Source organism: Ranitomeya variabilis, chromosome 3, assembly GCF_051348905.1.
Source record: "Ranitomeya variabilis isolate aRanVar5 chromosome 3, aRanVar5.hap1, whole genome shotgun sequence".
NCBI lineage: Eukaryota > Metazoa > Chordata > Amphibia > Anura > Dendrobatidae > Ranitomeya > Ranitomeya variabilis.
Window position 1 is genome coordinate 606826709 of NC_135234.1, and position 220853 is coordinate 607047561.

Sequence of the window (220853 nt, forward strand, 5' to 3'; positions counted from 1 at the left end):
GTGAATCGTATCCATGTAGTGACTCATAAATCCAGGTGTTAAATTGAGTCCTATTGTTAAGGTACCGTTACACTAAACGACTTACCAATGATCACGACCAGCGATACGACCTGGCCGTGATCGTTGGTAAGTCGTTGTGTGGTCGCTGGGGGCTGTCACACAGACAGCTCTCCAGCGACCAACGATCAGGGGAACGATTTCGGCATCGTTGAAACTGTCTTCAACGATGCCGAAGTCCCCCTGCAGCACCCGGGTAATCATGGTAAAAATCGGGTTACTAAGTGCAGGGCCGCGCTTAGTAACCCGATATTTACCCTGGTTACCATTGTAAAAGTTAAAAAAAAAAAACCCACTACATACTCACATTCTGATGTCTGTCACGTCCCCCGCCGGCGTCCACAGGGTTAAAACTGCTTTCGGCAGGAGCGCTGCTAATATGCACGCGCTGCTGCCGAGAGCTTCCCTGCACTGAATGTGTCAGCGCCGGCACTAACAGCGGTGACGTCACCGCTGTGCTCCGCTTTACGGCCGGCGCTGACACAGTCAGTGCGGGAAGCTCTCGGCAGCAGCGCGTGCATTAAGCAGCACTCTTGCCAAAAGCAGTTTTAACCCTGTGGACGCCGTGGGACGTGACAGACATCAGAATGTGAGTATGTACTGTTTTTTTTTTAACTTTTACAATGGTAACCAGGGTAAATATCGGGTTACTAAGAGCGGTCCTGCGCTTAGTAACCCAATATTTACCCTGGTTACAAGTGAACACATCGCTGGATCGGCGTCACACACGCCGATCCAGCGATGACAGCGGGTGATCAGCGACCAAAAAAAGGTCCTGATCATTCCCAACGACCAACGATCTCCCAGCAGGGGCCTGATCGTTGGTCGCTGTCACACATAACGAGATCGTTAGCGGGATCGTTGTTACGTCACCAAAAGCGTGACGTTGCAACGATATCGTTAACGATATCGTTATGTGTGACTCCGCCTTTAAAGAATTGAACATTTTCATCAGTTTGAATTCCAAATTTTTCTTTCTCTGTCATCCTTAAAATGATCTTTTAGTATTAAGACTTTTAAGTCTGTCATACTGTGTCCAGGTCCAGAGAAATGTTTTCCTACAGGTGTGTCCATTTCATTCCTGCTTGTGTATCTGTGTAGATTCATCCTAGTTTGTAGTCTTTGCATAATTTCCCCAATATAGATACTTCCAGGGCACCTCGTATCATGTACACCACGTTGGAGGATGTACATGAAAAAGAACCCGTGACCTCATAGTCCTGATTTTTGTTTGGCATGTGGACTATATTTGTTGGTAATATGTGGGTACACGTCTTGCATTTTTTATTGTTACGAGGGAATGTGCCAGTCACTGATGATCATTATCACACATAACTTAATTTATGGACATCTATGGGTTGATTTCTTTGCCTGTGTGGATTGGATGGGTTGTTACCAACATCTGTTGAGCATTTCATGTCAATAGCACCTTTGGAAATATATTTACTTTACTTACAAAATTGATGACATGTTCAATACTTATTTCACCCACTGTATATGTATATATGCAAAAGTTTAAATGAGCTCCCCACCCCACTAAAAAAATAGTTAAATATAGTAAGAAAATATAAAAATATTTATGCCATAAGGTGTACGCCAAACACAATTAAAAAAAAACAAAAAAAACATTTAAATGCCAGAATTTGTTTTCCGGTAGCCAAAACTGCCCCAAGGATTGCAATCAAAACAATGTATAAATAATATTAAAATAAAAGTTAATTTGACAGAAATCATTCCCTCATGTAATTCTATTGATGGAAAATGGCAACGCAAACCAAATTTTCTTAAACAAATTTGTGAATATTTTTATCACAAAAATATAAGGAACCCTTCTAAGTTTGACCAAAATCATACTGCCATGGAGAATCATGCTTTCAGGTAATTTTTACCTCAAAACTAATACCATAGAAACAAAACTCAAAAAAACGACAAAATTGAGGCATTTTCACCAATTCACAGCACTTGCAAATTATCAAATTATTTATCACCCTTTTTTTTCAGTACATTTTATGGCAAAAAGAATGCTGTCTGTCACGATAGGATTGGCGAGTAAACTGGGACCAGGGGCACCTTTCCTGGCCCTAGCACTTGGGGCGCCCTAGCTCACCCTGTTCCCCGGGATACCTCAGATGGCGAGGATGCTGGGACCTCCACCCTTGCCCAGTCTTCTAGCTGCAGCCCTGCGTCTGTCCCCTTCCTCCACCCAGGGAAGAGAGGCGCTACCGTGTACCACAGTATACTAACCCGACAGACAGGGGAACAAAGACAAGAGTAAAGGAAAATTCCACTAACACTAATTATACTCACACAAATAACAGAGGTATTCACCTGGGTGTGAAGGATGGGGGGGGGGGGGAGAAAATAAGGCGGGTAAGTATGAGGAATTTCCAAGCGTACAAACCAAGCAACAGTCGCACAATAAACTCCTCCAGCTCTCCAAACACCAGATCCTCACTCTCCAGATCTATGTAGCAAGTGCTAACTCAGACAAGGACCTGGCCAGAAGGCGTAGCTTTTATAGGAGAGAGAACTGGCTAACCGAGCACAGCTGAATGCAAGGATTTCCACACTGCCGATTAACCCCTGTCCTGCTGAAAGGAAACAAACATTTAATTCACCGGTGAAGTGCTTCTTCTCAGCGGCGAAGCAGGAGTCATCAGACGCTGCGGTCTTCTGGCACTGCTCTGTCGTGGAAACTCCGTGACACGGTCATTCAAAAGTAAAATTTATTCTTTGAAGAGTAAGTCCTCATATGTCAATTGGAAAATTAAAACGTTACGGATCTTGGAAGTAAGGAAGGAAAAAACAAAAGTAAAACATCTATTGAAGTGTATAATTATTTCATCAATAAAGGTAAAAACCATAAAGAAAAAAAACAATTTAAACGCGAAGATTGCTATTTTTTTTTGTAGCTGCACCTTTCCCAAGAAATACAATACAAAACAATAACGTTTTTTATATGTACAGCTGTGACAAAAAGTTTTGGGTCTTTTTTCACACTGGCAGTTGTGGAACAGTCAGGTCCAGGTCCTGCTCTGTTCCAGTCTATTTTGAGGCTTACTGGAACATAGTGAGGCGAGATACTAGAAGTAAGGACCATCCTGATCAGATGCACCTTGCTGTGGTGGGCAGGCATTTATACTTTTTTTTTTTTTTTTTTTAATCAAAAGGGTGTCAACCCAAGGTTATTTACATGCATTACTATTTATTTACTTACTGCTGGGTATTTGTTTTTATCCAAAATTTTGAGACTGACAATTTTTTTTTTTTCACAAAGTATTCTGCTTCAGCGATTTTAGCGCTTCGTATGCAACCGCAAACGCATGGCAAAACGCATGCAAACACATGATAACGCTGCGTTTTTTTATTCTCATCAACTTACGCGTGACGGATAAAAAAACGCAATGTTTGCATGCATTTGCATGCATTTTTGCATGCGTTTGTTATGAAAACATTTTTTAAAGAATTTCCTTGACACAAGCCACGCCCAATGGGACTTCTGTATAAAGACCCTTGTACAAACGCAAGCGAACGCATGTCCTTGCGTTCCCGTAGACTGTAATGCGTTTCATTGATGCACTCCTTCCGCAAGCGTCTGCATGCGTATGGCGGCGGAAATTTGATGCCAAAAAAATTCTAACATGGTGCGTCAGCCGCACCCAGCCGCACACCGCGATAATACGCATGCGTAAGCAAATGCGGTCAAATGCATGCACCTGCATCTACAATGCTTAAGATATGAAATCATGGTGCATGCGGATGTATGCGTCAGAAAAGCTGCGGACACAACCGCAAATGTGAAACCAGCCTTAGTTAGATGTTTCTGTGGCTACTGACGTACAATTATAAGCCTTTCATAAATTACACTTTTATTCACAAACACTTCAAGTTTATGTGTAGACTCAATATTTAGTGTTGAGTTGTGAATTCCGCTCTTGGGCTCCCTCCGGTGGTTGTAAGTAGCACTTTTGTGAATTCTGCTCTTGGGCTCCCTCCTGTGGTTTTGAGTGGTATAGCTGCTTCTTGGATTTAGCATTAGCAGCAGCTTCCACTGATCGTCTTTCTGGCTCGGCTATTTTAGTCTGGCCTTAGCCCTCAATCAATGCCAGTTGCCAATTGTTCCTGCTTGGATCCACTGCTCTTTTGGATTTCCCTGACACTCTGTCCAGTTCAGCAAAGATAAGTCCTTGCTTGTCCTTTTGCAGTCCATTTGTTGTGGACTTTATTGTTCAGCACATTCTATGTTTTGCTCATTTGTCCAGCTTATCAGTATGGATCTATTTAGCTAAGCTGGAAGCTCTGGGCTGCAGATTTTGCCCTCCACACCTTTAGTCAGGTGTGGGGATTTTTGCATATCTCCGCGGTGGACTTTTTCTAGTTTTTATTACTGACCGCACAGTGTTCTTTCCTTACTATGTATATAGCTAGAAGTGGCCTCCTTTGCTAAATCTTGTTTCATACTACGTATGTCATTTCCTTCTCCTCTCACAGTCAATATTTGTTGCTATCCTATCCTTTGGGGATTTTCTCTGAGGCAAGATAGCTTTCCTGTTTCTACCTTTAGTGGTAGCTAGTTCTCCGGCTGTGATGAGGTGTCCAGGGAGTGACAGAAACATCCCATGGCTACTGCTAGTGTTGTGTTAAGATTAGGAACTGCGGTCTGTATAGTTACCACCTGCCCAGAGCTAGTCGCATGTCGCTCCTAAATTACTAGTCCATAACAGTGCAACTGGCCAAAAATGAGTTGAATGCATCTCAAAAGAAGGAAAAGAAAAAGAGTTCTGAGCCATTTTTTTTTTCTTTAGTCTGTTTTGTCTTTTTCCTTCCTCTTAATCTCTGGGTGGATTTGGGCGCGGACATGGATGTTCAGGGTCTGTTTTCTCGTGTGGATCAGCTTGCTGCAAGAGTTCAGAGTATCCAAGATTATGTTGTTCAGACTCCAGCCTTAGAGCCTAGAATTCCTAGAATTCCTACTCCAGATTTGTTTTACGGGGATAGATCTAAGTTTTTGAACTTTAAAAATAACTGCAAATTGTTTTTTGCTCTGAAACCCCGTTCCTCTGGTGACCCCACTCAGCAAGTTAAAATAGTTATTTCTCTGCTGCGTGGTGACCCTCAGGACTGGGCATTCTCCCTTGAGTCAGGGGATCCGGCATTGCTTAATGTAGATGCATTTTTTCAAGCGCTCGGATTATTGTATGACGAACCTAACTCTGTGGATCATGCGGAAAAAACCTTGTTGGCTCTGTGTCAGGGTCAGGAAGCGGCAGAATTATACTGCCAGCAATTTAGAAAATGGTCTGTGCTTACTAAATGGAATGAGGACGCTCTGGCAGCAATTTTCAGAAAGGGTCTTTCTGAAGCCCTTAAAGATGTTATGGTGGGGTTCCCCACGCCTGTTGGTCTGAGCGAATCTATGTCTCTAGCCATTCAGATCGATCGGCGCCTGCGTGAGCACAAAGTGGTGCACCATATGGCAGCATCCTCTGAGCGGAGTCCTGAGCCTATGCAATGTGATAGGATTCTGACTAGAGCGGAACAGACGGGATACAGACGTCAGAATGGGCTGTGTTTTTACTGTGGTTATTCAGCTCATACTATCTCTGATTGCCCTAAGCGTATTAAGAGGGTCGCTAGATCTGTTACCATTAGTACTGTACAGCCTAAGTTTCTCCTGTCTGTGACCCTGATTTGCTCATTGTCATCTTTCTCTGTCATGGCATTTGTGGATTCAGGCGCTGCCCTAAACTTAATGGACTTAGAATTTGCCAGGCACTGTGGTTTTTCTTTGCAGCCTTTGCAGAGCCCTATTCCTTTGAGGGGTATTGATGCTACACCGTTGGCCAAGAAAAAACCTCAGTATTGGACTCAGTTGACTATGTGCATGGCTCCAGCACATCAGGAAGATTGTCGTTTTCTGGTGTTGCATAATTTACATGATGTTGTTGTACTGGGTTTTCCATGGTTACAAGTACACAATCCAGTGCTGGATTGGAAATCGATGTCTGTGACTAGTTGGGGTTGTCAAGGGGTACATGGTGACGTTCCTTTAATGTCAATTTCCTCTTCCCCCTCTTCTGATGTTCCTGAATTTTTGTCAGATTTCCAGGATGTATTCGATGAGCCCAAGTCCAGTTCCCTTCCTCCACATAGGGACTGTGATTGTGCTATTGACTTGATTCCAACCTCTAAGTTCCCTAAGGGCCGACTTTTCAACCTGTCTGTGCCAGAACATACCGCTATGCGGAGCTATGTTAAGGAGTCCTTGGAGAAGGGGCATATTCGGCCGTCTTCGTCACCATTGGGAGCGGGATTCTTTTTTGTTGCCAAGAAGGATGGCTCCTTGAGACCCTGTATTGATTATCGCCTTCTTAATAAGATCACAGTCAAATTCCAATACCCTTTACCTTTGCTCTCTGATTTGTTTGCTCAGATTAAGGGGGCTAGTTGGTTTACCAAGATTGACCTTCGAGGGGCATATAATCTTGTTCGTATTTAACAGGGTGACGAATGGAAAACTGCATTTAATACGCCCGAAGGCCATTTTGAATACCTGGTGATGCCTTTCGGGCTTTCTAATGCTCCTTCTGTATTTCAGTCCTTCATGCATGACATTTTCCGCAATTATCTTGATAAATTCTTGATTGTGTATTTGGATGATATTTTGATTTTTTCCAATGATTGGGAGTCTCATGTGAAGCAGGTCAGGATGGTATTCCAGATCCTTCGTGATAATGCTCTATTTGTGAAGGGGTCTAAGTGCTTATTTGTAGTTCAGAAGGTCTCTTTTGTGGGGTTTATTTTTTCTCCTTCGTCTATAGAAATGGATCCTGTTAAGGTCCAAGCCATTCATGACTGGATTCAACCCACATCTGTGAAGAGCCTTCAGAAATTTTTGGGCTTTGCTAATTTTTATCGCCGTTTCATTGCCAACTTCTCTAGTGTGGTTAAGCCCCTGACCGATTTGACGAAGAAAGGCGCTGATGTGGCAAATTGGTCCTCTGAGGCTGGTGAGGCCTTTCAGGAGCTTAAGCGCCGATTTACTTCTGCCCCTGTCTTGCGTCAGCCGGATGTGTCTCTTCCTTTTCAGGTTGAGGTTGACGCTTCTGAGATTGGGGCAGGGGCCGTTTTGTCACAGAGGAATTCTGATGGTTCCTTGATGAAACCATGTGCCTTCTTTTCCCGAAAGTTTTTGCCTACGGAACGCAATTATGATGTCAGCAATCGGGAGTTGTTGGCTATGAAGTGGGCATTTGAGGAGTGGCGACATTGGCTTGAGGGGGCCAAGCACCGTATTGTGGTTTTGACCGATCATAAGAATCTGAATTACCTCGAGTCGGCCAAACGGCTGAACCCTAGACAGGCTCGATGGTCCCTGTTTTTCTCCCGTTTCGATTTTGTGGTTTCATATCTTCCGGGATCTAAGAATGTTAAGGCGGATGCCCTCTCTAGGAGTTTTTTGCCTGATTCTCCTGGAGTTCTTGAGCCGGTTGGCATTCTTAGGGAAGGGGTGATTCTTTCTGCCATCTCCCCTGATTTACGGCGGGTGCTTCAGGAATTTCAGGCTGATAAACTTGACCGCTGTCCTGTGGGGAAGCGGTTTGTTCCTGATAGATGGACAAGTAAGGTAATTTCTGAGGTCCATTGTTCGGTGTTGGCCGGTCATCCTGGGATTTTTGGTACCAGAGATTTGGTGGCTAGGTCCTTTTGGTGGCCTTCCTTGTCGCGGGATGTGCGTTCTTTTGTGCAGTCCTGTGGGACTTGTGCCCGGGCTAAGCCTTGCTGTTCCCGCGCTAGTGGGTTGCTTTTGCCTTTGACTGTCCCTGAGAGGCCCTGGACGCATATTTCCATGGATTTTATTTCGGATCTTCCTGTGTCCCAGAGGATGCCTGTTATCTGGGTGGTTTGTGACCGGTTCTCTAAAATGGTCCATTTGGTACCTTTGCCTAAATTGCCTTCCTCCTCTGATTTGGTTCCATTGTTTTTTCAGCATGTGGTTCGTTTGAATGGCATTCTGGAAAATATTGTGTCGGACAGAGGTTCCCAATTTGTTTCCAGGTTTTGGCGGGCCTTTTGTGCTAGGATGGGCATTAATTTGACTTTTTCTTCGGCGTTCCATCCTCAGACAAATGTCCAAACTGAGCGAACTAATCAAACCTTGGAAACCTATTTGAGATACTTTGTGTCTGCTGATCAGGATGATTGGGTGGCTTTCTTGCCGTTGGCCGAGTTTGCCCTTAATAATCGGGCCAGTTCGGCTACTTGGTTTCGCCTTTTTTTTGTAATTTTGGTTTCCATCCTCGTTTTTCTTCAGGGCAGGTTGAGCCTTCTGATTGTCCTGGTGTAGATTCTGTGATGGACAGGTTACAGAAGATTTGGACTCATGTGGTACACAATTTGACGTTGTCTCAGGAAAAGGCTCAGCGTTTTGCTAACCGCCGTCGGTGTGTTGGTCCTCGGCTTCGTGTGGGGGATTTAGTCTGGTTATCTTCTCGTCATGTTCCTATGAAGGTTTCTTCCCCTAAGTTCAAGCCTCGGTTTATTGGTCCTTATAAGATCTCTGAGATTATCAATCCAGTGTCTTTTCGTTTGGCCCTTCCAGCCTCTTTTGCCATCCACAATGTTTTCCATAGATCTTTGTTGCGGAGATATGTTGTGCCCGTTGTTCCCTCTGTTGATCCTCCTGCCCCAGTGTTGGTTGAGGGGGAGTTGGAATATGTGGTTGAGAAAATTTTGGATTCTCGTTTTTCAAGGCGGAGGCTTCAGTATTTTGTTAAGTGGAAGGGTTATGGCCAGGAGGATAATTCTTGGGTGGTTGCCTCCGATGTCCATGCTGCCGATTTGGTTCGTGCTTTTCACTTGGCTCGTCCTGATCGGCCTGGGGGCTCTGGTGAGGGTTCGGTGACCCCTCCTCAAGGGGGGGTACTGTTGTGAATTCCGCTCTTGGGCTCCCTCCGGTGGTTGTAAGTAGCACTTTTGTGAATTCTGCTCTTGGGCTCCCTCCTGTGGTTTTGAGTGGTATAGCTGCTTCTTGGATTTAGCATTAGCAGCTGCTTCCACTGATCGTCTTTCTGGCTCGGCTATTTTAGTCTGGCCTTAGCCCTCAATCAATGCCAGTTGCCAATTGTTCCTGCTTGGATCCACTGCTCTTTTGGATTTCCCTGACACTCTGTCCAGTTCAGCAAAGATAAGTCCTTGCTTGTCCTTTTGCAGTCCATTTGTTGTGGACTTTATTGTTCAGCACATTCTATGTTTTGCTCATTTGTCCAGCTTATCAGTATGGATCTATTTAGCTAAGCTGGAAGCTCTGGGCTGCAGATTTTGCCCTCCACACCTTTAGTCAGGTGTGGGGATTTTTGCATATCTCCGCGGTGGACTTTTTCTAGTTTTTATTACTGACCGCACAGTGTTCTTTCCTTACTATGTATATAGCTAGAAGTGGCCTCCTTTGCTAAATCTTGTTTCATACTACGTATGTCATTTCCTTCTCCTCTCACAGTCAATATTTGTGGGGGGCTATCCTATCCTTTGGGGATTTTCGCTGAGGCAAGATAGCTTTCCTGTTTTTACCTTTAGGGGTAGCTAGTTCTCCGGCTGTGACGAGGTGTCCAGGGAGTGACAGGAACATCCCATGGCTACTGCTAGTGTTGTGTTAAGATCAGGAACTGCGGTCTGTATAGTTACCACCTGCCCAGAGCTAGTCGCATGTCGCTCCTAAATTACCAGTCCATAACAGTGTTGCCACTTAGTTTTCAAGTTTTCTGCAAGCCACCCTGGCAGCGGGATATCAGCCTCAAAGCCTGACTGATGGCAGCCCATTCTGGTCTAACCAGTGCTTGGAGTTTCACAATTTCTTTGTTTTTCTTTGTTTTTGAGGATTGACGACTGGTTCTCAATGTGATTGAAATTTGGGCAGTTTCCTGTTCAGCTCCATCAGCGGAAAAAAGATTTTTGTGTACTCACCGTAAAATCTTTTTCTCTGAGCCAATCATTGGGGGACACAGGACCATGGGTGTTATGCTGCTGCCACTAGGAGGACACTAAGTTAACACAGAAAGATTAACTCCTCCTCTGCAGTATACACCCCTTCACTGGCCATGATTCAACCAGTTCAGTATTAAAGCAGTAGGAGTATTAAGCGAAAGACAATAAAACTATGTCAAAATCAAAGAAGTAACAACAAGCCAAAAGGCTAACAGGGTGGGTGCTGTGTCCCCCAATGATTGGCTCGGAGAAAAAGATTTTACGGTGAGTACACAAAAATCTCCTTTTCTCCTACGCCTCATTGGGGGACATAGGACCATGGGACATCCTAAAGCAGTCCCTGGGTGGGTGGCAACATAGCTGCTAATATCCCGTGTACCACTGGCTTACAGCTAAGGTACCGCCGATTGCAGAATGCGCCTGCCAAGAGCGGCGTCTGCAGAAGATAGAGAATGAATGTGGTAATGTCTTGTAAAAGTATGCAAGCTGGACCATGTCGCAGCTTTGCAGACCTGTTGTGCCGACGCCTGGTGCCGAATGGCCCAAGAGGCACCCACCGACCGAGTAGAATGGGCCTTAATCCCTGATGGGATAGGAACACCCTTGACACGATAGGATTCCTGAATAGCCGATCGAATCCATTTGGATAGAGTAGCCTTGGAAGCGGGAGAACCCTTCCTTGGTCCCTCTGGAAGTACAAATAGGACATCCGACTTGCGGAAGGGAGCCGTCCGTGAGATGTACCGTCGAAGGGCCCTCACTACATCGAGAGTGTGCAGAGCTTTCTCAATGCGATGGACTGGTGCCGGACAGAATGAAGGCAGAATAATCTCTTCATTGAGGTGAAAAGAGAAAACGACCTTGGGCAGAAAAGAAGGAGAGGTCCTCAAGACTGCCTTATCCGGGTGAAAAATGAGAAACGGGGGTCGGCAGGAAAGTGCCGCCAGCTCCGAGACATGCCTGATGGACGTAATAGCCACTAGAAAAACTACCTTCCAGGAAAGGAAGGTCAGAGAGACGTCCTGCAGTGGTTCGAAGGGGGTCTCCTGAAGACCTCCAAGGACCAGATTAAGATCCCACGGATCCAAAGGCATTTTGTAGGGAGGTGCCACACAGAAAACTCCCTGAAAGAACATCTTCACCGGTAATCTATTGGCAATTTTTCCTTGGAACAGGACTGACAATGCTGACACCTGTCCTTTGAGAGAGCTAAGTGCGAGACCCGACTAGTCCTGATTGGAGAAATTCCAATATGTCAGGAATGGAAAATACCAGAGGAGATCGTCCTTGTGCGTCGCACCATGCGAAGATGATTCGCCAGGTACGGTGGTAACTGCGCATGGACACGGGTTTCCTAGCCCTGATCATGGCGGAGGACACCTTGGAAGTGAAACCCGCTTGGCCTAAAATCAAGGATTCAATGGCCAGGCCGTCAAAGACAGGGCCCTTGAGTTCTGGTGGTAAATCGGGCCTTGTGAGAGAAGATCCACACGATCTGGAAGGCGCCAGGGGACATCTGTTATGATCCTTAGTGGTTGAGGATCACAAATTACTCCAGCAAGGTAACTAAAATAGGACAAGCTCTAGGGAGGTGGAAAACTGGACTGACCGCAAATCTGAACCTATCCAAACACACTAGAGGTAGCCGGTGAACGTGCCTAAAATTCCTAGACGTCTCGAGCCAGCCTGAGGAACTAACTACCCCTAGAGAGAAAGAAAGACCTCTCTTGCCTCCAGAGAAATAATCCCCAAAGATATAGAAGCCCCCAACAGATAATAACGGTTAGGTAAGAGGAAGGCACATACATAGGGGTGAAAGCAGATTCAGCAAATGAGGCCCACTAATACTAGATAGCAGAAAATAGTAAAGGGATCTATGCGGTCAGTAAAAAAACCTTACAAAATATCCACACTGAGATTTCAAGAACCCCCGCACCAACTAACGGTGTGGGGGGAGAAACTCAGTCCCCTTAGAGCAACCAGCAAGCACAGAAATCACATTTTAGCAAGCTGGGCAAAAAACAAGATGAACGCTGATAAACAGAAAAATGAACAAACAAGAACTTAGCTTGACTTGGAGAGACTGGGAGCAAGGTAGTCACAAGGAATCTGAAGAGCACTGAATACATTGATAGCAGGCAAGGAACTGAGTATCCAGGTGAGTTAAATAGGAAACCAACCAAGGATAACGAACCAGCTGATGCAGCCAACCTGCAGAAAGACAACACTACACAGTACCGCTTGTGACCACCAGAGGGAGCCCAAAAATAGAGTTCACAACAGACATCACTGACCAGCTGAACCAGTTCCGCGTACCATGCTCGGCGCGGTCAGTCCAGCGCCACGAGGATCACTGGTACCCCTTCCGTCCTGATTTTCTTGATGACCCTCGGTAGCAGGGGAAGAGGGGGAAAAATGTACGGGAGGCGGAATTGACGCCACTGCAGGACCAGGGTGTCTGCTCCGACAGCACGTGGATCGAGAGATCGTGCAATGAACTGTGGGACCTTGTTGTTTAACCTGGAGGCCATGAGGTCCACATCCGGGGTCCCCCAGCGATGACAAATCTGCTGGAAAACTTCCGGGTGGAGGGACCACTCACCCGAGGCGAGACCCTGGCGGCTGAGGAAGTCCGCCGCCCAATTCTTCACACCTGGTATGTGGATCACCGAGATGGGCGAATGGTTGGATTCGGCCCAACGGAGAATGTGGGACACCTCGAGCCTGGCCGTCTTGCTGCGGGTTCCCCCTTGACGGTTGATGTACGCCACAGCTGTGGCGTTGTCGGACTGGATTCTGATGGGGTGACCCCCCAGAAGATGGTGAAACCTGAACAACGCTAGCCTGATCGCTCGTATTTCCAGGATATTGATGGAGAGACGAGACTCTCGAGTGAACCACCGCCCTTGTGCTGTGTGGTGGTTGAAAACCATGAGGCTGGCATCGGTGGTCACCACCAGCCACCGCACTGGGAGAAAGGACCTTCCCTGGTTCAGGGAGGACTTCAGCGTCCACAGCCTGAGGGTCTTTCTGACCTGTGGGGACAGAATGAAACGGCGGTCGAGAGAAGACGTGTTCCTGTTCCACGCCGACAGCAGCGCATGTTGTAGGGGACAGAGGTGAAATTGCACAAACTGAACCGCTTCCATGGCTGCTACGATCTGCCCGAGAATGCGCATGCTGAAATGAAGAGTGGGAGACTGGATGGGAAAGACTCCGTGCTCCTTGCTGCAGGGCCAAGGTCTTGTCTGGAGGGAGAATGACCAGACCGCGGGAAGTGTCCAGTGTCATTCCAAGAAAGGAGATCCGTTGAGTCGGGATCGGAGAGGATTTTTCGAAGTTTATCTTCCAACCCAGGCGAGAGAGTATCCACCGTGAGATCGACGGACTCTTCGCAGGCTCGGTATGATGGGCCTTTCATCAGTAGGTCGTTCAGGTACGGAAGTACCACCACTCCCCTGGAATGAAGAATGGCCATGGCAGCCGCCATGACCTTTGTGAAAACTCTGGGAGCGGTGGCGAGGCCGAAAGGTAAGGCCACAAACTGGAAGTGTCCCTCGTGAAATGCGAAGCGAAGGAACTGTTGATGAGGAGGAAAAATTGGGATGTGGAGGTAAGCATCTTTGATGTCTATAGATGCTAGGAACTCTCCTTTTTCCATGGACGCGACAACAGAGCGGAGGGATTCCATTCTGAAGCGCCGAATTTTGACAAATTTGTTCAGAAGTTTTACGTCTAGAATCGGACGCAGCGATCCGTCCTTTTTTGGGACCATGAATAGGTTCGAGTAGAACCCTTTGAACCTTTGGTCTTGGGGGACTGGAATAATGACTCCATCCCTTTGCAGTGCCCGTATGGCCTGGAGAAAAGCTGTTGTCTTTGGTTTGGGAGGACACGACTGGAAGAAACATGTCGGGGGGAGGAAAATTCTATTTTGTATCCGGAGGACACCAGTTTCCCTGACCCACTCGTCGTGGACGACCGAGAGCCATGCTTCACGGAACGAAAGTCTGCGACCTCCTACTTTGTTGATGTCCTCCTGATGTTGCAACGAGTCATTGGGTGGAGGATCTAAGGGATCTGGATCCCTTAGACCCAGATGATCTCGGTCTGGGTTTCCAGTTACGGTTAGGTCTGTATGAGACCTGGGGGCCTCGGTCAGCGCGCGAACCTCGTCCTGATGCCGGGGAGAAGGATGTAGATGACCAGTTGGGATTGTTGCGAAAAGGCCCGAATCGAGATTGTTTTTGATACCAAAACGGCCGGGTAGGCTTTTGTTGGGGGAGAAATTTACTTTTCCCCCCCCGGTAGCATCCGAGATTATTTGGTCTAATTTTTCTCCAAATAAGCGACCAGCTTGGTAGGGTAGAGATGTCAAAGAACGCTTGGAAGCAGAATCTGCTCGCCAATCTCTGTGCCACAGGGCTATTCTGATGGAGATTGCATTTGCGGCTGCCTGTTGGCCGAGTCTATTGAGGAGTTAACTACGAAGTCCCAGACTTGGGCTATCTGGTTAGCCAAGTTGATCGCCTCTGGAGGGAGATTAGTGTCTTGGATGGTCATGGTAAGCACCTCAGCCCAAGCGACCATAGCCTTAGCCACCCAAGAAGCGGCGAAGGATGGGAAGAGAGGCTCCTGTGGCCTCGAAGACGGAGCGAGCCAGGTAGTCGATTTGACGGTCAGAGGGGTTCTTGACTGAGGAACCGTCTGACAGAGATAGGGTAGTTTTGGAAGCGAGATGTGATACTGCAGGATCCACTGAGGGAGACTGCAGCCAGTCCTTGATTAGTTCCGGAGCAAAAGGGTATTTGGCCTCGATGGGCTTTTGACCCATGAAGCGTTTGTCAGGACGGTCCCTGTGTTTTGTTACAATTTCCTTAAACTCAGGATGAGTGACAAATACTTTTTGGACCCGTTTAGTCTTTTTAAAAGACACCACGTGTTCTGGAGTAGATACGGATTCCTCGTCCACCTTTAGGGTCTTGTTGACCGCTTCAATGAGAGAATCGAGTGTCTCTTGGGAAGTCGGGGAATCCTGGACGTAAGAATCGTCGGACTCATATTCAGAGTCATTTAGGTTCTCTGGAGAAGGGGAACGGGAGACTGAACTCGCAGATGCTGAAAAGCAAACGCGCCCGTGGTCAGGGGACGGGACATGGGTATGTTTTCTGGAACCCCGATCCCTTAGTGACAGAGTACGCCCCCTGCTGGTGGACGGATCCGTACCGTCGCCAAAGGCCTCCACGGTCTGACTTAAAGAAGGACCCCTGAGGGAGTCAATTTCCTTGGCTAGGGAAGCCATAGATTGTGACAGGGAAGTGGCCCACTCAGGGGGACTAGGCTCTGCAGGGTCGGCGGCAGCTGCACAGAGGCCGGGTCACAATCAGCACATAACGGGGTATTGTGAGCTCGGGGCAGGGCCATATTGCAAGTGGCACATGAAGTGAAAAACACTGTGTGCTTCGTTACCCTTTTTGGTCTCCTTAGATTGAGACATAGTGTCTTTAGAGACAGGGGCAGGATATGCACTGTGGTGCAGGGAAGGGGTTAAGCAGCTTACCTACGGTCCTGTCCCCGTGTCTCCAGGGAGGAATGTAGCCGCGGCGGTCCTGTGGTGCCAGTCAGCGTGAGCCACCTTCTGGGTCTTGTTATCCCCGCAGGAGATGAGTGGCAATATGGCCCCCGAGATCTGCAGGGCGCCTCTCGTCCCAGATGAGAAAGGCCGATATAGGGGGTGGGATTACGGCCGTGGGCAGATCTGCACACTGCGGCCTAGTCCGGCTGAAAAGCCGGGGACTAAATTTCTGGGCCCTGCCAGCGATGCGCGGCGGCGGCCGCAACGGAGAGCTGCTGACTCCCAGCGCCTCTCCCCAGGGACCCGGACCACACCTCTGCCACAGAAGGGAGCGCGGGGAGGGTATGTACTCACAGTGTCACAGGTCCTGCTGTCACTGTGAGGGTGCGCGCTCAATCCATGCACCCTGGACGGGGGATGGAGAGGCCCCTGATACGTCTTCCTTTATCTCCCAAGGGGGCTTTGTCTTGGGGCTGTGTGACGCCATCAGATGTGGGCCTTGTCTGAGGACATTAATTAAATTCAAAGAGCACAGCTAAAGCAAGACCTGTGTCATCTTAACATTAGAGCCGGGCTCTATGTGCTCGCCGTCTTGCAGGGGGGAGGAGATCGTGACCAAGGAGGAACAGTCACCCCCAGTGAAATTTGGTGTGCCCCAGATGTCGCAGGAGAGGGACGGGGAGGTATACTCGCCGTGCTCGCCTGTTGATGGTTCGGGGGAGAGCGGACCCTATAAAAGGAATCCGTCGCCCCCTTCACTCCGTTAAATAAAAAATAATTTACAGAAAAATAAAAATTAAAATAAGAAAGTTGGGGTCTGAAAACAGACCCAAGTGCCTCCTACAGACACTAAGCAAGAACTGGTTGAATCCTGGCCAGTGAAGGGGTGTATACTGCAGAGGAGGAGTTAATCTTTCTGTGTTAACTAAAGGTACCTTCACACTAAGCGACTTTGCAGCGAGAACGACGACGATCCGTGACGTTGCAGCGTCCTGGATAGCGATCTCGTTGTGTTTGACACGCAGCAGCGATCTGGATCCCGCTGTGATATCGTTGGTCGGAGCTAGAAGTCCAGAACTTTATTTTGTCGCTGATCACCCGCTGTCATCGCTGGATCGGTGTGTGTGATACCGATCCAGCGATGTGTTCACTTGTAACCAGGATAAATATCGGGTGATGTCACCGCTGTGCTCTGCTTTACGGCCGGCCGGCGCTGACACATTCAGTGCAGGGAAGCCGCCGGCGGGGGACGTGACAGACATCAGAAGGTGAGTATATAGTGTTTTTTTTTTTACTTTTACAATGGTAACCAGGGTAAATATCGGGTTACTAAGCGCGGCCCTGCACTTAGTAACCCGATGTTTACCCTGGTTACCCGGGTGCTGCAGGGGGACTTCGGCATCGTTGAAGACAGTTTCAACGATGCCGAAGTCGTTCCCCTGATCGTTGGTCGCTGGAGAGAGCTGTCTGTGTGACAGCTCCCCAGCGACCTAAACAGCGACGCTGCAGCGATCGGATCGTTGTCTATATCGCTGCAGCGTCGCTAAAAGTGACGGTACCTTAAGTGTCCTTCTAGTGGCACCAGCATAACACCCATGGTCCTGTGTCCCCCAATGAGGCGTAGGAGAAATAAAAAAGTTATAGCTCTCAGAATAAAGTGATGCAAAAATATTTTTTTCTATAAAATAGTTTTTATTGTATAGAAGTGTCAAAACACAAAAAAGATATAAATGAAGTATCACTGTAATCGTACTTACCCAAAGAATAAAACTGCCTTATCAATTTTACCACACGTGGAACGGTATAAACCCTCCCACCAAAAAAGAAATTAATGAATTGGGGTTTTTTTATTGTTCATTCTGCCTCCCAAAAATCGGTATAGAAAGCGACCAAAAAATGTCATGTGCCCAAAAATGGTACCAATAAAAATGTCAACTCGTCCCGCAAAAAACAAATAACTGTGTGCCAAAATATGGAAAAATTATAGCTCTCAAAATGTGGCTATGCAAAAACTATTTGCAATAAAAAGCATCTTTCAGTGTGTGACAGCTGCCAATCATAAAAATCCGCTATAAGGCCTCTTTCACACATCCTGATATTTCCCGATACAGGAGATGTCAGTGCCCATGTGAGTAATACGTGTGGCATGTGTGTGACACATCAGTACCAAACGGATGGGCGCCAGGGAAAAAGCATTATAGTAAACGCTGTTCCCCGGCGCAGGGTGCTGAACGTGGCTCTCATCATTCTCCCCTGCTCTGCCGGCATTCGGAGCGAGCAGGGGAGAATGAGGAGTTACATTTAAGTGATAAAAGAGCAGGCGATGGCTGATGGGACTATTACTCCCATCAGCCTATCCCTGCTGCTGCTAATAACAGTGCTAAAACAACATTTTAGTGGTAGAAATGTAACTTATTCTTTCTTCACCGCTCAGTGGTATAAAATTCTGTGAGGCACATGAGGTGTCAATATGATCACTGCACCCCTAGATGAATCTATTGGGGAGTGTAGTTTGTAAAATGAGTTAAAAAAATCACATATTTATGCACAACATAGTATAGTTTTTTTTCTATACTATGTTGTGCATAAATATGTGATTCTTCAGAATTTTAGTCTTTGCCTGATGAAGAGACGTATGTAGTCTCGAAAGCTTGCAATTTGTTACCATCTTTTCAGTTAGCCATTAAAAGGTATCAACCACTGAGGACTCTCAATTCTAAACTTATGTGAAGCACTTGGGGGTTCAAAGTGCTCACCACACATCTAGATAAGTTCCTTGGGGGTCTAGTTTCCAAAATGGTGTCACTTGTGGGGGGTTTCCACTGTTTAGGAACATCAGGGGCTCTCCAAACATGACATGGTGTCCAATCTTAATTCCAGCCAATTTTGCGGTCATAAAGTAAAACTGCGCTCCTTCCCTTCCGAGCTCTACCATGCGCCCAAACAGTGGTTTATCCCCACATATGGGGTATCAGCGTACTCAGGGCAAATTGCACAACTTTTGGAGTCTAATTTATCCTGTTACCCTTGGTAACATGAAGAAAATTGGATCTGAATTAATTTTTTTGTGTGAAAAAAAGTAAAATGTTCATTTTTTTTTTTAAACATTACAAAAATTCATGTGAAGCACCTGAAGGGTTAATAAACTTATTGAATGTGGTTTTGAGCACCTTGAGGGGTGCAGTTTTAGAATGGAGTCACTTTTGGGTATTTTCTATCATATAGACCCCTCAAAGTGACTTCAAATGTGATGTGGTCCCTAAAAAAAAAAAATGGTGTTGCAAAAATGAGAAATCGCTGTTCAACTTTTAACCCTTATAACTTGGTTCCAAAATTGTGCCGATGTAAAGTAGACATGTGGGAAATGTTACTTATTAAGTATTTTGTGTGACATATTTCTGTGATTTAAGGGCATGAAAATTCAAAGTTGGAAAATTGCGAAATTTTCTAAATTTTCGCCAAATTTGTTTTTTTTTCACAAATAATAGCAAGTCATAACAAAGACATTTTACCATTACCATGAAGTAAAAAAAACAGCAGGAAAAAAAAGCAGAGATGTTTACCTGCCCAGGCCTCCAGACAAATGCACTAACAGGATGCAGTGGACCCATTTAACACAGGTGCAAAAATGCCAATGAGACATCAGTCACAGCCTGCCAATCCATGGAGGGGGTGGTTGTTTGGCATATTAATGCACAAAAAAGGTCCGTATGCGGCACTGTTCACACACAGGCGATGCAGAGCATCTGGCTTACAGCCTATTGGTGACGCCGATACCATTAGATTAGCCGGGCTGCCTAGTGCTATCCAAAATGTATCCCATGTGAACAAACACCACAGTTTACAGAGCCAAAAGGACCCAACTGCACCCTGAATAATAAAGTAAAAAAACACATACATAAGTATGTGAGGTATTAGTTGATATTATGGCCAAAATATGCAAGCTCCCAACCCACGTCAAGGGTCCCCACATTTGCGAGTCCTATCATTAATTCTATCAGCAAGCAGTAAAAAGAGGATTTCTAAATGGGTCCACTGCATCCTGTTAGTGCATTTGTCTGGAGGCCTGGGCAGGTAAAAATCTGCCTTCCTTTCTGCTGGTTTTTCAAGTCCTCTTTTTACTGCTTGGTGACACTATCATGAAGTACAATGTGAAAAATACCTAAAAACAATGTCCGAATCACCAGGATCCATCGAAGCGTTCCAGAGTTAGTACTTCATAAAGGGACAGTGGTCAGAATTGTAATAATTGGCCTGGTCATTAACATGCAAACCACCCTCTGGGGTAAAGGGGTTAAGGGTACCGTCTCACTATACGATTTACCAACGATCACGACCTGCGATACGACCTGGCAGTGATCGTTGGTAAGTCGTTGTGTGGTCGCTGGGGAGCTGTCACACAGACCGCTCTCCAGCGACCAATGATGCCGAGGTTCGCTGGTAACCAGGGTAAACATCGGGTTACTAAGCGCAGGGCCGCGCTTAGTAACCCGATGTTTACCGTGGTTACCAGCGTAAAAGTAAAAAAAAACAAACCGTACATACTCCCCATCTGATGTCCGTCAGGTCCCTTGCCGTCTGCTTCCCGCTGTGACTGAGTGCCGCCGTAAAGTGAAAGCAGATCACAGCGGCGACGTCACTGCTGTGATCTGCTCTCACTTTCCGGCCGGCAGACAGTCAGAGCGGGAAGCGGACGGCAAGGGACCTGACGGACATCAGATGGTGAGTATGTACGGTTTGTTTTTTTTTACTTTTACGCTGGTAACCACGGTAAACATCGGGTTACTAAGCGCGGCCCTGCGCTTAGTAACCCGATGTTTACCCTGGTTACAAGCGAACGCATCGCTGGATCGCTGTCACACACAACGATCCAGCGATGACAGCGGGAGATCCAGCGACGAAAGAAAGTTTCAAACGATCTGCTACGACGTACGATTCTCAGCAGGGTCCCTGATCGCAGTAGCGTGTCAGACACTGCGATATCGTAACGATATCGCTAGAACGTCACGAATCGTACCGTCGTAGCGATGAAAATGCCACTGTGTGACGGTACCCTAAGGATGTTTAGATGGCATTCTTTATTCATGGCCATTTTTACTCCATTTTAGTCAATTATTTTATGTAGCATAAAATATTAACTATTTATGCCAAACAAGTCAGTTTCAAAAAGTGGGAAGAAAAGTGTGGCTTACTGCTTGGCATGGATTCAAGCACATATAGTAAATGCAACATTTAAAATAAAAAAATAAAATCACAAAAAACTTTCTATGTTTTATGTGCCCTGGCCTTGGGTGTCCCATCATCTAGAGCAGGAGCTTCGCTGATAATAGTTATCAGTGTACCTTCCAATATGGAGACTGCTTCAGGACCTTTGGTGACATCACGATCATGTGACCATGATGTCACCACAGGTCCTGCCTTCTGCCCGTCACTGTCTGTGTGTGTCTCTGTGACTTTGCATCTGTGTGTCTGCCTGTCTTTGTATCTGTTTGTGTCACTGTCTATCTTTGTATCTGTGTGTGTGTAGTTGAATTTAGAATCTATGGGCTTCTGGTGGTATATTAGTGAGGGCATCAGAATGTATGGGCTCTTGATAGGTATATATTAGTGAGGACATCAGAATGTATGGGCTTCTGGTGGTATATATTAGTGAAGACATCAGAATGTATGGGCTCTTGATAGGTATATATTAGTGAGGACATCAGAATGTATGGGCTCCATGTGGTATATATTATTGAAGATATCAGAATGTATGTGCTCTGTATGCATGTGTCTGTGTGAAGGTGCTGTGTATACATGTGTACGCTATGTGGGTGTAGCAGTGTTTGTGTCAGATACTGTGTGTGTATGTAGCATTCATTTGTAAATGCCTGCTGCAGACATGAATTCAGAGGTGTAAACACGTCGGGACTCGCCCAACGAATGTGCAAAATGCTCTTCATTCATCGAGTGATTGGATTGTTTATGCTGGACCAGAAATCATTTTTCTCAGCAGCACATCGCCGATGTAAACTGCAGAACTGCTGCTGATAACATGATACTTTATGGGACAGATTGCTCTATTAGTGATCGTTCTGTGCCAATCATTTGTTGTTAACCTCTGTGAAGAGGCTGAGAAACAAGTGTCATATGACTTCAATATTGTTGATAGTGCTCATTTACTCAGCACATGAAATAGCAACCTAAATGTTTGAGTGTGATGGTGTAATATGTGAGCATTTAGGGCCCCACTTTAAACTTTTGCCCAGGACCACATTTTGTCTGAAACTTGCCCTGTTCCCTGTAAGTTTACTTCCACTCACCTATTTGTCTTTGAAAGGGATAATCCTTTCCGTTGATCCCCTGCATCTAGAATCTACTATTCCCTACATTGTTTTTCCTGTGTAGAGGTATTATTTATTTATATAGCACCATTAATTCCATGGTGCTGTACGTGAGAAAGGGGTTACACACAGGGTTATAGATATCATTTACAGTACACAAATTTACGATGACAGACTGGTACAAAGGAGAGAGGACCCTGTCCTTGCGGACGTACATTCTACGGGATACCGGGGAAGAGACAAAAGGTCGGGGTGCGGCAGCTCTGGTGGTGGTGTGGCAGCAGCTCTGGTGGTTGGTGGGGCGGCAGCTCGGGTGGTTGGTGAGGCGGCAGAATGGTTATTGCAGGATGTAGGCTTTCCTGAAGAGATGGGTTTTCAGGTTCCGTCTGAAGGATCCAAGGGTGGTGGATAATCGGATGTGTTGAGGCATGGAATTCCAGAGGATGGGGGATAATCGGGAGAAATCTTGGAGGCGGTTGTGTGAGGAACGAATAAGTGTGGAGGAGAGTAGGAGGTCTTGGGAGGATCGCAGATTACGTGAGGGAAGATAGTGGGAGATTAGTTCAGAGATATATGGAGGAGGACAGGTTGTGGATGGCATTGTAGATCAGTGTTCGTAGTTTGAACTGGATTCGTTGGGGAATTGGGAGCCAGTGGAGGGATTTGCAGAGGGGAGAAGGTAAGGTTTAAACCGCTCACTGTTGTTCTCTTACGTTCTAAGGCCTCATTCAGATATTTTTTTTTTTATGTACGAGAAAAACTACCAGTTTTCATCAGTGATTCTCAGAGTATCAATCGTTTTTGTTTTTTACTGAGGAGAAAAAAAAAGTTTTTCCACAGTCTCCATTGTATCAGTCAGTGAAAAATGGCAGAGCATGGATGGCATATAAATGCGTTGCAATTTTTTTAATGGACCCATAGACTTTCATTGCAGTGTTTGAAAACTGTTTTCCCTCAGACATGGATTACAGCGCGGGACAGAATGACAGAGGTGACAGATATTGGGGTTTTTTATTTTAGTTTGATTACAGGAGAACGAGGGCTTCGGTGGAATTAAGACGTTTGGGGACCATAACTGTGTTTGTTATTTTTAAATTAAAAAGGAAAACTGTGTTTTGTTTTATTTCTAACAAAATTTTTTATTCTGGCTGTGTCTTTATTTACATACCAAATGTAGGATTAGTAATAGATAGGTGTTAACCCCAAAAATATTAAACCCTCTTGCCACAGCTACAGGGCAAGTGGGAAGAGTCGGGCAAAGCGCCAGAACTGGCGAATTTAATAGAAGTGCCTTTTCTGGGCAGCTGCGGGCTGCTACTTTTAGGCTGGGGGGGGCCAATATCCATGGCCCATTACCAGCCTGAGGATACCAGTCCCCAGCTGTCTGCTTTAGCAAGGCTGGTTGTCAAAAATGGGAGGGAACCCGCGCGTTTAAAAAATTAATCAAATAATTAAAAAATACAGCATGGGGACCCCTCTATTCTTGATAACTAGCCTTGCTGAAGCTGACAGCTGAGGGTTGCAGCCCCCAGCTGTGAGTTTTGCCTGGCTGGTTAACAAAAATACAGGTGACGGTTTTCTTTTTTTCTTCATCTATTTACAGCACAGGAGCCTTCTAATGAATACTCTCATCAGCCGCTTCTGCTGTTACTAGCGGCAGCAGGTATCAGTTGATGGGAACAGATGTCCCATCAGCTGACACCAGTGGTAAATTTTATACATCCAATCACAGGTGAGCGCGCACGCTGTCTTTTGACAGTGTGTGAACCGCAGCTCTCTGACAGGTGGGGATGGTTTCACTGCCGATCAGAATCAGTAACACGGACTTCCTGGTGAAGCCTGTATTCGGTGTCAATGCCCGAACAGTAGGTGTTCGGTACGGACGCCAAACTTTACTGTTCGGGTTCGCCCATCTCTACTTGTTTGTACAATCATATACTAAGCAATCACCCCCTTCATGAATTGGTAGGCTGTGAGTGGTTGTCCTAGTATTTTGCACCTGTGTTGCCACCATCTTTACTACATGAGTTTGCTGCATCTGGATATTGCATTTGTTTGGAGACCTAGGCAAGTAAGCACTGATTCCCCTATTAATTCTTGAAATTTTTGAGGAATTTTAGTCCTCTTTTTGTGGCTCTGCTATCAAGACGTGACATCAGCAGAGGCTTCTGAAGCCCTGGCTGGAGTAATTTGTGACCACTCTGTGCTGGGGAAGAATGGTGTCATGCACAACAGGCAGGTAAGTTGCCATTACCTGCCTGTTTGTGCTTAGGTACATTTTTGTTATATTCCCTTTAAATTTCATTAAGCGTGTTCAATACATTTTCCCATGTCATTTTTCATTATGACAATTTATGGACATCTGTGATTTGATTTCTTTGTCTGTGTGGATTAGATGGGTTGTTACAGACATCTGGTGAGAATTTCTGTCACTATCACCATTAGAAATATATTTACTTAGAAAACTGGTGACATGTCCCATACTTATTTCACCCGCTGTGTATCAGTGTCATATTGTGTTGCTAAAGGTCCACTGGCAACATTTGATTCAAAAGTGTGAATATCTTTTAACACGGTTTAGCACTAAGCAAATATTACATTTCCTTCATTGAAAAATTTACCAATGCTTCTATATAATCACAAATTGGTCAGTTTAATAAACAAATGAGATGTTGCCTTGGTCTGTACATAGTGAATCAAGTGTATTGTGCCAACTACTGCTCATATTGTTGGGTGGAGCACCTACTCCTGCACAGGGGCCCAATGGAACACCTATTCCCCTATGGAACACACAACTCATTAAATTAGGTACTCTGTGTGTAACAGAACAACTGTCCAGCTTACAGATCTTACACTGCTATGGAGCGTATAATCACTGGGAACGCACCGGCGCAGAAGGCACTTGATGCCCGTACCTATAGAAGTATGGAAGACTGCGGAGGAAAAAAAAGAGAACAGTTATACACACGAGCAAGAATTACTCTCAAGACATCACAGGGACAAGGGGACGCTGATGGGAGGCAAGATTTATGGAGATGAAGAGGAGAGGCAGCATTATCTTCCAGGTACCATCCTCACCAGAGCCTTGAAGACTTAATTTATATAAAGTGATAAAAGATTATTTCTCAACAAAACATCTGATGTGAGGCATTCAGGATCACTCTCCTCCTCAGTCTATAACCTGCATGTCCATATTAATAGTTAGACAGGTCAAATGTGGTGACAGATTCCCTTTGAAAGCATACATCATCACTCATTGCTTATATGCCAACAGTTTATAACATCATTGTAGTCATATTTAATTTTTAAAAGGAATCTGTCAGTAGGATGAATCCTCATAAGCCGTCTATATGGGCATTAAGCTGAATAAAATGATACCTTGATATCTGCGTCTTATTCCAGAAAAATCCATGTTTTTCTTATACATAAGTGAGCTCTTAACATCTATGAGCCAGACAACTGATCTGCATGAGAATCTGCTTCCAGGGCTTATTGTAAATGAAAGGGGGCATTACCAATGTGAGACATGTATATCAGGAGAGCAGACTGTCAGTCACTACATGTCTCACACTGGTAACACCCACCTTTCATTTGTAATGAAGATCTTAGCATCTCATTTACATATTAAAAAAGCGTAGATCTCCCTGGAATAAGATATCAGATCATAGAAATCAAGGTATCATTTTATTCAATTATCTACACCCTGCATGTCCATATAGACGACTTAGGAGGGATGACCCTACTGACAGATTCCCTTTTTTAATTACCAGTAAATATGGCTAAAGTTATGATATAAACTGTTGGAATAAAAGCAGTGATTAATGTTGTTCCCAAATGCCTTATATTATTTATGGATTTGGGTCGTCTCTCTATTAATATTCATTTTGGGACCAGTGGTGTGTCTGCTGTTTTTTAATATGTTTTTATCTTTGTGCACTTGTCTCTGTGTTTAATAAACTTGTTATATTCTACTATTTTGCTATTTGCGATTAGATTTTCTTGGGAGTGCGCTCGCTATGCACGGTTTCTTTTCTTGTTTTTTTTGCACATTATATTATTTATGAATGATAGCTTCTATGTTCTAAAGTGTGAAAACAATAAGAAAGTCCCAGAGTCAGAACTTGCGTCTTATCATTGGTAAAAAATAATGGCAGTTCAGTATCTTTGGTAAATTAGTGGCCATCAATTGTTTCTAACCGGTATTTGAGCAAATGCTAAATACTTGCACAACTTTAGATGAAATCATTCACTTTGCTTAAACTATTAAAAGCAGCTAATTTCTGGACACAAAAATGCAATGGAAAACCGCAACATTTACGCTACGTGCGAACAATGCCTAAATAAAAGGTTTTGGCTATAGAAACCAAGTCATTAATAGCTCAATACCATACCTTTTAGAAAGCATAGATGATTTAGTGAACAATACTCCAGTATGGAACCCAGGGGAGAAAATCTAATTATTTTCACTACTCCTTTATCAAGTTAAAAAAAAAAGAAATCGAAGGCATTTATCAATGTTTTTCTGTGAACATAGATTTATTCTTTAATAAACCAATTAAAAATACAAAAACAGCTTGAAAAGTATTTCAACAGTTTAACGTTTTCTTTTAAATACAAATTTAATCTCTATCAATATAGTATAACATCTGAACTCTAAACATATATGGATCTCTTGAGTTTATAAAATAATTTGCTTGGTCGGAATTTCTCTGAATGCACAGAAATTATGTTTGTATTTATTTGATATTCAGCATTTGTTTCCAGGGTTGTAAGTAAATATACATTATTTACAAGTAAAAAAAAAAGCTCCTCTATACCATTACATCGCTTTCATGATACCTGCAATATTCCATGTAATGTATAGCTGGATCACACAAAGGCACAGTAGTTATTGCTGAAGACAGAACAGAGTAACACATGGAAAAGACTGGAAAGAAAGGTCTTTAGAACAGTGCAAAACCTCAGTGACGTTACATCGGATTCTTCGGATATTCTGGCCTTAAGTAGTCATAGATCAGAAACAGGCGGCTAGCATATAAAGCTGTATTGGCTTTTCTTATTTACAGACTAACAAAATAGAATTTACAGAAAGCGCACCGGAAGATTGTCAAAAACAGCTTAAAAATATTTGCATCAACAGTTACATATTGTCTGTATAGAACAATAAAAGGCACGTTCCTTCAACATAGGGGTCCTGGAATAAGCGATACGCCCAAGTGGAATTCTTTATGAAGAATATTGACTTTCCTGATTAAGATTCTATAAAATAAAATAAAAAACCTTAAAAAAATCAAAACCAGCTGAACAGAAATTAAAAGTTTTACTGCTAGAGTATCACATACTGGGAAGAGGATTTATGAAAATATAGATGTTCTTTAAAAAAAAAAAATACAGAGAATATTGAGGAAGAGCCCGTCACATTTGGAAAATCTTAAATATATAGAAATTATCTATATTATTAATTTGAGTCAAACTCCCATGGGTCGTATTCCTTTTTAATTTCCATCTGGGTTGGAAATCCATTTGGATTTGCTACCACCAGTACACATGGAGGTGGATATTTCTGCTCAGTTTGCTCAGCAGTTTCCTCTGTGTCTTCCTGGGGACCTTGATCAGTGGCAAGAGGAACAAGAGTTTGTTTGGTCTCTGGGGATTTGATAACTGATGTGATGACAGTGCCTGGAGTTTGGTGAACCAGAGGTGATGGGCTTGTTGAGAAGGTCATTACTGGAGTGGCTGCACTGAAGGCTGGAGATGAAGGCACACTGACTGTTCCATTGCAAAGCCCCTGAATACTGCCATTAAGAACCTGCTGGACCTGGCTAGAGCTCAGGACAATGGACGGTGGAGGCGATCCGCCTCTCTGAGGGTGTAGCACCATATTATCCTTGAGTACGGAAATAGGCTGTCCCGAAGGAATGGCTTGAAGTATAAATTTCTGTGACCCTGCCGGGGCGGTGGGGTCTGTGCTTGTTATCACGGTGGTGAGAGGCACAGTTTGGAGTGTTACAGTATGCAGCTGTTGATTTCCTGGCGACACCACAACTGGGACCTGGCCTGGAGACTGGATCGTTCTAGAACACACAGATATCAACATTCAAACATAGATAGAAAAGAGAACAGATACAAATATGGAGTAAAAGAGCATTATTGTACTACAATCACCGGAATGGACATTGTATAGCATGCACATATTATTACTGCATGAGTGACAGCTTTCATTTGGAAAGTGAGGACTGTGCCTGGTCTGCCAAGGCTCATGTGACATTTTGGCAGGGAATGCCTTTTTCTTATACATTTAAAGAGTTATTCCCATCTTTAAAGAAAGGTGTAGTGGAAAGTGTTTGTAATAAACCACCAAATTTCCAATTTACCGTTTTAAAAATGGACACTTTTCCTGATGATTAAAAAGTATTTGTAAAGAATTTTTTGACTTTACCTTGATATTTGATATGTGTATAAAATGGAGTATTTTTGTATGTATTTATGTGTTGTTTTAAATTGTATATGTTATATGGGTGGTTACTGTATGGGGATTGGTGGATGGTAATACACTTCCTATATAAGTCCACCATTACCAATGTATTTTATGCTTGAAAAAGACCCTTGGGGTTGAAACTTTGCATTTGACAAATAATGGAATCGTTTTTGTACATTTCACCTGGATTGGATGCTGTCCGTCATTGCGTTTTTGGTATCACCAAAAATCTTAATCCAGTCAAAAGGTCTGCTAGTCATGAATTAGACGAGCTGTGGAGTCACTCGTCCCACCCCATTTACGTTCATCTTGACTTGCTGTACGAAATTAGCATGAAAAACACCAAAATCCGCAAAGTGATTTAAACTACAATTCTGGTGTAATCACAGCCAAAGTGTCTACACATGTCAAGTACAAATGAACAAGTGTGTTAAAAGGAATATGAGGGACTTTGTAAGAAAAAAAAAAAATTTGCTTAAGCACAAACAGGCCGGGTAGTGGTAGTGGTAGTAGTAGCAGTAGTAGCAGTAGCAGTAGTAGTAGTAGTGAGATGGCTGTCAATCAGAAAGACAACAGCAGTCCCTGTCAACACTGCAGCGCAGAAAAGAAGCCGCCGCTCTGTTGACGTGACGTCAGCAGAATCGCCGTGAGGAGCCATCTGTGACCGCTCTGTGCCAGCGAAGAACGGAGCTGGCCACAACAGGCAGGTAGGTACTTGCCTGTTAGTGTAAGGCTGTGTGCACACGGTTGAAGATTTTTCATGGTTTTTTCGCGTTTTTCCCGATAAAAACGCTATAAAACTGCAAAAAATCTGCATACATTATACATCCCATCATTTTTAACGAATTCTGCAATTTTTGTACACATGATGCGTTTTTTTCCACAAAAAAAACGCATCGCAGTAACAAACGCAGCATGTTCATTAATTTTGCAGATTTTTTGCGGATTTACCACTATATAATGAATTGGGAAATGTCCGGAAAAATCCGCAAAAAAAAAACGCGCAAAAACGGATGCAGATTTCTTGCAGAAAATCTCAGGATTTTCTCAGGAATTTTCTGCAAGAAATCCTGAACGTGTGCACATAGCCTAAAGGTCCTTTTTTTTTTTTTTTCAAAATCCCGGATATCCCCTTTAATGATAATCACTGAACTAAGGACAGTGTTCATTGAAGTGGTGTGGTTTCTGGAATGTAATACATAGCACTATAAAATCCTAGTCCTGACATTGTACTATTTCCATTATACTCCAAAGATAACTCACCTGATTGCCTGTACAGAAGACATGTTATCATTCTGAATGGTGCATGTTAGGCCATGATCAGGGATAGGCTGCCCAGACATTAGATGGACTGTCCGAAATAGCTGAGTTGGATGAGGCAACGGCGTAGGAGTCACTGTCCTCAGCATATCTGATGGTAATAATTGTTGCTGGCTAAACTCCTCTAGTTCTTTCACTTTTGAAGATTTGGGTGACCTTACAACAGTGGTTGAGCATCCTCTTGGTCCAGCATTAGGAGAGACTTTAGACACACGTGCTTGATTTCTATTGGGAGTAGAAACTGGAGAATGCAAATTTCCTGAGTATTCAGCAGAGCTCGAGTCCTCCTCATCGATGTATACGAGATCCTTTGGCATTTCTTTGAACTGATATACAAGACGTTGGCCTTCCACTTTTGCTAAAATACCTCTTTGGTAATAGTACCTGCAGGAAGCAAACAGATATACGCTGTTAGAATCTGGACACTTTGCTTACCCTACCAAAAGGGTAAGCAAAGGATTATACTTATAATAATAAAATTATAAATGTGATAAAGAGTTATTGCTCAAATGTTTCACTATCTCCTGCAATCCTTAGGCTAAGTTCACATTTGGGTATATGTGCACAGCGTATCATCTGCATACACAAACACATGTTTACGCAGCGTATTTTATGTGCATCAGCTTACGCATGACGGCAAAAAAAGTTTCGCGTTTGCATGCATTTTTTGCCTGTGTTTGCATTTACGCGCATGCGTTCGATATTTCCAGGAGGGCATGTCTCAATCAGTTCCTGGACATGCGCAGTCCGAAGTACGCAAGCGCATGCGTTCCCATAGACCGTAATGCATTTCTTAACACACTCATCTGCATGTGCATGCCTGCGCATATTTGATGAACTTTTGACGCCTCCAAAAATGCAACATGTTGCGTTCGCCGGACCCCGCCGCACACCTAGAAATGACGCATGCATCCGAAAGCGAACGCATGCCCATGCATACATCATGTTAAAGATAGTTACATATGACGCATGCGGATCAATACGGATGAAACGCAGGGCGCACATGTGAAACCAGCCTTAGATGGGCACTGAAACCTGGGAAATTGTGTCTACAAAGTTGAATAAGCGAAGGAACAAACATCAGAAGAGACAGATTCGGGAGTGTAGACATATTGTCGGCCCAGGAATAGCAGCAAACAATTGGTTAAAGACGGCGTGGCATGCGATCAGCAGATAAATGGTCCTTAGTAAGGACAAAGGCAATAGTAATTAACAGGCAAACTGAATACTTCCTTGTAAAGATGATGCACACTGTAGTGCCAGCATTTGAAGTATCAACAGCACCAGAAAAAGGTCGCTATACTTACAGCAGACTGTAATAATCAGCAAATAAATGGTTAGCCACAGGCCGCAGTGATGAACAGGAAAACAGAATACTTGCTCCCACATTCCAAAGACATACTGATGGGGAATTTAGATTGTGAGCCCCATCAGGGACAGCGATGATAATGTGTGCAAACTGTAATGCGCTGCGGAATAGGTTAGCGCTACATAAAAATAAAGATTTTTATTATTATTGTCAGCTGAGAGAAATGAATGGTGAGGCAAACTCCAAGCTTACTGAATATGCACACATAGCTGCCCGAGTCAGTCTTAGAAGACCTTGCCTGATGAGGTCATAAGACTTTGCCGGGCTACTTGAGAAACCCCAAATGGACCACAGCAAAAGGAAGTTGCTATAGTAAAAGTAAAAGGGAGCAGGGCTTGGCCTTAGAACTGAGAAAGGCGAGTAACAGTTAAAAAAAAATAATTAAAAAAAAATAATTAAAAAAAAGGGGATTTTTGGGGGGTCCCTCCCAGACTAGTATGTACAAAAACAGAGAGGATTCTTGACTTCAAATCTCCAAAGAAAGATTGGAGCATTATTCATTTTGGCGAACGATCACCTCTCTTCGGGATTGTATCCCTTCCAGTCTGTCAAGTTAAATAAGTTCCCATGAACCTTTTTACAGTTCAAAAAGGAGATTTTTGTGTACTCACCGTAAAATCTCTTTCTCTTAGCCTCTAATTGGGGGACACAGGACCATGGGTGTTATGCTGCTGTCCACTAGGAGGCGACACTATGCATAATCTGAAAAAGATTAACTGTGGCTCCTCCTGTGCAGTATACACCCCTGGACGGCATCAGCCTTCTCCAGTTTTGTCCAAAAGCAGTAGGAGGAACGTAACATGAATAACATAATTATGCCTGTAAGAAGGCAACTATGTAACATGAATAACATAATTATGCCTGCAAGAAGGCAACTATGTACGAGCTCAAGAAAACAATATGAGAACTCAACAGTTACAACGGCCCGGAAAGGGCAACAGGGTGGGAGCTGTGTCCCCCAATTAGAGGCTAAGAGAAAGATTTTACCGTGAGTACACAAAAATCTCCTTTACTCTGTCGCCTCATTGGGGGACACAGGACCATGGGACGTCCTAAAGCAGTCCCTGGGTGGGAAGCAATGGACGAATATTGTGCAGACAGGCCCCTATTCTTAAGGCACCGCCGCCTGCAGGACACATCTACCCAGGCCCGCGTCCGCTGAGGACTGGGTATGAACCCTGTAGTGTTTAGTAAACGAGTGTGGGCTAGTCCAAGTGGCCGCCTTACACACTTGTTGTGCCGAAGCCTGGTGCCGAATGGCCCAGGAGGCCCCTACCGCCCGTGTAGAGTGTGCCGTAATACCGGCTGGAAGAGGAGAATTCTTAAGGCGGTAGGCCTCTTGTATGGTGGATTTGATCCACCTTGGCAAGGGTAGCTTTGGAAGCTGGCAGACCCTTGTGGCCGCCTTCCGGAAGGAGGAAAAGAGAATCAGACCTCCGGAAGGACGCAGTCCTAGACACGTATATACGCAATGCCCTGACAAGGTCAAGCGTATGCAGAGCCTTCTCTACTCTATGAACCGGAACCGGACAAAGGGATGGTAGTGAAATTTCCTCATTGAGGTGGAAGTCGGACACAACCTTCGGAAGGAAGGATGGGACCGTACGAAGAACTACCTTGTCCTGGTGAAAAGCCAGGAAGGGCCGTCTGCAGGAGAGTGCTGTCAGTTCAGACACCCTGCGTAGCGAGGCGATTGCCACCAGGAAAACCACCTTCTGGGAAAGAAGGCAGAGCGGGACCTCCTTAAGGGGTTCGAAGGGTGGTACCCGCAATGCTGTCAGGACCAGGTTGAGGTCCCACGTTTCTAGTGGTCGTCTGTAGGGGGGAACCAATCGGGAAACCCCCTGAAGGAAAGTCCTTATTTGCGGCTTGGTAGCAATGCGCTGTTGAAAAAGCACTGAGAGGGCTGACACCTGGCTCTTAAGCGAGCCCAATGACAGCCTGGCCTTCAGACCCGATTGGAGAAAACCCAAGTACTTTGGGTAGGGAATAAGGGAGTGGAATCTGGCCACGAGATTCGCACCAGGTAAAGAAAGCTTTCCAGGTACGGTAATAAATCTTGGTAGAGGCTGGTTTCCGTGCTCTGATCATGGTTCCAATGATGTCCGTCGACAGCCCTGCCTGGGTTGGAACCCAGGTCTCAAGGGCCACGCCGTCAAATTGAGAGCCCCTGAGTTCTGGTGGTAGAATGGGCCTTGTGATAGAAGATCGTGGCGGTCGGGGAGACGCCAGGGGGCATCTGCTGTGAGTTGTACGATGTCGGCATACCATGTGCGTCTGGGCCAGTCCGGTGCAATTAGGATGGTTGGAACTCCCTCTTGTTTGATCTTCCTCACCACTCTGGATATCAGGGGGAGAGGTGGAAAAATATACAGAAGCTGGAACTGGGTCCAGTCCTGAACCAGAGCGTCTGCTCCGAGCGACCGCGGATCGTGTGTTCTGGCCATGAAGTTGGAGACCTTGGCATTGAAGTGGGATGCCATTAGGTCCACATCCGGGGTCCCCCAGCGGAGACAGATCTGTTGAAAAATTTTGGGATGGAGAGACCACTCTCCAGAGTCTATTCCTTGTCGGCTGAGGAAGTCTGCTTCCCAGTTGTCCACACCCGGAATGTGGACCGCCGAAAGAACCGACACTGTGTCCTCCGCCCAGCGGAGGATGTGTGACACTTCTCGCATCGCCTGGGTACTGCGGGTCCCCCCTTGGTGATTCACATATGCCACAGCCGTGGCATTGTCCGACTGTATTCTGATGTGAGAGGCTGCCAGTAAGTGATGGAAGGCCCTCAATGCCAGAAGGATGGCACGAATTTCCAGGATGTTGATGGGCATGGTCGCTTCCACTGGGGACCACTTGCCCTGCGCCGTGTGGTGTAGGTGCACCGCACCCCAACCTGTCAGGCTCGCGTCGGTGGTCAGAACCTTCCATTGACCTGTGAGAAAGGATTTCCCCTTTGCTAGCGAGGTTGGCTTGAGCCACCAGTGCAGGGACCTCCTGGTTGACGACATTAGCTGGAACTCCCTGTCGAGAGAAAAGGGATTCCTGTCCCAGGACTTGAGAATGGCTAGTTGGAGAGGTCTGAGGTGAAACTGGGCAAATGGGACAGCTTCTATTACTGCTGCTATCTTGCCGAGGACTCTCATGGCAAACCGGAGAGATCGAGGGGGTTTGCGGAGGAGGGTGCGAACTGCTAGTCGGAGAGCCAGTGCCTTGTCCTTGGGAAGGAGCACTAGACCCCTGGAGGTGTTGAATAACATTCCCAGGAAGGTCAGGGACTGACTCGGGGTTGGTGATGACTTTTGTAGGTTGATTAACCAGCCCATGCAACAGAGTATCGGTTGTGATTGAGATGCTGAGCTCGCAGTCCTTGAAGGTGGGAGCCTTGATGAGTAGATCGTCCAGGTATGGAACGACTACTATGCCTCTGGAGTGCAGGACATCCATGGTGGCTGCCATGACCTTGGTGAACACTCTGGGAGCCGTGGCGAGTCCGAAAGGGAGAGCCACGAATTGGTAGTGGTCCTGGCCTATTACGAACCTGAGAAACCTCTGATGGGCCGGTGCAATGGGTATATGCAGGTATGCGTCTTGTATGTCTATGGAGGCGAGATAGTCTCCCTTCTCCATGGACGCAATGATGGACCGAAGGGACTCCATGCGGAAATGACGGACCCGTACATATTTGTTGAGCTGTTTTAGGTCTAGTATGGGCCGTACGCTGCCTCCTTTCTTGGGAACTATGAAAAGATTGGAGTAGAACCCTCGGAAGCGGTCGGTCGGGGGTACCGGTACTATGACTCCTGCTTGAAAAAGCGAGGAGACCGCTTGGTGGTAGGCACGAGCCTTGGCTGGCGGTTTTGGGGGGACAGAGAGGAAGAATCGGTCCGGTGGGTTGGAGGTGAAGTCTATTTTGTATCCGGAAGACACTAGTTCCATGACCCACCTGTCTTCTGTAATAGGCAGCCAGGCTTGATGAAAGAGCAAAAGTCGGCCGCCTACTGGTGTGGTGTCTTCCGGAGTCCGTGAGTCATGATGAGGAGAAAGTCTGAGATTTTCCTCCTCAGGGCTTAGGCTGGCCTGCTTTTGACTGCCAGGTCTTGACCGACCTTTGCGTCGATCGTGAGTTGTCCCTGCGTGGGGAACGGTTACGATTTTGTGCTGGACGCGAGACGGACCAGCCGGAGGAATTCCGAAAGGATCGGAATCGAGTTTGGTTACGCTTCTTGTAAGTGCATTTAGGTTTCAGTTGGGGAAGAGAAGTACTCTTACCCCCGGTGGCGTTGGATATCATAGTGTCCAACTGTTCACCGAAAAGTCTCCCACTGAGGTAGGGGAGGTGCGTGAGGGACTTCTTTGAGGCTGCGTCCGCTTTCCATTCCCGCAGCCAGAGGGAGGATACGCCGAATCGTGATGGCGTTTGATGCTATCCCGCTACTCTCCTTGCTGAATCCAGAGCTGCATGGAGCATGTAGTCTGCTACAACTGCTATTTGAACCGCTTGGTCCGACAGCTCAGGAGCGGATGCTTGGAGAGCTTGTAAATTCTTTGCCCAGGCCAGAATGGCCTTGGCAGCCCAAACTGAGGCGAACGCGGGAGCCAGGGATGCCCCTGCTGCCTCGAAAATTGAACGAGCCATGCGTTCTACCTGCCGGTCTACTGCGTCCCTGAGGGTTGAGCTATCTGGCAGTGAAAGGAGGGTCTGTGCTGCCAGCCTAGAGACTGGGGGGTCCACTTCAGGTGGATCTGTCCATTCCTTGGTGTCCTTCTGTGGGAAGGGGTACCTCGCCTCCAAATATTTGCGATTAGTGAATTTTTTCTCAGGCTGTGAGAGCTGCTTTTTAAGGATCGCCTTAAACTCTGGGTGGTTAGAGAAAACCTTAGGTGGCTTCAGAGGTCCTTCAAAGGAAATCTTATGTTCTGGGGCCTCTGGTGGCGGATCAGAAATGTCCAGCACCCGATGGATGGATGAAATTATGTCCTCAACTAGCGCTGTATTGCTAGGAGGGATTGGGACAAGGGACCCCTCCGTTTCTCAGTCTGAGTCAGAGTCGCAGATGCCTTCTGAATCCTGTGTATCACTGAGGCGTCCCCTGCTGAGTGGGCTGGGGAGGAGGCCTTCTCTGGTCGGGGATTGCGGAGATCTGCATTGTCTGTCCCTGGAATGGGACGGTCTAGATGACCTGGAGCTACGGTGTCTCTCCCTAGAGGGGGATGACTGTGTGCTATGGGATGACGCAGATGGACTTGATCTATGGGTCCGCTTGCTTCCTGACCTAGACGTGGATGTGCCAGGGTCATCTTGAGGTTATGTTATCTATAGACTGCGTCATAGATTGCGATATCTGAGTAGCCCATTCCGGCGTGGCATTAGACACCGAGGCAATGGCAGGGGCTTCTTGGGGCTCTGACACATTAGTTTGTATACAGTTCTGACAATGCGGGTACGTGCTACTACTGGGGAGAGCGGTCCCGCAGGCTGTGCAGAATGCATAATAGCAGTTCTGCCTGGTTCTCTTGGACCTTGAGCCCGGCATAGTGCACATAGTGCAGAAGTGCTGCCAGCAGAGGACCTTACAGGGGTAGAGAAACCTATAGGGGAGCCTTATAGGTAATATGGATTCACAGCTGAGTAAAAAACCCAGCTGTGATCTTACCCCACCAGTGTGCCCCTAGGTCCAGCGCCGAAGATCCACAGTCCTGTGCCCCCCGGAGACTGGCTGCCTGGTCCTGGTCCTGCAGACCGGGAGATGCAGGGTTAATCTGCAGCCGAAAATGGCTGCTGAGACAGAGAGGGAAGGAGGAGAAGGGGGTGGAGAGCTGGAAAAAGGCGGCAAGGCTGTGTAAAAACGCGCCCTTTCTGTCTCGATCCACCCCCTTTATGACACTGTAGAGTGTCATATTTGTCATCCGGGGGGCGGCCCTGTGTCTGTATGTGCCATGCCTGCCTGCACTCCCCCCGGCCCCAACAGGAGCCCGCAGCTGGGCTGGGGTCCCTGGATGCAGGCGCAGTGTGCTGGCCCATTGCTGGGAGCTGTAGAATGCTGCCTGTACAGGCCCTACCTGAGGTGTCTCAACCTAATACCCCCAGAGGGGGATAGGGAGGGTGCTGTTGTCACCTTCAGGGGCCTTTATCCTCGCCTCGACCTCAACCCAGAAACCAAAAGGAATTGGGGAAGGAGGGGGGGGGTCTCGACTTCGATCCAGCACCCGAGGGACTGGGGAAGGAGCAAGATGGGGAATAGCCATCTCTACTTCAACTGGGCACCCCATAATAGGGGGCCGAGGAAGGAGCCATGCCGGGAGTCTCATAGGAGACCCTCTTTTCTTCATCTGTAATCCCGTCGGAAAAAACGGAGTAAAAATCTTTTAGGTGTGCCTCCTATGCGACACTAAGCAAAAACTGGAGAAGGCTGATGCCGTCCAGGGGTGTATACTGCACAGGAGGAGCCACAGTTAATCTTTTTCAGATTATGCATAGTGTCGCCTCCTAGTGGACAGCAGCATAACACCCATGGTCCTGTGTCCCCCAATGAGGCGACAGAGTAATATGGTTACCATAATCTCTTACTACAGGACAGTATTTGAGGCAAATGCTGTCAAAGGAGTTAGCCTCAGATGGAAAGTGGCCATATTTAAATTCACTGAAAAATCTGGAATGGACCAATGAATTTAGAAGCCAACTTCTTGTAACTAGTCTTTAAATGGATGTTCTTGGTGGAAAGCCAAAACTCATCTCTGGAAGAAATGATGGAAACAGGTCAACTGTGTCCTTCGCACTTTGGACTACACATCAGATCAAACGTTATGAATGTTCTAAGAGACGCTGTTCACAGCAGGAAGCTGAAGCTTAGATGTGATTGGGTGAAGAAAAGCAGGTTGTCAACTATACACTTTTTCCCAGAAGATTAGGACACTGAATTGTTGTGGGTGAATTTGGCTCAGGGAAGCATCTTGATTGGAAAAATTTGGACATATTGTTTTTGATTCTTGGTGTGCATTTTCCAGAACCTAGAAACAAATTGAACACCACAGTCAGACACAGTAAGATCTTGGATATGGTGGAATCAGAAAGTTTATTTGAAAAAAACATGGGTCAAATGTGGAGCAAATGAAGGTCCCTGGTAATGGACCAAAATGAGTCATCTTAGAGAAACAGTACACTACAAACTAAATAGTAGTGAACTCTCAGGAAGATCAGTCACTAAGGGCAAGATGCCACAAATTCTGTGCAGTCTTGTTTCAATTGGGGTCTCCAGTAGAAATGAAAAAGGACTTCAGCAGTTCATGTGACATCTGGATGACCGAGAGAAGAAAAGAATGGGTCAAAGATAAAACTTCCGGGTGGAGTGTTTTTGAGACTAGAGAATGTTCAGGTTCAATTGGGGTATCTTCAGAGACATCACATGGATCAAATGTGTTGGATAAAACATCAGTCCAGTATTTTTTCTCAGCAGAGTGGTAGGCGATGATGAATTCAAACTGTGAGAAGAGAGACAATCAAGCATGACAGGAATCCAGCAACTGGTTTGACTGCAGATATTCCACATTGATATGGTCAAATAGAGGTCATCAGGAACTTAGCTCCTTCAAGTGAATGTCACTATTCCTCTAAAGCTAATATTATGACTTAAAGCTCATGATCACAGAGAATTTTTCCAACTTCTGAAGAGAATTTCTTGTAGAAGAATCCTTAGGGATGATTTCTTGATTCAGATACATTTTGAGATACAACTGCTCCTACACCAACAGCAAAGCCAGCCACTACAAGGAAAATGGCTTGTCAACATAAAGATGGTGTAAGTTTATAGTGAAACAACAAGATTCAAGTTCCTGGGAGGCTTGAACAGCAGAATCCATCCAGTTTCAAGAAATATACAGTTGTCTAGTCAGGGTCATAAGAGGAGCTAATACTTGAGTAATTTGTAACGAACAAGCAGTAATAATTTGCAAAGTTAAGATGTCTTTGGGACTAATAAATCGTATTAATCCAAAATAGCAGAAATGTTCTCTGGACCCCGACACAGATATGCAGATGAGATGATATATAGAAAAGAAACGGCAGCTTCTGGTCTGTGGAGCCATTAGTGAAGATCAGCTTCATAGGTGCCAGCAAACAAAAGGAAACATTGAGTCTTTTGGCTACAGAAAAATTAATAAAATTCTCTGTAGCACCAGAATTAATGGACATAGATAAAAGCAGTTTGTCTCTAGTGGAGGACCGCATTAACCGATAACCCCAGGCAAATCCCTCCTATTTCTCTTAAGGTCTGAAGTTTCCCTGGCCTTGAGTTTCAAACAGTTAATGAGAGAACTAACCTGTTTGCCACAATATAGACAAAGTCATTCTTTGAAGGTTATGGAATTTTTTGGTCAACAAAAAATTCTTCCAGCCAATTTGCATTTGTTCTGGCATGATCTCTCTGGATGTAGATTTTGAAGCAGCTCTGAAAGCTTGTGGGAATTTTGAGCTTTCTACCTTGATCTCTCTTTAAAACTTAAGTCCATTCGGGTGGTAAGAGAAATAAAATCAAGAGAACAAGGCAAATCCTTACCAGAAAGTTAGTCTTTGATCTAGGCTAGTACAAAAGATAGCCAGAAGAGCATCACTGTACCAGACTAATTCAGCAGACAGGGTAAGGAAGTACATGGCATAACATCTCACAGAATTAATCCCTTGGCTTGAGTTTGAAATCATCGGTTAAGTGGACATGAGCTGGTTCATCAAACACTATGGAAGGTAGACAGAAAGGATGATAGCGAGTGCATTAAAGGACTTGTCTTTTTCCCATAATGCTGCAGCCCAAAGCATTTCCAGATAAAAGAAAAAATAAATGCCATTATCGGACAGTCAGAAAAAAAAAATAATTGGGAATAAATTTCAAGTTATATGATGCACTGGTACACAAAGCCTCAGAAGGCTTTCAGATCTGCATCAAAATGGGCAAGAAAAGGCAAATATGTGGTGATGTTCCCTATGAAGAATATTCAAAGTAAGAACTAGGCCTTGACAGGTGTTTGAGGCACTGCGTACATGTGGGCTGAGAGGTAGACCGGACAACATGCTTTGGACTCACAGCAAAATGCATAATCAAACCAAAAAGTCCTCAATTTTGAACGGTAATGATGTAGAGATGCAACTGCACCTTTAAAATCCAAGTTCAGAGTACTCTGTTATGGGTTCACCTGGTGAGGAGGATTGCCTAAGCCACAGGTCAGGACCAATGATGATGACACAGCGAGCAGGACTTTCTGGATGACACTTGTATCAGCAATGAACAGGACAGTAGAATATGCAGGACAGCAAGTAGACATGAGGAGCAGAAAATGCTAGAAAGCACAGAAGCAGGAGTGCAGACACAGGAACTATAGATGTATAGGTAGCCCAGGAGTTGCAATAAAAACAAATGGTTAAAGACCGTTGTATCCAACCAGTAGAAATATGGACCTTGGCATTGAAAAAAGGCAGCAATTATGAGGAGGCAAATGAAATACTTGCTTGTAAAAAAGATACATATTTTTGAAGAAGCATATGTAGTGTGAAAGGCACCAAAGAGCTCATTATGCTTACAGCAGATAAAGGGTTAATTGCAAGTCCGAGCCAGAAAGTAAATGCAGATAGTTGAGAAACTAACAGGAGTTTTCTTAAGTGAATATTGCCAGCTGAGAGAAATGGATGATTATACAAACTGCCAGTCACAGGGTAACTGAATGCAATGCTTATGGAATACTCAGATACACATAGCTGTCCGAGTCAAAAACCTTGGGCCTTAAGTGATGTCGCAGGCATTCACCAGGCTACTTGAGAAAATCAGGATGAACCTCAGCAAAGGCTGCCAGCTACAGGCCAAGAAATAGAGCCCGGCCCCAGCGCCAATACAGGTGAATAACGATGGGTTGCAGGGCCGCTATCTTGGGATTGCAGGGTGTTCCAAAGTTTGGACACTCATTGATCAGGTATCTCCTAACCTTTGGATTTGGGTTAATTTAACAATTTGGAAAGAATTCTTTTAAAAAAACTATTTAACACAAGTTTTTTTTGGTGATCACCAAGTGATGTCATTGACATATACAACAGTTAGTAGTGGGAATACAATGGCTGACATATTTCAGCACCAGACTGTATAACTAGCATAAAAAATGGATATTGCTTAAGGGGTCATCGGGTCTCAGAAGAAAAGTCTGTGCACACGGTCACAGCTCACTTATGTTGATGGGTGGCCACAGTCTAGACTCCTGCTCTTCTCTCAATTCCCTTCTCTCCAAACAAACCAGGGGGAGACTAGTCGGCAGATGAGTGCAAGTTTTCACTACCTGTATGGAGAATTGTGCATATTGTCAAGAGTCTGTAGTCTGCAGTCATACAGAGTGACTGCCAACTTTATTTTTGGACCAAATGACCCCTTTAAGCGGCAAGCATATGGAGAAGAGTTATAAGAACACATGCAATGCCTGCCTGTGTATGAGCTTACCTGAGAGCCCTACCCATCGTTTCATAGTTCATGTCAGGCTTGTTTTTGTGCTTTCCCCAAAGCTTAGACACAGCTTTGGAATCCACCAGTTTGAAAATGCCCTTTTCCCTCTGGGTCCACTTAATGTACTTTGGACATGTAGCTTTGTCTTGTAGCAAAGCCAGTAGGAACTCCCAAAGGTAAATGGTATTGCCTATAAATGCAAAAATAGCCAAGTCATTGGAGTTCTATCATTCCCATGTCCTGCAAATGTCTAACTAAAGGTTTCTTCCCTAGAATAAAACAAAAATAAGAAATAAAAAAAATGAAAAAAATGAAAAAAAACCCACGTCACTAGAAGTGAATCTTCCCCGAAATGCAGCGATGCATACCGCACTCCCTTTCACTTCATAAATACAATTTCCTCCCCAGGACACCGAGTCAATCTACACCATCATTCACAAACACAAAATGTACCAGCACATAGATGTGGTTAGGATGTTGCTGGTAATGTGGAGCCGCTCCTTGTTCCCTATGGCAAAGCTAAACAAGTCCAGAGAATTGACAGGAAGTGTTGTCATGGGAGCCCAGTAGTGTTGAAGCTGCAGTTATAGGGCCTGCAAATTCCAGCACTGATAACTTTCTACTGAGCTTTCTCATTTTTCATAGATACTCATCGCTCTCATTCATTTTCTGGTATCTTTTACTTTAAGGGAACCTGACAGCTGATACCAGTGATCCACAGGCCGCATGCATCAGACCACAGAAGTATGATTTCACTCATGAATGATCAACTCTGGAGCGCTGCAGCGTTATAGGGACTGCCACAGTGTAATCAGTGCTGGGGACCGAGTCACATGGGAGACTAACGGGACAGGCGGGTTTCCCGGTGCGTCTCCCCACCCGCTGCCCTAGAGTGATAGGTCTCTCCCTATACCCACATGCAGGGAGAAACCAGTCACCGACCGAAAAGCCGCTGGGGACAAACCTGTCTGACTAGTCTCCCATGCAGCTCGGTTCCCGGCGGCTACTATATGGTTTTTCTCTGAATCGCCGCAGTGTTTCCAGGTTAAACATATGGCTAAAAGCATACTGCCAGTACCGGACACATGCCTGTGGATTGGGCAGGATGTATCAGCTGGCAGGTTCCCTTTAATAACTTAAATGTAGAAAATTGCCAATATGGCCAACACCTGTCATGATGCCTTTCCAAATATATGAGGAAGGTCGGTGTCTCCACTGACGATTGAGACCAATTTTGTGCTGACATCTTTTTATGCAAGAAACTGCGCACAGATGGGCTGGGTCTGTCACGTCAGACTATTTTCCAAGAATAAGTATCACTGGAGGCGTGTATCCCCCTCCTCCAAATGAAATAAAGGGCACACTAAAGGTAAGCATGCATGATTTAGGGGATGGGTGACCACTGCTGGCTGGACGAGCAGTTAATAAGCTACAGTGTTACCTTTCCCGTCTTTGCTTTTCTTCCTCACAGATATATTTGGAGTAGTGGTGGGGGACTCGGAGCGAGTAGTTTTTGTTTTTCTTCCTAAGGGAAATATTATAGAAGTAAGAATATCAGCTTGTATAGAAACCTCTTCAGGCTGACGGCCATATAAACTGGCCGCAATTCTAAGGACTAGAGAAGACAGAGGTGACAGTACGTTACAGGTAACGCTCCAAACCTTTTTTCCTTTTCGGCTGGTCGTCAGGAGGAGAGTCTAATGCCTCTTGATAAATGTTCTGCTGTATCTCCATCACCTCTGGAATTCCATCTACGGTGACGGACACGTGTGTGATTGGGGTGACCATCAGCTCATCTTCTGCTCCAAATATGTTCGCTAGAAACATCAATAAAATGAAAGTCATCATTCTCATCACCTCCACTGCTTTATCCTGTACCATGGCCAGGCAATTTTTTTTTCATCCCCTTCCTACCAAGCGCCATATCTTTTTTTTCTTCCTTACATATACAGTGGGTTCAGAAAGTACTCAAAACCCTTAAAATTTTTCACTCTGTTTCCTTGCAGCCATTTGGTAAATTCAAAAAAGTTCTTGACTGAAAAAAAACAAAACAGAAATGTAGAAATTTTTGCAAATTTAATAAAAAAGAAAAACTGAAATATCACATGGTCTTAAGTATTCAGACCCTTTTCTCAGGCACTCATATTTAAGTCACATGCTGTCCAGTTCCTTGTGATCCTCCTTGAGATGGTTCTACGCCTTCATTGGAGTCCAGCTGTTTTTAATTAAACTGTTAGGACTTGATTTGGAAAGGCACACACCTGTCTATATAAAACCTCACAGCTCACAGTGCATGTCAGACCAAATGAGAATCATGAGGTCAAAGGAACTGGCCAAGGAGCTCAGAGACAGAATTGTGTCAAGGCACCGATCTGGCCAAGGTTAGAACAGAGTTTCTGCAGTACTCAAGGTTTCTAAGAGCACAGCGGCCTCCATAATCCTTAAATGGAAGAAGTTTGGGACCACCAGAAGTCTTCCTAGACCTGGCCGTCCAGCCAAACTGAGCAATTGTGGGAGAAGAGCCTAGGAGAGAGAGGTAAAGAAGAGCCCCAAGATCACTGTGGCTGAGCTCCAGAGATTGTTGCATCATTCTCAAGAAGACTCATGGCTGTACTAGCTCAAAATCTTGCTTCTACTCCATACTGAGCAAAGGGTCTGAATACTTATGACCATGTGATATTTCAGTTTTTCTTTTTTAATAAATTTGCTAAAATTAATACATTTCTGATTTTTTTTCCAGTCATGATGGGGTGCAGAGTGGAATTTTGTATGAATTTAATTTGCTGTATTATTTATCCTTTGAGGATTAGAATTGTGAAAACATGCAATTGCACCATTGATAAACTAGGTTTCAATTCTACGGTCTTCACAGTTAAAAAAATGACCTAGAAACAAATTTCTATAGCTATTTCTTAACCTTATTGCTTGTATTGGGAGTTATTTTCATTGTCCCCCGTTAGCAGTCAGTATTGTTTGCAGAGAGTATATTTCAATACTTAACGGCTGCTGTCTTCTGCAGTTTCCAACATCAGTCTTGTATCATGTGATCCCACTTATGACCTGTAAGTCAGTGGGATTCAGAACCACAGAAGACAGCGGGGACAATAACAAAAATGCTGGAGTGTTCCTTCAAAAGCAATAAAAAAGTATTTTTATATATAAAAAAACACTACACCTTTAAAAAGTAAAAATGTCATTTGTGTTGCCACATTCAGACGCAAACCGTTTTATTTTTCTGTCTACATTGTGTGAGAGCTTCTGTTTATGCAGGGAGAGCTGTAGATTTTATCAGGACCATTTTGGCAGACCTAGTATTGTCTTTCCCTTATAGGACGCCGATACTGCTCTCTGTGCTCAGCTGTTTGGTTTTTTAAGCTATGTCTGTAACTTTTCACCTAATATTAATGACCAGGTTAAACTTTTTCGGGCTTGTTATTTTGTACAAGATTTCCTCGTGCATAAACTTATTGCCTAGTGGGACTTTATCAGCCTTGAAATTACAACCGTTAACTCATAAAGCACTTCACACTTACCTAATCTTTTCTCATCCAGTAATGCATCTGGAGAGTCCATATTAAGAAGTGCTTCAGCAGCTTCAATTGTTTCCATGGTTTCATCACCATTCTGACAGGAAGCTTCAACTAAAAGAGAAGGTTTTCCGTTAGTTATCGAATTACATTTTTGGCAAAATACACTTTGCTTTAAATTGGTCACGATTCTGCATTTTCAGAATTGACCTGCAGATGGCACTACTGCTTCATCAGTGCCTTGGGGCGTTTGTTGGCAAATAACAGAATAGCATTAGCCAGTGAAAACTGGAGTGGGTTAGATACATTAGTGTCATAAAAGGCAAAATGTGTTCTAAACGAGGCCGGAAAAAAATAAAATAAGCCAAGTACAAGCTACCTGTAAGATCCTAAATAGTGTATACTGATACTGGCTGGTTACTGTGAAGATGGTGGCCAGTGAGTATACCAACATGCCCACACTACACATATACGGTATTTGCACAGGACAAGGCAACAACATTTGGTGGGAGGGCCGACTGGAGAATTAGCTTTCTTGGCGTCACATCATCCTGTGTAAAAGATGCTGATCACATGATATTCTATGTGCACAGGACAATCTATTACCGATCGTTCTGTGCACATGGACGTTCAGTTGGCCTGTATAAGCAGGCCATTAAACGACTGGTGATTGGCTTTTATGTAGCCAATCGGAAGTCATTTAATAGCTGGTCAGTCAGTATAAAGGCATCCTTAGACGGCCATTAAACGTCCATGCTGCTGCCCCCATTAAATGGTTGGCTACATTTGATCCTTTTGATTAAAAAAAAAAAAAAAAAAGTTACAGCACATTATTCACATCCATTTATTTACTCTTATTAACCAGGCAAATGTAATGCCAGTAGTGATAATATTATGTCCTTTAGGGCAGAGACAGACTGCTGTATTTCTCCTGTGAGAACCGCATGGTGAACCTCGTACTGGCGGTCGGCTCTCCTGACCTGGGCTTGACAGCTGCACAGTAATCCATCACGCTGTCTTGCTCAGGTCAGGAGAGGTGCCGGCCAGTCCGTGCAGTGCGATGCCATTCTGACATGAGAAACACGGCAGTCTGTCTCTGCCCTTAAGAGAAGTCCGTCAGTGCATTCGGCCAGTACAAAGACACAGCCTTGCAGAGGGCATATAAATACTGTGGCTATGAAACAGAAGTGTAATTAGGAGTATGCTAAATATGGCATTTGGGGCACTCCTGGCCTGGCCAAGAGGCTCAGCGCACCACTCCTCCCACTGGTTTGCATGTCCCACCCATCTCACTGGTGACAGACACCACTGGGTGGCCTGAGCTTTTCCAGCAGACCGTGCTAGCTCCAGACATACCGGGGTCCTGTCAATCAGCAGTGAAGAAGGCTGGGCAGGCAAACCACTAGGCGGACAGGTGCACTAAGCAGCACGGTCACACCAAGGGTGCACTAAGATCCGCAATCTGCATATTTAATTAAACCAGTTTCTCCAGTTTGGTGGCAGCGACTAGAACAGTAAGGGTAGGATTTTCATAGGGGTATTATACCCTACAAGACTAATATATACTGTTATACTGGGTAGACAGACTCCTTTAAACAGATAACATGGTCTTCTAATAGAGTCCCTTCTCCATCAAATCAAAAGGCCATTGCTGTAACCAGTGTCCTGATGTAACAGTGACATTCCTATATTATGTTGCCCAGGCAGCAAAATAATAGATCTCCATGCAGCATTTTGCGGAAACTCTCAGGGGAACACGCAAGGAGGCCCAAGCCACAGGTCGGACTGTGAAACGGGAAAGTCCCTTGGACACGTAACATTTTGTGCTACCTGCATTTACTCTGATAAATCCATATAAAGCTCCATTTCACATGCCACTTCTTTTCTAACTTGTGTGGCATATATGCGGGGAAAGCTCCAATGAGGGACACGCCAAATCTGTCCACATGCCCATGTGCACCCAACATATTTGCCAGCAGTGTCCATAATCTTTATTTCACTATGGAGACCTACTGCATTTTTTTAGTAGTGACCGGGAAAAAAAATAAAATAAATAAGAAATAAAAGATACAGCGAGGTATAGGTTTTCTAGTGTGAAATCAATAGCCAAAATTTATATCAATGGTAACCCTCATAATGTACTGAGAGGAAAAGATCTCGTATCGTGCGAGGCTCAAGGCAGTAATTAGGTCACGTTAATGCTCAATGTCCTCCGCACTAACATTTGGAGTTAGTTTTCATGCCACAATGTTTCACAAGCCTAATTTACTATGTAAGGTAGAATTAAAGCCTGGAGTGACTTTCCTAAGGACAGGAGGAGAACCGCATTAACACAAGCCAAAAATATATGTGGCCAAATATTGTCAGTAATACATATACGCACTGAGAGGTTAGAATGGCCGTTACCTGTGAGAGTGAGGTCATCGTCTTCTATGATTTGCTCCTCTGCTACATCCAGCGAGTTCTCCGTGATTATGTCATTGGGATCATCCACGCACGTTAACCCCGAGTAACTGTGCAGTAAATCTGCATTTGGAATGTGCTCTACAATGACAGCTGGGAAGATTGAAGGGTCGTCAAGCTGTAGATGGGAAAAAGGGCTTATTAGTGTCAATGTTTTTAGAGTTTTGGTAGTAATAGGTGATATTCCAGTATTAAGCTCATTCCCAGGTACAAGAATAACAAAAAAAAACAACAAAAATAAAAAAAAAACAAGATGGCAACTCTATGGGCAGGTCAGATACAATGGACCCCTATACCAGGGTGGATAAAAATCAATGTTTTTTAAAAAAAAATCAAAAAAATCGGATTTTTTTGATTTAAATCGGATTTTTTTGATTTAAATCGGATTTTTTTCAATAAACTGCTTTTTGAGGAAAATATTTTACCATCCAAAGGTTCTTCCATCATGAGATAAAGCTGAGTTGTTTAACTCAGTAGAATAAAGGCTGTATATGTGTAACATTCACAATGCCATGCTCTTCCAGAGGTTTCTGTAGGATGCTGACTATCCAACAAGTTTGGGCATGTCAACTGAATGGAAAAAGAAACTAAACCAAAAGTGAAACCAAGCTAGAAGTGTGGAATTAAAGGGGCAGTATGAACAAAATGTGGAGGCTATTAATAGTTTATACAATTAAGACATGCTGCTTTTAAACACCTACCTATTGCCATATAGTAAAACAAAAAAGATTTTTACTTACTTTGGGGTCTCCCCCTCACCCTGGCGTTAGATCGTTGCCCCTAGTTTCGTCCGTGTAACTATGGGCGCACATGCGCACTGCTCTCACTTCTCATTTTAATCGTGATTTATATTAAAAAAAACCTTTTGATTTAAATCAGTGATTTAAATCATGATTAAAATCATGATTTAAATCGATCCGATTTAAATAGAAAAAAATCTTTTGATTTAAATCGTGATTTAAATCATGATTTAAATCGGCGTGATTTAAATCAATCCACCCTGCCCTATACTATATGACCGGTCTGAATACCATGCAGTTTTTTCATTTGTTATTCCAATAAGAACCTTCAGAACAAAATCACAAAAATGATAAACTTGAATTTATTCAACCGACCCATATAGAGCAGAGTAAATTCCAAATGACTCAAATTATTCTGCTATACATGGGTCGGTCGAATAAAATCCAAGTTTATCACCATTTTGTGCTGAAGGTGGTTCTTATTGGGATCCTACATCTCCCTTCTGATTATGTAAAAGTTACTTTTCCGAGAGCACAAGATTCCTTTGAAATTTCATATCACGTTTTTTCATGAGTTGCAATGCTTCATCTAAGGTGGCCATACACATTACTTCAAAGTGAACCATTTAATGTCCCATGAGGGCAGATGTTCGTGAAATTCAACATGCCCCAATGTACCTGGCAGCAGTTTAGCTCTTCCCTCAATTAAAACCTGAATCTTTCCAAAGTTGGAGCACATTAGACTGCAGCCTCCCCGACCCTGCACATGAATGCTTAGCCAGGGGTTCACGTGTTCTCAAGAATGAGCGGATATAGGAAGTCTTGCAGGACTGCAGGATCAGTCGTCTGTGTTACTGGTAATAAAGAATCCATAGAAGTGGTGAGTGACCAACACAATAATGAGCATTGTGACCAGGTATTGGCCATCCACGGACCCTTGACTAGCAGCACTGCAGCGGACTCTGGTCCTCCAAGACTTCACTATATCCAGATATGTTCATGGCTGTATTTGCCAGATGGGACTAGTCAGCAGCAACCGTTCTCTCTACCCAACCATTGTGGCCATACAATAGCAGAAGGTGAATGGCCACACTTGGGTGATTTTTGGGGTGGTCAAACCCATACTATTTTTTTCTACCTACCATACTGCATTTCCCCCTTTGCTTTCTAGTAGTTCCCTAGGGTTAGAAGACCTCTCTGGCAGCTGCTTATTGGGCTTTTGGATTCAAACTGCTCCATCCCCTGCTGATAGCACAAAGAGACCCCCGTACACATCAGATGGCCGGCTGATCCATGCTTTTATCAGGTTTAGACTTTACTGTCATGCGTACAGGGGGCCTGAAGCTGTAAGGAGATACTGTATTATCTGACACCGCCGTCATCGACTTAATTCAACACTTTCCAACTGCTTTAAAAAAACTGTTTCAGGGTCACCCACAAACTGGTAATTACTACTGTTCCTGCTTCAGACCTCATTTGCAGTCATGCAATATGTCATTTCTATAGTTATGGCATCTTATTGTTCCATGCAAACTTAGATCCATCTTCAAGCACCGAGTCACAAAAACCAAACCGTAACATCTAGCCCATATTGCATGTGTGTACGCCGAGCCGATAGGAGTGCCCTCACGCGTTACTTATCTACTACATTAATGATGTGCCTGTGATAACATGGAAGATGTGGGCGATTTATTGTTTCTGCAACTATTTGCTACTGGTATTTATACAAATGAGCCAAATGTTACAGTAACTTATGCAGCAAACTACCGGTAATCCGACAAGCCATGGAAAAGGTCAAACTAAGATTTGCTGCATGTAATGCATTAAGTAGGAAGGTACATCTGCATATGGCAACTCCTCAATGTTACAATCAGATTGTGATTGCAGTTTCAGGATCCACAGATGAGCCACCAAAGTGTACATGGGCCGTGTGATCGACAAGGCATCGAGCAATTGTATTTATAAGCAATGATTTACAAATCTTACAAGTTACACCTTTAGTATGCCTGAAGGTGGCAGGAAATTTTGGGAAACCCTTGAAAAATGCTTCAGGTGTCTACATAAATTTGACCTAAAACTACAATCCATGCTTACACAGGTTATAAAGATATATACCCATATGAAAAGGACACGTAACCAATGTATATTTTGAAATGCAAACAAACTTTATTAGAAATATAACAAATAAAAATTATGTTTCAAGGGAAATATCAGCACAAAAATATGTTAAAAGACTCATGGTGAAGGGATAAGGTAAGTATCTATAGCTGGATAACTGTATAATCATATAAAGAAGATTATGGACATATAATGTAGAAAAGTCGGTCAGGTAAAAATATAAGGAAGACTCCGTAAATCCCGGTATACCCTATCCAAGAAATTATACACCTATATTATATACCTAGTGCGTGCCATCCTGTCCTAGACACATATCACAATCACTTTATCTGTATATTTGTTCATTGATTACAAGTTCTAAAAAGTTCAAAATATTAGACTTTTCATTAAGGAAAAGGATCCAATATCACATACCTGTACATGGTAAAGTAATATGACACTCAGCTGTCAGTATTTGGATTTAGAAAACCATTTGAGTTCTATAACTTTTCAGTGCGTTTTCGCAGCATATGCGGTTTTTACCTGTGAACTATTTAAATTCTATGGGGAAAATCTGCACATAAAGCTTCGCATACTCGCAAGAGAAATTTATATGTTGTGGATTTCAAAAATACTCTAGAGGTCAGTTTACACAGCATAAAAGAACCACAGCGGGCAGGAGATTTCCAGAAATCCCATCCACTTTGCTGGAAACTGTAAGATGCTGCATTTTTTGCTCATTGTGGGAACTTACTTTAGAGATGGGTTTTGTGACTTTTTCCAGCCTGGTGAAGACAGGCTTCAGAGGTCCTCAGGAATCTTTTTTTCTTGCCATGATACACTTCCACAGACGTGGAAGATCATGATGCCATTCTCTAAATAAAACAGGTCTCCCTCTCACACCTAATTGTCATTTCACCGACTGAAACCACTAGACTAATTTCACCTCCAAAATATCTGCTAATTCTAAAGGTTCACATGCTTTTGCCACTCAGTGTGATATTGGATAATTTTTCTTAAAAAAAAAAAAAAAAAAAAATGACAAAGTCTAATATTTTTCATCCATCTGTTTGATTTGGTTCCCTTACCTACGACTTGTGTGAAACAAATGTGATGTAATTTTAGATCAAATGTATGCAGAAATATGGAAAGTTTTGAAGGGTTCACAAACTTTCAAGCATCACCATAAGTGAGTATTTAGTTGTTGAGAAGATCACTAGTGACATTTGCAAGGAGTCCAATATTCTGCAATATTATAGAATGTAAAGTGTCACACGACACTAAAGGTACCTTCACATTAAGCGACGCTGCAGCGATATCGACAACGATGCCGATCGCTGCAGCGTCGCTGTGTGGTCGCTGGAGAGCTGTCACACAGACAGCTCTCCAGCGACGAACGATGCCGGTCCCCGGGTAACCAGGGTAAACATCGGGTTACTAAGCGCAGGGCCGCGCTTAGTAACCCGATGTTTACCCTGGTTACCATTGTAAATGTAAAAAAAAAAAAAACAGTACATACTCACCTTATGATGTCCGTCAGGTCCCTGGCCGTCTGCTTCCCGCACTGACTGTGAGCTCCGGCCGGCCGTAAAGTAAAAGCAGAGCACAGCGGTGACGTGCTCTTGAGATGCCACCCTCCTGCTTGCTTCATGGCTCCCCGGCATCACGCTCCTGCGCAGGCGTACTTATCTGCCCTGTTGAGGGCAGAGCAAAGTACTGCAGTGCGCCGGGCCTCTCAGACCTTCCCCAGCACCTTAACACTGCAGTACGTTGGTTTGCCCTCAACAGGGCAGATAAGTACACCTGCGCAGGAGCACGATGCCGGGGAGCCATGAAACAAGCAGGAGGGCGGCATTGCAAGAAGATGGGAGGCGCCGGACCCGGACCTGCGACACCCATCGGTCTGCCCCCCGGGTGAGTATAATATAACTTATTTTTCTTATCTTGCAGGTCGGATCGGGGGCTGATCTACAGCATTATAGAATGCTGTAGATAGGCCCTGAAAGGCGGTGGCCGTATCTTATATTGGCCAAACCTGGTGACAGGTTCGCTTTAAATACGCATTGTGTGTACGCACACTTATCTAATGAAAACATAATTGAATACATTAAAATACATTAAATTCCTTTAACATTGTACACGCTTTCCTTTCTCTGTCTCCGTACATCGGACAATACATATGACACAGCATCTGGCTGCCAGGAATTTGTCACAACTCCATCATAAGGCTATGTTCACCTATTGTATTTCTTCACGCAGGCAATACCTAGTCTCTTGCCAGTAAGGCTGTGTGCCCACGTTGTACTTTATGCGTTTCTGCTGCATTTTTTGCCGCAGCAAAAACGCTAAAAAAAAAACGCATTCCCATGCAATCCTATGGGATTCCGCAGTTGCTGTGCCCATGCTGCAGATTTTCCCGCTGCGGAATCGCATAGCGGTAAAATCCACAGCATGTTCATTATTTCTGCGGAATTGCGGCGATTCCACAGCCATAGGATTGCATTGAAATGCTCACTTTACACATGCTATGCCCACCATGCGTAAAGTAAGCGCTTCATGTGCGGATGGTACCCAGGGTCTGCAGGAGAGGAGACTCTCTTCCAGGCCCTGGGTACCATATACCTGTATAAAAAAAAAAAAAAGAATTAAAATAAAAAATAGGGATATACTTACCTTCTGATGGCCCCCGGAGTCCTCCCGCCTCTCAGCGGTGCACGAGGTGGCTTCCGTTCCCAGGGATGCATTGCGCGAATCACCTGAGATGACGTCACGGTCACGCGACTGTGACGTCACAAAGGTCCTTCACGCAAAGCATCCCTGGGAACAGAACGTACCGGGAGTGGCGCTGAGGAGATCGGGGGCCGTTTGAACGTGAGAATAACCTTATTCTTTATTATTTTTAACATTCTTTTACTATTGATGCTGCATAGGCAGCATCAGTAGTAAAAGGTTGGTCACACTTGTCAAGCACTATGCTTGACAAGTGTGACCAACCTGTCAATCCCTATTCCAAGTGATGCTAAAATGTGTTTTTGCGGGACAATGCAAGCGAATTCCACATGCGTTTTACCTGCGGCAGGGAGTTGCGGAAATACTGCGGACATTTCCGCAGCATTTCTGCAACGTGGGCACATAGCCTAAAGAAGCTGCTTACAATAAGAAAGGTATTGCTGCGTTTTTGTTGTCTCTTGTGAATGTTGATAGACAGAATCTAAACAAAACATCCAGAAAATCTCATTGTATGATTGTTACATAATTCATTTGGATTGTATTGCATGAAATAAGTATATGATACAGAAGACAAGCAGAAATTATCGTAATATTTGGTACAGAAACCTTTGTTTGCAATTACAGAGGTCTCATGTTTCCTGTAGCTTTTGGCCAAGTTTGCACACAGCAGGGATTTTGGCCCCCTCCTCCATGCAGATTTTCTCCAGGTCTTTCAGGTTTTGGGGCTGTTAGGTAACATGGAGTTTCAGCTTCCACCAAAGATTTTCTACTGGTTTCAGGCCTGGAGACTGGCTGGGCCACTACAGGACCTTGAAATTCTTCTTACGGAGCCACTCCTTATACAGGTAACGAGTTCAGGTACAATTAATACAGATGATGAGTGAAGAGCAGGAGAGCTTCTTAAAGAAAAAGTAACAGGTCTGTGAGAGACAGAATTCTTGCTGGTTGGTAGGTGATCAAATACTTGTTTAATGCAATAAATGCAAATTAATAAGGTAAAAACCATACAATGCGATTTTCAGGATTTTTTTTACAATCTGTTTCTCACAGTTGAAGTGTACCTATATTAAAAATTACAGACATCTCTGCTTTTTGTAGATGGGAAAATGTACAAAATCAGCAGTGTATCAAATAGTTATTTTCCCCACTGCAGATAGTGCCGAAAAACAATTTTCACAACCTCAGAAATCCAAGCAAGAAGATAAAACGCCAAATTCCTTTCTGGAAAATGATGCAGCCCACTTTGTAAACAGTTTATGTTGTGGGTTACATGATATTATTGAAGAACACAGTATTACAAGCGGCTCTGCGGAAGGAATGCTGACTTCATAGTAATCGCACGCACATAAGGACACAAGCCAATAATGGTGGCAGCTGCATCCTCGTGAGGATCAAGTGTTTCACAAGAATCCACTGAAGATCTAGCAGAAATGGAACACAATGATACAAATATAATGAAGTCAGACATGAAACAAAACCCTCTCTTAGATCATGTTCATGAATATGGATCTGGGAATGATTACAATTGCAGCGTCCAGCTAGATGTATCAGCGCTGGTGATGAGCGAACGTGCTGTGATATGGTGTTATCGGAGCATGCTCCAGTGTTTCCGAGTATCTCAGGTGGCTGCTGCATGTTTTGCGGCTGTTAGGCAATCACCGCATGGGTTGTGGCTATCAGCTGAATACTTGGATAACAAGCTAACTATCTTTACATTGCCTAAGAAGTTCTTTATAATGTTATTTTTCCACTTCTGGTTTTGATAAACATCTGGTGGGGAAAAAAAAAAGTGCACGTCACTTCTTTGAAGCATATCATGATGGAATCCTTTTAAATCTGGGCAGTGTTCAATCAAAGGGCGGCAAAAATCACTTTCGGGAAGAAAAGCCTCTTCCAAAAAACTTAAAAAAAACCTCTCCAAAACCACTTCAGGAAAATTTAACACTTCCAAAAAAAAGTATCATTTCCTGAAGTCGTTCCCGGAATCTGATTAAGGCTATGTGCACATGTTGCGGATTGGGGTGCAGAATTTTCTGCACAAAATCTGCATCTCCTGGCAGAAAACGCAGGTGAAGATTTTATGCGGTTTTTTATGCAGATTTTGTGCGTCTTTGTTACGGATTTTATGCGTTTTTTACCCCTGCGGATTTCTATAATGGAAGGGTGCAGAAACGCTGCAGATCCGCACAAAAGAAGTGACATGCTACTTCTTTTGATCCGCAGTGTTTTCCATGCGGAATTTTCCGCACCATTAGCACAGCATTTTTTTTCCATATTGATTTACATTGTACTGTAAGTCACTTTGCGGATCTGCAGCATTTCTGCGCGGAAAAAACGCTGCGGATCCGCAGTAAATCCGCATCGTGCGCACATAGCCTTAGGGTATCCTGCGATCAATCCATCGTTGGGGAATCCTTCTAACTAAAACGTTACTATTCAAAGCGGGCAGCCACTTTAAGAAACTTACCCGCTGTAAAGGGCAACTTCTCACAAAGGAACAATATATAATAAAATGATTTTCATAGCCAGGATAACAATGAAAAGACACTCTCTCAACAGGAGACAGATAATATAAGATCCATCACTGCCAGTTAGTGATGTTCACAGCTCGCCTCCTACCCCCTTCCTGCACAAATTAAAGAATATTCCTTATCCTTCTGGAATCAGTGAGTTATCTTTAGGCTATGTACACACGTTGCGGAATCTGCCGCGAATTGTTCCACGCAGATTCCTAAAAATCCGCAGGTAAAACGCCCTGCATTTTACCTGCAGATTTACTGGGTTTTTTGTGCGGTTTTCAACAGCAGTTTTACACCTGCGGATTCCTATTATGGAGCAGGTGTAAAACGCTGCGGAATGCGCACAAATAATTGACATGCTGTAGAAAATGCGTTTCTGTGCGGTATTTTCCGCAACATGTGCACTGCGGATTTTGATTTCCATACGTTTAAATGGTACTGTACAACGCATGGAAAACTCTTGCAGATCCGCAGCGTCAGATCCGCAGCAAAATCTGCAACCTGTGCACGTAGCCTAAGAACTAAGGCCTAGCAAAAAAAAAAAAAAAAAGAACTGCTCTGCACAGACATGCGTTACAGCAACCACAAGAAAATAGAAACCTGTGGACTGAGGTTATGTGCACATGTTGCGGATTTTGCTGTGGATCCGCAGCGGATCTGAAGCTACGGATCTGCAGCTGTTTTCCATGCGTTGTACAGTACCATTTAAATGTATGGAAAACAAAATACGCAGTGCACATGCTACAGAAAATACCACTGCGTTGTACTTTCTGCAGCATGTCAATTCTTTGTGCGGATTCCGCAGCATTTTACACCTGCTCCATAATAGGAATCAGCAGGTGTAAAACTGCTGTTGAAAACTGAACAAAAAATGCAGTAATTCCGCGATAAATCAGTAGTAAATCTGCAGGTAAAACGCAGGGCGTCTTACCTGCGGATTTTTAGGAATCTGCGAGGAACAATCCGAAGCAGATTCCACAATGTGTGCACATAGCCTTAGAACATTTGTAGAGATTGGACAGGCCCTACTGCAAGCCGAGGAAGACCACATTCCAATCACCTCCTCTTGCTCATGGTGTTTTCACCTTTCCCCCACCTTGTGTGTCAACTGTGCCACGTTTGTTAGTTCCAGATCAGGTTTCTATTCTAGTCTGCTATTTTACAACGGTTTTTATTTGACTCCCCCACACCTATATGACACCAGCAGATTTTACTACGTTAAAAATGTAAGAGACTTAACGACCATCTTGCTGGGTAAACAGGCTGCAGATCACATGATGAATGAGAAAAAAAAAACACTTGTTCATAGGTTGAAATGATCTTTTGTGGAGCATAAAAGATACCGTAATCATTTTTAGTGATGCATTGCCCTGATTAAACAGAACTTGCACTACTGAGAACTATGGAAGCCTATGAACCTACTTTGGTCTGCCTGTGTAAACAGGCATTCAAATGACTGCTGATAGGCAAAAAAATGGACCGATCAGCAGCAGTCGTATCGTGCCGCCGCTTGGGCTGTGTACATGGACCTTTACTAGAAAGCAGCACCATCTGTAGGTCTTTCACTCTGGCAATCTTGATCATTTTTCCCCTTCCCTTTCTGTAATCTGATATATAGCATTTTAAATTGAACTAAATTACACATGGTGATCTGTTGAAAATCTGCAGTTAAGTACAAGTCATCCTAAGCAGCATAGGTCAATGTCCTCTCTAGAATATGCAAATATTCTCTTTAGAGAGGAAGACGACTTGACCTCTAGTGCCACCTATCGGAAGTAGGAATCCTAAACGTCAATATCAACCTTTTAACGAGTCTTGCCATATGATTTAGGCAAGGCACGTTAACGGGTCAATATTGATTTTAAGGACACTAGAGGTTAAGTCCTCTTCCTCTCTAAAGAGGCCATTTGCATATTTAATTTTCCAGAGGAGCATGCATGGCATATACGGAAGGTCTAGCATGTCACTCTACAAGGAGAAACGTTACCCCTTAGATCCCTCTCTAGAACAGACATCTATGTCCAACCTAGGACCAAATAGAAGTCCTAATTTCTAGAGAATTTCCCCTGTACAAATAGTAAAGTATTCGTATTTAGAGGCCAGAACAGGTACAGCAATACATGCAGGCTGGAGGAAGAGCCCGAAGTTCTGCCATATGTCTGTAACAATAGTAACTCACAGGACACAAAGTTGAAAACAGATGACGGACTTGGCAGAAGTACAAAACTATGTTCTGGAGAAACTAAAACAATGCTGACCTCATAATGCTGAGTATGTGGAATGTTAACAAGGGCCAAACATACAGGGGGCACAAACATCCAAGATGCAGACCAATGAGGGCCCTCAGCAGTCCAACAGCTCATCACAAGGCACCCCCTAATATATCTGTGGCAGGAGTGGCCCCCTTACCTCATGGGCCCCGTGCAGCTGTTATGTTGCCCTGGCCAACAAAAAGTAAACCACAGATATGATCACAATCTGTAAGATGAACTACAACGTTCAGCGCATCCCCCTTATACCTCCATTATTACAGCATAAATGCAGGAGTGGTTACAGGCGACTGAGGCTACTCACTGATAAGCACAAGGAGATTTTTTGCCTCAATTTTGCTAAACTGATGTTTTTTTCGCAGGGATTTGGTGATAATTTTGACCAAAAAACTAAAACACAAACCTGTGTTCTGCTGTAAATACATTTGCAACATAAACCTCATGCACATTGCCATATTGCCGTTCCTTCATGTGGAGTGGGAATATAATGGGCGCCCATACTGCGCCTCTGTATGCCATGATTATTTACGGGCGGCTCAGATAAAATAAGAATCGCGGTATGCTCCACCATGTGATCAAACATTTCTATCATACAGCACTTGGAGCACCATATGGCGGCACATGGACTCCCTTATTCTCTGTATTTCACAGCTTTAGGGGACTATGTGCGGTCACAAAGCCTCCTGCACATGACACCGCTACAGCCATGAGGCCTAAAGGCAGACATCCGTCCTAGACATCTGATAACCAAAGGCTCATTCACATCTCACGTACACACTTGGCTTGGTGGAGTGAGCATGGCTCTCAATGGAGAGAGGGGAAGAAGGACTGTCAGACACTTGTCAGCTTCTCTCCTGTGGGAACAAAGAACCAGGCATGTCGAGATCCAGGACTCCGAATTCTTCTTTCCTTTGCCATCTGCAGTCAGGGGATAGTTAGGACACCCATCACCCATACATTAATTGGTCCGCCAGTCGTACTGAAATTCCTAGGTTCAGCCAGCATTCATCTAGTGTGTATGGGCATTACAGTCTGGGTTGGTAGTCTTCTTAAAGGGGTTGTCCAGTCCAAATCGATAAGTCTGCAGTCACGCTGTGCGACTGCAGACTTGTGAACTCCCCCCAGCACATGTACTGTGCACTGCGAGGATTCGCCGGTTTCTGAGCCAGAACCGGAGGATATGTATGTGAATTGTAAGTGAGCCCGTCCAGTGGGCGTGGCCTCTCCATAGACTTCTATGGAGCGAGGTCGCGCCCTCTAGCCAGCCACGCCCACTGGACGGCTGCGTCTCTAGATGGAGGGCGGTTTCGCTCAATTCAAGTATATGGCATGAGGCCACGCCCACTGGACTGGCCCTGGGTGGGAGTATGTATAACTCTGGTACTGGCTCAGAAACCGGGGCGTGTGCTGGGGTACTTCATAAGTCTGACTTATCTGTTTGGACTGGACCACCCCATTAGGGGCTTAAATAATACTTCGCATAGAATTGCATGTTTTTCCAAATCATATGTTTGACAAGTTCATAATTTGCATCTAAAAACCATACTTTAGTGACTGCCTAATCTTCCCATAGATCATGTAATGAAGGTGGAAATTTTCTGTGAGGAGCCATCTTCCAAAGAAGAAGATCTTAGAACCACAAAAGAGTATATCCTTTATTAGTAATGTTTAAAGACGCCCTCCCTATAGGTAAATATTTGTCACAAATGCGTATATACTGTATGTCACAGATGTCATTTCAATAAAGTCACAGTACCACAGAATTGGATTAGCAACCCACCATGAATACTTTGCAAAAAGGGGCCCATTAGTCCCTGTAGATCCCTGCCTTGCTGTGGAGGTTGGCACCCTAAGATTAACGCAAATGTCCCCCCGCTCACCGAGGACTGTCCCTGTATGACCCTTAATTCCCCTGAGCATAAACCATACTCCAATGAGCATACAGGACCATAAATTCATAGATAAGTAGGTAAAGCTATAGGGTCACGTATGCCTGTCATATACCACGCTAATAAACCAGATAAGTGGATACAGGGTCACGTATCCATATCACATGGGAACAAGGTTCAAATAGTGGTGGGTATACTAGCTACAAAGCTAAACCAAGCATTAGTGATGTGCGCAAGTGCTCGTTACTAGAGCTTGCCCAGGGTGCTCGGGTGTGCACAGAGTTTTGTGGGTGCTCAAGTGGCATGTTAGGCTTCTTTCACACTTCAGTTGTTTGGCGTCAGTCTGCTCCGACATAGTGACGGATCCATCAAAATTGTTGAGAAAACGGTTCTAACGGATCCGGTTTTTTGACGGATCCGTTACTTGGGGGTTGTCTGGGAAAAGTATCTACTTTTTGGAGCATGCTCAATTGAAAAAGCGGATTGGGGCGACGGATCCGCCAAATGACGGATGGAACAGATCCGTTGCCCATAGGCGGCCATTCTAGGGAATGGCGGACACGACGGATCCGTCACGAACCGCCATTTCGGCGCAGATAAAAAATGTTATAATGTCTGTCAATGTCTAGATGACGTCCGCCAAATCTCGACGGATCCGTCACATGGCGGATGGAACGGACGACCATCTGCCACAATCCGTCGCTAATGCAAGTCTATGGGAAAATAGCGGATCCGCCAAAAAAAATGGCGGATCCGCTATTTGACGAAAACGGCGGATTCAAACTGATGCCAAAAGACTGAAGTGTGAAAGAGGCCTTAGCATCCCCATGTTTCACAGCTGCTAGACAGCCACAAAACATGATGGGATTATCTGACAAACATGGGCAATCCCTGCATGTTTTGTGACTAACGGCTGCGAAACATGCGGCCACAGGGATGCGACGGTCTCACTCGAGCAGCCGCGATACTCGGTGAATACTCTAGTAACAAGCACTTGCGCTTATCACTACCATGCATGTATCCGTGTGCTCATCTGAATCTCATGCAGCGCTCTACGCGTTTCCATACCGTCATTCGGTTCAATAGAATCGGCATCCCATAATTGCAACCGTGAGGTCCTGATGGTTGCCATGACAACCAGAGGCCAAGTAATGGCCTTGTCTTTCAGCTATTGTGGCCTATTAGATTCTTAGAAGCATTTTAGTGAAAGAAAAAACTTGCTATTTTTTTTTCATCAACTTTGCATTACTTACTGTGACGCACCTAAAGGGTTAAACTTCTAACAGCAGTTTTGACTACCTCTTGAGTATAATTGTGTCATGAAATAACAGTCTCAGAATCACTACATACAGGGACATGTTAGATTTCAAAAATTTGGCCTGGTCACTAACAGGGTTAAAGCGGACAAATTGTTTTGGTTTAAGAACTACACAGCTGAAGATGAAAGACATGTTGTCTGAGGTAATCTTCAGGAGCACACTGCTCCAGTCACCTGGCTTCCTGCTTGTCGGGAGGCAGTAAGCTTCTGACTGACGGACAGCTGAGAGCAGTGCCATGGACTGGGGCCCAAACTGCTTGGGCAGCATCGGAGGAGCGGCGGGCGCTGAAGCTGGTTGGGTTGGAGCCATTGATCAGGCCAGCTTTAACCAGTCCTAACAAGCGCAACAACCAGGCCCCCGTGAGCTGCGCTCCTGGCCTACGAGAGCGCCAACCTAGGCTACAGGCAGAAAACAATATTAAAACCCCTCTGGTCTTGAGAGCGTAGGCTATTTTTAACAAATAAATTACAAAGTTACCTATTTTTACCAGCAGTTTGTAGTATTACCCATAATTGTGTGAGCAATTAACAATGATCTGTACATTATATTAGATGAGCAATTACAGGTCATGGTGTGAGAAATCTTACAAGATGTAATCACCTAGATGTCGCTCACTGTATTTACGCTGGGCAATAGTTGGCACTGTAGGAAGGAAAAGCCAGTGAAAAGGGCGATTACCGCACAAACAACGATGTTCTTTGAGTGGAAAAGAAAATTGTTTCCACACCTGATGAACAAGCATTTTTGGACATTTTGCTTGCTTGTTCACCCCATTTATACACAATTATTTATCCTGCACGATGAGTTGTATGGGCTTTTCTAAATGGGCCTACAGTCTAACCCTGGTGTGGAGCACCACTTCACTGGATTTGGCTTTTTTTTTTTAGCACTGGAGTGGTGCTTCTAATGTAAGGTTATATTCGCCCTCTAGTGTCTTTTTTAGCAGCGCTCTGATGCAGCGGCACCATCTTGTGACTAACTTATGACTGCCCGTCAGGAGTCACATCAACAGCTTTAAATGCAAGTCCACAAGAGCCAGAGCGAGGCTCTCATAGACTTGTATTGAGTTGTGACCTCCGACGCGCTCCATGAAACACCAGACCAGCTGGCAGATAACAAACTGCCGGAGACTCGGCTGGAGCATCGGCAATAGAAGGGGAAGACTGTGGCAGGCGAGTATCAGACTAACTGCAGGGACCTTAGATTCAAAGCACCACTCTAGCAGTAACAAAAAAAAAAACAAGAAAAAAAAAAAAAAAAAACACAAAACGCTGGAGTGCTGCTTTAATACTGAATGGTCACTGCTAAGCCTGCCAGAAACGTTTCAGGTCCTACCAGAGAATGGTCGCCTTGTTGTTGCTGCTGGACACATATGACTTGGCCAATTCGTGTGCCCAGTAGATTACCGTAATTGAAATTCAAATGCGCTTTATAGGCAGGACCAAGTTGATTTTAGCATTGTCAAAGGAAGTGGTAAAATAATGGGAAATGGGTATAGGGACACATCCAGGGTGTGGTATAGGGGTCCAGGACATATCTGGCCCCTCTTAGTCTGTGGCAGGCACTGACATATAGCGCTGCTATGGCCGCTGTGCTTTCCTTTTCCCCTAGTATAGACAGTTTCTCTTCCTCCTCCACTGAGGTGAAGTCTGGGAGGAGATCAGAGTCTCCTGAAGTGAGTGTCCATCACTGCGGAGTATTTCTATTTCGGTTATTCGCTGCTGGTCAGTTTTTAAGTATTCCATGATAGGACTTTCTGTACAAATCAGCTGTCAACCAGGTAGTGTGCAAACATGCTGGAAGAAAATAGTGGCTCTTAAATCAGAATGGCCGAGTACAAATTATATCTATTAAAAGACAACCTGTCATGTCCCCAAACACCATTAACCTGCAGATATGGGGTTAATGTGCAGGTTAATAGCGTACTCCAGCTGTGCGGCTGCCACACTGAAAGCTCAGCTACCAGAAGGAAACTCACTTTATTCCTCCCAGCAGCCTCCGGCTTTCAGTCATAGAGACACGGCCAGCTCGGCTTCAGTCTCCGCCCGGCACACAGCGAGCAATGGCTATACGCACACCCTGGCACACCCTGAGTGACAGCCTCGCCTGCAGTGGCTGGGTGTGGTGCCAGCTGTCAGTCAGGGCCGGGCGTGGTTACAGCCACTGCTCACTATTTACAGAAAAGTGACTGAAGCCGACCGGAGGCTGTCAGGGAAATAAATGTAATTTCCTTCCAGTAGTGAGGCTTTCAGTGCGGCGGTCGCAAGACTTTAGAATGCCATTAACCTGCAGACTAACCCCATATTTGCAGGTTAATAGTGTTTAGGTACCACACCAGTTCCATTTATGCCCAGCAAGGTCTGATGTACTCGTAGAACAAATATGAAATAGGATACAACAGCAGGTAACCATATATTCCAGGTCTATATTCAGTGTGAGGTGCGTCCCACCTGCATTATAACTAGGTCAACACATGAAAGTATTCACTTAACACAGAGGTCCGATACTTTGATTTAAAGCCTAGTCAAGCAGACCTCAATTTCCCCCTATGTGCAGCATACAGACAACATATAGCCCAGCCATAGACTGCTGCAGCGCACTGCATCCTGCCCTACCCGGAAAAGACAACTTGGCCGTCCTCAGTACAGACCAGTAAGACCAGTGAATCATTACACTGATGGGATGATGTGAGCTAATCATCTGAGTGCTGCAGGACAACAAAGGCTCAGCAAAAATGGCCGGCTATGGCACCGGGTCTAGGGTGTGTCTATAGGTACAGATTACACATCGCCCGTGGTCACAGGGTGGATCAGTCACAGCTCTATCAGTTTACTGTAAAAACAAAATGTGTCTCCCTTGTTCATTTGCATGCAGACATCTGAATTGGCTACAAAGTCAAATCACTTCTAATTATAGACATGAGGTTCCTAGGAAAAAAAAAAACAAGGGAGAAAAAGGTCTGCAGAAATCGTATCATGGCCACGGTATGAAAAGGAGCACAGACGACGTCTACTTTATAGGGGACCTGTCGCCAGGTCAGACGGGGGCAGCTTTCCCCCATATTTTATTCCTGCTACTCCTGTCGGTGCAGGTAGTCCTCGACTTACGACGTTGATCCGTTCTTACACGGCCATAATAACAGTACAGTACTGCAAACACTTAGCCTATCCAAACACCTATCCTAACACAGTACCCTACATAATTAGGGTGTTATGGCGTGCAGGAGACTCGTTTTCCTCGTGTAACCGGGTACAGTGTAGAGAACTGGACTCCATTCTTCTGCCACTGCACGTAGTTGCATGTAGTTCGACTTACGACGCAAAACCGTGTAAGTCGGAATGAGGCGTCGTATAAAGCATTGTAACCACGAAACGATGTTACTCGAGACCGTTGTAACCCGAGGACTAACTGTATTCAGTTTTTGGCTTTTCAGCCATATTCTGAGATATTGCACTTTTCATTTTAGTGCAAAATGTTCATGGTCTTTACTAGTGATGAGCGAGTGTACTCGTTGCTCGGGTGACCTCCGAGTATTTATGACTGCTCGGAGATTAAGTTTTCATCGCAACAGCTGAATGATTTACAGCTACTAGCCAGCATAAGTACATGTGGGGGTTGCCTGGTTGCTAGGGAATCCCCACATGTATTTCAAGGCTAGTAGCTGTAAATCATTCAGCTACAGCGATGAACACTAAATCTCCGAGCAGTCATAAATACTCGGAGGACACCCGAGCAACGAGTATGCTCGCTCATCAGTAGTCTTTACCAAGAGGTTGTGCTTTACTCTACACTATTACCCTGCACTATTACCCTGAGAACAACCGAGTGGGTAAATTCCAGGAAACCAGCACCAAGTAACAAGACCCATAAAAAACTCAGGGGAGCAGTGGGAATAAAATAGAAGCAAAATGCTGAAAAGAAAGAGAATGGACAGCAAAAATCATACGTTCGGGTACAGATTGCATGCTCTGTCCCCTTTCTTGGACCTGCACTCCTACCATTTGGCACGGGTGATTTTAAAATTAGTAAGAAACTGCAAAAGGGGTCCAGCATGTATCTGCTCTCACTGCAGAGCTGGAGGAAGGCGAGTTTCAGTGCTTCTTTCATTTGGTGGTGGTGCTGTGTGGCGGCCATTGTTGCTGTGGTTTAATGCTGGTGGGGCGGTGTGGTCTGGAGTAATAGGGACTTTGTCTTACAGCATGGGAGCTGTGGGGCACAAGGCCGCTTGCCCTGCTGGTGCACGGTCACTGCGACAGTGATTAGCGCACAGCACTGCTCCTTTAAGGCTATAAAAGTTAGGCCCCTTGCACACATCAGGTTTTTGCCGTCAGGCACAATCTGGCCAATTTTGAAAAAAAAAACTGATCCGGAAAAAGTTACCGCCGGATTGTTTTTCCTTCTCATAGACTTGTATTAGCGCGGGATGGCCTCACGTTTCATCCGTTTTTGGCCGGATCCGTCCTAAATTAGTTTTCCAGTGGCCGGAGAAAACATGCAGAGGAACTTTTTTTCTGTCCGGCGAAAAAACGCCCAGCAACGGATCCGGAGATAAAGGGATGAAACGTGAGGTGAAATGATGGATCCGGCGACCGATATCTCTCCCTGGAACAGGAAGTCCAAACTCTGTCCCCAGGTAAAAAGAAAACAGATCCGTCGCATCAGTTTTTCACAATTTGCAACGGATCCGTGTTTTACAAAATTAGTCGGATTGTGCCTGACGGTAAAAACTGATGTGTAAAAGGGGCCTTAGGGCCCCACTGAGAGGTTCGCCTCATGTTCAGTAATATATATTTTTGCCTGGCAGCATCAGATCAATGTATGATTTTTTGCAAGGTGCAGTCCATGCTCTTTTTTTAGCACAAAATAAAAACAAAACTGGCCACTTTTGACCTGGTGGCAGGTCATCTTCAACCTGCCCCACTGACCGTTATTAGGTTTTGTGCCTGAAATATAAGCTTGTTTTATTATATAATTTAATAAATCAAATTGAAACAAGTAGTAGTGTAGAGAATCTGTATAATGGGCCGTGCAGTGCGACAACAAGGGAAGAAATGATCTATGTTATGTGTCACACTGCACTGCCCATTATAAAGATACACTACAGGGAAATTTCTGAGAACATTTAATGCAAGGTTGGCATTGTTTATGTTTGATCAAACTAGTTATCCCTTTTCCTATGAAAAGGGGTTACTTCTTTTGGACGGGATAAAAACCTCTTTAAAGAGAGTGTTACCAGGTTTTTACCTCCGAATCCGAGAGCAGCGTAATGTAGAGAAAGAAACGGATTCCCATGATGTGCAACGTATTGAGCTTTTTAAATTAGTTGTGATTATCTCAAGAGAACTAGTAAACCTGCTGCCATGTACCCCTCTATATTCATGAGCTCTGTATAACCTATGGGAGTGTCCGAGGCTGCAGACCATCGCTCTGCATATGACTGCAGAAGGTCTCAGCAGTTTGTTTTGCAGACTTCTCCCCGGGCCTTCTGACTTTAGGAATGAGTGGCAACCTTCCCCAGGTCTAGTGGACACACCTGGACTGGGATGTTTATAACCCCCAGCATGCTGCTAGGAGTTGTGGTTGATATTTCTATTTCCAATTCCCTGTTGTGGCTTGGAGTAATAGCAGTCGGCTATTTTCCTCTCTGGTGTTTTTAAGATATCCGTGTTTCTCTCTGAGTCTACTCTAGCTAAGTGTTCCCCCTTGTTTGTGTATCCCATCTGTCTTTAGTGTTAGTGGGGATCGACTAGGGCACACCCTCTCCTTCCCAATGCAGGGCTTATCGCCAGGGTCGGCGATAGGCGCAAAACCTATATAGGGACGATAGGGCAGACAGTCGTTAGATCTGTCTAGGGGTCTCCACTCCCCCATTCCCTAGTGTTTGGTTCCTTTTCCCTTATCCCTTCGCGTTGCACTTAGTCTCCATTCACTGTGCGTGACAGTAACCCCACCAGAAATGTGATGCAAAGGGGAATATTTAATGTACATATAATGGTTACAAATGTTCATCAGTGTTCTAAGTGTATAACTGAAATGGTGTGAACCGTATACAGGGCCCCAATAAGAGTTTTACTTGCATCAGCTGAATAGTGTTGAAGAAAAGACACTACAGGATGTCAGAGTCCAGCAACTTGTAGAGGAACGTGCAATGGACAGAGTGCAGCTATGTGGTGTCCACCGCAAGTAGACGGTGTCCACACTATTCAGCTGATGCAAGTAAAACTCTTATTGGGGCCCTGTATACGGTTCACACCATTTCAGTTATACACTTAGTACACTGATGAAGGTCCACGCGGACCGAAACGTTTGTAACCATTGTATGTACATTAAATATTCCCCTTTGCATCACATTTCTGGAGTGTGCCAATTATAAATTATTTCACGTATTAAGGTTTGGGAACCTATATTTGTGCACCTTCCTATTAGGTTGTGCTGAAGCCTTTTCTATACTATAGTAACCCCACCACTGATTGTCAGATTTCTGTGTACACTATGTATAGGCAGAAAGCTGCCAATTAGTTGTTTTTTACACTTGAGAAAGACGGCGGTCCTTCGTGGAAACGTGCTGTGGAGTATAAACTGCTTCTTATATCTTTGATCAAGGATGATCATCTCTGTTAAAACAGCCCAAAACTGTGAATTGTCCTTTCCTTCATGCATCCTGGTGGAGTTCATCCCCCAGCCACGGGGCAGCAGCAATGGTTACTGAGCTTTCATCAGAGTTGTGCCTACACACTCGCTCAGGTGAGGTTACCTGGTTGTAATATATATTTTATAAATGTATCACTCTATGGTCTGGTGTGCTCTGTTTCCCTACAGTGTTATATAATCAGTGGTGGGGTTATACAGAGCTTAGCATTCACAGGACTAGTAGACCTGTCAAACTGAAAACATTTAGCAAGCTGCAATCAGGGTCTTTGCCCCCATTATCATGTTGCGGTCTAATTGTTAGCACAAAAATCTGGTCACCGATTGCACCCTCCCTAGATCAAGGCTCCGGAACCCAGAGAACAGGGCGAACCAGCCCATCTGGAATGGAGTGTCAGTGTGCATGCTCGACTTCTGCTCCATTCATTCTCTATGGGACTGCCGGAGAAAAAGGAGTGCTGTTCTCTGCCATTTCAATGTATGGAGCAGAGGCCAAGCATGCACACTGACACTCCACTCAAGCTGGGGGCTACAAAGATCACTGAGGTCCCAGATATTGGACTGAATATAAGCCAGTTTTTTTTCTTTGTGCGGGTTGGGGTGCAGGGAAGGGAGGGTGGGAATAACCCTATAGTCCATTTTACTCGGCACTCCTGTGTTTGCTATGAGCTTTCCCAGAGAACAAAACCATCGGCCGTTGGCAATGCAACAGGCCAGAACCTTTTCCCTTTAACAGATATTGTTGGGAGAGGAATCCGGAGGTCCTCATACACATTGGACTATTGGATGATCTAAATAGGTACATAAACATGGCCATAAACAATGGCTTTAACCCCTCAAACAGATTAGACCTACGTCGGCTGAACCCACACCTATATCATTGGGTTTGGCCAACAGGCTAATGTGTATATGGCCTCCCAACTCTTCAACACATGACGTTGGGCGAGAGAAGAATCTGGCATGTCTGATTCTGGACTACCAATCTTTTCACTTTCAGTGATATAAGAGGCTTCCAGAGGCCTCTGGCAGAACCTATTTCATACAGAACAAAATAATCGGGAGAGACAGCCATCATTTGACCAACAGCTGTCTATCATGTACGAAGGGCTGTACACTTGGAAATACTCTGCTGTGTTTCATATTAGGCCTTACACTATGAATTTACACTATACATTTACGTATATGGTCCCAAAGTGTCTGGAAAACAAAAATACTTCGTTTACCTGAAGGTAACAGCTAGAAGTACCTGGAGACCGCTTTTTCCACTTTACCTATGCCATAAACATATATCCTTGGATGGCACAGTTGTGAGAAAGTGGCCATCCTATAGGATTATATTTGTCTTTTTTCTTGCACTTCCACCGTGAAGGTTGGTAATCTCAATCAGACTATGTTCACATGTCCAGTAATGATCTGTTAGAAAGGATCTTGCACAAATCAGTTACATATACGTTGTGCTGACAACTTTTAAGTCTGTTATCCGCTAACTGATCACTGCCGACTCCGTTTTATAACATTGGAGTCAATTGGCAACAGATTTGTTAATGCGGCATCTGTTGCCATCTATTTCTAACGGACCTGGCAAGAAAATTTCCTATAGATCGAGGACAACGAATGTAGAACTGGGTCCCAGACTGTCTCATCTGATGCCAACACTGGGCAACCAGAATCCTTCTTCTGCACTAACATATGGCTTTGCATATGGACCCCAATGAAGATGATCCCCCATCCTCTATAACTCCACTTTCCTAATCTTTTTATGCCTTTGAATTGCATCTATGATCCCCGTTTTTTTATTTATTCTTCTGTACACCTCAACAATGTTTTGTCTTATTAGTACCATATAATCTACGTTTACGTATGCAGTAGTCACTGATGACATGGCCTATACGTTACTGTAATCTAATTCAGGATGGAGCCATGAATACCTTCCTCACATACATCTGAATGAGGCAGGTTCATGCTTGTCAAGTATATAAATTGTATGAAAAACTGACAATTGTTACCATATTTGTGCCACATACACTACCGTTTAAAAGTTTAGGGTCACCGAGACAATTTTGTGTTTTCCATGAAAACTCATACTTTTATTAATCAAATGAGTTGCCAAAGAAATTGAAAATCTAGTCCAGAAATTGACAAGGTTCGAAAAAAATATATATATTTTTTTTTACATAATTTTCTCCTTCAACCTTTGCTTTCGTCAAAGAATGCTCCCTTTGCAGCAATTTCCCACAAGATGGTTTGGCTTGATGGGCACGTTTTGCGTACCATACAGGGTCAAGTTGCGCCCACCACAGCTCAATGGGGTTGAGATCTGGTGACTGCGCTGGCCACTCCATTACAGATAGAATACCAGCTGCCTACTTCTTTCCTAAATAGTTCTTGCATAATTTGGAGGTGTGCTTTGGGTCATTGTCCTGCCGTAGGATGAAATTGGCTCCAATCAAGCGCTGTACACAGGGTATGGCATGGCGTTGCAAAATGGAGTGATAGGCTTCCTTATTCAATATCCCTTTTACCTTGTACAAATCTCCCAGTTTACCAGCACCAAAGCAACCCAAGACCATCACATTACCTTGAGAGATGGCGTCAGACACTCTTCCAGCATCTTTTCAGTTGTTCTGCGTCTCACAAATGTTCTTCTGTGTGATCCAAACACCTCAAACTTGGATTCGTCTGTCTATAACACTTTTTTCCAATTTTCCTCTGTCCAATGTCTGTGTTCTTTTGCCCATATTAATCTTTTCCTTTTATTAGCCAGTCTCAGATATGGCTTTTTCTTTGGCCCTCTGCCCTGAAGGCCAGCATCCCGGAGTTGCCTCTTCACTGTAGACGTTGACACCGGCATTTTTCGTGTACTATTTAATGAAGCTGCCAGTTGAGGACCTGTGAGGGGTAAATTTCTCAAACAACAGACTCTAATGTACTTGTCTTGTTGCTCAGTTGTGCAGCGGGGTCTCCCACTTCTTTCTGCTCTGGTTATAGCCTGTTTGTGTCTCCTCTGAAGGGAGTAGTACACACCGTTGTAGGAAATCTTCAGTTTCTTAGCAATTTCTCACATGGAATAGCTTTCATTTCTAAGAACAAGAGTAAACCGTCGAGTTTCACATGAATGTTCTTTTTTTCTGGCTATTTTGAGAGTTTAATGGAACCAACAAATGTAATGCTCCAGATTCTCAACTAGCTCAAACAAAGTTCAGGTTTATAGGTTCTCTAATCAGCCAAACTGTTTTCAGCTGTGCTAACATACTTGCACAAGGGTTTTCAATGGTATTCTAACCATCCATTAGCCTTCTTACACAGTTAGCAAACACAAAGTACCATAAGACCACTGGAGTGATGGTTGTTGGAAATGGGCCTCTACACACCTATGAAGATATTGCATTACAAATCAGACATTTTCACAGTTGTAGACTGTAAATATCATCTGAAAGATCTCTAAAAAGACAACTCCAATAGAGTGAATAGAAAGGCTTTACTTTAGTTAGATCATAACAGGAGAATATGATAAAAAGATTATCTGTGGGTGTAATTAGCAAACACAAACTCATTTCACCAACTGTAAGGTCCAATTGGTCAGACCCCAATCATTCGTCAAGTGCAAATACTGGGTCACCAGCAATGCCATCAACTCTAAGCCACATATACAATAAAACCTCTGTCATAGCTGCCTTTTTTTGGCCGTTCTTTCTTTTTTTTTGTTTTGTTCTACAAAAAAAGCATGAGAGCAAGATCCAACTAATGAAGGCTACTAAAAATGCCAACTGACGCCATTGGCCAATCTGGTTTCCATCAAGGTGTCTGTCCTTTGACCAAACAAAACAGTGAATCATATTGAGCCGTTTCGTCCGGTACATTTTAATGGAATTTAGAAAATTAATATGAATATAGAGACTGTTCATACTCCATGCGGTGCAACTCACAGGGGCTGGCCACTACTGGTCAACCACCGCATAATAAATTCAGGGTTCCATAGAAAATAAAACCAAACAATGTTTATTCATCTCCCACAGGGGTGGCATTTACAGCAATATTTTCCAGGAAATGACATGACTTTGCTGTGTCTCGTGACCGCTACAGCCAATCAGTTGGCACATAATATCAATATTTGGTAAGAGCAAATATCCCCTCTGATGAAATCGAAAAGGCTGCACTTCATCAGTGGCGTCGGATTGGCTGCAGAAGTCACATGACACAACAATGTCACATCATCTGCCAGGAACAACAGAGGCAACATTGCTGGAATGGTGCCACTGTGGGAGGGGAGTAAACATTGATTTTAATTTTCAAAGGGGCCCTGAATTCATTAAGCACTGGTTATCCAGCAGTGGACAATCCCTTTAAAAGAGGTTTTCACAGTACATATGATTAGAGTTAAGCAAATTTGTTCGGGTTCCAGTTTATTCGCAAACCAGATACATGGAGCGCACTGGCTGATCAGCTGTTTGGCTCTGCAGCTGCATGTGTCGCGGCAGTGTGACGGTCACAGCACATGCATTTATAGCCTGCTTGTTGGGCTCTCCATTAATGTGTCGTGACTGTCACACAGCCGCGACACATGCAGCTGCGGCACCAATCAGCCGGCACGCTCCATGTATCCAGGTTCCCTCTGCAGCTTATTCGGTAAGCGCTATAGCTTGCCCAATAAACAGGGACCTGAACAAACTCGATCAATTCTACATATGATATTGAGAGCCTAACTGGAGGATGAATCATTAATATCAGGTAGGTGGTGCTCCAACACTCGGAATTCTCACAGATGAGATGTTTTCTGCTCCAGCAGCGGCCAGATAGAAGCACTGAACAGAGCTGAGCAGCACAGAGAATGGTAGCTGATCTCCAGCACCCGGCATCGGCTGCTACAGATTGAATAGAGCTGCACAATGGAATTTATTCAATGATTACATCCGGCCACTGATGGAGCTGATGACAGCTGATCAGTAGGGATGCCAGTTGTTCACTTCCAACCAATAAGATATTGATGACCAATTTTACGGATAGTTCATCAATGTCATATTATTATTATTATTATTTATTTATATAGCACCATTGATTCCATGGTGCTGTACATGAGAAGGGGTTACATACAAGTTACAGATATCACTTACAGTAAACAAACTAACAATGACAGACTGATACAGAGGGGCGAGGACCCTGACCTTGCAGGCTTACATTCTACAGGATGGTGGGGAAGGAGACAATAGGTTGAGGGTTGCTGCAGCTCCGGCGTTGGTGAGGCGGTAGCTTCAGTAGTGATATGACCAGAGAACTCCTTTAACTCATGATCGGAACTAGTAATGAATGTATTAAACATTATCATCTCATAAGCACGTATAACATTGAAAGCATGGAACACGGACTGTGTGTAATTGTGTAATCTAGCAGTTCTCCAAAAGGTTCTACCTACCTGGTGATCATCCGCCATGACATTACTTGCAAACTCGAACACCAGCTCATTTGGTTGCACGGCGGTAGCCATCCTAGTGCTTCACCGTCCTACAAATCCGCATGAGAAGTACAGAAAACGCTGTTGGTTTCTTGTATGGAATGAAACAAGAACACCGGTAAATCCAGGCTTCTAAAGTGCTTTTCCAGGTTCAGTCATTCACAAATATTTCAGATGATCAAACTCCAGGCAATCGGTTGTCCTTTAGGAAGCAAAGGATTTTCTTCAGCTGTTTTTTTTCATTAGGACGTTGAAGCCTGCAAAATGTAAAAAAAAAATGATATTTCCTCTCTGCACAAAACAAAACTTCCAATCTAGTACAATGGAAAATGTAATACCAGCCGTATGATAAATAACAAGACATATATACAGTACATCACCCAAAATAAACCTGAGCAAATAAACTGTAGAAATCCTATTCTACCTGCTGTGACCTCCTATATCTAGAAAAGATGGACTTAAATTACCTCTTGTACAAGGGAATGATTTGCTCTTAAGTGGAAATACAGAATCCCCAAGCAGTGACTCCGATGTTACAGAGAAGCAGAATAATAAAAGAAAAAAAGAAAAAAGAATTAAAAATAAAAGTTCATAAACAGCAATGACAAGAAGTAGCATAGCACAGATACATTCCCTGCATTTCTACCCTGACATTTGCAGTTCTGTTCTAACTAGGCTTATCAGAAGAACAAGCTTGTGAACTACAGGAAGGAAGCATTGATGACCACGTCACGGCAAAAAAAGAGAGAACATGCAAAGATCTGCACACACCACAACCACTCCACCCCAGACACCGCTCAAGACAGAGGGGTAAACTGGAAACAGCTGGGCTGGAGCCAGCGAGCATGAGGGGATGGTCTCTGCTGCCTCCAATGTGCCTGGAGGGTACCCCGCCATCATTCTCAGGGCCGGAGCACAGTACATATAGATACATGCTGCATTCACATGATGTAGGTTCGTCTCATCCGCACGCCACACAAGTGGAAACTTCACGCAAAAGGATCTCACATGAGATCACAAGGGTTTCTTGAGACCTCACATCGCTGACTCCTACAATGCCATATTATTGGCTGCTTCTACCAGTATTAAATGCTGCTATTGCAGTGCCGGGCACCATATGTGTCCTCCCCTGTAGCACCACCACAAGGAGGATTACACATTCCATAATGTGCTCGCTCAGCTCTCCATGGATGCACTAGTTCTTCAGAGCGATGGACGCTGTTTGTAGTCGTGGTTTGCTCCGTCTAATTTATGGAGGTCACGAATGAGGAACCAGTGCAGCCGTTTTCAGTTTTAGTCTTTAAACTACATATGCAACCATTAATTTGTGTGCTCTCTGAGGGAAACGATTATACACAACAAAGCCCACCTCTGATCACCGGATCCTTCACCATCAGCTGATCACTGTACTAGCCATTACTAATAACGCACATCCCCTTTATTTGGGGAAAAACACAAACATCAGGGATGATAAACGCTGCAATAAATAAGAAAAAACCTCTGAGGTCAGAACCTGTGAGAATGCTTTGTGTGACTGGGCCTTTATACCACGTATGAATCCGTCACGGAAACACAAACGTATAGAAAAAAATCATTATCCAGAAAGCTCGCATGATTCTTCTCACTTGTCATCCATGTGCAATCTGTCTTTTGTTCACTTTTGTTTTTTTACAGCAGCAGTTAATAATTTACAAGACAATTTCATATGTTAAAGAATTGCAATGTATCAGTTTTTTAAAAAAAGAAAAAAAAACAGACTTTTTTTCAAGGACTGAACAGAGAAACAGAAATAAAAAAAAAAATGAACGTGTGAACAGCTCTTTCAGGTACGTCCACATGTCCAGGATTTGAAGCTGTACCATGTAGCCGAGTGCCCCATTCACATGCATTGGATGTGGAGTGCTTGCAGGTTTAATAAGAATTTAGATGAGGGATCAATAACCTAAATCTTCATGAAATCCTGAGTGTCTGAACATGGCTATAAAGATGAAAACTGCTGCTCCATAATCTCTAGACGGCGTGTTCTCCGGTATTGCACAATTCACATGCACCATGATGAGCCTATAATGAAGTCATTCTGTTTGCAGTATGTGTGGGTGTACGGTCAAGGACCCTCCTAGCACACAGGAAGACTATGGAAACACCACATCATTAACCACGCCAGAATGAGAGCCCACATCTAGGACAGTGGGAGCTTTCCTTGTGATGAGCGGCCTGCCAGACCCCTCAATAATAGCAGGCTAATAGAAGCCAGTGACTGACACCTGCAGAACAAGGAAAGACCCCCAGACTAGATTACAGGATATTAGAAAGGGTCTTAACTGTATGAGATCGTTTGTTAAAGGGATATTCCCATCTTCTCCATTATGACATACCCACTGCTGTGACCTCCACCTGTAACAGGTATGTATAGCATACTTTATAGACTTGCCATAACTTGTTTAAGATGGAAATACCCCTTTAAAAAAATCTATCCATACAAACGCCTCTGAATTACTATACTATCTCACAACACAGAGTCCATCCTCTGCAGGAATCCATCACAAGGTACACAGTATTTAGATCGCGGTCACATCCAAACAAGTGTAGAACCACTGGCAGGATAGATATCCTAAAGTAAGTGACTTTACAAAGCTACAGGATGGTGGAGCCTCGGCTATAGGAGAAATGTCACATTGTCATTCAGTAGGATGTCCGGGCAACAGCTCACACATTATTAGGCATTATCTACAGTGGTTACCAGCTTTCACCCCCAAAGCATGACAGTAGCTCAGGGCTCTTATGGGACAGATACATACGGGGGAGATGTTCAGTTATTAGGGCTCTGTTCACACATTGCACAGATTTCATTCTACAGACAGAGCCTGCTCTCTTGGCAATAAAGAAGCTGCTTACAAAATGTAGGTTTTGCTGGCTTTGTTGGGTGCAGATTCTGTGTCATTTGTCTACAGTACATGCTTAATAAAGTTAGTTTTATTCACCAACAATGCAGCAAACACGCATGGTGGATTTTTTATACTCACTGCTTTCTATGGGTGAAAAAATGCTGCAAGAAATGACATGTTACAGATTTGGAAAACGCAGAAGTTTTCCAATTCAGTCACACACAAAGAAAACAAGCATGAACATGAGATTTCTGAAATCTCATAGCTTTGGCTGGAATTAAAGCAGATTTTAATTTTTCATGCAAAAACGCTGCAAAAAGTAAACCATAAGTAGCCATAACCTAAGGCCGGGGTCTCTCGCCTCAATACCGGGCACTCGGACCGGAGCGTGTGGCTCCATGTATTTCTATGCAGCTCAACGCTCGGGTTCCGAGTGCCGGCGGCAGTGCCGGGTATGGATGAGAGAGACTCAGGCAAGTTTCTTGCATTGCACTCACAAGTGTGACCCCGGCCTAAGGGAGGTTTCCAGGCTTAAGATATTGATTATTATAGTAGGTATAGATCAGAAATATCAGATCGGTGGAGGTCTGACCCTCCATGATCAGGTGCTGTTTACATCTAGCTCTGCTGGAGCTGAAACTAGTGAGTGGTGCTGAACGGTGCAGCGCCATCCGCTATGTAGTGGCCATTCCCGTGTACTGAAAACAGCTGATCAGTGGGGTGACAGATGTCAGACGCCCTACAAACTCATACTGATGACCTTTGAGAAGGAGGGGAAATAAATGTAGTAAAGACCGCTAAACCTCTTCATATTTTTTTGTCTATTAGATAGATCTATTAGTCTATTAGATAAGACCCTTTTTGTATTTCACCTACAGTTCTGGTTTGGTCCCCATTCCATGTGGCTCCTCAGTCACACGACTGTGAGCAGCCTACGGTTAGGTCACAGTTACTGGTCAGGAGCTGACGACGCTGCACAGCACTGCCCTATCACTGCGACACCTACAATAGCGTGCTCATGCAATACACATACATAGACCCAGCACAATGTAGATGGAGCCATGCATGTGCAGAGGGGAGCAGGAAACATCGGGGGACGCAGAGCATGGTCAGACCGTGCACGAGTGCGCTGCGTACAGGGAGCTGCCATAACAGTGCCAAGATGGAAATAATTACAGCAAGACCATGAATTGATCTTCAACAGACTTGTTACAAATGGGATGTACATGTTGATTAACCAGTATAAAAGTGATTTCTGTGTTGATAAAACTTTTCTAAACTTGGAAAATCCCTTTAAAATGACTCCTATAATGCAAGCAGCATCTTATGGCACCATTATCAGGCCGCTATGACAGAACAAAAAGAAAACATTTTATAGGCAAAAAAAGCCCCAAATATGCTTTAAATCTGAACCATCTGCCTGCTGTGGTAATGTGTAGGCACTACCCACATACGGGCACACTGGGCGAACCTGCCAGCAAGCACTGGCAGTGAAAGCTTCATTAATCACCGTAACAGCCTACTGCTGTGTAATTACCGCTCTACAGTGTCTTCTGGATGTCTATGACCTAATCATTCCTGCAAGCCCACCATACAGGCACAGTATATAATCCTGAGACAAGTGCGAGCAAATATTCTGCGTTCTGGAGACCAGAGCTGGTTACATTAGGTGGATGGTGGGAGAACGTCTGGCAGCCTCCAGACCCCACCTGACATTTCTCTTATGTGAATGGCTAGGTTAGATGGAAACAGCCACCATGTCCAATCTACCAGCCTCATGAGGGAAACGCTATAGAACAACTCATTTTACGCATTTACATTTCTGCTGAATCAAATTTTAGGAGTCCAGTCGGTGGTCTCACTGACTGCGGGAGGCACAGATATAGTAAAAAAAATATATAATATATTATATATATATATATATATATATATATATATATATATATATATATATATATATATATATATATATATATACACATATATATATATACACATATATATATATATACACACACACACGCACACACACACACACACGCATGTACACACACACACACACTAAATAATTGAATAATTGTCTAAGGGTCACTTCCTTCTTTCTGTCCTTCTGTCTGTCTGTCACGGATATTCATTGGTCGCGGCCTCTGTCTGTCATGGAAATCCAAGTCGCTGATTGGTCGTGGGCGTTTTGCCACGACCAATCAGCGACGGGCACAGTCCGGCGGCAAAATGGCCGCTCTTTCCTCCCTGCAGTCAGTGCCCGCTCCATACTCCCCTCCAGTCATCCAGTCATCCCTCACACAGGGTTAATGCCAGCGTTAATGGACCGCGGTGTAACGCACTCCAGTAACGCAGCTATTAACCCTGTGTGACCAACTTTTTACTATTGATGCTGCGTATGCACAATCAATAGTAAAAAGATTTAATGTTACAAATAATAATAATAAAAAAAAAGGTTATTCTCACCCTCCGATGTCGCCTGCTGTCCTCGGCAGTGCAAGCGGCAGGTTCCGGTGCCAAGGATGCTATGCAAGAAGGACCTGCCATGACGTCACGGTCATGTGACCGCGACATCACAGGTCCTGCGCTCATACAAGCCCTGGGACCGGAAGCTGCCGCGTGCACCGCACACAGGCGCCAGGACTTCAACGGGCCTTCGGAAGGTGAGTATATGTTTATTTTTTATTTTACGTCACTGGGCTATATACTATGTTACTGGGCAATATACTATGTGACTGTGCAATATACTACGTGGCTGACCAATATACTACATACTACGTGGCTGGGCAATATACTACGTCGCTGACCAATATACTACATACTACGTGGCTGGGCAATATACTACGTGACTGGGCAATATACTACGTGGACATGCATATTCTAGAATACCCGATGCGTTAGAATCGGGCCACACTAATATATATATATATTTTTATATATTGCAATGCTTTAACATTACGTGCACATTTTTATGAACAAATGTTACAAATTGCATGGATCCGGTTTTCATTATAACCTATTTTCACAAGTTATGCTGTATACCTACTAAATATTATGGTTACTGAAAACAAATATACCCAATTTAGAAAACTATTGGCAGATCAACAATCATAATGAGTCTGATTATAATGCCATTGGTAAAGCTATGGGCACCATGCGCCAGCACTAGGGGAGAAGTGTGGATAGTATACGGCAGACATTCAGGTTAATCAGAATTCCATTATAGGGACTGTCCGGTCAATAGATCAAAAGCCATGTACCAGTGTATGTACGAGTCAGACGCTGCAAGGGAGAGAAAGAGATAAAGAGAGATAAAGAGAGAAAAGAGAAAAAGAGAGAAGAGAAGAAAGAGTAAAGGTACCTTCACACGAAGCGACGCTGCAGCGATAGCGACAACGATGCTGATCGCTGCAGCGTCGCTGTTTGATCGCTGGAGAGCTGTCACACAGACAGCTCTCCAGCGACCAACGATGCCGAGGTCCCCGGGTAACCAGGGTAAACATCGGGTTGCTAAGCGCAGGGCCGCGCTTAGTAACCCGATGTTTACCCTGGTTACCAGCGTAAAAGTAAAAAAAACAAACAGCACATACTTACATGCGTCCCCCAGCGTCTGCTTCCTGACACTGACTGAGCTCCGGCCCTAAGGCTACGTTCACATTTGCGGTCAGCGCCGCAGCGTCGGGCGCCGCAGCGGCGCCGCATGCGTCATGCGCCCCTATACTTAACATGGGGGCGCATGGACATGCGTTGTGCTGCGTTTTGCGCCGCATGGCCGCAAGCGTTGGACGCAAGAAACGCTTCAAGTTGCATTTTTTTTGCGTCCAACTTGCGGGCAAAAACGACGCATGCTGCGCAAAACGTAGCGTTTTAGCGTGCGTTTTGCCGCGTTTTTGTTTGCGTTGTGCGCTGCGGCGCCGACGCTGCGGCGCACAACGCAAATGTGAACGTAGCCTAAGGCTACGTTCACATTAGCGTAAAGCTAATGTGCGTCGGGTTTGCGTCGGCGACGCAGCGGCGACGCATGCGTCATGCGCCCCCTATACTTAACATGGGGGGACGCATGCGTTTTTTTTTGTTGCGTTGTGCCACACATGCGTCTTTTTTGCCGCAAGCGTCGGACCAAGAAAACGCAACAAGTTGCATTTTTCTTGCGTCCGATTTTCGGCAAAAAACGACGCATGCGTCGCAAAACGCAGCGTTTTTGCGTGCGTTTTGCCGCGTTTTTGCGTGCGTTGTGCGTTGCGTCGCCGACGCAGCGGCGCACAACGCTAGTGTGAACGTAGCCTAACAGCAGAGCGGTGACGTCACCGCTGTGCTTTCACTTTCACTTTAGGTGCCAGCGCTCAGTAAGTGTCAGGAAGCAGACGCTGGGGGACGCATGTAAGTATGTGCTGTTTGTTTTTTTTACTTTTACGCTGGTAACCAGGGTAAACATCGGGTTACTAAGCGCGGCCCTGCGCTTGGTAACCCGATGTTTACCCTGGTTACCAGTGTAAAACATCGCTGGGTATCGTTGCTTTTGCTTTCAAACACAACGATACACAGCGATCCGACGACCAAATAAAGTTCTGGACTTTATTCAGCGACCAGCGACATCACAGCAGGATCCTGATCGCTGCTGCGTGTCAAACACAACGATATCGCTAGCCAGGCCGCTGCAACGTCACGGATCGCTAGCGATGTCGTTTCGTGTGAAGGTACCTTAAGGGAGAAAAGAGAAGAGAAAGAGAAAAGAGAAGAAAGAGTAAAGAGAGAAGAGAGGAAGAGAGAAAGACATAGAAATAGAAGAGAGAGAAAAGAGAAAGAAAGAAAGAAAGAAAGAAAGAAAGAAAGAAAGAAAGAAAGATGGATGGACACAAAAACCATTACTATGTCTGTTTTCTCCAGCCGCTGGAAAAAAACGGATCCGGCAGCAACTTTTGCCGGATCCATTTTATTTCAAAATTCGCCGGATTGAGCCTGAGAGAAAAGGGCATTTCCAGACAGGCCATATTGCTTACTTTCATGTTTAAGGCTACGTTCAAATTAGCGTCTTTGGATGCAGCGTCGTCGCCGCAGAACAACGCATGCGTCATGCGTCCCTATCCCTATCTTTAACATTGGGGCCGCATAGACATGCGTTGTCATGCGTTTTGGTGCGTCTTGCAACGCATGCGTCGTTTGGGTGCACCTGCCAGGTCGCGGCAAACGCAACATGTTGCATTTTTTCGGCGTCTTTTTTTTTTTTAAACCGCATGCGTCGCTTTTGCGTCGTCGATGCGCCAAAACCACCATTGAAATGCATTGACAACACAGAAGACGCAAGTACTTGCATCGCAGTGCGTTGTACGACGCATGCGTTCTTTAATTAAAAAATAGGAAAAGTGTCTAGACTGTGTCTAGACACTGACAAAAGACCCTATATATACAAAAAAAGGGATTGGCATTGTCTTTCAATTGGCATCAAGACACAAGGCTACACACAAGGCTACAGAGACGAGCAATAATCTGCTTTCAAAACCTGTAAGTATATAATTTCTCATTGCATATTTCTTCTGTGTTTTATTTCTTGATTTTGAATGCAATTTGTGCAATGTTTAGTCTGTGCTTTTGTACGGTTATGCCACTGTGGGTTTTTAGTGAAAATTTGTGTTTTTAAATCTGGTTCTGATGTATTTCTGGCGTTATATGATGGCGTTTCTTTTCTCCGGCCTTGCTTGTTTTTGGATTGGTTTTAATGTTCTGGTGTTCTGGGTTGTTCTGGTGTCATGCGGTTGTTCCTTTTTTTTTTTTTTTGTAAGGCTTTTATTGTTTAATTTCTGGTGTATGTGTTTTTATTCTGGTTTCTATTTCTGGGGGTAACCGTATGGCGTTTTCTTGGCTCATGTCTTGCTGTGTTTTATTGCAAAGTATGCTGTTTGGATTGTCTTTTCTTTTTTTTTTTTTTTTCCTGTGTGCCTTTTTTTGGTTGGGGGGGGGGGGGCTACATTTATGATGTTTCAGGAAATTTTGATTGGGTTGTTCCGTGCGGCTATATGCCATTTTATTTTCCATTGTTTTTTTATGTTTTTATGTATTTTATTATATTTTTTTATATCTGTTTCTGATGTACTTCAGGCGTTTGTAATAACCGTATGGCATATATCTCCATCCTTGTTTTTTTTGATTTGTACAGTATGGATGTTTATAATGTATTGTTTTTTATTTGGGGGGGGCTGTTTTTTATTCTTTGTCAAGGTTTTTTTTTTTTTATTTGACTATGGTTTATCTTGTATTGGGTTGCTGTATAATTTCCACCGGCTGTACCATAATTTTTTTTTGTTTATATAGAATGGTTTTTATCCTTTATCTGTTTTGTGATGTATTTCTGTGGTTCGATGTCACAAGATGGTCTTGTTTTGGATCATGTCTTGTTGTTTTGAATTGTAAAGTATGGCGTTTTACACAAGTTTGCTATTTTTTTGGCCTTTGTTAATATTTTTTTTTTTTTGTGTAAACAATAAAAGGTATATGTGTCAATTTTTTTGATTTGTACATAGGGGTCTCTTGTATCTGAATGTTTTTTTTGTCTATTCTGGTTTACACCTTTTGCTATACTCTGCATTGTGTCGTATCTGCTATTGAATTATATTGCAATGTATGGCGTTGTGGTATGATCAGCGCTTGTTGAGTTTGCATTGTCCTATGAGTGAACAGTCCGTTGTGGTAGTAATGTTATGATGGTTTTTTTTGTTTTTTTTTGCTATTTTCTTGTATGTGGCAGTGTTTAGTGCTTTTAATGTAATATTTTTTTACAATTTTTCCTTGCAGATTTATCTTGCAAGAATGGCGACGGAGTCACCACCGAGCCACTCGGCGCAGGCGAGTTCAGTGAGTAATTATGTACAGTTGCTTACTATTCGCTGTAATTTGTAGACTTGGCACTAATTTTTTTCTTAAACAATTTTTACAGGCTTCTTCAAGTGAGGAGGAAGGGACCCAGCAGGAGCAGCGACCTCGGGGCCAAGCTGTGGCGGCAAGCCGGCGAGTAAGTATTTTTCAAAGCAAAAAGGATGTTTTTTTTATTTTTAATTCCTTTTCTTCTCGGGGGGTGGGGGGGTGGTGGGTGGTGGTGGTTGTTGTCAATTTTTTCAAATCTTCATAACCTTAATGTTTTTCTATTATTCTAGGTTTCACAACGGGACCGCGAGGAGAGTATCGATGTGGAGCTCCTAATATCAAGCATACAGGAGCGTGGCCCGTTGTGGGACAGCCGTGACCCCCGGCACACGGACCAGGTCATCTTGAGGCGGATGTGGGTTGAGGTGGCAAAATCGCTGTGGGATGGCTTTGACAGCGTTTCCGCTACGGAAAAATCTAACTTGGGTAAGTATTTTGTAAACTCCGATCAGAGCCATCAGGCCAGGATCACAACCGTTTGTGATGCGATCAACGCCTTCAAGTTTGCATCGCACACGGTTGTGTTATCATTTGGAAATGTAAAATATCTAAACATTTTTTTTGTTTGCATTCACAGTCAAAAAGTTGAGGACCAGATGGCGATCCATGAAGGACCGTTTCAATAAGGGCCTACGTAACGAGGAGAAGGCTCGAAGTGGTGCTGCTGCGGCCAGGTCTGTGACCTACAAGTATAATAGGGCGTTGCAATTCCTGAGACCGGTCCTTGGCCGCCGACAGTAAGTATTTAACGCATCGGGTACTGCACAATATGCATGTCCACATATATTGCCCAGCCACATAGCATAGCGTAACAGGATTAGTAGTCACATTGGTCATGGCTGTTTCGCTCAGCAGACTCGGGAAGGTACTCCATGGACAAGCAACCAACTTCTTGAAGGATTTGTCACACCAGAGAAAAGCCCTTAAAGCGCTACTCCTGCAATTTTTATTTTACCGCTGGAGTGGTGGCACCGGTATTATACTCACCACCATATATTACTAGGGTCATGACACTTAAATTAGTGGCACCACTACAGGGCTGAAATACAAAGAAATGCTGGAATGGTGCTTTAATAGTGATGAGGGAACGTGCTATGATAAGGTGTTATCTGAGCATGCTCGGGTACTAACAGTGTCTTGGATGTGCTTTATAAATATGTTTGAGCTCCTGCTGCTGTTCAACAGCCGCAAAATGAAGCGATTACCTGTTTGTTAGGCAATCCCTGTATAAGTGTTGCTGCTCTCAAACAGCTGAGAAACATGCAGGCATGGGAACACCAACATATTATTCGAAGTCACTGGGTTAGCACCCAAGCATGCTCAGATAACACCTTATCCTAGCATGTTCACTCATCACTATGTGGGTCACTCCCTGTACCCCCAACAAACAGATGATCTTGCTGGTGGAAGCAACGGCCAACCAAAGTGAATGTGGCATTACGTGCTGCCAGTTACATGAGCATGGGCATGCCCAAAACGGGGGGCTGCATCAAAGAGGAGGTCTCCACAAGAAAAAAAAAAGTTGATGAAACAGTGAAAGCTCTGGGCTTCACTTTGCCACAAGCTACAAGTGAATAATATATTAGGACTAGTGATGAGCGAATATACTCGTTACTCCAGATTTCTCGAGCACGCTCGGAGGTCCTCCGAGTATTTTTTAGTGCTCGGAGATTTAGTTTTCTGCCCCGCAGCTGAATGATTGATATCTGTTAGCCAGGATAAGTACATGTGGGGGTTGCCTGGGTGCTAGGGAATCCCACATGTAATCAAGCTGCCTAACAGATGTAAATCATTCAGTTGCGGCGCAGAAAACTAAATCTCGGAGCACTAAAAAATACTCGGAGGACACCCGAGCATACTCTGTAAATCTGGAGTAACGAGTATATTCGCTCATCACTAATTAGGAAATGTTGCAGGTGGTACTCACTGTAGACGGCTCACCTACTGATGAGAGGCTACAACTAGATCACTGCTGAAGGTGGAGAAACTGGGACAGGGTACAAACGTTAATTTGACTCCCCATCCCCCATTATTATTATTTTTTAAACACTTGCTTTCCACCATAGTGGTAACAATGAGAACATCTGCCTAATACTTTATTATTTAGGCTCTTTTCCTGTGCTTGTTTGCACATTTAAAAACAGCCATCCCTATGCATATAGAGAGCCACTGGTCTTATGAATCATTCACGGCCTTTAAAAAAATGCGTTTATCATATATTCCAACCAGAAAAATGTCTAAAGCAAGCCGTGCTTGAGAGACAGCGGTCAGCTGAATTTAGCTTTTTACTCTCCAGGTAAACGTGTGTCCGGATTGGACAGCATGCATGTTTATATCCACAGAGATGGGGAAAGGCCACTGCTAGACACCAACAACATCCAACATGCGACTATTCCGTCCACCAGCAGAGTGAGGGCACAGGCCTCCATGCAGAGATACACACATGTAAGACTGATAACCCATCCTATTAGGGCTCGCTCACGCACCAAATAAATTGGAAAAGTGCAATCTGATTAAAAAAAAACATCACTCGGATAACACCATTGTTATTCTATGGGGCAGTTCAGATATGTTTTTTTTTTGTCATGCCGATTTGGCATCAGAAAACAATCACAACATGGTACGAGTGCATCTGATGATCGGATCGCACTCGCCCATTCAATTCTATGGGTGGGAGAGAAGAAAAAAAAAAACAGACTGCACTCAGTCGTCTTCTGAGTGCAGTCCGATGTATCAGCAGAGTAAATTGAGACTATGGAGAAATTTTGTTCATGCGAGAGAATTGGATCACACTAAGGTGACACTTGGATCAAACTGGCAAAGTTTGATCTGAGTGTCATTAGCATAATCGGTGCAAGAGAGCATTCGCTCGTGTAACCCAGCTTTAAAAAAAAAAAAAAAAAGTGCATCTCATGTTTATTGTCATATTTACTTAAACTGCTCACTCATCATAAGGCCAGTTTCAGAAGGCCGTTTATTTCCAGTACCGGGGAAAAACGGTACCGGAGATATCCGTGTGTGTGTCCCCATGTGTGCGATACTTGCGGCACATGTGTGGCAACCGTGTGCCGCATCAGCACCACACAGACAGCCGCCGGGGAAGAAGCTCTTACAGTAAGCGCTGTTCCCTGGCGGCGGGTGCTGAAACCGGCTCTCATCATTCTGCTCTGCCGGCCATCGGCACAAGCAGAGGAGAATGAGGAGAGTTAGGCTGCCGTCACACTAGCAGTATTTGGTCAGTATTTTACATCAGTATTTGTAAGCCAAAACCAGGAGTGGGTGATAAATGCAGAAGTGGTGCATATGTTTCTATTATACTTTTCCTCTGATTGTTCCACTCCTGATTTTGGCTTACAAATACTGATGTAAAATACTGACCAAATACTGATAGTGTGACGGCAGCCTAAGATTAAAGTTCGAACGATGACAGCAGGTGGGGGCTTTTGGGACTATTACTCATCATCAGACACCTGCTAAAACCCTCAGCTGTCAGCTTCAGCAAGGTTGGTTATCAAGAATAGAGGGGTCCCCAAGCTGTTTTTTAAATTATTTAAATAAATAATTTTAAAAAACAATTGTGCCAATTGGCACCGCTACAGGGCAAGTGGGAGGAGACGGGAAAAGCGCCAGAATTGGAGCATCTAATAGATGCGCCATTTCTGGGCAGCAGCGGGCTGCTGTTTTTAGGCTGGGGGATAGATCAATGGCCCATTACCAGCTTGAGAATACCAGCCCCCAGCTGTGAGCTTTAGCAAGGCTGGTTGTCAAAAATAGAGGGGACCCACGCCGTTTTTTAAAAATTATTTATTTCAATAATTTAAAAAAACAGCGTGGGGACCCCTCTATTCTTGATAACCAACCTTGCTGAAGCTGACAGCTGAGGGTTGCAGCCCCCAGCTGTGAGTTTTGCCTGGCTGGTTATAGAAAATACAGGGGAACCAACGTTGGGTTTTTCATTCATTTATTTCGTTATATCGCAGGCAGCGGCTGTGGAATACCCTGATCATCAGCTCCAGCTCTCACTGTAAGGCCGGTTTCACACGTCAGTGGCTCCGGTACGTGTGGTGACAGTTTCCTCACGTACCGGAGCCACTGACACACGTAGACACATTGAAATCAATGCATCTGTGCAGATGTCATTGATTTTTTGCGGACCGTGTCTCCGTGTGCCAAACACGGAGACATGTCAGTGTTCGTGGGAGCGCACGGATTACACGGACCCATTAAAGTCAATGGGTCCGTGTAAAACACGTACCGCACACGGACGTTGTCCGTGTGCAGTCCGTGTGCCGTGCAGGAGACAGCGCTACAGTAAGCGCTGTCCCCCCCACATGGTGCTGAAGCCGCCATTCATATCTTCTCTGCAGCAGCGTTTGCTGTAGAGAAGATATGAAAAATCCTTTTTTTTTTGTTTCTCGTGTTTAACATAAAGATCCATGTCCCCACCCCCCTCCCACCCCCTGTGCGCCCGCCCGCTGTTATTAAAATACTCACCCGGCTCCCTCGCAGTGTCCTGTCCTGGCCGCAGCTTCTCCTGTATGCGGTCACGTGGGGCCGTCCATTACAGAAATGAATATGCGGCTCCACCCCTATGGGAGGTGGAGCCGCATATTCATGACTGTAATCGGCGGCCCCACGTGACCGCTCATACAGTAGAAGGTGCAGCCAGGACAGGAAGCAGCGCCAGCGAGGGAGCCGGGTGAGTATTTTAATAACAGCGGGCGGGCACACAGGGGGTGGGAGGGGGGTGGGGACATGGATCTTTATGTTAAACACGAGAAACAAAAAAAAAAAAAGGATTATTCATATCTTCTCTACAGCAAACACTGCTGCAGAGAAGATATGAATGGCGGCTTCAGCACCACGTGGGGGGGACAGCGCTTATCTCTAGCGCTGTCTCCTGCACGGTGCGTGTGGTACCCAGTCGGCACACGGGCGGCACACGTGTGCCACACTGATGTGCCACAGAAACGCACGGGCACACGGATAATTCCGGTACCGGACTTATCTGGACGTGTGAGACTGGCCTTATTAGCGGCAGCAAGTGTCGAATGATGGGAGTAAGAGTGCCAAAAGCCCCCACCTGCTGTCATCGTTCTGACATTAAGATAACTCATCATTCTCCCCTGCTCGTGCCAATCGCCGGCAGAGCAGGGGAGAATGACGAGCGCTGTCTTCAGCACCAGTCGCCGGGGAACAGCACTTACTGTAGCGCTTCTTCCCCGATACCGATGTGTCTCACACAGATGACGTCAATTTTTGTTCTCTGTGTGCGGGATGTTTTGCCGCTCGTGCCGACGGTAAAAAACAGACATGTCTACGTGTGGGGCACACAGACACACGGTCGGTGGAAACACATTGACATGTGCACAGACCCATTCATTTGAATAGGTCTACGTGTGTTAGTGTCTCTGGTACGTGTGAAAACGGTCACCACACGTATCGGAGACATGGTTTTTTGAGTCCTAAGACATTATGCCAGCTCAATTGCAAAATGGTTGGTCAGGAAACCTTTCCTAAGGGGTCAATAATTGATGAAATCCCAAACTACTGCCAACGTACTAATACTAAGTACTAAGCGTTCCCCCATATATTAACATCCAAAATGCTGGTTTTCACAGTAATTTTTTTTTTTTTTAAGTACACATAAAATCACATTATGCAGACCAGTAAAGGAGGTCCCGCATGCCTTCTGATCCTTACCAATGCAAACTATGCATATGCGGCCTGTGTCACAGTGTCCCCATAGGCCGCACACTGAAAACCACTCTATGGATAAGAGGGTGCACTTGCACAAAAGCAAATAATGAAAACTACAGTTTGTACTGCCTGCAAACTACTTACAGAAAGAAGATATATAATCCAGCGAAGAAACACATTTAAGCTACTTTAACTTTAGCGTCATTGCGGCGCACGACGCATACTGTGGAAGCGCCGCACAACGGGGGCAGCGGATGCTGTTTTTCAACGCATCCGCTGCCCCATTGTGAGGTGCAGGGAGGCGGGGGCGGAGTTCCGGCCGCGCATGCGTGGTCGGAAATGCTGGACACGACGCACCAAAAAACGTTACATGCATCGTTTTTTGGTAGCGACGGTCAGACGCAACACGACACAACCGTCGCACGACGGTTGCGACGTGTGGCAATGCGTCGCTAATGCAAGTCAATGGAGAAAAAACGCATCCTGCAAGCACTTTTGCAGGATGCGTTTTTTCTACAAAACGACGCATAGCGACGTGCAGTGCACGACGCTAGTGTGAAAGTAGCCTAAGACCTATAAAGCAGTCAGATGCTGAGCAGACAACACACGAAGACGTCACCATTTGTGAAGTTGCATATTAGTCTACTTTGGGCCCAAAGAGTGGGGTCACATGAGACATGAGACAAGGGTCTACCAACCAACATGTCAGTGTCCCATGGAGGACAGCTCATAATTTACATGAACCATCATTCATACTCAGGAACAATGTAAACTAGATGAGGGGGTTGATTACTAAAAGAGGATCAGATTAAAAATAAGGAGAACATGGTTCAATCAGTCAATAGGAAGACATCAGAAGACCAAAGAAGCAGCTGACCAGGCGCAGTCCTAACCTGCTGTAACCTGTTGCTGAGTCACTCCTGACATTACTCTTAGGAGCTGTAAGTACAACCCTAGTCATGCTGTCATACATCTTCATACATTCACGCCTCATATACGTGCTAAAAAGCTACTGACAATAAGAGGAGATGGCGTAAACGTTTAATCAATGGTTTAGTTATAAAGCTAAGAACTAAAAGGGATAAATATTAAAAATATTACATGTGTATTCAAACAATAATTGGGCAAAGTTTCCCAAGCGTACGTTTATACTGAAACCTATGAAGTAGACCGAATGCACTACAGAATTTGTACAGAAGACCATCATCCAGGAGGCCACCATCCAGGAGGCCATCATCCAGGAGGCCACCATCCAGGAGGCCATCATCTGCAATTATCTGACGGGCTGCAGGGATCTCCATTAGTGATGTGCAGAAAGAGTAAGGACAACGATGCATAAAAAGACAAATGCGGCGACATCATCTGCTGCGCTATATTCAGGTCATGCACTCACAGAAGTCACCATGTCCTATACAACAAGAGGTTTATTCTGCTGTACCATCATAGGCAGGATCTTTTTAGGCCTACCATGAATAACACTAACCCTGGATCCTTGGGAAAGGAAGCAGAATCCTTACCTTGTGGAAAATTGGCATTGAAGGAGACACTGGGCTGAGAACCATCTCTGAACCTTACTCCTATTTTCAGTTTGGAATTGACAGTGATGGCCGGTCACAGCCCTGGGAGGGCCGGCTGCTATTACCGAGCAGGACCTGAAATTCCAGTTCTCTCACATTGCTGCCTGCTTTCCTAGGCGAGCTAGCCCAGCCTACCTGGTGTCAGGTTGCACACACAGAGCATTTGTAGCACCTTGCAAAACAAACATATCACATACCTGGATATGCCTATACCTGTTGACTTCATCGTTAACCCTTTCCATTCTGCATGCAAGTTCAAAACAAAGCATGCATTTTCCATGATAAAAAAGCCTCAAGAATTAATATTTTATCTTTGAAGAACATATGGACAGTGGTATTGTTATCATTGCGATACCTTCACACTACATGGAACTTGTGTTGTTGCACTTGTTCCAGAAGCCACTGCGAAATGTTATGATTATTTTTCACCTTTAATTATTATTCTTTTTTCTTTTTTAATTATAAATATGTCTGCAAAGTAGCCAACCCAACTGCAGACATACGCTAAATAGAATTTCCATAGGGTGCTGCATTGTAACAACACGCCGGCTAGCTGTTACATGTGCTTTGATGGAGACTTTGTATCAGGCACTGGGTGTATGATCCCTGCCAGGTACACTGCGGCCTTTCAGAGAAAAACATACTTTAGGCTATGTGCCCATGTTGCAGAATAGTAGCAGAATTTTCTGCTTCAATTCTGCATACCCTTGGCAGGGATAAAGCATGCGGATTTAGACGCATTTTCCAAGCCTTTTTTAAATACATTTCTATGGGTGCGGAATTGCCGTGATTCCGCAAAAATAATGAACATGCTGTGTTTTTTTACCGTGATGCATTTCCGCCATGGAAAGAAACGCAGCATGGGTGGGCACATCAATTGCGGAATGCATAAGAAATTAATGGGATGCTGTTTGTAAGCTTTTTTTGTTTGTTTTTTTTAAGCATTTCGGCTGCGGAAAATACGTTTAAAAAACACAACGTGGGCACATAGCTTAAAGGTGCCAGTGACCGAGCCGCACCGTAGACTAGTCGGACAGGTGGGTCCTCAGTGGCTACTCCCAGCATTGACGGGTGTCTGCCTACATGTGTGTATAGGCAGGGACCTGTCCGTCACTATCCAGCCAGTGACTGATCCATGCTGCCCGTGGGTTGTGCAGCACGTACCAGCAGTCAAGTTCACTTTCAGCTTGTTTCTAGAGCCTATCACGTGGAAAAAGCCGCCCAATCTACCGCCTGCGTGTTACAGGGCAGGAGGAGCAGATTCATATATTGCTTTTGCGAAGATTCAGTATAACCAGTGTTTTAGATACAAAACAACTACTCCGGGGTTTGTTTATTTCACCACAATATAGGCATCAGTAATGTATGCTCCCGTGTGTAGTAAAATGCTTACTTGTCATTTTCTACCGGTTCAGTTGCCGCTCCGGTAACTTTCCACCACCTTGTGGCCGCAGCTCTGCCTGGCCAGAAGTCACTACCTCTCAATGTAAGTGTATGAGAGCCTTGTTCAGGGTCTCTTAGATTAAGGCTGTGTGCACACATTGAGGTTTTTTCGCGCTTTTTTTGCTATAAAAAGGCATAAAAAAAGCATACATTATGCATCCCATCATTTAGAATGCATACCGCAATTTTTGAACACATGATGCGTTTTTTTAAAAAAAACGCAGCATGTTCATTAATTTTGCGGATTTTTCGCGTTTCCCGCTATTTATTGCACTGGGAAGCTCTGGGAAAAAAACTCGCCAAAAACGCGCAAAAACCGCATGTGGATTTCTTGCAGAAAATGTCCGGTTTTGCTCAGGAAATTTCTGCAAGAAATCCTGAACGTGTGCACATAGACTCATACTGAGAAGTAACTTCTGGTCCAACCAAAGACTGAAGTGAGCCGGTTAGTCACAACTCCGGTCACGTGGTGCAGAAGATGGCCAAACCCGGCGCTGGGAACAGCAGAAGACTGATCGGTACATATTTTACTACACAGAATGAACATACATTACTGATATCTATCTGGTGTTGAAACAAAAAATAAACAGAGTGGTACTTTAAATCTCTGCTCATTGTGAGCGGTTCAGTGAAGTGGCCGCTCCTGATCTGGGACTGGCAGCGTTATAGTCTTTTGCAGATTAGCCGCCAAAATGGCAGCAAAATTTCTGGCAAAATCTGCATGTCTATAATATGTGGAATTTTTTTTTGCAGATTAGTAGCCGATTTCACCCTGTATTGTGAAAAAGGCAAATAGTATAGGATACAGTAAGATGAATGATTCAACTATGATCATCCAATGTGGCAAAGATTCCGAATGTAACATCCTCATATCGGAGTAAATGCAGCCACTGGATGGACCGGCAATTCTAAACACTCACGACCTCAGTACATTACCTTTGTAGCCTGTAACTACGGCTATTGCTTAATATTTTATCACAACATCAAATAATGCCATAAACACATCGCTGGATGGTTTTTCAAGACCAGTAGTGAAAAGTCCAATGTGCAATCCCCAAATCATACACAGCATGGATGCATATAAAGACACACGGCACATCCGCTTATACTTATGCTCCAATTCATATTAAACTGCAAAGCCATTTGCCCCAAAAAGTTTAGGTCTAGCTTCTCTCTATCCAGGGGCATTTAGAGTTCTTACCGGGTGACATTTTGGGGTTATAAAACAATAGTGTATATACTTTCAGGATCAATATACAAGAATAAGAACGCTTGTCTTTCGCTAGAGAAAAGGAGACAAACTGATGGCAGGAGTGTTCATATCTTGAATGAACATTTCCCACTAGAAATAAAAAACTTGTATGATATGTGTTAAATTACATGCAAAAGTGATTGTATTCTGTTACAATTATGGATAACATGCCGTTTATTGCATTTTAGAGACACTAGTTTAAGGCCTTGTTCAGACCATGGTGTTAGCAGTCCTATTATTGGTTGCCTTTTAAAGATCAGCTGCATTATTCCTTACAACAAAATAAAGCTTATTGACATTTACCAGCCCAACAGAGGCCAAAAGGACACTTTAGGTGCCACCAGGTAATAAGTGTTTTCTCAAAATCGCAATTGCTGTATTCATTGGCTAAGGACTAACTTGCCAATCCTGGGAGGTCTGAATTTCCAAGAGTGGGACTCGAGAACAGCTGGGAATAGTGTAGTGTTGTACTCGGGTTTATCTGGCAGTCCCTTAGACAATGAGCGACGTAGAGCATGGTTACAGGATCTGTGGCTGGAACCCTCAGCCATCAGCAAATTATCCCCTAAAAGGTTTTCCCAGTGCAAGTAGTCCCATGTACATGTATAAATTTAACAAAATCCACAAGAATTTTGCCCCATGTAAATCATTACACTACAAAATGCTGTGAAAAAAAAATAGCCTTAGGCTACTTTCACACTAGCGTTAACTGCAATACGTCGCAAATGCGTCGTTTTGCCGAAAAAACGCATCCTGCAAAAGTGCTTGCAGGATGCGTTTTTTCTGCATTGACTAACATTAGCGACGCATTTGCGACGCATTGCCAGACGTCGCACCCGTCATGCGACGGTTGCGCCGTGCTGTGGCGGACCGTCGGGAGCAAAAAACGTTACATGTAACGTTTTCTGCTCACGACGGTCCGCTTTTTCCGACCGCGCATGCGCGGCCGGAACTCCACCCCCACCTCCACGCACTTCCCCGCACCTCACAATGGGGCAGCGGATGCGCTGGAAAAATGCATCCGCTGCCCCCGTTGTGCGGCGGAGACCACGCTAGCGTCGGGGACCTCGGCCCGACGCACCGCGACGGGCCGAACCCGACGCTAGTGTAAAAGTAGCCTTACAGAGACAAATTCCTAAAACCAGGTGAAGGTATCCACAGGCTGTGCCATAAAGGTTTGATAGGTAGGAGACCCGGAGGCCAAGTGACCCCTGATCTGCATTAGAGGGTACACAGTGGCCACAATAAGAAGTGATGTATACAGTCTCCTCTGGTGCAGGGATCACAGCCATTGTCAGGAAATAGCATGGCTGCTCTCCATCTACTTCTCTAAAGTGTTCTTATTTGCTGCAGAAACACAGACCGGTGGTTTGTGCAGAAAAATAGGAAGATGTAACCTCAGTGAGGAAGCAACTGCTCCCCTCATCGCTGCTGTGATAGCTGTGATAGCAATGAATGCACCTTCAGAGACAAGTGTATTAACACAGCTACTAAAATAACAAAAGTGCTGTTAATTCTTCACAGTAACTGGTTGTCCACATATTGTTCATACCACGCGACGTGTACAAGTGTGGCCCTAATGCCAATCAGTGGCCACAAGGTTTACATGGCGCACTATCGCCATCACCGCTACCTAACCATACAACAGACATGCTCCAATAGAGTAGCTGGAAACAATGGGGTAAAATGAAATTAACATCATTTAACAGACAAGCCAAGGGCAAAACTAACTAAAACATAATATTAAACCTCCCTGTAATAAAAAGAACAAAATAAGTGTCCAGAAAAGAAGCATTTTGGGATGAACAATGGTCTTTGGTTTATGGACAGACAATGCTGTCTATGAGATTAGCTCCAAGAGACCCCTTAATTACAACACAGATCAAAGTATTCCCTCTCCAACCACTGTACACCCCTCCCTGATAGCAGGGACATCTGAAAGGGCCATGGATCATTAACTAGCATTTAAGCTAAATATCTGCCAGTCTAAGGTCAGTAAATCTGGGCTAATGCAATTATCAACTAAAAGAAATAAAGTCATTAAATGGTCACTGCTGTTACTGACTCCACACACTGCTCAAAAACCACGTGCACTACTACATTCTGAATATATTCCTTATCTTTCCAAGCGTACAGGTCTATATTCCAAGGACAGATGTGTTCCCTATTCCTTATTTTTACTAGTTCCATATTATATACCATTCTTTCCTTATGAAGAAAAAATAAGAAATAGAAACATTATTCTGGTGGGTTTGTATGTGTATTTCTATGTAATATGATACAAAGTAGACACACAGGAATACTGAATATGAAATACACAATAACATTCTATTATCGAATCATTAATGACAATTTCAGTGTGAAACTTCTTCCTTGATTGTCCATTGCACCCAGTCAGATTCTATAAGAATGCACTAATTCACTGCATCTTCATCTGTCATCAGACCCATGTGACAGTCACACTTCCCAGAGGTCAATGGGAATGTAAGATTCTGAGTGACTAAGCAAAATAAGCAGTTTGTGTACAATTTGAATGCACGGCAAAAGTCCAGGTCTATCCCGATCCCTAAGCCTAGCCCTATCCCTAAGCCTATAGCCCTATAGCCTAGCCCTATCCCTAAGCCCATAGCCCTAACCCTAAGCTCCTAGCCCTATCCCTAAGCCCATAGCCCTATCCCTAAGCCCATAGCCCTATCCCTAAGCCCATAGCCCTATCCCTAAGCCCATAGCCCTATCCCTAAGCCCATAGCCCTATACCTAAGCCCATAGCCCTATCCCTAAGCCCATAGCCCTATCCCTAAGCCCTATCCCTAAGCCTATAGCCCTATCCCTATCCCTACAAAGACATATAGGGCTGCACTAGCAAATTACCAATGCACGTGGCTCACAATATTATATTGGGTAGACTTCCTGCTGTAATGTCAGCTATAAGGATCGTCACCCATGCAAAGTGACCAAGCCAAGGTAGGTGTTTATCTGTCGGTCATAATATTTTGCTCTAGATTGTGCCAATGGAGGATGAGAACTCTCCATATTTACATAATTCCAAGAATGGAAAATACTAGAATTCTAAGGAAAAAAAATGATGCAGGATATTAAGTTGACAAACTGACAGCCAACCTATGAGGGATCAGCTAATGGTCTAACAGATATTGAGATAGTCCAACTGTCCCTTGATGTAAAGTACAAGAAATCACATGTTGGACAACATAAGATCCAATCTCACTGCGCGATGCACAGCATTAGACCAGTCCGCAGTGGTTCAGTAGACTACACAAGCAGAGCCACACTCCCAAGGCAAGCCGAATGATCAGTAATAATGATTAAGTGCGCATAAACTGTCATAGGTCTCAGCAGCATGCCACTGCGCTGCCGAGAATGAGGATTTTTGTGCAAACTAAAAGATCCTTTCACCTGACAAACAAGCATTTTGCTCATTTGATCAATGTATTGTCAACAAGACTGTGTGGGCAAAGAGAAACAATGCGTGTGAAAGTTTAGGAGTCTAATCTAAAGTTATCCTTCCGATCTATCAGAACAGGAAATATCATTACAATCTCAACTTCTTCAAGCAATCCCATCTGAAGGCTCCATACACATTAAAATTATACAAACATGCAGATTTCAGCAGAATCCGCCCCATGTCCCATATATACAACCCCTGGCAAAAATGATGGAATCACCGGCCTTGGAGGATGTTCATTCAGTTGTTTAATTTTGCAGAAATAAAGCAGATCACAGACATGGCACAAAACTAAAGTCATTTCAAATGGCAACTTTCTGGCTTTAAGAAACACTAAAAGAAGTCAAGAACAAAAAATGTGGTAGTCAGTAATGATTACTTTTTTTTTAACCAAGCATAGGTGAAAAATTATGGAATCACTCAATTTTGAGGAAAAAATTATGGAATCACCCTGTAAATTTTCATACCCAAGAATAACACCTGCATGATGTACCCACGGCCCGAGATCCCGCCCCGCAGTGTGAATAAATAAGAGACTGCGGGGCGGGATCTCGGGCAGCGGGTACACGCAGGTGCGTGTACAAAGACATCATGTGATGTGATTCGAAAGGCAGCGCAAACTACACATGCCCGAAAAAAAAAACTTGCAGCGCAGGCGCCGTGAACGTAAAAGAATGCAGAGGCGGCGCCCGGCGGAAATGAACTTTTAGTTAAAAATGCCGGGTGGGGTGGGGGGTGGAATTGACAGGGTCCCTTTAAGGCTTTGTTCACATCTGCATTTGAGATCCATCGAAAAATACCAATGTCTGGTAAAAGGATCAGCACCACAGACTCCATAGTCTGTAGGGTCTGCCAGGTATCCCTGATGTTCATTCCAAGAAAGATCCAGCTATTGTGCTTTTAAGACGAAGCAGATCTGAATAAAGCCTTAGAAAAGAAGAGACACAGAAAAAAAGTGTTTTATTTTAAATCTGTAATTAAATGCAGTTTGTTATCCCCTGAATCGTCTGAAGCTACTTATATAGTTAGAATGCTCAGGGCTTAGCCTCTACAAAAATCAATTTCCAGTATAGTATGTAATATATTTTAGTAGCTTAGTTACTCACTAAGCTTTTACATGTCTTTGTAAGTGTACGTGCACACAGGGTGTTTTTGCTGTGTTTTTTTTTGCTCCTTTTTTATGCAAATTTTCAGGTGCTTTTTACAGTACCAGCAAAGCCTATGAGATTTCAGAAATCTCATGCACACACATTGTTTTTTTTTTGTTTGATCAGTATTTTGTGCTTTGCCGCGTTTTTTGGACATCGAGCATGTCACTTTCAGCGTTTTTTCAGCGTTTTTTCACCCATTGACTTGAATGGTCGTTGAAAAAAATGCAGCAAAAACGCAGGTATCATTATTTGCTGCGTTTTTGCTGCTGAAAATCCAAGGACATTAGCCTGGACAAAAAAAAAAAAACGCACCAAATACGCAACAAAAAACATGCATCAAAAATGCACCTAATCCTGCGTTTTTGACGCAGCTTCTGTCCTGCCAAGAAGATGAGGTTTTGCAGCAGAAAATTTAAAAAAAAGCAGCAAAACGCCGTGTGAACTTACCCTTAATAATAATCTTTATTTTTATATAGCGCTAACATATTCCGCAGCGCTTTACAGTTTGCACACATCATCATCGCTGTCCCCAATGGGGATCACAATCTAAATTCCCTATCAGTATATCTTTGTAATGTGGGAGGAAACCGGAGTGCCCGGAGGAAACCCACGCAAACACAGGGAGAACATACAAACTCTTTGTAGATGTTGTCCTTGGTGGGGTTTGAACCCAGGACTCCAGCGCTGCAAGGATGCTGTGCTATCCATTGAGCCACCGTGCTGACCCTTAAAGGGCCACTGTCACCCCCTCCAGCTGTTATAAACTATAAGAGCCACCTTGTGCAGCAGTAATGCTGCAGTCTAACAAAGGTGGCTCTTTTAGTTTTTGATTCATTTATTACCTCAATAAAGCGTTTTAAAAATTGGCCACAAATACCAGATATTGTACCTGGAGGCGGTCCGAATCGTCCTCTATCAATCTCCCAACTGCCGTCACTCTTCTCTTCAGGGGCGATGGTCGCCGCCCCCTTCGCGGTGTTTCTTCTTAAATCCGGCGCCTGCGCTGTACGTGCCTGCCTGGGGCCTGCGCAGTCTTCATTGTCAGTCACAGCTCAGACGCAGGGAGCCTGACTGCGCCTGTGCGGGCAGTGCGGCCACCCTGTTGCTGAATCCCCGCCCCGCACTGTGTTATTCATTATGCACAGTGCGGGGCTGGGGTTCCTGGGAAGGCGGGGGAGCGTCTGAGCTGGGGGAGCGTCTGAGCTGGGGGAGCGTCTGAGCTGGGGGAGCGTCTGAGCTGGGGGAGCGTCTGAGCTGGGGGAGCGTCTGAGCTGGGGGAGCGTCTGAGCTGGGGAGCGTCTAAACAGCGCAGTGCGCATGCCCAGGAATGCCAGCCCCGCACTGTGCATAATGAATAACACAGTGCGGGGCGGGGATTCAGCAACAGGGTGGCCGCACTGCCCGCACAGGCGCAGTCAGGCACCCTGCGTCTGAGCTGTGACTGACAATGAAGACTGCGCAGGCCCCAGGCAGGCACGCACAGCGCAGGCGCCGGATTTAAGAAGAAACACCGCGAAGGGGGCGGCGACCATCGCCCCTGAAGAGAAGAGTGACGGCAGTTGGGAGATTAATAGAGGACGCTTCGGACCGCCTCCAGGTACAATATCTGGTATTTGTGGCCAATTTTTTAAACGCTTTATTGAGGTAATAAATGAATCAAAAACTAAAAGAGCCACCTTGTTAGAATGCAGCATTACTGCTGCACAAGGTGGCTCTTTTATTAGTTTATAACGGCTGGAGGGGGTGACAGTGGCCCTTTAACAACATGAGAACGTTTCAGTGCACTCTCTCCTTCCGCCAGTCACCATGCTGCGCACCTCCTTATGCAGACTGTCAGCGGCTCGCTACCTTAGGGGTTGCACTGTGGCGTGTGGCAGCTGACCATCAGAGAGAGGGATAATAGCATACCTACATTGACAGTGTGTGTGGGATCAATGTTCCTACAGTGTCAATGCTCTGGGCAAGTGAACACTGTCAATCAACATAATAGATGTGTGGAATGGTGATTGAGGAGGGGCGGTGCACTCACTGCACACGGAGTCCTTGGCTACACCCTTTATGAGTGTTGTCGTGGTGGATAAAGCTGTTAGAAAATAGCTTAAACTTGAGACAAAAGTTGAATAAAAAAAGAAGTTTAAAAATAATATAAGGACAGAGCCCAAATATCAAGATTTAGTGCTGCCCCAGGGGCCCAATCCGCATCACCTCCACATTAGTTTTAGACAAACAAGAAAAAGTAACATCTATTTAATAAAAGTCTTGCAAGACTACACCAGAATTACATATAAAAAAAACAAAAAAGGGACGTTCGGCACAACCACCATTTAAAAAGCCTTTATTAGTAATCCGTGACAAGTTGGAAGACCACCTGATGAGTGCAAAACTGAATGGTTTCTGGGGTTACAAACATGGTATGCTATGATTACGGCCATTTGTAGCAAAACAAACACGTCAGATTTTGCACTCATCATGTGGACTTCCAGCTTTTAATGGATACTAATAAAAGTGTTTTTTTTTATTTCTCAAATGGTAGTTGTATGAATTTTCCTTTGTTTTTTTCCATGTTTTTGCTGTTCTTCACCAGTGGGATCTGGCACCCACCTGCCTATGGTTCCAGGACATTTCCTCCATATCCATCTCTATATATGCTGTACACACACAATATGAGGCAGATTACAAGGAAGCCTGACAACTGCTCACAATTCAGCTTCACCATTTCAGCAGGAAATGCTTCATCCTGCAACACTATGGCGTTTCGGAAACATTTAGAAGATGACGGGGACCATAAGGCTGGTGACTAGCTCTTCTCCTCCTGACTACGGCCTGTCAGATGGAGTAGGACTCTGAAGCCACAGGGCACCAGCCTCTTGGACAAGTCACCCAAACCACTAGGTCCCTGGATGGCTATTATTTCAGAGTAAAATCCTACGTGGCTGATATGACAGAGCCAGTGTCTGATCCATGCTGCCAATGGTTCCCTTCATAACCAGATTTCTGGTTGCTTCAGTTACAGTGATTTTTGAAAGATATGTGCAAATAGGGATAGACAGAAATAGTATAAACATTTTTAATTTTTATTTCCAGGCAGTATTCAGTTTATTGCTTATTTTCTTTGATCAGAGTTCTACTAGCAAACAAATTTTCTATGCACTTTTTTTTTTATTACAATTTTGTGGAAAGCTTCATAAAAGGGCCTGTGTGTATAAAGTGCTGAGTGCATTTACAATACATATCAAAAAGTGTATGGTGCACATTATTATTTTTTTTTTACTATTATAGCGCCATTTACTCCATAGCGCTTTACATGTGTGGAGGGGTATACATAAAAGACAAGTACAATAATCACATGTCCATGTTGCATGTATGTACTCTAAAAGTATTTTTCACAGATACAACGCGTATATGTTCACATGCGTCCGCACAAAACTCATGGAGACTTGTGTGTTTTTCTCCAGTATCACGGATGAAAAGTGCCAATACAAGTCTATGGGTCCCTGAGAAACAGGTACAGCACAGATACCATCTGTCTGTATGTAACATGGCAAAGGATAGAAGACTGCAGTTCATTTATCCATCCATCCATGGAAACCTCGGATGACGCCGCTACCATTTGGTCATGCCCATGTTTAACCACAGACATGTGAATGAGGCCTAACAGTATGTTTTATTGAAAGCAACAAAATTCTCCCTGTTATAGTATTACCAAGTCTGCCCCGGGGGTTTATTTAGCTTATATTTGGTGGTGGGCTTTTATAATGACGTTTATTAGCACCACAGTCTTTGCACATCTGTTACGTTACTAGTGGTTCAACTGACAGGAAGCCCAAAGGCAGATATGCAATACTAGTGACAAATATTTCCTGCCTTTCCGGCATCAGTTGTTTCTTCATTAGTTAAAAATAATCTATGTTCATCATTAGGAGAAAAGATGATGATGAGGCTGCGAGGCTTTCCTGAGGACCGTCAATATTAGAAATACAAAAGTGGCAATTAGGACTAGTCTATATGACGTATGCAAATAATATGGCCACAGACTTTGCTCTACATTAGCTGCTGTATGTAAGCTACACAATAAGGATCTATATTACAAATTACAGGGGCGCCACAATGTATTACATGGCTTCCTAGTCATCTGAATGGGCAACTTGCACTACATTATCCTCCCCTGGTGATCCGTGCTGATGACGAACCTCATTTGAACGTGACCAAAATGCCATTAATACAACAATCCACCATCACAAAGAATACAGGTGATGCACACACAATGTATGACATCTAGGTGTTGCCAAAACAACGTATGTGGTGGGTCCTAAAGCCAAGGGAAATGAAGACTACTGCACAACCTCCTCCCTTTTACATCTAAAAATACAAATGTAGTTTTTGTGATTATTACACTAAAATGCCCTTTATTTTTATAGATTGTGAATTCATAAATGGTCAGCAATTCCTTCCTGGCTCAAAAGCCTCAAAGAGAAGTTTTCCACTTCCTGTGATCTAAAATAAAGTCATATAGTACTCTACCCCGCTCCCTACTGTGGCTTCAGTCTCTGGGCTGAATTGTGATGTCATACTGAGGCTATGTGCACACTTTGCAGATTAGACTGTGGAATTTTCTGCGCAGATTCTACATCTCTTGGCAGAAAACGCAGGAAAAATCCGCTCGGATTTGATGCGGATTTTCATGTGGACTGGTATGTGTTTTGTAGGCTAAATAAAACTCTACTATTTAACAAAAAAAAAAAAATAATAATTGTGTAATTTCCTTGTCCAACCTCTTCTTTTACATACTCCATTGAAGAATAATGTTTACACACAGATTGATAGATTAGATATAAGGTAGCTATAGATAGATAGATTCATCGATAGATAGATAGATAGATAGATAGATAGATAGATAGATAGATAGATAGATAGATAGATAGATAGATAGATAGATAGATAGATAGATAGAGATAATAGCTAGATCTATAGATAGATAATACCAAGCCCGATGTTTAGTAATAAACATAAGAAATGGTACAGTTAAATGAAGACATACCCAAAATCTGCGTTAGGCCGGGGTCAAACTTGCAAGAAACTCGCACAAGTCTCATACCTCAGTACCCGGCACTGCCGCCGGCACTCGGACAGGAGCATTGAGCTACATAGAAATACATGCAGCCGCACACTCCGGTCCTCAGTGCTGGCGGCAGTGACGGGTATTGAGGTGCGAGACTCGTGCGAGTTTATCACAAGTGTGACCCCGGCCTTAAACGCAATGTTTAATATATATATATATATATATATATATATATATATATATATATATATATATATATATATATAAAATGGTGTGGGCTCCCGCGCAATTTTCTGTGCCAGAGAGGGAAAGCCAGTGACTGGGGGGGGGGGGGGCGATGTTTATAGCCTAGGAAGGGGTTAATACCCATGGATCTTCCCAGGCTATGAATATCAGCCCACAGCTGTATATCTAGCCTTTGCCGGCTATTAAAATAGGGGGACCCGCCCAAAAAAAAAACGACAGGTCCCCCTATAATAGCCAGAAAAGGCTATGCAAACAGCTGCGGGCTGATATTCACAGCCTAGGAAGAGCCCATGGATATTGCGCCCCCTCCCCCCAGCTACAAACGTCAGCTCATAGCCGCCCCAGAAATGACGCATCTCTAAGATGCGCCAATACCGGCACTTAGCCTGTCTCTTCCCACTGCCCTGTAGCGGTGGCATATGGGGTAATATTTGTGGGGTTGATGTCACCTTTGTATTGTCAGGTGACATCAAGCTGGCTTAGTAATGGAGAGGCATCAATAAGACCACTATCCATTACTAATCCTATAGTTGTTAAGGGGTTAAATAAAGACACAGCCAGAATAAAGTATTTTAATGAAATATAACACTAAACACAGTTTCCCATCTTTATTGTACTCCTAATTCCTGCGACGCCCTCGATCTCCTGCAAAAAAAAAAATACAAATAAAAATAAACCAACACAAATACTCCCTATTCCACCGTAATCCATTTAAAGGGAACCTGTCAGCAGATTTTGCCGCTATAAGATGCGGCCACTGCCTTTCAGGGGATAAGCCCCCTGTCTGACCTGCAAGATAAGAAAAATAAGTTTTAATATACTCACCCAGGAGCACGGTTCGATCCGATGGATGTTGCAAGTCCGGGTCCAGCGCCTCCCATCTTCTTGCGATGCCGCCCTCCTGTTTCTTCAACGCTCCCAGACATCAGCGCTCCTGTGCAGGCGTATTTATTTGCCCTGTTGAGGGCAGAGCAAAGTACTGCAGTGCGCAGGTGCTGGGCCTCTCTGACCATTCCCAGAGCCTGTGCACTGCAGTACTTTACTCTGCCCTCAACAGAAGTACAGAGAAGTATGCATGTGCCGGAGGGCCGATGCCGGGGAGCGATGAAGAAGCAGGAGGATGTCGTCGCAAGAAGATAGGAGGCGCCAGACCCGGGCCCACGACAGCCATTGGAGCGGACAGGACCGCACCCCCAATTGAGTATAATATAACTTATTTTTTTTCACTTGCAGGCTGGAACGGGCGACTTATCTACAGCATTATAGAGTGCTGTAGATAACCCTGAAAGGCAGTGTCTGCATCTTATAGCGGCAAAATCTACTGAAAGGTTCCCTGTATTAACGAGTGTCCCACGACTATCTCCCCTATAGAGCAGTCAGATCAGGAGATGTGACCGCTCCACAGGGCCTCCAGAGACACACTGACAGGAGATAATGGCTCCTGCAGTGTTATCACTAAGGGTTCAATGGAGTTTATGCTCTCACATCACGGCACTGCTGCGTGAGATTTTTTTCACACAGCATAGCCAGTGACAGCAGGAACTCCAGTGACCTCTGACGGCGGAGTGATCCACTGCGGGAGGATACCTGCCATCATTGTATTACCGTAGGCCCCTGGAGAGCGGTCACATCTGCCGATGTGACAGCTCTCCAAGGAAGATCGTTGTGGGACACTCGTTATTAAATGGATTACATCAGAACAGAGAGTATGCTGTTTGTTTATTATTTTATTTTTATTACAGGTGATAGAGGGCATTGGGGATTAGATGTATGGCGAGTATGTACGTGTATGTGTTTGTTTGTTGGACAGACAGACAGACACACACACACAGCCCCGCACACACAGATATATGCACAGATACACGCACATATTCACTGCACACAGTGTCTAGGCCCACACACTCTTCCTCCTCCCGATCTGCAGGGTTTCTCCCCTGACTCAATGGTAGTCAATAGGTGCAGAAAGTCTACAGATACGCAAAAAGAATTGACATGCTACAGAAAATAAAATGCTATAAATCTGCGTGGATTTCCCGGCAGCATGTGCACAACAGTTCTCAATTTCCCATTGACTAACATTGGTGGTGCACCACACTGCGTCCAAAAAAGCTGCGGAAACGCGTCAAAATCCGCAACTTGTGCACATAGCCTGACAGTTTGCTTCACCGCTGCAGCTAATCAATGGGTTCAGGAGTTTGTGTCGTCTACATTGAACAATGAGCTGAGCTCGGTGCCTGACTGTTGCAGTGATATTAACGGTTGACAGGACGTCACCAGATCAGCAGTGAGATGGCGCTAGAGTGAGGGAGTGCGAGTGAGATCTGGCCTTCTTATTTTACACAACAAAAATGGGTTGGGGTCCACTTTAAAAAAAAAAAAAAAAAAGTGTAAAAACCCCTTTAACTGGGGGAGGAGGTGTCTTTCGTTCACTGAACTGGGAGATTAAACATTAGATTACAGCTATCACGCCTGCACATAAGTAGGCCCCCCTCCTCTTTCTTACCTATATTGCACGGTCAGCAGATTCAGAGGGGTCAAATAAAGATCTGCCCTTTTACCATCAGCATGTTTATTGCCAGCTGTTCCCCAAATATTAAAAGCATAATGTTACTGTGCTGACTCATGGCCATTATCAAAGATGGCATTCATATCTGGCCAGACTAACTCATGAAGAATGAGAACTGGAATGAAAGCAGCATTCAGTGATCTCACCACGGTCACAAGTTTCTGAAAAGCAGCATATAATCTAGCTGGGAAATGATCAATGTTCCCTCCCACTCCACTGGACTATCTGTTCATTTTCCATTAGAAAAGGGGGAGTTCAGCAAACACACAAATCAATTGTTGCTTGTAGGAGTGTCTATATAAAAGGGAGAGAAACAATGTGTAATGCATAAGATACCAACTCCAGGACAAGCAAACCACTTGGAGGGGGAATGGGAAATGCACCAACCATCTGGAGGCACAATGAAACTTAAAGATAATATACAAAAAAGCTATAAAGAGTGAGAGAAGGGACGGAAAAGGAGGAATCAGGGAAGGGAAAGAAAAACCAGGGAAGGGAAAGAAAAACCGGGGAAGGAAAAGGAGGAATCGGGGAAGGAAAAGGAGGAATCGGGGAAGAAAAAGAAAAACAGGGGAAGGGAAAGAAAAACAGGGGAAGGGAAAGAAAAACGGGAAGGGAAAGAAAAACAGGGGAAGGGGGAATTGAGAGTAAGCCTCATTTTTGAGACCAATCATCCAACACGTAGTAAGTAGTGATGAGCGACTATACTCGTTATTTGAGATTTCCTGAGCACGCTCGGGTGACCTCCGAGTATTTTTTAGTGCTCGGAGATTTAGTTTTCCTCACCTCAGCTGAATGATTTACATCTCTAAAGGTACCTTCACACTAAGCGACGCTGCAGCGATATCGACAACGATGCTGATCGCTGCAGCGTCGCTGTGTGGTCGCTGGAGAGCTGTCACACAGACAGCTCTCCAGCGACCAACGATGCCGAGGTCCACGGGTAACCAGGGTAAACATCGGGTTACTAAGCGCAGTGCCGGCCGGCAATCACAGTCAGTGCGGGAAGCAGACGGCAAGGGACGTGTGAGGCCATGTGCACACGTTAAGTATTTTTCGCGTTTTTTTCGCGTTTTTTCGCTATAAAAACGTGATAAAAACGCGAAAAAAACGCTTACACATGCCTCCCATTATTTTAAGTGTATTCCGCATTTTTTGTGCAAATGTAGCCTTTTTTTCCGCGAAAAAATCGCATCGCGGAAAAAAAAGCAACATGTTCATTAAAATGCGGAATTGCAGGGGATTCCGCACACCTAGGGGTCCATTGATCTGCTTACTTCCCGCACGGGGCTGTGCCCACCATGCGGGAAGTAAGCAGATTATGTGCGGTTGGTACCCAGGGTGGAGGAGAGGAGACTCTCCTCCACGGACTGGGCACCATATAATTGGTAAAAAAATAAGAATTAAAATAAAAAATAGTCCTATACTCACCCTCGATGTCTTCCCGCCTCCACTGCATGCTGTCGCTTCGGTTCCTGTAGCTGATGTGCGGTGAAGGACCTCGCCGATGACGTCACTGTCCTGTGATTGGTCGTGAGCGGTCATGTGACCGCTCACGTGACAGTGACGTCACGGAAGGTCCTGTGCGCACAGACCAGCTATAGCAAGAGGAACGGACGCCGGTGAGGAGATGTCTGGGTGAGTATAAGCATTTTTTTTATTATTTTTAAACATTCTATCTTTTACTATAGATGCTGCATAAGCTGTATCTATAGTAAAAAGTTGGTCACACTTGTCAAACAGTATGTTTGACAAGTGTGACCAACCTGTCAGTCAGTTTTCCAAGCGATGCTACAGATCGCTTGGAAAACTTTAGCATTCTGCAAGCTAATTACGCTTGCAGAATGCTAAAAAAACGTGAAAAAAACGGAAAAAAAACGCAAAAAAAAAAATGCGGATTTCTTGCAGAAAATTTCCGGTTTTCTTCAGGAAATTTCTGCAAGAAATCCTGAACGTGTGCACATACCCTGACAGACATCAGAGGGTGAGTATGTACTGTTTGTTTTTTTACTTTTACAATGGTAACCAGGGCAAACATCGGGTTACTAAGCGCGGCCCTGCGCTTAGTAACCCGATATTTACCCTGGTTACCACTGTAAAACATCGCTGGCATCGTTGCTTTGGCTGTCAAACACGACGATACACGCCGATCTGACGACCAAATAAAGTTCTGAACTTTCAGCAACGACCAGCGATATCACAGCAGGATCGTGATCGCTGCTGCCTGTCAAACACAACGATATCGCTAGCCAGGACGCTGCAACGTCACGGATTGCTAGCGATATCGTTTAGTGTGAAGGTACCTTAAGGCTACTTTCACACTAGTGTCGGTACGGACCCGTCGCAGTGCGTCGGGCCGACGTACCGACGCACACTGTGAAACAAAAGCACAACGGGGACAGTGAATGCAGATTTTCAACATATCCGCTGCCCCATTGTAATGTCCGGGGAGGAGGGGGCGGAGTTCTGGCCGTGCATGTGCGGTCGTAAATGGCGGACACGACGCACAAAAAAAAGTTAAATGGAACTTTTTTTGTGCCGACGGTCCGCCAAAACACGACGTGTGGCAATCCGTCGCAATGCGTCGCTACTGACAGTCTATGGAGAAAAAAAAGCATCCTGCGGGCAACTTTGCAGGATGCGTTTTTTCACCAAAAAACCCACTTTGTGTAAAAATGTAAAATTTTTGGCTAAAACAAAATTTTGGTGGCAAAAATGTAGTTATTTTGTCTTCACTTCCCAATGGTATAAAATTCTGTGATACACCCATGGTGTCAATATGATCCCTGCACCCCTAGATGAATTAATTGAGAGGTGTAGTTGGTAATATGGGGTCACTTATGGGGGGTTCTACTGTTCTGGCACCTCATGGGTTCTCCCAGTGGGTTAAGGCACCTGAAAACCATAAACAGTAAAATCTGGGGCTCCTTGCCTTCTGAGCATTGCGCTGTGCCTGAAAAATATTTCCTGATTACATGTAGGGTATTGGCACACTCTAGACCTAAGTTTGTTGTAAAAAAAAATTCCTATTAGCCCTTAGAAAAATTAAAAACTTGGGGCTAAAAATATTTTTGTGGTAGAAATATTATTTATTCTTTCTTCACCGCTCAGTGGTATAAAATTCTGTGATACACCCATGGTGTCAATATGATCCCTGCACCCCTAGATGAATTAATTGAGAGGTGTAGTTGGTAATATGGGGTCACTTATGGGGGGTTCTACTGTTTTGGCACCTCATGGGTTCTCCCAGTGGGTTAAGGCACCTGAAAACCATAAACAGTAAAATCTGGGGCTCCTTGCCTTCTGAGCATTGTGCTGTGCCTGAAAAATATTTCCTGATTACATGTAGGGTATTGGCACACTCTAGACCTAAGTTTGTTGTAAAAAAAAATCCTATTAGCCCTTAGAAAAATTAAAAACTTGGGGCTAAAAATATTTTTGTGGTAGAAATATTATTTATTCTTTCTTCACCGCTCAGTGGTATAAAATTCTGTGAGGCACAGGTGGTGTTAATATGATCACTGCACCCCTAGATGAATTCATTGAGGAGTCTAGTTTGTAAAATGAGTTCACATATAAGGGGTTTCTGCTGTTCTGGCACCTCTGGGGGTCTGCCAGTGTGACATGGCACCCTCAAACCATTCCAGCAAAATCTGAACTTCCTTTCTGAGCTTTGCACTGTGCTTCAAAAGTAGTATTCCCCCTACATATGGGGTATCGGCGTACTCAAGAAAAACTGCACAACAACTATTGGGGTCAAATTTCTCCTGTTACCCTTGGTAAAATAAAAAATTGGGGGCGAAAAGATTATCTTTGTGGAAAAAATATGATTTTGTATTTTTACGGCTCTACGTTATAAACTTATGTGAAGCACTTGGTGGTTTAAAGTGCTCACCACACATCTAGATAATTTCCTTGGGGGGGTCTAGTTTCCAAAATGGCGTCACTTGTGGGGGGTTTCTACTGTTTAGGTACATCAGGGGCTCTCCAAATGAGACACGGCATCCAATCACAATTCCAGCCAATTATGCATTGAAAAGTCAAACGGCGCTCCTTCCCTTCTGAGCTCTGACATGCGCCCAAACAGTGGTTTACCCCCACATATGGGGTATAAGCATACTCAGGACAAATTGCGCAATAACTTTTTGGGGTCAAATTTCTCCTGTTACCCTTGGTAAAAAAAAAAAAAAAAAAAAATTGGATCTGAAGTAAATTTTTAGTGAAAAAAAGTTAAATGTTCATTTTTTTATATTTATAAAAACATAACAAAAATTCCTGTGTAGCACCTGAAGGGTTAATTAATAAAGGTATTGAATGTGGTTTTGAGCACCTTGAGGGGTGCAGTTTTTAGAATGGTGTCACTTTTGGGTATTTTCTATCATATAGACCCCTCAAAGTGACTTCACTAATGTGAGGTGGTGTTATAAAAATGAGAAATCATTTTAACCCTTATAAATTCCTAACAAAAAAAAAATTTGGTTCCAAAATTGTGGCGATGTAAAGTAGACATGTTGGAAATGTTACTTATTAAGTATTTTGTGTGACATATCTCTGATTTAAGGACATGAAAATTCAAAGTTGGAAAATTACAAAATATTCGCCAAATTTCCGGAGGTTTTTTCACAAATAAATGCAAGTCATATCAAAGAAATTTTACCACTATCATGAAGTACAATATGTTACACAAAAAAATCTCAGAATCACTAGGATCCATGGAAGCGTTCTAGAGTTATTACCTCATAAAGGGATAGCAGTCAGAATTGTAAAAATTGGCCCGGTCATTAACATGCAAATCACCCTCGAGGCTAGAGGGGTTAGTAGTGTTAATAAAAGGTGGGTACTTCCTGGTAGTGTTGAGATACAGAGACGAGACGTGTAGTAACAACTGCAAGCTCAAGTCCAGTGGGGTGCTAGGGTCAGTATGTGTGTACCATTTGAGGCAGTGGGACGCCATACTAGAATCCCAAGCAGACTCTTCTGTCGCGCCCAGAGCACAAGGTCTGGCATAGGGACTGCCGGGCACATGGCGTCCTTTGGCATTCACAAGAAGATAGACAGGGACTCGCCAAGACGGAAGATAATGTGTGCACTTCTGAATGGGAAGGAGATCCCTGCGGCTAACAGAGCCAGTGGACGAAGGGATGCTCAAGGAGGAACGATGGTAGGGGTGAAGATATTTTGTGCTAAGAAAGTAAGGAACATGAAGTGCTGTGCCCTATCACACATATTACATCCTGATGAACTTGAACTTACTAGTAAAGGTTTGCTTGTTGAAATAAACTTGGTGTTCCCTGAATTGTTTGATGAGCCTCCTGAAGATGGAGGCCTGGACACAGCAGAGGCCTGCGGCCTACAAGTTTGTGTGATGCACTTCACACCTGACAACACACTGGGACTGAGACACTGTTTTCCTGTAACGTGCCAGAGCGTAACCAGACAGCAGCTCAGTTATGACTACAGATCTCTCACTTTCTGCCTGTATTAAAAAGCTCTAACTTCGCAACTAAAAAAAAAACCCCACAGTTATTTTACAATAATCTATTAATCCTTTGCATACGGACCTAACAGAAATCAGACCACTGCCTTTATCAACCAATTCTCTACTTGGATTCCACACTTTCTCTCTGCTGACATTCCCAAAATGGATAACTTCAATATCCCCACTTACAGCCGCAAGGCAGCAGCCTTCAAACTTATGTCACTTGCTTCAACCTATGACAACACAGACAGACATACATTAAGACTATTGATGAGCGAGTATACTCAGTACTCGAGATTTCCTGAGCACGCTCGGGTGACCTCCGAGTATATTTTAGTGCTCGGAGATTTAGTTTTCTTCGCTGCAGCTGAATTCTTTACATCTGTTAGCCAGCTTGACTACATGTAGGGATTCCCCAGCAACCAGGCAACCCCCACATGTACTTATGCTGGCTAACAGATGTAAATCATTCAACTGCGGGGCAGAAAACTAAATCTCTGAGTACTTACAAATATTCGGAGGACACCTGAGCGTGCTCGGAAAATCTCGAGTTCAGAATATACTCGCTCTTCACTAAATTAAGACCTTATCTTCACCCACCTCTGCTCCCTTTCTTACCTCACCTCTCCCTTTATTTGACCACCATCTACTTTCTCATCCAGGTCCTCTTCACCTGCCGCAGATGTCCAGCAATTAGCAACAACAACATGTCCACACTAATCTTTCCCCTCACCTCTCATCCACCTTGCTCTTTGACAATTTGGCTTTCATCCCCACCACTCCACTGAAACTGCCCTAACCAAAATTACTAACAACTTACTTTCCGCCAAAGCTAACAGACTATTGTCTATTCTCCTGCTCCTGGACCTGTCCTCTGCCTTTGACAGTCGACCACTCCCCTCTACTACGTATCCGCTCTTGCCTTACCATCAAAGACCTTGAACTCCTCTTACTGAAGTCAGTAAGCCAAACCTCAGATTTGTCAAATTCCCTAGCTCCCGACTCCCTAGCACTGCCTCACTACACTAAAAGCCGAGATCCTTAGATCAGGAACAGAACAGACATTTATAGGACATTTCAGAACTTTCCCAAATTCTTATGGAAACTTTTACAGCACATCCTGCATTGTCCTACTGTACCCAGTTTATTATTATTATTTATTATTATAGCGCCATTTATTCCATGGCGCTTTACATGTAAGGAGGGGTATACATAAAAACAGGTACAATAATCTTGAACAATACAAGTCACAACTGGTACAGGAGGAGTGAGGACCCTGCCTGCGAGGGCTCACAATCTACAAGGGATGGGTGAGGATACAGTAGGCGAGGATAGAGCTGGTCATGCAGCGGTTTGGTCAATCGGTAGTTACTGCAGGTTGTAGACTTGTTGGAAGAGGGGGGTCTTCAGGTTCTTTTTGAAGGTTTCGATGTTAGGCGAGAGTCTGATGTGTTGTGGTAGAGAGTTCCAGAGTAGGGGTGATACGCGAGAGAAATCTTGTATGCGATTGTGGGAAGAGGAGATAACAGGTGAGTAGAGGAGATCTTGTGAGGATCGGAGGTTGCGTGCAGGAAAGTATCGGGAGACGAGGTCACAGATGTATGGAGGGGACAGTTTGTGGATGGTTTGTATGTCATGGTTAGGCTTTTGTACTGGAGTCTCTGGGTAATGGGGAGCCAGTGCAAGGATTGACAGAGGGGAGAGGCCGGGGAATAGCGGGGGGACAGGTGAATTAGTCGGGCAGAAGAGTTTAGCATAGATTGGAGGGGTGCGAGAGTGTTAGAGGGGAGGCCACAGAGCAGGAGGTTACAGTAGTCGAGGCGGGAGATGATGAGGGCATGGACTAGGGTTTTTGCAGATTATTATATATGTTAGTAGTTGGTCCATTTTATGCAGACAAAATAAAAAAAAGTACACAGACTCCCGATTTTACACCGCTGTTTGAAGACAGCATAGGCTCTGAGTTTCTGAGGTGTGTTACTGTATAGAATGTGCAGTATATTTCTACAGAATGAAAAGAACATATAAATGTGAATCTGTCTCTGCTGCCACATATAAGTATAAGTGGAGTGTATATGTTAACAATGAATGCAAAATGTGCATGACATATTGGCCAATGTCTGCCAAAATTTCGATGTATACGTCTAATTTATGTAAAACACTATGTTGACAAGGTCTTACCATTTTATACTATGGGTAAGCCTCCCTGTCTTCATATACTTTTTAATACGGTTTTGCAATTTAGGTGTATGCATCCAGGGAATGCACTGCTAATGCTAATTGTGAGCCTAGTCTTAGGGTCCATATATATGAGCCGACCGCGGCTGTAAGGACTGCCAATCAGCTACACGCAAGCCGATCGACAGTAGTCTGGTCATCCTGTCTAAACAGGCCATATAAGTGTATATGCATAGACTGATCAACGCCAATTTCACTGTTCTCAGCAGCACAGCCCCCATTACACAGGACGATGTGCTGCTGAGAATGATTATTTGTAAGCAGCAGCAGGTAGACAAGCTGATAGTCAGGAAACATGTATTCCCCAATTATCGGCCAGGCTGAACAGGCACTTAGAAAGCCCATACTGGACTGCACATTTCTGTTTGGTAGTAGGACACAGGAAACGTGACAGCTTCCGGTAGGCAGACCCCGCCATGTGACCTGAAACCAAAGTGTGAAAGAAGATTTCCATGACACAGTTGAAAGATAATCAGATAACCAAACCAGTCCACTGACACTGCCCCGCAATAATAAGCGCTGTAGAAGAACATGCCATTTGAGCACTTATTTGCTAGTATTTTTATGCTATACAAAAAAGTTAAAGCATACATTCAGCCTTGGTAGCAAGTGAACGTGCACTTGTATGGTGGAGAATTGCAGAAAAACCCTCCCCTCAATACACGTTGTATATAGGAGACACAGCTCAGATCTACGGCGAGGTTTACTACATCTCTGCAGTAAACATGGTGGCATCCCTTTTGGGGTTTTTTAAACTGAAGTTAAATTGAATTTCTTTTGTATTGTCACTTAGCCATATAACAGTTAAAAATGGATGAAAACTGGATGATTTCTACATTTCATCCATTTTTAACGTCAGTGTGCTATGGGTCAGTTTTAAAGCCGGACAGCACATGGATGAGAAAACCTTGCAAGAGATATAAAAAGATATTTAGATTAAAAAAAAAAAAAAAACACACACGGGAAAGAAAAAATATTTCTTACCCTCCCCGATTCCAGCGCTGACTCTCTGGCATTGCCCCAGTTTCTGTTTGGCTGCAGCGGTGACAATGTTGAAAGTGCTGTAGCCAATCCCTGAGCTCAGCAGCTTGTGACATCAACCCAGGCAGAGCCACTGAGCTCAGCACTGCAGCCAAACAGAGTGGGGTGGCGATAAAGGGCTAGCACCAGACCTGGGGAGGGGAAGTAATAATCAGTTTGCCCTTCTTTACAACTCCTGCAGCATATGGCATGTTTTCTAAAAGAGGAAAACATTTAAATACATTTGTGCATATATATTTACTATGAAAAAGCATCATGAAGCAACAGAGTCCGAGTGATCTTTTAACCTACAATCTAATGACTATTTCTCAAATCCCAAATCTTTCATTTCCTTGCAAGTCAGTGACAGGTCTTCTTTTAGGCTATGTGCACACGTATTCTTGAGGTCTGTGGATTTTTCCGCAGCGGATTTGAGAAATCCGCAGGTAAAAGGCACTGCGTTTTACCTGCGGATTTACTGTGGATTTTATGCGGATTTCACCTGCGGATTCCTATAGAGGAGCAGGTGTAAACCGCTGCAGAATCTGCACAAAGAATTGACATGCTGCGGAATGTAAACTGCAGCGTTTCCGCACGTTTTTTTCTGCAGCATGGGCACAGTGGTTTCTGTTTTCCATAGGTTTATATGGTAATGTAAACTCATGGAAAACTGACTGTGGATCCGCAGCAAAATCCGCAACGTGTGCACATAGCCTAAAAGATTTCAATTCTATTTAATGAATTCAATGTGATAAATCAATGCTTCCACGTGATCTACATATAGACATTACTAAAGATCACTAAAACAGTTTGTCATGGAAAATATGACAGACTGAAACCCTTTCCCTGTTATACAAATAAATTAGGTCATCAATTGTTTAGACCAAAGGTTACATTCTCTGCATTCATATAATCACATTACTATCTGTAGTTACAACACAGTGGAGCACATTTTGGGTAATGCATTTAGCCACCCATTCAGTGGCCCCGTCGAGGATTACGTCCGAACCCTTCACGAAAAGTGATTGACGTCAACGTCGATGGGGCCATAGACTATAACTGTGCCGACAGAGGAAACATGAGCTCTGCTGTGCATCAATACTGGGCATATACACCTACTGGAGACGGACACCCAGTTGGCTCTGCTTTGCCGGCACCAGTATAGTCTATGGCCTCATTAGTCCCGACGGGGCCACTGATTGAGTGCCTACATGCAATGTGAAAGCACCCCAAGGAAAGTCATGAAAGCCAGAAAGGCGTTTTCTTATCTGGCTGATTAAAGCTCCTGTTCTTGAGTGGGCTTTGTAGGAATTCAAAGTCTACCACCTATACTTAAGACTCCTGCTGATCAACATCATGACAAGGTTTACACAGACACAGCACCATACATGCCTGTGTAGCAGTGCCTGGTACTGTTCCTGTCCTAGTCACCTAAATGGGAATGAGTAGCAGCACCAAGCACAATCGTTCATTTTCATTTAGAGTGTGTGTATAAATTAAGCCTTAGGCTACACAGCGCTTTTAGCCATGGCACAGGTAATGTGTAATGTGAGCAATAAAAAGAAAGTCAATCTATGCTACACTGTAGCGTAATGCAAACGAATGGGGTCTCAATACAACCCACAAGGTACTAAGACCACAAAAAGCAAGTTGCAAAAAATCCAAACTTTGTCTGACTTTTTGCGAACTGCGCATTGCAGCCGCAGTACCTTGCGATTTGCAATATGACCCCATACCCCTGCATTATGCTGAGATGCAGCAGCGGCATACAGTCATATACAGCCGTGTCGTGTTCGCCTTCACTGTGCTGATCGTTGGATCCCCATACAGTCATATACAGCCGTGTCGTGTTCGCCTTCACTGTGCTGATCGTTGGATCCCCATACAGTCATATATAGCCGTGACGTGTTCACCTTCACTGTGCTGATCGTTGGATCCCCATACAGTCATATACAGCCGTGTCGTGTTCGCCTTCACTGTGCCGACCGTTGGATCCCCATACAGTAATATATAGCCGTGTCGTGTTCGCCTTCACTGTGCTGATCGTTGGAACCCCATACAGTCATATACAGCCATGTCGTGTTCGCGGCTGTGTACTAAGACCACAAAAAGCAAGTTGCAAAAAATCCAAACTTTGTCTGACTTTTTGCGAACTGCGCATTGCAGCCGCAGTACCTTGCGATTTGCAATATGACCCATACCCCGGCATTATGCTGAGATGCAGCAGCGGCATACAGTCATATACAGCCGTGTCGTGTTCGCCCTCACTGTGCTGATCGTTGGAATCCCATACAGTCATATACAGCCGTGTCGTGTTCGCCTTCACTGTGCTGATCGTTGGAATCCCATACAGTCATATACAGCCGTGTCGTGTTCGCCTTCACTGTGCTGATCGTTGGAATCCCATACAGTCATATACAGCCGTGTCGTGTTCGCCTTCACTGTGCTGATCGTTGGATCCCCATACAGTCATATACAGCCGTGTCGTGTTCGTCTTCACTGTGCTGATCGTTGGAATCCCATACAGTCATATACAGCCGTGTCGTGTTCGCCTTCACTGTGCTGATCGTTGGAATCCCATACAGTCATATACAGCCGTGTCGTGTTCGCCTTCACTGTGCTGATCGTTGGAATCCCATACAGTCATATACAGCCGTGTCGTGTTCGCCTTCACTGTGCTGATCGTTGGAATCCCATACAGTCATATACAGCCGTGTCGTGTTCGCCTTCACTGTGCTGATCGTTGGAATCCCATACAGTCATATACAGCCGTGTCGTGTTCGTCTTCACTGTGCTGATCGTTGGAATCCCATACAGTCATATACAGCCGTGTCGTGTTCGCCTTCACTGTGCTGATCGTTGGAACCCCATACAGTCATATACAGCCTTGGCGTGTTCGCCTTCACTGTGCCGACGGTTAGAACCCCTGTTGATCAAACAAAATGATCTATTCTTAAATTAGCCCCAGGACAGGTTTATCAGAGTGCTAAAGTCTCAAGTATTTTCAGCAAACAAGTATGGATCTATAAAAATGTGACCAGCAACCCTGTTCTAGAACAGCTTGTATGTCAAACGAGTCGGCTAAAGCTACTTCTCACAAAATTTAGTCTGTTTTAGCGGATTTCCTGAGCCATTACATGAGATATGATGGGAGAAAGGTTTACTAGGAAGACGTGAACTGCAAGAGATCAGGTGTAGGTCTGGTTTATCAGCTTCCAATATTGCACAATGCCGTAATCCTACAGGAAGTCTCTTCATGTAACAGGAACTGGTCAGCACTTTTATTACGAAATGCTGAATGATTCCAGTGATGTTGTAAGCAGAAGAAATATGGATCCGAGCCATTTTAGTTTTTTTCAGTGCCCACCAGCAGCTCAGCTAATGGGTGGCATGATTTCATGAGCCGATGATTGAATTTGTGCATTCTTGTGAATGCCCATTCGGTCAGTTATTGGCCCGTGTAAAGATGGTGGAAGGTACAGTTGATGTCAATGTCTGGAATGAAAATTCACACCATGACTATAAAAAGAGTGATTCTTTGTGTGGGGGTCATGGATGGGTAAATCTGTTAACAATAGAAGCACCCTGCTCTCTTTTCTGAAGGTGTCCATGTGAGACATCAGCATGTGTCCCAGTGTGAACTATATCAGATTTTATCCTAGATTTCATGTAAAACTAATATTTTTATCATTCACCTGGGTTTAAAACAGTAACTGCAGAAGTTCCAAAACACAGCAAAAAGATGAATATTACTAAAACTATCAGCACCTCATCTATTCCCACAATGAATTTTATATTCTTATGGATGTAAATGATGAACGGAGTCATTAATGGAATATGCACATATGGCCCGATTATTTGCCTGTATATACGGCGCTGATCCAACAACATTTGGATTTTTGCTATAATAAATTCTATTGAACACATAAGTTGGATTGATATCTTTCTACTACTGGAATATGACCATTTTAACCTGCATATGGCAGAAATACAAACCTGGTATCATGTTTCTAAGAAATGAATGTTTTTATCAGTAGATGTGAAGATAACAAAAAAAAAAAAAAGAAGTGTTGAAAAAAAGTGACCAAAACCCGAGTTATTTCAATAGGGTGAAACAATTAGATACTTGTAAAGATGATCAAAAAAGTCAGTATCTTGGTAGTCCACAGTGGCTGGACAGAGCCCAGTGAACCCTCTCCCATGCAGGAAATCATACATGCGTGCTTTGCACCGGCCCTGCTCAGGGGGCGCAGGCAATGCCGGCAGGTAGGAGGTTCACAGAGCTCTGTTTGCTGGGTACGGACAAAAGATGACAGCTCGACCAAGGTCCTGCAATCTTTTTGATCATCTCTAGGAGACAAGGGTCTCTGGAGTCTCAACTATTTTTCCTGCTGAAAGAAAAGGACTGTACAGAGGAATTATGATGGATTTTCGCTTTCTCTGACAATACTCAACATAGTCCCATATACATTACGGCGGTGGCCCATCATCAAGAGGTCGATATCGATGGGCAACTTCTTGGAACAAGCAGGTTTCCTGCCACTGTAGAACTGATATTTTCTCAGTAGATCACCAGTCTACTTTTTAAGGCTGGTTTCAGACTTGCGTTCCTGTGCGCTGCGGAAGGCAGCGTACGTCCTCCTTGCTACCTCCGTGAAGCTCTGCCTACTGCCGGCTGTGTCCATCATTTCCCTGCGCACCTATCTTTAACATTGGGTACACAGGGACATGCGCTGTATGTGGATGTGTCCGCATGCGGCGGTTTGAGGTGTGAAGCACCCACACGGAAACACAATATTTTGGAAAAAAAAAAAAAACAAAGGCAACACATTCCCATTATAATCTATGATGCTGTTCCCATGTCCATTTTTTTCTGGCATCATGGATGAAAAGGGCCAATGCAAGTCTATGGGTCTGTGAAAAACACGTACAGCACATGAATGACATCCATGTGCGGTCAGTACTTTACATTGCAAAAGATAGAAGCTTTGTGATTTATGTATTTATCCATGCATTCTAAACACTGATAACAGTGTCATGGTAAAAATGGGCACGCTGCTGGTAAGAACAGACACACGGACCATGAACTGGTGACGCTGATGGTAAAACCAGACACGTGGACCATACATTGGTGACGCTGATAGCAAGAACAGACACACGGACCATACACTGGTGACACTGATAGCAAGAACAGACACACGGACCATACACTGGCGACACTGATAGTAAGAACAGACACACGGACCATACACTGGTGACACTGATAGCAAGAACAGACACACGGACCATACACTGGCGACACTGATAGTAAGAACAGACACACGGACCATACACTGGTGACACTGATAGCAAGAACAGACACACGGACCATACACTGGCGACACTGATAATAAGAACAGACACACGGACCATACACTGGTGACACTGATAGCAAGAACAGACACACGGACCATACACTGGTGACACTGATAGCAAGAACAGACACACGGACCATACACTGGCGACACTGATGGTAAGAACAGACACACGGACCATACACTGGCGACACACTGATGGTAAGAACAGACACATGGACCAAACACTGGTGACACTGATAGTAAGAACAGACACATGGACCATACACTGGCGACACTGATAGTAAGAACAGACACACGGACCATACACTGGTGACACTGATAATAAGAACAGACACACGGACCATACACTGGCGACACTGATAGTAAGAACAGACACATGGACCATACACTGGCGACACTGATAATAAGAACAGACACATGGACCATACACTGGTGACACTGATAGTAAGAACAGACACACGGACCATACACTGGTGACACACTGATGGTAAGAACAGACACACGGACCATACACTGGCGACACTGATAGTAAGAACAGACACACGGACCATACACTGGCGACACTGATAGCAAGAACAGACACACGGACCATACACTGGCGACACTGATAGTAAGAACAGACACATGGACCATACACTGGCGACACTGATAATAAGAACAGACACATGGACCATACACTGGTGACACTGATAGCAAGAACAGACACACGGACCATACACTGGCGACACTGATAGTAAGAACAGACACACGGACCATACACTGGCGACACACTGATGGTAAGAACAGACACACGGACCATACACTGGCGACACTGACAATAAGAACAGACACACGGACCATACACTGGCGACACTGATAGCAAGAACAGACACACGGACCATACACTGGTGACACTGATAGCAAGAACAGACACACGGACCATACACTGGTGACACTGATAGCAAGAACAGACACACGGACCATACACTGGCGACACACTGATGGTAAGAACAGATACACGGACCATACACTGGTGACACTGACAATAAGAACAGACACACGGACCATACACTGGCGACACTGATAGCAAGAACAGACAAGCGGACCATACACTGGTGACACTGATAATAAGAACAGACACACGGACCATACACTGGCGACACTGATAGTAAGAACAGACACACGGACCACACACTGGCGACACTGATCATAAGAACAGACAAACAGACCATACACTGGTGACACTGATAATAAGAACAGACACACGGACCATACACTGGTGACACTGATAGCAAGAACAGACACACGGACCATACACTGGTGACACTGATAATAAGAACAGACACACGGACCATACACTGGTGACACTGATAATAAGAACAGACACACGGACCATACACTGGCGACACACTGATGCAAAACACTTATGGCACCGGTAGCATTTTACCACATACTATAATGGGGCCTTAATGATTGCCTGTACCCTTCTTAAGTAGAAATCACAAACTGTTACATGGAAATATGTAGCCTTTTTAACGCATTGGAAATATGCACCATTTGCCTCCAATGTGCATAAAATGCAGACTCTTTAGGCCCACACAGGTCATTACTAGAGGCAGTGGATGCAGTCAAAGTAGCATTGGCATAACCGGAGGATAACAATTCTTGCCTTACATGAAACAATTCTAATAGGATTAGAAAGTTGCCGTAGATCTTCCCTGGACATTGCATTCTATCTACTGCTCCACAGAACAATGATCCCGGCCACAGATATCTGGCTTGGGGTATAGTTCTGTAGAGCAGCATAGAATTTACAGTTATGGGGGAGGGGGGATCTTCATACGTTACCAGGATTCTCTACAGGCAACACACCCAAGTAGCTTGTTTGCCATGTCCTAGCCCTAAAAAGTCCAATCAGTGCCCTTTGGATCCTGTGACATCAACTAGAGTAAAGCGGGGCATTCGCAGACATACCTGCATAGTGGAAGAATGATGTGGCGCTGACATGGCTTAGAAGTGCTGCACTGAGCAAACTGCAGGAAAGAAGTCGGAGAAAATGCTGTCTGTGTACGATAGATAAATAATTCAGCTGAAGAGGAGGAGCGCTATGTCGCTATATGTGTTGCATTTTCACTTTCAGCAGACTATACAGACGCTATCTTACCCTTCGCCATGCTTCATAGACATGAAGTTTCCATTTCCAACTTTTACAGTTGCAACTTTGTGCAGATTCCTAAATCATTTGATAAAGCTTTAGGACTTAACAGGTTCAGAATGCACAGGTCAATGGGGCTGTCAGATTTGATGGCTAAAAACTCATTGTTTGCATGGTTTTCTGACAAAATGATGAACACCTCGTCTGAGCTGACGTACCACGCTATAGACCACGGGGATTGGGAGCTTGTAGCACCGCCATGTAATGGATCCAGCTGCAGAGTGGCTTTTCTTATAAAATTAAAAATGTATAACTATTATCATACAAAAGCCTGTAGATGAAAAAGATGTTCCTGTTCACACACAAAAGAGCAGATAAATACAAAATAAATATGAAGTATGTTAGAAGGAAAGGGTTTGGGGAAGTGTTTTTCCACCACAGTAAATTGCTTACTGCTTGCTTGGCTTTGGGAGCAAAGTGGCCTCAACTGTACGGCAAAAGCGTGGTGTGAAAACAGCTGATGAGTGCGGGGTCTGCAGCTAACCAGCCGGTAACATCCCCTCTCACTTCCCCTGAAATGTACAGCAGATTTCAACACCAGATCTACAGGTCTCTGTTATATGGAGTCCAGTGCTACCGAGTGCACGATGATAAGGCAAGGCAACATTGTGAGCGCTCATGACGGTCATGTCTCGACAAGCTGCTCCAGGACCTCACTGACAAGCATTAGGTGCAATGTCGCAATCAGTCACTGCAACCTTCAGGTTGTGCAACACAGCTTTCTCGCTGTCTAAGACTAGATTAATACATTAAATAGACAACATGGAGGAGAATGTATGGGGCAACTGCAGTTTATCCCTGCGAGATTGTGTGTTGTGAGGGGGTGGGGTGGCAGAAGTACTACACATACTATGCGGGGGGGAGCCCAGCGTCCGTGCTGAGCAGGAATAGGTCCTTCTCGCTCTTCTGTCACTAGATATAACCAGTCTTCCCAGTCACACACCAGTAGCCAATATCTGGAAAGTGGTCAGCTATTGAAAGAACTTCTCTACATTGTATCAACATAAGCAGAACTTACCAATTAAGGGATGCAACAAATAGAGAAAACATGAACACCGCCAAACACTGAGGATCCTGTATAGAAAGCGGCTTTAGGTCAAAGAAAAAAGGATATCGCTAATCATACACCATTTAAAGGATTTTTTTCCCACTTAAAACACAGTTGTTGAGAAAATGTATGATTGCAGAAGGGTCCCGGCAGTCCCTAGAGTCTGCTTCCTCTTCACTGCACATCTCAGGTAAACAGGCAGAAAACTGCATTTACACTGCAAGATAATCGGGACCAAGGGTTGTTAAAAATGCTCTTTGCATGATTATCCTGCCGTATTATCAGGCGCTGATCACACAATGAATGAGCAAAACACTTCTTCATCGGGAGAAATTCTCTTTTATCGCAGACATCTGTACACGCATAGTGGGCACGGGCTTTCTTGAAATCCCATCCACTATGCTGTAACTGGCTGCTGCAGGTTTGATGCTGCATAAATAAGCAGCGTCCAACCTGCAGCAATTAATGATCATGGGCGAATACCCTAACAGGTTGGGTGGGATTGGGCATGGCCAGCGTCTATCCCTATGCTCTCCACTTCTCAACTGCGAAAAGGTAAATAGCTTACAGCACGTGTGTATCTTCACACCAAGTTTTCAAAATGGGATTGTGTGGCTTGAAAATTCATGTCCAAAAAAAGGCAATTTCAGTCCATGGGGTGTTTTTGTTTTTACTTGTTCACTACACCATGTGCACTGCATTAATGTTTACCTATAGAAGTCAATATTAAACTTATTCAAAATAAAGTATCTGAAGTCGTTTTTAAACGTATTTTTTATGCAAAATCTGCTCCTCAACAAACATCTAAAATCTGTGTGAACATATCCTTAAATAAGCATTTGCTTTGGCCAAAAAGAACACCTTTAGAAAGCACAGGACCAGAGCAGCCAGCTTGTGGTGGTGGTTTGGAGAGTAAAAGGCCTCTGTCCGGTTATCTTTAAAGGGCAGCGCTAAAGGCCCCGTCTCACATAGCGATTTACCAACGATCACGACCAGCGATACGACCTGGCCGTGATCGTTGGTAAGTCGTTGTGTGGTCGCTGGGGAGCTGTCACACAGACAGCTCTCTCCAGCGACCAACGATCAGGGGAACCTCTTCGGCATCGTTGAAACTGTCTTCAACGATCCCGAAGTACCCCTGCAGCACCCGGGTAACCAGGGTAAACATCGGGTTACTAAGCGCAGGGCCGCGCTTAGTAACCCGATGTTTACCCTGGTTACCAAAAAAAACAAACAGTACATACTCGCCTTTCGGTGTCCGTCAGGTCCCTTGCCGTCTGCTTCCCGCTCTCACTGAGTGCCGCCGTACAGTGAGAGCAGAGCGTAGCGGTGACGTCACTGCTGTGCTGCGCTCTCACTGTACGGCGGCACTCAGAGCAGGAAGCAGACGGCAAGGGACCTGACGGACACCAAAAGGCGAGTATGTACTGTTTGTTTTTTTTGGTAACCAGGGTAAACATCGGGTTACTAAGTACGGCCCTGCGCTTAGTAACCCGATGTTTACCCTGGTTACCAGTGAAGACATCGCTGGATCGGTGTCACACACACCGATTCAGCGATGTCAGCGGGACCTCAACGACCAAAAAAAGGTCCAGGCCATTCCGACACGACCAGCGATCTCGCAGCAGGGGCCTGATCGCTGGTACGTGTCACACATAGCGAGATCGCTACTGAGGTCGCTGTTGCGTCACAAAACTAGTGACTCAGCAGCGATCTCGCTAGCGATCTCGCTATGTGAGACGGGGCCTTTAACACGCTAACATTCTGTCCCTGCACGTCTTGGCTTACAATACAGATACTAATATACAGGTGATTCTCACAAAATTAGAATATCATCAAAAAGTTAATTTATTTCAGTTCTTCAAAACAAAAAGTTAAACGATTATTATTTATTTATATAGCACCATTAATTCCATGGTGCTGTACATGAGAAAGGGGTTACATACAGAGTTATAGATATCGTTTACAGTAAACAAATTTACAATGACAGACCGGTACAGAGGGGAGAGGACCCTGTCCTTGCGGGCTTACATTCTACAGGATAATGGGGAAGAGACAGAAGGTCGGGGGTGCGGCAGCTCTGGTGGTGGTGAGGCAAAACTCATTACAGAGTCATTATAAACAGAGTGACCTATTTCAAGTGTTTATTTGTGTTAATGTTGATGATTATAGCTTACAGCCAATGAAAAAGCAAAAGTCATTATCTCAGTAAATTAGAATAATTTATAACACCAGGTTGAAAAATGATTTTAAAATCGGAAATGTTGGCCTACTGAAATGTATGTTCAGTAAATGCACTCATACTTGGTCGGGGCTCCTTTTGCATCAATTACTGCATTAATGTGGTGTGGCATGGAGGCGATCAGCCTGTGGCACTGCTGAGGTGTTATGGAAGCCCAGGTTTCTTTGATAGCAGCCTTCAGTTCCTTTGCATTGTTGGGTCTGGTGTCTCTCCTCTTCCTCTTGACAATACCGAATAGATTCTCTATGGGATTAAGGTCAGGCGAGTTTGCTGGCCAATCTAGCACAGTGATACTGTTGTTTTTAAACCAGGTTGGTACTTTTGGCAGTGTGGACAGGTGCCAAGTCCTGCTGGACAATGAAATTTCCATCTCCAAAATGCTTGGCGGCAGAGGGAAGCATGAAGTGCTCTAAAATTTCCTGGTAGACAGCTGCGCTGACTTTGGTCTTGATAAAACACAGTGGGCCTACACCAGCAGATGACATGGCTCCTCAAACCATCACTGAATGTGGAAACTTCACACTAGACCTCAAGCAGCTTGGATTGTGGCCTCTCCACTCTTCCTCCTGACTCTGGGACCTTGATTTCCAAATAAAATGCTAAATTTACTTTCATCTGAAAACAACACCTTGGACCACTGAGCAACAGTCCAGTTCTTTTTCTCCTTGGCCTAGGTAAGACGCTTCTGGTGTTGTCTATTGGTCATGAGTGGCTTGACACAAGGAATGTGACACTTGTAGCCCATGTCCTGGATACGTCTGTGTGTGGTGGCTCTTGAAGCAATGACTCCAGCAGCAGTCCACTCTTTGTGAAGCTCCCCCAAATTTGTGAAAGTCCTTTTCTTAGCAATTCTTTCAATGTTGCGGTTATCCCAGTTGCTCGTGCACCTTTTTCTACCACACTTTTTCCTTCCACTAAACTTTCCATTAATATGCTTGGATAAAGCACTCTGAACAGCCAGCTTCTTTAGCAATGACCTTTTGTTGCTTACCCTCCTTGTGGAGTGTGTCAATGACTGCCTTCTGGACAGCTGTCAAGTCAGCAGTCTTCCCCATGAATGTGGAGCCTAATGAAACAGACTAAGGGAACTTTTTGGGTATGTGCACACGCTGCGGATTTTGCTGCAGATCCGCAGCGTTTCTGCAGCTGCGGATCCGCAGCAGTTTCTCATGGGTTTACAGTACAATGTAATCCTATGGGAAACAAAATCCGCAGTGCTCATGCTGCGGAAAAAACCGCGCGGAAACGCAGCGGTTTATTTTCCGCAGCATGTCAATTCTTTGTGCGGATTCCGCTGCGGGTTTCCACCTGCTCCAATAGAAATCTGCAGGTGAAAACCCACAGAGGAAACCGCAAAAGAAACCGCGATAAATCCGCAGTGAAAACCGCAGCGGTTTTTCATTGCGGATTTCTCAAATCCGCTGCGGAAAATTCCGCATTGGAATCCGCAGCGTGTGCACTTAGCCTTTAAATGCTTAGGAAGCCTTTGCAGGTGTTTGTTAATTATTCTAATTTACTGAGTTAACGACTGTTGGGTTTTCACTGGCTGTAAGCAATAATCATCAGCATAAACAGAAATAAACACTTGGAATAGATCACTCTGTTTGTAATGACTCTATATAATAAAGGAGTTTCACTTTTTGTATTGAAGAACTGAAATAAAATTAACTTTTTGATGATATTCTAATTTTGTGAGAAGCACCTGTAAATGATGCCTCGCCGATATGCCATTTACTAGGTATTATCACACCTATCTATTCACCCGCTCTGGTGTGAAAGTACAGATTCACAACAAGGAAAGTACCTGAAAGCAGAAGCATCAGATACTCTAATTCTTCCATATTAGATCATAAAAATGACATGTCCACAATGCCGATCATAAGAGAGGATAAAAACCTTTGCAGGATCCTGGTCCAGCGGCCATGTTGTCAGGTCTACTGATCAGCTGAAGCATTGAGGAGTCAGGCAGGTAGTGGGAGGATCACATAAGTCACTGTACACAGTCTTTTTGGAGCAGAAACTCTACGTTTGTTTAGGAGGATTTTGAGAGTTTATACTCAGTTTCTGCTCCAAAAAACTGTGTGCACACATAGCCCTAGAACATTTTGATACGAACTTATAATTCACAGGAACTATAGCATGTTGAAAGTTGCCCATTACTTTTCCCCCAAAATATTTGCCTTCATAAAGTCACAAGGCCCCCACAGACATAAAAAAGTTCAGTAGACTTTTGTCTTACATGTATGGTCCTTTTAACAAAGTTATAAAGCTGATCTTTCAGATTTAACACTACAAACTGCATACATTATTAAATAGATCTCATCTGATGAGGCTGGTGTAGTTGCTATGCAAAATTCACATCATAATGGTTGTATATCCCTTATATTACACTGGAAATTTTAGAATCCACCTGGAGCTAAAGTTAGACTTAAAAAATGCTCAGTTTTAATATCAATTATATACAGGAATTCTGCCCTGGATTTTCAAAGGAAGCACACTCCTCATCAGGTCTAAAATAAAGTCATACTACTACCGTACTTAAGTTTCATAGTAATAAGGGTTTAAAAAAAAAAAAAAAAACATGTCCATTACGTCCAACCTTTAACCTAATGTGCTAATCCAAAGGCAAAAACGCCATAAGGCAGATACTTTGTATTGTGAAATCTGATGACAGATCTGCTAATAGATAGTCCAGGTTTAAAAGAATTCACTTACTCTGTAAGCATAACGTAGATATGAAGTGAAAATTCTCCATAGCGTCCTAAATATTGTATCAAAACCTATACTATATTATCTATACTATAAATCATTAACACTTTCAGTTCGGGAACATGCCTAAGGCCGGTTTCACACTTCCCGATATTTCCAGTACCGGAAAAACCGGTACCGCAGATATCCATGTCCACACGTGTGCCGCATCAGTACCACATGGACGGCCGCCGGGGAAGAAGCGCTACAGTAAGCGCTGTTCCCCGGCGGCTGGTGCGGAAGCCAAGATGCAACCGTCCCGGCTGAAAACCACTGGTGAATGAGATGCTGAGAGTGCAGCATCATTCACCAGTGGTAACATCACCAGCATTTTCCCACGGTCCTGAGGTCACCACAGTTCAGCCTGGCCTCAATGATGTCACCGCTGGTGAATGATACTGCGCTCTCAGCAGCTCATTCACCAGTGCTTCTCAGCCGGGACAGTCGCATCTTGGCACTGTCCAGGTTGAAAACTATTTAGCCCCCAGACATGGATTACAGCGTGGGACACAAGGACAAACAGCTATGGTATATTGATTTGTTTTTTTATTTTATTTTTATTACAGATGATAGAGGGCGTCAGGGAAGTAGGTGTTGCAGTAAGTATGGTTTAATTTAGAATATTAAAGGAGTCAGTGTAATGTTTTTCAAATAAAAGGATTTTATTCTGGCTGTGTCTTTATTTAACAAATAACTATAGGATTAGTAATGGATAGGTATCTTATAGACGCCTCTCCATTACTAAACCGTGGGCTTGATATCACCTGTCATTAAAGAGGTGACATCAACTCCACAAATATGAACCCCACTTGCCACCACTACAGGGCAAGTGGGAAGAGCCGGGCAAAGCGCCAGAAAAGGATCATATAATAGATGCGCCTTATCTGTGCAGCTGTGGGATGCGGTTTTAGGCTGGGGTGGGGCTATATCAATGGCCCCTTAATAGCCTGAAAACACCAGCCCCATCTGAGCTTTAGCAAGGCTAGTTGTCAAAAATGGGGGAATCCCACACTTTTTTTTTTTTTTTAAGTTATTTATTTAAATAATTAAAAAAAAGTGTGAAGACCCCTCTATTCTTGATAACCAACCTTGCAGAAGCTGACAGCTGAGGGTTGCAGCCCCCAGCAGTGAGTTTTGTCTGGTTGGTTCAAGAAAATAGGGGGGGAACCCTCGTCAGGTTTTTCATTCATTTATTTAGTTAGATCGCAGGCGGCGTCTGTGTTATACCCTGATCATCAGCTCTTGACTTATTAGCGACAGCAGGTGTCGGATGATGGGGGTAACAGTCCCAAAAGCCCCCACCTGCTGTCATCGTTCGGACATCATTCTCCTCTGCTCGCGCTGGTCGCCAGTAGAGCAGGGAAGAATGATAAGAGCCAGCTTCAGCACCAGCCACTGGGGAACAGCGCTTACTGTAGCGCTTCTTCCCCGGCAGCCGCCCGTGTGATCCTGATGCATCACATGGACGGCATCCGTGTGCGGTACATGTTTACACGGACCTATTTTCTTGAATGGGTCCGTGTAATCCATGCAGCTGTAGAAAAACGGACATGTCTACGTGTGGGTCATTCGGACACATGGTCCGAGAAAAAAAAAAAAAACACAGATATGTGCACAGATCCATTCATTTGAATGGGTCTACGTGTGTCAGTGTCTCCACTATGTGTGAAAACTGTCACCACACGTACTGGAGACACGGACGTGTGAAAGAGGCTTAAGTCTGTGTCCGTTATTGTGGTCTAAAAAACTGATCCGTCAAAAAATAAATAATTTAACAAAACAATTTCAAATTTTAGTATTAAAATGCACAGTATCTAATTTCACACATAAATGTTTCACGATCCGAGTGCTGACTGGTTTGTGGGTCTCCTGAACAGCTTAATACACTAGGACTTTGCCAAAATAACCCTCTCCAAGTGGAGCAGAAACTAAACTCTTTCCAATATGCTTACCATCGATTTCTCTATATCACAGTGAAAAATAAGATCCATCTGCAGGAGGACATAGGACTATATAATGCTTAGGTGCATAAAGCACACAACTAAAATACTCTCTTATGTATTAGACTAATGCTAGCCATAGCCGCCAGTATGGACAAGTTTGGCCAACAGTCCAATATGTATGGGAGTGTTAGCCAACTGGGAGACATGGATTGTGCAAGTCCGATTATGGACTGCCGATCATCTTCGCCTGCCGGGGATAAGCCAGCAGACATGTCTGGCAATTCCTCTCTCATAGGGCTTGTTCACACTGTTTTTGCGGCCTTATTTCCATGCATTTTTCAAAGGTAAACACTGCAGTGACAGATTTCTGAAATCTCATGGACACGCTGTTTATTTTTTCCTTGCAGATTTTAACCAAGAGATTTCCAAATCTGCAGCATGTCAAAACTTCCAGCCTATTTCATCCATTGAAATTAATGGAAGAACGGTGCATCAAAAACAAACGTAAAAACGTATAGAAAATGTGCAGATTGTACACAACGCTTTTCTCCTCCAACACTCTAGGTTTTGGTGTAGAAACATCTGCTGCAAGTACCGTACTCAATGTGTGCATAATATCTATATAGTACAGAATGCTGGGCCAAACGAGTGCTTGTGTATGGAAGAGGCGACCTCGATAGGTGTCCGCAGAAGAATAGCTCGCTGACAGCCATCTCATATGTATGGGGGGCTTAAGAAGAATTGGATTCCTGCTCCATTTAGAAGACCCTATGACCAGGATGATGGGTAATGTAATTAACACTAGCATGATCATATAAATCTAATATTATGGTTCTAATATTAAGCTAATACTTAGGGTGTCAGCGGCGTGTAACACCCCAACCCAGTTCACTAGGTATGACAGTCTTCACACATGTCTGGACTCCTTATACAGCCCCCATGAAGATAAGTAAGACTAAGGTGACCTAATGTTACTTTTCATATGGGGAGGTAGATATATACGCCCGAGGATTCGGACAGGTTGTGGCTTTGTAGCTAGAGATCTGATGTTCACAATCGTATTTACCTGTCAGATCTGGCATTGAGAGGATGAAACCAAAGGCACAGCACCTACCTCGTCACCAGCTCCCCGAGGATCCTGCATGTATAGGTTCCACAAGTCTGAAATCAGAAAAAGGTTTTAAAAGCTAGAGTTAAAATGGCCACGGCAGATTAGGGAAGTGGTATCTTTGCCTCAGCCTTCTGAGTCATACATGAAACTGTGTGTGTTAGTGAAGGAGGGAACGCCCATGTTGCTTGGGGCCCAATTATCCTGCTAGGTCAAACATGCAAATGTGCAGGTAAGACAAAACACACACAGGGCAGGCTGGGAAGAGGAACACCCTGCCCCACCTTACCCAGGAACAGAGCAAAGTGCATGAGGCAGTGCAATAAGGAGGGCCAGGTACTTGGGAGGGGACATGTAATGTATGAGACGGCTGCCGATTACCCCACAGCCATGTCAAGAGGGCTGCACAGGAAATCTGCAGATAAGCACTTACTACATCTACCAACAGGAAAATGCCTGCTGAATGTGAGCGGATGAGAAAACTACTGCAGCTTACAATGGAACAGATCACCCTTACCAATTATATTATCATCACTGTTTTTTTTGTTTTTTTTTAATGCTTAACATTTGATATACTTTAACGGGACTATCAGCACAGAATGACTCTTCAAACCAAGTAGGAACGCTCGAAGCACCCTTGGGTGGCCAAACATTTAGGTGCATCTTTCCCAGCAACTGTCACTCACACACACCTCTACTTTTACTGACAGCTCTGAATGTATAGAGCCAGAGAAGAGCAGTGACAGATGGAAAACATGGAGATGTGTAGGTGCGCTAAACTGTTTGGCCCCACAGATATCTTAAGGTACCGTCACATTAAGCGATGCTGCAGCGATATCGACAACGATGCCAATCGCTGCAGCGTCGCTGTGTGGTCGCTGGAGAGCTGTCGCACAGACAGCTCTCCAGCGACCAACGATGCCGAAGTCCCCGGGTAACCAGGGTAAACATCGGGTTACTAAGCGCAGGGCCGCGCTTAGTAACCCGATGTTTACCCTGGTTACCATTGTAAATGTAAAAAAAAAACCAGTACATACTCACCTTCTGATGTCCGTCAGGTCCCTGGCCGTCTGCTTCCCGCACTGACTGAGTGCCGGCCGGCCGTAAAGTAAAAGCAGAGCACAGCGGTGACGTCACCGCTGTGCTGTGCTTTACGGCCGGCCAGCGCTCACAGTCAGTGCGGGAAGCAGACGGCCAGGGACCTGACGGACATCAGAAGGTGAGTATGTACTGGGGTTTTTTTACATTTACAATGGTAACCAGGGTAAATATCGGGTTACTAAGCGCGGCCCTGCGCTTAGTAACCCGATATTTACCCTGGTTACCATTGTAAAACATTGCTGGCATCGTTGCTTTTGCTGTCAAACATGACGATACACGCCGATCTGACGACCAAATAAAGTTCTGGACTTTCCGCAACGACCAGCGATATCACATCAGGATCCAGATCGCTGCTGCGTGTCAAACACAACGATATCGCTATCCAGGACGCTGCAACGTCACGGATCGCTATCGTTATCGTTGCAAAGTCGTTTAGTGTGAAGGTACCTTTAGCCTCCACAAGGTCACATTAGGTTTCCTGCCTTGGTGGCAGTATCTCTATTCATGTTCACAGAGGTGGGACCAGCACCTGTCAAGGATTCATTGCGGTTTTCTAGTTAGGAGATTCTTTTCCATCTTTTCTATCTGTTTATAACTTCATTTTGTTTAGTCTAACCAAATACGCTTTACAATGTTTCGTTTCGGACAGGAGAAGGCTTCCTCTGTCAGAGATGTGGATAAAGGTGGCTGGCTGACTTGCTCGCTTAGTTACCTTCTTTGTCAAGGCCGATTCATAGAGAAGGGTGCACCTGTTACTCAGCCCCCTTCATAGACTTTACTAGCCACGTGCGGACACAGGAAGTTACCAAAACCAGATATGGAACTGCAGGGACCAAGGATAATTCACAACAGCAGGACATTGTAGGACATTTGATAATGGAAGTATCCGAGTCAGTGAGGGGAAAAAGTATTTGCTACACTGCCGATTTTGCAATTTTTTCCACCTACAAAGAATGGAGAGGTCTGTAATATTTATCATAGGTACACTTCACCTGTGAGACAGGATCTAAAAATAAAAAAAATTAAAACAAAACAGAAAATCACATTGCATGATTTTTACATAATTGCATTTCATTGCATGAAATAAGTATTTGATACAATAGAAAACAGAATTTAATAATTGGTATAGAAACCCTTGTCTGCAAATTACAAAGGTCTGATGTTTCCTATAGTTCTTGACCAAGTCTGCACACACTGCAGCAGGGATTTTGGCCCCCTCCTCCATACAGATCTTCTCCAGATCTTTCAGGTTTGGGGGATGTCCCTGGGCAACATTGAGTTTCAGCTTCCTCCAAAGATTATCTGTTGGGTTCAGGTTTGGAGACTGGCTGGGCCACTCCAGGACCTCAAAATGCTTCTTACACAGCCACTCCTTGCACAGGTAACGAGTTCAGGTACAATTAATACAGGTAATGAGTGCAGAGTACTTCTTAAAGAAAAACTAACATGTCTGTGAGAGACAGAATTCTTGCTGTTTGGTATGTCTATTAGGTTCAGGTCTGTAAACTGGCTAGGCTACTTCAGGACCTTGAAATGCTCCTTACGGAGCCACTTCTTAGTTGCCCTTAATGTGTGCTTCGAATCATTGTCATGCTGGAAGACCCATCCACGACCCATCTTCAATGCTCGTACTGAGGGCTGATTGTATCTCACGATTCCTGACACCAACCATCCACGCTTCAATACGGTGCAGTCGTCTTGTCCCCTTTGCAGAAAAGCACCCCCAGAGTATGATGTTACCCCCACCATTCTTCACGGTTGGGACAGTGTTCTTGGGATTGTATTCATTGTTGATACCAAAAAGTTCTATTTTGGTCTCATCTAATCACATGACCTTCTCCAATTCCTCCCCTGGATCATCCAGATGGTCACTGGCGAATTTCAAACGGGACTGGACATGTACTGGCATGAGTAGGGGGACCTTGCGTGCCCTGCAGGATTTTAATCCATGATGTCGCAATGTATTACTAACAGTAATGTTTGAGACTGTGGTCCCGGGCTCTCTTCAGGTCATTGACCAGGTCCTGATTCCTGACCTCTCTCAGAGTAATCCTCACCCCACGAGGCGAGAAATTGCATGGAGCCCCAGACCGAGGAAGAATGACAATTTAATAATTGTTCCAACAGTTGTTGCCTTCTTACCAACCTGCTTGCCCTATTGTCTTGTAGCCCATCCCAGCTTTGTGCAGGTCTACAATTTTGTCCCTGGAATCATTAGAAAGCTCTTTGGTCTTGGCCATTGTGGAGGGTTTGGAGTACAATTGATTGTGTGGACAGGGGTCTTTTATACAGGTAACGAGTTCAAACAGGTGCAATTAATACAGGTAATGAGAGCAGAGTATAGCAGGGCTTTTTAAAGAAAAACTAACAGATCTGTGAGAGAATTCTTGCTGGCTGGATGGTGATCAAATATTTATTTCATACAATAAAATGCAATTTAATTATTTAAAAATCATACAATGTGATTTTCTGGATTTTTTTTAGATTCAGTCTCTCACAGTTGAAGTGTATCTACGATAAAAATTACAGACCTCAAATCTTTGTAGGTGTAAAACTTGCAAAATCGACAGTGTATCAAATACTTATTTTCCCCATTGTAATTGATTTTTAAACACCTTCCAAGATTCTCAGGTACTAGGGGGTCAAATTTCTACTTAAAGGCATTGACCACTCCCGGACAACTCTTCTATGAAATAGTGACACATAAAAGACAAAGAAAAAAATCAAAATCAACTTTTACTCCCCTCCTGCATCAGTGCCATTCTAGGTCTTGCAAGACCTTGTTTCGTCATAGGAGCGCTGCAGCCTATGAGCAGCCACCAAAGCAGCCACTGATTGGCTGCAGTGCTTATGCGGCATAACAATGTCATGGGAGCGCTAGGAGAACCAGTGCTGACAGAAATGGTGTGGGAGACAAAGAAGGTTTATTGGCGTTTCCATTATTTTAAACTGATGAATAGTGATTATGGAAGGGTTGTCCGAGTAGTAGACAACCCCTATAATGCTTATACATCTTGGTACCACAAGAGGCAAAAACAGATAATCGTTGGAAGTGCCAGAGTGTGGACCAGCACCCATATGGATCTCTTATCCAAGGACAGGTCATCAATACAGTGATCCTGGAAAACCCTTTTAGTAAACTATAAAGCTTGTCATTGAGATCTCCTAACATAGTTTTAACAGACCTTTACATGGCACAGTATTTTCTCAAACGATTATTCAAGCAAAAATTTCTTCCAGATCATTGCACAGTGTACAACAACTGACTGATGAAAAGGAAAAATGCTCATTTGTCTTTTGATTACGCCTTTGTCTGCTGGCCATAAGTGAATAGACTTGGAACAAATGGAAAAAAAAAATAGATATGCAAGACCCTGATTGAATTATCATGTTTTCCTACCTGCCACATTCCCAGCACAACGTCACGCTGCAATGCTAACGTGTTGTTGGGCTTATTGATCAGGAATGGCTGTGTGGACATTGGCAGAGCGTTGCATCGGTGGCCATGGACTACCAACTGCACCAAGATCCTGTGAACCTTTTGCTCAACATTACCAAATACGGTTATTCTTCCACGTAATATTTTCAGGAATCAAGAACTTTAGAAGCGATTAGTATGATATTACGGAGGGGATCGCATGAATGGCATATGGGCAGGATTGTCTTCACTGGGTAACACCCCTCTTTTTAGTGAACCACCTTGAAGAGACATTTGTCCTTTCCAAGGTGATTCCCCAAATGGCTCAGTAAAATTTTAGGTGACATTACATGCTTTGTAATGTACTATTCACTTGTAGCTGCAGATTGTTAGTGGATTCTCTCAGGATTTAGGCGTGGAATCCTAATCTTCTGAACATTGCCTCATTTTTGACAGCTCTGCTTATTGCTAAAATAAACCTTGGTATGGGAAGCTGCACCTGAATGTCACATTGCGATTGTTCCAGAGAGATGGACTAGTTCTTCAGGTATTGAGGCATTCATGCTGATCAGTGCTTGCTCTATTAGCAATGTCACGTACAAAAACCGTGTCTACACACTCACTACTTGTACAGATGAGGCGGTGCGCGGCGGCCGGTGTGTTATCTTCCAAGCGCAGACAGTAGAACTGACATCAGACGTTACATGTGCACATGGAGGCCTTGCAAGGCAGCAATTAATAATTCAACCAAGCTGCCATTGCAACATTAGGCATTTAATGTTATTTAGAAGTCAGGTTAAGCATTCCTATTTGATAATTAAAGGGGTTGTCCAGTCCAAATCAATAAGTCTGCAGTCACTGTGCTTGACTGCAGACTTATGAATCCCCCCCAGTGCATGCACTGCAGGAATTCACCGGTTTCTGAAGCGGGACAGAAGGGTATGTGTGAGTTATACATACTCCAGGCCAAAGTCCTTCTAGTGGGCTTGGCCTTGCTCTATACACTTGTATTGAGAGAGGCTGCGCCCCCACTAGTGATGCATGGCCTTGCTCCATACAAGTGTATGAAGTGAGGCTGTGCCCACTGGCTAGGAGAAGGTATAACTCCTACATACCCTCTGATCCCAACTCAAACCGCGAATCCTTGCTAGAGGGTTCATAATTCAGGAGGCACAGAGCGTGACTGCAGAATTAACGATTTTAACCAGACAACCCCTTTAAAGATACTTTCCCACTTCAGAGGCGATTGCTGGCTGCGTTTTACAATCAGCCCTCTGCCTTGCTCTGCATCAGCAGTTGAGAGGGCTGCGCAGTGGTGGCACTAAGGCACTTTGATTTGGGGTCAGTCTGTCAGTCAGTTGCAAGGACATAAGTGCTGGTCACCACTAGGAATCCTGGGGAAACCAACTGACACGTTTCCGCTAAGTGCGTTAATCATGGTATGTATCAATGTGAATAGGACAGGACCCAGATACCATGGTTGCTCTGCACAGGTGAAAAAAATCACGCCATTAGTCAGAAATCTGAACTTAACATTGAAGCGAATAAATTAATAACTAGATTACAACACAGAGGTTACTCTGATCGTACCCTCAGAAAGGCAGACTCTGTAGGGAATAAAAGTAATAGACAATTTACTGACCAAATTAAAAATACCGGAATAACAAAAATCAATTCATCACATTTTCTACCCAATATAGTCCGCAGTATACGGAAATTACCAATATCTTAATACTTGCCTATACTAAATAAGGATCAAAAACTCAATGTTCTCAAAGAATCTGAAATTCACCTAGCTGCTAAAAAAGCCCCCACACTTGGGAACATTCTTTCTCCCAGTGATTTTTCCAATAAAACTTCTCTTTCGCAATCTACCCGGCAGTAAATGTGGACATACACTTTAAATCCAATACTACCAATCAAGAATTTGCAATCACTATTCATAAATTGTAACACATCAGGTGTCTTACATTATTGAATGTGAATTAAGCAATTTACAATATACTGTCCTTTAAAAAAAAACATAAGGAGACAAGTCTGATGCAGTTCGTTTTAAAACCGTTCGGGTATCTGCAGTTTCAAAACATTTTTCGCAAATGCATGGTGGTAACATTAATTCTCTCAGATTCTATGGCAGAGAAAAAGTTCACAAACCAAAAAGGGAGGCGATTTGAGATGAAAACTTAAATCGCGAAACCTTTTGGATTTTTAAGTTAGAGACCAGAGTCCCCCATGGCAAGAATTTAAGACAAGATCTGATTTTACAATACGATTGAAAATGGTCTGATTTTTCTGTTCTTATTTGTATGAAATTTGTCTACGACATTTTTATTGCACATTTTTCTCTTTGATGTCTACCAGAATATTTTGCTATTTTTTGCTTACGTGTATCTTCTTTTCTCCATTTTCCCTTCCTTATCCTTGACAATATATCTGCTCTGCACTGTATATAGTTAAACTGCAGATGTCTGGCTAATTGTATGATTTTTCCCCTGTGCAGAGCAACCATGGTGTGTGAGAGAATATATTTGTGTGTGCGCACGCACTACAGACCAAAAGTTTGGACACACCTTCTTATTTAAAGATTTTTCTGTATTTTCATGACTATGAAAATTGTACATTCACACTGAGGGCATCAAAACTATGAATTAACACATGTGGAATTATAAAATTAACAAAAGTGTGAAACAACTGAAATTATGTCTTAGGCCATGTGCACACGTTAAGTATTTTTCGCGTTTTTTTCACGTTTTTTCGCTATAAAAACGCGAAAAAAACGCTTACATATGCCTCCTATTATTTTAAGTGTATTCCGCATTTTTTGTGCAAATGTAGCCTTTTTTTCCGCGAAAAAATCACATCGCGGAAAAAAAAGCAACATGTTCATTAAAATGCGGAATTGCAGGGGATTCCGCACACCTAGGGGTCCATTGATCTGCTTACTTCCCGCACGGGGCTGTGCCCACGATGCGGGAAGTAAGCAGATTATGTGCGGTTGGTACCCAGGGTGGAGGAGAGGAGACTCTCCTCCACGCACTGGGCACCATATAAGTGGTAAAAAAATAAGAATTAAAATAAAAAATAGTCCTATACTCACCCTCGATGTCTTCCCGCCTCCACTGCACGCTGTCGCTTCGGTTCCTGTAGCTGGTGTGCGGTGAAAAGACCTGCCGATGACGTCACTGTCCTGTGATAGGTCGTGAGCGGTCATGTGACCGCTCACGTGACCGTGACGTCACGGAAGGTCCTGTGCGCACAGACCAGCTATAGGAAGAGGAACGGACGCCGGTGAGGAGATGTCTGGGTGAGTATAAGCATTTTTTTATTTTTGTTATTATTTTTAAACATTCTATCTTTTACTATAGATGCTGCAAAAGCTGCATCTATAGTAAAAAGTTGGTCACACTTGTCAAACGCTATGTTTGACAAGTGTGACCAACCTGTCAGTCAGTTTTCCAAGCGATGCTACAGATCGCTTGGAAAACTTTAGCATTCTGCAAGCTAATTACGCTTGCAGAATGCTAAAAAAACGCGAAAAAAACGGAAAAAAAACGCAAAAAAAAAATGCGGATTTCTTGCAGAAAATTTCCGGTTTTCTTCAGGAAATTTCTGCAAGAAATCCGCAACATGTGCACATACCCTTATTCTAGGTTCTTCAAAGTAGCCACCTTTTGCTTTGATGACTGCTTTGCACACTCTTGGCATTCTCTTGATGAGCTTTATTTTCTCTTTTTTCAAAACTGTGATAAGCATCTGAATGTTATTTAGGAGCACAACTAGTTATCGTTTATTTTTAAACAGAGGTTTCAATATAGCAACATATGTAAAGATTATAGAGTATGTGTTGACAGCTCTGTGTCAGTCCTGTCTCAGTCTTCTACCCCAAGTTTATCAGAAGGCCCCCGGCCTTGCCTGTTGGACTGGAGGCTCATGGGCACAGGGTTATCATAGTCAAGTTTGTTGTACGTTTTTCCTTTTCGATATCCATGTCAGAAATCCACAGCTGTTCCAAGTGGATGGAGAATGCCTGGAGACCATGAACAGTTGTCAGGACATTTTAACAGCACAAAGTTACATTTTCAGTTTTAGGCCTCATTCAAACATTATAGGTTTTTCACACACGCAACAAAAACTGATTTCATCAGTGTTTGGTCCAAATGTCAGATTTTACAATCAGTGTCTTACCAGCAATTTTCACTGATGAAAAAAAAATTATTGCAAAGCTTCTCCTACACACAGCAATGTTAATCAAGGACAGCACAAAGACCATAGACTTGTATGGCTAATTCTGATCTGTGACACAGATCAAAGACGGACATACTGCTGTGATTTTTTGGAAGATTCACAGTTCTGAAAAAAGGGACAAATGAACAGGCCCTTACAGAGCCTAATGGGTACATGTTCCGTGAAAACCGAGAATACAAAAGCATGTGAAAAACAGATGTCTAAATAAGTCCTTAGAAAATACCTGTATGTTTCTATCACTTTATTCTTGATATTTCTAAAACTACAGCAGAAATAAAACAGGTTCTAGTAGAGCAGATTTTACTACAATTCCTTTGTAGCACTAATTGCCTAAGGGCAACGACTGCTGACATGTAACATCTCTAGAGGCCACTGCCCCGTCAACGTCTATTGAAGGAAACAAGAATAAGCCAAGTTCGATGTTAAACTGCATGTTCCTTTGTTTCGCAAGTAAAGGAGTGTCTGACAGGTGCTCACTCCCTCCCTCTAAAGTAGGCCACACAAAATATCTATTCATGCTCATAGTCATCAGTGCTGAGGATCGACACAGGACATCTCCAAAAATATGTGCCCACGATCCGGAGTTGCTGCGGGTTTGACGTGGTGTATTTATGCTGCGTCAAATCCGCAGTGTCCAGATGTTACAGCGTAGAGGATGGGATTTCTAGAAAGCCCGTGCCCATTATGCGTGCACAGACGCCTGTGGATCACCTGCGGAGACGGACATGCAGTGGGTCTTTCCAGTCTAGCATCTTCACAAGAGAAATGTCACCAACAGAATGTATTGTATGCAGTAAATCCGTATAGTTCAGTGACTACATGCGGATTCACCTGTGTTCAATAGACTGCAGCGCTTTGGACGCAGTGAACATGTGCTTCGTCCAATGCGCTGCTACTTACGGATCATGGGCACCTGGCCCAATAGGGGCTCCACTGTAGAAAAGCTATATTCACATCAAATATGGTTTTAAGGCCTTTGTAAGAGAAGCGATGATTCCACAAATGCGTGTTTGGCCTACTACTGGCCCATGTATAAGGGCTTTTTTACTTGTAAAGTCAACAAACTATCACAGCTTAAAAGGGAGTGTCCACTATTTAGATTACCCCTTCTCCATCAGTATACTCCACATATCAAATTAAAACAGCCTATACTCCCGTCTGATGGCAGCACCGTTCGGGTGATGCCGGTGCCTCGTCTCCAGGGGTTCACGTGTTAGGTCCCATGAGCCCTGCACTCTCAGAGGCTGCTACATTGTCAGTTCCTTGGAATGAAATGGTGAGAGCTGCTGCCTCCAAATGTCAGGTACGTTACAAGTGAGAATGAAGTGGCTGCTGATTGAGTGTAGGGCTCATGTGACAACACAAGAGACCCGGGAGACCAGGCGCCGACGTCATGAGAATGGCACCAACATCGGAGGGAATAGACGCTCTTTTTATTTTATACGGGGAAAATACCAATTGAGAATGGATTGCCAGAACAGTGGACAACTCTGTTAAGTTCTAGTAGTTCCTATGTATGGAAATGCCAAAGAGAGACTCCGTCCCCCCCCCCCCCCCCCTTCCCACTGGGGCACGTACTTCTTCCCGTGTAAGAGGTTGACCACCCAAGGGGGAGTTGTTGTTTTTTTTTTCTGGGGCACACACCTCTGCAGGGAGATCAGTGAAACCAAGGCTGTTAATGCATCCCCCTAAATAAATTAGAAAGCTGTCGGTTGAATGATCATTTGCAAAATCGAAAGAAGTGAACTGGAGTATAAGTTGTTATACATGCAACATGTAGGAGAAGGTTCACACTGGCCAAAACCAAAACACAGAAATAAAATGAACATATACCTTGCTGTGAGAAAAAAAAAAAAATCAATAGTGCATATAAATAAGAGTACTCAGTAAACACCGTTTTTGATCAAAAAAGCGTAAAAGCCATCCCGCCAGCACAAGGTGCACACAATCAGGACAGTCCTAACCTCTAGTATTAAAGCCTTACCATGTGTCCAAAATGACCTCAATATGAATAAGGGCCGAGCAGGACTGGGCCCAACTATGGTCAACCAGCAATAAAAGTTTTGAAGTGCTGATAATTGTACTTCAGTAACAATAGAAATATATATCTAAAAGCTCTAAACACACAGCAAACTTTGTCAAAACCAAAACTTGTGTCAGTCTCAAAACATTTGGCCATGGCTGTGTATACTGTCTGTGAATACATGTGGCAATCTCTTTATCATTGTATCACCAGACTGGGGACATTCATTGTACAAGGTAACTCACAGGATCACATGGCCAGGATTCAGCAGATCTCACTGTCACTGATAAATGGAAAAGCAATTCCATAGAAAGCACAAATGGAGAAGTTGCACAAAAGTGTAACTGCTCATTCTACAGATAAACAGAACTTGGGATCCCCACCCAGACAAACAAATGAGGCAGCTGTCCTATTTTCACTCCAGCATCAACTGATATCCAGAAGCAGGAGACTGGAGGCAACACATATCACGCAGCGCCCCAATGCCTCACAGTGATCAATACCATATATATTGTGCACAAATGTATATGAAGGGTGTAATCAGAGAAATAACAAATCAAGCTAGTGTAGGTCAAACCAGCAATCTGACATCCATGTAGGGTGGCAGAATGTTCCCTAAGGCCACATTCACACATCCACGTGTTACGGTCCATGATGCATTTATGAGGCTGTGAAGATCAGGTCTGAAGATCCATGGCCAGTAAGTGCATCACTATCACAGATCAACTAGGCTTCATTCACAAGCACACGACAAGGAAAAAAAATATATATAAATTTGCATCAATGTGACGGGTTCAATCTTCATTTATTTTTAAGAGAAAACATTTTCCCTTGTTGAGAGTGCCATGTCAGTAGACTTGAAGGAAAAGTAATTATCCTCTGGGAATTAAAATTTACAAATAGCCAATTCAGAGAGTTAAAAGGACTTGAATCTTGTGCCATCGCGACATAGCACTCTCCACAAGGAGAACACCCCTTAGGCTACGTTCACATTAGCGTTAAGCTAATGTGCGTCGGGTTTGCGTCGGCGACGCAGCGGCGACGCATGCGTCATGCGCCCCCTATACTTAACATGGGGGACGCATGCGTTTTTTTTTGTTGCGTTGTGCCACACATGCGTCTTTTTTGCCGCAAGCGTCGGACCAAGAAAACGCAACAAGTTGCATTTTTCTTGCGTCCGATTTTCGGCAAAAACCGACGCATGCGTCGCAAAACGCAGCGTTTTTGCGTGCGTTTTGCCGCGTTTTTGCGTGCGTTGTGTCGCCGACGCAGCGGCGCACAACGCTAGTGTGAACGTAGCCTTAGACACCCTGATGCCACTCACCCAGAATTATACGATTGATGCACTTATAAAATAAGGACCAGAGCTCAGATCTTAGTATCTTTTGAATGGTAAGATTTTTTTTTTTAAATGTGATGCTGCTATGTGCTCACCTGGTGAGGTGAGTGCTCTAAGCAGTAGCTTAGTGTGAGCAACAAGGACCAAAGGCAACGGGCACAGCGGGTAGGATCAGTGAGGACCAGGACTTAAAGTTGTAAAGAGACACAAATAATCTGAGCAGGAACCACCAAAAGACACAGCGCCAAGAGTGTGCATAACAGTACATAAGAACTGTAGATAATAATAATAATAATAATAAATAATATAGTCAGTCCAGGACATGCAGCAATCAAATGGCTAATGGCAGAATTGTATGCAATCATCAGACTGATGGTTATCACAGGCAGTACTGATGAATAGAAACTGGATAGTAACTGGCAAAAAAGATTACACACTGTTGAAACAGTGTAGAAGCGTAAACAGAGCCATAATAGCAAAGACGTGCACTGCACGTCGCTATGCGTAGTTTTGCAGAAAAAAAGCATCCTGCAAAAGTGCTTGCAGGATGCGTTTTTTCTCCATAGACTTTTATTAGCGACGCAGTGCGACGCATTGCTACACATCGCAACTGTCGTGCGACGGTTGCGCCGGACCGTCGCCACCAAAAAACGTTGCTTGTAACTTTTTTGGTGAGTCGTTCCCATCTTTTCCAACCGCGCATGCGCGGCCGGAACTCCGCCCCCCCGCACCTCACAATGGGGCAGCGGATGTGTTAAAAAACAGCATCCGCTGCCCCAGTTGTGCGGCGCTTTCACTGCTAGCGTCGGTGCGCCGCAACGTCGCATAGCGACGTGCAGTGCACGACGCTAGTGTTAAAGTAGCCTTAGGCTTACAGCAGATGAATGGTTAACTGGAGGTCTGAGCCAGGAAGTAAATTCAAATAAATTATAAACAAGCAGGAGTTCATTGAAGAGATGAGTAGCCAGCTGAGAGACATGGAAATAAATAGTGAGGTCAGTTTCAAAAATATACATGGTAATGGATTGTAAAATTAACTAAAATACTCACAGCTGACAGTTGCATCAAAAAGCTTTGGGCAATGATGTCAAAGGGGTTCCATGGGTTACTTGAGAAGCTCGGCATGGGCTACAATAAAGGGAAGCCACAATGGGAGAAGGGCCTGGCACTGGTACACCGAGACAGGTGAGCAAAAGATAAAGAGGGGGTCATACAGGCACTATTTTTCATGTTATCACTCCACTTACCGGTAATAGTATATTGGTCTCAGATTATCACATTTAAGGGAGGGAACTCTGGGTCTTTTATAGGTTCTACTTAGAGACGTAGCTAGGGTTTTGGTTCAGGGGGGCGAAACTTCTGAGTGGGCCCCTAAACAGGTGACCTTGTATTACAACTGGGTGATGCGCCCTAATAGTGGAGGAGAGCCTCAGCAGATGATTGCGCTGTTACTGAAGATAATCTCTATATAAAGACCAACACTGATATTACCACCATATGGTCAGTGGTAGATACCAGCCCTACAGAAGATGTAAGATCACAGCACAGTTACAGATAGTGACTTACCGCTGACGTCCTTTCTGATGGAATCGTTCATTTTTCCCCGTCTTTTCCATCTGGCCCAGACCGACATGACAACTTCTTCCAGCCAGTACTGTCTGCAGAGAATACAACAAAGACACGTTTCACGCCTCATTTTCAGCCATCACCACCTATTCCCAACCTGCACAAACTCCTCATCCTGCTGATACCCTAATACTTAGCCGCTGCTGCCGTATGTGTCCCTCTTACTGCACCTGCTGTGTGGTTCTCTGTGCCTTCTAAATTCTAAAGCAATTCTCTATAATATAGTAATGCCAGGTGCAAGTGCCCTAGTAAACAGTGCCCACATTTTGCCCCCTAGAAAGTAATAATGCTCTGTGTGCCCCTTTGATAGTCACAGTAACCAGAGTTCCCCTATAAAAATTAAGTGCCCACTTTACATTTAATAATGTCCCGAGTCTGTCCCTGTACACTCCCCTATACATAGCATAATGCCCCCTAAATGTATAGTACCACCCACACAGTATACTGACCCCTTAGTAGCCTCCAAACTGATGGCTCCAACACGGTATGATGGCCCCTTCACTGTAATCCCCACACTGTATGACAGCCCCCTCACTGTAACCTCCACACTCTATGATGCCCCCCTAGCTAGCATCCACATAGTATAATGCACTCCCCACAGGCCTACTCTATATTGTATAATGCAGCACCCATAGGCAGACTCTATAGCACAAGGCAGCACCCATAGGCAGGCTCTATAACATAAGGCAGCACCCATAGGCAGACTCTATAGCACAAGGCAGCACCCATAGGCAGACTCTGTAGTATAAGGCAGCACCCCCATAGTATAAGGCGGCAGACCCAGCACATAGGGCAGCAGCAGCTCAGCATTGGGGTATCAGCAGGATAAGGAGTTTGTGCAGATTATGGATAAACGGGGACGGTGCCTGAAATGTGAAAAGTCATATACGCTATGTCTTTGTTGTAATTTGTGCAGTAGAGTCCTAGCTGGAGAAGTTGTCATGTCGGTCTGGGCAAGATGGAAAAGACAGCTAAAGGTATGTGTACAATTTGAACATTTGCAGCAGATTTTGTCACCAAAAACCAGAAAGATGGCAGGAAAACTGCAGCGCAAAATCTGCTTGCCTTTTTTTAATGCAGTTTTCTCTCCCATTCACTTGAAAGAGGAAAAGCTTTGCAAAAGCGATAAAAGAATTGACATGCTGAAGATTATTAAAAAAAAAAAAAAAACACAAACTGACAGTTCAAATTCCCACGGAAAAAATGATTACCCTTGAAATACGCAATCAAAAACGTGGCAAAAACGCAGCATGCGAACATACCCTTAATCTTACAAGGAATCCGATGTTTCACCAGCAAGACTAAAAGGCTGATTGAAATGGAACCACGGTTTTGAAAGTAATTGATTGTGCAAGGAAATAGCATAAGACCGCAGCTGCACAAGGAGGTTTAACCAGAATTCAAATGCAAATCTCTCACAATGCATAATCAGCCATCTTATTATAAATTACAAATGACAACTATCTTCTGTAGTTGATAATTTTCAGAGTCCACCTACTGGCCCTTGGTTGTAGGCTAATTAGATGAATATGGCCAATTAATAAGTGATGATAGGTCCTCTTTAAAACTGTTTAATCCTATCAATCCATCAAGAGATACATTTTAGCTATTATCCACTGATCCAGAGTATTACTTTTGTCCTTTTTTTTTATTAATTAAAATTCACTATGCAGTATTTGAAATATAGGCCATTTTATTTAGTGCACTTAGGATATGTAGTATTTGCTTGCAACAATTTCTGCAAGGTTTCTGCATCTGTTGGCAGGAAAAACGCTCATTTTTGTATGCTTTTTTTCGTATGTGTTTTTGTACAGCAATGAAGGCTTTTTTGAGCTAAATAACGATTTAAAAAAAAAAAAAATTGTAATGTACTTGTCTTAGTTCAACACCACCTTTTTCATTCAGATGCAGTGGCATCTGGGTAATGGGATAAGGGCTTGGTGTCAGCAGCTGTCATTGACATCTAGCCTAAAGCCTTAGTCACACTAAACGACTTACCAACGATCCCGACCAGCGATACGACCTGGCCGTGATCGTTGGTAAGTCGTTGTGTGGTCACTGGGGAGCTGTCACACAGACAGCTCTCTCCAGCGACCAACGATCAGGGGAACGACTTCGGTATCGTTGAAACTGTCTTCAACGATGCCGAAGTCCCCCTGCAGCACCCGGGTAACCAGGGTAAACACCGGGTTACTAAGTGCAGGGCCGCGCTTAGTAACCCGATATTTACACTGGTTACCATTGTAAAAGTGAAGAAAAAAAAAAAAAAAAAACACATCATATACTCACATTCTGATGTCTGTCACGTCCCCCGCCGGCGTCCACAGGGTTAAAACTGCTTTCGGCAGGAGCGCTGCTAATGCACGCGCTGCTGCCGAGAGCTTCCTTGCACTGACTGTCAGCGCCGGCCGCAAAGCAGAGCACAGCGGTGACGTCACCGCTGTTACTGCCGGCGCTGACACATTCAGTGCAGGGAAGCTCTTGGCAGCAGCGCGTGCATTAGCAACGCTCCTGCCGAAAGCAGTTTTAACCCTGTGGACGCCGGGGGACATGACAGACATCAGAATGTGAGTATGTAGTGGTTTTTTTTTTTCACTTTTACAATGGTAACCAGGGTAAATATCGGGTTACTAAGCGCGGCCCTGCGCTTAGTAACCCGATATTTACCCTGGTTACAAGTGAACACATCGCTGGATCGGCGTCACACACGCCGATCCAGCGATGACAGCGGGTGATCAGCGACCAAAAAATGGTCCTGATCATTCCCCAACGACCAACGATCTCCCAGCAGGGGCCTGATCGCTGTCACACATAACGAGATCGTTAGTGGGATCGTTGCTACGTCACCAAAAGCGTGACGTTGCAACAATATCGTTAACGATATCGTTATGCGTGACTCAGCCTTTAGTAATGAAAAGGTGTCAGCCCGACACCCTCAATACTAAGCCGATAAGTAAACAAACACACATTGTCATCAGCCTATGTAGGAATGTTAACAGAAGGAACCTACATACTCCATCCTCCTTCTTGACCTGTCCTCTGCCTTCGACACAGTCGACCACTGCCTACTGCTATAGATTCCGCTCTTCCCTTGGCAGAAAAGACCTTGCCCTGTCCTGGATTGCCTCATACCTTTCCGACTGCACATTTAGGGTATGTGCACACGTAGAAAGGAGCTCTGCGGATTTTTCCGCAGCGGATTTTAGAAATCCGCAGGTAAAAGGCACTGTGTTTTACCTGTGTTTTTTTATGCGGATTTTGTGCGGATTCCTATTATGAAGCAGGTGTAAACCGCAGCTGAATCCGCACAAAGAATTGACATGCCGCAAAATGTAACCCGCAGCGTTTCCGCGCAGTTTTTTCCACAGCCATGGGCACTGCGGATTGCGTTTTCCATAGCTTTACATTGTATTGTAAACGCATGGAAAGCTGCTGCGGACCCGCAGCTGCAGATCTGCTGCGGATCTGCAGCAAAATCTGCAACGTGTGCACATAGCCTTAGCGTTTCCCACTCCCACACTACCTCTTCATCCCGCCTTCTCTCTGTTGGTGTCCCTCAAGGCTCTGTCCTGGGGCCATACTTTTTTCCCCCATCTATACCCTTGGCCTAGGACAACTCAAAGTCCCATGGCTTCCAGTGCCACCTGCATGCTGATAAAGCTCAGATCTAACTCTCTGGCCCAGATGTCACCTCTCTGCTGTCCAGAATCCCGCAGTGCAGTTTCTATCAGCCCTATCCTCCTTCTTCAACTCTCGCTCCCTTAAACTCAATGTAGACAAAACCGAACTCATCATCTTTCCTCCATCTCGCGCATCTCCCATACCCGATCTATCTATTATGGTAAACGGCATCATGCGCTTTCATGCACCTGAAATCCGCTGCCTCGGCGTAATGCTTGACTCTGCCCTGTCCTTCAAACCGCACATTCAAACTCCTGCCACCTCCAACTCAAAAATATTGCCAGAATCTGTAACTTCCTCAGCCCTCAATCTACTAAAACTCTTGTGCATGCCCTCATCATCTCTTGCCTCGATTACTGCAACACCCTCCTCTGTGGCCTCCCCGCTAACTCTCTTGCACCACTCCAGTCTGTCCTCAACTCTGCCGCTCGGCTAATCCACCTCTCACTACTCCCCTGTTTCTCCCCTCTGCAAATCCCTCTACTGGCTCCCAATTGCCCAACTAATCCAGTTCAAACTACTAACACTGACCTACAAAGCCATCCACAACTTGTCCCCCTCCCTATATCTTTGAACTAATATCCCAAAATCTTCCCTCATGTAATTATCGATCCTCCCAAGACCTCTTACTCTACTCCACACTTATTCGTTCCTCACACAACCGCCTCCAAGATTTCTCCCGAATATCCCCCATCCTCTGGAATTCCACGCCTCAACACGTCCGATTATCCACCACCCCCTCGGATTCTACAGACGGAACCTGAAAACCCATCTCTTCAGGAAAGCCTACAATAACCATTCTGCCGCCTCACAACCACTAGAGCTGCTACACCCCCAACCTTCTGTCTCTTCCCCATTATCCTGTAGAATGTAAGTCCGGAAGGACAGGGTCCTCTCCCCTCCGTACCAGTCTGTCATGGTAAATTTGTTTACTGTAAACGATATCTACAATTCAGTATGTAATCCCTTTCTCATGTACAGCACCATGGAATTAATGATGTTATGTAAATAGATAATAATACATAGGCTGCAACCAAATAGCAACTGTTATTTAAAAAAAAAATAAATTGTGTCGACTAACGTGTAATTTTCATAACCAGCAGAGGGAAAGCTGACGGCTGATATTAATATTTTGGGAAGGAGCCAATAGCCATAAAGGTTCCCAGATTATTAATATCAGCTCACAGCTGTTTGCTTAGCCTTTACTGGCTAGTTTACAGGGGGATCTTAGAAAAAAAAATTTACATAGGGTTCCCATATAAAATCTAACTAGCAGAGGCTAGGCAGTCAGTTGCAGCTGATATTAATAGCCTAGGAAGGGGCCATGGATATTGGCCCCCTCCCAGACTAAAAACCATCAGCTCTCAGCTGCGCCAGAAAAGGCGCATCTATAAGATGCACCAAATCTGGAGCTTAACCTCGCTCTTCCCACTTGCCCTATAGCGGTGGCAAGTGTAGTTCATATTTGTGGGGCTGATGTCACCTTTGTATTGTCAGGTGACATCAAGCCCACAGGTTAGTAATGGAGAGGCGTCTATAAGACACCTATCAATTAGAAACCCATAGTGATATTGTATCAAAACAGATACCCCAGAATAAAGTCCTTTATTTGAAATAATGACAGACTCCTTTAATGAATATTAAACCATACTTACCAAACGCCTAATCCACTGATGCCGTTGTCTCCCGCAACGAGAATAAAATAATAAACCACAATATTCCTCACCTGTCTGTAAAGATGATAATCCATAATGTCCCACGACGATCCTGTTGACAGAGCAGTCACTGATGTCTGATGGCTGGCGATACACTGACAGAAGTTAAACGCTCCTGCAGTGTAAAGCCACCGTGAGAAAGTTCTCATGCAGCAGTGTTGTAAGTGAGATCACCGGAGCTGAAGAGTTGATGAACTTCGGTGACCTCTCTCACGGCAGCTCAGTGATACACTGCGGGAGCGATTACCTCCTGTCAGTGTATTGCCGGCGGCTGGGTAGAGCAGTCACATCTCCCTATATGTTTAAATCAAGTTGTGTGTTCACCTAGAATTTATATGAATAACCATGGCATCAGCAGGGGTAGAGAGGGTAAGTAATCCTACAAGGGTTAATGTATACCACAATAATATGGAGGATATAATAGATAAAGACCCTTCTGTGATGTGGGAAGTGAAGTGGTCGAGGCAATAAAAGGTATACAGTGCAAATAAGCTATATAGATGTATAATGACCATAGCCTGAATGTAGCTTTTGGAGAGTGCTAGCTAAAGATATCCCACATCGCTAGAAGCATATGTACAGTTAGGTCCATATATATTTGGACAGAGACAACATTTTTCTATTTTTGGTTATAGACATTACCACAATGAATTTTAAACAAAACAATTCAGATGCAGTTGAAGTTCAGACTTTCAGCTTTCATTTGAGGGTATCCACATTAAAATTGTATGAAGGGTTTAGGAGTTTCAGCTCCTTAACATGTGCCACCCTGTTTTTAAAGGGACCAAAAGTAATTGGACAGATTAAATAATTTGAAATAAAATGTTCATTTTTGGTACTTGGTTGAAAACCCTTTGTTGGCAATGACTGCCTGAAGTCTTGAACTCATGGACATCACCAGACGCTGTGTTTCCTCCTTTTTGATGCTCTGCCAGGCCTTCACTGCGGTGGTTTTCAGTTGCTATTTGTTTGTGGGCCTTTCTGTCTGAAGTTTAGTCTTTAACAAGTGAAATGCTTTTATAAACGCCTGGGTTGCTTTGGCTTTATGTATTGGGTCATTGTCCATCTGTAGTATGAAACGACCACCAATCAGTTTGGCTGCATTTGTCTGGATCTGAGCACACAATATGGCTCTGAATACCTCAGAATTCATTCGGCTGCTTCTGTCCTGTGTCACATCATCAATAAACACTAGTGACCCAGTGCCACTGACAGCCATGCATGTCCAAGCCATCACACTGCCTCCGCCGTGTTTTACAGATGATGTGGTATGCTTTGGATCATGAGTAGTGTTGAGCATTCCGATACCGCAAGTATCGGGTATCGGCCGATACTTAGCGGTATCGGAATTCCGATACCGAGATCCGATACTTTTGTGGTATCGGGTATCGGTATCGAAACAACATTAATGTGTAAAATTAAGAATTAAAATAAAAAATAGTGCTATACTCACCTCTCCGACGCAGCCTGGACCTCACTGAGGGAACCGGCAGCGTTCTTTGCTTAAAATGCGCGCTTTTACTTCCTTCCGTGACGTCACGGCTTGTGATTGGTCGCGTGCCGCCCATGTGGCCGCGACGCGACCAATCACAGCAAGCCGTGACGTAATTTTCAGGTCCTCAATGCCTAATTCTAGGCATTCAGGAATTTAAAATTACGTTCCGGCTTGTGATTGGTCGCGTCGCGGTCACATGGGCGACGCGACCAATCACAAGCCGTGACGTCACGGGAGGCAGGAGACGCGCGCATTTTTAAAATTACGTCACGGCTTGTGATTGGTTGCGTGCCGCCCATGTGACCGCGACATGACCAATCACAGCAAGCCGTGACGTAATTTCAGGTCCTCAATGCAGAAATAGGCATCAGGACCTGAAATTACGTCACGGCTTGCTGTGATTGGTCGCGTCGCGGTCACATGGGCGGCACGCAACCAATCACAAGCCGTGACGTAATTTTAAAAATGCGCGCGTCTCCTGCCTCCCGTGACGTCACGGCTTGTGATTGGTCGCGTCGCCCATGTGACCGCGACGCGACCAATCACAAGCCGGAACGTAATTTTAAATTCCTGAATGCCTAGAATTAGGCATTGAGGACCTGAAAATTACGTCACGGCTTGCTGTGATTGGTCGCGTCGCGGCCACATGGGCGGTACGCGACCAATCACAAGCCGTGACGTCACGGAAGGAAGTAAAAGCGCGCATTTTATGCAAAGAACGCTGCCGGTTCCCTCGGTGAGGTCCAGGCTGCGTCGGAGAGGTGAGTATAGCAATATTTTTTATTTTAATTCTTTCTTTTACACATTAATATGGTTCCCAGGGCCTGAAGGAGAGTTTCCTCTCCTTCAGACCCTGGGAACCATCAGGAATACCGTCCGATACTTGAGTCCCATTGACTTGTATTGGTATCGGGTATCGGTATCGGATTAGATCTGATACTTTGCCGGTATCGGCCGATACTTTCAAGTATCGGACGGTATCGCTCAACACTAATCATGAGCTGTACCACACCTTCGCCATACTTTTCTCTTTCCATCATTCTGGTAGAGGTTGATCTTGGTTTCATCTGTCCAAAGAATGTTCTTCCAGAACTGTGCTGGCTTTTTTAGTTGTTTTTTTTAGCAAAGTCCAGTCTAGCCTTTTTATTCTTGATGCTTATGAGTGGCTTGCACCGTGCAGTGAACCCTCTGTATTTACTTTCATGCAGTCTTCTCTTTATGGTAGATTTGGATATTGATACGCCGACCTCCTGGAGAGTGTTGGTCACTTGGTTGGCTGTTGTGAAGGGGTTTCTCTTCACAATGGAGATTATTCTGCGATCATCCACCACTGTTGTCTTCTGTGGGCACCCATGTATTTTTGCATTGATGAGTTCACCAGTGCTTTCTTTCTCTCTCAGGATGTACCAAACTGTAGATTTTGCCACTCCTAATGTTGTAGCAATTTCTCAGATGGGTTATTTCTGTTTTCGCAGCTTACGAATGGCTTGTTTCACCTGCATGGAGAGCTCCTTTGACCGCATGTTTACTTCACAGCAAAACCTTCCAAATGCAAGCACCACACCTCAAATCAACTCCAGGCCTTTTACACGCTTAATTGAGAATGACATAACGAAGGGATTGCCCACACCAGTCCATGAAATAGCCTTGGGAGTCAATTGTCCAATTACTTTTGGTCCCTTTAAAAACAGGGTGGCACATGTTAAGGAGCTGAAACTCCTAAACCCTTCATCCAATTTTAATGTGGATACCCTCAAATGAAAGCTGAAAATCTGAACTTCAACTGCATCTGAATAGTTGTTTTTTTTTAAATTCATTGTGGTAATGTCTATAACCAAAATTAGAAAAATGTTGTCTCTGTTCAAATATATATGGATTTAACTGTATGGGTTGATATATTGCATGCATACAAACAGGGAAGGTGAGCTGCAGTACCAAGATAAAAATATACCACTTTACCCTGAGGGTATGTGTCCACGGGCTGGATTACATCCAGATTAGCTGCGGATTGAACGCTGCATACAGCCGCAGCGTTCAACCCGCAGCGTCCAGATGTCACAGCATAGTGTAGGGGATTTCATGAAATCCAGTCTCCACTATGCGTGCGAACACGCATCCGGCGACCCAGCGTTTACGGACATGCGGCGCGTCTTTTTAGAACACAGCATGTCTGTTTACCTTATGGCGACGCTCCGTCGCGTAAATCAAAGGGCCCTATGTATGGGGTGCGGCGATTCCGGATGTGTACAATGAACACATCCGGAATCACCGCGCGTACAGAAGGGGGCGGCGCTTTGGGCGCCGTCCAAAGCGCCGTGAATACGGACAGTGGACACATACCCTAATAATATGACCTCAGGACCATAAAATAGGGAGTAAAGACAGGCAAGGATTCCTCCCTCCACACAGACGCGCGTTTTGCCCAGAGCTTCTTCCGGGGATGTGTCTGGGTGAGGAAAGGGGGTCCTTTTAAATAAGGTGCAGCCAATAGATGACAAGAAAGGGGCTTACAAGTGTGGGCGCTGTCAGGCTTGTCGTCTGTAGTTAGTGGCGCATGAAGTGCCCATCACCCCCTGGTGAAAATACACTTCCAGGACGAGCTCGCTGGACCGCATGTGAATCCAGATCAGAGCGCCCCTGGAATTGTGTGGGGCAGTGGTGAGCCGCGCATGCGCACATTACGGATTGCAATAGTAACGGTGTTTGCAGAGTGACGATGTGCAGGAGAGAGATCGACTACAAGTGAGGGTCTCCTCGGAAGAGGAAATCATGCTTACAATGGATGTCTGATAGAAGGATGGGTATAGGAATAAAGTAAATAAACAACTATGGTGTGTCCAAGTATAGTGCATCATGTGGGAAAACAGTAATCCCTATGTGTGCTATTAAAATAACATACAGGAGTGAGAATAAAGATTATATTGTGCATCCAAAATCTTAATGTATAAAGATGTATCATTATAAAAAAAGTAGACAAGTGCATACAGCTAGATTATTAAATAGGACTACATTGCCTTATCACTATAATAAGGTAAGTAGAACTACTTCACGTGTAGTTATTACAATTTTTTAATAAGGATTCAATAATAAAAAGTTAGTGCAAATAAGACAACATGGAAATAAAGATTCATAAATGGGGTAAAAAGAATAAAAATAATAAACTAAGAGGGAAATAAGAGAACTAGATGACAAACATGCACCTTAAAGTGACCGTGCTACCAATAACTACAATATAGTGACGGTTCCGTAGGAACCTATGAAGCAAAAAGTGCTATACTGCAAGTGGGGCTGTGAAAGTCTATATTAAGGGATGAATTATTTTAATTATTAAAAAACCTAAAAAAAAGAAAAGAGAAGGATATAAGGAGTGAGTGAAATGAGGTAAGTGACCAGTGACTTTATAAACATGATGATTATTAATATTTAAAAAGAGCAGATGATTGCACACAGTTATTCACGTAATAAAGAAAGTGACTAGTGCATTGTGCAAAACAAGGGTAAAACCATATTACTTTTCCAGGACACCAGGCTACTTTGTTTTTTTGAGCCTTCATTTGTATTTTAATAGTATGGTAATAAAATGTGGAATATTGTTTTTTAACATTATATGGTTTTCGTCTTTGGCTGTTATGAACATAAGTCCGTATTCGGTTATACCCATTTATTAGAAGAACAAACAGGGACAAGTGAAGAGACAGACTAATGTGTCCATATGCTGTACGTGTAAACAACGTAACATGTACATAAAATACAGATTTTTTTTTAAATGCCCTACGTTATAGACATGGATGATTATTAAAAATAAATAAAGAGTTAATCCAAAAGATGCAGAGTCAGCAGCTCCTTGGGTGAACTTCTTGTTATAAAATTTTGCAATTCCCTGGCCTTGACTTATGAACAAAAGGGATACATGCTGTGACTTTACCTCAAAACATCACAAGACACAGAACCAACTGGTGTGTATTGGCTGCTGACTTCTGCTGCCCCATATTAATAGCCTGAGAAGGGGCCAGAGATATTGCCCCCCTCTCCCCAGGCTACCATTAGCCCTGAGCCACCCCAGAAATGCTGCAGGCCTCTTTCAGCAGAGCGAGTGCTCCTGTGAATAGAATCGGGAGAGTTAGCTGCCAGATTATTATTATTTATATAGCAGCATTAATTCCATGGTGCTGTACATGAGAAAGGGGTTACATACAGAGTTATAGATATTATCGTTTATAGTAAACAAGTTTACAGTGACAGACCGGTACAGAGGGGTGACGACCCTGTCCTTGCGGACGTACATTCTGCCAGATAAACTATATTTCGTGTCTGGGGCAGTAACCTTAATGACGTCACCGCCAGTCACAGGCAGCCGCAGTCTCATGCTTAGCGCAGTATACCGGCTGGAATGGTGAGGGGTTGCATCTCTCACCACACCATCTGGATGTAGCCGAGTTGGCAATCGTTGTGGGACATGAGCATTATGGATTATCAGCAGAAAGGTGCTTTTTTTTATTGGTTAATAAATGGGTAAGAGAGGGTCGGGGAGGGTTTATTTCAATAAAAGGATTTTACTCTGTGTCTTTATTAAATCTGACTATGGGCTAGTAATTTGAGTGCCTTATAGACACCTCTCCCCAGGGCTTGAGGTCAGCAAACATAAAACATTTTATATCAACCCTACAACTATATGAGCGGAGGCTAATTGCCAGAATTGATGCATCTAATGGATGCGCCATTTCTGGGACAGCTGAGGGCTTAATTAGTAGGGGAGGGGGCCCAATATCCATGGCCCCTTCCTAAGCCATTAACATCAGCCCACAGAGGTCTGTTTAACCTTTGCTGGTTAGTAAATATAAGGGGGACCCCACATCATTTTTTTGGGCATTCCCCTATAATATCCAGTAAAGGCTGCGCATACAGCTGTGAGCTACTAGTAATAGCCTGGGAAGCTTCATGGTTATTGCACCTTCCCAGAATATTAACACCGGCCCCCAGATGTCAGCTTTCCCTCAGCTGGTTAAGACAATTTAAGGGGTTACCAAGCCGTTTTTTTAATTTATTTTATACTCACAATACACAGACGGCGGTGCTGACTAGAAGTCTCATCAGTGTCGCCTGGTCTCGCTGATCGCATGGTGCCCGGGCGATAATGATGAGGAGTGGATTCAGCACCTGGGAACAGCGCAAACTGTACTGCTTCTCCCAGTCACCGAAACGTGTCACACTGATGAAACTTTGAAGTCATGCGTACGTCATTATGCTACCGGCACAAAGAGGTCCGTGGAAACACACTGACGTGCGTAGAGGCATGCATTTTAATGGGTATAAGTGCACAAGTGTCTCTGGTACTTGTGAAACCTGCCAGAACATGTACCGGAGACACTGACGTGTGAAGGAAACCTTACATGGGGACATGAGCTGCTGATAATAGTTATGCTGGCCAAAAAAAAACACGTTATGATCACCTGACGAATGAGCATTTTTGCTGTATGGTCGGTGATTGGCACCATTTTACTCAGGCTAATCTTCTGTAATGCTAGATAGCTTGTCTAAATTGGTCTTTACTGTTGCAACTCCAAGTTCTCCCATCATAAAAAACACAGTATTTTATTATTTTTGCTTTGTATTTTTACTGACTTATATAGCGCCATTAATTCCACAGCGCTTTACAGACATTACTGGCACTGTCCCCAATTGCTCCAGTATGTCTTTGGAGAGTGGGAGGAAACCAGAGTACCAGGAGGAAACTCAAGCAAACATTGGGAAAACATACAGATGTTGTCCTTAGTGGAATTTTAACCCCAGCGCTGCAAGGCTACAGTGCTAGCCACCGAGCACCGTGCTGTCCACTACAATACGATACACTTTATTGATCCCAGGGGAAATTACGGAGCTGATGCTCATAATATACCGATTTGTGTTTGCCGCAGTACAACCAGAAGTCTTGCGTCTGTTTCTAGACCCTAAAACAGGGTTGAAAAATTTCAATTGTTTAAGAATTCCATCAGCATTTTGAGCAAAGTCATACACATTTTAGCATCAGCTATTACACTGGTCATATTGATACAACGGCTGTTTATTATTATTTCTACACTTCCCCATATATTCGAATGTTTGATTCGGGAAGAGTGAAGAAAGCTGGTGCCAGGCAGCCCTCGTGGCGACATCTCCAGGAAAGCAAAGGGGTCTGGAACTAAATTCAAACTGCCTGGACAAATTACTACACAGATGATGTCAGGAGTGAGGTTGGAAAGGTGGAGAGGGGGCAGGACAGAAGTCGGGAGACCCAATACTCATTGAATTGTTGTCTGATATCACTAACATTAGTAGCTTAGGCCGAGTAATTATTATGGAGGCTTATAGACCGTACTCAGCACAGGACCAAGAAACTACTACAGTACCAGCGTCAGCCCAACCCACTAAATACAGCAGGACTGACCGACTAATCTTTGTATAGACCACTAGGCTAAACAATTATCTAACTCATATCGACATATTTGGCTATGTGCACACGTTGCGAATTTCCTGTGGATCCGCAGCGTTTCTTACCGTGCAGAAACACTGCAGATCCGCAAGTGATTTACAGTATAATGTAAATCAATAAAAAAAAAAATGCTGTGCTAATAGTGTGGAAAATTAAGCGCGGAAACACTGCGGATTAAAAGAAGTAGCATGTCACTTTTGTGCGGATCTGCAGCGTTTTTGTATCCATTCCATTATAGAAATCCGCAGGGGTAAAAACGCAAGAAATCAGCACAAAATCAGCAGTAAATCCACATAAAAAAACCGCATCAAATCCCCACCTGCGTTTTCTGCCAAGAGATACAGAATCCGCACAAAAAATTCCAGAGGCAAATCCGCAATGTGTATATATAGCCTTAAAAGGTTTTCTACTAAGAGTTTAAGTTCTCTTAGAGTGCATGCTCGGCCTCCGCACCACTCAGATGGCGCTCTGCAGAGCTCAGTTCTCAGGATCGCTGGGGTCCCAGTGATTTGAACCCCTGCAAAGAGTTTGTATGTTCTCCCTGTGTTTGCGTGGGTTTCCTCCGGGTACTCCGGTTTCCTTCTACATTTCAAAGACATACTGATAGGGAATTTAGATTGTGAGCCCCATTGGGGACAGTGATGATAATGTGTGCAAACTGTAAAGCGCTGCGGAATATGTTAGCGCTATATATAAAGATTATTAACCCCAGAAATCAGCCAGCTTTCTCCTATCTCTGGGATAGGGGAGAATTTGAAAACTTGGTACAAACCCTTTACCAGTAAAGCTGTGATCAGGTTAATGAATGTGCTTTTGTGGTGACAGGCATTTATTCTTACAGCATGTTGGTGCTGAACATACCGCAACCATAGTGCATGAGTAATCAGAAACAAAAGATCAGACAGGGATTTTACAGTTTCAGTTGCTCACAAAACTGATTTCTGGGATAAACTTCCAAAGTTCATATTGTCTAGTGATGTGTAGATGTAGAAGTGGATGGAAAATGATCAGTAGACATTGAATTTCTAGTGTTTAATAGCTTTGTAATGACAAAACTACTAAACTGGTGAAATATTGCTGGCCTATCTCTAGATTATCATTGCTTAACAGTGTGGGATGCTAATCTGAGAGACCCCTGCTGATTACCAGTATAAAGGTACCGTTACACTAAACGACTTACCAACGATCACGACCAGCGATACGACCTGGCCGTGATCGTTGGTAAGTCGTTGTGTGGTTGCCGGGGAGCTGTCACACAGACAGCTCTCTCCAGCGACCAACGATCAGGGGAACGACTTCGGCATCATTGAAACTGTCTTCAATGATGCCGAAGTCCCCCTGCAGCACCCGGGTAACCAGGGTAAACATCAGGTTACTAAGTGCAGGGCCGTGCTTAGTAACCCGATATTTACCCTGGTTACCATTGTAAAAGTAAAAACAAAAACCACTACATACTCACATTCTGATGTTTGTCACGTCCCCCGCCGGTGTCCAAAGGGTTAAAACTTTCAGCAAGAGCGTTGCTAATGCACGCGCTGCTGCCGAGAGCTTCCCTGCACTGAATGTGTCAGCGCCGGCAGTAACAGCGGTGACGTCACCGCTGTGCTCTGCTTTACGGCCGGCGCTTTACGGCCGGCGCTGACACAGTCAGTGCAGGGAAGCTCTCGGCAGCGCGGCATTAGCAGTTTTAACCCTGTGGACGCCGGGGGACGTGACAGACATCAGAATGTGAGTATGTACTGGTTTTTTTTTTAACTTTTACAATGGTAACCAGGGTAAATATCGGGTTACTAAGCGCGGCCCTGCACTTAGTAACCCGATATTTACCCTGGTTACAAGTGAACACATCGCTGGATCGGCGTCACACACGCCGATCCAGCGATGACAGCGGGTGATCAGCGACGAAATAAAGTTCTGGACTTCTAGCTCCGACCAGCGATATCACAGTGGGATCCAGATCGCTGCTGCGTGTCAAACACAACGATATCGCTATCCAGGACGCTGCAACGTCACGGATCGTTGTCGTTCTCGTTGTAAAGTTGCTGAGTGTGAAGGTACCTTTAGGGCCCTGTGACATCCAGCCTTTATCTTTGCAAAGACCAGAGTTCAGTGGGTGGTCTATCAGTGACTGACAGCTTTGTGTAAGGCCATGTGCACACGTTCAGGTTTTCGCATTTTTTCGCACTAAAAACGCTATAAAAACTCATTAAAAACGCATGCATTATGCATTCTATCATTTAGAATGCATTCTGCATGTTTTGTGCACATGGATGCGTTTTTTTCCGCGAAAAAAACGCATCGCTGTAAAAAAATGAGCATGTTCATTAATTTTGCGGATTTTCTGCGTTTTTCCCGCAATTCTATGCATCTGGGAAAAAACGCACAAAAAACGCGTCAAAAACGCATGCGGATTTCTGGCAGAAATTTCCATTTTTTTGTCCGGAAAATTTCTGCAAGAAATCCTGACGTGTGCACATACCCTAAGGGCTTGTTCACACTATCCTTTTTTTGCTGCGGATTTTTCAGCTGCGGATTTGGAAAAACCGCAGTGCAAAACCGCGGTGGTTTTCACTGCGTTTTTTTGTGCGGTTTCTACTGTGGATTCCACTGCGGGTTTCCAACTGCACTTTCCTATTGGTGCAGGTGGAAAACCGCTGCGGAATCCGCAGAAAGAATTGACATGCTACTTCTTTTTTTCCGCAGAAAATCCGCGCTGATTTTCAAGCGGAAAAACTCAAAGTGGGCACAGCGGTTTTTGTTTTCCGTAGGGTAACATTGTACTGTACCCTGCATGGAAAACGGCTGCGGATCCGCAGCTGCAAATCCGCAGCTGCAAATCCGCTGTGGATGCGCAGCAAAAACCGCAAAGTGTGAACATAGCCTAAGAGTACATACAGAGATAGCTGTCAGTCACTGATTATGCATTATTCTAAATCTTTTCTTACAAAAATATATATCAATCTGCTCAGCTCCCCCTGGTCTATACCATGATGCCTGCAGATTCTACTGTGTTTTCATGGTGACAAGTTTCCTTTAATGACAATAACCAATTAGCCCATCAGACCATTATTTCATACCCCAGGGAGCAAATATTTTATTGTCACAGGCTCCAACTAAGATAACCCTGTCACTATTGTTCGTTATGTTGACCGTAAGGCTGTGTGCACACGTTCTGGATTTTTCGCTATGAAAACGCGATAAAACCGTGAAAAAAAATGCATCCATTAAGCATCCTATTAATAGAATGCAATTTGCAATTTTTGTGCACATGTTGTGTTTTTTTCCCACCAAAAAACACAGCATGTTCATTAATTTTGCGGATTTTTCACGGATTTCCCGCTATTTAATGCATTGGGAAGGTCCGGGAAAAAACGCGAAAAATCTGCACAAAAAACGCATGCGGATTTCCAGCAGAAAAAGTCCAGTTTTGTTCAGGAAATTTCTGCAAGGAATCCTGACATGTGCACATAGCCTAAAGGACTTTCTTACCACAACTATTTAACACTAAAGCAAACAAAGCCAATGGAATAATATTCAACTTTGCCTTTAGACACAACATTGGATGCCCTTACATTGGTTCCTGCTTACCCCTCCAAATACTTGGTATCACAACTGCATTGGCTTGATGCATGGAGAAATATATACTCCACTACTGAGGACAAAACCCATTTTTGCTTCCTTATACTAGAGGATATTTCTATTAAAGGACAGATTCACACATCTGTGCTTCGCTTTCTGATGCACGAACCGGCCGCAGGGCTGACCAAACGCCTCGATACTGCTGCTGAGGCTGCAGAGTTTGGGTCCGGAGTCCTGCGGCAAGTACGTACATTGTGCGCCATTCTCGGAGTGTGAAACACAGTTGTGTGAATTTGGGCCCTACCTGCCTTTCGCCTTAGGTCTCATTCAGATGTCAGTGTTTAAACACGTACGCGAAAAATACAGTAGCGATGTGATCAGCGTTATACATTAGTGCAAAATTATAACTGAACAGAAAGCCCATGTCTGTAAACTTATGCTGGATTTAAAACAATATAGAGCAGCTGAAATAAAAACAGGGGTCCTATAAACCTGACAAACATCCCAGAGCAGATAGCTCTATAGCCAAATTATTAGAAGAAATTATCAGATTGCCCTTCACATTATTTACGCACCACCCTGTTCCACTTTATTACATTTCTGCGATGGACATATGCGCTATGGCTAACAACCTGATAACATGCTAGCAAACATGGCTGTCTCTTGGAACATACTTTTAATTTACATTGAAAAGTATGGAGATATATACGTTTGCCATTTTTAATCCTTGATACCTTACTATTTCTGAAGTCTCTACTACCACATGGAATGAATCCAAGCACCATCCCCCATATGAGGTTTGCTAACTTGAAATCCTTCTTTTCTATTGAAACAAAAAAGTTGCAAAATCTTGATTTCTATGAAAGAAAAATGCAGATTAGTGGAAAATTGTACCTGGTCCTTAGGACTTCTGTTTCAGCAACCAGTGCTCCCTGCTGGGCACAGAGAGAATAGTAGTAGTCACCTTCAGGAAGCCTTTTCTTCCCTCTCAGGACATATAGTAAGTGATATTTAGTAGGGCATTAAGGTTCTGAGCAGAGAACAGAGGTTTTACACCCGCAGCTATGTACATGAATGGGGCAGAGCTTGCAGTACCAGGCACATCCACTACCGAGTGTATGGCGCTATTGCTGGTAAACAATGAAGGAGATGACCATCAAGAGGGCAGGGAGTCAGACCCCCAGCAATGTCATACTAACAACATATCCTTCAATTTTGTAATACCAGATAACCCCATCAAGGTTACGCTCCCACAATGAGTTTTTGATGTTGTGTATTTTCGCAGTACAAAAAGTGCAGCCTAGGGTATGTGTCCACGTTCAGGATTGCCAGCGCTTTGGACAGAGCGGAAAACTCGCTCCGCCCAAAGCGCCGCCCCCTTCTGTAGACGCGATGATTCCGGATGTGTTCATTGCACACATCCGGAATCATCGCACCCCACACATAGGGCCTTGTGTTTTACCTTGTAGCAGTGCAGCGGCGCCGCAAGGTAAACGGACATGCTGGGTTCTAAAAAGACGCGCAGCATGTCCGGAATCGCAGGGCCGCCGGATGCGTATTCGCACACATAGTGGAGACGGGATTTCATAAAATCCCCTCCACTATGCTGGAACATCTGGACGCTGCGGCTCCACGCAGCGTTCAATCCGCAGCTATTCCGGATGTAATACGGCCCATGGACACATACTCTAACCGTCTAGCAAAGTGGATAGGATTTGTAGAAATCTCCTGCCCACAGTGTTTTTTTTTGTTTTGTTTTGTTTTTTTTCCTTCCTACTCAGCGTAAACGGACCTGCAGTGCATGGTTAAAATCCACAGCACATCAGTTTCTCTTGCAGGTAACACTGTTTTATGTGCAGATTTCTCCCAAAGAATTGCAATAGATGTGGAAAATCTGCAAGTAAACACACACATGCATTTATGATGCGGAAATGCACCAAAAACATAAAATCTGCACATGACTATATAAAACTTGTCAAACTCAAATATCAAGAAGAATCAAGAACAAAGACAATGATATACCAACAAGAGACAAAAATGAGATATTGCATGAAAAAAAAAGCACACTAAAAACTGCAAAGAAAAACAAGTGCAGAAAATATGCAACATCAAAAATGTACCACTCACTATGGTAAAGCAGCCGTATTGACAAGCTATACACACCAGGTAGAATATTATACCGAGCTCATTTCTTGGTGTGTATATAAGGGGTTAATAGAAGAGCTGTGCGCCATGGTACAGGCTGCCTCAGCTCCACCCATAGTGCACCCTGATGACCTATGGACTTTAATCACAGTACTGAATGTCTCCAACAAACAAGCACCCGAGGGTGGCTCTGTGGATGTATCCAGCTAGGTACAAAAATAACCAAAATCACATTTCTATTCCTCCACAAGATATCAGGATATACATTCTCTGTTCTTCCTATGAGTTCTGTGCTTTTCATGGATAAAACATGTACCTATTACCAGAAAAAGCCTGGAGACTTGTCCGATTGTGATCCCAGACAGATCAAAATCACCCATTCAAGTGTATGAGGCCATGAAAAAATTTCAAGTGTGTTGAACTTTTGAAAAAATAAAAATCGCACTTTCCGTAAGTGTTTTTTGAGAATTGTTTTACAGTGCACATTTTGTAGTACAAATGACCTCGCAATAGGATTCTCCTCAGTATGATTATGGCGATACCAAACTTGTCCAGTTTTTTATTATTTCAGTGGTGAAAAAAAAAAAAGTTAGAAGTTTGCAAATCAAATTGATTTGGATTGTGTCGCCATTTTCCTACACCCATAAAATTTTTATTTTTCAGCTGATGGAGCTGTGATGGATTATTTTTTTGCATGGTGAGACCTTTTTAGTAATACAATTTTGGGACAGATGTGTCTTTTTGATCGCTTGTCACAGCCTTTTTTTATAGAATTAAAACAATAAAAAATAATTAAAAAAATTTGGCGTTATTTCATTTCTTAGTTCATGGTGTTTACAGACATGGTAACTGCTTTTATATTTTAATAGATCGGACTTTTCTGAATGCGGCACAATACCACGTGTAATTTTTTTAAATGTGGGGAGACTGAACTGTTAGGTGTTTTGTTTCTTATAACCTTTTCACTGTTATTGTTAGCCTTTTTAGAGGACTTGAAGATGCGACCGTCCAATCAATCGCTTGTGCTATTATACAGCGATGCCACAGAATCGCTGCTATATAGCAAAAATCACGGTCTCCTTCGGAGCTCGGACACAGGCAGGGATTCAAAAGGGCCCTGTAATGCCAGGCACAGGGGTCATCAGCAACACCCCCCCCCCCCCCAGCGGTCATGACAATCCATTGACAAGGTGCAATCAGGTCACGGGAGCGTCTATGGGCGGAGAGAATGACGTGCACTCCCCTGGTGCGTGTTATATCCTGTCAGATTGACAGCGGCATTTAACAGGTAAACAATCACAGGCAGAACACCGATTTTTAGCAGCAGGTCCTGGATATAAACACAACCATCACCTGCTGGTATGGTATGGTCTCGCTGTGTGAGCCCCTCCATACACCAGCGTATGACTTGTGCTGTACATGTATGGCAGATTTTGTGAAGGGGTTAATACTGTAATGAATAGCAGAAGTGTTTTTTTTTCAAAATGCGAAAAACACTAATGGTAAAAACCGAGACTGACCAAACACTGATAATAAATAATCTTTTATTTTTACATAGCGCTAACATATTCCGCAGCGCTTTACAGTTTGCACACATCATCATCACTGTCCCTGGTGGGGCTCACAATCTAAATGCCCTATGTCTTTGGAATGTCTTTCACACAGCGAAAAAACGCATGCGTAAGCAAGCGCGGGCAAACGCATGCATCTGCGTCTACAATGTTAGGGTAAGGTTCCACGTTCCGGACTGCCGGCGCTTTGGACGGAGCGGAAAACTCACGTCACCCCCTTCTGAACGCACGGCGATTCCGGATGTGTTCATTGCACACTTTCGGAATCTCCGCACCCCATTCATAGGGCCCTGTGATTTACCTTGCGGCGCCGCGTCGTCGCCGCAAGGTAAACAGACATGCTGGGTTCTAAAAAGACACGCCACATGTCCGGAAACGCAGGGCCGCCGGAAGCGTGTTACCACGCATAGTGGAGACGGGATTTCATAAAGTCTCCTACACTATGCTGTAACATCTGGACGCTGCGGATTGAACGCTGCGGTTGTACGCAGCGTTCGATCCGCAGCAAATCCAGATGTAATCCGGACAGTGGACACATACCCTCAAAGATAGGAAATCAAGGCGCATGCAGATGTATGTGTCAGAAACGCTGCGGACACAACCGCAAATGTGAAACCAGCCTTACTCTGCAATCAACAGGGCAGATAAGTACGCGTGCGCAGGAGCACTGATTCCGGGGAACGATGAAGAAGCAGGAGGGTGGCGTCGCAACAAGATGGGAGGCGCCGGACCAGCGACACCCATCGGACTGGACCGCCACCCGGGTTGGTATAATAAAACGTATTATTCTTCTCTTTCAGGTCGGACCGGGGGCTTATCTACAGCATTATAGAATACTATATATAAGCCCTGAAAGGCAGTGGCCGCATCTTATAGAGGCAAAATCTGCTGACAGGTTCTCTTTAAAAATAAATGATAAAAAGTAGAGTAAAACAACTAGGTGTGACAACGACAACATACACACAAAGATCTGGAGGGGTACTTCTCAGCATTGTGTGTGCCACTAAATGCAGAACGGCTGTTTCCAGGAAGTGGTCGGGGCTGACGTGTGGTGGCAGAATTACACCTAGATCTACTGTAAAATACTCCACTAATTCCAACAGCTCAATAAACTGAGGTCCGCTCATTCTGGAAACTCCCTAGACTTTACTGGTAAGCCACAACCTGACTGGATACCACAGACGGTAGCAGTGTGAATAACATATTCCAGTTATCTCCCAACACTCTGCTTATTGTAAAGCTTCACCTTGTGGGGGCACACCTATTCCATGGATTACAGTGGAGCTCCACCTTAGGCATCCTTCAAACATTTATTTTTTGTGTTCGTTTTTTTCTTTTTTTAAAGGACCGCAAATACAGACACTCGCACACCTATTGTATTCAATGGTGGTGCACGTCAGAAATTTCTCACACTAAGGTGATCGCAGTTCACAGGCCGGCTAACACAGAGCTGACAGTGAGAACCGCTGCCTGTGACCAGCAGTATCCGTCATTACATCACCGCTCATCACTGCAGCCGCAATCACACAATCATCAGTGTGTTCCAGCAGCCGTACTGAGCAGTCACATTACTGAGGTCACGTCTCACTACAGCAACCAGATGTAGCAGAGTCAGGAACCACTCTGGGATGGATCTCACTTAGGATTACTATTTTTTGTATGGCTTGTTTATTATCACTACAGGGTTAGTAATGGGGTGTCTTATAGGCGCCTCTCCATTACTGATCCCTGGGCTTGAGATGCCAGCTGACATCAATACCTAAAATCGTTATCCCAGGGCAAATGGGAAGAGCCGAGGCTAAGAGCCAAAATTGGCGCATCTAATGGATGCGCCATTTCTGGGATGGCTGAGTGCTGGTGTTAGCCTGGGAGGGGACCAATGTCCATTGCCCCTTCTTAACCAATTAAGATCAGCCCGCATCTGTCTGTTTAGCAGATTAAAAATAGGGGGGGGGGGCATTTTAATAACGAGTAAAAGGCTACACACACTTGTGAGCAGATATTAATAGGCTGGGAACCTTTATGGACATTCCCAGAATAATACCAGTTCCAAGCTCTCTGCTTCCCCTCAGCTGGTTAATAAAATTAAGGGGAACCCTATGCCATTTTACTTATTTATTCAATAAATACAAGTACAGAAAAATAAGCATACACGTGCAGAAAAATAAGCATGCAAAGCACTGATTATATATCACACTGACATTACTATCGTGTTCCTCATCACTATCTTATCTCCATCTTTGAACATCTTTACTACAGAACACTTTCATTTTAATGCTGCATTTCATTCCATACGTGTCACAGTGACAGCACACTGACATATGTCAGGCAGCACAAGGATGTCACATACGTATACGGAGCACGGATCTCACAAGTACTGGTTTTTCCAGCACCGCAAATCACTAGGACGTGTGGAGGGGCCTTAGGCTATGTGCACACGTTGCAGATCACACGTTGCAGATTTCCTGCGGAACTGCAGTGTTTTTTCTGTGCAGAAATGCTGCAGAACCGCATGCGATTTACAGTACAATGTAAATCAATGGGAAAATAAAAATGCTGTGCTAATGGTGCGGAAAATTCTACACGGAATCCGCAGCAGATTAAAAAAAGGACCATGTCACTTCTTTGTGAGGTTTCTGCACCCATTCCATTATAGCAGTGGTCCCCAACCTTTCTGACCCTGAGAGCCACATTCAGCTTAGAGAGAGGGTCGCGAGCCACATGCAGCTCCCACCCCCTTCAAAGTAGTGTCAACCAAAGCCCCCATTACAGGTGTAATGATAACCAAAGCTTTTCCACAGAAATCACTCCAGAGCAGTACACTGAGATCCAGGGGTTCCCACAATACTCCCATTCAGTGTTCTCCCAACACACTGTCACATCCAGCTTTGAGCACCTCCTCTAACAGGTAGTACAAACCTCCAGCGTACCTAAAACATCTCTAAACCCCTAAGACCAGTAAATGTGCATCCAGATCTGCAATTCTGTGCAGGGCTACTCACAAAATTCACCATTTTGAGATGTGCTTTTCATACCCGTTTGCTAGACCTGGACCTAATGCATCAAGCGGGCAGACAGTCGCGAGCCACATGTGGCTCCCGAGCTACAGGTTGGGGAGCCCTGCATTATAGGAACACGCAGGGGTAAAAATGCATGAAATCCGAAGTAAATCCACAGGAAAAACGCACAAAATCCGCATAAAAAAACAAGCAGATTTTGACCTGCCAAGAGATGCAGAATCCGCACAGAAAATTCCACAGGCTAATCCGCAATGCGTGCACATACCCTTATACCTCATCTGTCATCATGGTAAAATCCCATAATCTGTTAAGAAATGTGGCCAACTACTTTCATTTTCTCACCCAATCGCATCCAAGACTTCTCCCGAATATCACCCATCCTCTGGAATTCAGTGCCCCAACACATCCGGTTATCCACTACTTTTGGATCCTTCAAAAGAAACCTGAAAACCCATCTCTTCAAAGAAGCTTACAGCCTGTAAAGACCACACAGCCACCTCAACACCATTGGAGCTACTGCAACCCTCGACCTACTGTCTCCTTCCCCATAATCCTGTAGAATGTAAGCCCGCAAGGGCAGGGTCCTCGCCTCTCTGTACCAGTCAGTCATTGTTAGTTTTGTTTACTGTAAGTGATATTTGTATTTTGATGTAACCCCTTCTCATGTACAGCACCATGGAATTAATGGTGCTATATAAATAAACAATAATAATAATAATTTTGAAATTTGGAAACCTCTGCTCCTGCCACATGTGAGCTGTATGTGGTCGGGACAAGTTTTCAGCCTGACAGCAAGCAGAGGTCATGAAAAAGTAAACTAAAAACACAAGAGAAAGATGCACAAATGTAACTAAAACTGGCAGTAATGGAAAGTGAACAGTTTAGGTGGCGCACTCATGATCTAATAGTGCCGGCAGTCTCTGAACACCGCGTTACACTCACTGACAAACCATGACTTACACTGTTCAATGGGAAAAAAGAGAAACAGGAAATTATGTCATATTGATCCATGTAGAAGAGTCATCTGTGCCAGAATGACCGAGAAAGTCTGATTCTGAGACCTCACACAGCGTAAGAATCGGCTAAAAGGGAGATTGTATACATAATGCCTAATATCATAACGTTATTACAGAAATAGTCCCCTAACAGCCGGGGATGTTACTCTGCAGAAGGGGGCATCAGCTTCCTTGTCCATGCCATATAGACCCATCAGCAAAAAGCTGGCAGCTCTTCACACAGCCATTCTTCTGGGCAGTATACGTTAGGATGTGAGAGGCCAAAAGGGGAGACTACTGTACCCGACACCCTGCGTGGCCACGGTCTATAGTGTCATATTATGGGTTTGCTATTAGTACAGCTGAATATTTAGGTAATATTACAAGGTGTCACCTACCCACAAGCAGTCCATCTGATGTCAAACTACAACTCCCAGCATTTCCTGGTGAGCTTATGCAGGGATTGTAGATTTATAGTAGCTACACTGCCGCATATAACGGACCCCTGCTCCCCTACATGCTCTATTAACCAAATGTACAAGCAATTACAGGGGTAGTTGGAGACACGTAAAGTTCTGCACACAGGTAGCAGCAACGCTAAAATAAAGAATACTTGCTCACAGGGCTGTGGAGTTGGTAAGCAAAATCTCCGACTCCACGACTCCTCAGCACTGAGTTTGATCAGAGTATCATTAGCATAATCAAGCCAATTCTCTTACATGAGAGAATATAGGCTAGTGTGACCCCAGCCTAAAATAATAATAAAAAAAAAGAAGATACAACTTTTTGGCCACAGTGTGAAGTTCATCTGTTTTCATGATGATGCTCGCAGTACATGGCGAGTAATAGGAACATGCAGAGGGCTGTGAGCGAATTCCCCTGAATGACATCTCTTCCAGGCAGCTGAGGGCGGTGGTGGCTTAGATCTGGCGGATCACAGTTACAGCAGCCAATCTCGGGCTGCCATGTCTATTTACAATCTGAACACAGCCCACATAGGGACCTCTCCCACCGTCACATGACCGCTATTCCCAGCAACCGTGTGGAACGCTGCAGTGATTTTCCAGGGAAATCCCAGACTGGGAGGAAAGAACCCAAGCAAACATGTCATGTGAAACATCAGAGAACACAGGAGGAGGAGAAGGGCTCGCTGCTATGTGATATCTGTGCAGGGACAGCATAGCCCACAACCATTGACCCCTGCAAATACTGAAAAATTATTCATTTACCCCAATCAGTACATTCTTTATTTAAAGCGGGACCTTTGTATTAACCCTGTCATAGGACAGGACTGGTCTGGGCGCTACATCAACTGAGCAAAGTGACCCCAGGGCTTCACCAGAGGGTACAGCACCAATCCAAGGAGCTTTCCCAAATGATGAGGATGGAACTTCCTTAGGGATTGTGCACACAGGGTTTTTTGAGGAGTCCGCTCAATAGCTGTGGAGTCTGAGTTACCGTCCATATCGGTGGAGTCGGTATATAGGACAGACAATGAAAATACATAATAAATTGAGTACAGTAGGACAATGCAGGATGTGCTGTAAAGGTTTCCATAAGAATTGGGGAAAGTTCAGAAATCAACTATAAATGTCTGTTCTGTTCCTGATGTAAGGATCTCGGCTTTTAGTGGAGATGAATCTGTGCTGGACTATATGTCCATGCTCAGTAGTGACCGCTGCTGTGGAGTCAAGGAAATTTGATTAGTCGGAGGTTTGGCTCAATGACTTCACTGGCCTGCTTCGCTCCAATAGATGCCTGAAAAATCGCTCAAAAAAAAAAAACAACGCTGGAAAGAATCCCTATTTCTATTGTAAAACCACTTTGCTGCTCATATATACGACAATGTATGCGACATCCTGGAGCCATTACCAAGACACACACAAACAGGTTCCCCACACACAGCCCCCCCACCACCACACACACACAGCCCCCCCACCACACACACACACACACACACAGCCCCCCCCACCACACACACACAGCCCCCCCCACCACACACACACACACACACACACACACAGCCCCCCCCACCACACACACACAGCCCCCCCCACCACACACACACACACACACACACACACACACACACACACACAGCCCCCCCCACCACACACACACAGCCCCCCCCACCACACACACACAGCCCCCCCACCACACACACACACACAGCCCCCCCCACCACACACACACACACAGCCCCCCCCACCACACACACACACACAGCCCCCCCCACCACACACACACACACAGCCTCCCCCACCACACACAGCCCCCCCCCCACACACACACAGCCCCCCCACCACACACACACAGCCCCCCCACCACACACACACAGCCCCCCCCACCACACACACACAGCCCCCCCCACCACACACACACACACACACACACAGCCCCCCCCACCACACACACACACAGCCCCCCCCACCACACACACACACACACAGCCCCCCCCACCACACACACACACACACAGCCCCCCCCACCACACACACACACACACAGCCCCCCCCACCACACACACACACACACAGCCCCCCCCACCACACACACACACACACAGCCCCCCCCACCACACACACACACACACACACAGCCCCCCCACCACACACACACACACACAGCCCCCCCCACCACACACACACACACACACAGCCCACACACACACACAGCCCCCCCACACACACAGCCCCCCCACACACACAGCCCCCCCACACACACACAGCCCCCCCACACACACACAGCCCCCCCACACACACACAGCCCCCCCACACACACACAGCCCCCCCACACACACACAGCCCCCCCACACACACACAGCCCCCCCACACACACACACACAGCCCCCCCACCACACACACAGCCCACACACACACACAGCCCCCCCACACACACACACAGCCCCCCCACACACACAGCCCCCCCACACACACAGCCCCCCCACACACACAGCCCCCCCACACACACAGCCCCCCCACACACACAGCCCCCCCACACACACAGCCCCCCCACACACACACAGCCCCCCCACACACACACAGCCCCCCCCCACACACACAGCCCCCCCACACACACACAGCCCCCCCCCACACACACAGCCCCCCACACACACAGCCCCCCACACACACACAGCCCCCCACACACACACAGCCCCACACACACAGCCACACACAGCCACCCACACACACACAGCCCCCCCCCACACACACAGACAGACACACAGCCACCCACACACAGCCCCCCACACACACACAGCCCCCCCCCCCCCCCACACACACACACACACACACAGCCCCCCCCACACACACACACACACACAGCCCCCCCCACACACACACACACACAGCCACCCACACACAGCCACACACACACACACACACACAGATAGACACACACAACCACACACACACACACAGCCCCCCCCCCCCAGACAGACAGACAGACAGACAGACACACACAGCCCCCCCCCCCACACACACACACACACACACACACACACACACACACACACACGTGACCGTTGTGTGACAGCGGCGTCCCGCACTATGTAGCGGCGTCACCGCGGGAAAGTGAGAGGCGCCGCCAGTGGTTGGTGTCACCATGCAGCGCGTTACCGTCTGTGACATGAATTTTCTCCGCACAAACACGTGATTAAGAGCCAGAAAAAAATAAATAGAAAGTGAAAATGAGAAAAAAAATACAAACAACTAAGTAAACAACGAGTAGTCTCCAGCTCCGGTCACTACCGCACTCACCTGAGCACCGGTCCCGGGCGGCCGCTCCTGCCGTGCCCGGGCTGCGGGTGACAGTCTCAGGACTTGTTTGCACTGCTCTGCGGCCAAGTTTGTTTTCTCTCCGCCCACCAAACTGGGAGGGAGGCGAAGGCTAGACGGACGCCGCGGGGTGATCCTCCTCAGCCGCCGTACGCGGGGCTGCTGTAATCTGTATCGGCTTCCGTAGTCTTATCTGCTGGCGCCTTATCGGCTGCTCTGATGTGTTTGTGACCGACGTCGGGCGAGCTGTGCACACGGCGCTGCTTCTGGTACGTCCCTGGTAGTCTCCGGACAATGCAGTGTTGCAGCTGTGTATGCTGGGACTTGTAGTGTAAGTGGTGCGGTTCTGCTGCTGCTGGGGGTGATTGTTCCCCATGTACCTGAGCATTAGCCGTACCAGCGGCTCTGGACCCCCGGTGCAGCCTCCTATATGGTCGCAATTGTGTGACATGGGTTTATGCTGCAGGTCTTCACTATGGTGGCACAGGACGAGGTGTGCAGCAAATCCACAGCATTTACCCTCTGGGAAATAGTAGTCCTGGGGGGTTAAAATAATGTTATGTAACTCAAACACTGCTGCAGCCAATCAGTGGGCTAGTGCCATCCACAGCACAGTGATTGGCTGCATCGGTCACATTTAGTCGTGATGCCACTGCTGCAGCCTGCCAGCAATGACTGGGGGCAGTGATGAGAACGTACAACTGATTTTTGTTACTTTTAACCTCCCTCAGACCATAGATTATAGAAACTTAAAGGGGTTTTCTTCTGCCCATTGAATAGCACTAGCTAAAAATGCCAAAATTAGCATTACTCACCCTCTCCAGGTCCATTATCTGCTTTAGTCTTTGCTGTCAGGCTGCAGTGTCAGAGAGGCATTGCTGGACCCGGGGAGAGTGAGTCTCTACACTCACACATCCATTTGTACGGACCGTGATTGATGGACCGGCCCTGAGTCTCCATATATATGAGGCTGTCAAGTTCTGGTCAGGATACTCGTTACCGGTTCATGAGTCATGGTACGTCTTCAGACAATATAAACATAAGGATGAATGACCTTCGGGGAGATCAAAACATCCAACACCGCGGAGACACCATCACATGTTTCTCAACGCAAGCAATGAATAGCCAGGTCTTTCACCGGGAAGGAACAACCACGGGAAGGGCAGCATCCAATAAAGGAAAACCACCCATTTGCATATCTCCCATAAGGGATGGGGTCAGTGTTCTGGATCACTGCGTTGAGAAACATGTGATGGTGTCTCCGCGGTGTTGGATGTTTTGATCTCCCCGAAGGTCATTCATCCTTATGTTTATAGTCTTTTCACTAGGCACTGCTCCTAATAGCCAGTTTCCTACTCCACACTGATGAGGGGTAAATACCCCGAAACAGCTGTCTGTGGATGGATACCATGTTTTGGCATAGGTGGTTTTGAGAAACACGTGATGGTGTCTCCGCAGCTTTTTTACATGGTACGTCTTCAGACCCTGACACTGGGATGTGTGAATGCCGCCCAAGGCTGATTGTATTACTTGTGCAAGCCTATGGGCAGCAGAGAGTTGAGAATGGAAAACCCCTCTAATCATGGAAAACTCTTTTATAGTCATCAAAATGATCGCACCGAAGCTATACGGGTTTAGTCCAGCCTGCCTGCCTGCCCATCCGAGCCTGCCTATCTGAGCTTGCCTGTCCCTGCCTGCCTATCCGAGCCTGCCTGTCCCAGACTGCCTATCCGAGCCTGCCTATGCTTGCCTGCCTATCCCAGCGCTAAGCCTTTTAATTTCTGTGTTTTATCGTCTCATTTTTACTTTTTTTTCCAGGAGAAACTTCAAGAAAACCAACATGTAAGTCGTGTTCTGTATGACTGTTCTTTGGAGAAGGTCCTTTGTCTGGTTACCTTGTTAAAGTTGAAGGAGTTTTTACAGCTCAGACGTTCATGGTTTATTGACCCAATGCAGTGAAGCCTTTGAGACAGGCAACCAAATTTGCGTGAAAAGTGGCTTTATAGGAGGGCGACTATTACTTTAGCCTTATCGAAAGTCACGCGGCCAAAGTTTCCTAGGTGTCGCTGCTACACCGCAGTGCAATACAAGTTAAAGGGGTTGTCCAGTCTTAAGCTACAAGTGTGTACTCACTCTACGTGACTGCAGACCTGTGAATCCTCACACTGTGAAGATTCTCCAGTGCTGGGAGCAGGCGGTCATGTTAGGCTGTGTGCACACAGTGCGTTTTTGATGTTTTTTTCCCACATGGAATTGGACAAAAAGCGCTAATGAATCCTTATGCCAGCTAAGTCAATCCTGAAGTGCTGTGCACATGATCAGTATGTTCCCTTTAAGGATTTGCTGTGCATTTAAAACTGCTGCGTGTCATTTCTTTGTGCGTTTTTGACCCATTGAATGTACAGGAAAAAAAACGCACCAAAAACGCATCAAATTTTTCCGCAGCGTTTTTACTGCTAAGAGCTGCAAAAGCCTTGCAGAAACTTCTGCAAGCAAATACTCAACATGCGCACAAACCTTACCGCAAGCATTCGATTTGCATACTTCCGGGCACATTCTGACTAGAATGTGTCCGTCCTTGCTCAATACACTAGCATGGAGTGAGGCCGCGCCCATCTAGTTGGCATGTGACCGCATTCACAAGTCTGCAGTCTCATAAAGTAATAGAAAAACAGGAAAAACTTTTCAGCTCACCCAATAGAAGCATTCATCTGAAATCCACATGATGTCCGAGCAGGGAAACAAACGTCTCTGTCCGACATTGAAGCTTGTATGCATGGAAAGAAAGAAAATCCAGCTCCAGCAGTAAAAAAAAATATAAAAAATTTATTTAAACATGTTAAAATTTTGAAAACTGCTGACAAGCGATCAATTACATCATTTGGATGGAAGCTACCATGTAGCTGCTGGACTCGTTTCGAGCAAAAACGGTGCTCTTAGACTTCAGCATGAACCTGAAGCTGGATTTTCTTTCTTTCCATGCATACAGTCTCATAAAGTGACTGCAGATTTGTATCTTAAGACCAGATAACCCCTTTAAAGGGAGGTCTGTCACCCCAAAATCGAGGGTGAGCTAAGCCCACCGGCATCAGGGGCTTATCTACAGCATTCTGTAATGCTGTAGATAAGCCCCCGATGTATCCTGAAAGATGGAAAAAGAGGTGAGATTATACTCACCCAGGGGCGGTCCCGCTGCGGTCCGGTCCGATGGGCATCGCGGTCTGGTCCGGGGCCTCCCATCTTCTTACGATGACGTCCTCTTCTTGTATTCACGCTGTGGCTCCGGCGCAGGCGTAATTTCTCTGCCCTGTTGAGGGCAGAGCAAAGTACTGCAGTGCGCAGGCGCCGGGAAAGGTCAGAGAGGCCCGGCAACTGCGCACTGCAGTACTTTGCTCTGCCCTCAACAGGGCAGACAAAGTACGCCTGCGCCGGTGCCGCGGTAGGAAGGCAAGAAGAGGACCGCGACACCCATCGGATCGAACCGCCTGCCCAGTTGAGTATAATCTAACCTCTTTTTCTTATCTTTCGGGATACATTGGGGGCTTATCTACAGCATTCAGAATGCTGTAGATAAGCCCCTGATGCCGGTGGGCTTAGCTCACCTTCGATTTTGGGGGTGACCGGTTCCCTTTAAGGCTACTTTCACACATCAGGTTTTTGTCGTCGGGCACAATCCGGCGAGTTTTGAAAAAAACGGATCCTTTTTTTCCCGCCGGATCCGTTTTTTCTCATAGAGTTGTATTAGCGCCGAATTGTGCCTGATGGCCACACGTTTCATCCGTTTTTTGCCAGATCCATCCGAAATGTCTTTTCCAGCGGACGGAGAAAACGTCCATATGAACGTTTTTTTTCTATCCGTCGAAAAAACACCCAGCGTCGGTTCCAGCGATAAACGGATGAAACGTGTGGTGTATTGACTGGATCCGGCTACCGATTCCGTTTTTTTTCGCGCTGAGCATGCCCCGTTCCTGCATTTTCAATTCTGGAGAGTCTCTCTCTCCCTCTCATTCCCAAAGGATCCAGCAAAAAAACCCGGATCCGGCTCATCAGTTTTTCACAATTTGCATCGGATCTGTTTTTTTTTCCAAAAAATAGACGGATTAGGCCAGAAGGCAAAAAACTGATGTGTGAAAGTAGCCTAAAAGAGTCACAGTGCGACCCCAAGGATGCCGTGACAAGCAAGTTACAAAAAAGTGAGGCGGTTGGACTTTTTGCAACTTGCTTATTGCAGTTGAAGTACCCTCGAGGTCAATATACGACCCCACTGATTTGTATTCTGCTGCGATGTAAGTTGTTTTTCCAGGTCACCACCTGACAGCACCATGGGAGGACGTCCTTCTTATCCATAGTGGGACAGGAAACCACGAGAGTTTAAAAGGACCCTCCCCCTTCCACCCTTCAGTGTTTTTTCCTGTCCCACTGTGGATGGGAACAACGAGAGTTCCGGCTGTCCCGTGCAGAGAGTGAAGTTCGGAGGGGCCCGGCCTCTTCCTTCCCACTACATGGACTCTGATTAGCTGACACCGAGTAATAGGGTCCCTCAGCAGCACCAGTGTAGCGCTGCTCCTGGTTGAAAGGGTCGCTTCCCCCTGGGGGGGCTCTCGACCCGGGATGAAGCCCCAGATGTACCTGCTTTTGTCTGCTCCTGCAAGGTGCTCCCTTCGCAAGCGGATCCGGTGAGGTTGTGGCCACAGGCATCACAGAACGCCGACCGGGAGTATTCGGGGTCCGTGGAGCTCTGCGGCAAGTGACTTCCGGTTCGCCGCTGCCGCTCACGTCACTTCCGGGTCGCGGCCGGCAGCATGGGGCTGCATCCTCTTCACTCCTACGCTTGGAGACGATTGGAGTTCCGGGACAGGTGGCGCCGACAGCTCCAGGATAAAGAGGTATGAATGGGCTATGGGGGTGCTCAGTAGGTTTCCAGCCTAAGCAGCAGCAGTAGTATGGATGAGGCAAAATCCGAAGCACTGCAGGAGACCCAGGCACATGTGAGTTCCCACTTGGGTGTCTGCTCCCTATAAACTTCAATAAAAATACTGGCCATCAGCTATCCTTATGTTATTTATTTTAGGGGCTTTCCTCGTCGGGGGGTAAGAAGCCCGGCAAGTATAAGAAGTGCCCCATCTGTGCCATAAAACTTAAAGACTCTTGGCAGAAGTCGCTATGCGAGTCTTGCACCAGCCGTATTGTGGGAGAAGAACAGGCTTCCCTAATGACGAGCATGAGAGCCATTGTTAGAGAAGAGGTTCAAGCTTCGATTTCTGGCTTATCGTTTCCCCACCCTGTCCAGTCTGACCCCCAGGATCCTCCAAGATCTAAGAAAAGACAAAGAGAGTCAGATCTGTCATCGGAGGACAGCTCTTTTGAATCTGATATGGAGGAGGAGGATTTGAGTAAGGACCCTCCTCAAAAAGGGAAAAAATATTTTTCTCATCTAATGATATAGATGAGCTTCTGGGGGCGGTCAGACAGACTATGCAGATTGAGGAACCCTCAACCACTCAGTCAGTTCAAGATGAGATGTTTGGGGGGCTACGTTCGCAAACATCGATGGTCTTCCCTGTAAATGCCCACATTCGTTCAATGATTCTAGAGGAGTGGGAAGAGGCAGAAAAAAGGATATCCATTCCTTCAGACTTCATCTTCCTTTTGACCATGAGGAGGTCAAAGATTGGGAAGATGTACCTAAAATTGACATCCCACTTGCAATGGTATCTAAAAGAACCGCCATACCATTTGAGGACTCCAACTTAAAGAAGCCAATGGACAGAAAGGCGGATGGACTCCTAAAAAGAGCATGGGAAAGCTCTGCAGCAGTAATCCGCACAAATATAGCGGCAACATCTGTGGCACGGGAAATGCATTTGTGGGTAGATGACTTAAAAGATCAGTTGTCAGCCAGAACCGCTAGAGATTCTATTATAAAAGCTATCCCTCTACTCAAACTAGCAACCGGTTTTCTTGCAGATGCTACTGCAGAATTGGTTAGGTTTACAGCTAGAGGCCAATCCTTATCAAATGCAGCCCGAAGGGCTATATGGTTAAAAAACTGGTCAGGAGACGTTGATTCAAAAAATAAGTTGTGTTCCATTCCCTTTTCAGGAGGCAGGGTCTTTGGCCCCATATTAGACAATATTCTGGAGAAGGCTTCTGATGAAAAGAAGGGGTTTCCAGAGGAAAAACGTAAAAAGTTCCAGCCCTTTCGCAGACCTTATTACGGTCAGAGATCATACTATAGGGGTAAGGGAAAACAGGGGAGATGGAGCTACCAGAAAGGGGGAGAAAATAGACACCGGAATAGGGATTAAGGTCCCTCAACCTCTAGGTCAGAGTTCCGAAGAAAATGACGCCACCAGGATAGGGGGGCGGTTGCTGAACTTCCTAGGGGAGTGGGAAGGGATTACCACAAGTCCTTGGGTCCTCCAGATTATCTCCCAGGGGTACAGGATAGAACTCGACTCCCTTCCCCCAGAAAGATATTTTGTTTCCAACGTCCATCTCTCTTCAGTCTCCCCAATGTGGTCAGACATACAGGATCTCCTCCAGATGGAGGCAATATCTCCCGTTCCTCCTCACCAGATAGGAAGAGGTCATTACTCAGGTCTCTTCTCTATAAAGAAACCTTCGGGGGAATCCCGAACGATAATAAATCTCAAGCCCCTAAACAGATGGCTACAATACAAAAGGTTCAAGATGGAGTCTATACGCTCCACAATTCCCCTATTGGGAAAAGACGTGGTAATGTGTACTTTGGACTTAAAAAGTGCATATTTTCACGTACCAATCTTTCCAGATCACCAAAAATACCTGAGGTTTGTGTTGTGAATTAGACTTTTTTGGCTCCCTCTTGTGGTCACTAGTGATATGACTCTGGGATTGTCGTTCCTCAGTTTGGCACCCACCTGGGTCGTTAGTCCAGGGGTGTTGCTATATAAACTTCCTGGTTTCTCAGTCCAGTGCCTGGCATCGTTGTAATCAGTTCCTTTCTGTTTGCTCCTGTCTGCTGGTCTTGGATCTTGCAAAATTAAGCTAAGTCCTGCTTCCTTGTTTTTTGGTTATTTGCTTGCTCTTATTTTTTGTCCAGCTTGTACTAAATGTGATTCCTGATTTTGCTGGAAGCTCTAGGGGGCTCGTGTTCTCCCCCCGGGCCGTTAGACGGTTCGGGGGTTCTTGAATATCCAGCGTGGAAATTTTGATAGGGTTTTTGCTGACCATATCAGTCATCTTACTATATTCTGCTATTAGTCAGTGGGCCTCTCTTTGCTAAATATCTAGTTCATTCTTACGTTTGTCTTTTCTCCTTACCTCACCGTTATTATTTGTTGGGGGCTTGTATCCAACTTTTGGGGTCTTTTCTCTGGAGGCAAGAAAGGTCTATCTTTTCCCTTCTAGGGTTAGTTAGTTCTCCGGCTGGCGCGAGACGTCTAGAACCAACGTAGGCACGTTCCCCGGCTGCTGCTATTTGTGGTGCAAGGATTAGATATATGGTCAGCCCAGTTACCACTGCCCTATGAGCTGTTTTTTTGTGTTTGCAGACTTGGTATGTACTTTTGAGACCCTCTGCCATTGGGGTCATAACAGTATGCCAGGCCAAGGTTGAATGTTTAATGCATTGCAGAAGTGGGATTACAAGAAAGGAAAGTCTGAGTTGTTTTTTTTTTTTTTCTCTTTCCTCTCTTTTTTCCTCCCCTTTACCTCTGAGTGGCTTGTGCTTGCTGCAGACATGAATGTCCAGACTTTGATTACAAGTGTGGATCAGCTTGCTGCTCGTGTGCAGGGCATACAAGATTTTGTTACCAGTAGTCCAATGTCTGAACCTAAAATACCTATTCCTGAACTGTTCTCTGGAGACCGATTTAAGTTTAGGAATTTCAGGAATAATTGTAAATTGTTTCTATCTCTGAGACCCCGTTCATCTGGAGACTCAGCTCAGCAAGTAAAAATTGTTATCTCTTTCTTACGGGGCGACCCTCAGGATTGGGCCTTCTCGCTAGCGCCAGGAGATCCAGCATTGGCAAATATTGATGCGTTTTTTTCTGGCGCTTCGATTGCTTTACGAGGAACCCAATCTTGAAATTCAGGCAGAAAAAGCCTTGCTGGCTATTTCTCAGGGTCAGGATGAAGCTGAAGTGTATTGCCAAAAATTTCGGAAATGGTCCGTGCTTACTCAGTGGAATGAGTGTGCTCTGGCCGCAAATTTCAGAAATGGCCTTTCTGAAACCATTAAGAATGTGATGGTGGGTTTCTCCATTCCTACAGGTCTGAATGATTCCATGGCGCTGGCTATTCAAATTGACCGGCGTTTGCGGGAGCGCAAAGCCGCGAATCCTCTGGTGGTGTTGTCTGAACAAACACCTGATTTAATGCAATGTGGTAGAATTCAGACTAGAAATGAATGGAAAAATCATAGACGTCAGAATGGGTTGTGTTTTTACTGTGGTGATTCTACACATGTTATATCAGCATGCTCTAAACGCCTAACTAGGGTTGTTAGTCCTGTCGCCATTGGTAATTTGCAACCTAAATTTATTTTGTCTGTGACTTTAATTTGCTCATTGTCCTCCTACCCTGTTATGGCGTTTGTGGATTCAGGTGCTGCCCTGAGTCTTATGGATCTGTCGTTTGCCAAGCGCTGTGGTTTTGTTCTTGAGCCGTTGGTAAATCCTATCCCTCTTAGAGGTATTGATGCTACGCCATTGGCGGAAAATAAACCGCAGTTTTGGATGCAGGTAACCATGTGCATGACTCCTGAACATCGGGAGGTGATTCGTTTTCTTGTTCTGCATAAAATGCATGATTTGGTCGTTTTGGGTCTGCCATGGTTACAGACCCATAATCCAGTCTTGGATTGGAAGGCAATGTCTGTGTCAAGTTGGGGCTGTCAGGGAATTCATGGTGATTCCCTGCCGGTGTCTATTGCTTCCTCTACTCCTTCGGAAGTTCCTGAGTATTTGTCTGATTACCAGGATGTATTCAGCGAGTCCAGGTCCAGTGCTCTTCCTCCTCATAGGGACTGTGACTGCGCTATAGATTTGATTCCAGGTAGTAAATTTCCTAAGGGAAGATTATTTAATCTGTCTGTACCTGAGCATACCGCAATGCGTTCGTATATCAAGGAATCTCTGGAGAAGGGGCATATCCGTCCATCCTCTTCCCCTCTTGGTGCGGGATTCTTTTTTGTGGCCAAGAAGGACGGATCTTTGAGACCTTGTATTGACTATCGGCTTCTGAATAAAATCACTGTTAAATTTTAGTATCCTTTGCCTCTGTTGTCGGACTTGTTTGCCCGGATTAAAGGTGCCAAGTGGTTCACCAAGATAGATCTTCGTGGTGCGTACAACCTTGTGCGCATTAAGCAAGGAGATGAATGGAAAACTGCATTTAATACGCCCGAAGGTCATTTTGAGTACTTGGTGATGCCTTTCGGGCTCTCTAATGCTCCTTCAGTGTTTCAGTCCTTTATGCATGATATTTTCCGGAAGTATCTGGATAAATTTATGATTGTTTATCTGGATGATATTCTGGTTTTTTCTGATGATTGGGACTCGCATGTAGAGCAGGTCAGGATGGTGTTTCAGGTTTTGCGTGAGAATGCTTTGTTTGTTAAGGGTTCAAAGTGTCTCTTTGGCGTACAGAAGGTTCCCTTTTTGGGTTTTATTTTTTCCCCTTCTGCGGTGGAGATGGACCCAGTCAAGGTCCGAGCTATTCATGATTGGACTCAACCCACGTCAGTTAAGAGTCTTCAGAAGTTCTTGGGTTTTGCTAACTTCTACCGTCGTTTTATCGCTAATTTTTCTAGCGTTGTTAAACCTTTGACGGATATGACCAAGAAAGGTTCTGATGTTGCTAACTGGGCTCCTGCAGCCGTGGAAGCCTTTCAAGAGTTGAAGCGCCGGTTTACTTCGGCGCCTGTTTTGTGCCAGCCTGATGTCTCACTTCCCTTTCAGGTTGAAGTGGATGCTTCTGAGATTGGGGCAGGGGCCGTTTTGTCGCAGAGAGGCCCTGGTTGCTCTGTAATGAGACCATGTGCTTTTTTCTCTAGGAAGTTTTCGCCTGCTGAGCGGAATTATGATGTTGGCAATCGGGAGTTGTTAGCCATGAAGTGGGCATTTGAGGAGTGGCGTCATTGGCTCGAGGGTGCTAAGCATCGTGTGGTGGTCTTGACTGATCACAAAAATCTGATGTATCTCGAGTCTGCTAAACGCCTGAATCCTAGACAGGCCCGCTGGTCATTGTTTTTCTCCCGTTTTGACTTTGTGGTCTCGTATTTACCAGGTTCAAAGAATGTGAAGGCTGATGCTCTTTCAAGGAGCTTTGTGCCTGACTCTCCTGGAGTCGCAGAACCAGTTGGTATTCTCAAAGAGGGAGTTATCCTGTCAGCCATTTCTCCGGATTTGCGACGTGTGTTGCAGAGATTTCAGGCTGGTAGACCTGACTCTTGTCCACCTGACAGACTGTTTGTTCCTGATAAGTGGACCAGCAGAGTCATTTCCAAGGTTCATTCCTCGGTGTTGGCAGGACATCCGGGAATTTTTGGCACCAGAGATCTGGTGGCTAGGTCCTTTTGGTGGCCTTCCTTGTCACGGGATGTGCGGTCATTTGTGCAGTCCTGTGGGACTTGTGCTCGAGCTAAGCCTTGCTGTTCTCGTGCCAGCGGGTTGCTCTTGCCCTTGCCTGTCCCGAAGAGGCCTTGGACACACATTTCCATGGATTTCATTTCAGATCTTCCGGTGTCTCAGGGCATGTCTGTCATCTGGGTGGTATGTGATCGCTTTTCCAAGATGGTCCATTTGGTATCTTTGCCTAAGCTGCCTTCCTCTTCCGATCTGGTTCCTTTGTTCTTTCAGAATGTGGTTCGTTTACACGGCATTCCTGAGAATATTGTGTCTGACAGAGGATCCCAGTTTGTTTCCAGGTTCTGGCGATCCTTTTGTGCTAAGATGGGTATTGATTTGTCGTTTTCGTCTGCCTTTCATCCTCAGACTAATGGACAAACGGAGCGAACTAATCAGACTCTGGAGGCTTATTTGAGGTGTTTTGTTTCTGCAGATCAGGATGATTGGGTGACCTTCTTGCCGTTGGCTGAGTTTGCCCTTAATAATCGGGCTAGTTCCGCTACTTTGGTTTCGCCATTTTTTTGCAACTCTGGTTTCCATCCTCGTTTTTCCTCGGGACATGTGGAGCCTTCTGACTGTCCTGGGGTAGATTCCGTGGTGGATAGGTTGCAGCGGATCTGGAATCATGTGGTGGACAACTTGAAGTTGTCACAGGAGAAGGCTCAGCGTTTTGCCAACCGCCGCCGCGGTGTGGGTCCCCGACTTCGTGTTGGGGATTTGGTATGGCTGTCTTCTCGATTTGTTCCTATGAAGGTCTCCTCTCCTAAATTTAAGCCTCGCTTCATCGGTCCTTACAAGATATTGGAAATCCTTAATCCTGTGTCCTTTCGCTTGGATCTTCCGGTGTCGTTTGCCATTCACAACGTGTTCCATAGGTCTTTGTTGCGGCGGTACGTTGTACCTGTGGTTCCTTCTGTTGAGCCTCCTGCTCCGGTGTTGGTTGAGGGCGAGTTGGAGTATGTGGTGGAGAAGATCTTGGATTCTCGTCTCTCCAGGCGGAGGCTTCAGTATCTGGTCAAGTGGAAGGGCTATGGTCAGGAGGATAATTCCTGGGTGGTTGCCTCTGATGTGCATGCGGCCGATTTAGTTCGTGCCTTTCACGCTGCTCATCCTGATCGCCCTGGTGGTCTTGGTGAGGGTTCGGTGACCCCTCCTTAAAGGGGGGGTACTGTTGTGAATTAGACTTTTTTGGCTCCCTCTTGTGGTCACTAGTGATATGACTCTGGGATTGTCGTTCCTCAGTTTGGCACCCACCTGGGTCGTTAGTCCAGGGGTGATGCTATATAAACTTCCTGGTTTCTCAGTCCAGTGCCTGGCATCGTTGTAATCAGTTCCTTTCTGTTTGCTCCTGTCTGCTGGTCGTGGTTCTTGCAAAATTAAGCTAAGTCCTGCTTCCTTGTTTTTTGGTTATTTGCTTGCTCTTATTTTTTGTCCAGCTTGTACTAAATGTGATTCCTGATTTTGCTGGAAGCTCTAGGGGGCTCGTGTTCTCCCCCCGGGCCGTTAGACGGTTCGGGGGTTCTTGAATATCCAGCGTGGAAATTTTGATAGGGTTTTTGCTGACCATATAAGTCATCTTACTATATTCTGCTATTAGTCAGTGGGCCTCTCTTTGCTAAATATCTAGTTCATTCTTACGTTTGTCTTTTCTCCTTACCTCACCGTTATTATTTGTTGGGGGCTTGTATCCAACTTTTAGGGTCTTTTCTCTGGAGGCAAGAAAGGTCTATCTTTTCCCTTCTAGGGTTAGTTAGTTCTCCGGCTGGCGCGAGACGTCTAGAACCAATGTAGGCACGTTCCCCGGCTGCTGCTATTTGTGGTGCTAGGATTAGATATATGGTCAGCCCAGTTACCACTGCCCTATGAGCTGGTTTTTTGTGTTTGCAGACTTGGTATGTACTTTTGAGACCCTCTGCCATTGGGGTCATAACAAGTTTGCGGTAGAAAAAGAAGGGTCAATCTTCCATTACCAATTTCGTTGCCTTCCATTTGGTCTGGCGACAGCACCCAGAGTTTTTACAAAACTCATCATAGAAATTGTGTCATATCTAACAAAACGAGGCATCACCATAGTTCCCTATTTGGACGATTTCCTGTTAGTGGCAGATTCTGTGGGGCCGCTCAAGATCGATTGTCAGTTGGTGATCTCCACACTGCAGAAATTAGGATGAGTGTTAAACTGGTCAAAGTCACACCTGACACCAAAATCAAAAATACAATTTCTAGGTGTCATACTGGATTCGAAGGTCAGAAAATCGTTTCTTCCGGACAAAAAGCTGTCCGACTTAATAAAAAGAATTCGCCAGTTTTCAAGAGATCGGGTATCATTCAGGGATGCGATGAAGATCCTGGGTTTAATGACAGCCTGCATTCCATGTGTCAACTGGAGCCAGTTTCATTCCCGTCAGTTACAGAGAGCGGTTCTCAAGTCATGGGACAGAAGACAAACTTCCCTAGACAAGGAGTTCTACCTATCCCATCGGGTCAGACAATCCCTACACTGGTGGACTGTGCCAAGAAATCTCCAGGTCGGTGTCCCATGGATTCAGGCTCCAGCAGTTACGGTAACTACGGACGCATGCCAACAAGGTTGGGGCGGTCAGGTCCTCGGGAGATACTACCGGGGACAATGGAATTCGGAAGACCGCAACAACTCCTCAAATCACAGGGAGCTGCATGCAGTATGGAAAGTTTTGTGTTCAGCCCGAATCTTATTGAAGAACAAACATCTAAAGATTCTATCGGACAACACGACGACTGTAGCCTTTCTTCGCCACCAGGGAGGTCCAAGACATCCGAAACTACAGCATCTGGCGGATCAAATCTTCGCATGGGCGGAAAAATCAGTGCTCTCGATTTCGGCAGTTCATCTAGAAGGCTCAAAGAACCAGATTGCGGATTTTCTGAGCAGAAAGAAGCTATCACCTACGGAGTGGGAACTAAACAGCAAGGTCTTCAACACATTATGTCAGCGCTGGGGAACACCAACGGTGGACCTATTCGCGACCAGACGAAAATCGAAGGTCGGAACCTCGAAGGTCGAAACCTTTTACTCACTGAACCCTCAAGAGGATCCGGCAGAAGTAGATGCCCTCTCTCAGTCATGGAGCAGGGGTCTGTTATATGCTTTCCCCCCTCTGGCATTGATACCAAGAATCCTCAGGAAAATATGCGAGGACAGAGCTCTAGTTATTTTGGTGGTCCCTTTCTGGCCCAAGAGGAGCTGGTTCCCTCTGCTAAAGAAGCTGTCAGTAGACAATCATTACCATCTTCCGGAAATTAAAGACTTACTTTTCCAGGGTCCGATTCTTCATCAAAACCCAGGGAATCTGCAATTGGCATCTTGGATCCTGAACGGCAGATCCTGAAAGCGAAGGGCCTATCGGAAGGAGTTATTTCCATCCTGCAAGCAAGTAGGAAGCCGGTAACTTCGGCAATCTATCTAAAAATTTGGAAAAAATTCTACAGTTTTTGTGGAGACACAACGATCGATGTTGATCACCCTGACATACCCAGAATTCTTGAATTCTTACAGCAGGGATTCAAAAAACGGCTTAAACCAAGTACTTTAAGGGTCCAGATTGAAGCCCTCAGCGTATTTTATGATTCTTCCCTTGCTGCCCACCCTTGGATTGCTCGGTTTTCTAGAGCAGTTCTGAGGCTGAGACCCCTAATCAGGAAGACTATCCCACCTTGGGACCTTAACCTAGTCCTTAATGAATTATGCAAAGAACCGTTTGATATAGCAAAGGATATAGACATTGCTAAATTTTCCCTCAAAACAGCTTTTTTAGTAGCCATTACATCGGCCAAAAGACTGGGGGAACTTCAGGCCCTGTCCACCCAGAATCCCTATCTTCAGGTATTTGATGATAGGCTCGTCTTAAGACTTGATCCAGGTTTCCTTCCCAAGGTGGTCTCGGTTTCAAATATAAATCAGGAGGTAGTGCTTCCATCATTTTGCCAGTTCCCTAGAAACCAAAAGGAGATGTTCTTCCATAACTAAGGGTACCGTCACATTTAGCGACGCTGCAGTGATATAGACAACGATGCCGATCGCTGCAGTGTCGCTGTTTCGTCGTTGTGTGGTCGCTGGAGAGCTGTCACACAGACAGCTCTCCAGCGACCAACGATGCCGAAGTCCCCGGGTAACCAGGGTAAACATCGGGTTACTAAGCGCAGGGCTGCGCTTAGTAACCCGATGTTTACCCTGATTACCACTGTAAATGTAAAAAAAAACAAACACTACATACTTACATTCCGGTGTCTGTCGCGTCCCCCGGCGTCCGCTTCCCTGCACTGTGTAAGCGACGGCTGTAAAGCAGAGCGGTGACGTCACCGCTGTGCTCTGCTTTACGGCCGGCCGGCGCTGACACAGTGCAGGGAAGCGGACGCCGGGGGACGCGACAGACACCGGAATGTAAGTATGTAGTGTTTGGGTTTTTTTACATTTACAATGGTAACCAGGGTAAATATCGGGTTACTAAGCGCGGCCCTGCGCTTAGTAACCCGATGTTTACCCTAGTTACCAGTGAAGACATCGCTGAATCAGCGTCACACACGCCGACTCAGCGATGTCAGCGGGTGAGCCAGCGACGAAATAAGGTGCTGGCCTTCTAGCTCCGACCAACGATGTCACCGCAGGATCCTGATCGCTGCTGCGTGTCAAACACAACGATATCGCTATCCAGGACGCTGCAACGTCACGGATCGCTATCGTTATCGTTGTTAAGTTGTTCAGTGTGAAGGTACCTTTAGACAACAGGGAAACTGTACTTACCGTATATACTCGAGTATAAGCCGACCCGAGTATAAGCCGACCCCCCCTAATTTTGCCACAAAAAACTGGGAAAACTTATTGACTCGAGTATAAGCCTAGGGTGGAAAATGCAGCAGGTACCGGTGAATTTCAAAATTAGAAATAGATACTCCATACCATTCATTATGGCCCCATAGATGCTCCACATAAAGCTGTGCCATATATAATGCTCTGCACCGTTGCCCCATAGCTGTGCCATATATATAATGCTCTGCACCGTTGCCCCATAGCTGTGCCATATATATAATGCTCTGCACCGTTGCCCCATAGCTGTGCCATATATATAATGCTCTGCACCGTTGCCCCATAGCTGTGCCATATAGTGCTCTGCACCGTTGCCCCATAGCTGTGCCATATAGTGCTCTGCACCGTTGCCCCATAGCGCTGCCATATAGTGCTCTGCACCGTTGCCCCATAGCTCTGCCATATAGTGCTCTGCACCGTTGCCCCATAGCTCTGCCATATAGTGCTCTGCATCGTTGCCCCATAGCTGTGCCATATAGTGCTCTGCACCGTTGCCCCATAGCTGTGCCATATAGTGCTCTGCACCGTTGCCCCATAGCTGTGCCATATAGTGCTCTGCACCGTTGCCCCATAGCTGTGCCATATAGTGCTCTGCACCGTTGCCCCATAGCTGTGCCATATAGTGCTCTGCACCGTTGCCCCATAGCTGTGCCATATAGTGCTCTGCACCTTTGCCCCATAGCTGTGCCATATAGTGCTCTGCACCGTTGCCCCATAGCTGTGCCATATAGTACTCTGCACCGTTGCCCCATAGCTCTGCCATATAGTGCTCTGCACCGTTGCCCCATAGCTCTGCCATATAGTGCTCTGCACCGTTGCCCCATAGCTCTGCCATATAGTGCTCTGCACCGTTGCCCCATAGCTGTGCCATATAGTACTCTGCACCGTTGCCCCATAGCTCTGCCATATAGTGCTCTGCACCGTTGCCCCATAGCTCTGCCATATAGTGCTCTGCACCGTTGCCCCATAGCTGTGCCATATAGTACTCTGCACCGTTGCCCCATAGATAGCTCTGCCATATAGTGCTCTGCACCATTGCCCCATAGATGCTCCACATAAATCTGTGCTGCTGCTGCTGCAATAAAAAAAAAAAAAAAACACATACTCACCTCTCTTGCCGCAGCTCCTCACGTCCCGTCCCGGCGTCTCTCCGCACTGACTGATCAGGCACAGGGCGGCGCGCACACTATATGCGTCATCGCGCCCTCTGACCTGCACAGTCAGTGCGGAGAGACGCCGGGAAGATGGCGCGACGCCCGGCGGGTGGAACGCGGACAGGTAAATATGCGATACTTACCTGCTCCCGGCGTCCCGCTCCTTCCCCCTGCCTGTCTTCGGTGCCGCAGCCTCTTTCTCTGTCAGCGGTCACCGGCACCGCTTCATTAGAGAAATGAATAGGCGGCTCCGCCCCTATGGGAGGTGGAGCAGCCTATTCATTTCTCTAATGAGCGGTCCCACGTGACCGCTCAGGGGAAGAGGCTGCGGCACCCGGAGACCGTGGGACGGGCAGGGGGAGCGTCAGGATCGCCGGGACTAGGTAAGTATATGACAGTGCTCACCCGCCAACCCCACCACCGATCATGACTCGAGTATAAGCCGAGGGGGGCACTTTCAGCCCAAAAATTTGGGCTGAAAATCTCGGCTTATACTCGAGTATATACGGTAAGTACTTGGACATGACTAGGGCCTGGAGACGGGATAGTAATCTCTTTGTCCTTTACGGAGGTCCTAATAAGGGGAAAAAAGCATTGAAATCCACCATTGCGAGATGGATTAGATCCACTATCAGCCTAGCTTATCATGCACAGGGAAAGATCCCCCAGATAGCCTTAAAGCTCATTCATCTAGGGCTATGGCCTCTTCATGGGCAGAAAAAGGGGGGGGCCTCGGTAGATCAGATCTGCAGAGCTGCATCTTGGTCTAGTTTTAGCACCTTTTCTGAACATTACAAACTAGTTGCAGTCTCTTCTCAGCTAGCGTTTGGCAGAAAAGTATTTCAGGCAGTAGTCCCACCCTAGGACCAAAAAGTCTCCTTTGGTATTTCTCCATGGTGCTGTCAGGTGGTGACCTGGAAAACGGTAATTAGTCTTACCGGTAATTGTATTTCCAGGAATCCATCCTGACAGCACTGTTAGTTCCCTCCCTAGTACAAAACGTGGTATACGGTACTTATGTGAAGTAACATTTGTATTAAGATTATGTTCAAAATAAAATTCTCTTTTTGCATCCATCCAGAGGTGTTACTTTGGAAAATCACTGAAGGGTGGAAGGGGGAGGGTCCTTTTAAACTCTCGTGGTTTCCTGTCCCACTATGGATACGAAAGACGTCCTCCCCATGGTGCTGTCAGGATGGATTCCTGGAAATACAATTACCGGTAAGACTAATTACCGTTTTTTAATTGCTGATCAACGAAATAAGGGTGCCCCCCCCCATACAACTGTGCAGCTACAGTATAAATCTAAATGTCAGCTGTATGCCAGGCCAGCGCTGCCTCTGCCCGCCTCACTGCTGAGCACTTCATCTAACACCTCTGTCCCTGTAGGGCTGACTACTGGAAATCACAACCCAAGAAGTTCTGTACCTATTGCAAGTGTTGGATTGCAGACAATAAGCCAGTAAGTTTTATATTGATGAATGTCACCATTAAGGGGTTTCCCAATCAAATCCATTTGTCATCTATCCTGCGTATGATCGCTGGGCCTGTGGGTGATGGAGACCAATGTTCTCATGATGGCCCTGGTGATAAACACTAAGGATGTATCCTCTGGGTAGGTGATAAATGCATTAGGTGGGAAATTAAAGGGAGATAACGAGGTTACCCTCATTTTGGCTGTTCAGCATGGAAACACCACTGCTGCTTAATGTGATATGTGGATAACACAATGCATTGATTTCTCCAGCCGATGATTGTATAATCTTTATTTCAGCAAATAAAAAACTTTTCAAGTACAGTCCAAATAGCAAGTATAAATTGTGATATTATTATTGTACTTTCTTATCATAAGATCTCAGTTTATACTTACAATTTATTTATTCATGTTAATGTGTATATGAATTTGATATTTTATATGTTTTATATATTTTTTCACTTAACTAAAGCAATTGTTACCATCCACCTCTCGTGTCTCCCCTTTTCCTCATAGTTTGTAAGCTTGCGAGCAGGGCCCTCATTCCTCCTGGTATCTGTTTTGAACTGTGATTTCTGTTATGCTGTAATGTCTATTGTCTGTACAAGTCCCCGCTATAATTTGTAAAGCGCCGCGGAATATGTTGGCGCTATATAAATAAAATTATTATTATTATTATTCAGTTTTTTATGGTAGGGTGAAGATGGAGATTAGGTTTTTAATGATCAAACTAATTCACATGTTGTTGTCCGTCAATCCAGCCCCTAGTCCCATTTCTTGTAGGCGTGTCAAGCCCTAAGAGATGTACAGTGCCTTGCGAAAGTATTCAGCCCCCTGGAACTTTTCAACCTTTTCCCACATATCATGCTTCAAACATAAAGATACCAAATGTAAATTTTTTGTGAAGAATCAACAATAAGTGGAACACAATTGTGAAGTTGAATGAATTTTATTGGTTATTTTAAATTTTTGTAGAAATTCAAAAACTGAAAAGTGGGACGTGCAATATTATTCGGCCCCTTTAACTTAATACTTTGTTGCTCCACCTTTTGCTACGATTACAGCTGCAAGTCGCTTGGGGTATGTCTCTCAGTTTTGTACGTCGAGAGACTGAAATTCTTGCCCATTCTTCCTTGGCAAACAGCTCGTGCTCAGTGAGGTTTGATGGAGATTGTTTGTGAACAGCAGTTTTCGGCTCTTTCCACAGATTCTCGATTGGAATGAGGTCTGGACTTTGACTTGACCATTCTAACACCTGGATACGTTTATTTGTGAACCATTCCATTGTAGATTTTGCTTTATGTTTGGGATCATTGTCTTGTTGGAAGACAAATCTCCATCCCAGTCTCAGGTCTTTTGCAGACTCCAACAGGTTTTCTTCAAGAATGGTCCTGTATTTGGCTCCATCCATCTTCCCATCAATTTTAACCATCTTCCCTGTCCCTGCTCAAGCAGGCTCAAACCATGATGCTGCCACCACCATGTTTGACAGTGGGGATGGTGTGTTCAGGGAGATGAGCTGTGTTGCCTTTATGCCAAACATATCATTTGGCACTGTTGCCAAAAATGTTCGATTTTGGTTTCATCTGACCAGAACACCTTCTTCCACATGTTTAGTGAGTCTCCCAGGTGGCTTGTTGCAAACTTTAAACGACACTTTTTATGGATATCTTTGAGAAATGGCTTTCTTCTTGCCACTCTTCCATAAAGGCCAGATTTGTGCAGTATACAACTGATTGTTGTCCTATGGATAGACTGTCCCACCTCAGCTGTAGATCTCTGCAGTTCATCTAGAGTGATCGTGGCTGCCTCTCTGATCAGTCTTCTCCTTGTTTCAGATGAAAGTTTAGAGGGACGGCCGGGTCTCGGTAGATTTGCAGTGGTATGACACTCCTTCCATTTCAATATGATTGCTTGCACAGTGCTCCTTGGGAAGTTTAAAGTTTTGGAAATCATTTTGTATCCAAATCCGGCTTTAAACTTCTCCACAACAGTATCACAGACCTGCCTGTTGTGTTCCTTGGTCTTCATGATGCTCTCTGTGCTTCAAACAGAACCTTGAGACTATCACAGAGCAGGTGCATTTATACAGAGACTTGATTTCACACAGGTTAATTATATTTATCATCATTAGGCATTTAGGACAACATTGGATCATTCAGAGATCCACAATGAACTTCTGGAGTGAGTTTACTGCACTGAAAGTAAAGGGGCTGAATAATATTGCACACCCCATTTTTCAGTTTTTGAATTTCCACAAAAATTTAAAATAACCAATAAAATTCGTTCAACTTCACAATTGTGTTCCACTTGTTGTTGATTCTTTACCAAAAATTTACATTTGGTATCTTTATGTTTGAAGAATGATATGTGGGAAAAGGTTGAAAAGTTCCAGGGGGCCGAATACTTTCGCAAGGCACTTTATGGTTGTACTTGCATAATCTGGGATTTAGGACATAGTTATATGTCTGAAACACGTAGGAAAAACTTTGCTGGAATGTTTTTAATTTGCTGAAATAATGATTATAGAAACATTGTAATCAGATTCGTCTCTCTATGATTTGGGGGACGCCCTCCTGTAAGAATGCTTGTGTCAGGCTTTGTCACATAGCCAAATGGTGCCACTATTATGAATAGTATCAGCAGACTAGACCAGGAGAAGTTAGCGGGACCCCACCGACTGCTTCTGGTTAATGCTTACATAATAACCTCAATGCTGTCGTTTCACAGTTGAATATAGATTTTTTTACTCTTTAATGACTTATGTTTTCTGTCTTTTGTTTTGTAGAGTATTGAATTCCATGAAAGAGGAAAAAACCACAAAGAAAATGTTACCAAGAAAATCAGTGAGGTAAACTGCTTAAAGTAAGAAATAGATCTGACCAAGAAAAAGCATTGGTACGTGTTTGTTACTGAGGACATAATTTATTACACCATACTTGTCTTATTATAAATGGACTACATCTACAGTAGATGGTCCCCTTAAACATTTTTCATCATAAAAACAAATCTCTGTAAGATATCAGTAAGATTCCCAAATAAAACTAAGGGTGCATTACGCAGTCATTCTAAAGCTGTGCGGTCTCCTCACTGAAAGCTCAGTTACCTGGAGAAAATTGACTTTATTCCTCCTAGCAGCCTCCGGCTTTCAGTCATAGAGGCACGATTCAGCCGACACTCTGTACACTGTGAGCAACGGCTTTAAGCATGCCCGTGCACATTGAATGACAGCCAGTCTAGCAGTGCATCAGTTCTGAACCGGCTGCCTGTAAGTTCTGGATTGGGGTTACATCCGCCACTCACTACTTACTGAGAGGTGACTGAAGCCACGCCTCTGCGACTGAAAGCCGGAGGCTGACAGGAGGAATAAAGGTAATTTCCTACTAGCAGCTGGGCTTTCAGTACTGTGACCACACAGCTTTAGAATGCCATGAACTTGCAGATTAACCCTTATATCTGCGGATCAATAGCATTTGGGGACATGACAGGTTCCCTTTAAAAAAAAAAAAAAAAGTTTATAGAATTAAAAAAAAACAAAAAAAAACCTTTTCCTCGATTTTCAATTTAAAAAAATAAATAAATAAAACTGCATATTTGGTATTGTTGAATCCATAAAAGTCAAATCTTTCAAAATATAAAATGGCATAATGGAAAAAAAAATAGAAACGCTAGAGTTGACTATTTTTGTTTTTTGCACCTTTCCAAAGAATGTGATTAAAACATCATGTATACCCAAAAATGGGTTCAGAAAATGGCTAAAATTCTGAATAAGAAAAAAAAAAACAATAAAATGTATTCAGAAAATAAAATTACATACCGTATATACTCGAGTATAAGCCGAGATTTTCAGCCCAAATTTTTGGGCTGAAAGTGCCCCTCTCGGCTTATACTCGAGTCATGATCGGTGGTGGGGTCGGCGGGTGAGCACTGTCATATACTCACCTAGTTCCGGCGTTCCTGTCGCTCCCCCTGGCTGTCACACTGTCTTCGGTGCCGCAGCCTCTTCCCCTGAGCGGTCACGTGGGACCGCTCATTAGAGAAATGAATAGGCTGCTCCACCTCCCATAGGGGCGGAGCCGCTTATTCATTTCTCTAATCAGCGGTGCCGGTGACCGCTGACAGAGGAAGAGGCTGCGGCACCGAAGACCAGCTGTCCGGGGGAAGGAGCGGGACGCCGGGAGCAGGTAAGTATCGCATATTCACCTGTCCTCGTTCCACACGCCGGGCGCCGCGCCATCTTCCCGGCGTCTCTCCGCTCTGACTGTTCAGGCAGAGGGCGCGATGACGCATATAGTGTGCGCGCCGCCCTCTGCCTGATCAGTCAGTGTAGAGAGACGCCGGGAAGATGGTGCCGAGGAGCTGCAAGCAAGACGGGTGAGTATGTGTTTTATTTTTTTTTTATTGCAGCAGCAGCAGCTATGGGGCAATAATGGACGGTGCAGAGCACTATATGGCACAGCTATGGGGCAATGGTGCAGAGCACTATATGGCACAGCTATGGGGCAATGGTGCAGAGCACTATATGGCACAGCTATGGGGCAACGGTGCAGAGCACTATATGGCACAGCTATGGGGCAATGGTGCAGAGCACTATATGGCACAGCTATGGGGCAACGGTGCAGAGCACTATATGGCACAGCTATGGGGCAACGGTGCAGAGCACTATATGGCACAGCTATGGGGCAACGGTGCAGAGCACTATATGGCACAGCTATGGGGCAACGGTGCAGAGCACTATATGGCACAGCTATGGGGCAACGGTGCAGAGCACTATATGGCACAGCTATGGGGCAACGGTGCAGAGCACTATATGGCACAGCTATGGGGCAACGGTGCAGAGCACTATGTGGCACAGCTATGGGGCAACGGTGCAGAGCACTATGTGGCACAGCTATGGGGCAACGGTGCAGAGCACTATATGGCACAGCTATGGGGCAACGGTGCAGAGCACTATATGGCACAGCTATGGGGCAACGGTGCAGAGCACTATATGGCACAGCTATGGGGCAACGGTGCAGAGCACTATATGGCACAGCTATGGGGCAACGGTGCAGAGCACTATATGGCACAGCTATGGGGCAATGGTGCAGAGCATTATATATATGGCACAGCTATGGGGCAACGGTGCAGAGCACTATATGGCACAGCTATGGGGCAACGGTGCAGAGCATTATATATATGGCACAGCTATGGGGCAACGGTGCAGAGCATTGTATATATGGCACAGCTTTATGTGGAGCATCTATGGGGCCATAATGAACGGTGCAGAGCATTATATGTGGCACAGCTTTATGTGGAGCATCTATGGGGCCATAATGAACGGTATGGAGTATCTATTTTTAATTTTGAAATTCACCGGTACCTGCTGCATTTTCCACCCTAGGCTTATACTCGAGTCAATAAGTTTTCCCAGTTTTTTTGTGGCAAAATTAGGGGGGTCGGCTTATACTCGGGTCGGCTTATACTCGAGTATATACGGTAAGTCTGCTTTGGCCATAATCGTACTGATGTGCAGAATCATTTTGCTGGGTCAATATTGCCACATGTTGCTCAGTGTCAAATCGAAACTCGCCAAAAAAAAAAAGACTTTTTTTATGTCATTTCAACCAATTTTTTTTTTCATGTTTTAACCATGTTCCAGTATATTATATATTAAAGTGAATAATGTCATTGAAACCTACAACTTTCTCTGCAGAAGACCAATATTTTGATGGAAAAATAAAAAAGTTATGATACTTGGATTAAGGGGAGTAAAAACAAAAGCGCAAAAAAACAGAAATTGGCTTTAACAGAGTTGGGGTACTTGCCGACCTTCAGGAATTGCGTATTTATGCAGCATCAAACCCGCAGTGGCCTCATGTTACAGCATAGTGGATGGGATTTCTAGAAATCCTATGTCCGCTATGCGTCAATGTGCGCCTGCAGATCACCCGCAACCACCGACATTCGGCGCGGCGTTCAGGACCGCAGCATGTCAATTTCTCTTGCGGAGACGCTAGTTTGAAAAACAGAATTTTTAACAATAGAATGTATTTGGTTCAGTGAACACATGCGGATTTACCTGCATTCATAGAGCGCAGCATTTTGGATACAGCGAAAATGCTCTGCGTCCAAAGTGCTTCTAGTTCCGGATCGTGTGCACATAGCCTGTAAGAGAATTTCCCTAGACTTCAAAGGATTTTACTAGTGATTGTAATTGACAAAGTCTTCTTGGTAGTCAAATACTGTGTACTAAACATCCATTCTGGCTTAGATTAAGCAAAAAAGTGTGGCCAAAGCTAAAGCAGATGAAAAAAAGTCAAAGGAGTTTGCTGCAATGGAGGAAGCTGCGCTAAAGGCTTATGAAGAAGACCTGAAGAGACTTGAAGGAGGTAAACCAGGTAAAGGTCAAGAGTTTGTGCAAGAAAGCTATTTTTTTTGTGTTATTTATTATTATTATTATTATTATTTGGCTTTCTTATGCATTGAGAAATAAAAGTTTTCAAAAGCCTTTGAATTGCATGTATTAAAAAAACCATTAATTCTGGGATCCAGATGGCGGCGTATCACTGACTATGATGCACCTCCACTGCAGCTGTATTGTATGCGGGCACAGAAGGACGCGGCCTGTAATCACTAGTTCTGGAGTAAACGCTATGGTTTGTCATTCCGTGGCAGTTTTTTCTATTGCCGGCAGTAACATTTGATGAAAATGCATTCTGGTTCCATTTAAACATTTTGTATTCAGTCTAAAAATCCAATGTGATTCCTGTTGTGCGTCTCTACCACGTACCTCCTCCACCAGCATCCATCTAAGATCACATACTTTATGACGTACTTCAAAAAAATCTCATGCCACGGTGGTCTCGCTCGTTTTGTTCTTTTTATTCTTTCTCCTTTCCAACTTCATTTTCTTTGTTTTTTTTAAGTTTTGTTCAAAAGTCTTTTCTATCTATTTGATTTTTTTTTTCTACTATTTTCGCCTTTTGAAATAATAATTTAAGTTGGACGTTGACATTATATTGTAATTCCCCGTCCTCTATGATGTTCTAATAAGACTTTTTTGTTCTCTTTTAGCGCCGCTGCCTCCCGTAGGCCTGACCGTAGAAGAGAGGAGGGCACGGGATGAGCAGAAGAGGATGGAAATAGACGCTGTAGAAAGACACCATGCTAAGAGGCAGTGGACAAAATCCGTCTCTCCAGAAGGGTACCCTTATTTCTACAATTTATTGACAGGAGGTATTTGTGTGTATTTTTATGTATGAACTTTCACAAAGTGTTTGTCTGCAAAGTCACACTGTCTAAGAGGCCCAATGACATGTAGTCATAGTCTAGTGTAAGACTGAATCAATGGCCACCACTGGACTTCAGACGCGATTCTGCATTGCTGGATCTCACTCTAAGGGTATGTGCACAGGTTGCGGATTTGGCTCTGTGGATCCGCAGCAGTTCTCCATGCGATGTACAGTACCATGTAAACCTATGGAAAACCAAATCCGCTGTGCACATGCGCGGTTTATTTTCCGCAGCATGTCAATTCTTTATACGGATTCAACAGCTTTTTTACACCTATTGCATTATAGGAATCCGCAGGTGTAAAAACGCAGGCGAAATCTGCACAAAATCCACAGAAAACCCGCAGGTAAAACGCAGGTTATTTTACTTGTGGATTCTGCAGAATCTGCGCGGAAAAATGCACAATGGAATCCACAACGTGTGCACATACCCTTAAACCAAATATAATTTATTATAGTCATGGTGTTTCTCCTATCACTTCAATAACATCACAGATTTTCACTTTCTGTTGAGAAGTGTATTTTTTATTACCGATTTTTACTTTTGTGAATAGATAAAAATAATTGCAACACCCAGAAATTATCCACAGATCTTGGTATATCCCCTTATGTTGGGTGTTTAGGGTTATGTAGGTTGGTCCTTATATGTTATTCGGAAAGCTTCGTCATCCATTACTCATAGACATGATATTTGACTTTTTATCGTTTTATTCTGAAGGCGGGTGGACTGGAGTAAGCAGTACATCATGAATTCTTTTAATTTTAGAATCTCAGTGGGAAGAGCCGGAGGGATTTCATGAGAACACAGACAAGAATGAGAAGGTAATCACTGAATACCTGGTGTGGATCTGTTACCAGATTTGAAAGCACAAACTGTGTTTGATTTAGGTAAGAAATGTGTAATGCTATATTTCACCTGCTGTGGTGCTGCTGGCAGTGGCATACCACCAATGGCGCAGACCACCAAGCCGCTATGGGGCCTGTGAGTCGGGGGGGGTTGCAAACACCGCTCCCCCTGCTTGGCACCGCGCTTTCAACTGTTGGGCATCCTATCTGCTTACACAGTTAAAAGCAATGATGGAGAAGGGAGCATCAGCCGATGCTCCATCATTCTCCCTCTGCGTCTGACATCTCAGCACAGCGGGCGCGGTGCTGTCACTATAACGTGCCCGCTGTGCATTGCTGCAAAAGACACACTGAGGAGACCAGGGGAACGGGGAGAGGTGAGTATTTTTGTTTATATTTTATTAATGACTACATTGTGGGGCCCATTATATTATATGGAGGGCTATGTGGGGTGCATTATATTCTATGGAAAGCTGTGTGGGGCCCATTATATTATATGGAGGGCTATGTGGGGCCAATTATACTATGTATGGGCCTTTAAACTGTTTTGAGGGCTAAATTAGAATTTCTGCTATGTGGCCCCATGATTTCCATGTGCGCCCCAGGCTACAGGCAGGATTTAGTGTCTAAAATAAAATGGCAATGACTATGAAGTAGGTCATAATGCACATTATGCCCAGTGGATTGCAGTTGTTTTCTTGACTCCTTCCCATTTTTAAAATGTTGTTAATTTTAAAAGTTGCAGTCTCAGCTGTAAATTCATTATATACTCACGTACAAGAGATAAACAGATGACTGGCACCACAAAGAAAAATCACAATATGTGTACAGGAGTGGCAAAGCAACAATGTATGATAACGAAGGAAAATAATCAAGTAACTTTAAGGGTATGTGCACACGTAGGAAAAGAGGTGCAAAATTCTGCACAAAATCCGCATCTGCTGGCAGAATCCGCAGCCGCGGATTTTGTGCGGATTTTCAGCGGTTTTTGCCACTGCGGAATTTTAACGTGGAGGGGTGCAGAAACGCTGCAGATCCGCACAAAAGAAGTGACATGCACTTCTTTGAAATCCGCCGCAATTCCGCACTGATTTTTCTGCACCATCTGCACATCTTTTTTTGTTTGCCATTGGATAACATTATAATGTACATCACAGTGCGGATCTGCAGCGTTTCTGCGCGGAAAAATCCACTGCGGATCCGCAGAAAATCCGCATCGTGCGCACATAGTATTAGAAATGACAAAAATAAAATACATTCGTCAGGGGTCTGTATTCTCACTGCCACCAAGTGCAGCTTCATAAGGGGTCTGTATTCACACTGCCCACTAAGTGCAGCTTTGTCATGGGTCTATTCACGTTGCCACTAAGTGCAGCATTGTCAGGGGGTCTGTATTCACGCTTCCACTAAGTGCAGCTTTATCAGGGGTCTATTCACGCTGCCCACTAAGTGCAGCTTTATCAGGGTCTGTATTCACGCTGCCCACTAAGTGCAGCTTTATCAGGGGTCTATTCACGCTGCCCACTAAGTGCAGCTTTATCAGGGTCTGTATTCACGCTGCCACTAAGTGCAGCATTGTCAGGGGCCTGTATTCACGCTGCCACTAAGTGCAGCTTTGTCAGGGGTCTGTATTCACGCTGCCACTAAATGCAGCTTTATCAGGGGTCTGTATTCACATTGCCACTAAGTGCAGCTTTATCAGGGGTCTGTATTCACGCTGCCCACTAAGTGCAGCTTTGTCAGGGGTCTGTATTCACATTACCACTAAGTGCAGCTTTATCAGGGGTCTGTATTCAAGCTGCCACTAAGTGCAGCTTTGTCAGGGGTCTGTATTCACATTACCACTAAGTGCAGCTTTATCAGGGGTCTGTATTCACGCTGCCACTAAGTGCAGCTTTATCAGGGGTCTGTATTCACGCTGCCACTAAGTGCAGCTTTATCAGGGGTCTGTATTCACGCTGCCACTAAGTGCAGCTTTATCAGGGGTCTGTATTCACGCTGCCCACTAAGTTCAGCTTTGTCAGGGGTCTGTGTTCACGCTGCCACTAAGTGCAGCTTTATCAGGGGTCTGTATTCACGCTGCTACTAAGTGCAGCTTTGTCAGGGGTCTGTATTCAAGCTGCCACTAAGTGCAGCTTTGTCAGGGGTCTGTATTCACGCTGCCCACTAAGTGCAGCTTTGTCAGGGGTCTGTATTCACATTACCACTAAGTGCAGCTTTATCAGGGGTCTGTATTCACGCTGCCACTAAGTGCAGCTTTATCAGGGGTCTGTATTCACGCTGCCACTAAGTGCAGCTTTATCAGGGGTCTGTATTCACGCTGCCACTAAGTGCAGCTTTATCAGGGGTCTGTATTCACGCTGCCCACTAAGTTCAGCTTTGTCAGGGGTCTGTGTTCACGCTGCCACTAAGTGCAGCTTTATCAGGGGTCTGTATTCACGCTGCTACTAAGTGCAGCTTTGTCAGGGGTCTGTATTCAAGCTGCCACTAAGTGCAGCTTTGTCAGGGGTCTGTATTCACGCTGCCCACTAAGTGCAGCTTTGTCAGGGGTCTGTATTCACATTACCACTAAGTGCAGCTTTATCAGGGGTCTGTATTCACGCTGCCACTAAGTGCAGCTTTATCAGGGGTCTGTATTCACGCTGCCACTAAGTGCAGCTTTATCAGGGGTCTGTATTCACGCTGCCACTAAGTGCAGCTTTATCAGGGGTCTGTATTCACGCTGCCCACTAAGTTCAGCTTTGTCAGGGGTCTGTGTTCACGCTGCCACTAAGTGCAGCTTTATCAGGGGTCTGTATTCACGCTGCTACTAAGTGCAGCTTTGTCAGGGGTCTGTATTCAAGCTGCCACTAAGTGCAGCTTTGTCAGGGGTCTGTATTCACGCTGCCCACTAAGTGCAGCTTTGTCAGGGGTCTGTATTCACATTACCACTAAGTGCAGCTTTATCAGGGGTCTGTATTCACGCTGCCACTAAGTGCAGCTTTATCAGGGGTCTGTATTCACGCTGCCACTAAGTGCAGCTTTATCAGGGGTCTGTATTCACGCTGCCCACTAAGTGCAGCTTTATCAGGGGTCTGTATTCACGCTGCCACCAAGTGCAGCTTTATCAGGGGTCTGTATTCACGCTGCCACTAAGTGCAGCTTTATCAGGGATCTGTGTTCACGCTGCCCACTAAGTGCAGCTTTATCAGGGATCTGTATTCACGCTGCCCACTAAGTGCAGCATTGTCAGGGGTCTGTATTCACACTGCCACTAAGTGCAGCTTTATCAGGGGTCTGTATTCACGCTGCCACTAAATGCAGCTTTATCAGGGGTCTGTATTCACGCTGCCACTAAGTGCAGCTTTATCAGGGGTCTGAATTCACGCTGCCCACTAAGTGCAGCTTTGTCAGGGGTCTGTATTCACACTGCCCACTAAGTGCAGCTTTATCAGGGGTCTATTCACGTTGCCACTAAGTGCAGCTTTATCAGGGGTCTGTATTCACGCTGCCCACTAAGTGCAGCTTTGTCAGGGGTCTGTATTCACGCTGCCCACTAAGTGCAGCTTTATCAGGGGTCTATTCACGTTGCCACTAAGTGCAGCTTTATCAGGGGTCTGTATTCACGCTGCCACTAAGTGCAGCTTTGTCAGGGGTCTGTTCATATACAACATATTGTGTCTTCTGCGATTCTTCATTTATTTGACTGGTTGATTCTGTGTATTCGTATTTTATTAAAAGGAATCCAAATCTGCATGGGTGGAAGCAGTCTCAGAAGAGGGTCATACCTACTACTACAATTCTGAAACTGGAGGTAAGGGCTTCTTATGGTAACCACAGCCTGTCTGTTACTTGATATTTACATTCATTAACAGAGGATTCTTTTGAGCAGAATCCAGATGGGACAAACCAGAAGACTCTGATCCCAATCTGCTCCCCGATGATAAGAAGGATTCCACAGATGCTGTAGATGTCACCACAGCAGATGAGGAAGAGGCTCCCGAAGTAACCACAGACTCTAGCCCTGAGGCGTCCCCGCCATCCGAAGACAACACACAGACTCCTGCAATTGCACAGACTCCTAAAATCAGTTATAGGGTAATGACAATGGCCCTTCTTATCTGTGTTTATATTGTTCTCTATTGTTCTATGTAGGACCTCCTCCTGGGGTCCTTCTTACCAGGGGTGCAGCTTGTCACTCTGTAGTTCTGATAAGGAGTACTGTATTTAGAGAGCGTCACTCCAGGGGCTCTCCTCATGGAGGCTCTTTTTTAAGCTCTACTGTATCGTGCCAGGATCTTTTTTTTGTAAAAGGCTCAATAATCGCACGCTTATGTTATACCGAATGTAGAGGATAAGTTTGTGGCTGATGGGCAGACTACTACAGGTTTGCTTGCAGTATGTGTAGAGACACGCAAGGCGACTTGTCGAGAATGTAAAATCGTCATTCTCTCTTGATGGAGTAAATTGTATCAAATCGTGTATCATTTTTTTCAATTTTTTGAATGGAGTGACACACATATATAGAGCATTAACGCCCATTGCAAGATGTGTGCAGGGCCTGGAGGTAGAACCCACATCTATCTGACATTTATGGCATAATCTGTATATGTGACATAGAAATACCTCTTTAAAGGGAATCTGTCTATCACCAGGCTTTTGCTTCCTAATCTGAGAGCAGCATAATGTAGAGAGAGAAACTATGATTCAAGTGATGTGTCACTTGCTAGTCTGTATGCTGTCGTTTTGTTATCATTGATTTATCAGTAGGAAATTATCACTGTACGGATAGTAAACCTCCAGCCAAGTATATTCATGAGCCTTGTATGACCGCACAACACTGATAGTCAGCTTTCTGTGTACACTCTGCATGGGGAGAAAGCTGCCAATCACTGCTGTGGGCAGGGTTATACAGAGCTCCGCATTCAGAGAACTGCCAGATCTGCAACAGAGAAAACTGTGATTTTATCAAAATGACAGCAAGCAGCTCATTAGTGACACATTGCTGGAATCTGCCCATTACCTAGCTGTGGGCAGAATGCTTGTTCAGCCAGCCATTTTTCCAAACTCTCCCATACAGATGCATGTGCTACTAATGAGCAGAGGGGAATAGGCTCCTACTAGACAACTCTGGCAATGGCCTATCTCCGGTGAAAGCAAACTATTTGATATGCTGAAATTTAACGTGTCCATCCCTTCCTCTTTAAGGGTAAATTAAGGAGGTTCGCATAATAGGTAAAGACACTGGCAGCACAGTGGCTCAGTGGTTAGCACTATAGCCTCTCAGGGCTGGGGTCCTCGGTTCATATCCCACAGAGGACAACATCAGAGTTAGTATGTTCTCCCCGTGTTTGCGTGGGTTTCCTCCTCCGGGTCTCCGGTTTCCTGCCACACTCCAAAGACATACTGCTAGGGAATTTAGATTGTGAGCCCCAATGGGGACAGCGATGATGATGTCTGTGAAGTGCTGGGGAATATAATAGAGATATATAAGCAGTACAATAAATAAGTATGGGCACCTTCTTCACTCCTAGGATATAATTTGATGGCTATTATATATTTAAGTGAGAGTAATAATACCATTTTATATTATTTATGTAATTTTGTACCTTTTGAATTTTATATTGAATTGTTGTGACTAAATATTACTATATCAAAATTGTTTGTTACAGCCTAAAAAGGAGTCCAAATCAGACAGTGATGAGGGATCTGATCCTGAACCCATACAAGAGGAAGCGGAAGAAAAAAAAGACCATCCTCCAAAATCTGGAGCTCCAAAGCCAACCAAGACGAATCCGTATGGAGCATGGGAGACTGTCCAAGAGGAGGAAGACCCATAGTACGTGCTAGTGGGAAACCATCATCCCTCAGTGTTCAGTACATCTGTGACCACCAAGTCTTGTAGCACCGTGCCCTCCATGACAGAGGCTTCACATGCACGATTTGGTGCCTGCCCATTGTTAACTTAATTTCTGTAAAGGTGGTTGTATTTCCATAGTGGAGCTATATTTCTGCCTGGTGTGTTCTGCCTTTTGGTAAGAAAAATAAGTTTAGCTGATTTTAAAAAAAAAAAATTACATAATAAACTGGATTCCATGTAGTTTCTCTGCTGTACGTCCTCTAGTCCTGTGTTTCTCGGCTGCAGTACTCGGGTGACGACAGGTCATGACTTGGGGTCATGCGCAGCCATTACTCTCCCCACTCCTGACAGTCGCAGGGGCAGTCAGATTATAGGGAAATGCCTAAATATTGAACCTCAGCACGTCATTTCCTTGCTTCAGTTCTGCTAATGCCAAACAGCAATGGAAATACATGGATCAGCCATATGGATCAGCCATAACATTAATATAATGGTTGCCTGCCAAGTCAGAGCTGATTTTTCCAGTCACTGACTCTGCTAGACTTATTAAAGATGTCTTGTGAGATCTGATCAAAAATGTTTGCAGTCAGTCCTTTTAGTCCTGTAAGTTTCACGGTGGGACCATCGTGTATTGGTCTTGTTTTTCTAGTACGATCCACATGTGATTAATTGTATTAAAGGGAATTGACGCCAGATTTTTACACCTAATGTAGAGACAGAAAACCTGATTTCAGCAATGTGTCACTTACTGCACTGCTTGCTGTTGTTTTGATAAAATCACATTTTATCAGCAGGAGATTATCACTAGAGGACTAGTAAACCTGCTGCCAGGTAGTCAACCATATCCATGAGCTTTGTATAACCCGCCCATACCACTGATTAGCAGCTTTCTGCCTATGCACAATGTACATAGAAAGCTGCCAATCAGTGATGGGAGTGGGAATATACAGTGCTAAAAGAAATTGTAGATCTGCAGCAGGTGAACAGTGATTTTATCAAAATGCCAGCAAGCAGCCCAGTAAGTGACACATCACTGGACTCGAGTTCTCTTCTCCTACATTATGCTGCTCTCAAATGGGGTAGCAAAAATGCGGTGACAGATTCCCTTTAAGATCTGGACATTTGGAGGCTGAGTCCATTCTTTTGTGATGTTACTCTGGGCATGGCACATTATCCTAGTGAATGAAGCCACTTCCATTGGGGAGCACTGTTGTCATTAATGGGTTTTCTTAGTCTGCAACAATGTTTAGGTAGGTGATACATGTCAAAGTAACTTCCACATGAATGAAAAGCACCCCAGATGATTGCCCTGAGCATCACACTGCCTCTGCAGGCTTCCCTTTACCATAGTGCACCCCAGGTCACACCCGCACCCTGATCTGCCTATGACTTGATTAGATCAGGCTGCTGCCTCCATAACTCCTGGTCCATCTCTGATGCTTCCATGCCATTCTAGGTGCTTCGGTGAAGGAGGGTCAGTGCGTTCCTTATTTCCCCAGTCTGCAGCAATCTGCAATGCATTGTGTGTTCTGACACCGTCCTTTCACTGTGAATATTAACCTGTACCTGAGGTTTGTAACTTTACATAAGGGGACTTTTACTAAAATGACAATTGTATATTGTAAGCCATGAATATTCCTGTGTGTAATTACTTGCTTACCTCTCGCATCTCCCCTATTTCCACACAGATTGTGAGCAGGACCCTCGCTCCTTTTGGTATCTGAGTTATGTCTTTATTGTATGTAGAAGCCCCTCTAAAATTGTACAGTGCTACGGAATGTGTTGGCGCTATAGAAATAAAATTATTATTATTACTTGCTGGCATTGACCACTGGATCTTTTCTCCATATAGTGAGACTGTGGATTTGGAGCTGCCGAGCGTGGAGTCTGAAGACCCTGCCGTCTCTGTACCTGATGTGCCACAAGAGCCCAAAGTCAAGTTTAAAGAAAAAACCATCACTTCCCTTGGTGACTCGGCCGCTGGGACCTCCGTCTTCAAGAGAAGGAAGCTGGAAAATGTGAAGTCCCGAAACATACGTCAGAGACTAAATGACCAGTAAAAGGCTTGGAGTCATTGGGACAGTTTTTTTATTGGATGTTTGGAAGCTTATAGGATTCCGTTTTGTGTGAGAGCTTGGTGTGAATAAATCCCTTTTTTTCTAGATTTCTTTATTTGAAGGTCAGTTAAGGGAATTTGCTTGTGACTTTAGGACTTTCTTCTGTACTACCGGAACTCTTCCTCTCTCTGCATTTTCCTCCGCACTGATGATTAAAGGGGTTGGCTACTGCTTTACATGTACCTTTAGATAGATTAGCTAAATACCTTCCTCTGGCAAATCCTTCTGTAACCTGAGCTGCTGTAATGCTCCCATGAGCTGTGGCTGAGGATCTCCTGCTTCCGGTGCTGTCACGTCAGATCCTCCCTCACTTCTGAGAGCTGGAGTGTGACGGGTGAGCGGGGCTTGCAGCCTGGGTGGTAGTGATGGGCAGTCCCTCTCTTTTTTGGTGATCCGACTCTCATGGCTCCGCTCACCAAAAAGCCGGCTCTTTTTGGATCCCAAATGGATATTAAATATGTTCATGCATCCAAAACCCCACCCACCTACGGCAGAAACTCCGCCCACTTGCTAGTAACCAATTAAATTGATCAGTGGGTGGAGTTATGTCTGCCGAACACCGGGATTTTACGCCCAGTGAGAGCCTTTCAGAGAATTTAGTGGCTCTCACTGGAGTGCCGGCTCCCATCGTTCACAGCAGGAAGCCGGCTCTTTGTACTGGGTCGTTAGCAAACGACCCATCACCGCTGGGTGGGTGGGGCTGCATTCAGAGCTCACTCAGTTTCTGGAAATGTTGCCCACTCTTCCAGCAGACCCAGCTCTCCTCTGCATCTGTATGTATACAGCAGGGTGTATATACATGGACACACTCACTACTGAATATTCTGTGTAATGTATATACATCCTGCTGTATTCTTTTTATAATGTGATTACATTCAGGTCTCATCCCATCATCCATGTTAGTGAGGGGGAGTAGGGGATAATCTTTGTCATTGCCGCTGTAATGGTGCTTTGTGTGTTACTTCTATGCCCTGAAGGGTCCTGTACAGGAGATTGTCCTGGTGCTGTTTTGTGAAGCTGGGGGAGAAGTGGGAGGTGGAGTTACAGGTCTGTGCTCACTGCTGGCTTGCAGCCTAGCACAAAGCATGATGGGAAATGTAGTCATAAGAGAGCAGAGAATTCTTAAGAGGAAGTGATTGCTATGACAACAGATCTGGTAACGAACAGGAAGCAAAGCAAAAAGGCATAAAACAAAATGAAACTTGGCAGGAAAGGTATATGAGGAGCTTTAGTGGCATTTTCCTTAAGCATTTATGGCAAAACCAGTAACGTAATCGGAGTAGTTGTCAACCTCTTTAATTATGAAGATTATTAGGATGTTTCTACATATTAGTATTATTTATATATATATATAATATATATAATGAAACCTAGAACTTTTATGGTCTTATCTGCTGAAGCAAAATAATTGAGACATCAAGCCGCTTGTAGCACAGGTGTTAGTAACTGATCTATACAATAATGGGGTCTTTAAAAAAGCATGGCTGCTTATTCCCCAAAATAACATCTCCACTGGCTATGGGATGAGTGTGGTATTGAACCTCAGCCCTATGCACTTCATGATCTGAGCTGTAAATCCTATACAGGCCATAGGCAGGAGCGGTGCTTTGTTTGGAAGAAATCCATCATGTTCCAGTAGAACGTGTTCACCTTATTTTGTGTGAGAAGTAATCTATGCAATAGCAGTTTTTAGCTATGTTTATTTCCAATGTTTGTGTGCACTAGAAGGTGTTACCTATCAGGTATGAGCATATGGGTTGCACGAGATTAGAAAAACTGTCTTTTTCCCTAAAAACAGTGCCACTTCTCACTAAATGTGACGTATGGTATTGCAGCTGAAATGAATGGAACCATAATGTAATACCATATCCAGCCTGTGGACTACAGTGGCGCTCTTTCAGGAAAAAGCTGATATATTTTTCTATTCTTATTTAGCTGCACTGGAAACAGCAAAACGCCATCTTTTGGATGTGTCTGGTATTGCTGCTCATTCCTTCTCAATTTATTACGGCTGAAATGCAATATCAGACAGATGCAATTATCAGGAGCGGTGCTTTTTCTGCTTTCAAAAATCTTAGATGAAAATTAGTCTTCCTGTATCCGCTGCTGACTGTGAGACGCACAAGTTCAGAATAAACTATTTTTTCATTGTATCCCAAGAAGACAATACTAAATATTATTATAGTTTATTTATTAACACTGTATATTAGACATCTAGGCCCTGATTCATATGGGGGCATAGTGGAGTCAGACACTCCTGATTCATGAAGAGGCGCACACCTCTTCATAAATGTGGAGCGTCTGATGAGTCCTGTGGCGTGCGACACGTCAAAAAATCTTACTCCAGTCAGAGACTGGAGTGAGATTTCTGCCGTAGGGAACGCCACAGCTCATCATGAATTAGACAATCTTTGGCGTAACTTCCCAGCTTCACCCATTTTGGCAGAGCTGGGAGAAGCTGTTGTGAGAACTACAAAAGTTGCTAAATCTTTTTGAGCAACTCGGAGTTGCTCCTCAATTTTGCAATTTTTCAAAGCAATCTCTGCCAGAATTCTGGTGAAACTGATTTGATGAATGGCAGATGTTACAGATTTATAATGTTTGCCATCGATTCTTTGCATTTAGTTGCAGGTTTGGTAAATGCTGTACTAGATGTCATCGTTGCCATGTGTTGCTTTTCTGAGTTTTCATAAAGTTTGTGCTTTTTTTTTTTTTTTTTTTAAGCTATTTATGATACATGACATAAATATGTTTGTGTTGCATGAACTGAATTTCTCTGTTGTATCATTTGATCTAATTAGAAATAGAGATTTATATGTGATAGACATCTGAATGAGGCTAGCCGAAATCCAAGAAGTGCTACAGAAACGTCTCCAGTCGCATGTGCTGAACTCGTCCGTCACTGACATTTCTGCCACAAATCTACCATGTGAGACATCACAAAGGTCAAAAGGAAGAGTTTACATTTCTCTTTACTGGCCCAAAGAAACGCAGTCTGCGGTCCTTAGATACAGTGTTTTTATTCATTTTTAGCTTTGTATATGGGTCATTTATCTGTCTATAGACCGAAGCAAAGAATCAGTATTCCTATAAAAGACTGTTCTCCTTCTATAGAAAAATGGGAAGGCTTCCTATATGTAACTGAAGTCAGGCTATGCTCCCATCAGGTTTAGGCGTTCATCGCATCTGTGCCAGGATGTGTACAGTAAGCGTGCCTCTGCGTCTGCCCATAGAACACCATTATAACACCTTCATGTGTGTACTATATTGAAGAACTTCCCAGCATCTTAGTTACATGGATGTCTAGGAGTAATGTTTAACCCTGCTGTGGAACCATGAAAAAAATCACTGCTTTGGTACCATGGGGTCTATATGACCCCAGGCTCAAAATCGTCATATTTCATTAAAATGACCATGCTGGCTGTTCAGAATAATTAAGTTTTATTCTGTCATCATTTCAGAACACGGTTATGAAATCAAACGTAACTTTGAAGTGATTTTTATTTTCAGTCGCCATGACAGCACTACGAGAGAGGGGATCCGCCCTTCAGGGACAGGAAACCTACAGACCTAAAAGGGCGGTACCTCTCTCCCGCATCAGTTGGTTTCCTGTCCCTGACAGCGGAACCTCTTCAGGCAGGCCTTGTGAAGAAGATCGAAGATAGGAAGATGTTCCACTCCTGACAGGCCGATGCAGGTAGCTGGGGTCCCCTACCTCGGCCTGATCAGGATGTTGGAAGCACCACACGGCAGAGGAACTGTTGGTGTCGGTGACAGCAGGAGGAAGCAGCCTACATAACATGGGGCTATCTTCCGTTGTGGTCTACATAGTCACGCGTACCTGGTGAGTATGGGGGTCTCTTTCTGGGTGGCCGCGTCTGCTGGGGTCTGTCCGCACCTTGCGGGAAGAGTGTGTGTCAGTCCGGAGGACGCTGACATCCTCGGTCGCGCATCAGGTTTGTAAGGCTGCAGTCGCGACCGGAAGGGGCGTGTCTGGATGACGCGGCTGGGCGGCGCGGCCTGATGACGCGGCGGAGCATGCGCAGTATCGTCCTTCCGGCCGATGGCGGCGCTCCGGCGTCCTACCTGGCCTGCTCCCGGGAGGGGCGGCAATTGCAGTGGGCGGCGGCGGGGCCCGGGGGGGAGAGCAGACCCTATTAGCGACGGAGGTACCGGACACACCACCTGGACATCCTGCTGACCCCCATCCGGGGGTGGTACCCTGGGGGCATATTTTAAACGCTGTATGAAGACCACAAGGTGTTCCTGGCCATTTTCATGATGGATTCGCCAAAGGGAACATCGCAGCAGCAGCATCTTCAGGAGTCGGAGGAGCCTCAGGTGATCTCCCAGCGACGATCTAGTGGCAGCAGTCGCGCTGGTGGAGTTAAAGGGGCTCAGAAGTCAAAACCAGATAAGTCCTCAAGCTGAAAAGAATCACCGGCTAGGAAGGACCCCCCAATTACGGTACCTTTTGCTGCAGGGCTGGGTAAGTGATCTACGTGAAAGTTCGCTTACTGATTATTGTCCCTCCTTATATTCCCTCTCTCCTTACTAGGGGAGAAAATGCTTTACTAAATCCAAACATAGGGAGTGTGCCAAATGTGCAGAGCCGCTTCCAGATGGGCATAAAAAGAGATTATGTAGATCCTGCATACAACACCTAATTGAGGAGGAGGCCCCTGACCTTACTTCTACGCTAAGACAGATGGTTAGGCAAGAAGTAAGAGGTTCCATGAGGTCGTATAAAACGGATGCCAAAAAGAGAAAGGAAGTTACATCCCCAGTCTCAGTTATAGATTCGGACTCGGGTGAACTGAGCTCAGATTCCCTCCCGTCGTCTTCCTCGTCAGAGGACATGGAGTCTAGCCGGGCCTGTTTGTCGCTCGATAGGATCAACCACCTGGTCAAGGCGGTCAATAACACGATGGGGATTGAGGAGACTCAGTCAGAATGTTCTATTCAGGACATAATGTTCAAAGGTCTGGATCGGAAATCCCGAAGATCTTTTCCAGTAGTGGATAAGATTAAGTCACTGATCTCAAGGGAATGGAAGAAACCCGAAAGGAAGGGGTCGCTTCCTCCAGCGTTCAAAAGAAGATATCCTTTCGAGGAAGAAGCATCATCCTCATGGGACAAGGTTCCGAAACTGGGTGCGGCAGTGGCCAAGGCGTGCAAAAAAACTTCTCTTCCATTCGAGGATTTAGGAAATCTGAGAGACCCACTGGATAGGAAAGCTGACGTTTTTCTTAAAGGTGCTTGGGAAACATCAACAGGTTCCCTAAGGCCAGCAATTGCAGCCACTTGCACAGCTCAGTCGTTGATGGTGTGGCTGGGCCACCTAGAAGATCAGCTCAACGATAAGGTTCCCAGAAATGAGATTTTAGCTTCTATGCCTATAATTCAGGATGCAGCAGCTTTCCTTTCGGATGCATCGACGGATTCTGTTAAACTGGCCGCCAGATCTTCAGCCTTGTCTAACGCAGCCCGGAGAGTGCTGTGGATAAAATGTTGGCCAGGAGACTTACAGGCCAGGTCAAAGTTGTGTAGCATTCCCTGTGAAGGATCTCATTTGTTTGGACCAGTGCTTGATGAACTATTGGATAAGGCAGGAGATAATAAGAAACGATTTCCTTTCTTAGGAAGACCCTTTTATAGACGAGACTATAATAGAGGGTGGTCTAACCGCAGAAGGTCAAACAGAGAATCTACCAGATATGACAGCAACAGGAGAAGAGGTAGAGGATACATGTTTAATTCCTCTCAGGATTTTAAAAACCACAATGACTGGCGGACCAGGTGGGGGGTAGGCTTTCAGCCTTCTACCCAGCCTGGATACAAATCACCAATAGCCCTTGGATTCTAAGCATTATTGAAGCAGGTCTGAGATTCGAATTCCATCAGGTTCCTCAAGACAGATTTAAACTGACACCCATCCGTTCTTCCTCTGCAGAACAATTGGCACTGGAATTGGAAGTTCAAGAACTTCAACAAAAAAGGGTTCTGATCAAGGTGCCCGCGGAAGAAAGAGGTAAGGGGTTCTATTCCCCTTTGTTTCTGGTAAGGAAACCTGACGGATCATTTCGCACCATTATCAACTTAAAAGGCCTGAACAATTTTTGTTGGTTCCGTCCTTCAAAATGGAGTCTGTAAAGACGGCAATAAAGCTTCTTTTTAACAATTGCTACATGGTTGTCTTAGACCTTAAAGAAGCCTACTATCATGTCCCAATACATGTAGATCATCAAAAATTTCTTAGGGTGGCGGTTTCACTTACTGGCACGGTAGAGCACTTTCAATATCAAGCACTTCCCTTTGGAGTCGCGGTCGCACCACGTGTATTTACAAAAATCATGGTAGAGGTTATGGCGCACCTTCACGAGCAGAACATATTAATAATTCCCTACCTAGATGATTTATTGATTGTGGGTCATTCAGAATCACATTGTAAAGACCAATTGGAGAAGGTGATAGTGGTGTTGCACAGATTAGGATGGATTATTAACCTTAAAAAATCTCGGTTACAGACCTTAAGAACACAGGAATTTCTGGGTCTAGTTATAGACTCTAGTCGGCAGGAATGTCGCCTGCCAGATTCAAAAGTGGATAGTATAAAACAACTGTCCACAAGGGTGATTAATAATCCTTTAGTCTCTGTAAGAGGTGCAATGTCACTCTTAGGTTCACTTACATCTTGTATTCCAGCGGTTCTCTGGGCCCAATATCACACCAGAACACTACAGTGGGATGTCCTACATAACTCTCGCCGACTAGGAGCTCATCTTGACAGCAAGTTTTCACTATCTATTGAATCCATTCATTCACTAAATTGGTGGACTCACGTTTCAAATTTACGTAGAGGAATTCCCTGGACAAACCATATAACTAGAGGTACCTTCACACTAAACAACTTTCCAACGAGAACGACAACGATCCGTGACGTTGCAGCGTCCTGGATAGCGATCTCGTTGTGTTTGACACGCAGCAGCGATCTGGATTCCGCTGTTATATCGCAGGTCGGAGCTAGAAGTCTGGAACTTTATTTGGTCGCTAGATCGGCGTGTATCGTCATGTTTGACAGCAAAAGCAACGATGTCAGCAATGTTTTTACATGGAGCGTGAACGATAAGTGAGTCGCCGTTACGTCACTGGATCGCTCCTGCATCGTTCTGGAGCTGCTGTGTTTGACGTCTCTACAGCGACCTAACAGCGGCGCTCCAGCGATCTAGTTTAGGTCGGATCGTTGTCTATATCGCTGGAGCGTCGCTTAGTGTAACAGTACCTTAGGATAATAACTACAGATGCTAGCCCCAAGGGATGGGGGGCACACTTGGAAAATAATTGGGTCCAGGGACTATGGTCCCAGTCGGAACAAGACTCGTCTTCCATTCTAAAAGAACTGTTAGCGGTAGAACGCGCTTTAAATAGTTTTCTTATACCCCTACAGGGTCGACACGTCAGGCTATTCTCAGACAACCAGGTAACCGTAGCCTACATTAATCATCAAGGAGGTACGCGGTCCAGTTCATTAATGGAGGTCGCGGATCGTATTTTTCAGATCATCGAGAATCACCTACTTTCTCTCACGGCTCTTCACATAAAGGGAAAGCTCAGTACCATGGCCGACTATCTGAGCCACAACAAACTCAGAGAGGGGGATTGGTCTCTAAGTCCGACAATCTTCAATCAGATCGTGCAATTATGGGGATGTCCAGAAATAGATCTTTTTGCCAACCGAGAAAACAAAAACCTACACTAATTCTGCTCCTTAAATCCAAGGGACAAACCCGTATGCAGTGGACGCTCTTCTAATATCATGGAACTTCAGTCTCGCATATGCTTTTCCCCCTCTAAACTTAATTCCAATAGTTCTGAGGAAGATACGGAAAGACAGGGCCCGGGTAATACTGATAGCCCCGTTCTGGCCCAGGAGATCGTGGTTTCCTTGGCTAAGGAAGATGTCTATTACCCAACCATGGATTCTCCCAGAATTACCAAACCTCCTCTCCCTGGGCCCAATACTCCATCCACGAGTAGCCAATTTACACCTAGCAGCATGGAATTTGAGAGGTTATTGCTAAGGGGGAAGGGGTTCTCTAGACATCTTGTAAATACACTTTTAAAAAGTAGGAATACCTCTACGACAAACATCTATGTCAGGGTTTGGAAAACAATCTTATCAATTTCAGGAGCACAGATTGACCAGAAACCTTGTATTAATCAAATTCTAGAATTTTTAGAAATGGGCTTAGCCACTAGCACTCTCAGAGTTCAGGTGTCGGCTCTGGGGGCGCTATACAATTCTAACTTAGCCAGCAATCACTGAATATCTAGGTTCTTCAAGGCAGTTACTAGATCCAGACCAATCATTAAACAAAAGATAGTTCCGTGGGACCTAAATCTCGTACTTACAGCTTTAACGCAAGCCCCATTTGAACCTATTGATACTATTCCAATTAAAATCCTGTCGATTAAAACAGCCCTCTTAGTTGCTCTCACGTCCGCAAGAAGGGTTAGTGATCTACAAGCATTATCTAGACAACCGCCATACATGCAGTTTAGGGAGGATAGAGTAATTATGAAACCTGATCCCCTTTATCTTCCAAAAGTTGCCACAAAATTTCATAGGTTACAAGAGGTGGTTCTTCCTTCATTCTGTTCCAATCCCGCTAATGATAAGGAACGTAAATTTCATTCCTTAGATGTAAAGGTACCTTCACACGAAGCGACGCTGCAGCGATAGCGACAACGATGCCGATCGCTGCAGCGTCGCTGTTTGGTCGCTGGAGAGCTGTCACACAGACCGCTCTCCAGTGACCAACGATGCCGAGGTCCCCGGGTAACCAGGGTAAACATCGGGTTGCTAAGCGCAGGGCCGCGCTTAGTAACCCGATGTTTACCCTGGTTACCAGCGTAAAAGTAAAAATAACAAACAGTACATGCTCACCTGCGCGTCCCCCGGCGTCCGCTTCCTGTACTGTGTGAGCGCCGGCCCTAACAGCAGAGCGGTGACGTCACCGCTGTGCTTTTACTTTCACTTTAGGGCCGGCGCTCAGTCAGAGCAGGAAGCAGACGGCAGGGGACGCGCAGGTGAGTATGTACTGTTTGTTTTTTTTACTTTTACGCTGGTAACCAGGGTAAACATCGGGTTACTAAGCGCGGCCCTGCGCTTAGTAACCCGATATTTACCCTGGTTACCAGCGTAAAACATCGCTGGTATCGTTGCTTTTGGTGTCAAACCTGACGATACACGCCGGTCTGACGACCAAATAAAGTTCTGAACTTTATTCAACGACCAGCGATATCACAGCAGGATCCTGGTCGCTGCTGCGTGTCAAACACAACGATATCGCTAGCCAGGACGCTGCAACGTCACGGATCGCTGTCGTTCTCGTTGTAAAGTCGTTTTGTGTGAAGGTACCTTAAGAAGATGTCTCCTTAAATATATTTCAGTTACAAATACCTGGAAAAAAGATAACTCCTTGTTTATATCTTACCAGGGGGTTAGAAAGGGTCTTAGAGTATCTAAAAACACACTAGCCAGATGGATCAGGGAGGCGATTTCTCCCCCTTATACAGCAGGTGGCGTGGAGATCCCGGAGGGTATAAAAGCTCACTCCACTCAAGCCGTAGCAACTTCCTGGGCGGAGAGGTCCGAGGTGTCGATTGAAGACATATGTAAGGCGGCCACATGGTCTTCTCCATCTACTTTCCTTAGACACTATAGACTAGATCTGGGTAGTTCCTCCGACTTCACGTTTGGGAGAAGGGTGCTTGAGGCTGTTATCCCTCCCTAATTCTTCCTTCTCTGAAAGTCTCTCGTAGTGCTGTCATGGCGACTGAATAAATACGTAGGCTACTTACCGGTAGCAGTGTTTTTTCAGGAGCCCATGACAGCACCCTTATATTCCCTACCCTGTTCTTCTCGGATGGCTCAACACTTTCATTTTTTCCTTTTAAAATTATATGTTCACTTACATAATAAATTGTACCAAAGGTTATGCTCTATCTGTGTTACTAACCAAGGGGGTCCTCTCATGCTCTGGAACTAACTGATGCGGGAGAGCGGTACCGCCCTTTTATGTCTGTAGGTTTCCTGTCCCTGAAGGGCGGATCCCCTCTCTCGTAGTGCTGTCATGGGCTCCTGAAAAAACACTGCTACCGGTAAGTAGCCTACGTATATGTCATCATCAAACACAAACTGAAATTTATACCAAAATGCTTTACTAATAACTAAAAGTATTCAAATTCAATAAAAAAAAATGCACAATAACTGCAACTGTGGATTTTAGTAAAAATATAATGACAACGAATGATCTGGCAATAAATTTAGCCCTTGCGTTCACTGCACGTCATAGTGCCATGTTCTTCACAAATGAACTTCTAGCAGTCATTGCAAACAAATCTCGTCTTTTTGTCCTTCGATCGAGGACAAACATAGCACCGTTTGCGCTGTCCTGTAACAATGCTGGTGTCACTTGGAACTAGCTATTGTTTATTTACAACTATATTACAAAACCTGTGAATAAACAGAAAATATTCAAAAAAAAAAGTCAGGCAATAAAGGTACTATGGGGTCAGGAGAGTCCCAAACACAGAAAATTGAAAATAACTTTGAAACTAAATTGAAAAACAAATTCAAAATATCAACATAAGCAGAAATATGTTACTTGAAAACACATAGGTCAATGTCTGAGATTTACCAATTTTAGAAATATTTCAATTTATTCAGCGCTGGGGTCTATATGACCCCATAGTTCCACAGCAGGGTTAACATCCAGCAGCCTGAATTAAAATTTGTTAGTTTGCACCTTTTTTTTTTTTTTTTCATGTGTGAATACATTCTTGAGCTGAAGGAACAAGGGGTTTGTCTCCTTTTTTTGCAATATTGGGCCTTAATTGTTGGTATTTACATTGTCTATGTTCAAAAAAAGCAACTTAGTAAATAACTATTTTTTAAAAAGGAAATAGTTTCCCAGTTATGGCTTACTGTGTCCTATATGTCCTCTTCTTGTTACATCATTAATAGTGATGAGGGAATGTGCTCGGATAAGGTGTTATATGAGCATGCTCGGGTGCTATCAGAGTGTCTTTGGCATGCTCCTATATGTTAGTGTTCCCTCGGTCGACATGTCTCATTGCTGTTATGCAGCCGCAACACAGGCAAGGATTCTCTGTTCGTTGGGCAATCCTCACATGTGTTGCAGCTGTTGAACAGTGAGACGTGGAGGTGCCGGGACTCTACCATATTCAAGCACGCCCGAGATACTCCGATAGCACCTGAGCGTGCTCCCTCATCACTAATCATTAACTCATCCATACCCAGCTGAATACTAACTCCGTGGTCTCGCTTGCTCATATGACAGCCACCTTTATCTCTTATGTCCACACTTTCAGAAGTATGTCTGCGCATTCAATTCAGGCAGGCCTTTGTGGATTTCCATCAAGATGAATGGAGCTCCCAGGGCTGCACAGCAGGCAGGGGCCATTCTGCATAACGGTCCATACAATGTTTGCAAGGGGGAGTTATAAGGGTAGGAACGGCTGGGGAGGAGTAGAGAGTTTCTTTGGTTTTTATTCTGATTTAATATTGTTCATAGTGAATTAGTAGCATTGGAAATATGCAAGAAGAAGGAATTAGAGCTACGGTGTAGCCCTACATAATGTGTGTGCTGTAATATGTGTGTAATATACACAATGCACAGAAACCACTAACAATAGATAATAATAATTTTATTTATATATCGCCAACATATTCCGCAGCGCTTTACATAGATCGATTGCCTCCCTATTTTGCTAAAAGTCTGCAGTCACTGTGTCTGCAGACATGTGAATCCTCACTGTGTGTGCACCATGTGCTGTGATGATTCTCCAGTGTCGGAGGTGAGAGTAGGCCGTCATATGACCCCAAGTGTGCGATTTCCATACTTCTGGCCACATTCCCACGAGATGTGCGCTGCCTAGCTCAGCTCACTTATACGGAGCGAGGCCAAGCACGTCTCCTCAGAACGTCTAGTGGAATTGGTGTCCGTTCTGCATAGCACTCAACTAAAGAATTTACAGTCTGCAGCAGCAAAATGGAAGGAAGATTATAACAAAGATAGAAAGCGGCTTCATTTTGCATTTATGAAAGAAACTGAAGAATTAGAAAAAAAAATGTGTGTGATGGCGGACATAGACTTTAACTCTAAAATCAACCTGAGCTTTCTTTTGGGCTTTGGAAACTGAATAACATAAGGATAAACGCTCCAAACTCTTCTGAATGGAAACGATCTCTTTATAGTAACTGAGAATTTAGACACTTGTAGACTAATAATCTTGGCAGACTTTAAGGGATATTCCCAACTGGGCCGACTTATCACCTATGCACTGGATAATGTTTAACATGCTGATCAGTGGGGTATAACAGCCGAGACCCCCACGATTTCTGAGAACAGCACTCTGAAATGCCTTCAAGACAGCTTCTAAACTGGGGGAATAAAATTGTCAGTCTACCCCTGTCTGGGATAGTACTTGACCTGACCTCAGAAAATGATGGGAGGAACAAAATTTGATCAGGGCTTGAATATTTATTCAGTTGAGGAGAAGAAAAACAATTTCCGTCATTACCTTCTTCAAGGTCTTCACCAACTTGAGCACCAAATATTTTTCCTAGTTCAAAATGTTCCTGGCATTAACTAATGTTTGATGTATTGACTGATCAGACTTTTATCTATGAAGGTCTTCTGCCCACTGCATTTAGGGATTTCAATATATATCCACAGAGAATTCAGACAAAAGAAATTTCCTGGAAATTTAAAAATAGATAAAATCTGCACAAATTGTCTCTAGGAACCCCATCTGCTATATAATAAGCTACATCAGACCCTGGAAGGGATTGGTTACATTATATACGGTATACCGTAATCTGAACAAAAGATTCAGCATGGGGAAGACAGGTAATTTACTAATATAATGTTCTGCCTTGGAGCAAGAATACTTCAGTGAGCAGGCTGCCATGCTTTATTTCTACAATATATATTATGGATCATAATCTGGCAATCGTCTATTAATCTGTCACACTGATGGACCATCTTTTAGAGTAAACATTGACTATTCACCCTAGACTTCAATTAGCATTTTCTATTGATAAAAAATATAAAAGTAGCATGTTCTGTGTTAAGACATGTATTTCATACACATTGGAAAAGCGCACCACAAATGTGAAACAGGCTTAAAGAGGATCTTTCTTCAGTTTTACCATCTTGAATTGGCCGCGTCATGAAATATTGGCTGCAGAGCTGAACAAAAAGTTTTTATTTTTAAAAGGGTTATCCACTACTAGGACAACCCCTTCTCATTTTTTATGCTTGGCCCCGTTAAAATAAAAACACACTCTCCTCCATGCTGGAGCCATTCCAGCGGTGTTGGCACTCACGTTCCAGGGGCTCTCATGAGGTTGTTACTTTACCAAAGCCCTGCGACCAGACAGCACTTGCTTCACTATCCCCTCCATCAAGCATATTGAATATCCACAGGAAGCCCAAGCTGCGGCTGCTCTCGGACTTTCTCATGATGTCCGATTTGCCTGAAGGCGTGGACAGTAAAGCCGTTGCCCTGGGACCGTGAGTGCAGACACAACTA

General features: G+C 44.6%; 2 protein-coding genes and 2 long non-coding RNA genes across 10 annotated transcripts; 3 read left to right on the forward strand and 1 right to left on the reverse strand.

The window, feature by feature from the left end:
* Positions 1–26945: 26945 nt before the first annotated feature.
* ELF1 (E74 like ETS transcription factor 1) lies at positions 26946–173185 on the reverse strand. Of its 6 annotated transcripts, none has more exons than XM_077297297.1 (10): positions 173050–173185; positions 130876–130922; positions 73191–73486; positions 47512–47686; positions 45112–45219; positions 43240–43395; positions 43020–43103; positions 41576–41768; positions 29681–30121; positions 26946–28013 (listed from the first exon to the last, which is right to left on the reverse strand). In XM_077297297.1, the coding sequence occupies exons 3-10, from the start codon at positions 73260–73262 to the stop codon at positions 27398–27400; spliced, it is 1845 nt and encodes a 614-aa protein (XP_077153412.1). In that variant the 5' UTR covers positions 73263–73486; positions 130876–130922; positions 173050–173185; the 3' UTR covers positions 26946–27397. The 6 variants fall into 6 exon arrangements, with proteins under 6 accessions (XP_077153412.1, XP_077153414.1, XP_077153415.1 ...); XM_077297299.1 differs by lacking the exon at positions 173050–173185 and adding an exon at positions 116027–117155 and having other exon boundaries at positions 130876–131018; XM_077297300.1 differs by lacking the exon at positions 130876–130922 and having other exon boundaries at positions 173050–173178.
* On the forward strand, positions 53212–74015 carry LOC143816652 (uncharacterized). Its single transcript, XR_013223972.1, has 3 exons — positions 53212–53276; positions 59498–59613; positions 73905–74015. It is a non-coding gene; the product is annotated as an uncharacterized LOC143816652 (long non-coding RNA).
* Positions 82943–83503, forward strand: LOC143816648 (uncharacterized). The gene is made up of 3 exons (XR_013223971.1): positions 82943–82966; positions 83049–83123; positions 83266–83503. It is a non-coding gene; the product is annotated as an uncharacterized LOC143816648 (long non-coding RNA).
* A 26-nt stretch (positions 173186–173211) lies between the features above and the next one.
* WBP4 (WW domain binding protein 4) lies at positions 173212–207277 on the forward strand. 2 transcript variants are annotated; one of them, XM_077297304.1, is made up of 11 exons: positions 173212–173336; positions 174886–174909; positions 191070–191142; positions 193943–194005; positions 197408–197534; positions 198211–198372; positions 199195–199250; positions 202995–203067; positions 203146–203351; positions 204926–205092; positions 206966–207277. In XM_077297304.1, coding segments are annotated over exons 2-11 (1137 nt in total). In that variant the 5' UTR covers positions 173212–173336; positions 174886–174907; the 3' UTR covers positions 207174–207277. The 2 variants fall into 2 exon arrangements, with proteins under 2 accessions (XP_077153419.1, XP_077153418.1); XM_077297303.1 differs by having other exon boundaries at positions 173268–173398.
* Positions 207278–220853: the final 13576 nt, after the last annotated feature.

Coding starts and splice junctions, on each gene's coding strand:
- WBP4 (XM_077297303.1), top strand. Junction 174,910..191,069: donor AACTTCAAGAAAACCAACAT/GTAAGTCGTGTT, acceptor CTGTCCCTGTAG/GGCTGACTACTGGAAATCAC. Junction 198,373..199,194: donor CTACAATTTATTGACAGGAG/GTATTTGTGTGT, acceptor TTTTAATTTTAG/AATCTCAGTGGGAAGAGCCG.
- ELF1 (XM_077297297.1), bottom strand. CDS start 73,262: ATGGCTACCGCCGTGCAACCAAATGAGCTGGTGTTCGAGTTTGCAAGT. Junction 43,396..45,111: donor ACTGGATGAGAAAAGATTAG/GTAAGTGTGAAG, acceptor TGATGTTTCTAG/CGAACATATTTGGAGCAGAA. Junction 30,122..41,575: donor ACGATGGGTAGGGCTCTCAG/GTAAGCTCATAC, acceptor TGCTTCCTGCAG/GTACTATTACCAAAGAGGTA.